Source organism: Rhinolophus sinicus, chromosome 4, assembly GCF_057876585.1.
Source record: "Rhinolophus sinicus isolate RSI-liver-muscle chromosome 4, RSI-T2T, whole genome shotgun sequence".
Classification (NCBI taxonomy): Eukaryota; Metazoa; Chordata; class Mammalia; order Chiroptera; family Rhinolophidae; genus Rhinolophus; species Rhinolophus sinicus.
Window position 1 is genome coordinate 114,886,646 of NC_142504.1, and position 258,019 is coordinate 115,144,664.

The 258,019-nt window shown below is 45.2% G+C and overlaps 5 protein-coding genes and 1 long non-coding RNA gene across 21 annotated transcripts; 2 read left to right on the forward strand and 4 right to left on the reverse strand.

Annotated features, from left to right (window-relative positions):
• Positions 1 to 36,414: 36,414 nt before the first annotated feature.
• On the reverse strand, positions 36,415 to 128,136 carry FBXO15 (F-box protein 15). Of its 13 annotated transcripts, none has more exons than XM_088798042.1 (13): positions 128,000 to 128,136; positions 126,945 to 127,027; positions 95,717 to 95,845; positions 92,851 to 94,727; positions 71,541 to 71,651; positions 67,434 to 67,538; positions 62,686 to 62,928; positions 61,908 to 62,117; positions 58,800 to 58,926; positions 57,280 to 57,362; positions 56,213 to 56,355; positions 43,064 to 43,188; positions 36,415 to 36,936 (listed from the first exon to the last, which is right to left on the reverse strand). In XM_088798042.1, the coding sequence occupies exons 5-13, from the start codon at positions 71,612 to 71,614 to the stop codon at positions 36,667 to 36,669; spliced, it is 1,380 nt and encodes a 459-aa protein (XP_088654168.1). In that variant the 5' UTR covers positions 71,615 to 71,651; positions 92,851 to 94,727; positions 95,717 to 95,845; positions 126,945 to 127,027; positions 128,000 to 128,136; the 3' UTR covers positions 36,415 to 36,666. The 13 variants fall into 13 exon arrangements, with proteins under 13 accessions (XP_088654168.1, XP_088654170.1, XP_088654169.1 ...); XM_088798044.1 differs by lacking the exons at positions 126,945 to 127,027; positions 128,000 to 128,136 and adding an exon at positions 97,059 to 97,187 and having other exon boundaries at positions 92,851 to 93,037; positions 94,652 to 94,727; XM_088798043.1 differs by lacking the exons at positions 126,945 to 127,027; positions 128,000 to 128,136 and adding an exon at positions 97,059 to 97,187 and having other exon boundaries at positions 92,851 to 93,037; positions 93,116 to 94,727.
• Positions 80,414 to 86,304, forward strand: TIMM21 (translocase of inner mitochondrial membrane 21). The gene is made up of 6 exons (XM_019715357.3): positions 80,414 to 81,104; positions 83,659 to 83,721; positions 83,818 to 83,915; positions 85,444 to 85,517; positions 85,606 to 85,711; positions 85,809 to 86,304. Exons 1-6 carry the CDS (start codon positions 80,807 to 80,809, stop codon positions 85,902 to 85,904), a joined length of 735 nt encoding a protein of 244 aa, XP_019570916.3. The 5' UTR covers positions 80,414 to 80,806; the 3' UTR covers positions 85,905 to 86,304.
• A 7,161-nt stretch (positions 128,137 to 135,297) lies between the features above and the next one.
• On the reverse strand, positions 135,298 to 162,451 carry CYB5A (cytochrome b5 type A). Of its 3 annotated transcripts, none has more exons than XM_074339841.2 (5): positions 162,135 to 162,451; positions 142,988 to 143,116; positions 141,122 to 141,151; positions 137,378 to 137,465; positions 135,298 to 135,675 (listed from the first exon to the last, which is right to left on the reverse strand). In XM_074339841.2, the coding sequence occupies exons 1-5, from the start codon at positions 162,261 to 162,263 to the stop codon at positions 135,656 to 135,658; spliced, it is 396 nt and encodes a 131-aa protein (XP_074195942.1). In that variant the 5' UTR covers positions 162,264 to 162,451; the 3' UTR covers positions 135,298 to 135,655. The 3 variants fall into 3 exon arrangements, with proteins under 3 accessions (XP_074195942.1, XP_019570936.1, XP_088654177.1); XM_019715377.3 differs by having other exon boundaries at positions 137,378 to 137,412; positions 162,135 to 162,382; XM_088798051.1 differs by lacking the exon at positions 162,135 to 162,451 and adding an exon at positions 153,541 to 153,618 and having other exon boundaries at positions 137,378 to 137,412.
• An 8,285-nt stretch (positions 162,452 to 170,736) lies between these two features.
• C4H18orf63 (chromosome 4 C18orf63 homolog) lies at positions 170,737 to 197,084 on the forward strand. Of its 2 annotated transcripts, XM_088798054.1 has the most exons (9): positions 170,737 to 170,905; positions 172,682 to 172,760; positions 174,601 to 174,657; positions 178,799 to 178,910; positions 179,507 to 179,548; positions 181,063 to 181,139; positions 184,349 to 184,458; positions 185,114 to 185,210; positions 185,323 to 190,014. In XM_088798054.1, the coding sequence occupies exons 1-9, from the start codon at positions 170,772 to 170,774 to the stop codon at positions 185,512 to 185,514; spliced, it is 900 nt and encodes a 299-aa protein (XP_088654180.1). In that variant the 5' UTR covers positions 170,737 to 170,771; the 3' UTR covers positions 185,515 to 190,014. The 2 variants fall into 2 exon arrangements, with proteins under 2 accessions (XP_088654180.1, XP_088654178.1); XM_088798052.1 differs by lacking the exons at positions 170,737 to 170,905; positions 172,682 to 172,760; positions 174,601 to 174,657; ... (3 more) ...; positions 184,349 to 184,458; positions 185,114 to 185,210 and adding exons at positions 191,934 to 192,950; positions 193,143 to 193,232; positions 195,634 to 197,084 and having other exon boundaries at positions 185,530 to 186,800.
• Positions 190,037 to 192,433, reverse strand: LOC141573122 (uncharacterized). Its single transcript, XR_012498688.2, has 3 exons — positions 192,305 to 192,433; positions 191,405 to 191,559; positions 190,037 to 191,005 (listed from the first exon to the last, which is right to left on the reverse strand). It is a non-coding gene; the product is annotated as an uncharacterized LOC141573122 (long non-coding RNA).
• A 28,645-nt stretch (positions 197,085 to 225,729) lies between the features above and the next one.
• Positions 225,730 to 242,714, reverse strand: DIPK1C (divergent protein kinase domain 1C). The gene is made up of 4 exons (XM_019715445.3): positions 242,181 to 242,714; positions 235,400 to 236,065; positions 231,271 to 231,435; positions 225,730 to 228,151 (listed from the first exon to the last, which is right to left on the reverse strand). Exons 1-4 carry the CDS (start codon positions 242,376 to 242,378, stop codon positions 227,933 to 227,935), a joined length of 1,248 nt encoding a protein of 415 aa, XP_019571004.3. The 5' UTR covers positions 242,379 to 242,714; the 3' UTR covers positions 225,730 to 227,932.
• Between the last annotated feature and the right edge of the window lie 15,305 nt (positions 242,715 to 258,019).

The following is a 258,019-nucleotide window of genomic DNA, read 5'->3' on the forward strand; positions in this document are numbered from 1 at the left end:
TGTTGTAAAATAAAATATTCTGAAAGCTGAAAAGTGGCTACCATCCTCAGATTACCACTTATCTAAAATTACAATTCAATGCACTGAATGCTTTGAGCATAATGAATTGTGCCTTCATGAGCACAACAAGATGTGTTGAGTATGTACACTCTATGCCAGGAGCCAGGCGGGGTGGTAGACAAACAGATAACTAAGTCGAATTCTGTCCTGATGACTTCACACGCTAACAGTGACAGCCGACGAGCCCAGAGATCATGGCAAACGTGCTAAGAGCCCCCTTGGTCCACTGGGGGTGCAGAGGAAGGAGAACCCGCCCTTGGAATGACAGGTACCACTGGGCCATGTCTTGAAGGAGTCTGGCACACTGGCAGGGAAGGGGCGGGAGGACCCGCCACAGGCCGGGACCAGGCAGCGGCCGGTGTCCTCAGGGGGTGGCTTCCAGTTCCTGACGGTTGAGCTTGGGGCAGGCCTGGGGCTCGGAGATGGTGAGACAGAAAAGGCCATGTCGTCCAGCCCCTCACCTGCCATGTTAACGAGCATTGACTTAAGTAGGAAATGTGGTCACCTCTAAGATCTAAACCCATACCCAAAGTCTCCTGGGTAAATAAGCACCTCAGCACATTGCCTTAATTTAGCCATGAAGTAAACATTTGCTCAAGGGTCTATATGAATCCCAGCTACTGGCACCAAAGATATGTTACAGATTCAACACCAGGCTGCTCTGCTTTGCTCCTGACTGGTTTCTTGTTATTCTTGTTATTCTCCGAGGAAATGACCAACGCAGCGTAGCATAGATGACTAATCAGCAGTTGGTACATTTGGATTTTTTTCGCCCTGCTGCCAAGCACAGCCAGCTAGCAGGGCACCTCAAAAGAAGGTTAGCATCACAAAATTCCACCAATTTAGAGAATTTGGGGGAGCATTTAATAATACCAATTCTTAAAAGCCCTGAATTTTTTTTATTTTTTAATGGTCTCAGGTATTCAATCAACTGAAACCAGACCAAAAAAAAAAAAAAAAAAAGCACTAACGAAGTATGAAGCATGCCTACCATGTTTCCCCAAAAATAAGACTGGGTCTTATATTAATTTTTGCTCCAAAAGATGCATTAGGGCTTATGTTCAGGGGATGTCATCCTGAAAAACATGCTAGGGCTTATTTTCCAGTGAGGTCTTATTTTCGGGGAAACACGGTACATAGAAATATTCTGGAATGGGCACATGGTCCCATCGCTTTCCTCTTTCCTGCCAAAACCTCCAAAGATGACCTTGTGTGTGGTCCTGGCTCCCTGCTTCCCACTTAATGCTCAAATGTGCCATCGTCCTGCTGTTGTAAAATTGCTCCGAGCTACCTGTTAGCTTCCCCTGGGTCTCATCCTGTGTGACTCTGCTAGAGTGGCAGCTTGTATTTTCAAAGAATAGCCTTGAAAAATCTCCCATTTCATGTTCTCTTCTCACAATATGACCTCATGATCTTGTCCCAGATACATCAAGAGGTGTGGTCTATGTCTCATGCCCTTGAACTGGGAAGACTTTTGTCGCTGTCTCAACTAATAGAGTACAGCAGCGAAGTGGCACTATGTGACTTCCCAGGGGAGGTCACAGAAACAACACAGCTCTCTCTCTCTCTCTCTCTCTCTCTCTCTCTCCTCTCTCTCTCTCTCTCTCTCTCTCTCTCTCTCTCTCTCTCTCTCTCTCTCTCTCTCTCTCTCCCCTAGCTCTCACTCTCACTCTTCCTCCCGCCCTCCCCAGGGGACTTGCTCTTAGAACCAAGCCACCAGTGCAGAAGGAAGTCCAGCCCATCACGGTGAAAAGGCGATGGTGGTGCAGCCCCAGCTGACATCTCAGTGGGCAGCCAGCACTAACCACCAGACATCTTTCCTTAAGGAGTGTTCATTATTACGTGGGAAGGCAAGGGAAAGAAATGTAACAACAAGACAGCGACAAACACCATGGTGGGGAAGCACAGAAGGCTAAGAGAACACGCAGGAGAGACTCAGCCCAGCATGGGATGGATGGGGGTGGGGTAGTAAGAGTTGTTTCCAAGGGGAAGCGAGAGAACCACACGGGGAAAGGAATGTGTGAGCTGAGACCTGAAAGATAAGGAGTGACCAGGAGGGAGTGGGTGGGGAAGGCGTAGAGTGTACATCCAAGGACCTTCCCAAGCGAGCCCCACCCTTCTGTTCCAGCCTCGTTTCTCCTATTCTCTCTATGCCTTGTCCTAGGTTATAATTACACACAGCTAGGTATGTCATCATAGCATTTGTTCAACACGCAGATACTGAGTGTCTAAGGGCCCGGGATCACATTGACAGATACAGTCACTGCCCTCAGAGTGTTCACTGTCTAGTGATGGAGTGAGATCACTTCACCCAACAGTGTTACAAAGTTCCCTGTACACATTTATTCAGTGAGAGGATGCAAACATAACTGTCCAGGACATGGGGACCGAACCCAAGAACATAAGAAGAGCAGGTTTGAAAAGATAAGGAGAAGATGAACTTCTTGTAACCATTTAATTCAAGACATCCAACTGACAACTGAAAATAAGGATTGAAGAGAGCAGTGCGGGCTGAGGATGGCAGCACCATGGGGATCGCACAGCACGGTGGCACTACAACATGGTGATAATACAAGACACTGGCAGCACAGCACGGTGGCAGGATGACACCCATGTACTGGCATCAGACTGAACTGAGTTCAAATCCAAACTTCACCACCTCTTAACAGCCTCAGTTTTCTCATCTATAAAATGGGGATGCTAATGGAAGAGCTTCCAGAGAATAAAATAATGACGGCCATTGTAATTTGGGGGGCATGTTGTTTATCATTATGTACAGGATGACTTAAACTTACTGTTTAGCATTTGATAAGAGGAAATAACTTGTCTCCTTTGAATTTGGGCATTCTTCATTCCAGTTGAAGATAATTATACAACCCCCCCACCCCGTGCCTTTCGATGCTGGCTGCTGGAGACGGCCCTGTCCCTACATATCCGCACTGATGCTTCAGGTAAACGTAAATATATGTTTAAAGGATCTCTCTTTTCATATAGGCACTTTTGAGGAAACAAAAAGCTGAGATCAATCCATCGTCCTAAGTGTAAAACGTAGTCAATGAAAATCCCCTCACGTCATGTTTTCCTTCTTTCCTCGCGGGTGTTATGTTCAGACCAAGAGTCCAGTGGTTTCACCTCCACGAGGCTTCCAGTTCTAAGTCTGTGGCATTTCCTCTCACACAGGTCCCATCGCGCCGCAGGGCTGTAAAGAAAAGCAGCGTTCCCTCTTCCTATCACTCAGTTTTATTTCCTAAAGGGAGGTCCCACGGAGCTGCTTGCTCACCAACAGTCATCAGTTTCAGGGCTATTAAGGAGTTTCCATGAAAATAAATAGACCAAGGCAGGCATCATTTTTCTAGGATGAAAAGAGGAATTTTCATGAGATGTGGCCACAGTGGAGTCAGCAGGCAGGTGGAGGGTCACCCATCCTCCCTGGCGGCCTTTGCAGGGGGCCACTGTCACACTGAAGGCCAGGTCAGGGCGCTCAGAACTGGGATGCATCCAGGACTTGTCTAGTCATGCCAGTCGAGCAGTCCTGCCCTCTCCTTCCTGCAGTCTCACCAGGTCTCTCCCTCACTCTGAGAGGCTTCGTGGCTCAATTGAGTGAGAAATTCTTTGGACAACATCAGTGCCATGTCCATGTGCTCAGCACTGTACGAGGCACAGGAAGCTCAGAAACAAACTAGACACACATGTCCAGGGGCCGGCGATCCTGGTTGGTGCCTGTGGTCGCAGGGAAATGTTAATACACACAGTCCCCAAAATGGACGAGTTTGGACTGTAAGCCATCCGTTCATCCTGCGCCCGTGTCTTGGGCCTGTCTCTACCCTCCTCCCTCACCCTGTCCTCCTCCAGACGTGACCTTAGGGATGATCTGCTTCCACAGCTTCGCTACTATGACGAGTGCAGCCATGGATACGGCCATGCTAACACTGCTTTGAGATCCCGATTTCAGTTCTTTTGGATAAATACTCAGAATGGGATGGCTGGGTCAGGTGGTGGTTCAAGGTTTAATTCTTTGAAGAAGCATGATTCCTCTTATACGAGGTCAAATTCCCGGAAGCAGACAGCAGGCCGGTGGTGGCCAGGGGCTGGGGGAGGGGCATTCGGAAGTTACCAATCCATGGACATAAAGTCCCAGTTAAGCCAGATGAGCAAGTCCTAGAGCCCTGCTGACCAGCACTGTCCCTAGAGTCACCAATGACGTGTAAGTGTTCTTACCAAAATACAACTGAAAGAGAAAAGAAAAAGGATTTGGCAACTAACTCACGCAAAGGTGTTACGAGCACTGGTAATTTGCCACTTAAATGCACTCGTATTCATGAAAAGAAAGGATTCTCAAATGATGGACCCTCAGGATTTCAGGCAGGGCTTGCATCTTCCTGACACGCCTCCAAACACCCATGAAAACACTCCTCTCCTGCCAGCACAAACTGTCCCCAGCGGAGGCTCAGTCCATGCGTTATCCCCTGCTGCCAGACAGCCCAGGTGACACAGCCTCGCCAAGGGAAGTTAACCAAAGCCAGCAGCTGTCTCAACTTCTTGTTCAGTGTGCCAGTCAGCTGGTCCGCTGGTCAGCAGTCTTCACTGACCACCCGCTCTGTGATGCAAACCTTCCAAGACGTGGAACCCACCAAATTTCATGGTGAACTTCGAGATTCCACACTGTACGTACATTCTCTGAATGAAACATGCTTCCATATAATGTAGCACATCTGACTAATTTATTTAGTTTTCTTCTAACAGCGATTATAAGGAAGCAAAACGAGTTTGACGGCAGAGGGCTCAGGTCTCGAGGTAATTTATTCAGACTTCACACTCTCTAAGGATAATAAAAGGCTGTAAATCCTCTGCTAAACAAACTCAGCAGCAGGGAGCCTCAAAATGTATTCCATTCTAGATTAGCAACGATTAAATCATACCGTGATCTATTTTAAAATACAGTGATTTTCAGGACAGCATATGTTTAAAACATTCAGTTTTCTCCTTCAGCCTAAAATCAAAAATACAATTCCTTCATTTCCTCGAACAATTGTTCTTCGATTTTTCTTCAGCTCCACAGCTGAGAAGGCGCTTTCTGCCTAGAATACCACTCCTGACTCCATAAAGTACGTACATTTATCCGTTAACCGTCTTGCATGAGATATGCATGGCCGTGCACACTGGGAACTTTCCGAGAACTGAATGAGACGTTGAAGAGCCCCCTGCACAGGTCAAGTGAAGAGATGGATTATTAATGTAGAGCCAGCTAGCAAAGTGGGCTGCAACCCTCCACCCTCCTGGATTGCTCCTCAGCCCCGTGCACAGGCACGGAGGAGGCCATGGAGAGAGAAGCAGTCCAGTCCTGGACGGAGCAGGAGCAGGCTGAGCTCTGAGACCCAGAGACGAGGGTGACAAGTAGCTGGCGGCGGCTGCCTCTGTCAGCTGCCTGCCTGACCCCGACATCTGTCCCAAGCCCGCCCACAACGGTTTAGCTCTCTTCACGCTGCTACTGACGTGGGGAGCCCTTTGTACCCAGCACAGTTCTCAGTAAGTGTGACTGGGATCCAATTCGCTGCCACTTGATAAACACGAACTGAAGAGACCAGAATTCTCCCGAGGCCTTTGCACTGTGAGTCAGACGATGTGTCAATGCCAAGTGCAGTCAGTGCATGTCCTCATGTCCGCGGGACACATGTGACACTCGCCTACACGTTGTTGTGTCCATCAGACACTGGTACTCGCTTACTGGTGGTGCCATGTGGTGACATGCACACACGTTTAGGAACACTCGGCTGACACACGGCCATTTCTCTCTCCTTTCCGGCACCACAGGACTTCCCACACCCCACCCTCCAAAGCTTTCCATCCAGTGACCCACCTCCTCTCCATGTATTTACTTCAGGCCTAATTTATGGTAATTAGGGCAATGGCATTCTATTTATATCAGAACTCCATGGGAATCTCTATAGTGGTTTTTATATATTCACTATATGGCAAAGTTAGGTAGCTCTTGTTTTACAACATGAGTTTAGTCCCTCTCCACAAAGCTTTGTGTCCCTTTTCTATAAAGTCCCAGGGTAAAGAGCCCTCATCTCAGTATTGCTAACAGGTCGGAGAGACGCTCGGCCCCCAAAGCAGGAGCACCAGGTACTTAGCAGGTGGGTTTGCTACTCATTATCACTGTGAAGCATGGACCTGAAGACGCAGCTCTGCTGGGAGGACTCGCCAGCAAGTGCATGGACCTATGATTTTCCTCATAGCGTCTCAAACGTCCCACGGCCTATGTCCAAAAGCACTAAGGAACATGTGTTAGGTGATAAATGAAGAGATGCTAAAAGAGACTTTGGGAAAGTTCTATAAGTGTGTATCTGAAGTGGCTTAAATACAATCCTTCTTAACGATAGGACCATGCCTAGATGACTTATTAAAATAACTCCTCACAGATGTATTCCTAAGTACAAAGACGGCTCAATATACACAAATCAATCAACGTGATACATTGCACTAATAAAATGACAAAAAAGAACCACATAATTAATCACATGGTAAACATATGATTATCATATCATTATCTCAGATAAAAAGCATCTGACAAAAATCAACATCATTCATGATAACACTTAACAAATTTAGCATAGATGGAACATGTCTCAACATGATAAAGGCCATATATGACAAGCCCACAGCTAACATCACACTCAATGGAGAAAGGTTGAAAGCTTTTCCTCTAAGATCAAAAATAAACAAGGGTGCCCACTCTCACCACCCTTATTCAATATGGTACTGGAAGTCCCAGCTGGAGCAATCAGGCAAGAAAAAGAAATAAAAGGTATCAGAATTGGACAGGAAGAAGTAAAATCGCCTCTATTTGCAGATGACATGACTTTACACATAGAAAATCCTAAAGACTCCACCAACAAACTATGACTTGTGGATACCAGAGGCAGAGGGATGGGGGGAATTAGAGGAAGGTGGTCAAAAGGTACAAACTCCCAGCTATACAATAAAGAAGTCCCAGGGCTGTCACGTACAGCATGGTGACTCCAGTTAACAGTGCTGTATGATACGTAGGAACATTAAGAGAGTAAATCCTGAGTTCTCATCATAAGGAATTTTTTTTTTCCTTTGTCTTCCTTTTCTTTTTATTGTGTCTATATGAGAAAATGGATTTTAGCTCAACCAATTGTGGGAATAATTTCACAATATATGTAAATCAAACCATCATGCTGTACATTTTAAACTTACACAGTGATGTACGAGAATGTCAATTATTTCTCAATGAAATGGGAAAAACAAAACTCCGTACAGTAATATACATATATATAAACCATTTCAAACGAAAGCATTCTAATTTTTAAATGCCCTACAAAAAAGATTCTACATGCTTTTTTTATAAGCTTTTGTAGCATTTAACAGCCCTTCCTTGCTCTACTGTTAGTAATAGTGGTGGTGGCAGTAGCGGTGGAAGTTCTACCTTTAATCTGCAAGTGTTTCTTAGCTTTTCTGTCGCTCATAGACCTTGTTGAGAACCTTTTCAAAGCCATGGACATCTTCCTAAGTGTGGTGGACTGATGTGCATACATAATTTGATTAAATAAATACAAATAAATATTGATCGCCTGATAATAAAATAAATAATATGGTTGAATTGTGTCCTCTCACAATTCCTACATTCAAACCCTAATACCCAGCACCTCAGCATGTGGCCCGTGGAGAGAGGGTCTTTACAGAGGTGAGCACGTTAAAATGAAGTCACGAGGATGGACCCTTATGCAGTATGACTGGTGTCCTTATAACAGAAGGAAATCTGGACCCAGAGACACAGGTAGAGGGACAACTAAATGCAGATAGACAGGGAGAAAACAGACATCTACCAGCCAAGGACAGAGGCCTGGAATACGCCCTTCCCTCAACACTCATGAGGAACCAGCCCCGCCAGAGTTCTGCCTCCAGAACTGTGAGACAGTACGTTTCAGTTGTCCAAGCGGCCCAGTCTGTGGTACTTTGTTAGAGCAGCCTTAGCAAACGAATACAATAATTTCGTGAGATCCCGTCATGTTGATATATGTACCTGCAGTTCATTTTCACTGCTGTCTGAACATACCAAAATTTATGTGTCCATTCTGTTGCTGGTGGATTTCTTCCAAAGTCCTGCAGTGTTGAAGGATGCTGCTATAAACAGAAATGCATGCCTCCCAGTGTGTCTGTACAAGAGCTTCTCTGGACTGTCCAGGACTGCGAGTGCTGCATCAAAAGATACATGTGTCTTTTATGCAGACTGTTTGGAAAGTGGATGTACCAATTTATGTTGCAACTGCCAGTATATAAAGGGTTCCCTCTGCTCCTCAAACTTGCCAGAACTTCAAATCATCAGAATTTTTCATTTTTTACCCATCTGCCAGGTGTCAAATTGTATCACATTCATTGGAAGGAAGGAAGGAAGGGATGGAGGGAGGGAGGGGGAGGGAAGCAGGGAGGGAGGGAGGAAGGAAGGGTTTCATTGATTGACTTACATTTAATATTATCATCATTATTCGTCTTTTGTTTTTTTTATTTTTCAACTTGTAAAAATCATGCAATACGATTTAATGTTAGTATTTTGTATCTCAAAACTTGTCAGTTTATGAATGAGCACAACTCGAAATAAGAGAACATTGTTCACTCCCAATGACCCCCCAAAATGCAAAATTTAAGTTCAGGGTAGTAGCCACAATACCAAGATGCAGACTCGACCTGGAGAATTTGTGGAAAACAAGTACTATCTGATGTATTTCTGTCTCAGTGTAGTGAGTGTTAATGCACATCTATGGCTACAATTTTTGGTTATTTTCCTAGAGATTCTTCACTAATGATAAAATGGTATACAGCCGTTAGAAATCCTATCGTTTTTGGATAATGTTATTCACTGGAGAAAATCACCTCATAGTGCTCTCTTGAAGTAGGAAGAAAAATTGCTCTTGATCCATACAGATGAAAAGCACACAGATAGGACTTAATTTCCCAGCCGTCAAAATGCAGGTCAGTGGTAATATTTAAAACAGAAGCCAAGTGTTGAGCCCCCATCGCTGCTGCATGCATTAGATGACGCCAGTTCCCTAGGTCAGTATTTGCCTTCAATTCTCACTCCAAAGAAACAGCTTTCACACACTTCATATAGTCTTCTTGACATGAACTTAAACTTACAGAATCAATATTTTAGAGCTGAAAGAAGCTTTAGAAATCACTCTAATCCAATCTCTCCCATCTTAAATACTTCAAAAACAGAAGAGAGAAAATGGCATTCCTAAAACCACGCAGCTATTTAGCGACGGAACCAAAAGAAGAACCTGGGTTTTCTGAGTCCTAGACCCGGCCCCTCCCACAGGACCACCTGTACAATTCACACTGTACACCGAGCAGCCCAACATTTCACAGTTAACACCTGTGAGAGAAAACCTTGGTTCTCTGGACAGGTCTGCATAGACCTGAATACGTAGCACTGAGTGATGGAGATTGAAGAATTTCTCATTGGGTAAGAAACGTTGCATTACCAAGGAAATGTTCTCTGTTTGAGCAAAGAATCCCGAGAGCAGGGAAGCCCACGCCGACCATCAGCTAAGCCCAGTCAGGTGACGGAATCGTGAGAAATAACTATTGCTATTTTACGGGATAGATGACTAAGCCTTCATCCTCAGACACGTTCTGTCTGCGAGAGTGTATGTCTGCGTGCAGGAGCATAACTACTCCGGACTCTGTTTGTGCCACTTAGAAGCGCTTTGCTTTCCACTAACTACTCACGTTCTTCTGTAACGTGACTTCTATCGTGGTTCACGTCATGACTCCTTATTTCTGAGCAGTTAGGTGACCTCCACATACCCGCTATTACACATCCATAACGAGCATTCTTGTACACAAATCCATCCACGGATATGTCTCTGCATTCTTTGGATGGATGACGAACAGGTAATTACAACATCCAAGGGTTAAATACTTTTTATGGTTCTGGTCAAGTTGCATGGAATAAAAATTGTCCCAATTCCACTCCCACCAGCTGTGAAAGAGAATGCTAATCTCTGCCTCCGTGATCTGACGACACCACATATTGTTTTGTTTTCTATTACTGTTCCAATTTGGTAGATGAAAAATAATTTCTAACTGTTGTTTTAATTGGCCTCTCATTAATACAGGGTTAGACCTTTCTTCGTGAGTGTGAGAGGCCTGTGGTCACCACACTTTGCTGCCTCAACCATGCAATAATGTCTTACACAATGTTATCTGACAGTCAAGGTTAAATAAACAATGCTACCAGGAAAACTACATGGAAAGAATATTCATACACGCACAGCAGGAATAATTTTATAGTAAAGCCTAAAAAGTCGTAATCAATTTTCCTGACAGAAGAACTTCACAATCCATTGATTTTAAATCACATGGATGGATGATAAAATGTCTAAAGCATTTGTACCTATCTATTTGTTACCTATCTTTAGAAGAAACAGTAAATCATTTCTGGGCAAACCATTAATTGGGGAAATAAATTTCAACCTGATCAAAGTTCTAAAACAATTATTTTATACTATGAACTATTAGTAATGGGAACTAATTCTCAAATTCCTCTTCCACACAATTTTTAATTAAATTGAATATGTCTGGCCCTCAACAGATATTACAGGTAAACAGCTACTGCTGGTGCTAAAGGTTAGCAATATGGTCAAATAAAGAGCAGATCTGAGCAAACGTCATTTATAATGTGATGTGCTAGACAAACAGAATTTTTAAAACTGCAATGCCATACAAAATATTTCTTTCATCTTGCCTCCTTTGCAATATAATAAACAATGAATAAGAAAATGTTTTAAAAGACTGAAATACTTAAATTGAACTTAAAGTTATTTTTAGGAGAATGTCACAAATATAACTTTAGATTTAAGTTGCATTTTCACATTATTATTAAGAAGAAAAACAACTAAGCTTTTGCTCACTTTCCTCCTCTCTTTCTACTTCTTGCACGCACCAACCCCACTACATGTTTCCCCTGGGTTCCATTTCTGCCCTCGTCTTTCAGCTGCTATTCATTATTGGTGTACTACGGGAGGGTATCAGGCCAAGCTCCGGGTAGACATCAGTCTCTGCAGCTGTTTAATAATCACAAGAGCCTCAGGTGGCAAAGGAGGAAAGTGAAAGTGAAAGAGGTTAAGAAACTTGGCCAAGTCACAAACACTGTCTCCCTGAGTAGCACCGTAAACTAGTTTCACCAGCTAATTCTAAGATGTGATGCCAGCGAGCTCCCATTCCTCCAGGGACAGACTGCATTCAGGGGACCCTTCCTGACACCTGTCACACTGACTTATGGTCCTGGGCTACACAGTGGTAATACGTGTGGCGTCATCCCAGCCCCCTGCCAGGTGAGCAGCGAGGGGATGGAGGACGGATTCCAATCCTGCAGGCAACTCCCAGTACAGACGCTTCACGCGAGCTGCCTTTTTTGTGTTTCTACCCATGGGCCTTCTCTTTCCACTGCCCCTTCATCAGCTCACCCCAAAGGTCAGCACGTCTCCCTTAGAGGGCAGCAAGCCCCAGCTCATGAGAAGGGGAGAGCACAGGGTCGGTCCCCATGTTGAGGGGTCTCCATTGCCGTGCTGGGTGCTGACACGTCCCCAAAGAGCTCTACTGGCCCCTGCTGTGCCGAGGCAGCCTTGTTGCTTGGAGGGGACCACACTTAGTTGAGTCTTTCTATGGAGTGCACCCCCTGAAGAGAGGGTCTGGGATTAGGGAGACGGCAGAACGCCCATTCCTCCTGCCATAGCTAGAGCATGGTGTGCTTTGAGGTGCAGGCTTTAGAGGACATACTAACCTAAGTGAGACTTCAGTTGCTTAGTGATTAATACCAACTGTAGGAAGCAGAGGGAATGTTCCAGAAGACGGATGCTGGCCTTTGGTGTCAGATAACCTGAGTGACACATACGACCTCAGTTGTTATCAGCTGTCTCATCTGTACAGGTGGGAAAAGCAATGTCCACACCCCAGGGATATTGTGCAGATAAACTCAATAATCACATGGCTTGAAAGCGTCTACACCTAACAGGTGATGATTTCTGTTCTTTTCTGTTAAGCTCTACACAGATTTCTACAGTTGCAGTCATTCCAAACAGCAAGTTGTTGTAAATTCTTCAAAGAGAACAAAGGGGCAGTTTTTGACTCCCATGTAACAGATTGGGGAGAAAAAGGAGTAGGCACATTTTCAAAAGTATCAAATGTGTTAGAAATGGGAGAAAACACTGAATCATCTCCAGACATTGACTCTAATGTAATTTCTATTGTTCTAATAACGCACTTTTATAGAGAGATCAAGTTATCGTCAAGAAAATGGTATCCTGTTAATGTCTTATTAATAACAACTCCATTCAGAAACTGATGTGTAAGAAGAATTCAACTTGTTCGAAAAGATACAACTTCAACTGTATCGTTTGGTTAGAAATGTTCTGGTCACACAATGTCCATAATTACTGTAATTCTCTTCCTTGTTCAAGTCTGAAATTACACTGCTGACATCCCTTTAAGTGACAAAAACACTTTCAACAACCAAAAAGTTTTAGATACGGCTTGTGCGTCTCTTTTGATTGGAAGTTGGTCGAAAGCAGCTGCAATGTTTCTGAGTTAAGCTCTGTTCCAATGTCCTCATTCCGGCTGGAACATTTCAGTCTCTGTTGCTTTGATTGCAATATTGTCCACCAAGATGGGCTTATGATTAATCCACGTTATTAAGATGACTCACGCTCCTTTCAGATGGCTGTTGAAAATCCACAGCAAGAACAGCCTTGAAAGTGATTTGACTGCGGATGTAGGTGAGTGGTGGTTCTGTACTTTTCCCTTCCATAATTCAGCAAAGTTTAAGCAGGACACACTTAACATCCTGTAGGCTGTTGTGAGTTCTCGAGGGCCCTTCGAGTGGCTGGGAGAAGAGTCAGAACTGCCGTGTCCCCAGGTGGGGCAGGTGAATGCCTGGACACAGTCACTGACCAGGTAAACAGACTGGAGACCCAGGCGGAAGTCAGAAGCAGGGCTTCTGGGGACAACACAGCTGATGTGCCTGCCTCACCTGTGGCTCCCGCAGAATTCCACCCATATCCGGTTGGGGGGTGGCTCTAAGACACACCCAGCACTGTGCCAGGGTGGCCACTTGCTCCAAGTGGATCTAGGAGATTTTTTTACATTAAAAGTTTAAATTAAAAGTAAAAAACAAATTTAAAATAAAAATCCACTGAGATTAGTTTGTGCTGGGTATTATGTGAGCACGTGTAGTGGTGGGGGCACAGCTCACACCCCAAATCCACCTGCTTGCTGATGTTGTGAGGGGCAAGAGCCAAAAAGCCCGTAGGGAAACCAGCCTACAAAAGTCACACAGAGCAGATGCACACGAGAAATGAGCTTCCTGGGGACGGAGTGCCCAGGACACTGTCTACCACCCCCAAGGTCACTTCCTATGACTGGGAGCTATGAGGCTCTGTCATTACCATGGATCCTCACGTACCTCAAAACAGCATAACTGTGAAACCCCCAGCACCAGAGCCAAGGGCCACCCCTGCCCGCCCACAGCCACAGGATAGCTGAAGGTCCCGGGGGCAGCTGAAGGAAGCCTCCATAACTCTAAAATGACCCTCACGAGTCCCTTGGCAGCTTAGGGTGTAACTAAGGCCTGAATCACAGCTCTTTGGTTTTCAATTGAATGTTCTTTCATTATCTTAAAATTGCTTATTCTGGATAATGCAAAAGTGCAAAATTTGAAACCAGAACATGGGGCTCAACTCCTGGCTTTATGACTTCCTGTTTCTTCATGACGGGAAATTACTTAATCTCCCTGAATGTCTATTTCCTCCTTTAAACAGAGAGATGACAGTAATATGTGTCGTGTCGATGTCTGACCGGATGGTGTCCCAGGGGTTAGGTGTTTGTGCCTCTGGGAGCTGGAAGATGTGTGGAGCCGGAGGCAGGCAGAGCAGACATACTTTATTCACAGGCTTCTCGGGACACAGCCAAGGGTTTCTCACTGTTGTACACAGCTGGACATTCTCAGGTTACAACCTATGGCCGGCAGCAGTCTCATAACTCGTCTGCCCACAGCAGCAGCCCTGGGGCACAGCCCCCAAGGGCCCATTTCTCAACAGCCCCGAACAATACAGCCCATGGTCTCCACCGTGTGTCTGCCTCAGCCCATTCCTGCCTCAGCCGTGTCTCTGCCTCCTCAGCCTCTGCCCTGCCCCCTAAAATGGCCCGATCCCTTTATACCATATAGAGACAAAACAGGCACACAGCCAAGGTGCTTACCTAAGCGTGTAAACAACGTCTTCAAGATGGACGGCGCTTGTGCGACATTCTATCTTATTGGACCAGTGGGCCAGTCAGGGTCAGGGCCAGCAGCGGGCTGGGGAGGGAGCCTGACCAACTCTATTTTCCCTACATATGTATCACTATTTTTACTGTTACCTCCTTTATAAAGCTTTCTCTAGTTGTCCAGGATGGAGTTGGTTTGAATGGAACTTGGTTTACATCTCTGTACTAACAACGGACACTGGGAGAGCTGATTTTATGTGTCAACTGAACTGGGCCACGGCGTGCAGAGACAGTTGGTCAAACATGATTGTGTGTGTGTCTGTGAGAGTGTCTCTGGGTGACGTGCACATTTGAATCCGCGCAGTAAGTAAAGGAGATTGGCCTCATCCAATCAGTTAAAGGTCTGAATGGAACACACACACACACACACACACACACACACACACACACACACACACACACGAATAAGAAGGAACTCCTCCTGCCTGACGGCCTTTGAGCTGAGACATCAGTTTTTCCCTGCCTTCACACTCAGACTACAATATGGGTTCCTCCTGGGTCTGGAGCCTGCCGGACCAGACTAGAATCACACCACCAGCTCAGCGGGGTCTCCAGCCTGCCAATTACAGATCTTGGGACATCTCTGCCTCCGTAATACGTGAGTCAATTCCTTATAATAAATCTCCTTCCATATAGATGCACATCCTGTTTGTTCCGTTTCCCTGGAAAATCCTAATGCAGACATACTATATTATAATTCTCTGCCTGTTGGTTTTCTCCTTCAGACTACAAGATCTACAATTGTGGGAATTATTTCAAAAGCATCTTTGTAAGCACAACACAGCACAACATCTGGCACAAAGTAAGTGCTCAATACACATCAATGGATGAATGACCACCTCTCCAATTGCTTTGTGGCTGTTGGGAGACATAAATAAAATATGTGGAAGAACTCTGAAAACAGTACAACTCTATACAGAGATTAGCTATTTCTCTGTATCAGTCCCAGAATCCAGTCTTACTGGAGAAAATCAAACCAAACTAGGACTTGAGTATCTCTAACCTCTCATCACTTCTCGGCCTTTTGGCGAAGATCAAGTGTGGAGTATCTCTAACCTCTCTCAGTTTTTCACTAATCCCTTGTTGCCATGCAGAAGCCTACCCATCTGTCTCCTTGTACCTGTCCCTAAAGAAAGGAGAGTCTCTGAGACGGATCCTTTCAGGGACTTTGCTTCACCTTTGTGCTTGCACCTTATGTTGTTGGGGAAACTGACCTTAAAATGGTTCCCTGCCACGTGGAACGGAGCTAAAATGGTGGCCCCAGCAGAGAGAGAAGTCCCCAGCCTAAGCCCCAGCCCACTTCCGCATAACCCGCTCCAAGCCACACCCCGAGCCAATCACCAGACGACACCTACCCCTTCCCTGACTCAAGGAAGTCCCCAACCCATAAAACCTTGCTCAAAACCTTGCTAGGGGCTCAGTCTTTTGGGAAGGATCCCGCTGAGCCTGCCAGCGTAATAAAGCTGTGTTCTCCCTGATCTCCGTGTGCCGCTTGAGTTTCTTGGTCCTTGCTGTTTTTCTGCAATGTCTCCCTGTTTAGCCCCAGAAAGATGGCTGGTCAGCCAATGACAAGTAAGATTCCCCACGGGGTGGGGGGGGACAACTGAAGCCAGGTGCAGTCGAGTGGGGACCAACAGGAGAATCCACGGGGTTCACAGAGGTGGGCACAGCCCCCACCTTCCCCTGGCTAAGGAGAGCCTCTGCCTCTGTGGCTGCATTCCTTCCCACAACCTGCAGAGGAAGAGATTCAATGGTGTGCTCTCCATCTATTCATATGCATATAGGTTTTGTCCCCTGGGGAAGTACAAACATCCTGAGACTTAGGGTTCAGCTTCCTGCAGGCAACAGTGATTGGCTTGAATCAGTTTCCTATTATGATGCATGGGATTCACAGATCTTGAGATTGACAAGCTTTATCTCCTTTTCTTCCCCACCTAAGTAATCAAAACTATGCCTAGGCCCTATGGTGCTCAGTCCTTGAGGCTGCAGACCCTTGGCCCTGCTTGCCCTCTATTCATGGCTACTGTCTTTTCTTAACCCTGCACTGGCCTCCTCACTCCCCACAACACTCTTCAAATCCCTGAGGACAAATAAGGTGGATGAGGACCTGATCCCCCATCCCCAGGGTGGGCACGAACTTTAATAAGTAAGCACGTAAACAAACAAGATGATTGCCACTGATAAGAACCTGGAAGAAAACAGTGCAAAGTCATCCTGAAAGCAGAGCCTGCTTTAAATTGCACCAGTGTCCCCACTAGGAGAGCTCTCCTTTCCTGTGTTTTTTCCAGTATCTTCTGAGCTCATTTTCAGTTTCTCCCACCTCAGGAAGGAACTTTAAGCAAACTCTGAATTCATCCAAATGTTCCTAAAACAGAGTTATGATCACATCATTCTGATGCTTAAAAATCTGTGTTGGTTTCTCTTTTCCTACAAAGTAATGTACCAACAACTTACTCGCACCCAAGGTCCTCTGCAGTTTGGTCTAAAGCTGTCTACACCTTTCCATCTTGTTAATCTTTGGATATGCCGGCCCGCTTTCTATTTCCTGAACATACTACACCCCCCACCTCAACCCCATGACTTGACTCACTCCACTCCCCGAGAAGTCCCTTCTTACGTCCTCTGACTTTCAGTCCCACCCATCAGCACAGAGTCCAACACTTAAGACCCGGACTACACGGATAATGGGTCTTTGGTATGTGTTTTCTGCTTAGTCAACATCAGGTTCTTCCTTGCCAGCCAGCAGGCAATCTCTGCTCCGCCACGTCTCGTAGTGCTTGGTCCAAAAACTCCCTTATGGCATGTATCTGGCTCTGCCTTGTGTTATCATTTTTTAGGAACATGTCACATCCTCCATCTGGGTTATTACTTCCTTAGGAGAACAGACTGTTTTTTTCAGCGATGTCTTTCCTGCAGTCCAGTACAAAACAGTCTCCAATAAGTGTTTGCTAAATGGATCAATTTGGTGAATAAAAATGGCACAGCAAGTAAAATTGGAACAGCCCAAACTTTTTTCACATGTTTCTACTTCAACTGCTGACATCATGTTTCTAATAAGTCTCATGTGGATACTCTGATCACCCCTACGGAGTCTGGTAATACACAGTCACCACAGAAGTTCTGAAAGTGAGAATCCTGCCTTTTTACCAAGAGTGACCACTTTGGTGACAATGCAGAAAATTATGTGATGGGTATAATTATGAGCCATTTCAACAACAAAAATAAGTACTTGTAAAGTTCTCTTTTACAAGAAGTTCTAAGTTTTTGAATGGTGAGTCTACCACACAGTTACCATGACAACATCCCCCGATAGGGACCCCAAGACTGGAAGCAACATCAGAACATCCTGCTAGAGGCTGGCACAAGTGGCCCGCTAGACAGCAGGCATGGTGGTGAGGCCATCTCAGGGGACCAGCCAAATGACCACGGCCACATAAGGAATGCTCGGCCAGATGGGAAGAACCACTCAGTTCTCCAACTATTGTCCCACAGGATCATAAGCAAGTAGAACAGCTGTTTTAGGCTCAGACTTGTGGGGTGTTTTGTTATCACTGCATGAGATCACTGACTGCTGTCTATAACTACGGGAATGAATAAGAAATACATGGGAAAATGCACACTGTGGATCAGGACACTCTAGATAAAAGCAACAAACTAGGTATATATTCAGCAGGATGAATAGATGAGGGGAAAAAGTGGAGGGAAAAAAGTATGAATAAGAGACAGATTTATAGATCAACACCATTTAGGTAAATTAAAAATTTGGTGAGTAGACTAGACAAAATTTCAATTTTATCATATTTTTTAATCTCAAAACAGTTATATAGTTCTGTCTCTTCTCCAAACGTGCCAATGCATTTTCTATTACACACACACACACACACACACACACACACACACACACAAGCACTATCCTTACTACTGTTGGGACGGTTTTTCCTGCAGGCCCCCGCTAAGAGTTCTATCCCCCCCTTATTTGAGCTGTCCCCAGCAAGCTCCCCCTAAGAGCTCCATCCCCTTATCGGAGCTGCCTCCCTCCATCCCCTTTTCGGAGCTGTCTCCCGCGGGCACCATAGTTAGAAGCCTCCCTGTCAAAACAATGTTGAGCTATCACAGCTGCCAGGGACAGACCTCCCCGGCACCCCGGCCAGATTTCCCCCCAACCCAGAGGCCCAACCCTATAAAACAAAGCGCCCAACCCCAGTTAGTGCTCAGTTCTTTGGGAACAATCCCACTGAGCCCCTGGCGTAATAAAGCTGTGTTCTCCCTGATCGCTGCGTGCCACTTGAGTCTTTCGGTCCTCGTCATTCTTCCACAACACCACCTGTCATAATGTTTTCTCTTTTTTTCATTAACTCAGTAGAGGCCTCCATATTTTCACTTTATCTTGTCTCCTAAGAAGAAACACACACCACTGCACCAAATAATGACAGACAGACCACTCCAAACACCCTCATATAAATAGCTGTTGTAAACATATTTTAAGAATGTAGTCTCATGAAAATATCCCTCCTAAAATTCTCAGAGTACTAATTACAGAGCTCAGCTAAACTAGGCAGTGTACGATTTAGTCATATCAATGCAGCGTCACCCTCAGTGTCCCCAAGCCTGGGGGGCCACTGGAGTCCCCCTTTCTTCCTGCACTCCCACCAGCAAAGGCAGACTGGCTTGTCACATCCACGTCACACAGTGGAGGCCACACCTGGAAGTACAGAGCGTAGAATAAAAATACGGTGCTATCAGCTGCCATTTTAACACAATTGAAAAAGGCAAAGTGAAAGTTTAAAATCAGTGAAACTCGCCCACGATTCTATCATGGAAACAGGCACACAACTCATCAGAACACAAAGCCCTTAGCCCAGTACTGAGCAGTCGGCCAGTCACATGACGACTTAGTTTTTTTCTGCACAGTCAGACTCTGTCCCCGTACCAGCCCCTCCTCACCCCACCCCCTCTGACTCTCTGTGCCCCACCCAGCAGAGGTCCCTTTCTCTCCGTCACACTGCCACCTCGCAGGTCTTAGCACCCAAAAGCATATGATGGTGCTTGTCCATTTCCCATCACCACTAATAAAATATGTGATCAAAATTATCAGGCCACGACCCTTCATTTATAAAATGGTCTTACCTTCTCCAAAGCACCTGGAGACATCATTGTATTTCTTTCCAGGTTCTTCACGGTTTTCTGACTGATACTGAGCAAAAAAATGGTCAGAACCAAAAGGACAAGTCAGAGAATGAAGGGGGGGGGGGGCATGAGATAACAAAGCTTTTTATAAGTGTGAAGCCTCGGGACCATCCAAGACATCTATTTGCTTCTCAAATATTAAACAGCAATTATCTCCTTGACCTTCAGAAAGTACGAGACTGTTAAGGAACTTGCCAAGCGTGCTAAAACAGGCTGCTCTTCGTTCAGAAATAATGGTCATTAACATGCTACCCACTAAACCAAATCGGCCATGGTGGCAACTAATCATGGATTTCATTCATTTGTTCATTAAGTAAATTACACTTTTATTGGTCATTTACTGTGTGCCAGGCACCGCGGGTTCTCAGTGCTCCAGGGGGAAAGGAGCCCACACAGCTCGTCTCCCCGGCTCTTCAGCCTCCTCTTCATCCAACAGATGGACTGGGCCTCCGGCTGCACCCAAACACGGAGGTGGGACAACTCTCCCGGGAGGCCAGATACCCCAACTCTCCAGTCCGCTCACGCCGCACTGCCCGTGGGGACACACAGCTCACGCCGCACTGGCTGTGGAGACAAGCAGCTGCCGCCGCACTGGCCGGGGGACACACAGGCAAATACGAGAGGGAAGCTTTGGTAGCTTTAGGAAGCCAGTCGCGCTTATCAGGTTAGATGTCGTCCAGTATTTTCATCTAATTTTCCTCCTTGCTACTGCAAGGCCGCCTGGTCCTGTTTCCAGGCCCTTTACTGAGAGTCCAAAGTTGCTGTCAGCGCCTTTGAGTGTGTTTCTACCAAGTGGGCAACAGGAAGTGAGCCGTGGGGGCGCCCACAGCAAGCCCACGTAACCCACCCACCACCAAAAAGGACTCTGCAGACTGGCGTGTAATGACGATGGGCCCCAGGGGGCCCGAGGACAATCACTGCCTCATGGGATTCTGCAGTTCTTCTCGGTCACAACAGGAAGTGACTGCAGAGCTCCGATGCAGGCATCACGAGTTCTTTTCTCACAGCAGAGGTTACTCATTGTTTCCGATCCCTCCGAAAGCTACACGGAGTAGTTCTCCTCAAATCAAAACATAAGTGACTACTAACTAGTGTAATCACCTAATGTACAAAGAAAAACACATCCAAGCAAGTGATGGAAATGTTTGCAATCACGTTATCCTCTTGTTGGCCTAATAAATGTGTATCTTAAAGCTCAGGCCACAGACTCGTTTTTCCAGACTGTTCTTAAATTCAGTGTTTCTATTTCAGGTTTTATTGATGCTTCAGGTGTGAGGGGTTGGCATGGAAGGGCTGGGTTGGAGGGGGAATACGTGAAGTTCAGACAGTGCCTTACGTCCACATTTTGTTTTCACCGTGTTCCTGAGAACTGTCAACTGATGTAGCAAATAAGATTATAGGTGTCTGTCTATTAATATATTGCTAAGGTTTCTAAAAATTTAAATAAACCCAAACTTTATATATATTAAAGTACAATCAGGGAATCACTATTTAATATAAGTCTATGAAATATAGCAAGCCCTTACTGAGGAATACTGGAGATCTTAAAATTTAAGACAGAAGATAGATAGATGGATGGATGGATGGATGGATGGATGGATATGAATAAATGAAAAGATGGATGAATAGATGGATATGATGATATATACTGATGATATTTTTAACTTCCATACAAAATATTTCAAGCATAATCACTTAGTCACTTCTTAATATTTTGCCATGTTGGTTTCATAACACTTTTTTTTTTTAAGGATTCTCAGTCCCTTTACCATTCCTCCCTTCCCCTCTATCCAAATTTAAACACTCACTTGACTTGACATTTATCATTCCTATGGTTGTTTTTAATGGCTTAAAGTGCATTTTCAATAAATGCATGTTTCAATAAAATACACAGGAGTTGTTTTCAAAGGTTTTTAAACATTATATAAATTGAATCACACAGTAACACTGTTTCTGAGATTTATTCATGTTCTTGCACATACATAGCTCTGGTTCATTCACTTTAACTTCTGTATAATATTTGGATTTTATGAATATACCTCAATTTTTACTCATTTTCCTGTTGATGAACATATAGGACTTTTCCAATTTCTTACCAACAGTATTATAACTATTATACATCTCTCCTTATGCAAACGTGCACAAATTTGCCACTGATATACTTAGAAACAGAATTGCTAAAGAGCGTGCAAGTTTTCAACTTATTAGACAATACAAAATTATTTCCCAAAGTGCTTGTACTAATTTGTAGCCTCACCCGCAGGGCATGAGTTTCTAGGCTACACATTTTTCAGCCGGTAGTTGAAATCGTAAGATCTTCACATTTTTGCCAGTTGAGGAATGTGAAATGGCATGTCACTCAGGTTTGTTTTTTGTTTTGTTTTTGTTTTTTTGTTGTTTCAGGTGTACAAAACGATGTATCCCAAAGAGATAACTCCCCTCCCCCAATCTACTACCCCTCTGACACCGAATATAGCTCTTAAAATTCCATTGACTCTATGCCCTATGCTGTACTCCACGTCCTGTGACTATATATTGTTTCCCCAAAAATAAGACCTAGCCGGACCATCAGCTCTAATGTGCCTTATGGAGCAAAAGTTAATATAGGACCCAGTCTTATATTGTATTATATTATATTATATTATATTATATTATATTATATTATATTATATTATATTATATTATATATAAGACCGGGTCTTATATTATATTAAAATAAGACTGGGTCTTGTATCAATTTGTGCTCCAAAAGATGCATTAGAGCTGATGGTCCAGCTAGGTCTTATTTTCGGGGAAACATGGATCTATTATAGTTGACATTCATTATTATTCAGCTTCAGCTTCAGGTGTACACTGCAGTGGTCAGGCATCTATACCGTCCATGAAGTGGTCTCCGTAATAAGACATGTGCCCATCACTTGGGTTTTAATTTCAACTCTGAGGACTCATGATTTGGATTATTTTTCACATGTGTAGTGGCCACCCGTTCCTCTCCTGTGACCTGTCTGTCCACATACTTTGTCATTTTCCTGTTGAGTTTCTGGTCTTTGGCTTATTGCTTTGAAGGAGTTTTAGTATATTCTTGATAGCAATCATTTTATCAGTCATTTTGTCACGATTTACAAATACCTCTCCATCTGTGGTTTGTGTTTTCATTTGTTTATGAATGGAAGTTTCAATTTTATACAGTCAATTTGATCCGCATTTTCTTCTATCATCTTGTCTTTTTATTTAAAAATCCACCCCCCCTACACAGAGGTCAGATATTCTCCACTGCTTTCACTTCAAATTTCAAATTTTGCTTATGTCTTTAGTCTACTAGAATGTATTTTTGTGTATGGTGCAAAGCAGGGAGTCTAATTTTAGTTTTTTCATATGGGTCTCCAATTGTCCCAGCACCATTTACTGAATGTCCTATAATTTCCCATCTGATTTATAATGCTACGTTGCCATAAACTGTCTCCATTATGCATGAGTTTGTTTCCGAGTTCTCAATTTTCTGTGTTTATAAATCGATGTTTTACCCTCGAGCTAATTTCACACTGTTTTAATTACTAGACGTACCAAAAAAAAGTCTTAAAAGCATGTCCCACTACCTACTTCTTCACAACTGTCTTCTCCATTCTTAGCCTTATCGTTCTCTATTAGCTTATTAAGAGTAAAACATTTTTGCAATTAGATTGCAATGGTATTGAATTTGTAGTTTAATTTATGGAGAACTGAAATTGTTAGAGTGAGTCTTTCCATCTATGAAAACAGTTAACTCTTTATTTACATTTTCATTAATGTCTTTTGAGAAAGTTGTAAGTTTTCTCCATAAAGGTGTTCCATATCATCTGTTGGTTTGTTCCCAAGTACCACAGAGTTGCTTTTGTTTTGGGTGGATTTTTTGACAGTTACAAATAATACATTATTTAATTAAACTTTCTGATTGTTGATTTTAAAAGGAATTAAATTGATTTTTCACCAACATATTTTATCCAGGAACTCTTCTGAATTCTATAATTTTAATAATTTTCCAGTGGTTTAGTTTGGGGTTTTGATGTAGAAAATCAGGTTATTTGCAAATAAGTTTCTTTCTTTCTAAGCCTTATTCATTTTTTCCCTTTGTCTAGTCTTACTGCACCACCTCATATCTCTACCCAAAACATTTGCACAAAGTTCACAAATGGACAAAACTGAAACATTTAGGAATCTATACTTAGATTATTAAAGTACAAAGAAAAATGAGTATGTAATTACCCAGAAGTCAGAATCATGGTTATCTTTAGGGAAAAGAGAGGGAGTTTTCTTTGGAAAGGTACTTGAGGACTCGTGGGGTTATGGCAATATTGGGAGGGGGTTATACAGGGCTTTGAATTATAGTAATTCATTAATCCGTACGTTTTTCCTTCATACGATTTTCTATATGTATTATAGTTTACAATTTTACAAAGATTTTTAAACTGTTTAAAATGAATTGGAGAGAATTCTCTTTGCATATGCTCTAAAACAGTTGGTTAAATATTGGTATTATCTGTCCTTGAATATAAAGTGAAAAATAAGCTTTGAATTATTTGAACTTGGTGGGTTTTTTAATATATGGATTTTTGATTAAATGAATTTCTTTAATATTTCATTCTCATGTTCCATTTCTTACTGAATCCATTTTTGGTATATTTTTCTAAAAAAAGTTTTCTTTGTTTTACCATTGAAATAGAGTAATGCATGATGCTCTTGTATTTTTAAATCTCTGTCAAATAAGTACTTTTGTCCATTTTTTTATTGCTAATATTATTTACATCTACCCTTTTGAGGGTGATTTTTACTTTCCTTTGTATTTTGTTCTGTACTTTTAAAATTTCTTATAAAAGCCATGTATTTCTTCTATAATCCATAACAATCTAAGAAGTCTATTTCAATTTTTAGAGGAAAAAAATAAGGCCTCTGGGAATTCTTTCATTACGTAAGTAAAGAGGCAACTTATGAGGAGAAAAAAAAAAAAAAAAAATCTCCCCCAAATCGCCCCCTAATATATCTAATGAGCAATCTAACATTTCACAAAACCATGCACGTAGGGACGCGTATCAAAGGAAACAGTCACCTTTGTATCTCATCTTGCCCCACGGACGGCCCGACGCTGTGCCCCTGCATGTGCTCACTCTCTTCGTCTCCTGAAGACAAAGTGTTGCTTTGTTTCCGTCTGGGTATTGGAATGAAATTTTTGGCAACATACTTAGAAAGATCACGTCCCTCAATGGAAAGGAAATAGATTAAAGCCTCTTCACCAAACCCTAATATTCTGAGACTGTAGGGACACAGTGGTACAAAAACGGTTTCATTTGCTCTCAAGCAGGAGTCACTTACCAATGACTTGAATTCATGTCATGCCCCTTAGCTGCACCTCAGTTTTTATTTTAAATAAAACGTGGTGCCACAGGATCTCAACTTGTCTTTATCTTGTTCTTTAAGCTACAGAGCTAATAAGTAAAAACATCATCCTCGGAGGTCAGCATTTAACTGCCAATTTCTTTTTTACTTCTTAGGGACAGACAGTCTCTCCACCTTGTAATCCCATCTTCCACACTCCACGTACTCTGCAGTTGGTAGTTTGGAAGGGAATTCTGCAAAGGATCGGAGAGGTGACCTGTCACCTGCATGGTGCACAGCCTGCTGAAAGAGGACTTCTCCCAGTGCTTCTTAGGTGAATTTCATCCCAATTACATACGTCTTCAGAGACTGGCTCTGGAATTTCACAAAAGCTATGTTCCCAAAAATGAAGCTATTCACTTCTCTGGACACACACAGCTGTAAAACCTGCCGTGAAGAAAGACTTGGGTACAACCACTTGCCTCTGAAATGACTTGCAGAATCACATAAAAAAGCACCATTTGTCTGAGGATAGAAGCGCTTGACATTCTGAGTCAAGTCAGGACAAGACTTGTAATTGTACTCATATCAGCAAAGGCACTGGGCTGGACTTTGGTTGTCTACCTACTATGTGAAGGGTGACATCAGCTCATCATTGTCACTTCTTTCCTTGGACAGACTTTCGTCAAGTATGAAGCTTTATCAATTCAACATGTCCTCTGTGTAGGCTTTATTTAGCCTGGGGTCTTGGTTAGCACGATTCTCTTCTGCATGGAATCCTAGAGGTCGCGTGAAGGCAAACCACCAGGTTAGAACCGGGACACAGTATCCCCCACGCCCTCCTCAGTGCCCAGGTGATGGCAGCAAACACTGTTACTGACGTCTGCGCAATCACAACGCCCTTCACGTTCTAAAATGGAACGTTTTCAGCTGCATCCTGCCGTCCCCAGCCACACATCTAACGTCTTCCTTAGTTCAGTTGCTGAGGAGGGAGAATGATGCTGCAGCTGGCTGTTATATATATATATCGGATTTCCGATCCCAAGATGGGTGTAACTAACTTCCTTTCACATGGAACAACTTCTCTAAGATTCCAGTACAGCAAGCGGAGAGCAGAGTCACGAACCCGTCTTTAATTCATGGGGAGTTTCAATTTCATCATTGAAAGTTGTCCGGGAGTTTTAATTTGAGCTCTGAAAATGTAGGCATATCTTCAAGTTAAATAGACACTGAAGGTTGAAAACAGGGAAATTACTGTTGAATCACAAATAAGTTTTATTACAGACTGTGGCAGCATAAATGTTATTAAGAGACAGGTAATCACCTGTGCGCGCTCTGCACTCAGTAAGTATCTGTTGTATTAAAGTAACGGCTTGGGAAGGCGCCTGCATAAAGGCAGCCCCACTCTGTCACAGCCGTGGTGTCTTCTGCACTTGTGCCTGGGTCCCTGTCCTCCATCGGACTTTCTCAGCAGGAAATGAGCTCCCACAGGGATTTCTCCTCTCACCTCCATGTGGTCTGTCACACTGTATGTTCACTGTGCCGATGGGACAGTAAGAACACAGTGATCTACCTGAGGGCCTGGGTTACGATTCAGAACTCTTGGCGATTATCTGCCCAGAAAACTGACCCTGCTGATTTCTGGAGGAAAGATTGCGGAGGGGAGTGTGCAGGCACAATATATGTTTGTGCATTAAGAGTGGCATCGTGGCTTTGTCACTGAAAGTGAGGACATTCACACCTACCTCCACCTCCCACAAATTTCCTACAGGGATGACCTCCAGAAAGAAGCCAATAAACGGTTGTTGAACAGCTACTAAAGGCTCGAAATGCGACACTGGGATGGGCAGCATGTCAGACAGAATTCTTAACTTGAAGGTCACTGACAGTCATTATCATAACTAAGAATTCTGAGTTTGACAAATATTAATACATGGTGTTCCTCGTTAGCATATCAAAGACTTCAGCCAATTAATCCCACCCCAAAACATAGACAAAGAATCATGCCTGGGGGTATCATCTCCTTTCCCAGCATTTGTGGGGAAACCTGAAAAACAGGACAAGGACTTTTACCCCAAATTTTTATTAGGAAGCTGAACTGTCAGAAACTACTAATTACATAACACAGACATTAAATCAAAAGTATTTGTGCTCACCTGGAAGGTGGGGCTTAGACTCAAGGCCATAGGTGAGGGGTCTGCCTCCTCCCTCCCCAAAGTCTTATCATCAAGTTCAGGGGTGCACACAGCTAGTTTGGAAACATGCCCTGTGCCAACTAACCAGCCCCACTGTCTGTGCGGAGAAAGTGAGAGGGGGGAGAGGACAGAGGCCTCGTCCTGCTGTGCCCGAGGCAGGAAGCACACAGGTGACAAGACCCTGGGCTCCTACCTAGCTTCAGGGCCCAGGCGGGAACCCTGCCCACCAGTAACATGAGCCTTCCCTCTGCCTTGTGGCCTCACCGCTCCAAGTGTGGTCCCAGGAGCTGGTTAGAAATTCAGAATCTCAGGCCCCGCCCCCAAAACCACTGGATCAGAAGCTCTGGTTCAACAGAATCTGCAGCTGCTTCGCCAATACATCAAGACACACCGAAGCGCTGCCCGGTAGGCGGAGTCCAGATCTGAGCTCAGACAGCCTGGCACCAGGCTTTCCCCTGTGGGCCGAGGACTTGACACACGAAGCCTCCCAGGCCATGAGCCACCCACGCCCTGTCCAGTCTCACTGAGAAGATGGAGCGTTGCACTTTTGCCCAAAAACTTGTGTTCACTCTATTTACACAGAGGCTACCACAGGGCCTACGTGGCATGAAGTGCTCACATTCAGGGTCATTTACAAAGGGAAAATATTATGGTTTAAGGCATATCGTGTGTGAAATCAGAACTGGATGCTATAAATGATAATGAACTGTATAAAATACAAACTCTTTCCATAGTACTTCCCGAAACTGTGCCCTCCTGAACTGCTGGACACGAACCTCCTATGCAGACAACCGGCTATTGCCCAGAACTCGGCCGTGTCCTTCGCCGCTAAGAACACACACTGAGTGTCTACGGCGTCTATGACAACTTCCGTACGTGCGACACAAGCAGCATGCACCGACGGTCCCGTGAACTGCCTGAGACTATTGACAAACATCCAAATAATATGACCCACGTATCAAAGATGCCTCCCTGCGCGCACGAGACAGTGTAAGAGGGTGTTAGAACACCTGACTCCTCTTAGGCAAAGAAGAGCGTCTGTTTCGTTACCCAGCCACACCTCCCCTCCCCGCGTCCCAGGGCACGGAGCGCTGTGGGCCGAGCCGCAGGACCCATTCCATCAGTGAATGTGCGGAATGTCCACCTTTGTGTCGCCAGCCCCCTGGGCACCTCCTGTACTGAACAGGTGCTCGACAAATGCTGACCTTCGTTCCTGGGGTCAGTGGCCATTGTTCAGGGGAGAAAAGATTCCCTACCTGTGATTTATTATAATAGAATGCGTGCCACGAAGTATGAGCAAGAACGTGCAACTGAAGTGTGAAATACGAGCGGCAGCTCAAGGAGAATTTCCAGGTCTCAAGCCCAGAGCACGTGCGGAAGACGGAGACCAAGAATTTCCATTCATCTGCTACACGACAGTCTCACCACCTTCACGTATCTTAAAGAACTGAAGTCACCCCTCAGTATCCTGTCCAACAAGTCATGTTCAAGTCCTGACACACGACCAAGTTTCAAGCCTTAAAGTGAAAAATTAAGGGACAATTTTCTCACATAGCCCAGCCACCTACAGAATTGGCGGAGGGGGGGTGGGGGGGTGGAGAGGGGGGCATGCCACACACAGAAGTAATGCTCTCTGAGGCTGGTAGGTTTTTAACATAAATCATAGTGATTAAAATACACAGTGACACTTGCTAATTTAATAACACCCTTGAGGACTAAACGTGACTGGTGACATAAATCCATGAGATTTCTTTACGCTCTATGCCTCCGAAATGAATCTTTTAACCTTTTCCTAATACCACTGCACAAGGCTTTCCATTTTTGTCCCTCCATGAAACAAAGCTTTGCCGTCCAGGGTCTTCTATTCTCAGACAGCTCTGAGAATCTGTTTAAAAAATTACAAACATGCCATAATTATCTCCTTATGAAAGAGAGACGTGCCCACAAGTCAGGACGGGCATCACGCAAGCCCATTTTAGCCCCTCAGGCTGCGTGGAGTAAACAGAGAAACGTTAGCAGGGCTTTTTGAGAGGCCGGCTTCAGGAACCAATTTCTGCTGCGGGACCATTCATTCCACTTAAGCAGAATGAACAATAGGGCAAATGAAAGATTTCGCTGTGGAACTGTGGCCAACAGTCTTATTACAGAAAGAAAGAATCTTGTTCTGGGAAATTGGGTGGATGGGGTTTATAAATCTGTACGCAGATACGCTTAGTATCTTATCCCATGGCAACTGCAATTTCTTGTGCCCCAACCAAAGGCAAGAAATCAGTATGTGTTGGAAATGCACAAGAACCAGGGACAACAAAGGACTATGGGGGACGGAGGGTTGTATGTAAATAAAAGACAAAATAATTTTTATCGCAGGCTCCACAATCTAGTTATATCAAAATGTAACAACAGTTAATGCAACTGCAAACTAAATTTCAGGTTTTTAAATATTGGATTGCATTATGGCCACATTAATAGAATTACAAATAGAATGTACTCATAATGCCATGACTTCAACAAATCAAACCGCATTTATTTGTCCCTTTTTCCTAGTCCCTGTTATAAAAGTAGGTAAGTTTTGTTTAGCTTAAAGCACACTGCAGTCACAAAGTACTTGACATTTAAAGTCAATACAGGATGTTTTAACTCCACCATTATGACCCCAGGATGTTTACTCTACTTATTAATAACAATATTTTCCTCAGAATTACAGCAACATTAAATGCCATTAAGCCAAAATAATCCTTTGATTAGTTTTGAGACTGCATAAGTAAACTGTCTGCATTTTTCCATTTGCATCAGGACCAATCCCTTTCCATGTAAATTTCACAACACAAATTTGATTGATTCTTTGGTCTCTATCAAACTTTGCAAATCAGCATTTTTGCCACTTAGGATTTTCTTAGGTGCCCATTACTCCTTCCAAGTCTAATGTTCTTATGGGAAGTTTCAGCTACTATCAGTTTTAGTTTAGATTTATCATTTCCACCAAGTCTAAATTTTCCAAATAAGGTACAGTCAACACATCACTGCAGCTAAAATAGTAGAGTTCAAAAATTCTGTTTTACTTACACATACGTTATGTAACAAGACTTTCCTTTTCTTTTTCACTGGGATTGTCGTCCATGACTGCATAAATCCCCTAACAGACGCAGCACAGGTAAGTCCTCCAGCTTCTTAAGGTGATGCTTTGAACCTGCCTCCCCTTCCCCTTTGAAAACAAGAGAGACGGGGCCAGGTGGGGCCAGACTTACTCTGTGCTTTTCCAGTGGGGGCGCTGTGGCCTCTCTTCCCCCAGGGCCCTGGTACCACCTTTATCAGGAAACACGTGTCTAAACAGAAGTCTGTTTCCCAGCTCTGTATCCTGCTCCATTTGTCTGCTGGTCCTCTTCTTGCACCAAAGGGCTGTCTCACCTTTCCTGTGGCTTGAAGGGAAGTCCTCCTGCACCATAGAGCAGGCCCTGCCTATTGTGCTTCTGCAAAGTGACTTGGTGATTCTCAGCTTTTTACATTGGTGTACACCAGTTTCATTGATTTAAGGCATGATTCTTTTAAACGTTTTGATCCCTTCCTCACACTTCTCACCTGTGTTTGCTGACTCTACGCTAAATACCTACTTGACAATATTCTCTCTCATAATGGTCCTTCTACCTCCCAGCACCAGAGTCTGTAGCAGGATGCAACAAGTTAGGGCGCCGGCTTCAGAAACAGGCGAAGCTTAGCTCTGTCTGTTCCCAGACGTTCACCTCTGTATATCTTAACCTCTCTGAGCTTCAGCTCCTCACTGTCACACCATCTCCCCCATAGGGTTATCGAGGATTTGAAAAGATACAGGGAAAGCTGTTGCACAGTGCCTGCCACACAATAAGCTCCAAGTTTGAAAAATCAAAGTTCTTACTTCATGGGGGATTCTCACGGCCTCCCTGGCCAACACTAGGTCAGCGAGCGATCACAGCGGTTTCGTCTCGAGTCTATAGGCACGTAAAAAGGAATGTATTTTTTACACCCATTTCACTGTGACTCAATCATGTGACTTATGTCAACCAGTAAACACACACTTGCCTTTGGGGCCCTTTCTGGAGTTCACTTTATAACCCCAGGAGGCTGGAAGGTAAAGTGAGAGGAAAGCTAAGGCCGCCGTCCAGGGTAAGGTTGAGCAGCCGAGAAGACTCACATTTCATGGTCCCAGGCAAGACCCAACTTCCGCACTTTTCCCAGACGATGCACTCGCCCACGCACCGTTTTCTGGAACAAAACATAATTTTAGGTACACTGGAAGCGATGGCGGTGGGAGCCTGGGTCGCTGCCTGCGTACTCGTTTCTCTTGTTGCTTTTGGGGGCTGGGATGTCGTTTGAATCCTCCTTGACCCCGGGTCAGCTTTTTCTTCCCCGACCTTCCCAGGAGCCTGGTGACTTTGCACTGGCCAGCAGCTCCGAAACCTGCATCATGACCCTTGCTCACAGCAGCTCCGTTTCCCTGGGCGCCCTGCTGTCCGCCTTCCTTTCCTTCTGCTCATTCTGCTGAGCTCACTCAGAGAGCTTGGCTCTCGACCCCAGTGGCTTGTGCAGCCCCGGACTAGACTGGCAGAAGCTCATGGAAAATGCAGGTGTGACTCCTTGAAGCTGCAGGAGACCACAGAAGACTTCTGCTGCTGAAGTCGGGGGCCGAGTTCTTCCACGTACAAAATGCCCACTGTAGCATACGACCCCCTTTCACACCCAGTGCTTTCAAAGTGCATTTCCTTACATGACAAGCATAGGAAAAACATTTTGCAAAGAGTGCTTTTCTCATGTGCATACTTTCTTTCTGCAGCTGCTATAATCATTAGACTTCGGAGCTGTTTATGACAGTAAAACTATCAGGTCACATGTAAAAATCATATCTGCTCAATCTTTGGTCTGGTTTTTAAACCAGTCAAGATTTTACAGCTGGAGAACACGCAGAATAAAAATATGTCCTTTGATTCTACACTAGTGTGGGTACGTTTTTCTGCACCTCAGCCTGGTTTCTTTGCCAACTGCATAATTAAGAGTTTGCACCTGGTACTCGAATTGACTGAGCATCCCTGCTTCTGCTCCTCTGGATGCAGTTAAGATGCCCCAGCATAATCACCCTCTCACTTTGCAGACAAAAGGCTTCCTCTCAGACAAAGGAGTGTGATTAGCAAATGCCTTTATTTCAAGTGTCTGACAACTTAATTTCAATACAAACAACTAACATAGCCAGCCCCCAAAAAAGGGTTATTGGGTGTCACTTATGACACACAGAAGTAATATAATAGCAGTATTTTCATCCTTGAGGTGTCTCCCTGCCCTCACTGTTGATCCCCACAACCAGCAGTGAGGTGGGGCGAGGGCTCCTGGGGGCAGCCTGGTGTGAGAGGGGCAGCGCCTGGGAGGGTGGAAGGACACCCCTGCAGAGGAGTGGCTGTAATGTGGCGAGTTTGCGCATCTGTAGATGCTGTCTTGCGCCAGTCTTGAGCTGTTAATGAAGCCCACCCCCATCCACCGCCCTCAGCGGGCTCGCACCCTCCAGGGTCCCTCTGCGCCTGCTCCAACGGGCCTGGGCCCAGGCACCACCAACCAGAGACAGACAGTTCCTATGCCAGGAGCCCCAGGAATTATTCAAATTGTCCAGTCCACAGGGAGCTTTGGAAACCTAGCTGACCCCAGCTGCTGGCCACACCAGAGACGCCCCCTACAGCGCCAGCGTGCTGTTACGCCTTCTGCCTTGCCTTTGGGGTACAGCCCCCTGCATGGCCCTGCCTGGGAGTGTTCTCTCCTCTGAACTGCCTGTCATCTTCCGAGTGTCAGCATGTTGTGTCCTGGCATCAAAAGCATCTTTAAATCTTATCAATGGTGGCCTACCGTGAGGTTTGTTTCTGGGCAGAGGGGAGGAGGCTGCACTGCAGGCGTGGGGGCACCGAGGCAGGAAGTGCTGGGGCCCTGGCAGCGCATCCAAGCACAGTGTAGTCAGCACGGAAGAGAGGAGAGGCATGGGGGTGAGGGGGCAACGGAGACTTGTTCACGTTCTCTTTCCTGGTTCTCTACCATGAACTTACTCTTTTTTCCTTTGTAAACTGGACTTTGTGGCAAGATACTCTGAGGTTCTATGTCAATACCTTCTCGTCATTGCTTCACCCACCAATTTCAGCATCCATTGATGATTCTTGCCTAAATTTACTGTTACAGTTTTGCCAAATGGTGAAGACGAAAAGTTTTTGGAAAATGAAAACTAGTAACCTCAGAGATCTTGTGCAGGGTCGCAAACTACAACCTGAAGGCCACATTCAGCCCGCTGCCTGATTTAGAAAATCAAGGTTTTTGGAACACGACCAGGCCCACTTGCTTGTGTACTATCTATAGCTGACTGCATGCTGTGATGGCACAGCTGAGTGGACGCGAAGGACACTGTATGTCTCACGAAGCTGGAACTATTATCAGGCCCTTAAAAGTTTACCAAACCTGGCTTTCAAGAAAATATTGCATTTCTCAAATAGCTACCAAATGTGTTATAAGAAACTAGAAACATAAAAAGAATTCTAATAAAGTAAAAACCTGATCATCAAAACAAATAAAATTCAATGCAAGAGTTGAAACACAAAATTGAGGCAATATTCCAGAAAGCTGAACAAAAGACTAAAAGATGGAAGACAAAAGAGATAAGACATTTGAGATTATCAATTCAGAAGGAATGACAATTGATTAATAAAAGTTACAGAAAAGACAACAGAAAATACTGACATATTTTTTTAATCCAAAACTGAAGTACTCAAGTTTTTAGATTAAAATGACCTATAACAAATGAAAAAGACCTACTTCAATGCACATCATTTTCCAAATATCAAGAAAGAATAGTAATTCTAAAAGCTTCCAGAAAGAGAACAGAAAGAGACCAGATCAAATACCAAAGAACCACCAAACTGGCATTATACACATCAACAGCGGGATAAATATAAAAAAAAGTCTTCAAAGTTCTAAGAGAAAATATCTTCATCCTACGATTTGTACCCAATTAAATTATCCACCAGACATTTTCAGAAATTCATGGATCCAAAATGTATCTCCCACCTCACTTATCTTAGACTCTGCAAGAGAACGTGTGCCACTGAACAAAAAGGATATAAATTGAGAAAGAGAGAGACCAGATTCCAGAAGACAGACGATTCAAATGGGAAAGTCCCCAGGGTAACAACTGTCCAGCAGGGCTACAGAGAAGATGTTTATAGTAAAGCAAACAGAGGCAGAACTCCGGGAATGAAATAGTCTGGGAGGGACAAAAAGTAGAATTCATACATTATTTAGTATGTTTAAGCATTTAGGGGAAAAAATATTAACCAACACATGAAAGATTGAACAGAACTTTAAGGACAATTTCAGGTTCCTTGAAAACCATGCAAGTGAAAAGGAAAGACAATTACTCATCCAAGAAAAATAAAAAGTTGTAAAAGAAAGCAGCATCACAGTGCTCTATGTGACCCTGCAGGGAGCAGTATCACAGTTACAGCAAATCATGACAACTTATCTAAAACTGCAGGAATAACTTGGTGTGATGGAAGAGGGAAGGTGGCTGGTGTCACAGAGCTTATCTAACGTGAGTCAGCAGATGTCTAACACTGGTAAGTCCAGAAGCAGCCACATTTCTATTTAAAATATGGAAGCCAATATAAGAAACAGCTTTTAAAGGCTGAACATTATCTCAGACCTTGAAAGGGCAAGTGGAGGCAGAGTGTGTCTTCCAGCTCTAGGAAAAGACAAATGCCAGGACTATGAATGCCCCTCCTCTGCTTCACTCAGCCCTCCTCCGGCACTGCCCGAAACCCTGTCCTTCAGAGTCAACTCAGCTATGAAGGGGCTCCCACAGGCAGCAAGTCAGAATTATCCCACCTCCTTCATCCTCCCACAGCAGCTGGAATATTCCTTATAGCAGTTTCCACTGATTTCGAAATAACGACTGTGTATGGATTATGAGCCTGGCATCCTGTTACGTGCTGGAGACAGAACAGTAAACAAGACATCACACACCTGCTCACACGACGCTCAGTCCGGCGGGAAGACAGATGCTAAGCACACATTGAATTCAGTATGGACAAGTGTTGTGACACTGAGCCCTGCCCCAGGAGTTTCCCCGTGTATCGCCATCCCAGAAGTACGATGCTTCCCATTCCATCCAAATATCATTAAACTGGGGGTAAAGAGACTAGCACTCTTTCTCTGGCTCTACCTTGCTTCCAATATTTTCAGGCCATCTAGTCCCCCACAAGTTAACCCACTGAGTTCAAGGAGTCACCACACATTGTTTTGTGGTTGCTTACCAATTCAGTCCTGCAGGTGACAAGTGACTTCTGCCAAGCGCCTCCTGAATCTTGTCCTCTTCCATCGTGGCTCACTGCTCAAGCCACTGCCTCTCCATCTTCTGACTCTCACCCAGGTGGGCCAGGTGCTCTACGCCCCTTTGGTGACACAATGAAAATACTGCATTATGATCACCTGTGCTCTCCTTCCCAAGGGCTCTGCCCCAGGCCTAGGAAGTCGGGAGGGTGCCAGTAGCAGGAATCTTTTCAACAGTTCTTTGGCCAAGGACCTAACATCTGTCCCAAATCTTTGACTGCTGTCTTCAAGCTCTTTATTCTACACTCATACCACACACACACCTCAAAAGAGAAAACTGATCAGATCATTTGCTGGGAGACGAATGAGAAACAAAGAAGAGGGACATCTAAGTATGGGTGCCCCAAGAGGGAGCAATATGGCATTTCAAAAATCACTTCTGAGAATAACTATAAGTGGAAGATAAAATATAATCAAAAAAGAATCAGTATAATCAAAAACAAATTTAGAACCAAATCCCTAAAAAGCATATGCTCAGATACAGGATGTTACCTCTGTGTGAACCGCAAGCATCTGTCAATTCTCTGAAAACATTTCTGCAGAGGAAGCGATCACGCTCACTCATCTATCTGTCCTCACTTACAGGATTGCGTGTCTTAACTGCATTTCTATCACGCTTCGCTCTTTTAAGCAGCAACATTTCTCCTGATGATTTCAGATACATCTTTCCTTGTGCAATAGGCTATTTGTTTTCCTTTGTTTTATTAAATACTAGTAAATACCATGAAGTTGTATTTAAATATATTCTCATTTGGGGTTCTAACCAATAAAGAAAAAAAACGTGTCTACACCACACACATCCACACACACACACACACACACACACACACACACACATATTCACATATACAGTGATTGCATGCTTAAGTAGAATACCTTGTCAGGGCAGAAGAGAAGTAAATATCTTTTTCCTTTTTATTTTATATAACTTTTCATCGGAATGTGTTATTTCCATGTATTTAAAATTTAACTTAATCCTCTAAACATTAACTTTAAAATGACCCAGGAATCATCATTTCTATTGTGAAATAAGAAGGCATCAAATGGACGACTGCTTTATTGTAACTTCCAACACCAAGAACAGACCTGGTTAGTCCAAAATAAACCAATAGCCAGCAACGCAATGTGCCCGCTCTGCCGACACTTAGTACTGCGTCCCAAACCAGTGGTTGATCTTCGCCACACTGAGGTAGAGCACCAGGCTCACAATGAAGTGCTCTTCCGTCTCCGTGATCCACACCAGCTCCATGTGCAGTCTTCCGGCCGAGTCCGCGTAGTCAACATGGTACGTCTGTCCCCAGAAATGAGGACCATCCGAAGGCCTGGGAGAAGGCCTCATGCAAACCGGGGAACTGAAACACCAAAAGGGGTGCCCGTATTCGTCCAAAAGAGTCATGTCCACTATAGAACAACTCTACAAAGCAAGCACAAACATGCGTAAGTGTAAGGATAAAACGCCCACTTAGACCTGGCTTCCAGGTCTAGTTAATAAATCGAGAAATGTGCAAGTGAAGCCTGTCATGAGGATAAGAGTTAAGTGACAGGACGGAAAAAAGAATAAAACAGCAAGAGGAAAGAGCATATGCAAAGAGCGTGAGGGAACGTGGCACATTTGCTAGAAATGACTCAGCGCGCTGGGCAGGGAGGGGGAGTCGTGAGGGCCGGTCAGGTCAGCTCTGTCCATCACGGCGCCTCTGCCACTCGCTTGCAGTGGCCGGTACCAATAAAGGCATGTTGGGTAAAGGAATGACCACAATACCACGGGTGGGAGCAGGGAGAATAGTGGCGTGGCTACCGGTTATTGTCATAGCAGTGAAGAGATGTCAATTTTCAGTGCTAGTAACTCACAGGAAAGAAGAGATGGAAGAGCCACTTGCAAGACAAACTGAGCAGAAGCTGGTATCTGGAGGTGAGAGGAAGGGAGTCGGGGCTCTATCTCCTCCTCGCTCCCATTACAGAAGAGGAGGATGTGGGGAGAAGGGGTCAGGTTCAGACACGCTGAATCTAAGATGCAGGTGGACAGACACCACTGTGGGGACTGGACTCGGGGAAGAGACAGATGGGAGACACTGATACTCACTAATATTATTAAGGAGCTATATTTTAAATTTTATTTTTGGTTATGGTAAAATACATATGACATAAAATTTACCATCTTAACCATTTCCAAGTGTCCAGTTCAGTGGCGTTAAGTACTTTCACATGGTTGTGCTACCATCACCGCCGTCCATCTCAGAATTCTTTTCATCTTGCAAAACTGCAACTCTTGACCCAGGAAATGACAATCCCCCACCCCCTCCTCCAGCCCCTGGCAACCACCCTTTTACTTCCTGTCTCTGTGAAACTGAGGACTCCAGGTACCTCCTAAGTGGATCCTACAGCATTTGTCATTCTGTGCCTGGCTTATGTCACTTAACATAATGTCCTCAGGGTCCATCCATGCTGTAGCAGGTGTCAGAACATCCTTCCTTTTTAAGGCTGAATAATATTCCACTGTGTGGAGAGGCTACACTGTGTAGCCATCCGCTGATGGACACCCAGGTTGCTCCCACCTTTCGGCTGTTGTGGAATAACCGCTATGCACACGCGTGCACAATGTGAGCTGGATCTTCTAACACGTCCTATGTACCAGACATGAATCCAAGCAGGTTACTTACACTATTTTATTTAGTTCTCAAGAAACTAGGCGGTAACAACAAGGCTAAAATCTACTAACACTTAGTTTTCCAGATATGGCTTATTATCTGCCGTGACTTGTGCCCAATATTAGTGTTTTATTAATGACAACACTTTCTCTTACAGACCAGCATAAACTGAGCATAGACATCAGCATAATTAAAGATATTGAGAAATACTATAGATATCGGTATGAATGTACATTCAGAGGTCTATACACTATTAACTGTGGATGAAAGTACTGACCATTTGGACCTGCATACGACCAGGTCAAAAGGTCTTGACTCAAAAAATGTGCATCTTAGAGAAATTTAAGGAACACAAACATTCCAAGAGTTGAAAAACATGAGACGTTTACTAAGTGATAGACGTGACCTGGTTCCAGCTCCGGAGGAGACCAGAGTGAAGACCAGCCCCGTGAACCTTCCCTAACCCCTGACATCAGAGAGCGCAGATGGGAGCAGAAAGCTCCTCCGCCCCCGTCAGGTGGGGATGACCCAGGGGCCTGGACCTCACTGCTGATGCCGCGCCAGGTCCTGGAGCAGAGCAGGGCGGCCCCACGACAGTCCTCTCCATCCTCTCCTATACAACAGGGACCACAGCTCACACAATAGGGACCACAGCTCACAGATGGAGGAGAAGGGCCCCTCCACACTGCAGCTTCGGGGGCTGAGAACAGGGAATGGAAGCCGATCCTGAGAGTGGGGAGATGTCTCTGTCACTGCTCAGGCGGCCGGAGCCCTTCCGGAAGCAGCAGCTCTCAGAAGAGCCGTTTGAGGGAGGCTGTCGTGTGGCCATTACAACTCCCAGATAACACAGCAGGTGATGAGAAGCCAAGCCTTGCTCTACCCCCTCACCCTTCACCTAACACTGGTATAATGGTCTCTTGGTTTTCTTATTAAAATCTCACCAAAACCCACCAGGACAGAGATGGTGTTCAGAATCAGGATCAACATTTCAGAGGAAGGTAGAGAAGAAGGAACCAGGAAGGACTCGCCAAGGGGCACACACTCCTAGACCAGGATGGATACACTCATTAGCCGCATGCCCTGCAGCCAATGACTTAGTGTCTCCGCTTTCAGCCCCCTCAGCTGCCCGATAGAGGTGTGAGCCGACCGTCTCCAAAAGTCCTCCAGTTCTAAAGTCTGGCATCATCCACTTCCTTCCTAGCCTAGAAAACGGCAAGGCACACGAACCCCTTTAATAACCTCCCACAGACACTGACACCCAAATCCAAGTCCGTTACCATGGTGCTTAGGCCCTGCATGAGCCGCCCCAGCCTGCCCAGCTCCCCTCTTGCCACCCCTCCCTCTCTCCGCACAGCAGGGAGCCGTGTCACAGCCAGGAGTGGCAGCCTGGGAGCTGGCACCAGAAGCACAATGCATCGGGTGGGTGGATGACCTCTCCTGGGCTTATCCACCTGCCTCCAGCCTCAGCAGGCACCCAATCCCGTGGCACAGGCCAGAGGCCATCTCCTCCTTTCTTCCGGACCGCGCTCCTTCCTCCTCATCCTGAGCTGTCTCCTTTTCCATGTTGTTGCTTTTTCATAGCAAATCATTTCTGTCCTTGGGGGACAGGGGAGGAAGGCAGGGGGTGTGCTTTACAACTGCCCACAAACCTTCCGCCACACTCTCTCCTCCTTTTCCTCGAGAGAGCTGCTTCCAATATGCTTTCCTACATCAGTCTCCCTGGGCGAGACCTTCTAGAATGCACAGCCCCAAGCAGGAAGCAGAACTCTTGTCCCTGAAGTAGTAAGTCGGTTTTTCTCACCTGCACCCCACTCACCAGTGAACTCTGCCAGATTCAAAACTCTTGAATTTTGACGTTCTTCAGCGTCTGGGAAGAACGCAGTGCTGGCACCCACGGGAACACCATATTCCTTTAAAGGTGTGGATTTTACAGGCACCATCACCTGTTATCACCCATTCCGTGGCAGTACTCATCGGCAAATTGGCCAAAGCAGCTTTCTTCTGGGGGGAGGGGCACCACCACAGCAACAAGCTGACCCTGTGACACACCCATTGGCGGTTCTACTGAACTCCACTCATGTAGCAGAAAGCGAACCGGAGTTGGATGTACTGAAACACCCAGCTCAAATTAAAGCTGAGGCCAAGCTCCACATAGGAGCCTAACAAAAGAATCTCCACCAATCAGCACTTGTGATAGGAGCTGAGAGCAGACAGACCAGAAGAGCATTTTATTTTGAATTAAACTGGAGACTGAAGGGAGCTTGGCTGTTCCGAACAACAGTGAAATAGAGCGGTAACCAGTCACAGGGCGACTGCATGGGTCCACTACTAACACATCAGCCTGTAAGCATCTCTACGTGTATCTGATATCATAACCTGGCTTAAGGAACAGGTAAAAAGGATTTACTTATCATGTGATTTTTTTGTGTTGAATAATCTCCCATATAAAATTATGAGCTGTTGAAGTTAAGACTCCAGGCGCTGAAGCCATAGCTACATCCTATCTGAATGACCTCTGTGCCAGGGAGCATTGGCTGGGGCCCCCCACCGTCTGGGCTCCTCTGACGAAGCCTCTCCTGGGAACAGTAAGCCAGGGGTACCTCAGAGACGCCTTCCTGACCTCGTTTCACTTCAGACAACGTGATGTGGCAGGCAGCCATCCATCTGTCATCATCATACATGTCACCCTCGCCGTCTGTCCTTGTGACCAGAATCACAGGTTTGGATGACGCACTTTCTCACTGATCTGGGCTCTGATAAGCATTGTATGAGACAGTCACTAGGAGACTCCTTTTGGGAGGTGGTTCTACAATTTCCAGGAGAAGCAGGGTTCTTTGTTGGTTGGTTTTTAATAATTATATGTTCCTAGGAAACTTGTTCTATCATGTGCCCTTGCTTATAAAGAGTTTTTAACTCCTTGAAACTGATTCTTAGTACAGTTTAGTTTCCATGCACGTCGGGGCAGGGCGGGGAGGGGGAGGGTCAGGTAAACTCCTGACTGCAGGGCAAAGATTAGGGACACGGCACCCCGGCCTGACTTCGGTTCTCTGGGAACTCAAAAGACATTTCAGTCTTAATACTGAACCCAAAATTACCGGCAGCACAATGCAAACCGGCCAGGGCCCAGGGAGAGGGCACGCACTCTGCAGCAACTCTCACCTCCACCCAAAGCCCACCTGAGAGAAGGGTTTCTAGGGAACACTGTCCAGGGGACACGCAGTCCATTCCCGCGTTTCATGACTCGAAATCCTGGGTTTAGATCCAGCCGTTCTGGTAGAAACCTGCAAGCGTGAGTCACACTGGCTCAGCACCATACAGGACCACTCTGGAGTTCGTGAAGCCCTACCCTCAGCTACCGTCTCTGAGAGCTGCTGGAAGAAATCTGTCACTGCATTTTGCTGCTAAACTCTACTGAGCTTTGGCCCATTCTGTGGCTCAGTCTGCCCTACATATCCGCCCACCGGGGACTGTGTTTTTAATGATTGGAGCCAGAACGAAGCTTTGTTTCCCGGTATAATTACTACATTTCCCTTTGAGAACTAAGGAACAGCTCTCTTCCTGCTCTCAACTACCAGAAAAGACAGAACAATGATTTTTTTAATTATGCTGACCCTCACAGTCTATTTTTATTTCAGTGTTCCATGTCAGTGCAGATTTTTATAAGACCCATCTAAATCCATTTTTGAAAGGTCAGGTCTGTGGTCTTGAACATTCTTTTGTGTACAACAAACATAATCTTTACCAAAATTTAAATAGTTGCTTACACGCAAACAGAACAAAATATCTCATTATACCAACCAGCAAGTGGCCAGAGGGTGACACAGCTGACCTGAACAGCCGGGCTGGGACCGCACACGTCCACCTACACGTGGGTTGTCTCCAATAAATACTGTAGATGTACTTTCCTTTAGATGTTCTTCATAACATTTTCTTCTGTCTAGCTTACTTTATCGTAAGAACGCAGTATAAGACACGTGTAACATACAAGATACATGGTAACTGGCCGTCCTGTGATCCGTAAGGCTTCCAGCCACCAGCAGCCTATGAGGAATTAAGTTTGGGGGGAGTCTCAAGTTCCACGTGGATTTCCAGCTGCGTGGGATTCAGCGCTATTCAAGCGTCAAGTGTCCTTGGTGACAGGGAAGTCCTTCTAACGCTCAGTGGTCTCACTGGCTGTGGCCTCAGTCCTTATAACTGATGGTTCTGACAAGGGTGCAGACCCGTGTGGTAAAGAAAAGCCACGTCACTGGAGGGTCCTGCGTTCACAGGACACGGGTCCCCCTGAATATGAAGATCCTATTCATCCCACAAAATAAAGCTGGGGAGTAACCGAACCAGGGGCAGCCGTGAGCACAAAATCCCAGAAGAAAATGAAACCATGTCACAACATCCCCCGTCCTCTCCCTCTTCCTCCCCGCCCCCCACCAATTCCCAACCACTAAACCAACTCTTCCATCCACAGGCTAATTTTTGATAGGGGTATAAACTGGTTTAACTGTTCAAGGAAATAACTGTGTCCTGGAAGTCATAACTGCAATAAGTTTTAAATTGGTGGGTAAGTAATTAAGACATTTTGAGCAAATGCTTCTTTGCCTGGTCTAAGCCACAAAACAAACAGACGGAGGGGCCCCGAGGTGTGCAGTGCCGGTGCCGCCAACGCCGCCCAGCCCGCTGCTGCACGCCGCTGCCTCTGCCACTCTCCACAGAAAACAGAAGGTCCTCAGGAAGCATCTGATGGACGAATCACCTGACTGCCAATGGCTGCGACACACATACCCCTCCAGACGCCAGCACAGGAAATCCAGGACTTTAAAAGCTGCATCACACACGTATATCGACAGACATTTTTATTCTACAAAAACCAGGTTACTTTAAGAAAAGAAAACAACAAGTTACCTTTATACAGCCATCAAAAACATCAGTTCTCCAGGAGAGGCCAACTTTTCCAACAAGAGGAAGGTGTTCTGTGTTATTTTTAAAATGGATCACAATGAGCTTCGCATATCCATTTTCAATATGTCCTGAAAAGATTTAACAGGTTTCAATTACTATAACCAACGCAGGACAAGCTGAGCCTCTTCAGGTTTGCCGCTCCATAAAGGATGGCTCATCTGCAAGGCCGAGTCACTGACGGAGGGGGACACTGCCAGAGCTAACCGGCGTCTAGCTTGAGGGCAGGGCCACGCGCCTGCACCCCAGAGACAGAGAAATGAGGGGGAGCTCTGGAAAAGTGATCCCAAAGGTGAGTCGGGGAGAGGACGGCAGGAACCTGGACTCCCACCCACCCTGTCACTGGTAGAGCAGCTAAGGAGGCAAAGGTTCTGCTGATGTGTTGAGCTAACAGCAGTGACAAGTGGAAAGCCAGAACTGGGGAACCTAAGAAAGCAGACCCCAGGAAATGGGCCAGGAAGGACACTGAATGTGAAGGAGCAAGGAGAGAGATGTCGGAAAAAGGAGGGGTCTGGGAGGTCAGCACGGGCGCACATACAGGAAACATCGCTGCCCACGCTTATAAATGAGTCCGACTCCTCGCACGTGCTCACCAACAGCTTGAGGGCAGAGGCCCTGCCCCCTGCCATTCTGACCAGCGTGCAGCTCAGAGCAACCTCGCCACGCAGGGCCCAGCACAGCCCAGGCACACCCGCCTGTCAGGCCTCTTGTGATGGGGCGACTTCCGTCCAGCTACACATCACACAACCATGCGCACACATCCCGGAAAGCGACCAGCAGCACCTTCGCTTGTATCAAAGACCTCCTCAGAGAGACACCTGAACAAAGGTAAGATGTAAGTCATGGGGCAACGCAGACGGAAGAAGGACAGAGAAGAGCAAATGTGTTTTGACCCTAGGTTGGTTATTTCACGGGACAAAGTAAAACCAAAGCTAAGCTGCTGTGGCAGCCAAAGCTCTATTCTAGAAATTCTATATGGAGTTCTCACTTAAGTGTAGCCAGAAGATTCAAACCAGGGCTCCACCAGCCGGAGCCAGCGGCCTGTTCTGTAACACAAGGCACTGTAAGTGACAGCCCCCATCAGAGAGCAAGCGCTTGGGGCCCTGCAGGAGGGCGCTCTCAGCCTCTGCGACACACAGCCATTGCCCAGGCTCGCTTTTATTCCAAGGACAGAGGCTGCCGAGCAATTAGCAGGAACTGTGAAGCTTCGCTCCTCCCCGTCGGTGCAGGAGTGAATGCCAAACGACACTGACCCTCCCCGGCAACAGCGCTCTGGTTCCGCGGGAAGAGGGAGGGCTCCGAGGGGGCGCAGTAATGACAATCTGAGTGGACCAGATGCGGCTCCGTATTACTGCACAGCCATGTGCAAAAGCAAGAGGCCTCCGACTGGCCACGGCCCAGGCCGGCATGCGTGCTGGCAGCTGGACGGTGCCAGCCAGAAAACCGACATTTCATTGTCCATGTGGCTTGTCCTGAGGACACTGCAAAAATCGGGCCCCAAAGTACAACAGCCAATAACATCTCAACAGCAACTGTCTGAGCTAATGAGCACGAATCTCGGCAGGAAGCAGGGGCTGCTGTTATTCTGTCATTACCAGATATGCCCCTTAGAACAACTACTGTGACATCTGCAGTGTCTTAAAAGGTCAGAGCCCTTTCCACTACCCCAAGGTAACTACTATTTCTACAAGATTTTTAAAAAGGTAAAGCTCTTTCCACATTTAAACAACCGGCACACAGAAAGTATGTGTGAACATGTAATTAAACAGGTCACAGTTTTCAGTACTTACTGTACACTAGGCATGGTGGGAAGCACTTTGTATAGCAGCTGCAAAGACTGAGAAGAACACCTTAGATAACACTATTCATTAGGCATGCGAGTTTTTGGACCCACGGGGGAGAAAACTGGGCACACAGAGGTGGACAGCACCTTGTCTAATGTGGTACTGCTGATAAGTGGCAAAGACACGATTCAAACCTTTCTCTGAGTTGAGTCCATGTTGTAACAGATGAAAACACACAAGAAAAGGGAAAACAATCACCTATTAGTTAAAATGCTGAGAGTGCATAATGTGGGTTTAAATTCTCATGAAATTCTGCTTTCATATTATGGCCAATAGAGAAAAATCTATAAATGAGCAGGCAAAATATGCTGGGCAATCATTTACAGCTCCCCAAAATGTTTGGTAATTTCTGCACTTGTGAGTCCCACACTCACTATTGCCCGTTCCCAACCTGAATTATAACTAAGTCAAGAGGGACCTGGATTCCTTGGCTGTGAGCAAACGTACCCTTAGTGAAGTCCCGTGTTCCTTAAACCATTCAGAAAAAATCCTAACATTAACTTACCAATACATAAGACCACCCCCAAAATGCAGAAATGCCATTCGAGGCTCACCGCCTTTAGCTTCCAGTGACAGGCACTTAAAGCATGGCCTGGAGAGTTGCAAAGACCTCATTGTGAACCCTGCCCAGCCACTCAGTAGCCGTGCAACCACGGTCAGCTCCACGCTGAGGAAAATAAGGACACACATAGAAAGTACTTTATAAGCCTTTGTGAAGAGGAATGGAGCTAATAATAAATATTAACATTACAGGGTATTTTATTACATATACCAGGCTAAGTATGCTAAACACCTTATAAGCATTATCTCAACAAAATATTCTATCTAAAGAGCCAGTATACGTCTAACCAGAAAGCAGAGATATACCATGTTCATGGACTGCAAGGTTCAATACTATACCCATATTGATCTATAGATTTAATGTAATCTCAATCATAATCCCAGCAGGCATTTAAATAAGTAATTTATAAATAATCAGAATAAATAAATAAATAATTAAACTTGACGAAATGATTCTAAAATTCATACAGAAATAATAATAAGGACCTAAAACAGCCACACAATCTTCAAAAGAAGGAAAAAGTTGACTTCAAAGCTTACTGTAGAGCTACAGTGATCAAGACAGTATGGCACTTGCTATAAAGACCCATCAATAGAGCAACAGAATAGAATAAAGGCATTCAGAAAGAAACCAATACTGTTACAAGCAACTGACTTTTGACAAAGATACCAAAATAATGCAATGAGAAAACAAAGTCTTCTCACAAATGGTGCAAAAAAAAAAACAAAACAAAACAAAAAAAAACTTACTATCCACATGGGAAACTAAAATGAACCTCAACTCTTACCTCATACTTTACACAAAAATTAATTAGGGATGGATCATAGACCTAAAATGTAAACACTAAAACTATAATACAGCTGGAATAAAGAATATTTCTGTAACCTGGGGTACAACAAGCTTTTAATATAGAAAAAAGAAAACAATGACCACAAAATTTTACAAGTGATAAATTAGATTTCATCAAAATGACAGACTTCTGCTCATTAAAAGATATCATTAAGAAAATGAATAAGTAAGCCACAGATTGGCTAAAAATATTTCCCAATCTATCTGACAAAGGAATGGCACCCACAATATATAAAGAACATCTGCAATTCAGAAATAAAGAGATAAACAACTCATATTTTTACAAAGGCAAAAGAATTAAGAGATACTTCAAAAAGAAGGTATGCAAATGACTAGTAAGCACATGAAAAAGTGCTTAACATAACTGATCTTCAGAAAATGAAAATCAAAACCACCATGAGGTACCACTACCACCACACAGGAGATCAACTGAAACAAAAGATGAATCACATCAAATGTTGGTCAGGATATGGGACAACCAGAACTCATACATTGATGATGGCAGTGTAAATGGTACAACCATTGTTAAAAAAAAAAAAAAAAAAAAAAAAAAAAAAAAAAATTTCAATTTCTTACACATAAAATTTCCTTATACATAAAAAAGAAATTTTAATACATAAACCTACAATAAGACCCAACAATTCCAGTTCTAGGTATTTAGCCAAGAAAAATGAAAACATATGTCCATAAGAAGAGACTTTCACAACAATTCTATAGCAGCTTTACTTATAACAGCCCAAAACAGAAAATAAACCATATTTCATGTCCATCAACAGGGAAGTGGGTGAGCAAATTGTGGCATATTCAGTCAATGGAATACTACTCATCACAATTAGGAATGACTAACAATGCTGCAACAAGGCAGCTGAAACACAAAGACGTTTTGCTAAAAGAAGAGTCTGGACGTAAAAGAGCACAGTGAAAGAATCCAGGAACAAGAGCACATACTGCATCATCCCATTTACATGAAGTTCTAGAACAAGCGAAACTAATCTAGGGTGAACGAAAATCAGAAAAACGTATGTGGAAGTTCTTATACTAGTCTTGCGATTTTTCCTAAGTTGGAAACTATATAGAAATAATACGTTACAGAAGAACTGGTACTCAGGCCGGGTGAGCTGCTAGCTGGGTCAACCTTCCTGCAATGGCCCTTCTGCTTACAGCACTGGCTGCTCCTTTCCTACCCGACCTGTAACGGGGCAAGCCCCAAATCTGTGTCCCCAGATCCGCACTCACCCTCCTACCTCCACTAATCTTGTCCTTTTCTAAACCCTACTGCACACGCTTTAACGTTTAATTATATTGAACTGTTTCTGCATGTTAGATCTGTTTCCTCAAGCAACCTACACTCTTTGGGAATAGAGGTCATGTCTTCTACAGTGTGTTAATGGATTCTAATAACATTTCTCATTTCTCAGCTACGATTAGAGTTCATTTTGCTGCCTCATAAAGAGAACACAGAAAAGTTGGGAAATAAAGCATGTGGGGAGGATTGAATGACTGACTGATTTTCCTAAGGCAAACAAAGAAGATGGGAGGGAGTTAAATTAGATCAGAACTGCCTGAAGCAGGAAACACAGAACACAGTTTAACTGAAGAGATAAACCCAATTTCACTGGGGAAATTGAATGTGATAGAACCCTAGATCGCCATCTGAGAGACCAACTCAGTAACACACGAATACATGGGACAGACATCAGTAGCGACACTGAGGTGTAAATCTTGGGTAAAAAGATAGGGAGACCCTATAAACTCAAAAATATTTGCCAGAGTATTAACATTTTACAGTTGCAGAGACCTGATACTGCAGAGGAATAATTAATAACCAGATGGTATAGACTCTGATGATCAAACAGAATCGGCACTGACTCTTCTGGATAGAAAAATCTTTAATATTTCCCCATTTCTGTTATGAGTATTTGTAATATTTATGTTATGAAGTGTCCAACATAAATCTCTTCAAGGCACATACAGCATGGCTTTTCTCTTTTTCTCAGCTAATTATCTTCAGATGCCTCTCTTGTTTTCCAAACCCCTGAGCTACAAGAAATTTACGTAGCTATATGTAGACATAGATCATGGAATATCAAAAGAGAGGTGGTCTCTGAGCGTAAGGATCAGAACTCTCTCTTCCCGTTTTGCTTGTTATACAAGTTGCAAACATCAAATGAACTGGAGCTGTATTGGTGAGAGACTGAAAAAAAGGAACTTCCAATTCTTTAGGAAATTTCCGTCCCCAGTTCAGGCTTGGTGGATGCGATGACACCAATAAAATCTCCTATAATCTCGCAAGCCACAGGGTGTCTACTTCTTTCATAGTAACTGGACCCTAGAAGTCTACATTTGCTGGTGGTATTGTTTCTGATACTGGTGACAACTACCTTGATTTTACAGAAAATAAAGTATGTACTTAGACTCTTTAAAAATTCACTGTTCATTAATTCAATCGTGTTTGAAAATTGCTTTTTCTATTAATTTATTTAAATGTTCAGATTGGCATTTTCACAAGACCCAGCTCTATTTTCCATGCCTTTGAGCATAAATTATTTTTTCTAGACTAGGCCTTCCGAAGATGTTTAAGGGCGCAGTACATGGTTATTTATTTGTGCACTCCAACACCTGTCCTGCGTCTCTTGCTGAGCATTTTCCAGGGTTCCTCCGAGAAACACACCCACGTAGGTCAGCCCCGTGCTTCAGGGGGTAGAAGCGAGGCTCAGAAACACAGAATCCCCTTCGCCTGGCCACAGGACCAAGTCAGGGATGATTCACAACCCGACCAGAGCCAAGGAGATGTGGTGAGACTAGGGCACGGGAGAGGGCGGGGGAGTCTTGGAAAGGACAGCCCCAGTGGACACGCATTTGTAATTGTCCCCAAAGAACTGCTGAGTATTCAAGAAGTTAGAAAAACAACATCAAGGTGAGCAGTGCTCTGTTAGCAAAATCTAAACAAAATAAAAATATCATGTCCTTCCTTTTGAATGATTACAAGAATTCAAATCACCAAAAAGAACAAATTGAAATCTGAGGTCCAATCTCAAACAGAAGCCAGAGCCCAGAAATGCAAGTAAAGATGAGAAAGGCTCACCTGAAGGACATCAGAACCATGAAGCCCCTCCTTGCGTGTCCCATGTCACAGCAGAGCGAGCCCCAGGGGCACAGCCTGCGAGCCGCAGAGGCGCCTGGCGGCTGACTGCTCTGCTGTCACCAGTGTGAAACTCTCACTCATGTTCTCACAAGGAGCCCTGCGGCTGCGCTTCACACTGGGCCCCACAAATCATGCAGCCTGTCTTGCCTACACGTGAAGTACCACCTACTCCTGATGTGTTCTGACCCAGGACATAGCTAGCTGGGAACTCCTGGCCAGTGCACAGAGGTTTGTAATGCTGAGTTTTCATGGGTCACCAGATGCACGAAGCAGGAAAAATGAACTAACACCACTGATGAAGATGCCATAAGGAATTCTCTGTTCTAATTTCTCTAGGTAATCACCACCCAGACAGGACTGTACTGTTTCTAATGGCTCCCTGTTATGATAAATGCTTAGAGAGAAGATGCTGACCTAGAAACACAGAAAGTAATTAGTATCAAGGAACAGAGGGAACAAAAACAGTCATCTGTTTTTAGGGCCGCAACATTAAAAATGAGATAATACGCTGTATGTGAAAAATATCGGGAAAAAACGATGACACTCTAAAGGACTTTCTTAGAGAAGGTGACCTGGCTTATCAGTTTGTGCTGCTAATCACTTGAACAGCCCTGTTCTGGGCAGGAAGGAAGAAGCTTCTGAGGCCCACGACCTCCTTTTGTCCCCTCAACATTTCTTATGTCTTACAGAGTAAGCACTGAATATTTATCATTTAATCAGTATTTTAATGGAAAACATATTGCAAAACTCTACAGGACATAGAAGAAATCTACCAAACATAATGGAAACAATCTGAAAGAATTAGTCACCACGCAACACGAAAGTGAAGTATCAGTGATTGGAGGAAGGTACAGGGTCTACGTAAGGAACATTTCTCCCAAAGGCCGTGGAGGAAACGTAAATAAATGGAGACAGTCCAAACCCCTAGACAAAAACATACCAATTCCTTCCAAATGAGTATACACACTTCATAGAAATCTGATCAAAACCCACATGCAGTATTTTTAAAATCTGGCCAAGTAATTACTAAATACATCTAAAAGAATGGATGGATGACAAACACTGAGAAATCTTTGGTAAAAGTTCATTAGTAAGAAATTTCATATTTGGGGAGGGACGTGTATTTTCATAACAAAACACACAGGTAAACCTGAAACGTCTTGTCTGGCAGGGACACAAGCAGAAGGGGAGCTTAATGCAGCCATGACTTGTCAAAGTGGCAGAATACACACAAATACAAGGAGAGAAAACTCCCCAGTTCTTGGGGGAGGAATCCAACAAACGTCCAAGGAGCAAGTCAAAGGAACCTTCAGGGAGAGAAGAAAAGCCACAGATCCTCTTAAGTGACTAGCAGGTGGGCTCAGAGGCAGACAGTCCTGTCCCCTGACCAGTGGCTGGCTGAGGGGGAGTACTGTGGGGACTCTCTTAGGACAATCTGTTAGGAAATAAGGACTGAGGCTTCTCCTGACACGCCACAGCAGACCTGCGCGGACCTGGAAGGGCAGTGTGGGTGTCACCACGCCGGGAACCGAGCCCCCAGATCGGTGCTGCAGTCCGAAGCCAAGAGCCTCAGCTGTGGCCCTGCGTGGACCAGGCCAGCACTGCCGGGAGCTAGACACCCGTGAGTGTCTCCCATCAGGCAGCTCGGGTGCGACCCGCCCCTGTGACTTGGGAATCTCACCCCACGCACCAACAGTTAACCTGGGTCTCCTGGTTTGATTTTAGTAATATGTATTTTATTTTTTTAAAAACCCAAAGACCTTGTAGCAAAGAACACGAGACAGAGTTAAGAAAATAGAACAAAGGGGTATTTTATTCCAAGAAAATACTCTGACCGTGAGGCAGAGAGCATCAGCTGGCCAGCACTCACTCCGAATGCTCCTCTAGGAGAGTTCTGTCTGAATGTAAACGTGGCTCAAACCCTTCGATTATTTGTGGTCCCTGCATAGTTGAGTCTACAGATCTTTTCGTTAATCTTAAGTAACTTATTCTATACAATGCGTTCTATCCCAACACTCTAACAATACATACATATCCTCTAAATGATGAAGATGTACTCAGATATATAGATACATCGTGGTACAATTAACTAAAGTAGTTTCTAATTGCTTTGCTGTGAGTCCAGTATTTATCAGAATAATGTGACAGAAGAATGTGAAACCGCAAAAGATGCATACAGGTATTTCGCTCCATGCATCTGGGAATCTATTACTTCAGTGATGCCGTACTGTTTCCTGGTTACTGTCATTTATAGAGTCTTCCACATTTCATAAGACCAGTCCCCTCTTACTATTCCTTTTCCAAATTTAATCAAGACCCGAAGGGGATCACACAGGTGTTTGCTTTATGATAATTTGTTTCATGCATTTCTCTATGTCATTTCACAATCCAAAGAAGTTTAATTAAAAAAGAGAAAAGCAAGGGAACAATTAACATGATATACAGAACAGTGGTGACACAATGTACAGAAATGGCAGAAAGAAAGGTACCTGAGAGCAGGAAGGGACAAACAGGTGACTTCCAAGTTATCAGTAATGATCTATATTTTAAACTCTGTGGTGGCTACATGGGGTTTTGTATGTTTTTCTGTAGTCTATACACACATCACACATAGAAAAGATTATTCCATCTCAGAATGAAATTTTTAAAACAAAAATTGATCAGCCATTCCATATGCATATGTGTATTTTTCTAAATGGAGTTTAGGCTCACCTTCGTTAAGTTTCTTGATAAATTTCCATTGGGAGTTTTTAATAGAACTACAAGGAATCTGTGGACTAAACTGGTACATCCTCAGAATTCTTATTTAAAGATGGAATGATGGGAATTGCCCATCGGGCTGTTAAAATTCGGGCCGTTTATAAATTATGTCATATTGAGAGCTGTGTCCTTTCTGCGCTACCTGACCCCTTCTACCTCGCCTGGACCACTCCCCCTTGATCCGTGCACACTTCGGGCACCCTCAGCTCTCCTTGGGCTGCTCTTCCTCAGAAGCCTCCAGGAATCCCATGTGCCTGTGACATAGCTCAGCCGGCTTCCCTGTACCCACCCGTGGAGGGCAGGCACCACGTCCCTGTCTGTTAGTGAACAAACCACATAAACAAGCCGGCCTCGTCCCCTTTACTTCCTGCCACTCCCTACAGATGGCCTCCTTAGAGTCAGGCCAAGGTCTCCTTCTCACTGATGACAGCAGATAGAGCCACTCGATTCTAAGGACAAGACGATAAAACAGTTTATCCTTGATAGAGAGCAAGTGTTCTTTAAAAACAGGGGCAGAGTGCTGTCGTGCCCAACTGCAATGACATAGCTGGAATTTACTAAATATACAGCATGGTACCACAAGAGAGTTTCTCAAAAACCGTAGAGGACATTCGTGGTTGTACTTGGTTAGAATGTGAGAATGACTCTGATGGCAACAGCGCCCTCTGCTGGTTCCCAATTGAAGAACCACATGCAGAGGAAACACATCTGAGTCTTGTAGTCTTCTTATGGTGAAAATTTGTTTTCTTGCTGTGAAAACAACTGATGAGAGGTGAATTATCCCCATCTCAGTTTCCCATCATCCTTCATTTTACTTAGCCTCTTGCACATTGTAACAACCATCTAATCTCCACGGGGGGTTATCAGCATTAGCAGAAAATTGGCTTAAAGCTGCTTCAGACGCCAGCTGACAAGGCCCTGTGTGACTACACTTCCGATGCCAACACGTTAAAGAGAGAACCACTTACAGTGAAAAGTACAAATACACAAGAGACAGTGCGGCCGAGTGGCTGGCTCTCAGCTCTGGGGCAGCCGCCATGTGTGAGCGGCACGGAATTGGAGAGCTGAGCGCCGCTGTCAGCTTCAGCCACTTCATCAGTAACAGCCTGGGAGAGACAGCAGGACCCAACTCCCAGGCCTGCAACTACGAAGGGTAAGTTCAATATTAATATAAGTATCAGCCGCTCGGCAAGAACCTGTGCGTGCCCACAGTGTTCCCCCACTTGCATCTTCCTCACTATTAAGGGCACAGCTTGGGAAATCATATAAATACTAAAAGTGATTCAGTGAAAAGTAGAAAACCTGATTGCAACTGGATCAGAAACAGATAAAAGAAAATTAAAACTATAGATGTTCTAATCTGTGAGTGTAAATGAAAAAACACTAAATACCAAAGAACTGAAACCAGTAGCTTAAAAGTCAGCACACACATGACATGAGGAGCTTGTCTGAGGGATGCTAGGATGTTCACTAGTGCAAGATATTTTAATAAAATTCACTACATTAATAGTGTAACAGAAAAAAAATTATGCAGATCAATAGTTGCTCAAAATGTTTGATAACATTTAACAACTATTTGTGAATTCTTTTTTAAAAAAATCCAACTTATCTAGGAATAGAAAATGTCCTTAACTTGTAAGAACACAGAACAAAAACCTAGAACAAACATACTTCAGAATAAAACACTTTATTAACCTAACACCCCCATTAATTGGAAATACAAAACGATTCAACCTCATCAAGGGGAATTTGCTCGTGTCTTTCAAGATTACATATGCATTCATCTCTGGACCTAGCAGATGACCAATGATGGCACAATCCTATGTCTAAGACAATAACCCCCCCACAGACAAGCTGGCAAAGTATGAAGTGAGTTCTGAACAGAGCTAGTCATTGTGCCACTATCTGTAACAGCAAAGGTTGGAAAGCACTGAGAGAAACCATTAACAAACTACTACATAGCTGTTGTGTCTGTTTTACTTTACTTGTTTTATTTTCAGAATACCTGTTAGAAAGAGAAAGGTATCTATCTCATTATAAAGAATAATCTTCAGAATATATTATTAACTGGGGAAAAGCAAGGAACTTAAAAGTGAGTATAGTGAGCCTCATGACAAAGCTGGGAGGAACATGAATACGCTGATGTATAGCATTTTATATTCAAAAAGAAACATTTAAAGAATAAGCCAAACACTCATAATAGAAAGGGTCACCTCTGGAGGGAGGGAAAGAATAGGGGTCAAGGGACAAGAAGAGAAGTAAACCTCTCTGAACTACCTTGTTTTATACTTTCAACTTTGGAACTATGTAAATGTGGTAATTTAATGTAAAAAAAAAAAAAACCCAAAGCAATCCTGAAAAATAAAAAATTCAACAGAAACAAACAAATTGTATATCAAAGTGGTAGCATAACCACACAGAGAAAGATTATTTTAGGTAACTTAATTTTCTATCTCTAGGATGAGATAGCATAAGCACAGAAAGAACCACAAGGAAATTCTTAACTAAGAGAGTATGCAATAAATTAATTACTAATAATAATATTGGTTTTGTCATTTTGAAATTATTAGATATTGTGATGTTGTTTAGAACAAACACTTTTAATCTAAGGGAAAAAAGTACAAATATATAGTCAAAGAAGTAAATTAAAAACCCTAAGATCTTTAAACAAATGCATGATTTATTTCTTCACATTATAAAATCTACAAACTTCTTAGCTCTGTCTACTGAAAACTCTAAAAGGAATGAAAACCTAAGTAACGTGTGTCTTGAGGATGCAGATTGTGGTCTCTAAACACCATAGTGCAGTAAGAACTGAAAGGAACCAGAGCTCCGAGGGAAAATGGCCAATCCAAGGTCTAGACAGGAAACAGACAAGATGAGCCCCAGCTACTTTGTCACGCTAAAATGCAGGCAAGCCACCAAAGACGACTAGAGTCATGTCAAGTCACAGGAACAGATGACCAACCCACGACAGGACAATTTGAACATCACAACAGCAATGTAAAGAATAATGACTGCAAATATACTAAAATACATCAACATATATTTTAATCCATGATTTCATAATAACATCCCCACTGCTAGAGCATTAACTCACTATTCTATAAATAAAGAGAACGAATCAGGCATATACCTGACCTTTCCTGTACTAATTATACTTCATGGTAACTAAATAGTTAAAAGAAAATGCTCCTTTATAAAAGAAGCCTAGCTATTAGATGTAGAAGGAATGACAGAACTAGGGAATCACCATTTTCCAATCGCTAATAACAACGGACACAGGTACCCATCAACTGGTAAATCATCTGGTCAGCATTCATGGGAAAATTCATAATAAAAGGAGCAGGCTGAAAAATCCCTGAACTTAAACTTGAATCTATGCAAGTTTTTACACCAAACCTCAAGTCTATAGGATACAGAGAAATGATGTCAAGAGAAAGAATCAGACAAAGCAGAGAAGGGCGTTCTTTCCCTGGGCTGAAGCCCTTCCAGTCCCTGCCTCAGCTCTGGTGACCATACCCACTGCTGTGGAACGTAGAGGGCTGAGCTGTGGAGCCTTATCCTAGACAGACAGGTGCTGCACTGGCCCTGTGGCCAAAGTCACCAGAGTCCCTGGAGAGAGAAGGGAAGACATTGGGGGAGAGGGCACGGTGGGGCGCAACAATAAGGAAAGCATCAGCAGAGGTGAGTGGAGAGTATCCAGAAGGCAGAGAGACTGTGGGCGATGAAGGCGACAGCCAGAGCTGAGGAGCTTAGAGCTGGCTGAGGGATTTCACAAGTCCCAGAGTGCACAGGGGTCTGGGAGGATACAGTACCAATGGATGGTGAGTGACCAGTTAGGAGGACAGTTCTTAACTCCCATGTAAAAACTGGTCCCTGTCCCCTCCAGCCTTTTAATTTCGTGCTAAAACAAAAACTCAGTGAAGTGTCACCTTTCTTGGTAAAGAGATCGCGAAAGGTACTGCACAGGCAGAAAACCCCGCCGCTGTGCATGTCGACATGCAGTTGGTAGCCGTGCAGGCCATGCTCTGGGGTGTCATCCAAACGGGGGCTATGAGGAGGCAGCTCGTAGGGGCTGAAAGGCAAAACAGAACATACACACACTTGTCAACACCAGAGATAGAGGGCTTGAACTGACAACACGCTTTCAAAAGTTAACATCCATTCACAGCACCAGCCCCTACCAACCCTCTGCACTAGCCCCAGTAATCTGCAATACCATCAACTCCCTGCTCCGTGTTCCTTCTAGCAACTTCTATAAAAACAGGCAAAGACAGGAGTCCAGTAAGTATCCACCAGACCCCCGCGGTGCACGTGTCTGAGACCTGCCCGGGACAGCAGGTCTGCAAAGGCCACCCTGCTCCGCGGTGGACACGGATGCCCGGCAGGAAAACGCACCACCAGACCTGCTACTGCAACTCCGCAGCCCTGCCGGTTAGGGGTCTGGACGGAGCGGTCAAAGCCCGACGAACAGAGTCTTGTTCAGCCAGGAAAACCTGACTGTTACCTTACTAATACGGTAACAAAGCCACAGGCCTTCAGGAGCTTTCCGGGGACTGTTTATAAAGTGAGTATGACAGCTGTAGGAAGGTGGACCACCTATCCCCACCTGAAGACCTTCGAACTCCTTAGAAGACACATGCTGGACAGACCAAGCAAAACCTCCTGCGCAGGCCAGCCTGAGCCCGCCTGCGCCCCCAGGCCACGGGTCTGCGTGCAGCCTGAGGGAACCACCTCAGTGCCTTCGCAAGGGCCTTCTGCAGTAACGAGGGACCCCGCCCTGGGAATCACATCCTCCGGGCCCCAGAACAGGTAAAGCAGGTGTGTGCTCACGAGTAACCAGCCATGTCAGCAAACGCTAAGGACGTGCACCTGCTGGCTGGTGTCTGCTGACTATGAACAGTGTCTCTGCAGCCACTGTCAGGGCGGGAAGATGGTTTCGGTTCTAACTGCTGGCACTGACTTCACAAACTCAAACCCGCGGCGCACGGATACATACAGAGCAGCCGAGCCTAACGTGCTCCTCTCCGCAAGGTGATGGAGGTGCAGATTCGCAGTAACAAAGGCCAGCTCCTCCTCCCTCTGAAAGTCAATTAGAAAGAATACATTTTTCAAAGGACATAGTTGAGTCTTTCACAAGGTCATCGTGGACACGGCAGCGCGTTCACAGTACACACGACTCGGCCCTTACAACGAAGGCTGCGGTCACCACGGCGCCGACGCACTGTCGGTTCCTAAGGAGATGCGTCCATCACGTGACAGCAGCCCACGTCCACCCGCGAGCGCAGAGCGTGCAGTGCTGAAGGGACTGGCTCCCTAGTATTGGGCAAGACCAAAAGCCCGAGGGTGGGACACACGGTGACTCTGAAACTACATCTTGGCAGTTCCAAGCTGTTGCAGACTCTTCTCAGAGATGAAGACAATTCTGCTAAGAGCTTCACAGACACAAGATTAAGTCCACAAATACTTAGCGTCCGTGGCACAGCGTTCCTCTCTCAGAAGTACCTGTATGAGCTGGCAAACGCCGTGGGGATGATCAGATTCCAAGTCTTCTTCACTTGTCCGTCAGGGGACAGACAGGAAAATGTGACCGTAGGGGACCTGACAGCCATCTCTCCCCAAAGGCACAGCTGATGCGGCCTGGGGGAGGTAACCCAGCGCGCGCCATCTGAAGGGCCGCTCCGAGGGGCCAGACAGAGGCCAGTGGGTCAGCCAGACCCCTCGTAGCTACGCAGGCTGACAGAGATGGATAGACTCAAGTGGAGAAACACAGGACAGGGAAACTGGCGCCTGGCCCACGGGTCCCCTCACACAGAGAGGAGGGAGAGACCAACGGCCGTGCTGGGCTGTGGAGAGACAGGGGCAGGAGACAAATGATGTGTAGGTCCTGGCTCTGCCTAGTCCTTGTACATAGACACACACTGCTGTCGTCAGAATCACATTTGTGAACTGCTATCTTCAAATGTCCGCTGACCAAAGCCACAGAGGAACCTGTGGTGTACACAGGACATCGACATCACACTGTGCTCCTCATGGAAGTGACCGCCCAGAAAGGAACCCAGAGGAGGGAGCTGGCCTGCAGCCTGACCCTCATGTGGTGGGAAAGGAGAAATCCTCAGCCACTTTACCCTGAAGGGCAGATGGCACTCGATGCCCCATCTACAGGACCAGGAACACGTGGGAGACACTCCTGGCTTAAACAGACAGACTTTGGCAAAGAAAGGACATGGAAAGACCAAAGAACGGAGCATGGATTGACCGGAGGAGAAGGGAAGAGGCCTGTGATTCAAGGAATACATGAGCAAAATCATCCAGGCAGAACAGGTTGTCGCTTGTGATGGCAGAGTGGCAGAGGAGCCTCTCGCTCAGCTAGAAAAATGAAGTTGGTAAGGTGGCAAGAGGGAATGCACTCGGTGAAAGGTCTTAAAGGACTGTCCCTTGACATGGTGCCCAGGAGTGAGTCAGTGTGGGGTTGTGAGTGAGGAAATGGCACAGTCCACGCAGGGGCTCGAGTCTTACCTTCCACAGCCCCACCAGGAGGCCTGGGTTTAGATGGAAGATCCGAATGAGTCTGTCACAGCCAATCATGGTGGATTCAGGGAAATGACTCAGACTGTACTTGGCAATTAGAGAGTGCCATCTAGGTCTTTGAACATGCATGCCAAAGAAAGGAGAGAGAGACATGAGCATCGGCGTCTGCAGCACTGTCGATCTACTGAATGCACCTAAAAAATACTCTGGAGGGGCGTGCCAGTAACATGCGCCTGGCTCCTAAGGGGCACACTGAGGAGCAAGGCACAAACGACAGACATACATGAAGGGCGAGATGCGCACAGCCCAATTCTCGCCCAAGTCTGTCTTCCTTCTTTCTCCTCCCTCCTACTGTTTACTCCGTGGCCCAGGCAGAAGTAAGCTGAAGAATCACGCATGTGAGGAAGAGGAAGAACCACCCGCTCTTCTCTTCCCCTCGGATCCGAGCACAATGCTACAGTGTAAAGTACGTTCTCTCCGTGTTTCTGATCGAGTGAAGTGACGCGTAAGCCAAGGTGAAATACTTTCGATGACAAAAGAGCAGGTGGCCTCAGAAGGCTACCTGAAAGTAAAGGCACCTTCTAGAGCTGTCCTCATATCCCTCAGATAGTGAAAGCTGTAACTTAGAAAATAAATGTAAACCACAGCCATGAGTGTATTCATGAGGAGACACACTTGGACCTCTATCAGAACCAGTGCTGACAGTCAGTAACTGCACTGTGTACAAACACAACTCAACTCCGCTACTGCTAAGACTTAACACCAGTAGAGTGATGTACTCTAGAAGCACTGCAATCGTAGACAGATGTCTGTCATCCCAGGAACCTAGAGAAAGTGCAGGAAACTATAGGGAGAGTAGAACTCAATGGTCCTTTAACATAGCTCAGCGAGGCCAAACTCCCTACGGGGCTGGCCCCTTGCATTCAGGAGTCGCCCCAACCCTGAAGAACAAGCCAGCAGGGGACAGGGATTCAGAAGTTCACCCAGTAGGATAACGTCCCTATGGCACTGTTTCCAAGTGAAGGAGGCTGTGAATACCAGAACCAGGCCCAGCCCCTCGTTCAGTCCAGAGAACTCCTGTACTGAGAACCTTCCCGGTGGTTAGGAGAGGTGGTCGGTGAGCCCCATCTGCCTTGCCCCACAGGTTAATGACATGGAAGGGAAGGTGACATTTATCCAACACTGCTCAAGCATTTGGGGAGTGACAACATAAGCAGCAGAATGGGGAGCACTGGGGCAATGAAAACAATTTAATGAGTCTGACTAGAAAGGTATAAATTACAGGGAAATTCAAATTGCAAATTACATAAGTACAGCTTTCAGGTTCTTGGGAAAAAGTCCTCCTGGAGGAAACAAACAGAAAAAAAGACCAAGCCTCAGCTTTGCTGTCACCCAGATGCTCACAAGACGGAAGTATCCGCTTACAAACCTGCAATCAGAGTGCCAGCAAAACAGATTCCTGAAAACGCTGTCAGTGTTTGCTCCCCAGTGGATCAAATGCTGGCTGAAGTCCACTGAGTTTTAATGGAAATAAATTACACTCACTGAATTTTCCCAGTGAATTCTAGCATTTCTGTCACTGTGGCGTAGGTAGTATTCCCGGCCTGGATGACAATTTTCAGGACCATAGACAGTATGTTTAACCGAACTTTATAGTTCAACACCTTCCATTTAAATGAGTCTTTCATAATCATTTTCATCCATGCTAATAGTTGTGTCCTAGTTCTGTAAACAGTATTTCATGATATGCAAGTAACATCCTGTCCAGTGAAACTCACCCTCCAAACATAATCTCACGGTGGCACACAAAACCTGAGTGCTGCATTAGGAAATTTCAGAGACTTATCCAAATAAAGGCACCATTTTAAAAAGTAACTGTTAGCAAAATAGCTTCAGTGATATACTCAGGGGAAATGATTCCCATGTTTTTCATCAGGGTAGTAAGGATATTTTCAGAAAGCAATAAAACCTGGATTTCGCAGCACTGAGAAGCTCAATGCTTGTATGCACAGCATGCACACTAGGTCAGGGCTCACTGAAAGGGTCCTCCCAGAGCCTGCAGCAGGGAGAGGAACCAAAAACAATCCGCCCCCCCTATAAAGTTGCAACAATGTGTCTGTACCCAGGGAAACCATGAGAGAATGGCATCCCTCCCTGCCTGGAGACAGCAGGCCCAGATGTGAGCTATCTCAACACCTTCCATAGACACCTGGGCGGGGAAGGCGTGGTGAGGGGGAACTGCAGCACACAAGGCCTGTAAAAACACTGACGTGCAAATGGCACCTTAGGGACAAAGGACACTGAGACTATGAAGGAGGTGGTCCACAAGTAGAGGGCAGGAAACCGACACTGGAGACTGCAGCTATGAACTTTGCAAGCTCCGGATGCTACAAATGCCATAGACCAGCTGTTAGGAGAAAACGACTAATGGTGAGAAGAGTGAGCAAGACGCAAGCCTTGTGATGAGTACGGGCTCAGAGCAAAGCCACCGCGGAGAGAGTAATAAGCACTCAGGAAGCACCAGCAACGTAATCGCACGTATCTGATCTGCGCATCTGACAGTGAAAGCCTATGATCGTCACAGCAGCCATGCCTGCTAAATGCGCCAGTGTCAGCCCCCTTGTTACCGATGAGAGAATGGACGCACAGAACGAGTAAGTTACCTGCAGAAGGCCACAGAGCGAGAAAAGCACACAAACATTACTGGTAATTATGGCTTTATGATCACATGTTTATACTCTGGTTATTATTCCATTTACTAAAGAAGGAAAATATAACAGATAGATTTATATATCTTTGTGTTCCAATGGTGAAAGCTAAAGACCTCAAAGGTTAGCCATCAATCACCTAGGAAACTTTAACTGGAATGTCACCCCTGACTGTTACAGATCGCCAAGATAGAGGAACCCAAACTGAGACCTAACGTGATGAACCCACGCTTTTCCTGTTCTACAGCGAGACCCAGAAGAAAGAGAAGCCGTTGACACGCCCTCCAATTAAAAGGCACTGGTGGTATTTTTAAATTACAAAGTAATACCTACTAGTACTGACACATGAGATGTTCTCACCCCAGAGTTCTGCTGAATTAGCACTTACCCATTTCTGGTGGGGGTTCTGGACCGGTCCATAAACACGGGTGTCACGCCGCACAGGTATAAGGCTGACAGTGTGGCCAGACGTGGCCAGGCTTTGCCATACCACACAATCGTCACGGATGAGTCATTTACGGAAAGCTCAACGTGTTCCATGACATATTCTCTTCCACTCTTTTCTTTCAATATAATTACCCAACCTAGACCAGATATTCTGGAGAAAGAAAAGCAAGCTAAAAATGTTTGCCTCGTTGAAAAAGAAAAAAGGGGGGAAAAAAAGCTCAAGTCTACCTCACATATCATCTCTAAAGCATCTAGTTCCCTACAACCAACGCCAGGGTTCTGAGAACATGGCCAACATAAGTTTTCATTTCACCAACAGTGTTCTCTTTGGACCTTTGTTCCGCACCTAACACACACTCACTGACATCTACCAGGCTCTCGGCACTGGCAATGCCCAGGGAAATAAGACAAAGGCCCTGCCCAGAAGGACAAATGTCTGGAGTGCTCTTTCCTTACTAGAGCAGATTACTAGGTTATTTCTGCTTTTCATAGAAACTTTAGATTATCTGAATGAAATAGGAAAATACTACACATCTTACAGATGCACAGAAACACACAAGTATCTGGAGACAGCCCCTCTCGGTATAAAGTGCACATATGTCCTACCTACACAGTTGTCTGAGCTTGTGCCACCCTTCATTTTAAGGTGAGCTCCACTGAAATGTTTAACAGAACTCTCGAGTAACCGCTATGCCCACTGGTAAAGAAGACGCGCATACCTGATGGCCTCTTTGGTTTTCACGGGAAGGCCAGTGTAAGGGCTAACAGGTTTCAGAAGCTGAGCTAGTGCTGCTTTTACAGAGGCTATTTGTTTTGTGATATATGCTTTCTTCCAATATCCAGCTTCTTTATCCTCAACTGACAGTAAGTTCGCAGACACGGCTGTCTTCGCTACTGAATTAACTTTCCAACTAGATCTTTTAGGTGAAAAGGCAGTTGAGTAGATTCTGATCCAAATAAAACTGGGGGAAAAGAGAAAACGAGTAAACTGTCTAAGAGACATTGTCACGGACCTGTGGTTGCAATATATTAGTTTGGAGGTGCACAAGAATTTGTAAACGGTCTAATTCTAGCAATATTCAGACTGAACATTTACAGTTCTTCCCGTGTCAAGGTGAAGTGCAGTCTGAGGTAAGTGCTGCAGCTTCGCCAACCCCACAAACACTAACTGAAAGGAAAAGCTTGTTTCCCAGCGTCAAGTTAAGGGGAGTGACCACCCAAACCACTGCCGTCTACACCAATAATTGAACAGCAGGTCTATTACAGAAAAACAACAAGAAAGGTGTGGTGTGATTCCTATCTTGTTATTTTGAATACATTCATGGCTTTAAAAGGTCAGAAAGGAGATATATAATGTATATAAACACACATAGAGAACTATCAATAGTGTGTGACTAAGTTGTTCGCTCTTTTTGCTCTGTTTTACTTTTTCAGCCATGTACCTGGGCGGCTTGCACAGAGTTAAAAAACAGATTGTTAACAGCTCCCAATGACAGTTAACGTTTCTGAGCTCCTGTGCTAAGCGCTGAGACCGCGCTTTGTACACAGCCATTCATTTAACCCTCACAGCAAATCCATGAGACAGCTACTGCTACTGTCCCCGCCGGACAGACGATGGAACTGAGGCCCACATGTGCCCATGCCTGTGGACGGGAGCCAGTGGACCCGGGACTGAATCCACGTCACCTGGACCAGACCCCACACTTCAGGCCCTGGCTTCCCCGCCTCTGCAGTAATGGACAAAAACGGACTCAAAGGACCTCAGCAAGTTATCCCGACACAGCCAGCCCACCAGCCACACTGCTGGAATCCGGACTCAGCTCTGACCCAGTCTCGGGTCCTCCCACTCCCCAACGGCAGGCCACAAGAAGTCACCCAACAGCACAGTTTCAGGGGCCAAAGCTGAGCCAGGGCGCCGCTCTCCCAGCCCATGTAAACTTCCCTTGGGGAAACTGAGGCAGAGGTTAAAACCAGTTTCCTAATGTGAAAGGTGATATTCACATAAATAAATGTAATTATTTGCTAATTTAGGCCTCCACTCTCTGTTTAGTGCAGAGTGGATGCCAGCGCCGATGGCCCAGCGGGAGGGCAGACTGTGACTCCCCTGCAGGAGGGGAGGTCCTGGCCTCAGCTGCCTGGGGTGATGATGTCTTGGTCATTCAGTAAGAACCATAGTGGAAAAGGAGCACTTCTCAGACGCACGGCTTGCGAGCACGTCTCCTGGATCAGACACTCCATGGACTTTCAAACAAAGTCACTGTGGGGACAGAGCCAGGAGTGCAGTTTCCAGGCTCTCCCCCTCATGGATGGAAAGGTGCTCATTCGGGTAGTAAATGGCCATCAACTGTGATTGGGTGGCCATCAGCTGTGGCTAGTTGGCCGTCAGCTGTAACCAGTGAACCACTGGCCACTAATATAACTGCTGTGGCTACGCTAGCAGGAAGTGGGGGCTAGCAAGGGCGGATTGTGGATTCCAGAGAGGCGGATGCTGCCAGCGAGAATATAGTGGTATGACTCCCCTACCTATGGCTCCGTGGGTGTTCCTTTTTGGCCTCACCATGTCCTGCGTTCTTGTGTGGGGAGTGGAAGCTGAGACCCTGCATGACACCCTGCATCACAGTCACACATGATCAGACCCCTGCTGACATCTCTTCTTAGGATGAGTTTTTCCAGTAACTTCTCATCCCACAAAACCATTTCACACCAAACTTTTGCGTTAAAGTATTTGTTTTCAGTTCGGAAGTTTGACATGATTCCGTACAGACTTCACGAGGTAGAAAACGACATACGGCCGTGGGGAGGGGAGCAGAGCGTGAAGCCCGCACGTGCCCACTTACAGTTACCACGCCTGATGTAGGTATGCTGGACCCCTTCCACACGTTATTCCTTTACTGTAAGTGGGGCCTGAGGAGAATAAGAACGTGCTAGAGAAGCCAAGTGTTCTGCAGACCGTTCCCCTGATTACTTGTGAAACACAAATGCCAAGTTTCAGAGGCTTGCATCAGTCTCCAAACCCAAACACATTCATTTCCTGATCACAAATGTTCCATCCTCTTACAGAGCGAAGGCGAATTTGAGGACAAGACTTTATTTATCTGATCTGCCTATTGTCAGGCACAGAAACCTTCAAACGAGTTGTTCAGAAAATGGGGCCAATTTAACGTTCGGATAAACGGCGTCTCCCAGAGCGCTGCAAAATACAATCCCCACATGATGCCGCAGATACAGCCTGAGTCACACGTCCCTGTCACCCCACGTGGAGACCAGTGCTCCCGCTGAGGGCTCGATACACACGGCAGGGAGGCCGCCCCCACCGAGGTGTCCCCCAGAAGGCAGCAGTGTAATTGGCTACAACATGTGCCCCTGTCTGCTCTTCAGAAGCAGGGCTTAGCAAACCCCATTCACTTTCCAGAAACACTGTTGTTAACCCATTCAATTATTAACACGTCCTTTCAATGAAGACTGACTGACACTTGTAAACACAACTCAACTTCCACAATTAAGACTCATCCGCTGAAAAAGAAAACAAACATGAGGGTAATTTCATCAGAACCCCAGATTTTTAAAGGACAACTTCCAAGAAGTGGGATGGCCCATATGAGTAATATTACTCGAGCTGTGGCCCCAAATTCACTGAGAGGCCCAGCGCCTGCACCCGATGGGCATTGAAGTTAGGTGGGGAGAGGCGATATTTACAGAAACAATTCATAATTTATCAGCTTATCTGAGTACTCGGAGTTCTAGCCTTAAATACATTAAGAACCCTCCAAAAAGCGACAGTTTAGGACATTGGGTTGACCCCTTTCTTGAAACATCCCTCGCTGCACTTTGCTTCAGTAAACGCCTCCAGCTCTTGTTCATGGTCATTAAGAGACACATGAAAATGGCTCTGCATTCATTCTAGAAAGATTGCTAAGACCATGATTTCACACGATGTGTGTGTGTTTATTGACATAAATGGACAGACAGACATCTACTCCCCATACAGAAAACATCGTAAAATAAAAAAATAAGAAAACCGCCCTTCCCACTCTGAGAATGGTTAATGTCCCTGCTAATTAGAAGAACCTGACTGCAGATTCCAGAGCATAGAATTAAAATGTCCAGAAATGCAGGCTAGGGATCCGCGTTTCTCGAACCTTCCCAGTTGACCCTAAGCAGCCATCCTGGGCACTGGCACTGAGACGCAGGGCACCACACGGTGTTTCCCGCCCACCGTGTCCCCGGGCTCCGCACGGTTACCAGCCTCTCTCTGCCAGCCGCCATTTCCTCATCTGTGAGACCACCAGGGAGACTGGCACCCCTCCCCTTGATCTTTTCCCTGGTTGATATGTGTGTTCTATGTGGGATCAGGACCTGTCTGATCTTCAGATGCTGAAGCCAAGATGTGCAGCTGTAGCCACGAAATTCTCACCATAAGTTAGGAGGAGCCCCCAGCTCACCCCCAACATAAAATTATGAGCTGCAAAGATCTGAGCGACAACACAAAAGAAGGCTTTCACTCCTTTTTCCACAGATGCCCCACTAGCCCAGGTGAGCTGGGTAAACCTCATCCCTGGTTCCTGCCTCCAGGGACAAAGCCTCTGACAGCACATCCCAGCCTGTCTCCTGTGCTGCTTCATGCATCCCCCTCCAGCAAGGTCCCCCCTCCAGCCAGGTCCCCACTCCAACAAGGTCCCCCCTCCAGCCAGGTACCCCCTCTAGCAAGGTCCCCCACCTAGCAAGGTCCCCCCTCCAGCCAGGTACCCCCTCTAGCAAGGTCCCCCACCCAGCAAGGTGCCCCCTCCAGCAACGTCCCCCCTCCAGTCAGGAACCCCCTCCAACAAGGTCCCCCCTTCAGCAAGGTTCCCCCTCCAGCAACGTCCCCTACCCAGCAAGGTGCCCCTTCCAACAAGGTCCCCCCTCCAACAAGGTCCCTCACCCAACATCCCCTAACAAGCAAGGTCCCTCCAACTAGAAAGGTCCCCCCTCCAGCAAGGTCCCACGGCTGGCAAGTCTAGGTTCTCCCACAACCCAGCCAACAGAGCCCTCTCCCCTTCTTTCTCCAGGAGCTGCCTGGCTGCTGGCAGAGCACACACAGCCTGTTCTGCAAACCCAGGGCCAGAGGCAGGCAGGGGCAAGGCCCACAGTGCCCGAGACTGTGCGGGCAGGTCTGCTGCTCCCGGGGACAGGCTGAGTCCTGCCTGCCGCCAGCAGACCAAAGGCCGCCTTCTCCAGCAGCTACTCCAATAACGAGTCCAATCTTTTTCAGTTCATGCAAAGAACATTCCTTCCTTTAAGCAAATAAATAGAAATTGTCGAAAATACTACACAGCTGCTTAATGCATCAGACATATCTACGTCTAAGTATTTTCTTGAGATTAAGTCTTTTAAATTTTAAAAAATGGTTAGAAAGGTCTTACTCGTGTTCACGACTTCCATCAAAGCACCACCAAACCACGACAGGGACACCTGGTTTTCTCCTTACTTGTCATTGGCCAGGTGATAAAAGCGCCTGTTCACACAGCCAGCGCACAGCAGGGTCACAGCATCCAAGTAAGACAGTATCTTCAGCAGGATTTCCGGAGGCATGCTGAGGGAGAGGCAAAAATCAGGAGTGGGTGAGCTTTACCCTCCACACAACCGAGAAGACACACAACAGGCCATTCGTCTCCAAAGGGGAGGTGATACACAGACCCTTCTGGACACAAGGCAACCTGCACCCTCACCACCAATTATTTTCTCAATTGATATGCTCTGGTTATTACAATTCTCAGACAGAAACCAATACAGAGACCCCAGGTACAAGGAGCCAACTCCCTTGGCATTTTAATCATGTTCTCACCCTGACTCAGTGAGCAGGATTTCACTGCCTCCCTAATGAAAGTATTATTACTTGGTGAGATAAATGGAAATAAGACAGAATGCATTCTTAGCTATCAATAAGAAAAACACAGAATACCCCCACCCAAAACAAAAAAACACCGCAACCACAGGTGGAGTAGGAAGTGTCCCTTACTTCCCACCTGACCTAGGCCAGTCACGCCCCCTCCTTCTGCAGGGCCTCACAATGCCACTGCTTCCTCTGGGCTTCAAGGAGACACCAAGCCCTGCAAGGTTTTCGGAAGTGTCTTTTTCTTTTTCCTTTATATGCCTCAATAAATAGGATGTTGAGATGCACTCTCAATATCCCACGCATTTCTATGATTAGAATTTTACAAACACTGTCAGAATCTGAAAGTGGCTAGAACGCATCACTGGTGACAGCAAGTGAGGAAGGGCTACGTGTGACTCTCAGGCAAAAGGACCCGGGAAAAGGCAGCTATAGGAGTTTGGGGCGCGGTGTCCAGGGGCTGGGGACTGGAGGGGACAAAACCCTCCAGCCAATTGAAAATGGCTTGCCAATACTCTCGAATTGTGATTTCAACCACTTTGAGTGTTTAAGTTACGATGAAAGTCAGGTTATCAAACCTTTCATAGGGAAATAATCACTCCTAAAATTCTGATAATAGTGAGAAGCAGTGAAGTGGGTCCTCAGACAAAAGATGAGTAACGTATGACATTTGATCCATGTCACTGCCTAACTGCTCTCCCTGCCCAAAGGCCTCTGGGACCTTTAACCAGACCTTCTGGGAGTTTAAAGGCGCTGCTTTGCTTGGGTCTGAGTACAATGCAAGGCCTTCATTCAGAGTCCCTAAATGAGATGCTCTTGGTGAGAAAAGTCCTTGAACGCTAGAGGTAGCAAAGCTGCAAGCAAACACATTTTTATGAACCATTCGGGTGACGTACTGCATGTCGTTTTTATATTTTGATTCAACTATTTCACAAAAGTTCATGGTTATTTTCTAAATCAGTGTCATTTTTAAAAATGTAGAGTTGGACTTAAGCACTTCAGAGAGGTATCCAACAAGTGTAAGAATTATTTAATCAGAACAAAATCGCATTCAGGAGGGGCCCTGGAGAGCCCCACCACTAAGGTAACAACGGGGGAGAGGACTCTCATCTGTGCGCTTCGGGCAGGAAGAGGAAGCTGCCACTAGACAGTTAGAACACCTGAGACCAATGACGCTCCCAGTCACTCCCCACAAGGATGTCGCAGCCAGACCGGGTCACTGTCTGCCGGGTTCTAGTGACTTCCCACTGCACAGAGTAGGCTAGGGGAGGATGCGGAGAGAAAGGCGAGAGGCAGGACAATCTCAGAGGTTCAAAGTGTGGGAACATGAAAATCTGCTTTAGGTCAACGTGCTTCCCTGAGAACGGACGTTCGCGTGTGTGTTCATTAGCAGGACTGTGGGAATTCAAGTATGAAATGCCCTTGTCCCTGTGCCATCGCGGGGATCCACAGCGATGTTCCTGCACTCACAGCTTCCCTGCTCCCTGCTCCGTGGAGGAAACGCAACCCTCCTTGCAAAGCCACTGTCTGGACCCCAGCACTGGGTCCCCAGCCCGCGTCCACTCAGGGCTGCAGCCTTCTGCTCCTGCCTCCCGCTCCTGCATCGTTCCCATCAGCCCCTGAAACGGCCCGACATCCGCACCCTAAAATGCCCCTCACCCTGACCCCAGCTCCCTGCACCACCAGCTCCTTCTCCCTGCTGAGCTTCCGGAAGAGAGAACTCAGCCACGTACCCCTGCTGCGGCCACTGCCTTGCCTCCCACTTGCTTTTCGCCCTTCACATTTCGGTGTGACGTAAAACATACAAAATAGATATATATAAACGAATGCCAGCCCGTCCCGTCCCGCTGGGCTGAACCAGCTCTTGTAGCTGCCCACAAGCTCCCTGCCTCCACAGCTGCTGCCCCCCCACCCTCCCTCCCTTGGAAGCACCTGTTTGCACCATCTCCTCTCGGGCCACACAACACACGCCTGCCAGTAGCTTGGACCTCGCTGGCCTTTCCTGGTGCCTTGGCTGGTTTTAAATGTCCCAGCTCCCCCACGCCTACTCCTGAGCCTTTCTACGTTCACCTCTGTGCTGTCTCCCCAGGACACAGGGTCCACGTCCACGGCTGCAGACTCCTCCCAGCCTTCACCCTGAACCAGGCTCAGTCAGCCACTGTCCTTCAGGTTTGTGCAGCCCAGGCGTCTGTGACTCTTTTCTGCCCCGACCCTGTGCGTTTCCACCCCAGTAGCAGCACCCCCACTTACACATCTGCTCAAGACTGCAGGTTCCCATTCCTACTCCCTGTTTCCTCCTCACATCTACATCTAATTCTTAAAGGAACTGTGTCACTTATGCCCCAAGTATAGCTCAAATTTGCCTGTGTCTCTCTAGCTCCCCTTCTTCTAGAGAAGGGAGACAGGTAAGCAAGCAAACAAGATAGTCTGAAAAATCAAATGAGATCGCACCTCTGTGCTTAGAATCAGCCTAAACTCCTCCCCAGGGCCGAGGAGGCGGGGCCTGAGCGGGGCCTCCTCTCCCGCCCTGGCCCAGGCCCGCCAGGCTCCAGCACCTCTGTCTGTCCACCTGCTGCCCCTCTCTGGACACTCTTCTCCACGCTCTTCAACCTCAATTTTCAGTTCTCAATTTCAATGTCACCTCCTAGAGACAGCTTTTTTTTACCATTCTCCCCGTTATTCTGCATCACAAAGTCTATTTCTTTCCTTGAAAGCACGTATCCCAGTTTATAATTAGTTATTTTCTTTAATCCGTCTCCCCCACTGGACTGGAAGCACCATGAGAACACGTGAGTGGCTCACCATTTGTGTCCCAGCTCCAAGCACAGAACCCGGTACACAGACGGTCCTTGAATTCCATGATGGATTAACTGAACTGACATTTGTTCTCTTTCTCATATCATATTACTACACGGTAGTTTCTATTCCCAGAGTATAGGGTTTATAGCTTAAATGATGTCCTCAATTAGATCTTTTTTGGCTTTTCATTTCTTTTTAAAAACACGCTAAAAGTATGTACACTGTTAGCTGAGCTAGTTATGATAGAGTACTAATAGCCCAAAACTTGAAAGCAGGCAACTTCCATTTTCATCTGAATGTTGCCACCTGCAGACTACGTGAGCCTCCTTCCTCCACTGTGAAATGTCTATGGTGATGCCCAGCTTGCAGGCTCCACACAGCGCTCAGCACACAGCGGCGCCCCATCGGCATGTTACAGAATGAATCCACAGGCGAGACAGCAGCCATTTCATACAGTCATTTAAAGAAAAACAAGATTCTACAGATCTCGTTGCTGGGGTCACTGTACAGAATCTTGCCATGGCCAAATGGGTTCCCAAAATACTTCAAGCTAAGACATTCAGACACCTCCTGAGCTTTCAGAAGAAGATACTTTCATCTTCTTGCTCCTTTTCCAAGGGAGGGTTCTTATCCACTGGAAAGTGAGTAACTGAAGAACATTTTTTTAAAAGGAAAATTAAATTTACTTGTCACTTTTAGAAGTTTCGCTTCATAAAGTTGGTCTAATGATGATGGTGGTGACAGGCTGATGACTCATAAAACACCGTGTCGTGCATTCTTCCTACACAAGTCTATTCTTGGAGAGCTCCAAATGGCAGCCTGCTGCACGCAGCATTGTAACTTGCTCTAATAATTCCATTTCTAGAGCCCCCCAAAGGCTGGCAGGAGACCTCTGCTACTTACCCATCCAGGGACACAGCGCAGGCAGCAGAGGGTCCCTCACACTTCCTTCCGCACCTGGCATCCTGCTTCAGCATCGTCCAGCCGGCAGCAAATTCCACCCCGGCTCCCTTTCTGAAAGTAAACATGGAAAATTCAAGTTATTGTAACGAAAGGTGAACCATCCATTCCCCACTACAAAACTTTAAAGGATTCGTAATCTCCAAAAATTATTCAATGAGGAAGGCCGGAAGGGAGATGAGCCACGAGCCTAAGAACTGGACTTACTCGGATGTGTTAAAGCTAAGATTTAACACGTGTCATCTTATAGGCTGTCAGAATCAGAGGTGCTATAAAATGTGTTTAATGAAAGCAAAAGGGGAAAAGATAAAATGTATCGACTGGCCAGTTTCAGCACCATACCAGGAACCTAACAAAGATAACATCAGTAAATTTAAAAAAATTTAAAACCCTAGATTTATGAGCCGGAACTGCCAACACGATCCACGACTCTGCTGACCTCTGGGACGATGACTGGCCCCGACTCACAGGTCCCAACTCACAGCCACCGAAGTACCAAACACTCATCCATAAATTTTCCCACATTTTAACAGCTCACATTCAATGGAATATATACTTTAATTGTTCATCTTCTTTTTTTATTTTAGTGGTACATAAAATGTGAATCTTATAATCAATGGCTTTTAAGATGTGATGAAATGGTATATATTTTATACAATTGGTACTTTTCAGAAGTTCCCAAAATAATTGCTTAAAATCAGTCCTCAAAATCAACTCAGTGACAGGTGGATAGGGCTCTGAAACACGCAGGAAGTCCTGAGCCCAGAGCCTCCCGCTTCTAGGAGGCAGCCTGCAGAGCTGCTGGGGGATGTGCTCTTCCTCTTGGAAGAGGTGAAGTGGCCTCTTTACCCCACACACTTCAGTTGCTGACCCTCCTCCCGCCAGCACGCTGCTTACGGGACTACAAGCCAGACTGCACTTATCTACGTGCTCAGATCACCAGCCTCATTGCTCGGGTATGTACTTTGTTCACCAAGCGTTTAACCACCATCAGCTTTTTCCACCAAGCTGACTCCCTGGGCATATTTGGACTAACGCTCAAAGAGGATATGGGTGATCATTGGGGACAAAAATGAGGGGTCCCAAGAACTTGGAAGGTAGGGCAATAATCTTTCTAGAAGCTGAAGGATTTTCATCCTCATGGACCGCCCTGAGCACACGATGGCCTCAGCCCCAGCACCACAGCAGGTAGGAGCCACGGGGAGTGTCGTCCAGGGACTCGGCATAGCCTGATGCCTACTGCAGAGACAGGCACAAGAGGGACACCTGTCAGCAAGCATTCAAATTACCTGACGTTGCCCATGTGCTTCTGAGCAGCCAGAGACCAAATTTCTCTCCCCTCGATATATTTTTCTCTTCAAAAACAAGCACAATGGCTGGCACATGGCAAGCCCTCGATAAGCTTTAGCCGGCATCCCAATTCAGGAGGCTAAACACCGGAAACCTCTCCAGATCCTGGAGGGTAACAAATTCACCAAGGTCAAAACCGCTGAGCACCCAGCCTTTCCATTCCAGCTTCAGCGAAAGGCACTTGGTGTGCTTCGGTCTTATCTGACTTTCAAACCAAGGTGTACTTGGGAAACGCAGAGCCGTTGGGCTGACCCACTGGTCTTCCATCTGCTCCGCAGACCAGGAAGGAGAGGGAGAGAGGGCAGCAGGATGCTAATCTGGAAAATTTAGCAATGCCCGCTCCGCCTTTAATCAGAGAACTCCCCCTGCGCTATATATTTTTGTACTTCCATTGAAAAAAATTTTAAGCAAGGATTTCCATGGCAGGAAAGCTTGAACTCCACTGACCTGGCTCTCACACAGTCATCAGAGGTAAAATACAATTTCCTAATTGTGTTACTTTCCAAGAGCTGCCTTAACAAAGTACTTCAAACTAGGTGGCTTAAAACAACAGAAATTTATTGTCTCACAGTCCTGGAGCCAAAGGTCCAAACTCAAGGCGCTGGGACGGCCATCCTCCCTTGACAGGTTCCAAGGAAGAACCCTTCCTGGCCGCCTCCTAGCTCTGTGGCTGCCAATAACCCTTGGCGCTCTTTAGCTTGTGGCAGCATCACTCCAATCTCTGCTCCATCTTCCCCGTATGTCCTTGGATCTCTTCTCATACGGACATCAGTCAGATTGGATTTAGGACCCACTCCAATCCAGTATGACCTCATCTTCCCTAATTACATCTGCAAAGACTCTATTTCCAAATAAAGTTACATACTGAGGTTCTGGGTGGACAAAATTTGGGGGATGGGGTACAGTATTCAACATAATATACACTTTTTTAAAGTATACATCTTTGAAAAATGTTTTATGTCAGTATAGTTGGTATACAATATTATATTAGTTTCAGGAGTATAACACCGTATTTTGCCATGTATAATCCACACTATTTTACCCAAATTTGTGAGGGAAAAATAAGGATGCTCATTATACATGGGTAGTACTAATTCCGTATCTATATAAATGTTTTTAGTTCTTTTATTTATGTGTATGAGTTAAAAAGTGTAACTCTAGAAATCAATAACAATATCCGTATGAAAAATAATACTCTGGCATATGGACAATCGGTTTTGTTGAACTTACGATGAACCTGCAACAACGGAGTTCTTGGCCTGCTATGATGCGTAAATTTGTTACTGGTGCATAAAATTTCTTCTACCTTGTATCTGTTCTTGTGTTTTGTAATTATTTGTTACATTTCTTGTACCGTAATGTGTTAAAAAATAAATGCTAAAATTCTTTTTAATACAAAAAAAACAAGTACCTAAATGTAAACAAATAAAAATTTGAATTAACAAATTAAAATGAAAGATTTTTTCCCCCTGAAAGTTTGGGCCAAAAAATTGGGTGCACATTGTACACGGTAGTGCACTATACGTGGCAAAACATGGTAAGTCAATATTTTTATACCTTACAATGTGATCTCCCCACTAATTCTAGTAATCATATTGACGTCACCGTGCAAACTTATCACAATGTTATTGACTATATTCCCCTTCCCTTTTTCACCCATCCCCACCCCCACCCTTCTAGTAACCATACCTTTGATCTGTTTCTATGAGTCTGTTTTTGTTTTGTTTTGTTAGATTCCACATATAAGGGAAACCGTATGGTACATTTTAAAATGATCAAAAGCACTTCTTATTTTAAGTGATTAACTATTCTTATAAGTTCTATATTAACCTGTATCACATACTGAAAGACAAAATACTCTCAGTTGACAAAGATTTCTAACACGTAAGACTTACGTAAAAGGAATTTCTATTGCTCCCCCATCAAACAACAATATCTCTAAGGAGTTTCCAACTGGTGTCCTGTCAATCCTGCAAGTGTGAAGGGTCATGCCAAAAAGTTTATATACACATTGTATGAAGACGAAGGAATGTCTCTAATTTTTTAAACAATTTTGTTTAATTAGTGAATACCATTGTAGTTAATCAAAAATAATTTATTCAAAAGCATTACTAAATTGATAAGTTTTTTGCCATTATGTATTTCTTCAGTCAAAAGATGCCAAAAAATAAAAACTATTACCTTAGCCCTTTCCAAGGGAAATGAATAAAAGTAAGTTAATGTGTATTGATCAGTTTCAATCTAGCAAACTAGCAAAGACCAAATAAATGCTAAGGACTCGTGCTAGGTATTGCAGATAAACAGGCATTCTCATTCATGGCTGGGAGCAGAATTTGGTACGTTTCCTATAAAAAGTCAACTCTGGAGATGTATGTCAAGACTTTAAAAAGCATGTACATTTTTTACACCAGGGATTTCACTTCTAGAAATATAACTTAAGGCAACAAAATGTGCCCTATGACATCACTCAAGAATGTCTATCTCAAAGTTGTGTGCTGGGACAAAAAATACTAGAAATGGTGCAGAGATTGGCTAAGTTGCATGGCCCGCATACAGCTACCGATGTTCAGCCAGTGAAAATGCAGTTTTAACACAGGGGGAAGCATCTGAAACAAGTTCATGATGTCTTCCAGACGTCTGTATAACTTGATCCCTCACCGCCTTCAGGCACTCATTCCAATGCCAACTCACTGAGAACTTCTGGCCATGCTCTAAAACTCCAGTCCATCACACATTCACTCACACACACACACACACACACACACACACACACGCTTTACGCCCCTTCCCCTTTTCTCCTTAGCACATGTCACCATCCAACACCACACGTTTTAACCAGCTCCCTTGTTTGCTCTCACTGGAACGTAAGCTCCATAGTGGCAGGTATTCTGCATGAGAATTATTCACTGCTAATTCTTCAACACACCTGGCATGCAGAAGGCAGTCACTCAATAAATATCTGCCAAATTAACAATATATCAATTGGTAAAGCAGGTTAAATCACTATACATTTATACATGATCTTATTTTTGTATTTTTCTCTTAACAGAAAAAGTGAATGCATACATACAAAGAAAAGAGGTCAGGCAGGAAAGACAACAGGTGTTAACTGGTAATACACGTGATTCACAGGATCACAAGGGTTGGTGGTGTTGGCTGCCTTTAAATGCAGGATGGAGGGATTGAACGGACAGAACTCTGTATTTTCTAATATTTCATATACTGAATACGTAATAAATTGTGAGGGGGACTGTTGTTTTAATTTCAAAACTGAGAATCCCATAGACAAGAAGGTTTGGAATGAGTTTCAGAGCACAATCCTTTCAGCTGGAGCAGGGGTTCCAGAGGCACCCACAGTATCCTGGGGCACCAGGCCCTCCGAGATCTAGGGGCACAGCCTGCAGAAAGTGCAAACCTTCTTAGAAGTCTCTTATTTGATCTTAAAATTCAATGCAAATGTTGTCTTCTACCAGATAACTTATCTGTGTTTATCTCATTATAAAAAGGGATTACACTGCTTACCAGTTAAACTACGGAACACTTGTCCCCCAAGCCGCTGCACTCACTTTCCATGTGGGGAAGACGCTCCATGTGTTCCCTGCCCATTGGCACCTCTCCGCTTGAGAAGTACAGCCCGTATGTTGCTGTTTGTTTTTCCACAATTAAAATAGATCTCATAATTCCCTCATTTCACAGAAGACTAAGGCGCTAAGTAGGCAATTACAGTGACTTGTGTGAGGTCCCAAGCTGGAGGCCGAGAGCCAAGAGCCCCTCACCTCCTGCTTGCTTCCAGAGCTTTCTAACGTATTACTATGTCACATAGCTCATCAGCACGGCTTGGGGGCTACTGAAAGCACATCTCCATTTCTCCGTAAACTAAAGGCACATTTTTAAGGGCCACCCAAGTAACACATCAGTAAGTTCCATGCCTGTCCTCATGCAGCTCTTCATGTCTATAAAGTGCACATTTAGCTGATATAATTAGTAAGATGAGATTTAGTTTACAAACATTTTTTTTTCCAAGCTACACATTTTACCTGACAGCTTTGAGTAAGTTCAATATTTTAAAAATCTATTTCCTACAATAGCCAAAACTTGGAAACCAAAATGCACCTTGGTAGACAACTGGATTAAGAAACTGTGGTACATTTATACAATGGAGCATTACTCAGGTATAAAGAAGAATGAAATCTTACCATTTGCAACGATATGGATGAACCTAGAGAACATTATACCAAGTGAAATAAGTCAGTCGGAGAAAGACAAACACCATATGATCTCACTTATATGTGGAATCTAAAGGTCTGAATACATGAGCAAAGTAAACAGAAATAGTCTCAGAAATATAGAGCAAAAACTGATGGTTGCTAGATGGGAAGGGGATGGGGATGAGGAAGAAAGGGAAGGGATTAGACAGCATACATTGGTAACTACAATATTGCCACAGGGATATGAAAAACAGTTTGGGGAATATAATCAATAATGTTGAAAAGATTTTGTAGGGTGTCAGTTGGGCACATGTGTTATTAGGAAGACCACTTCATGGACAGTGTAGATGCTTGACCACTGCACTGTATACCTGAAGCTGAAGTTGAATAATACTGTATGCCAACTATAATGTAACATTTACAGTCACGGGATATGGAGTACAGCATAGGGAATAGAATCAATGGAATTGAAATAGATATATACGATGTCAGCGGGGCAACAGATTTGGGGATGGGGGGTTATCTCTTTGTAAGGGGTGAAATGTCTAATTAGTGCATTGTTTTGTACACCTGAAACGAATTTAAAAATAAATAAATAAATAAATCCCCACCAGATCCAGAAGAAAAAAAGAATACCAACTTATTTAAAAAAAAAAAAAAAAAGAATACCAATTTATTAAACCATAGTGGGGGACACCAAAAACAAACAAACAAACAAACAAAAAAAAACAAAAAAACTACTTCCTGGGCCTTTTAATACCTGCTAAATCAAAGAAATTAGGCCAAGTAGAAATTAAGCTGACTTGATATGCTTTCTGCTATATTTCTTAGAGCTTATATTTATTCACATTGCATTTAAAAGGGAACCGCTGATTCCATATTAACATCTAGTCTTTCTGCATTGAAACATTAAAAATAATCGCCTATTTAGACCATATCATTCTTAGCACCTGACATTTCTTTACCAAAAAGATGTATGTATCACCAAAACACAGGCTGACATGCAGGCTCCCTGCCAGGCATAAGGCCAGGCCCTCTAATTACATCATTTCACCAGAAAGTTCAGTCAACTTACAAAGTAACAAAAAATTCATCATATAAAAATCATTCTGCTTCCCACTAACAGAGAATGATATATAAAGACTAATTTTAGTAATAGTGGCAAATTGCTTTCAAGTTCCCTGTTTAAATCTGTCTTTCTCTCCTACTTAATAGAACTTTTGCAGGCACTGTCACCATTTTGTTTGTCACAAGGCTTGTGGTGTATCTAGCATTACAGATATTCACTTAAGAACCAACTATTATCATTGCACTAAGGGACAGGGCCCTGCTTCTGAAACCAGGGTAAGTGAGGTGATGAAGCGTAGAACGGACATGGGACATAGTCCTGGAGATTCAGGGGAAAAACAAATAATAAGTCATTTGGTATGTTAGAAGGCATAACATGCGTGACCTTTTATGTCTATAAATCAAGAACACTTACAAGCAAAAAGATAATCCTCAAGCGTGCATACTGTCCTCAGCATTACCCTCTACTGGTGAGCTAACTGGGATGGGTCCAGAGCTAGGAACAGGCAAAGGGACTGAATAAGACACCATGACAGCACGTTGATACTTCTGACATACTGGATCATTCGCTCTGTGAAAGGAGCCATTACCCTTGAGAGTTAAGCTAAAGATCTTTCTGGAAAGCAGCTGCAGCCTCCTGCTCGCTGCCCCTTCCCCATCTCACTCCGCGAAGTTGCCTTGTCTCCCTGTTGAGGAGGCCCCCTTTTCAGCTCCAGGGTCCCCAGAAGAAGTGGAGGCGACAAGAACATCTCAGGCCCAGCACTTGAACGGGAAGACTGGCAGAACAGGATCTGGAGCCAAGCACCAAGGGAGCGCCGTCTAGAGCCGTCCCTCCGTGTTTGCTTAGAAACGCAGACTTGCCCTTGAGTCCAAGTGCGAAGTGCCCCCCAGGAGGGGGCGCTCCCAGACCACCCGCCTGCCGGAGGTGTCTGCCTAGGGGGGCTGTGTCCTCCGTCGAATCGTGGGAGGCAAAGCAAAAGCATAACGTTTGCCTGAGTAGGTAGATTCTACTGCTCGAAGTTACACAGTCATTAAAAAGACAAAAGGTGACTCCGGGTCTCAGAGTAAGGAAGCAGCTTCGGGGACGCTTTCGGAAAGCCATGCCCTTCCAGGAGCGGCAGGTGCAGCGGCGAACGTGCACCTGTCCCCGCAGGTGGAGCGCATCCAGGCGGCTGGGTCTCCGCGAGGCGAAGCCCGAGGGTGGAGGGGCTTTACCCCCAGTGCCTACTAACCGAGCGGAAGCAGAAAGAACATCCCCCCGAGACACGGCTCTATTTGTATGACTGGGGATAACCCCACCTTTCCAAGTAGAAGAGACTTCCAGACCTTTCCCCAGACAAAAGCGCCCCGAGCCACACGCCCGAGCCCGACCAATGAACATGAAGGGGAAAGGGCGGGAGGAGTGAGGGGCTTCCCTCGTGGGGGCTCCCCAGTCGCGCACCCCCGCCAGGCGGACCCCACCCGCGGCCCCCGACAGTCACCTGAACCCGCCGCGCCCGGGGGCCGCGCCGACGCCGCCAAGCGGCAGGCGCAGCGCCTGGAGGCCGAGCCAGTGCTGCAGCAGGAGCCGGCCGCGTCCAGTCGCCATGGAGACCCGGCGGGAAGGCGGCGCCGCGCGAAGGCTGGAGAAAAGGGCGAGCGGCCCAGGCCACGCCCACCGACGCCGCCCGCTGCCGCCCCGCGTGCGCGCAGGCAGGGCCGGGAGGAGGGTGGGCCCTTTGATGATGCGGCCTAGCCACCCGCTGCACCAGCGGTTCTGGAAACTTCTGGGGCCTGGCTTTTTCTCACGCAAGGCCTAGAGAACGCTGCGCGGTGGGTTAGCAGCTTAGAGCTTGTAACGCCTGTGTGGGCAGCGTGGGGCCTGGTCTCTCCCCACGTGATGGCTCTAGACTAGTCGGCACTACATAGTCTCCCTTCCTTGGAAAGAAACTGAAATGCAAAGGCGACATCATTTCCCCTTAAGGAGTGGCATACCCGCAATCAGGCCCTGGAATTTCCCCCTTTACACAGTCCTCTCCGGAGGGCCGCAAGAACAGGCGGTTTGCAACTGCTAATGTGACTTTTGCAAATTCTTCTTCAACTACTCTGCGCCTAGAGCGCCACTCAGCCACGCAGACGGCCCCGCCTCCCTGCCAGCTAAGCGCCGCGCAGGCCTAGGCGGACCGCGCAGGTTTGTCTGGGAGCCGCGCGCTGTGGCCGCCTTGCACTGTGGGAGTTGTAGTCCTGGTGCCTTTCCAGCTGCAGCAATTCTGGGACAAGCGCCGTCCTCAAACTACTATTACCAGCACTCTAAGGGATTTCCCAAGTTGCTTTGCAAAGGTATGGCGGGGAGAGTGTGAATGTCAGCGTAGAAGGTAATCAAAACACTTTAACTCCAGTGAGAAGAGGATCTGAGAGAAGGGGAGGTGGACTTGTCATCCTAACATAGGCAGCTGGAGCTCACGTTTTTGCAGAGCACGCCGTGCAGAATTACAGGTGTGAATGTGTGCACTTCAGTGCACGTCCGGCTGGGTGTGTAGTGGGTAGTGAAGCTTTGCTCGTTGTAGTTCGCACTGTCCCTAAACGGAGCGGGTTTCTGTGAACATGATTTGTACTTTCCTACGAGCTGTTCAGTATACGGAGAAGCTGCACAGGTCCTCCGGGAAGCGGTTGTTTTTGCCGCACTTTGTACTTAGTAAATCCTGCTTGAGGACTGAGCCCAGTGTGCGACGGCTGCACCGGCAGGAAAAAGCGGTGCGACCTAGATGCACCTTAGGCGGCGGCGCCCCGAAAACCATCTGGACGCAGGGACAGAGCCCACAGAGCGACAAGGACGACAGCAGCAAACACGTGTCTGTGCACAGTCCGAGAGGGGAACCCGCCGTCTCAACGTCCCAGAAAGGTAACAGGGAATCCGGTATTGATCAGTCTGTCAACAAACGTGACAAGAGCTGCCAAGGCCGTTTTATAGAAATTCAGTGATAAAAATGGGGGGGAAATGCACACAAATTAAAGGCAGAACCGCTCAACATAGTTTAGAATCAGAGAATGTAGGTCTTCAATTTCCTTCATAGATTTGAACTCAGATTTGAAAGTTGATTTTGATATAACTGTTGAATTATATCTAGAAAATTTTTCTCAACTTTTATTAGTTTTGGTGTGGAAACAGACATATAAAACCGTTGTTTAATACCTTATAGACAAGGGAATTGCCAAGATGTTATTTCGTCCATTTGAATCTCACATTCACTCCTTCACACTTTAGTACGCTCGTGTATGAGACACACTTCCCCAGTTTCACACAACTGAAAATTAAACGGAAATATCCGTAATCTCAGTTTTCTAATATCCAGGCCAGTGCTCGGTAGGACAACCATTCACGAGTATTTCTTGAGCTTCCATTTTCTCCATGCTTAGGATTTGAACAGATGGTAATGGGTGTGCCAAAGAAATCCTAAACACAAATAATTTACCACTTAATTGGGAAGAAAATAGATACAGAGTGAAACAAATGGTGAAAAAAAAGATTAGTTGTGCAACAAAGAAAGAGTACTTGAGAGCATAATGATAAAGGGTAATTGGATAGAATAAATACAAAAGAGAGATTATTGAGTCATCATAGGGGTTAAGTCATGAAGTTCAACACAAATACTTCTCTTGAGTGGCTGCCATGTGCCCAGAGACTGAATTGGAGTCTGTACTACGGAGTTAAAGATGTCCAAAGCATCCCTTCATGTGCCACGTGCATCACAGACACAACTATAAAGAACTATACGATAGGAAAGGTTAAATGCAATTTTGTCAGGGAAAGTCAGAAGTTTCCACAAATGGAATAAAGCATTTTGATTTATTTGTTCATTTCACAAATAATTTCTAGGAAAAAGAAAAGTAAAAAGGAAGCAAAGAAAGCAATTCAGACACCCATGCTTGTACCACGCAGGGATGCTATTGTTAATATTTTGATTTCTGTCATTTCATGCACATACTTTTTAACAATTTTAACAAAAATGTAATTGTACCTTACTAACTGTTTTTGTAATCTGGAGACTATGTCAAAAATATAATCTACTTTTTTCATTCCTAATAGCCTGCACAGGGTTTTCAGGGATGATTAAAAGTTCAGCACGAACCAACAGCCTGTATGCAGAGGTCAGAGGCACAGAGGTGTCAAACAGCATGTGTCAGGTGATCTGGCTCCAGCGACAGTGCTGCTTACAGTGGGGCAGGGCCTGCCACTCAGCCCTGTCTGATCTGCACACCATTCAAGAGTGAATGGGTGGTATCAGCTAAGACTATGTCTGTCCCTTTTTGTTACAAACTCTTAATATTGAATTTAACAGTTTGGGATGTTAACAACTTTATTGGCAAACATCATTTTTCATTCCAGTTAACTTTAAAAACAATACCATTTTTTAAAAAGGTGAATGGATGGGAGCAGTATCCCCTAGTGTGGACTGTGTTGCTTCCTGGTTGGAAGAGGCTTTGTCACGTGGTGGGGTGGAACGAACAGGGTGCAGTGTCCGTCATGGGATGGGGGTCCCAGTGCCCACACGGTGCATTCCTGAGCTTTGCTAACCTTCGTTGGGTTCGTTCCCCAACACATGGAGTGCACGTGACTCATCAGCTTCCCGACATGCGCCCCTTGTTACTCCCCACTCTTGACTGACATGATGGCATCAAGTGGACAGATGTGTTCTGCAGAGCACGCAGGAAGCACGGCCCCAATAAGACCTTGTGCAGTGATGGGAATGATCGTGTGTGAGCTGTCTCCATATGGTCACGGCCAGCCCCCTACGGCGACAGCACGTAAAATGGTGCTAGTGCGGAGGAACTCACGTTTTATTTCATTTTAAGTTAACTGAAAGTTAGGTTACTTTTAACAGTAAGCTGAAATAGTCACGTGTGGCGTGTGCTACTGTATTGGACATCCCAGATCCAGAATGTCCAGGTCACTTAAAACTATGTTATGACAGGGTGGGAGACTTGGCAAGTCCTGGACAAAACCATAAATATACACTGCTGGTATCTGTTTCATGTTACTACAAATTAGTATTGTTCCTTCTCCGTAGAAGTGGAAAAGAATGCATTCTCCACATCAATGGCCGAGACCATGAGGCTGTGCTAATGAACGTCCGTAAAGTTACCGTCTGTGTGGGGTTACTGCTTGGTTCAATTTGCAGTGGCCCCCCTCATCCTCTGGGTCTGTCTGGTTTTTGTAAGAGAAGACTGGAGAATTACATGGGAATGTGATGGGCCCACCACCCCTGTATCTTTAGGCCTTTAAGACGAGCACTCTCTGCCATCCCCTGTTAGATGCAATACTGTTTCTGATTTGGTTCTGGTTCACAGGGAGGTCCCACTCATTGGGTCTTGAGTCCACAGCTCACCTACTGCAAATACTGAAGGGTCCCGCCTGTGTCCCACACCTGTGACTCACTGGTGTTTTCTCTTTCTAGTGAAAGAAGCTGGAAGAGATTTTACCTACTTGATAGTGGTGCTTGTTGGAATCAGCATTACAGGTTGAAAACACAGCAAGTATAATACCCCAGATACCTTTTCACTTAGTGTTTGTCTCGCTCTGGCTTTGCTTGATCTGTTTTTTCTGTGACTTTCAGGTGGCTTGTTTTACGCACTTTTCAAAGAACTTTTTTCTTCATCCAGTCCTAACAAGATATATGGGAAAGCCTTAGAAAAATGCAGGTCACATCCTGAGGTGAGTGGCCAAGACTGAGTTGCACAAACTCTGATATTAGGGAGAAAATATCAGGGGTTGGGGGAAGTGGGCCGAACTCACATACTGGTTCTGTCTAGTGAAGTTTATAAAACCACATGGAATGGCTGATTTCTGACTGTGGCATTAGCCCTTTGTCCAGAGGTGCGTGTCAGGGTGTTTTCTTCTTAATTGTACAAGAGAGTCGTTTCATTAGTTGTCAGAGATAATAAGTGGTGGACCAGAATGTTCCAGAGTACTACACCCATGTGATAAGTGTCTAGTCTTCTTTTAAAAACCTGATTTGTGACCTCATGGTCACAATAGTCATTCTTACTGAGAGCATATTGTCAGCCAAGGACTACTCCGCGTTTCAGTGCATCATCTTCATTAAATCTCACGGAAACCATTTGTGACAAGTACTGCTAGTATCCCATTTGCAGAAGGGGAAACTGACACTTAAAGACATTAAAATAATGCAAGTCGTAGCATAATTAAATGTTAGGACGCATCTCTGAAAGGATGAAGAGTTGCCACGTTACTCACAAACTCAGCCTTTCCTAGAGCTTGAGCATTTTGAACAAAACAAAGTACACAGAATAAACGCAAAGAATGGGATGTTATTAAAGTCATAGCTGAATTTGCTGCTTAAAAGAGCTCGACAAATCATAATTGAACTTGAACAATTCAGTCTTGTCAACATGTACGAAGGGCCTATTCTTTGCCAAGCATTGTGCCTGCTTAAAAATAGAAAACCCTAACGTCCTGAGGTGTTTAATCTATTAAATTATTTAAAAAGGTTTTCCATTTGTTTCAGCCACACAGTTCTTAAATATCTCTCATCTTACACGTGATTCCTTTTTATTTATGCCTGAAAAATATGACACTAAAAATGCCCAACACAAAATAAGAAAAATTTTATAGGCTTGAGGCAGTATTTGTTTGAGTTGATATCAAATTTGTTTGTTTTTTTAAAGGTTCCAAAATGTTTGCAGTTTGAATTCAATAAAAATTACATTTCCACTTCATTGTGAGTTTTCCCATTGGGAATAATTGATTCCCATCTCTGGATCTGGCTTGTTTTAAATAGAACCTTATTACTTGTTTGTTTATTTGTTTGTTTGTTTTCACTGTGTCTCATGACTTAAAAAATCGTTTTTGTCTCATAGCTTTTAGTATTAGACCCCCATTGATAAATTTCACTGGAAATGTTCAGACACTTAACTATTCGAACACTTTGTTTTGTTGTGTTTGTTTTTCTAAGGGGTATAGGAACAGCTCCATTTCAGCCTACACTGTTCTGAAAATACATGTAACATCATAATGTTCCCTGTATCAGTCTCTGCCCATGCAATGTTGATTTATGGGATGATTTTTGTGGAATAGCTTTTTTTCCTATCATTGGAGTTGTCATTTTGAGACAACTCAAAAATTTTTTTTTTCTATAATCACTTGGTTGATCAGGAAATACTTCCCCAGGAGATTTTTTTAAATGACACTTACGAAACACTGCATTGTCTTTATTCTGCAGGTTATAAGTGTCTTTGGTGAGCCTGTGAAAGGCTATGGGGAGACGACAAGGCGTGGTCGAAGGCAGCACGTCAGGTACTGCACGTCGCTTGGATCTGGAAAGCTCGGGGATAATTATTAAAGGAATGGAATTTAGACCTGTGTTCTTACATTATCTTGACAGTTTTATTGAATATGTAAAAGACGGGCTGAAACACATGCGTGTGAAATTCTACATCGAGGGCTCCGAGCCTGGGAAGCGAGGAACCGTGCATCTTGAAGTGAAAGAGGTGTGAGGACCGTGGTGGGCAGATGCAATCCTGAGTGCACCGTTACGGAAAGTACTGGAAAGAAAAATGACACCTTGAAATTCTTTTTCTTTTTCAGAACCCAGAAAGTGGCGAATATGAGTTTCGATATATATTTGTAGAACTTGAAGCCTATCCTAGAAGAACTATTGTCATTGAAGATAATCGAACCTAAGAGAATTAAAAGAACCAGCAAGCATGCTGTTTCTTGAGGGTTGTTGAATGGTGCAGACACTCAACGCTGACCTTCACGGCTCTCCCAGAGGCGATTTGGAGTAAGATCGGGAAGAGGAGAACTCATAAAAGCCAATGAAACTGGGTGGTTGTTGCATTTAGACAGACTGCATTCGAGATGATGTCTGGTAGAGTGAAAAATCATGAAATAGAGCACATTTTATGTTATATTATTGAATCATCGATCAAGGGCAGTATTTCTGCTCTACTAGCATCTTTTCTCATGGTTTAATAAATTTTTGTTAAAAATGTTACACCATGTAAATAAGAAAATAGAGTTCAGTATTTTGTGCTTTTTTTATGTTCTATCGCTGTATAAAATAAAGACTATGTGAAAGCTGTCAGAAGCAGCTTCTTTCCGTATACTTTGGGATCTGACTTAGAATTGTAGGAAACCAAAGGATAAACACACACCCTTCAAAACGGTTACAGAAGGTACACGTGTGAGTTTCAGTAGAGCTCCTGTTTCCCACCAGTTGGGGGCATCGTGTGCAGTGGGAACAGTGGGTGCTGTGAAGTGGGGTGGACCTCCCTGGTTCCCACCCGGTGCGTGGGCCTGTGCAGGGACCTTCGCCTTGTCCAACCTCGCTGTCATGTTTGTCAGGCAACGCATGGAGTGTCCCCACCCACTTATTAGAACTTGTGCTGATACTTTGCCAAAAGAAGCATGGAAGTATTGAGTTTTGTCTGAGTTTGTGTAATGCCTTTTTTGGATGTGGGTCCCCTATTTTATCTGACTTATTTACAGGGCATTTGGAGAAAAGTGACCTTAACTTACAAAAGTGTAATCGCTATCTGCGTGAAGTGCTGTATATGCAGGGAGAGCTCTAAAATGTCCTTATCTCTGGTGGCTTCAGCTTTGAGGCACCCCCCATGAAATGCTGCTCCCTCAGAACTGTCTGTAGAGCACTTTCTGATGTGTAGTTGAAATTATAGGAGATTTAGATTAGACGGACACCCAGGCAAGCTATCCCCCCTCTTAAAGCCGTCTCCCTCTTTATAAAAAATCGCCAACATTTAGGAAATACAGAAAATACCACGGCAGACATGCTTATCTCCCTAACGGAACACATTTTACGTTCCAGAATAAACTCTCCTCTTGGACTTTGTCTCCTAACCATTTTTTCCTCTCCTTGCCAGTAGAATGTCCATTTTCAGTATCGTGGTCCTTGACTGAAATGTCAGCATTTCACAGGCTGAGGTCTGCTTCCTCTCTGCTCGAAAAAGCAGCCCTACTCAAGACCTGCTCAGGCCGCAGCTCGATGGAAACGGGCCTCTGAGCAGCTCGGGCTTTAGCCTCCCGACCCTGTTTCTATGGCGTAGGGCCAGCTTTTTTCCATCTTCATCTTTATGTACCTCCCACGTGATGATACGCCCATGCCCCTTTCAGGTAGGAGCTTATCAAGTTACTTTTATAATCAGAAATAAAACCAGAAGGAAAAATCTCTGTGCTCAGGTTCCTCTGTACAACCATGGGAAAATGTAACTGCAATTTTTCAGATGCCTTTGTTTTCTTTCCCGATGATAATTTGATACTGCTTTTCAGAATCTCTTTTAAAAGAGCTTCTTTAGTCAACTTGGGCATCTGATTCTAATTCTGGCATCTGTCCCTGGGCTCACTACCGTGTTCGAAATTGTGTCTAAAATCTGGGTCCACGTCTGACTGCTCATGCCTAGTATCCCCTTCTGTCATTTGTATGAATTTGTCATCTGCTTCCAAGGCGTTTGTTACATCATCCCCAATTAGTGAACCCTTTTGTCAGAATTAAACCTAGAGCAGCATTTCCTCTCTGTCTCCTTAATGAAGAAACTGTTGGTAAGACAAGTCAAGAATTTGTCAGGGCAGCCAGATGGCTCAGTTGGTTAGAGCGCGAGCTCTCAACAACAAGGTTGCTGGTTCAATTCCCACATGGGATGGTGGGCTGTGCCCCCCCCTCCCCCCGCAGCTAAAGATTGAAAACGGTCGACTGGACTTGGAGCTAAGCTGTGCCCTCCACAGCTAGATTGAAGGACAATGACTTGGACTTGATGGGCCCTGGACAAACACACTGTTCCCCAATATTCCCTAATAAAATTAAAAAAAGAAATTTGTCAGTTTCTGCTTTTAGCAAAGAGATCCCCAGCATATCTACCTCCTTCCATGACGTTTTGATCAGTGCTCATAACCATTTCCTTCTATTTAGTAAATGACAATGACATCACTTCCATTTCCCATATTCTCATCCAGATATGGTTCCCCAAACAATTCATGGATTTCTAGTTAGGGTCATATTCAATATACTACTATATAATGTACTCAGTGCAGTATTAATGTGTCCCATCTGTTAGATTGCATTCATTCAATAAATACTTGAGGACACGCTGTATGTCAGACTCTTTGCTACGTGCAGAGAACCCTAAAACGAAAAGCAACTACCCCTGTTCTCAAGGAATGTCAAGTAGATAAAATACAGCATGTGGTTGCTCATTGGTCTCACGCGGGGCTTGGGCAGCGAGTGGGCCGGGGCAGTCAGGCTTCAGAGGGAGGCGCCACTAGAGATGAGGTTGGTGGGTGGGTAGGAGGCTACCAAGGAGAGGACATTCTCAGCCTAAGGAAGAGCATGTGAAAAGGTCCAGAAGCTTCTAGGAGCACTAGATAATTGGCACGGAATACAATGGAGGGGGGAGGGGAGCTACTGATGTGCCAGTGGTGAGCAGCTGCAGACCCGGCCCTCGCCAGGGAACCCTTCTCTGCTCCGGGGGGACACTGTGGAACCTGTTAGATTGTCCTTGCTTGGAAAAAGTTGAAAATGTACATGCTGCATAATCCAGGACTTTCTCCCGTAGGTGTTTACTGTAAAAAAAAAAAAAAAAAGAAAAAAGAAAAAACCTCTGGCACACACTGGAGCCAATTACAACATATATAAGCACAAAAAACTGGCAAGTGTGGCCAGGAGATTGATACAAAATACTGTGGTATACAATTTCACTTAGCATGTACTATGGTCTTAATGGTCGTGTCCCTCCAAAATCCATACTGAAATCCTACCCCCCAAGCTGACGGAGTTAGGAGGTGAGACCTCTGGGGTGATTAAGTTCTGAGGGTGCGGTGCTCGTGAGTGGGATTCGTGTCCCATGAACGAGACTCCAGAGAGCTCCCTCTTCCCTTCTGCCGTGAAGACACCTTGAGAAGCCTGCGACCTGAAAGGGCTCCCCCCCACCCACGCTGGCGCCCTGATCTCAGCCTTCCAGTCTCCAGACGGAGAAACCAAGCTCTGTTGCTTACAAGCCACGCAGACTGTGATAAGACTTTTGCTATAGCAGCCAGAGCAGGTTAAGACATCACAGAACTATTCGAACGGAGGAAAATTTTCCGATAGTGCATGTATTTCATGCACCGCCTGCCTTTAGGCAACGTGAGGGAAAAGGGACCAAGGACAGCTACATGCGTCAGCAGAGAGGAATCTCAAATACTTTGAGCCAAAAGGGAAAATAATACATGCATTTTGACATTATATAAAGTTCAGAAATAAATAAATAATATATATATTTCTATATGTAGATACATATAGAAATATATAAATAAATATAATTTATATAAATATAATTTAATATAAATAATTCGTATAAATATAATAATTTATATAATTTATATAAATTTAATGTTTAAATTATTCAATAAATTATTTAATTTATATAAATATAATTTATATATAATTTATATAAATGTATATATAATACATAATATAAATAAATATTATATATATGCATATATATGTGTGTATGTGTATATATATATATATACACATATTAGTTGGAGATACATACATATGTGACAAACTCAATGAAAAAAGTAAAGAAAGCCCACATTCTGGAGAGCGAGTCTGATGGGAGAGGGGGTGGGGGTAAACTTTGTGGGGCTGGTCCTCAGGCAAGTTCTTCCCTGGGAAGGTGGGGTCCATGGCTTTTCATGCTTTTATTAGACTTCACGTCTTCTACTGCCCGCGGGCGGATCTACCCAGAAGGTAATGGATCCAGGCTCCCTCACTTTCCCAGACCCCGAAGGCCAGCACCTAATTTTGTATTCATAATTTTCTATTCCGTTTTTTACAGAAGACTCCAAAAACTGCCTAAGCCTCAGGGTCCTCAAAGCATGGAGCCACCGCTGCATGCAGTGATAACTTTTATACAAGCCAAGTACCCTAAATTTTAGAAGGGGAAAATCAGACCACTTACACCTACCGGGTGTTCCAGGCCTGAGTGTATCCTTCAGCCTCTCAGCCTTGGGCTTTATTAATATTTAGCTTGTTACATTGAATCCTTGTCTCCCCAAACTCTGCATTTGTGTATAGATATTACCTGAAAACTGGCTTTTGTTCTCCACTATAATATCCTTACATTTGTTTCTCTCAGTGATGTTTTTGTGTGTCCTCAATTATACCTAATTTTACAGTTTGGGCAACGCTTTTTTCCTCCTTCCTATGGTAGTTTTTAATCCATGTCCTACTCCCTGTTCCCCCTTCTCTCTTCCCCACGTTACGTGTGCCTAGCGGCTGTCAGCTGGGGAGTTACATACAATCATTTCCTCAGTCAGGTCTCTGCCCCCCAGTTTCACTCCAGGGAATCTTTCCTGCCCACAGCACAAGAGTAGCTTTCTAAAACTCGGATCTGCCTGCTCTGAACCCACCCACAGCCCTCAGTGACCCCCAGCTGTCCTGAAAAGCTAAATCCCGTCGGTAGAGCCCTGATTACAACATCACATCTCCATGTTCTCCCTTAGATTCCCCCTCCCCCAGCCACCCTGGGCAAGGTCAGACTCCATGGGCTTAGGCTTTCATACCCTGACGTTCAACATTTCCACTCATGGGTCCTTAAAACTGTCATGCGTGTTTTGCTAGTCAACATTCTCAGCTACTTGGAGTTGTCTCAATACTTAACATCAGGCCACGTACGCACTCCTTTCTCACCAGGTCAGTTGTGGAAGTTGCAGTTTTGTTGGGTAAGGTTCCTCCTTCCCTCGGTGGCATTTTCAGAATTCCATAAAATGCCACATACCATGTTTCCCCAAAAATAAGACCTAACTGGAAAATAAGCCCTAGCATGATTTTTCAGAATGACATCCCCTGAACATAAGCCCTAATGCATCTTTTGGAGCAAACCTTAATATAAGACCCAGTCTTATTTTTGGGGAAACACGGGAAAAATCAGGGCCACAAGACATTCTTTATGGCTCACAAGTATTGACAATGCAGTTACAGGGCACAAAAACCACCAGCCAGTTCTCCCACAGCCCCAGACCCCTTATTGGTGAAGCCAAAAGTTTACCAGACATTGTCTCCTTTGGTCCTCGCCGCCATGTGGGGTGGACCAGGGGCTCCTGCTTTACCGATGGGGAATGTGGGGCCTTACTGGTCTTTGGGAACCAATGCATTCAATCTTCTAGGGCCTTTTAACACATCCTGTGTCTGCCTGACAAGGAACAAGAGCAAGGGGTCACCATCCTCTAGGGGACTGGAACTGACCTCATCTGATTCCCATCTGGGTTCACCTCCCACCGCACCTCCCAGACCCTCCCCATGTTACAGAGCCATGTGAACAATATGCCCCCAAAACAGGGAGAACCGCTAAGAAAATAGCATGTTTCTTCCTGTTCAGTGTGGTCGGCACAGAGATGGTAAACACTGGGCTCATCGTGTAAAGAAGTCACATCATGTGCATACAGCCGGGGCTGAACCGTATCCCCTACCCTGAAACCCCGTGGGACCAGGTCCACAGTTGTGCTAGTTCGAGGCTGAAGCAAATAACGTGAGATGAACTCATCCTCACCAGATCCTCAATTAATCACACCTTGGCCTTAGAAGATACTATCCACAGGTTCTAGGGGTTAGAATGTGGACATATCTTTTAGTGCCCACATTTCAGGAGGCAACCAAAAACGTCTGCAGTCAGTGACTGGCTCAAGAACATCTGCTTTGTGTGACCTCGGACCCGGGTATTTGACACCAGGTCTGTCTGAATCTCAAATCCTGGGTATTGAACCAGTACCTAATGTTGCCTCTAACCTTTCTTTAGCTCTCCACAGCTCAGTTCCCTCATGGTTCACATGAGGACAACAATATGACCTCAAGGTCTTTACAAGGATTCCACGAGCTGGTACGGAAGGCGTTTCAACAGTAGCTGGCACTTCAATATATTGCAGCTGCCAGGGAATCTCTCCTCTTCCCTTCAGGTGGTAAATAAAGAAGGTGTCATTTTCATTTTTGCACCTCCAGTTCTCAGAGTGTGTGGAAAGTATTATAGCAGGTTCTCAAAAATGTTTGTGAAAGCCAAGCCTTAGAAACATCTATAGTTCTAATACATGGGCAACACATTACTCAGAAGTGACTTGGAAAGCTGCTGAGTTCCTGGTATGCCAGCTAGGAGAAACAGAAGGCAGCAAAATTAGATGCAGTCCTGTCACATCCCAAGGCAGCCCTGCATTAGTAAGACAAAATTATAGCCAAAATAACGTAATCTGATGCCTCTAGAGGGTTGGAACAACCCAGGAGCAGGGTTGGCACAAGAAAAACATATATATACATGAAACAAATATATATAAAACATATTATATATATGGCAGCAAAAAATGGTTTATAGAACGAGCTTGTACAACCACTTACTTCATAATATGACAAAACAAAAATGCAAAGAAAAGAAGTAAGATTCTGATCAAATAGATAGCAGGACCTCAGTAAATGCTTTGAATTGAGCCTAGAGAGAGTTTTGTGCACTTTACCACGAATGTTTTCATGGTAAACCATTTCTTTGATGACAGTGAAAATGATGTAACTATTTACTTGAAACTCCCACTGAAGCAGCTCAGAACAGTCATTTACATTAAGCAGACGTGTTGGATATTCCATACTTACCGATTGACTGTGGGTCTGGCATCTTGACCCCGTGTTGGTTTTCACTGTGCAGCACACGATGCTACCAGCAGCCCGTTGTTTACATGGCGCTCGTAAGAAAGGTTCTTCCCCAATTCTCCCGACAGCCAGATGACTCGCTTAAGGCACTCTGTCCCTTTTCCACCTATTTCCAGATTCACCACCAAACCTAAGAAAAGATTCATCAGTGCTCCACTGGTGTACAATCATAATACTGAGATTTCTGATAAACTATAAAATGCCTCACCCTCTCCTCTTTCGGTCCTCTTCCCTTTTTCATGGAATTTGTGACGAACTTTTGTTAAAAACAGTGCACAACAGACATGCAAATGCCTCATAAGATATCTAACATGTACCGACACCATTTGTTACTTTGAGATCTGAGGAATTAAACAGATAATAATAGAAGAAAGCATACCAAAGTGACAGTTTCATTGAAAAGGCCAAATTTATCGAATTGCGAATCCTGACTTCACACCTCGCAATTGGTATCAACAGCTGCATATACTGCTCACACTTCTGATGGCATCGCATCGTGGGAGGGGCGGGCACATCGATGAACGCAGAGAAGGATCAAAATGATTTTTGTCCACAATGATACTCGAGTCCAAAAGGGAGTCTCACTTATGAGAAATTGTCACTGTCATTCACTCAGCGTTCACGTCACATGAGAACATGGCGAGGGGAATGTTCATTTATTTCAGCAAAATTGCCAGAAGTAAATGCTATCAACAAACAAATGCTGTACAAGGCATATGGCTTTCTGCCTATAGAGGAGACGCTAAAGAAAAGTGTATTGATTTCTCCGTGAACCAAACAGGACGCCTTGTCTTTGGCACAGATGATGAAAATCTACTCTGTTTTTCCTGGAAGCCGCCAGCTGCTGTGTGTGATGGACTGCCAGTAAATGCTGCCGATTTTATCTAGGAACAATTCAGATAAAAACCCTAAACTTATTAAGCTAAATGTCACAGTCGTTGATATCAATTTGCCTTTAGCCGATAGAGTTATGAAATGGACATAATACATAAAAATAATATATGTCCTTCCAAGTAGTTTCAAGTAATATAATTGGATCATAATAGGTTCCTTATTTTTCATGTCAAAGAGTTATAAAAATGTTCATTTTTGTCCTTATCAAATATGATGGCATTATTATTTGTTATTGTTAATACTGATTTATTTTATTTCTAATTTATTTAATCCAGAAGTGCTAGTGTGTTTCCTAAGACCCAATGGGAAGTTGTCATTCACGATGCCACCCAGTACCTGAGGCTCTTGCCGTGCTCTCCTTATGGGGTAGCAGTGGGGACGCAAGTGCCGCTCGCACGTTGACTGCACGCAGACTTGGATGTGTTCCTGATTTGGTTCCCTGTGGTTGCAGCCCTGAGGTCACTTCCAAGATGGCTGCTGGCATTCCTCCTACATGACAGGCACCTGCACACTCTAGAGTCTAGAGACTTGGGATTCTGGGGTGTGGGAGCCCCAAGTAGTAGTTACAGAGGGGCCAAACACTTCCCTACCCAGGTGACCACACGGAAGATCAAAGCTACCCCCTTCTGTCCCCCCACCACCAAAAGGATGCAGTTTCTAACTCTTGTTTAAAATCCATCAAACCTCAGTTTCCCCCCCACCACCATGTTTCTCCTCTCTTGTGTCCCCATCTCTCCATCACCATCTCTGACTCTTTACCTCTCCTCGCTAGTGTCCCTCTTTCCTCCGCCATTTTCTCATCTTCTCCCTATTATCTCCTTAACAGTCTGTAATAAAGATATCTGCCTACCTATAGGCCATCTTGACACACCTTTATGTTCCTTCTTCTTGATTTAAATCAGGCAAGATAACTCTTGTGGATCTCACTGGATCAGGAGAGACGAGAGTGACCGGTTGGAAGAAGCACAGAATGAGAAATGAGCCATTTCATTAAGTCAGCTAAAGATGCAGAGAACCCCACTGATCTCGCCACTGCCAGCACCCGTACTCCATCTTTTTCTCAGACCAGCTCCTCAAATGTTTATTTTCTTATTTGCAGTAAACAGATCCAAAGACTCAATCTACTTTTCTTAAGAAGCAATACAGTTTCTGAGCAAGCATTTTTGCTCGAGACTCAGACAGCCTTAGCTGAGTTAAAGTCCAATTCTGCCCACCACCGTGACAGGTACTTTACTTCACTTCTCTATAAAATGGGATCCTAACAGTACCAATTTCATAATTTCTTCTGAGACTTAATTACATGTAATGTGCTTAAGAGACAAAATACCTACAGAGTAACACATCAAGAAGCATCAAGAACTTCATAGAAAACAACATTCTACAGAGGGAGGGGAAAAAACTTGAATAAAGGAAAAAGGCATATTCTATTCTTGGAGTAAAATATTAATTCCTTATGTGGATCATTTTCCTGTGTCTGCACCGTTCAGTCCACTAAGCACCCACTGTAGTTTTAATGGTTTTCCCAAGTCACCGGATGAATTGGGAACCACCGGCCAAGGGAACGCCCACCATTGTGTGTAACTGCCGGAGCAGCCTTACCCTTCCCTGAGTTTCCTGTGTGTGCTAGCTCCGTCTCTCTCAGTAGGCTATCTTTTCACTGGGGACAACACCTTAGGGATTCAATAAACACACAATCACGAGATCGCGATGTCTCAGAGACGCTACGCAGGGCTATACTTCAACATCTCTTTCTCCAGAACTCAGACGTGACTGTCCTAACCAGTTCTGCTTCTCAGGGGTCTGCTCCCATCTGTTCACATGTCATCTCTGGTCATGTAATAAAACCCAGCACACAGAAGGTAACTCCGTTTCTAAAGGATATTTAACCTGCTGCAGAGGTAAATTATTTGACTACCTGGTGAGAGCAAAGAAAGTCGCCCGAGCACAGCTTTCATCAGGTTCCCTGTGTCCTGAGGGGAAGTAGGAAGCTGAGGGTCAGACACGGTTTCCAAGCCACTTTCCATCCAGCTGAGCCTTCTCCGTCCTCCAGGCACCGGGGAAAGAAAGGGGGAAAGAGAGTAGATTATAACTAACAAAGTTCTCCAAAAAAGCTCAGCTTCTATAGAGCTGTCTCTTTTTCCCCTGAAAACCATAAAAGCACAGACAGTATTCCACAATTACGGTGCTCTGTAATATGGCTGATCAGATGTCAGGAGCCTGGGTTAGAAACAACCACAGGGACTCCACAGTAGATGGTGGCCAGTCACCCATCTGCTCAAGGTTAAAACTATAGTGAATTTCTTGAGTTCAAAAAAGTAATTCAGGTCTTTGTCCACCCAAACTAGCACCTTTTTCTGATGTTACCATGAAGTCCTCGTGACATGATCGCCAGAGGGAAAGCTCGCATGTGATTTTTCTGCCTACCTGCAGTGGACTTCAGAAATACCCTGTGGCTATTTATGGAAATGATGACATTATGAAGTCGTGTTTATGGAAACCAGCATTACATTATAATTCATAGGAGACCAGCCTTCAGAGTTGAACGTATTTGCAGAAGGAGAAGGAAGATTGAATTGTTCAATGTGCTTGAAAGTTTTAGCTTTATTAGATTCTGTCTTTTGGTCAAAATAATATACATAGCAAAAAGGAAATAAATCCTTGGCTCAGAAGCATTTTTAATATGCCATTCAAATACCTGGTTTGAAATTATATTGAGCAGAACTATTTGGAAAAGTATTGAAGCTATTGCCTCTGTCCATTTTAAAACCTTGTCTGGAAATATCACTGAAAAGGAGAAATGGTTTCTTTATGCTACAAAATCTTTTCTCACACACTGCACTCCACATATAACCTTTTTTTTTTCATCGCTACTATCTCCAACTGCCCTTGTTCATTATTAGGATTTTAGTTGCAAGAATCCTGTTTTGCCCTGCCCTGTGATTGCTTTCACGTGTGAGAGGACATCAGCTGCCCAATCACAGAAGCACCAGGAGTGGGGGAGGTGAGATCCCAGTGGACTGGGGGAGGTGAGGTCCCATCCCACTGGGGGAAGTGAGGTTCAATCTCACTGGGGAGGGAAGGTCCCATCTGACTAGGGTGGTGAGGTCCAATCTCACTGGAGAGGTGAGGTCTCATCCCACTGGGGGAGGTGAGGTCCCATCTCACTGGGGAAGTGAGGTCCCATCTCACTGGGGAAGTGAGGTCCCATCTCACTGGGGAAGTGAGGTCCCATCTCACTGGGGAAGTGAGGTTCCTACCTCTCTGGGGGAGGTGAGGTTCCCATCTCACTAAGGAGGTGAGGTTCCCACTCAGTGTGTTGGACGAGACCATGAGCCAAGCCGTCCAGCTGGCTGGATAAAGAAGATGCTCCTCCATGAGGCTTTTCTATGTGTGGCTGCAGAAACGTTGTAGAAATCAATGATCAAATAACCTATATTTCCACTCTTTAGAGAAAGAAGTCTTCTGAGAAATCTTGATAATACTGCAAAAATCAAGATAGAATTAACTATGATTTGACAATTATTAAACTTTTTATGGTCAAGCAGTTAAGGGTATAGGTTGAGAGCTAGATAAACCCAGGAATGAAATCCGTGTTCTGCCACTGACTGGTGGCATGACGTGGATTATTTTACTTAATCTCTCTGAGTCTCAATTCCTTCCCAGGTGACATGGGGACCAAGAGATGTGAGGGTCAAAGGCAAACATGCATATCCCACTGAGCATGAGTCTGGAATATGGGCAGCTTATAATCTGCAATTACCACTTCTGTCTACGTACCTTTGCTCAAAAATAACTGTTCACATTGACTAAGATAGATGTTTTAGAATTAAATGCCACATTTTTTTTACACAGTGGAAATATGTGACCACAAAAATTCAATTTTGCTTTTCGGGGACAGACTAACCCATGTAACCAAGTATGCAGTGTCAAAAGGCCATATATACATGAACTCTCCCCACAGATGCCCGAGTCAAGTTTTTAACTACCAATTCTCACTAAAAAAGAAAACAGAATTCTTTGCAGAAATGAATGATTCCCGGCCTGGGGCAGGCAAGGTATGAGATAAGTCTAAAGCATCTTATGCCAAAACACTAGAAACTGCCAAAGAATAACAGGGACACATCAAAAGAACACAGCAGCCAGCTTGAAGGGCCAAATCTGGGACAGTCTGCACATCACAGTGAGTAACAGTAGAGTAAAACCAACTGAATAAAATAGGAAACCCATACTGATAGGAACAAAGAAATTGAAAGTTTCAGAAGGAACGGGACTTTTACATAGTCTCACAGTACCTCCCCACAAAACTTAGTATTTATTAATCGCACCGCGGGGAGGAGTAACTTTGTAGGGGAGAAACCGACACATCCTACCTTCATCACATGGCTTCAGTGTCAGCAATGGGGCAAATGGAAGGAGGCAGTGAGGACACACCACCACTTGTGTGACGTTCCTGCCACAGATGCATAACATTAGACGTGTCCAGATTCAGGGATATTCTACTAAATAACTGGCCTGTGATGTTCAAAAGTATCAAGGACATAAAAGTCAAGAATATAAACACCCTGAGAAACTGTACCAGGCTGCAAGAGAAGAAACAAGACAGCCAAATGCAACACGTGATCCTAGACTGTTTCATTATAACAAGCAGTATTGGAACAACAGGCAGAACTTAAAAGGAGTCTGAGAATTCGATGGTGGTAATGAGCCCGTGTTCATTTCCTGATTCTGGTGGCTGTTGTATGGGGGTTGTGTTTGGTGGTTGTGAGGATGTAATAATTTTCTTGGGTTGCCATAGCAAAGTTGCACAGACTGAATGGCTTAAACAACAAAAATTTAATTTCTCATAGTCCTTGAGACTGGAAGTCTGAGATCACGGGGCCATCAAAGCTGGTTCCTTCTGAGGCCTCCCTCCTTGGCTTATGGAATACCATCTTCTTCCAATGTCTTCACATAGTCTTCCTTATGTAAAATAATCTCCTCTTCTTACAGGGATACCAGTCTATTGGACCAACGTTGCCCCCCAATATAACTTCACTTTAAGTTAATTACATCTTTCAAGACCCCATCTCCAAATCCAGTCACTTTCTGAGGTCCTGGGTGCTGAGACTCCGACATATGAATTTTGAGGTGATACAGTTCAACTCATAAAAGCAGGAGAATATCCTTGTTTGTAGGAAATACGCACGACAAAATATGGATGCAATGTGACATCATGCCAGCTGCTTATTCTCAGATAACGTAAGAAAGAAAAAAGAGTTCTTTGTACTTCACTCACTTGCAACTTTTCTGTAGGTTTGGAGACTGTTTCAAAAACTTGTTAAAGAAAAATAGTCAGTGAGGGGCATTTAAAATTTTGTTAATAGGTAGGTGAGTCTGACAGAATGAACTAAATGATGCCATAGCACTTTGAAATCTCTGAATTTATTCGAGCTGTTTCTGCCTATCCTTTTACCAAGACAAATGTTGCACTAAGCATAGGAATCTTCAGATAAGCCTTGATCAAATGTTAGCATGAATTCTTAATATTCTGAAAGAAAATGATCCTGGAAAGTATAAAATATTCACAGCCCTCTCACTGTCTATTCTGCCTCACTTGAGGACAATTCTCATCTGTACACAAATGCTCTCTAGCATTTGGGAACAGATGGCAGAGAGTAATAAAAAGATTGAAAAATGGGAAGGCAGGAATGGAAGAACGATGCCCAGCAGAGGGGAGCCATCTTCCACACGGAGCAAATATGTTTCTGTCCTTGAGATAAAGAACCTGAACTGGTATTGCAGCTTGAGGCCTCCAGACTCTGTCCGTTACTCCTCTGAATTTTGTATCAATCTCCCATTTCCTAAAGATGTGCTCCAACTGAGGGAAAGTGTCTGACTGCATGCTAATGTTATCATTCCACGGGGCCTCTGCACAGGGAGGTGACACCGAGGCATCATTAATTCCTCACCTCTGCAGGACAGTGACTTTAATGAAGAGACCATAGGTGCCTTCCCTGGTTATGAGTAGTCCATGCAAAATGCCGTCACCTTCTTCCCTCACCTTTGTTCTAGGAATTGCCAGCAGCCCCCACACCATGACCTACTCCCTCTTCCTTGCTTCAGATCCATCGGACCTAATCACGATATTGTAATCTTAATCGAAATATGCAATCATGAGATTCCACCATCACATACTAAGCTATGTTTAGGATTTCACTGATTCATTCACCTCAGCAAGACTATGAAACCAGTGCACATCCGTACTTCACAAATAGATATGGACCTAGAAAAATAACCACAGACATGCACACATATACTAACATTCCCTGACTTTTTAAGACCAATAAAAATCAGACATGCCCTATTATATTCACCCTACTTTTGGGTGCATTTGATAGTAACTTATCCTTTCTGAGCAATCTTACAAATTTGCAGACTTTCACAAATTCATCTTATTTGAATTAAGGGTATCATTGTCTTTTTGATGCTGAAATTGTTGTAATTAAATTAGCCGAAAGCCCTTTGTGCTAGTTCCTTTGTCCTGCGAACTCCAAATATGGAATATATCGCCTTTCTAGGAGCACTGGTTGGGGGGAGTAATGTTAGAGATTATCACCGGAGCTGTGGAAGTTGGGTGAGTGAAAGCAATGCTTCTGCTGCCCTTATTGGGCCACTTCTCATAAAGAAATGAGAAAATACTTATTTTCAAGGTCATAATTTTAAATTAAGTTTAATTTAATTCAACCGATTAAAATTGAATTTAAGTTAGTTTAAATACTTTAAAATTTTAAAGCTTTTTCTAAGTTTCTGTCTTATTTCCTCTAATACTAATATATTTTAATTTTTAACCCTTTTTCCAAAACGGTAACCATATCTCCTTCTCTTTAATATGTTCCACATTATTAGCTACCGTTCTGTAGGCAGTTTATTGACATCTCCATTCATGAAGCTAATCATACTTGTGTTTGAGGAAATCAAATCTTAAACTGAAGTACTAGGGCTCAGAGTGTGAAATAAAAGGGCCCAAGACAATGGGAAGGGAGGTGTCCTAGAAGAACAGGTTTCTCCCCTACAAATGGGGCCTAAGTCCCTCCCCACACTATGGAGCCAGTGACTCTGGCCATCATCACAGAAGGAGGCTCCAGATTCTACCTGGAAAGTACCACCCTGAGGACTTCTCAGGCCATCATCCCAACTCAGTGGGGCCAATCCGCAAGCTATTCTCTGTCCTACAGAAAATTAGCAGAGCAAGATTCTTTCCTTTGGTTTCCAGAAAGCCAATGTAGCAGGTTTCACCGTTCATGTAATGAAGGGAAATACTTTTAAGTTTGTCAGGCCTTCATAAAGCTAGTGCACATTATATTCACTCGGAGTGTTTTGGAAGACCTTTTTCAAGTTGCCTCATTACTCTTTAACACATTCCTGTATGGGATTGAGCACTGATTCTTAGAAGAACAAGAGGGGGAAAAAACCCTCTTCTGCAGGTGTGACCACTGACAGACTTGGAAGGTCAGTGTGCTTTCTATTTACGTCTTCTACTTCCTGTTCTTCTCTGAAGAAATTCAAATGTGCCAATTAGGCAGAGGGAATTGCAACGCAGGTCTCCTGTCTTCACCAAACATTTCAACTTAGTTTTTTTTAAAAAAGCAAAACCCTGACTGAACCTGGTGATGCCATATATACCACGGAACATTATTAATAATCATACAGAGGCGTGACACACTGATTTTCAACGTGCTCATAGCACAAAAAGGTAGAGGATGCAGATCTGATCACCTGCATTAACTGATGTCATTCCAGGTGGAGCTGGGGCCTCACCTTCTGCCGAATGCCTCAGAACACTCCAGAAGTTCTGGAGGATTGTCACACAGGGTTACTTTCAGTTCCCTTCACAATCTGGTGATTCATATCAAAATCCTGAACAACATGTTTGTTTTATAGCCTCGCTGCTCCTCCTCTGTAAATTTATGTTTAAAAAAAAAAAAAATTCAGAGGTTCTCTAAACCCCAGACTTGTCAACTGGAGTTGAAAATAACTGCTGTTAAAATTTAGAAGCATGTTGCATATTTTTATGTCACCATTTCAAAGATAAAATACTTCCCAGATATCAGAAAATAAAACTTAGAATCAGAAAAAAACAACTGAAAGATATTAGAGACAAAAGTGAAAAGACGTTATTATTGAATAAAGTATTTGAGGATGATGAAATGTCAGGAAAAGCATATGTCACATAATTCTCACAACAACAGAGAATGAGGTTGAATGTATTACCACCATCTACTTCCTTGTCCACTGTAATTGATAAATTTCCTGAAATATTGCAAAAGGGAAAACAAACAAAAATACTTTAAGCCAGTTATTTTATCCTGGAGACTTTGAGGTCCTAATTATTTTGATTAATTTTTTAAAAAATTCTAATTGGGCTCAGTAATTTGATTTATATAATTTACACAGAATGGTTTTATGTTTTTTTTAAATTGTTGTTGTTGGGGGAAAATCGCATTTCAAATTTCCTAATACTCACAAATGTGCTTTGAGGGGCCATGAGAGACCGGGGCCGACCTATGCTAGCTGGAGTGGCTTCTTGGGTGTTCTCACAGATTTCTAAGGCTACACACTACTGCCTAATTTACCTTTTAACAGGCATAAAAAATAAATGGAAAGCTTTATTTGCCTTAGCTTTTCACAAAAAGAAAAAAATCTCAACCCAAGAAAACGCAACAGATGTTCATTAATGAATATCCTGGATCCACATCGGGCAGGGTATTCGATGTCAACTCCAAAAGTAATAAAAATGAAAAAAAGCAGAGTGGCATTTCCAAAGCATTTCATTTTTCAGCAACTTTGATTCTCCTGCTGCCTTGGTAAAGGATAGATGAGGGTCTAGAACAAGAGTCCCCAAATTGGGTGTGGGGATGGGGGTGGGAGAACAATAGCGCAAACAGCACTAAAGCACAAAGGTTAAAGATGGACAGTGTCAGAAAGGCTTCCTCTCAGAGCCCTGCCCCGTCAGCCACCCATCTCACAAAATATCATCACCCTGAGCGGTTCTGCGCAAAAGCAAGCGCTAGGTCTTTCTCTTTCTTGACTCTACGCACGGGCTTTTCTCTTGACTGTTGTTGGGGATTCTTCCACATAACTACCTCTGGAGCTGTTTCTTTCTGGTCACCCACTGCGTAAGAGGCCCTTGCATAGTACAACGCACATGTCTTCTGGTCCTCATCAGAGGTCCCTGCCAGCCCTTTGCTGTTCAAACAAAGCTGTATTGTTTTAGCTGTGATGTCTCCCCAGCTGGGGAGTCCAAGCCTCTCTTCTCCACCCCACACACCCGTCGCTACTTCCTCCAAGTCCTGGGCCTTGAGCTCTGCTGAGCATCCCAGCCCACCCACCGAGTGCCACGCAAGGAATGCTGGAGACCAGGAGGCATGGCTGCCCTCTGTGCTGCCATCTTACGGCTGAGAGTCTCTCGGGAGCTTGTTATGACTACCTACACTCCCTGCTTCCTCCCACAGCTGAAAACTGCCATTTTTTAATGAGATGAAAAATGGTAAGAGAAAATGATCATGTTCTTCAAAATATAAAGGATTCCTTCCTTTGGGGGATCTTTCTGTGGCTCTTTCACTATCTCCATTCTTTTCTTCCTAAATGGGTATCTGTCTGAGTTGTGTGGCACCCTGACTCCTGCCCAGTGGTGGGAGACTGTCAGACGCCATCAGATGTCAGCTTTCTCCTATGGGACAAAATGGAGCGAAGCCTGTGACCCCTTCCATAACTCAGACCAAAGTGGGGCACAAACCAGACACAGACACACAAAGAATGGAGATGCACACACAGAATGGAGATAAGAGAAAAAGAGGGACACTGTTTTCAAGAATATCGTTTTCAAAGAAATACCTCACAGTCCAACAGGACAGGGATCTGCATAGCAGCAGATAAGGAACAGAACAGGGAGAGGCAAAGTCCTGTGTGACTAGAATGGAAGCTCTGTTCCAATGACACACCCGTCCTATGTAGCCAGTCAGTCCCCAGAGGTTCTGAGAAGGGCAAGAAATTCAGTCACACAGGCTCTAGAGAGTTCCGGGGAGATCTGGGCAGGGGATGGGTTAGAGACAGTTGGTGACTGTTCTTACACACCGGGGTGAGAACTTAGATTTTATTCTCTGGGAAATGGAGGAGTTGTTAGCACTATAAGTACAATTTTAAATTTATTTTAGGGAAGTTACTAGTGCTCAGCTGGGACCTTTAAGTGATCTAAAAATGCAACCTTCTTTCTTATAAAAGGAAGACGTACAGGCACACTCAAATATTTGGAACAGCCCCACTGTCAGGGAAAATTCTTTGATGTCAAGTCACAGTTTTGTTTTGTGACGAATATTTCAATTGCTTCATGTCTTGCTACAACCATGAAGTATAGTTGTTTCTTCATGCTTATCAGTTTTATCCATCGTAAATTATTTGTCACCCTTGTAGCACAGGGTTGTTGTAAACTTGTGTTCGTGGTGAAAGACGTTTGCCAGGTACCAGAAACACCTGCCTCCATGTTTACAGACAGAGAGTTAAGGATGCACCCTTCCCCAACCACAGAAGCTTCATTCTCATGGCACCTGCTTAGACCAGACGCCCTCCTGAACCACTGTGGCTGGGAAAGCACTGTGCAGAATGGTTTAGGGCGGCATTCTTGTTCACCCTTGAACCAGTAACTGTGTGGAGCCTGCCCACAACCAGAGCTGGGTTTGGATCTCTATCAGCTCAAACCACATGGTTACTAAGTTATGGGGAGCATGAAATGGATCTTAGGGAGACAATCACAATTTGCCAATTTTCCCATCTAGTTATTTTTCCACTGTATACTGGGAATACACGTGGCACGAGGAGTCTACAGTCTTTTATCCTGACTATGCGGGCCACCATAAGAGAGCATACAAAGACTGGTGTGGTATTTGTAGTGGGTTGGTGTCCTCTAAAAGTTCACGTCCACCCAGAACCTCAGCATCTTATTCAAAAATAAGATCTTCATAGATGTGATTAGTTAGGCTGAGATCATACTGCATTAGGGTGGGTCCTAAATCAAACATGACTGGTGTCCTTATAAGAAGAGGAAAGGGCACAAAGATACAGAGAGAAATAGCCAAGGAGCACGTGGAACCACCAGAAGTTGGAAGAGGCCAGGAAGGACTGTCCCCAAGAGCTGTCAGAGGAAACACGCCCTGATTCCACACTCCTGGCCTCCAGAGCTGGGAGCAAATAAATATCCATTGTTTTAAGCCACCAAGTTGAATAAATATTGAATAAAGAATAATACACAGATTGAATAAAGAGTGGGAAAAGCTTTCCTTGCAAAAAGATTTGGAAATGACACATAAATATTAACGTAATGGGAGTTACTGAAACTACTGAGGGAAATGGTAGCATGAAAAGAGGACAGAGATTAAAAAAGAAGAGGTTAAGGGCGTGCTGTAAATAACTAGTATCACATACTCAACGACTTGGAGCTTCTGCCTGGATTCAGGAAATGCCAGCTTGAGCTGCCCAATGTGAAGTAGAAGGTTTCTTCCCAAGTATATAATCTGGCACAACCTGTCTCACATATGGAATAACGTTTTGCTCTTGTTTCTATTTCATCACTTTCATTTAACTCTCTACAATAAATCTAACTCCCCACTTTGAAACAGAAAGGAATAAATCAATTTTTTAGCATCACTACACCTGAGCTTTATAGTGACTATTTGAAATTTGGTCAACTCAGCAAAAATGTAGAACGGTGTCCGTAAGAGAAGCCACTTTCCATCCACTACTGAGACAGCGCTCATAAGATGTCCTAGGCTTTGGACAATCATCTCACTCACTGGGGTCCACTGGTGAGTCTTGAAAGCATACCTACTTGGAATCCAAGATGAAGAATGTGTCTGAATGCTGCTGTCAGGTCCCTCCCCACTTTGTGTGTGCAACGTGTGTGTGTGCAGGTGTGTGTGTATGTGTACCTGTGTTTCCATTTTGTTCACTAAAAACTGTGGTGGACAATATTAGTGCCTACCCATACACCCCACTGTCACCAATCTAGTGTCATTACCTAGTATTAACTGCCTGCACCTGTAAATGTCGGCAAATCACAGGTAACAGGTTCTGAGCCCCACCCCAGCTTCTGCCATTTGGAAACCGGATTCATTTTCTATGGCTGCCAGAACAAATTGTCAAAAGCTTAATGACTTAAAATAACACAAATGTATTACTTTATAGTTCTGTGGGTCATTAATCCAACATGGGTCTCACCAGGTTAAAATCAAGGTGTCAGCAGGGACACAATCCTTTCTTCAAGCTCTCAAAGAGGATCTGTTTCCTTGCTCATTTGGGTTGTAGGCAAATTGAGTTTTTAGTGGTTGTAGGACTAAGGTGTCATTCAGGGTGGCCTGTGGGGTCTCTGGTCCCACTCCCCACATAAGAACGCAGGATACGGTGACGCCAAAAAGGAACACCCACGGAGCCATAGATAGGGGAGTCATATTACCATATTCTCGCTGGTGGCTGGGTTGGAGACACAGGAAGCAGGAGCCACACAATCCACAGCCTGCCGTCCACTTCTCTCTGCCAACCTCTCTTGCTAGCTGCAATTCGCCGTGCTAACTGCAATCTGCTCTTGCTAGCTCAGCCACCATCTTCCTGGTAGCCCCCATTTTCTGCTAGCGTAGCCACAGCAGTTATATTAGTGGTCAATGGCTCACTGGTTACAGCTGACAGCCAACTAGTCACAGATGATGGCCATCCAATCACAGTTGATAGCCATTTACTACCAGAGACAGCACCTTTCCACGTGAGGCTGAGAGACTAGAAACTGCACTCCTGGCTCTGTCCCCACATAAGGTCACCGTTTTCTTGCTAGCTATCTTGTGGGGGCCATTCTCAGCTTCTAGGGGTGACTCCCATTCCTCAGCTCCTGGTCCCTTTCTTCCATCTTCAAACGCCTTGCACACTGTGACTCTGTCCTCTGTCTGACCCAGCCAGGAGTGAGCCTCTGCTTTAAGGGGTCACATGACGAGATGAGTGATGAACTTGGCCCCGTGTCAGGCACCTAGTAAGTAGGAGCATCTGGTTTGAAACCCAGGTATTTCAGCTACTGAGGCTGGGCCTTCACCCCTCAGAGACACTCTTGTCCTAACAAAACTCATTTTGGGCAAAGAGAAAACACCGCCTTGACGAGCGGCACTGGAAACTGAGGTGAAAAGGAAAACCAGCACTACTGAGCCTGCATTTACCTAAAATGTTGATATTTTGTTCATCATGGATACTTTGTATTAATTTTTATTTTTAAAAATATATCTTAAATCATTTATTTACCTTGATTACTGTGTTTTTGGCACCCACACACCCTTCCCGCCCTCCCCTGCCAAAGTGTGTGCCACACTCTCCTCACCACCCTCTCAGAGCCCTGAGAGAACACATGGCTGATTGCCCTTTACTCAAATCTACGGATACAAACAACTTCCCCAGATCCAGACTTATAAGCTGCCTAAAGGAATGAAATGATTCCACATGACAGAAAATGAAAAATGGAACCAAAAACTGTTCATAACATTCTGAAACATATGATGTAATAAATCAGGAGAAGGGGGCTCTGAGTTCTGTTTCCCCAGCACCTAAGGTTTTGGGGTCTTTGTTTTTACTTTGTAAAGGAATAGCATGGGGACAGAGTCCCAGAGAGCAGTTTCCAGGCTCTCGGCCTCACGCGGAAAGCTGCTGGCTCGGGTAGTAGATGGCCGTCAGCTGTAACCAGTGAGCCATTGGCCACTAATATAACTGCCATGGCTACGCTAGGGGGTTGGCTGGTTGCCAGAGACGTGGACGGCAGGTTGCGGGTCGTGTGGAGCCTGCTTCCTGAGTCTCCAACCCAGCTGCCAGCGAGAATATAGTGGTATGACTCCCCTATCTATGGCTCCGTGGGTGTTGCTTTTTGGCTTCACCATGTCCTGAGTTCTTATGTGGGGAGCGGGAGCAGAGACCCCGCAGGACAAAGAGTGTTAAGGATTCTATGACAATAGGCCAAGTTACTGTTTGAGTTGATCACACTGTTGCTGCCTGAAGCATTTGTCTTGTGCCATTGTTCTGGTCTATCTCAAAACGGAGAGTTTCTCCTGGTGAGCAGCCATCTTGAGAGGAATTCTGTTTCCTGAGCCTGAAACTAATGCTTTAACCCTTTGGGGCCACTAGAGGGCCACTGACGTCCACTATAATGAGTTTCATATTCATGGAATTTAATAAATTGGAAATTATTTACTCTATAAAGGCATTTTTAAGACAGTTGTTTCTGTGGGATAGTCTTTTAAAGATATCCATTTCTTTAGTATTCATATTATATAGTGTTCATTTAAATTTTAAGATCCCCTCGTACGTCCAATTAAACAAAAGTTATTTGCATAGCCTCCGTATATTCAACAAATAATTAAATGCTGCAGCCTGCATTCTGCAAGATTCAGCACTAGACAGTGAGGCCACAAATTAAGAAAGGCTCCATCCTTGTCTCCAAGAATAGACAAATTAGAAGCATAACTAATTCATTACAATGGATGGTAAGGGTCAGAGTAGACCTCTGCACAGGGAAAGGTAGGGCTGGCGAGACAGTAACCCACTAATGACGTGGAACCCAAATGGAAAAGGACCAGTACGTAAGGCAGCATGCATTTGCTATGGAAAGGGAAGAGATCTAGCCACTCTTCAAGGTTTAAAGTCTGAAGTCATTCCCACATTCTCCCAAACAAAAGATTTTGTCCATTGGAGTTTTCAGAGAAAACGAGCAAACAGGGGAACTCCCTAAGCCCTGACCGCATCAGAAACCTAAAATGACCTACCGAACAATGTTTTACCCCCACAAGAAACTTCACTTTTTAAAACCCTTTAAAAAATATTTTTAATTTTAGAAAAGGTAAAAGCAAAATGTATTTTCTCCAAAAGCCATGCCTGGTTGCCTGGTCAGGGACTCCCCTCCACTCGCTCTTTGAGAAGCCAGAGCCATTGGAAATAGGCCTGGCTGTCACCGTGTTTCCCACTGAGTGAAGTAGGACATATTTTCTTTTCTATTTTGCATAAGGGCAGCTGAAGGGGCCCTTGAACAAATGGGGGCACAACGGGAGCTGGAAGCTCCTGCCATTCCAGAGGTCTGAGTGCCACCCTTTGTCCCATTTTCCTGTGGCTCGGGCTTCGAGCCAGCTCAGGTCAGAGAGCGGTCAAGGCTGCTGCAGGCGTTCCTTCAGCGGCCTCTGTCCCCAGGAGCTCCCTGGGCTATAAACTGGGGACAGAAGTCAACAGGATGTATAGATAGAGACCAACCTGGAAAAGAAAAGTCTTGCTCTCAACAGTCAAAGCTTGTCCCTGGGCCACTGGGGATTCGCAGGCAGAGGGAGAGACAAGTGAGCCAGCCCCTGGGAGGGTGTAAGCAGGTATCATGCTGAGGAACGCCGAGGGAGTACAGAGGGACAGACAGCCACGGAGGGACAGACAGCCACCCAGAACGCCACAGTTTGGGCTCCTGGATGCAAATGCAAATGTTAAGCTTTCAGGCAGGAAGGGCCCATGGGCAGAATAGGGGCTGTTTATGGAGCTCTGAGCCAAAGAGGATGACCAGGGAGAGGGGGGAAATGGTGAATGAGGGTGCCCCTGAAGGGAGGCTGCCTAGATGGCACCATCCAGCGAGGGAGTGACCTCCAGGCCCTACCTACTGGCACCGAAACCCTAGGGTCCTAGGAAGCAGGGCCTGAAAACACACCTAAAAATCATATCAGTTACATGTGGTGTGCAAAGAATAAATGGCTTTGCAACAGTTGGCATAACTGGACAAGAGACATATGTTCCGGTATAATGATCTTATCTCATGACAATCACGTTTTGTGCCAGCGGGCCCTAGGCTCTCACACTTCCTCCACCGGCCGGCTGTGTAGGAGGTAATAAGCCCCACTCTGCCAGACAAGAGCAAGGAGAGGGCTCCATGGCAACGGTTGAGATCCAGCCAATGGGAGGGGCTCTGCCGCTGCCATCTGCTCTCCGTCATGCAGAAGGAGCTTGCACTGTGTGGCCATCAGCCACGTTCTACCCATGGGAGGCCTGATGCTTGCATGGTCTTCCCTGGGTCCTGGGGTCTGGAGTGGGCAGGGGGAGAAGGTGCCACTGTGTTCACAAATCTCAAATGCATAGGTCTCTTTAATTTCGTCTGAAGTGGCTGGTGTAAAGAGTGCTCAATTTAGCCAAAATCCATGGGGGAAAACAACAAACTTTTTTTTAAATCTGGGAGAAAGCAAAAAATGGAAATATGGTGTCTGTAAATTCCTCAGATTACTGGCACAAGGAACAGAAAACGGAGTGGGAAGCTGATCAGAACATCTCCCCTTCGAACGTACAGAGGGATAGTGGATGGGGGGAGGGGGGTTCACACAGTGTGAGGGATATAAATGATAAACGTCTAAGTTTTGCTTTGTCTTGTGCACCTGAAACTAATAACAACAAAAAAACAAAAAAAAACACTATCTTCTTAAAAAAAAAAAAAGGAAAATCTCCCCTTCTTGTCTCTTAGAATGAAACCTACCGTGCTGGTCACCTTTCTCTGGGAGGCACAGGGTCTGCAGCTCAGAACTCTGAGCATCTGTTTTGCTGAAAGGCTTGTTACATAAGGCAGACAGCTTGCCCTCCTTCGTGTTCCTCTTCTGCTTTGCTGTACTTCGCATACTCAAAATAAAAGGCTTAGATTCAGTCTCCTTCTGTTCTTCTGTCCCCTCCAACAGTTTCTCTTTCTGTTCCCAGAACTTCAAGTCACCCCGAGGGTCAGCTGGAAAGCCTGGGTAAGCACAGAACAAGGATGCAGTGGGTCCTGTTTCCTCTGCTCTGAAAGCGCCTGGATCCTGAAGCTCCCTCTGCACCTGCGAGAGGATTTTGCAGCATCTTCACCTCGGCCTCCAGCCTGGCTGGCACCAGGCACGGTTGCTGTCACAACCCGCATTCATGCTTGGGTATCACCTCCTTGCCTTATAAGAACACACAGAGGTGGTTGTGGAGAAACGTGCATGTGTGTGCTCCAGGGGTAAAGGTGGGCTGCAGGGGTGCGGAAGGGCAGGTGTGAGCCCTCTGCGGTGGGCTGACCTGTAGGCGGAGGGGCATAGGCTCTAAATGGGACAGAATGGCCTTTGTGTGCTGGCTCTGCACCTCTTACAAACTCAAACTGGAAAATTACTCAACTGCTCTAAACTTGGGCTCACTCATCCATAAAATGATGGTAACTGTTAAGGGTTAGTTATGTCCCCCCAAAAAATGTGTGGATGTGGCCTTATCTGGAAATAGTCTTTGCAGATGTAATTAATATGTAAATTAAGGCAGGTCCTACTGGATTAGGGTGCACTTTAAATCCACTGACAGGTGTCCTTATGAGAAGAGGACACATATAGGGACACAGGGGAGCAGGAAGCAGAGACTGGGGTGACGTGTGCATACGCTGAGGGGCACCAAGGATGGAGGTGACACTGGAAGCTGGAGAAAGCGAGGGCGGACCCTCCCCCAGAGCCCTCAAGGGGGTGTGGCCCTGTGGACTCCTGGATTTGGGACATCTGGCCTCCAGAAGTGTCAGTGAGTAGAGCTCTGTCATTTTAACCACCCAATCTGGGTACTTTGTTATGCAGCCTGAGAAACTCATACGGTAATAAACCTAGTTGACAGGCTACTTGTGGGGATTAAATGAGGTTATATAAGTAAACGCTTATTAAGTGTTAGATATCATCCCTTTTCTTTCCTCTTGCCAGGGGCTGAGAATATAAATAAACTCAGGAAGGGCTTTCATAGCCCTGCTGTCACCTGAGAACTCAAAGGTGAGAGCTCCTGGGCATCCAGTAATCTGATTTGAAATGTGCAGCCAAATGACACAGAGCTGCCACCTGTTTCTGCTGACTTCCTGCACACAGGACAGGTTCTTGGCCGTGGCTGGTGGCTGGTGGCTGGAGGCTTCCTTTGGCCCAGGGCTTGGCCGGCTTGGCAGGAGGAACTCGGTGATGATCGCAGAGAAGCTCCAGAGCTGACCGTCCTGTTCTGCGACGGCACAGAGACGCAGGCCAGTCCCCTCCCAGGCCTCCAGGGACATGTCTGTAAGACGAGGCACACCAGCCAGATGACCTCCAAGTCTCCTTCCACCTCTGGCTCCACGGCAGTGTGAGTCCAAGATTTGGGGGTCCAGGAACCCAAAAGTCCAACCCCCAAGGTGGTGGCACCTGACAACTCATGTTATTCCAACATGAACATCTCAGAGACCATTCGAGTCATCTGTGTTGTGCCAGGTTTTGAGACAAAAGTATCCAACTTATTTGAAGATGCAAACATATCCAAATATAAAAGGTACTAGCGAAAGCAAATTAATGTATCAGGGAGAAATTGTAGTTTCTTATAATTGAGCAGTTAAATAATTTGTAACAGTGAAAGACTCCCCAAAAGACAGTTTCTCTCATGAACAAGAGTCATGCAAGTGATGCACTGTTGAACCACTGAAATTCAGACAACAGCCATGTGTTTCCGTAATGGGCATCTCAGCTTCATGGATTTCATTGCTGAAGGGAAAGAGGCCTTATATTGAGCTTTTGTTACAAAATAAAGAAGACACCCAAGTAAGTTGAAGTTTGAGATCCCTTTAAGCTTTGAAAAGATTTAATCAAATATCAGTCTGAGAAGAATGTTATCCTGCATCACACACTGGGAAAAAGATCAAGTACATTCTAAGAATGTTTCTAAAAGTAAAGTATTCAAGAAAGATAAGTTTAACATCTCCTCATACCTCATACATCTTTAGAAGGCACTCAACTCATCTTAAAATGTAATGTAACAGTTGGTGAATATAAAAACATGTTTTTGCAAATGGCAGGACTTCTTTCTCTCATGGCTAAATAACACATATACATAAATCACATTTTTCTTTGTCCATTCAACCATCGACAGATGCTTAGGTTGTTTCCATATCTTGACTATTGTGAATAAATACTGCAGTGAACATGGGGGTGCGGTCATCTCTTCCATATCCTGATTTCATTTCCTTTGGATAAATACCCAGAAGTGGATCATATGATAATTCTATTTTTAATTTTTTGAGGAACCTCCATACTGTTTTCCATAGTGGTTGCACCAATTCACATTCCCACCAACAGTGCACAAGGGTTCCCTTTCTCCACATCCTCACTGACACTTGTCATCCCTTGTCTTTTTGGTGATGGTCATTCTAACAGGTGTACGATGGTATCTCGCTGTGGTTTCCATTTGCATTTCCCTGAGGAGTAGTGACACAGCATCTTTTCATGCGCCGTGTTGGCAACCACATGGATGGACCCTGAGGGCATTACGCTCACTGAAATAAGTCGGACAGAGAGAGAGACAAAGACTGCATGGTATCCTTACATGTGGGTTCTTAAAAGAAAGTCAAACTCATAGAAACAGAAACCAGAAGTTGCCAGGGGTCAGGGTTGGGCAAAGTGGGGACAGGTTGGTAAAAAGGTATCAACTTTTAGCTATAAGATGAATAAGGTCTAAGGATCTCATGGAAAACATGGTCATTACAGGCGATAACACTGTACTGAATACTTGAAATTTGCTAAGAGAGTAGAACTTACATGTTCTCACACATAAGAAAAGATAAATATGTGAAATGATGGTTCATTAACTAGCTGGGAGAATCCTTTCACAGTGTATACATGTTTCAAATCACCGTGATGTACACGTCAACTGTCTTATAATCTGATATGTCAATTATACCTCAGTAAAGCTGAGATCTTTTTTTAAAAAATGTTTTTAAAATATGTCTAAATGAAGAAGGATGCTGTTATACTAAGAAAGGTGCTGAGGAGGGTGGTGTGCTTCACAGATTCCAGAGAAAAGAAAATGGGAAGGTGAGCATTTGCCGGCTTGTGTATCAGCAGCTCAGTGATGAGAAGATGTGTCCCAGGGACAAGCACGGCTGTACCCCTCCCATCATCCAGGTCCCTTCTCACTGACATCTGCTCACCTTCTAATCATTAATTCAGTTTCTCAGGTCAAATATAGCAGATATACGTGTCTGTATGCGATTCGGGAATACACTGACATTATGCCTAACAAATTAATCTTGTGTAAATCAGGCTTTGGTAGCCTCAAGTGTCAGAAACCAGCTCAAGCAAGTTTAGGCACAAGAGGAATTTAACAGCCCTTGGAGCCCCAAACAAGCTTGGACAGCCAAATGTTCAGAAAGTCACAGATGCAGCTGGGCCTCAAGGACATGTGAGGCCAGGCCTTGACACCAGCAGGAATCTCCCTGAACTCTGGCTCCGTTCGCTCCCGTTGCAGCTGGCTTCCCTCATTTCCCAGACACAGCTGCACTGCTCTGGTCTTGGGACCCGCAGCCCCCCTGGGACCCGCAGCCTCCATGCTCAGAGCCCGGCTCCTCCCCGCTGTCCAGCAGAAGTCCCAGGAGACCACCCCACAGAGCATCTGTGCTCTTAGTGGGGGCCTACCAATCCCTTTAGAACCATGTGCTTGGACATGGGAGTGGCGGGTGGGGGGCCCAGGGGAGGGGGCTGGTTCTCATCAGGTACCAGAAGTCCATCACACCCTCCAAGGCACAGGTGGCTGGCAGGAGGCACTGCCCAAGGCCCGGTCATCTCCCACGGAGCCGACTAGGGAGGTCACCCATCTTGAGTACTAAGAATTCAGACCTTGGATAAGGAGGAAATGAAACCATCAGGGACCCTTATCACAAAGTCTGTCTGAAACAGCTCTGGGTCTTGCCTGTCGAGTTATGACGTAAATTGGACCGTGTTCTCCCAGTTTCATAGCAGCATCAGAACTGTGAGAAGCCTCACTTTTTTTATTTAGTATCTAAATGACGAGTAAGTAAGCTCACTTGCGGTGTTTATTTTTTTAAAGACAACTTCCTGGGGTCAGAACACACATACCTCTATCTTCTATGCCTTTTTCATCAAGAGGCTTTACACTGAGACCAGCTATTCAGAAACACCGTTCTCTCAACACCTAGCATCTCCCAGGTGTTATGACACATGCTGAGGGTGCAGGGGTCAGAAAGACGGGGCCCCCCGTAGGGAGCCTTCTCCCTTCATTGGCTGAGGCTCTGGGGGGGCTGGCCTCTCAGAACCTCATCTTCTTCAGCAAAAGAGCCCAGGTAATTGACACCCCCCGACCCCTTTGTGACAAGGTGATACACAGCCTCCTCCCCACCACTCTAAAACATCCAAGATGGGTTATGTTCTCTTAACTTTTTGATGGTAAGCATGCATTACTCTGATTTATTTTCATTTTGGATATCCAGTTAGGGCAAATGTCATTTACCTTTGGTTTTCCACAATATTCAATTTATAATCATAATTGTTATAAATTCCAGTAATATTTGACATGTGATGGACAGTTTGGGACAGCTTCAGTTACCTCACTAAATGAGTTAATTAACCAACTATATCACGCGTCAGCAATTCTGAACAGAGGCTTATAGTAACAATAACAGGATGAGGACAATTAAGTCTTTGGAAAAGAAGAAAGGAGTGTTTGAAAATAATTTTAAAATATTTTCAAGTTTTTTAACGTGAATAAGGTCACTCGAGTATAAGAAACTCCATATGAGGTGCAATGGGGCAGACTTTGGCCTTGTCGATGTGTTATTTTTTTTAGTCCAAACGTAAGAATAAGTAATCAGTGATGGTCTTCAGGTTTTAAAAGCACTTTTGAACATCGTGGAAATTAAAAGCTGTCATACTTATGTGTTTTGGGAGTGACCAACTCACTTTCTCTTAGAGCCATGAGATTAGTGGGAATTTTGTCTTTCATGGGCTAAGACTGAACACCCAGGAATTCCTTCTAGAAAATTCTACTGCATAAAGGCAGCAGTGATGGGGGATGGGAGTAGAAGGCAGTGAATAGTAGGATTTCCTGCAGACATTTACACCAGGGTAATATCAGCAGGGGTCAAGTTTTTCTTTTCCAAAGAGCAAATGTTTTACAATCTTGAATGTTGTCAACCAAAAATAAATCAGTATGGAAGAATGAGAAATGGCATTCTACCAGAAAACTCAACCAGAACAACCGTAATAATATGGGAATATTATTTCTAGGCCTGTGACACATAATCAAAAGAGGGTACCATGTCATTCTAATAATAGAAATTAAAAAGCCTTGAAAAGCAAAGCCTGTCAGTGTTTGGTTCAGCGAACAGTGAAATTGTTCAGTTCAGCTCAGTGCCAGAAGCAAAAGCAACTTAAAAAAATGAATACCCACATTTGATAATAAATATTCTGAGTATTTAACAATAATTTTACCTAGTTCCTTGTAAGCATGCATCCGTAAGAGGATATAGTATTATTATGCTGCATGCACTCAGAATTAAGATTTTCATAGAAGAAACCTAAGCCAAAAATAACAGAATTATTACATATGTTTAGTGCCTGCTGTGTGTAACTCATATTACTTTTGAAAATGTGATTGTATATCAAAATAACCAGACATAGCTTTAACTGTGGGAATTGATGTTATTTTTAGATTTGCATGTCCAATAATGGTTTTATTATTTCAATCCTGGCCAGTAACCCAGATTTAGAATATTTTCCACTCTCAGAACAGAGCATGTATTGGTATGTGAACTATATCTCAGTAAAGCTATTGGAAAACAAAATAGGGACTACAATCACAGAAAAAGCAGGTACACCTTCAAGCACTATCCCCTAAGCTGTGGCTCGTTATTTGGGTGTCCTCAGTCTAAGCACGCGAAGATTCCAGCACAGAATATGAACCTACAGAAACATCACCTTACTCCCAAGACCCTAAGAATAGCTAACATTTATTAAACACTTACTGAACACCATGAAATGTTCCAAACCCTTTCCACACACTCATTGAATTCTCACAATGACACGTAAATGAAAGAGGAAACGAAGGCACAAAGAGTTTGTACAAATTGCCCAAGGTCACCCAGTGAGGGACAGAGCTAGCTAGCATCTGTGCTTAGGCAGTGTGGCTGCCAGTGCAGACGCTTGGTGCCGGCCTAGGTTGGGACAGCCTAAGAACTGGACACCACATGGCCGAGCTTGCTCTGTCATCCAGTCCGAGCCCACCTGGGGGCCTCTTGGTGGACCAGTGGTCACACCCCTACACCACTGGGCACCCTTTTGAAGCACCACATAGGATACCATGGAAAGGCGCTGAACTGGAGTCAAAGTAACGGGCCCTGGAATAAAGTCGCTGCAGGGTGGCCAGGACATCTCCGAGAACTGCCATCACTAACGTCTCACGGCCCTGCAGACGCCATGGACATCATTCTATCCATGGTTGATGCAGGTCAGTGTTCCCTCTAGGGCTGCATTTGGACCAGGGACTCTGGAGGTGGCACGTTGCGAAGCAGGACTGCCGTGCTGGCAAGTGAGCAGGTGCTACACGGCCCTGTCACTGGAGGGCTAAATTCAAGGGCCTCTAGCGGTAGTGGCCGTGACCTCTGTCCCCCAGGGCCACAAGCCTGGAGGATGGAAGCAGTGCCTGCTCCCGCCCTTTCCTGGACCCCGGAGAGGGAGCGCAAGAAGTTGTGTATGCGTCCTTCCCCTCTGGCAGGCCTCCCTAGAGTGGAGTGACTGGACTGACCCACATGGTGCTGTGATGGGTGAAAACGTTGTCTAGAGAAGTCACTTGGCTGGACCCCAAAAGATACACCAATGTTTAGCAATAGGAGAGATCCCCAACTAGCCCTGAGACCCCTAAAAACCGTAATGTAAAACAGCACAAACCAATCAAAGTGCTGCCTTCTTCCCCTCTGCTCCAAGCGCCTGCTGCTGCCCCTCGCTGCTGTTTTCTCATTCACATCCAGATCTTTTTGTTAAGATTTATTGATATTTACCTAATTTCAATACCTCCCCCAGGTGATCAAAACATGGCATTACTCCTTTTTCAAAGCTTCTCCGTTGCCGGGAAGGTAGACACACTGTACCTGAAATACCGCTCTATAAAATAAAACATGGTAGATACACAGAATCTGAAATACTGCTCTATGAAATAAAAGGTACAGGAGAGCAATGAAGTAAACGTCCAAAGCCTGAGTTTCTGGCATATATAATGCGTCTGTCATCTTAGCTCTGCTCACAGAAGCTGTCATTGTCACTGCAGAAAGCTGCAAGCATTGTAAGGACAGACACAAAATCAGCTCCCTGGACAGCAGACTTGGGTAAGAGGCACATCTTTTTGCCACTTCTACAGACTGCGTTTAAAACACACATACACACACACACACACACACACACACTCAGACACACACACATACACACACCAACAAAAAGAAAGCCCCCTCTTCTGGATTTACTCTGGATCTTTTGCTCTGAAACTTTAACTTAGCAAAGCTTTTTTCTCTTATATAAAGATTGATTATACCGGTGTAAATACTTAACTTACAAATACTTTTTGGCCATTAAATTAGTCTGTAGTATCTTAACCAAATAGTGAACAAAACAAAATAAAAAAAGAAACTTTAAAAGACGATCATGGTTCCCGTTAGTGCTGTTGCTGCAAAACCAATTCAGTGAAGAAATAATAATTTTTAAAAACATAAGTAACTTGGGGTGATTTTTTGGTTTGATTACATTAGGGATAAAATATAGGATGCCCTGCTTAATCTGAACTTCAGATAGACAACAAATAATATTTCAGTAAAAGTATGTCCCAAATACAGTATACTTTACAAATATTGTCTGAGACCTGCTTATGCTACAAAAAAAAAAAAACAACGATTCACTATCTACCTGCAGTTTCAATTTAACTGGGAGGCCTGTATTCTCATTTGCTAAATCTGGAAACCATAGGTTGTTCCTGTGTTTTGTCACAAAATATTCTTGACAGGTAGAAAATATTATTGAGAGCTTCGGAAATTAATACTCATATGTATAAGATGCAGAAAGCCCCCCAAAAAACTTGTTTTGAACTCAAAATATATTTTTATAAGCCAATAAGACTATACATACAAGTTAGACTTGAGAGCTAACCCAACAATTGTTTCCAAGGTCAACGTGGAGATAAAAATGACCTAATTCAAACTGGGAAGAGTTTAATATGGTTACAGAATTAGTGAACAATAAAATAGATTTCTTGTTTTAAAATCTTGAATGCTGGTTTTAAGAAGAGCCAGTCTTCCCTGGTGCATGAGGAGTGCCACACACCTGAGAAGACGGAACGGAATCTAGGGCATCATCACGGCTTCTTGACTCACGCTACACCGTTTCCTTTAGAGAGGGATAGTGCCATGCTCACAATCAGAATAATTTCGACTCTCAAAAGCAACAAGCCTTAAACATTTAGGGCAAGACAAGGGTTTCCCTACCAGGACTGGGAGAGAGGAGGGATGGAAGAAGGAGCTTTTGTATTCCAGCGGGGGGAAGATGGTGTGAGGTGAAATTAACTGGGCTTCCAGAGGGAGGCAGCTGGGACAGACTGTTTCTCACACTGGCCACCAGATGGTGGGACAGCCCTGGACAAGTGGCTGCCAGGCCATGGGGGTGGGGGCAAGAATGGTTTTGCCCAGACTCTGATGAGATGAAATGTTAAAAAGCTAAATTTCCACATCAGGAAGTGATCATATCTCACACAGCCCACAGTCAGTTTACTGTCCCTTTTGAGACTTTCAGAAACGTGCATCAAAGTTGGCATTTACTGATAAGGAAGGGTGGGTTTTGAAAATCTATCAAAAAAAACAATTGGCTTCTTACGTTTCTCTCAATTTGATTATTTAAAATCATGCTCTGTGTCTACACCAATACATTTGGAGTTCCAATATTATGGGAGAAGTGAGCATCGAATGGTTCCTGTCCAGCTTTCAGTGTTGGTAGACTCGAGGTGATCTGGTCTGTGATGTCTCTGGCATTAGGTCTGAAGACCTGGCTTTGCCCTCCTGGCACCTTGAATTTGCGATGTGGTCTCCGCCTCCATTTCCGCAGCTGTAGAGTGAAGGTGCAATACCTACTGCATCAGTCAGGCTCAGAGCCACAGAGAGGGCATTCAATGCGACAGGCTTTGCCAAGCAGGTGATGGACCTCAGAAGCCACTCTGCGCTCAGGGAGGCACAAGCTGACAGAGGGAAGGACGGGGGCACAAAGGGGGGAGTGGAGTTAGGGGCCTCACTGGGCTCACTGACGGCCTCAGCTGCGAGTTAAAGCCTCAGTGATGCCACCTGAGTCTGAGTCAGGGCAATGTGCCCTGTTCGTCCTCTGCCATCCTGCCCAGTGCTTCCCAATGACTGTGCTTGGCCAGAGCGGACCACCTGGGGACACCAGGAAGCACACCCTGTCTGGAGCCTGTAAGAGTCACTCTCAAGTGACACAGAGCCAGACAGGGGACAGGTGAGGAATAGATCCAATAGCAAAAAATGCCAAGGACAGGACCTTGCGTGGCAGGCTGGGGTGACCAGAATCCATAGCGCTAAAGCCAGTTGTGCTCAAAAAGCTGAGCTCTGGTGAGCACGGCGCCTTAGGACCTGAAGCGGTGAATGAACTTGCGAGACTTGTAAACAGAACTACTGGGTGTGACTAAGCAAGAGGAACGGAAATACAGTGCAGGGACAATCGAACAAGCAAATACCATAATATTTATGTCAGGTAAGGCATTCATCAGTCCAGATGGGCTGTTCTGAGCACAGCAGACACCCTGAATGTGCGCACAAAGGAGGTAAGCGTGGACTTGCTCTGGGGAGGGGTGTCACCCACTGACCCTCACATGCATCCCTGGCCCTGAGACACCTCCGAGTTCACAAGCAGGTGACAAACTACATAAGGGTAAACACAGGTCACAGACGTAGAATTTGGACAATTAAGTTCGAGAACTTGTTGCAACGATGTTGCTAACCTTTTTTGATATCAGAGGGATTATTAATTATCAATTTGTCCAACTGGACAGTTAACCAAGTTGACTATTTGGAAGTGCTGAAAAGGCTGCATGAAAAAGTTAGATGACCTGAAACTTTTTGCCAACAATTCATGGCTCTTGCATCACGACAATGTACCAGCTCAAACGGCACTGTCTGTGAGGGAGTTTTTAGCCAGTGAACAAATAACTGTATTGGAACACCCTCCCTACTCACCTGATCTGGCCCCCAATGACTTCTTTCTTTACCCAAAGATAAAGGAAATATTGACAGGAAGACACTTTGATGACATTCACGACATCAAGGGTAATACAACGACAGCTCTGATGGCCGTTCCAGAAAAAGAGTTCCAAAATTGCTTTGAAGGGTGGACTAGGCATTGGTGTCAATGCATAGCTTCCCAAGGGGAGTACTTTGAAGGTGATAGTAGTGATATTCAGCAATGAGGTATGTAGCACTTTTTCTAGGATGAGTTCAGGAACTTAATTGTCTGACCTCATAAAACACCTCCTTTACAACATATCATTTTCAAGACAGATCAAATATTTCAAAAAATATCCTGCTAGACCCCAGCTACCACTTGAGGCTGGGATGGTGGCAGCCAAACTAATACAGCTGCAAGAGGTCTTAAGGTAACCTTGTCTAATGAGCCGCCTCCAGGCAACACACTAATTTCAGGAGAATGAAATCACACATACTACATTCAAAGGCAGGTACAGTATTGTAATTCCTGATTTTTTTTCTTCGCTTCTTCCGCCAGCCCCCTGACCCCCACTCCGGTCGCTGGTACCAGTCAGAAGCTCACAGCAGCTCACCGCAACTGGCCGCACACGATGGCCACTGGCCACTCATGGCAGCACATGGTAGCCTGTGGCAGCACACAGCACCCCACGGCAGCCCATGCCAACCTCCAGCTGCTCACGGCAGCCCAGCCCAGCTCCAGGGAGAGCTGTTGTTCACAGTCTTAGCTGTAGAGGGTGCAGCTCACTGGCCCATATGGGAATCGAACCGGCCACCTCGGCGTTAGGGACGGTGCTCGAACCACCAGGCCAGCCCCCAATTCCTGGTTTTAAAAGTACCATTTCTTTCCTTCTGTAAAGGAGACCTGCCAACCACGTTTTTCTTAAATTGGCTCTTGGGCAACAAAATGTTGCTTGTCCATTATTTTTGGAGTGAAGAAATTTGGACCCAAAGAAGTTGTGTGACTTGCTGCCCAGGCCCACACAGCCAGTTAAAGGCAAAACACAAATTAGAAACCCACTTCTCCTAGCTCCTAATCCAGTGCTCTTTCTGTTTCAGCCAGTGGTGGTGCCAAGGATGACAAATATGAGTTCACTGATGGCCCAGGAGGTCACAGTGAGGCAACAGCTTGTCCCTTCCAAGTGTCCCTGGAGGGCAGTCAGTCCTGCTGGCCGTGGCACCATTCCAGCCTGTGTTGCAAGATGGCTTGAAACACCAATTAAAATTGCAACATACTGGACTTTGAATGAAAACTTTGAGAGGCCAGACTTTGGACATCTCTAATTCTCGTTTTGGAAAAAGAGCATGTGATGTTTCAGGTTCTACGTGTCAAGTGCATTTAGTTTGTCTTTCACCTGCCTCGTGCTCCAGGCCCTCCTAGATCATGTGGCACACTTGTCCCAGCACATACCCCACTCCACCATCTTCTTTTGTGCACATCCTCCACCCCACCTGCACTGGCTATTTGCAGTGTTGTATCTCCTGTAACAAATTGTTCCAACACAGGAGCACTGGATAAATATCTGCTCAATAACTGAGTGGAAGATCATGACCAATTATCGTATTTTCTAGAGCTTGACAGTTCCTATAGCTGCACAGGTAATGTGTCACGTGGTCTCTTTCGCTGATCTATTCCATCAGACAGGCAGTACGTGAATCGGAGAGAAATCAGATCCATAGTCTTTACTACAGAATCCTAATAAACTAAGAGCTGACAAGTTGAATTCCTACAACACCTGTTGGAAGATGATTTAGAGGCTTGCTATTATCATACAATAATATGAAGTTATGTTAACATGCCCTTTCATATCTCGTTTTCAATGTATAAAGATTTTATTAAGAGCGATTTATTTCCAATGTTGTTTCCAAATAGGAGAATGAAAAGACAAAGCCTGTGAGCATTAGCACGAATGCAGACTTCATGGGACCTGTCGGTGAAGTTGAGGTACCGCCAGAGAAGTCAGTGTGTCTCAACCTAGGCGTTCCCTGCAAGCCGACCCTGGGACAAGCCGCAGAACAGCTGATGTGGGAGGTGACACAGAGAAGGGAGGAGAGGCAGCGAAGTTCGAGTGCATTAGGGACGTGGTCACAGCAGCTGGGGCCCAGTTTGGCAGGGGACTGCAGAGAGGGTGTAGAGCATGCCTCCTCACTGTCCCTGGAGAGGGAGGAAGCCAAGCTATTTGCCCACCGACTCCTGCGCTCTTGATGGAGTCGCTCCTAGGACCCTCCCCACTGTGGTCCCAGCCATGGTCCCAGGCAGAGCCAGATAAGCCCTCAGGCAGAGACGCAGCAAGCCAAGCGCTCCAGCCAGAACTGAGCCAAAGTGGCTTCCTGGGTAGGCTGGGAGGACACAGGTGGGGCACTAAGTACCCGCTCTGCCCCAGCTAGGGTTGGGGACCCGGAGCATCTACACAAACGTAGGTGTCATGGAGAACTCCTGACAGGCAAGTATGAGCTGCAGAAAGCTCTAGCCAATAGTTAGCCGAGCCACAAAGGCTCGCTCCTGCCAGCGTCTGCGCTAGAGACCGCAAAGCATGCTGGCCCGCCACAAGTAAAGAGGGGAAAGGCAAACTCACTGGGGAAGTGATGCTCCAAGACAAAGATGGGGAGACACTTGTTCTGCCTGTCTCCAGGGCCAGCTCCACCCTGAGCCACCACCCACTCCCCTTCCTTTTCTTCACAATGTCCTGACTCGACTTCTATGCCCGGAAATCAACATGGTCAAAATTGTGCAGTCACAGGAAGTGTTGATGAGGTTTTTAAAGAGCTAACAGAAAGCCTCCTCCATCACTGGCTTGAGAGGTGGTGTTAACGAGGAGGTGAGCACTAGATGTGAAGACCTGTCGTTTTTAATCATCGGTCACAAACTCAAAACAGAGCTTTGGGCAAAAACATCTAACACTGCATCCATTGCGAATGTCTTCTCCCCATTAAAGACTGAGAATCTGAAGTCAGTTGGCCACTAGTGACCTTCGGGGAGGAGCTGTTTGACAGCCACCTACATAGGCACCTGCCGTGGAGAAGGTGCCCCAGGGAGGACTGGCTTGATGGCAACTTTAGGCTGTGCTCCCATCTTGGTGCTGACTCATCTGCATGGGGACTCCCAAACGCGGGGCGTTTTCAACTTGGAATGGTCAGAGCCTGATGCAGCCACTGGTGGCCCAAACCGACCACATGGAGGAGATTTAACAACGTAGAGGGCGGATGGGGGTTACTCTGGGTTCCTTCTGCTCTCGCCTTGTAGCTGTGTTCTGTCATAGCTGACGTGTGTTTCACTTGCTCCACCTGCTTACCTGCCCTGCTCTCACCTCACCTGGTTTTTCTAGGGATACCTGCAGCATGCCCAGGGTGCCCATTCTGTGTATTCTGAACAGAAGTGATGAAGAGATGGCCCATTAGCTGTTCTCCTCTAGGAAGTAACCCCCACCGACTCTGACCCAGGGTCACCAGTGGAACGGAGTAATTGCCAGCTCACTACCTGGTGTTCAAATAAGCATGACGTCAGACGCTTCCCTCTTGCTTGTCCTCTGTTCTTGGACTTTTCCAGGAAAGGTGACTGTGACACAGGCGGCCTCGCATCCACCCCCCAAATAGCTAATGCTGACCTCTTCTGGTCTGTGTCACAGGTTTCATACCTATTAGTCATTTTGTTATCATGTGTCTTCTGATGCTGGAGATTCATGGTCATTAAAAAAACTAGGTCCCAGGTTGCTATTCTAGCTTGCATGATTTTGGAGGTTTTCCCAAAGGGCTTTCTAGCATATTTTCTCAAAAGACATCTCAGCCAATTATTTCTTGATAGCTACAGGTGAGGAGTTCATGTCCTAGGAAATTATAATATTTGGATGGCATCCTATGCAAAACCATAATGTAGATCTTGTTGATTATGTAATGGTTTGGCTATCCTTAAGACCAGCCCTTAAAAGCAGGCACCCTTGGTATTCAGTGTGCCATCCTTCTTGTCTCCTGCCCACACAAGAATCACAGGCAGCTTAAGCAGAGCTGAGCGAGGCAAAGTGCTGCTTCATTCAGCCTTTACGCTCCAAGGGAAAGTGGTTACGAGAATGTGGGTCTCATCTCACTACCGAGCGCTACCACCATCCAGAGCGATCTGATGCACACATGAGAAAGGCAAGTGCCAAGAGACACGCGAAAGCTGACTCTCACTAGTAAACTCTTCTGCAATCCTTCCCTGTCCGCCGCTTAGACAGAAGGTGCATGGATTTGAACAGCTCCTTGCACTCCAGCCCTGGCGAGGACAGCCGTTACCTAACTGGCATGTACCAACAGCTGAGCTGTCCTGGGAAGGTTTTGGCTCAGGAAGGAGTATGTGAGCTCATTGCTAGGGACAGAGTTTAAAAACCAACAAACAGGTCGGGGGAGTGACACACAGGTGACCATGTTTTGCAAATAAACAGAGTTAAGTAAATCTCCCTGCCGGGAGAGAGGCCCTTTAGTTTGAAAGGTTTGGACTCTGAAAGTGTGTCTGCAACGTGTTTCACCACATTGTTGTGTTCAAGGTATTATTTGATGATTGGGAAAGCAAGAAGTGCTAGCAGCCCCCGCTTACCTTTGTGGGACTGAGAAAAGCCCAAATTGTGTCTTCTTCGGTTTAGGAAACAATTGCTCCTGCTGGGGACCAGCTCCCATCTCAGCAAGACCCAGGTGGCAGTGAGGGGAATAGGCACGTGGCCCGGCCCCATGCACACTTGTCCCCCCCCCCCCCACCTATGAACTCCTGCCTGCCCGCCTACTCCGCCAGGACGGGAGCAACAGTCAGGATAGATGAGGAAACAGACATATTTTGCATAGGAATTGCATATATGCCAACTCTTCCCCTAAATAAGCATATGCCTAAGACCTGATGAAACAGGACAGGTTAATACTAACCAGCTATGGGTTCAAGGTTACTTTACAGTTTATTGAGCATGAGCAGGAAAAACCAACGCTCTAAACTGTGTGTGTTCTAACCTAGGAAAGCTTCCTTTATCCTGCAGAACCGGCACTGGTCTGACTTAACTCACCCAAGTCCCTTCTGGCTACTCCCAAATAGTCATTAAAGTTAAAAAAATGCCAACCTCTGTGTAGACCTTGCGGTCCCCTCGACCCAGCCTCACCACACTCGTTTCCGGCCATGCTGATGCTTAGGCTGAGGGGCCATCTGCATCAGAGACAGCCGACCTTCCCCGAAGGAAGGTTTCCGTCCCCCGATCCCAAGCCTGCTGACGTGCCCCACACGAAGGGGGGCTCCGCGAGTTAGCTCACGCCCACTTGCTGACCTGGCCCCACTTCAGCAAGGCCAGGAGTTACTAGGAAGATGGTTCCTTTGGGTTTCTCCTGCTGGGAGGCAGACTACTGCCCTCATAGAATGGCACTTGTTTGTGAGGCAAGGCATGTGATACCAACACATATTGTAAATGGAAAATTTATAACTTGAGCTTGCGATGGGTGACAGCAAGTCAATAGTCTAGATTCAGCGGGATAAATTATACTGGTGGTCTGTCGATCCATCTCTACTTAAACCAGTCGACAGATGAACTGTCTCACTCTCCTCTGAAATACACAAAAACCGACGCCCACGACACTTAAATGTCTGCCTCCTAGAATGCACCACCCCCATCAGGTGAGTGTATGTTTATCACTCATATTTGTTCCCAGTCTGCTTATTTTACCTATACCTGTAATTGCATTTACACTGTTTCATTGACTATTACCTAAGTTAACAAAAACTATGGTGCAAAGGGACAGATATTCCAATAAAGACGGCAAAGGCTAAGTTGAAAGCTGTGATAAAGGGGTTGTTAAAAGGACTGCTTAGGTGTGGACACAACCACTATAAGAGACCAGGTGGAAAATTCTAAAACTCTAGGAATGCTGGAAGCTTCTCTAGGTTCGATTTCCACCTTGAAGTAGGAGAAAGAGAAATTTTAAATGATGCCTTACTGATGCGGTCAGTGGGCCCACACCCAAAGAAAAGCTCTTGACAAATGAAAGGACATTGAATGAACTTACAGTAGGTTAAAATAAGATGACGATTTCTCCACTTTACCTGACTTTGAGTAATCACCATCCAACCATACCATGAAGGGGGCTTCTACTACATTCTAGAAACAGGGAGATGGGACAGCCAGCCTGAAATCAGAAAGGAAAGGGAAATCCTGTCAGCATTATGGACTGAATTGTCATAAAGACGTAAGGCATCAGACCCGGTTTATTTTCCTCCTGTGTGACTCAGCACAGTGACAAGAATGGTGTATCTGTGACGGGACGGAGGGAGCTTTAAACTGAGGGGAGTGCAGGTGAAGACGACATATGAGAAGAGCTTCATAAGGAGAGAAATGAAAGAGTTCTGGAATCCGGTTTGAACTGGAAGAGGAAAGGGAACCAGCCAAGAAAGGATATAGTGCTCAGCCGTGATGATTCGGAAAAATAAATCTACTCTGTGGTTTCCCTAAAAGCATTGTTTTCTCCAATACATGAAAGCTTCAGCCAAAACCAGAGAGTCGCTCTAAATAGTGTGTGGTAGGAATTCTGCAAGTTTTTCAGTGTCCAGGGGGAATCAGTGACCAAGCTCATACCAGAGGAAAGAAGCAAATGCTTCCTCTGGTTATTGTGAGGCCTCAGTAGTGAGCCTCGAATGCTGAAATAATTACCATTTTCTCAGGAGGACTGTGTCACTTGGGACCTTCCCCCACCCCATGCCCCACCCCATCCCCACCCTGCCTCGAAATCAATGGGGTACCAGGCCTCCTGCCAAGTAAACTTCACCAGCTTGGAACAGTCTACAGAGTTTGCTGAAGTCACAAGATAATACAGCTAGGCAGAGATAAGAGCGACGTAGCAGAAATTCATCAAACTCAGGTCCAAGAGCACACAACTTCCCTGACCTTCGGGCCCTGCCCTCCATCTGTTTTGCTACTGATAACCTTCCACCTTCTCTCACCCTCGCTGTCTTGGACAGGCTCCCAGATCCAGGCACTAACGGAGCCTTCCACGGCACTTCACCAGCCAACAGGATCTGAGAACATCAGAATATTAGAGCTTTGGCAGACAACATCTTTCTCTGCCGCCTGCCAGGCTGAGAAACTGCTGGTTTAAACACACCTGGACTCCAGCGCATGAAACTCAGTCAGCATCCTGGCGGCAGCCCTTAGACTCACTGTTCTTCAACGGTCACGCAGCACTCACTGAGCGCCTTCGGCACGGCCGTGGACTTGGTGCCAAGAGTGACGTCAAAGTAAAAATAATCTGATGATGATGGGAATAGAGAATAGAAACAGAGAGGGGAGGTGGGAGACCAACTAACGGACTTTGGTCATTTATTAGTTTAGATATTCAGTCAACAAACACCTCCTACGTCCAGGAATTGGACAAAGCTCTAAGGATACAGTTATTTCCAGCACTGCCTCATGGCTCCAAGAATATTAAATCAGGCCACTTGAATGGCTCCTTAAATCGTGAGGACCGGAGGTGGGATTTCTGTGGGCGCCCATTTTGCATTGGTTATCCGGAGGAGCTAAGCTGCAGATACAGCGAGTTTGTTTCACTTGCTTCCTTTCTTCTTTAAAGGAGATGGCGATACGATAGAGCCAACTTCAACCTGGTCTTAGAGACTCCAAACTCTCCCAAATGCCAAGAGACCACCTGTGGGGTCAGAAGGATCCACTGCCCATCCACCGCCCTTAGAACAACGACCCTTTAGGTCGGAAGTGCCACTTCCAAACTTCACGTGGCTTTGGTTCATACTGACTCTCACGACATACCGGGTTCTTTGTGTCGTCAGCCTCGGGAGGAAGAAGTGGCATGATCGGGGGATACTCAGCCTGAGAGAAGAGTAGAGACAAGCAGGAAAACAAGCTATTTCTCCAGGTTTAGGACTTGCCCTGGCGGATGCATCGTTCCCACCCACAACTTGGCGTTTGCTTTGTATCTTGATAGAAATGTTCACAGTGGGCAATCAAAAACAAGTAAGACGCTGGTTTATGGCTCACAATTTCATGAGTTTGCGATCGCTCCAATTCTCAAAGCATTTGCTGACTGACTGCCAAGTATGTTTCCTGATAGAACCCTCTCACCACCACCGTCCATCACTATGGGAACACCCTGGCCACTTCCCTATTGCTTCTGAGACTGACGTCCAGGCTTCCTGCATAAAACGTCTTCCTGCACGGCTGCCCCTCCCTGGTCTGCCCTGCCTCTGAGCAGCTGACGGGGCAGATATACTCATAGAAGCCCAGCCCCGTGGATGCCATTCTGTCTTCACTTCCGGGCGCACCCCTCCCAGGCACACGGGAGAGCAGGGACCACCTCATCTCTCTCACCTCACAGGACAGCTGGCCATTGCTAATGCTGATGGCACAGGAGGGGACGCTCATCTTTCAAGGGTGACTATTATCCAAGTACCAGAGCTCCCCGCCCTGATAAGGAGCCAAAGCCAGTGGCTCCTCGGATAAGGTGACAGAGCAAACACACATGTCGTCAGAGAAGAGCAGAACGAGTTTGGAGACGGGGTGGCCCAGCCTCACAGAGATTCTGGTACCCGGACATGACACGGCTATTATCTGTAACTATCGCAGTTACAGCTAGTTTGGCTCACATTTCACACACCAAGTACCTCACCCTGATTTAAAGCAGCCTCTTGTCTACGACAGCCGGCCAGGGAAGTGCAAACATTCACTGCCAAGCAGAAGAGGGCAAGCCTGCTGGTCACTTTGTTTCAGTCCCCACAATAACCCTAAGAGCCACGGTCCCCTCACAACCATGGGGCAGGGATAACTACAAACGGAGGTCTGAGTATTTAACGTTATAAATCTGCTCAATAACATGCATCCTCCTCCTCCTCGCTTGACAAATGGCCGAAAGGCTAGGTTTGAGTTCAGGATCTTAGATTCCTCCAAGTCCTGTGGCAGAAGTGGTGATACCAGGAGAAGCAGCCCTCAGCCCTGCCTTCCCTTCTTGGTGCCAGCTCCATGCTGTTCTGCAAAGGACCCCGACTGCATGCACGTGGACCCCGCTGGGGCTCCCAACTGCTCACCTGAGTTGTCCACATTCCCTGACCACCACCACCCCGGCCACCATTCGGGCCCAGACCACAAGGGCAGGCTGGGTCCATTGCACAGGTCCTCTGAGGTCAGGGTAACTGGAGCGTCACTTGGAAGAGGGGACACAGGCTGAGCTGGGTGTGTCTCCTCTGCCCCCAGACCCCTTGCCCCATGTGGAGGGGCACAGCCAGGGGTTCAGAGAGGGACCCTCTACTGTAGGACAGGGACCTTCCTGGCGAGGGCACGCGCAGCACTGCTCATGAGTTATGTAAATACAAAAGGAAGCTTCGGAAAGACCAAGGAAGTGCCTCCAAGTTACGCACCTAGCAGGTGCAGAGCCAGCTTTCCATCTGAGGTCTCTGGGACTAAGCCGTCCGCTGTCTTCGATCCTGACTTAGTACTTAATACTGCAGATGTCGTCCCGAAAGAGAGGGTGGTTTTCATTTTATCCATGCTTCATAATTTCAAAGACGCCTGCCTCACCTTTATTTAAAACCAGGACTTTTTCAGATTTAGGGTTTCCGACTAAGTCTCCTCCACTTCGGGGGCAAGGAGAGGTTTTTAAAACAAATCAAAGACTTGAAAGCTATGGAAAATATCAATGACAACTCACAATTTAGTTTCAACTCAAAACCTTGAATGCTTCCTATGAGCGAGGCTATGTGCTGAAGCCTTTTACTGACAGAATCTAATATTTAATATGTTGAAAGAAATTAAAAAAAAATAAATCAGGCAGCCTGGCATTAAAATTGAGTGCACAGCATGAACTTCACTCTACATACCCCATCCGTATTGCAAAATCACGTTTGGAACTCATACTGTGGCCAAAGCACGGATGTGAGGAGAGGTGTGCCAGGGAGGAGAGACGCAGCACATCACAATCGTGGTCTTTACGTGCTTGCTCCTGTTACACCGTAAGAGGATTTAAAAAAAAAAACTTTCCGCCATCCTTCACCATTTTTCATCATGAATTCAAATATTTGCAAAGGGATCATGTAGGCCTATTTTCAATATTGACATTTTAAAAAGAAAGCTGAAACATCGCTTTTAATATGCTCAGTAGAATTTAAATATCAGAGCAACTTGCTGTCATAATTACCCTTTCATCAAAAAGGCTTAGTCACGTGACAGAAATTTCACATTGTCCCTTTGTTCTTGACCTCATATTTCCATTTCTTCTCCCCAGAATTTTATCCTAATGAAAACTACTCTTACGGCTGAAAGTCTTGGTCACCCTATCATACTTCTCTGCAATAGAAATATGTATGTATATACCAGTCAGATAAAATTTTATTTTGATTTTCTGTGGACCCGGGAGAAAAAGAAATTCATACTATTATCTCTCTGACCGTCCTCTTCAAGGACCATCCCTCCGGAAGGAGGCACACTTTCAAGATAGTGAAGGCGTCGGCGAAGAGAAATCATGAAATTTGTCCTCACCCCACTGCCCAGTCTGTATCCTATCTGAACTGAAACCATCCCAAACAGGCCTAATTGCCCTATTCCTAGGCCATGCTTTGCTGTCACCAGAGATCCACGTCAGAACAAGCAAGCACAGAGCCCGGTTTGAGGTTCCAATACCTTGACGAAAGAAGAGTCTCAATGAAAGAAAGCTTCCTAGACCCAGTATTTCCAACCAAACTTTGTTTGACGGAAGTTTTCACACCCTGGGGCAATGCACATTAAAATATAGGATGCGTGAGAAAAATGCCTCTTTTCTGATCATATCAGTTGTGAGTTAAAAGGGGAGTTAGGAAGAGCCAGCGTGACCACTGGCCCATTGCCGTACAGACTGATTTTAGGAAACCATGTGCAATGAGTTGTGTTCCCCCAAAAGATATGAAGTCCCAACCGCCAGCACCTCAGAATCTGACTTTATTTGGAAATGCATCACTGAAGATGGAATTAGTTAGGATGAGGTCATACTGGGACCCCTGATCCAATGTGAGGCAGAGAACAGAGGGATGCAGCTGCATGCCAAGGACCGCCAGGGACTGACAGCTACCACCAGAAGCTGGCAGAGACAAGGGAGGACGCCATCCCGAACCTCAGAGGGAGCGTGGCCCTGCTCTCACCTTCGGTTTGGACTTTGAGCTCCAGAACTGTGAGATAAAAATTGCTGTCTTAAGCCACCAACTTTGTGGTACTTCGCTATGGCAGGCTTGGAATACTATTAATTCCAAGTCGCAATTGCGGGTCTCAAAACTGATTCCCCTAACACCACGTGCGTCTGCAGACACCATGGGAAGTCTTCCCTTCATAAGAGAATCAGCTTCCAGAACTCCCACTGGATGTTGCCTACACAACTCCTGAGGGAAGGCAGATGGAGCCTGTTCCAAAAAGAGCAGTTACCAGGCACGCAGAGGCGGGGAGGGGAGAGCAGTTACCATGGATGCAGAGGCAGGGAGGGGAGGATGCTGCATCCCATCCAGCCTGGGCTTGGTCCCAGGAGCAAGGCTGCTCAGCTCCCAGCGAACTCTCCTGCCCACCAGAAGTTAAGAACCATGAACAGGGAGAAACGATAGCTTCAGCTTTGTGAAGACTTTAGCTCTCCTAACAGAGCAGCAGAGAAAAAAGGATGAAATCTGTCTTCTTACTTGAGATCCTGGCTGCACAAAGTCAGTTAAAAATATGATATAAACCACATCTTTCTCCCCTCTACATTGTTCCCAAAACAAATGAAGAAAAATTGACAAAGCAGCATATTGCAGAGTCAGTGAGGAAAGTGTCAAAGTACAACTGTTAGTTATGGTTCCTAAAAACTAACGGATGTAATTGGCCTGCTTCTTAAAAATCATTTATAAGCCAATCCTTTCAACAGTCTCTAGGATATGATGCACACACTTCATTTCAAAGCTGATTTAGGAGCAATGTTTTGAAAAGGACTAAAATTGTAAGCTTTATAGCTTACAAGTGTTAGAACTTATCAACTCCAGATTATAGCTCTTTGGTCTTCTGTCTTGAATGCTTTATTCCAAGAGCATATCCTTAGCCATGTAAGGGAGGAGAGGAGTGGAAGTGAGGTGAACACAGAGGAAGGCGAGAGGAGGCAGCAGAGAAACCGGAAGTGGCCCAGCTCTGGGCCTGGTCAGATTCCTTCCCAACGTTGTGGGCCTGGTGGGAAGCTGATGGTTAGGAAACACCTTCTGTGGGATCCAAGTACTCCATACATGCTTTGCAGCTTCCTCGTATACCACCAGTGACAGGGACTTGTGCAAACACTTGCCTCCGTTATGAGACAGGAGCTCCCCAAAGCATCTGTTCTCTGTGTGTCCTTCCGAGCTCCTAGCATAGGCCTTCCCCAGCAGCTCAGCAAATAAGCACGTAACCTGCATAGATTATTGGTCAAAGGAAATGCACTTGGGAGTCACACCGAGTTAAGCTGTACTGTGTTTCCCCGAAAATAAGACCTAGCGGACCATCAGCTCTGATGCATCTTTTGGAGCAAAAATTAATATAAGACCTGGTCTTATTTTACAATATTAATTTTTGCTCCAAAAGACGCATTAGAGCTGATGGTCCGGCTAGGTCTTATTTTTGGGGAAACATGGTAATCCTAGCTCTGCTACTGCAAAATTGGAGTTCGGCAATAATTCTGAAGACAAAACGAAGATTCCTGTAAACCTTGAGACAGTGTCTGGCACCCAATAAATACTCAAAAATGTCACTTAATACAAATGATAGCAATATTACATATGAACACAATAACCACATACAATTTAACTATGATACATTAAATTGTATTCATCTGAATTTTCATTGACACTGAGAGTAATAAGAGATTAATAAAATTACCATGACAATCTCTAGTATTAATGATCTCTAGTTCTTAGTTTAGTGAACTAATTTCACAACTAAACTTTTTCTAGATATAAATAAATGGTAAACTTACACACAAAAGTATCCCACCTGGCATAGTTTTAAACTTGAATATACTCAAGAAAACTTTTTCAAGCACTTTCCAAGCTTTGCCTCTCTACCATGGAGACATCGTATGCTCTCATTAGCAATGGTTGACAGAAGTATGTTTTTATGTTACAGAAGAATCTGGTAGTAAGGACTGATGTCTTGCTGTAATGCGCCCCTTTGGTTAGACTGCTTAGTTTGCAGATGCACACTTCACAATGATGCTGAAAAACACGCCTTGAGCAGTTAACCAACTGCTCTCCCATCCCAGAGGAAAAACTGAGGAAGTTCACATGGAAATCCTTGTGGTACAACCATGAAAAGGCAGGATGAAGGTCTTACAGTAATTTTTAGTTCGCTTCTGCACTCTCATGAACAAACAGTCGTGACAGCATGTAGTGTATATCAGCGCCGGCTGACCTGTCATGTCGGTGGGCATCCCAAACTCGGGTGAGTTCCAGAGCACTTCCAGTCTATCACAAAAGGCGTGATTTCACCCCAGGGATATGTTTATCAAAATTTGAATAAAGGATTCCTCTGCAAGGTACCTTCCCATGTGATAGAGCCACCTTCCCCTACCCCTGACGTTCACTCTAACTTTCAGTGACAAAAAAAGACAAAGTGTGATACATGTCAATGGTTATGAAAATTCATACTCTGTAATAATTTTAAAAATGCCTTTCCAGTGTGTCCGGGTTATTTCTGAAGAACTCCATTGCTGGCCAGTCAGCTAGCATGCCAATGGAAAATTGCACAATCGTAGCTAACTACAAAGGACTTGGAATCCACAAACCCATCCCCCAGCTTCCACATGAGCCACAGAGCACATGGGGCAGAGAAGATAAGGACAGTGAGTCTGTGCTCCAGAGCCACAGGACGGCCCCGCACGGCTCACCACCAGCGGCCAGTTTCTTCAAAAACCAGATTCCAAAGGTCTCCCAATCTCTTTCACATTTCTGTGTTTACAGATTAGGAAATCCACACTTCTTTCCAAGTGTACATGAACAGTTTTCCCCTACGAATGAGGAATTTTTATGACTTTAGAACCTACCTAACTGAGAACTTCTTTAGAAAAATATTTTGAAGCTGAGAGAAGAGACAGTTGTAATGTCCTCTCCTGGGTCGCGGTTAGTTGTTTTGTTGCTGGCGCTTTTTAATCAAAGAAGAGGAGTCTCTTTTCTAGGTCCTATAGGCCACTTTCCCTTTTTTTATCCACTTCGGGTAGGACAATTATTAGAAACCTTTATGCTGTCATTTCTGGGCCTTTCTTAATTTCCTTGAGAAAGAAATTTACATTGCAGACCTGTGACACTGCGTTATTTTCTGGATATCCCCTGCCTCACGTCATACAGACTACACGGGCCTGAATGATTAGCCCATTAAATGACTGCGAAATAATCAGACATTTTAAACGCTAAAGATAATTATATATCCAATAAACAGGCACACATGATATATTTTAAAAGCCAGATATATTTTTAAAAGCTCATGCCTACAATAAGTAAATTACATAGTCATGGAACATCGAAATAAAGTTGATGAACCGAAAGGCACACCGCAGAAGGTCAAGAGCAGAGAGAACAGAACAGTTCTTTTTTGGTTTGTTTTGTTTCCAACATAGGAGCAAAGGGAAAGAGGTGTGTTAAAATTACTTTTCGGGGCAAGGTTTCTGTCAGTTGAAGCAGTTAACATTGGCTGCTTTCCTGCTGATCCAAAGCAGTCTTTTCTGTCATTGGCCTCTAAGGATGTACTTAGTCTTCTGATGTGTAGAGATGATACATCACGGCCACGGCCAGTGCTGAGATGGCAGGGATCACCCAGTTGGTCCACCAGCTGGAAAGGAACAGCAATGATGCTTGCATGGTGTTCGATGCAGGGGACTCAGAACCTCTGCTCCTTCCAATTACCATGAAAATCACCATGGCATGTTTTTATTACCTCTCTAACCTCTTTAGATGAAAAGGCAACTCTGAGTTGCTAAAAATGATGCACGCAAGCTGGTATACTGGCGATTAATTGTTCTCTCCTTCCAGCCTTATAAGAAAGCTAATGCCCCCCACCCCTGCCCACTCCCACTTAAATCTAGTCCTATAAGCTCATACAAAGAGCTATGAACCACTCGCCCGAAAGACGCTTCCGAGGACTTATCTAAAGGACGTCGACTGTGGGTTGCATAGCACAAGCTCACCAAAGGGAATACTCCTTACAGGTTTTATTCTAGTTCCATACATTCATTAAGAATTTAGAACAGCACTAAGCTGAGAACCAGAACACCAAGGTGCTCATCTGGGGAGAGCTATAGGCTCTCTACAGCCCAGGGCGAATCCCGGCCCCTGAGCTGGGAAGGTGAGGGCTTTGAACCACAAGATGACTAGGGCTGCTCCCAGCACCACAGCCTGACAGTCTATGATTCTGCTTTGAAAACGTGTGCAGTAAAACAGCTCAAACACCGTGGCTATGGCCCATGGGTGTAAAGCCACAAAGCCCCTCACGGACAAACTGCTCAGGCCTGAGGTGCAGAGTGTGTGATCTCCTATCAATGACAGGTGATGGGTCAGACCAAGGACAGAGCCAGGCAGATCTTCAATTTAGATCTGAACTTATAGTTTCTCATAAAACAGAAATGTACAGGTTTTTGACTCTGAATAAAGCCAGACAACACCTATGTACACACCCATTTTCTGTCATCAACTTTCCATCCTTTAATCCTCAACACGCCTCAACCCATTCAAAGAGCAAGTGCAATATAAAGGTTTAAATTGTAAAAGAAGCACAAGTCAATTTTCATCTTGGTGGGGCTTCAGTTTCCATTTTGAAAGGAAACTGACATGACAGTGAAAAACAAGGAGAAGTGCTTGTAGGCAGAGGACATGCCAGAGCACCCGTTGACGGGGCAGTTAAATTCCACAGGGTGAAATAAAATCAGCGTAAATGTGTGGTTTTCAGATTGGGTCCAAAATATATATATGCATATATGTTGGCAATTACAAAAGGCAGTGTGGTAGACCTGCCAACAAGGTTCATACGACCTTAAACTAACTAATGAAACCCAGTCCCCGGAACAAGCGATTCATGCCACATTGGGATTGCTGGGCTCAATTTTGGGGCCAAAGGGAAACTGAGCCATGCCTGGGGAGACATAATCACTACAACTAAGAAACTGACCATGTAGGAGATGAGGAGGGAAACACAGTGTTTGCCTAGGGATGAAAAGGTCGTGCAGGCCATCGGACCGGCCGGGGAGAAAGGAGACTCGATTTGTTCCATCTGTTCCTTAGGGTAGGTGCAGCTGGACGCTGACATTTGGGGTCATTCTGGAGTGTCCACAGTCGGAGCTGCCTGACAGTTTAGGGGGGAGGGCCCTGAGCGGCCTGGCCGCCAAGCGGAGATGACCCCTGGCTGTCCACTCAGAGGGGGCTCAGTGGGAGCCCCCATTCAGTCAGAGGCGCTCAGATCAGGGAGAGGCCCCTAAGCCAACTCTGTGTCCACGCGCCTTCTGCGCACAGTAGGACTTTAAAAGGAAACTTCCACATACCTGGAATTAGAGTCAACGGTAGTAATAAGAGTTTCCTGAAACACAAGGAAAAAGCGAAGTCAGGGAAAGGGAACAACTGATGGAAAACCTGTTGTGAAATAAGATCACAATAGGTTATTCAATGCATTTTCCAAAAAAACATTGAAAGGGAAAACTACCTCATAAATTTCTTTTCACTAAGATGCCTAATTTCACCAGTTTTTCAGAAGAAAAAAATTTAAGAATGATCTATATTTAAATTACTTATGAACATGACCTAGATAATTAGAAAGAAAACGTTAAAAACTAATAGACAACAGAAAATACCCTGCACGCAATAGACATCTACATACTTTAACATCGAAAATAGGAACAGATGTGAGTTACACATCCACACAACCCATCATTACTTTTAGGAAGAACAGTTTAATTCTTCAAAAGCATGAATGAAATGTTCAATGAACACATCAGTTATTTCACTCAAATCTCATATGAAGTAAAAACCTACTCAAACTATATTAAAAGATACGTCAACCAAAAAGAAAAAATTAAGAACTGCCATTTAAATAATTCTCTGGACGACCTTTCCTGGACTTCTTTAAACTCTGACAAGGCAGTTCTAGAAAGAATCACGAGGCCTTGCGGACTGACTTCACGTTGTCACCTGCCAAGGAACCTCCAAATAAGGCCACCCTGTGCGCTGGGGTCTCTCACAGCCTGTCTGACCTCCCAGCAGCTTCTGAGAGAACTTGTTCCCCTCAGTGCCAGGAAAGTGAATTAACAATGGCTCTGGAGAAAGGCACACTTCTCCAAGCAGCTGAATAACTGAGGCCTTGTGAAATACAAACGTTTCCAGGCTTGGAAATGTGTTAAGAATCATACTTTGAAATTCCACACCAGCAAAAGGGTTAGTGCTTCAAAGGAAGGCAGCCATAAATAAGGCAGCGGAGTCAGTTTTGTGTCTGCAGTTTCCCAAAGCACAGGACAAGGAACTGTTAGCAAAACCAGCGGCGGGTGAGGTGAGGTGAGGCAAGGCTCCACACAGCAAGGCGCCGGAAAGCTCCAGAGAGAGAGAGAGAGGGCAGAGCAAGCGGGGCAGTTCTGAGACCCACCAACCTGGGAACACGGCCATTAAGATTCCTGACACATTGGGGGGGAAGGAGAGGGAGAGAAAAAGACGGCATTTAAAAGGCAAGCTTCACATGTATTATCTTTGTAAGCAATGCTAACTCTCAGAGACTACAAAAGGTACAACTACTGCAAGACGATGGTTTAACTTTTGAGTATTATTAATAAAATTAACAAGGACTCTTAGAGACAACTGGAATATGCAAAAATGTTATTCAGCTATTAGAAGAAAGACATAACCAGTTCTGAAACTGAAGCACAACCGTTCACTGATGGTAAGATACCACTGTCACGCTCGAAAGTTAAGCCTGAAATAGTAAATAGCAGGCCCACATGCATTCGTTATTTCGTTATACAAGCACGGAGCACATGCACATGCGTTTTACGAGCATGCTGACAGCTCTGCAGGGCCACTCCTCCCCCACGTGGCCTGAGGGCTAACGCTTCCACACTGCTGGGGTGTCATCACCACGAGCAGCAACAGCGATCTTCTAAAGGGCTGAACTTAAAAGATCATGTACATTTTTGATGGCTTAGTACCTGTTAGGCTTTGACCCAGGGACGCTGCAGAGTTAAAGCAAGTTGGAATGACCACTTAGCACTCTGATGAAAAAGGAAATGGCCTTTCCTGTCCAGGGCCCTAAAGGGCCTGAGTTGGCTTTTGGTAACTAACCAACATGTCAACAGTGGACAGGGAGGAAAGACTACGGTTTTTATTACAGGCTCTGCCATCTGTCCACTCCATGACCTTGAGGGGTTCAATTTCAAGTAGGTTAACAACTAAATCAGTGCATGGTAAGCTCTACGCAAAAGTATGCAAAGCCCATTGAGCTTTTGCAAATCAAAGTCATCTCACATATAAGTTCACCTAACTTAGCCCATTCCTTAATCAGAGGACTTACCTGAAAATACCACTGACAGAGTGATGTCATGAGAAGTCTAGAGCCTACATAAGCCTGAAACACTGCAACTGCCAAGCCTGAAATGGGTGCTGGCCATGGTGCTGCAGTGTGTGACCTTGAACAAGGTCAACACTTGGAACAAGGTCTGCGTGTCATTGTCTTCACTTTCCCTGGGTCCCACGGGCTATCGTGAGAACCAAATAGTCATACCTACAGCAAAGCTTTGAAACCTATGACCAAAAAAAGGAGCTGCCATTACTAAAATCTTCTATGTAAGCAAATTTGGTAGATACGGATCTGTTTAACTAAAAATGCGTCATTTCTATGTCTACAAATATCTCATTTTGGCAACTTAATATCATGCTTTCCTTTGGGCAGGTTCAAGCTAATAATCTTTGGTGCATCGTATTTCTCAATTCAAATAGATATTTTAAGTAGGCAACGTTGCAAAAATTTGGACCATAGCATACATTTCATCAGTCTGGAAATAGACAGATAGTTATACAGACACAGACAACAAAACAGATATCTAAGGACACTCTTCTGTTCAACCAGAAGCACAAGAAAGAGAAATCTAGAAAACTGGTCCTGTACTTTCTTTTACTGTATTTGCTTACGGCCTCTAAGAAAAAGGGCAGATTCTCATTCTACGTTCCTCCAGTTCTGCTCTAATGGATGCAAAGTCACAGATGTGCTAAAACCAAATAAAGGAGAAAAGAGCGTCTCAAACATAAAGCACCGATGGTAGGAGACCGTGGCCCTGCTGGGAGCTTTCTGCTTGCAGGCATCTTGGTTTGGGACATGGTCAGACCTACATTAGATCTAAGTTCATGTAATGAACCAAATCCTTGTTTCTAGCATCTGAATGATTTGCAGCAAGATTATTAACCACTGACCACATAACAGGAAAAAATACACTTTGTCCCTGACAGACTTCGGAGAAGCAGCAAAAATTTCATGCATCACAGAATTTCAGCCCTCCAAAAACTAGCCTTGGGAAGGTGCTCAAGTCCTATGAACTAACAGCAAGGATTCTAAGCAACTGTTACAGAGGCAACTCAGAGTCTGAAGTCCATGTTTTCTCTTCCAGAAGCACTGAGAACACCACCACTGAACATGAGCCTTCCTTGAACAGAGAAAGGCGAAAATACAAAGGAAGCTGGTCTGTGCAGACAGCATCACACACACCTGGCCTGCACTATCTGGGTAAACGCGGACCTCATGCTCTGCTGGACCAATCACTCGATTTTGTCATTAAGTTAAATAACATTAAATTCACCCAATAAATATTTGTGGAACATCTACTATGTCCCAGAGATGTGGATATGAGGAAGACACGGGAGGTGTCCTCAAACGTTTAAGTATTAAGACCTCTGCTCAAGCAGATTTTAAGTTCTCTGCAAATAGGGTGTGTGTGAAATCTTTCAGATCAGAAGCACAGTGCCAGTTATAAAAAGTAGCTCTTCCAAAGGTATCCACCGGCAATTATGATGAAAAAATTATTGTAAGTGTTGGGAGTCTTACCTAGAGGACACACAACTACCCTAATGAAACAAAATGACTGGCATATACAAATGAAGTTTTCCTAAGCCAAAAGGCTACACATTCATCTAACCCAGAACACCTGTGCTAGCCCCAGTCAGGTCAGTAAAACACCTCTGCCGTCCAGTTTGCAGGTACTAAAGACAGTGATGATAACTATGGCCACTCAGACACTTGACGTGGTCACACTTACCGCAGGCTTGGTTATCTTTGATCTGTCATCCTGTAATAAAAAATAAGGCACATTGTGGAATGAAAACACACCTATGGAAGTGCTCGCTTTCACTGAGATTTTCTAAAACCACGTTACTGTTCAGTAATTAGCATTTTAGGTTCATCTATCTAGGTTGTTAAACACAAAGTTTGATCCGTGCGACTTGACTGCAAAGATTAATAACAGATTAAGTGCTGAGAGGTTTCTCATCCAGAGTTCCAATGTGTCGAATAACATCCATGATAATCATATTTATGTGTTGATATGTATATATATTTATGAAACTCGGATTCTGATCTTTATTTCAGGGAGCAGCTGAGACCCAGTCATGTTCTTCCCTTCTATCCTCAAATTCCCTTTGAAATATGTATGTATGTGTGTACGTGGGTAGGTATGTGTGTGCATGTACGTGTGTGTTATTTGTGTGACACTCAGTGAATTCCTACAATCTCCCAATTGTAGGGTCATAATCTACTTAAACTTCCAGCCAAGGCAGTCCTAACTAAAGTGTGTTAAAGGCTGACCACAGTGAGGCCAGTACGCAGGTGACACAAAAATGCTGCCATCATGCCCTAAGGAGCCACCCGCTCTACCCTCATAAGCTGTAGAATGGAAAGAATGAGGATAAGATGGTACGTTTTAAGGGGAAGCCTCTCAGATTACCGTAAAACTACTTCATTTTGGGGAAGTAGGAAGATGAAGGTGAATATATATGAGCGAATAAACTCTCCAGATAAATGAAACTTAGTTTTTCAAAGTACCATCTCCTACTACAAAACAAAATAAAAATAAAAACAAAACCTCTCCACTCAATGGAAATTGCCCTAAAATGGGTCTCCCACCTTCAGGCTTTCTTCCCTGGAGAGCCTCCGTCAACCTTTCCTTCATTCACAGCCATTACAGGAAGCATCGATCATACTCCCCAGAGCGCTTCGTGTGGGTTCTTGCTTCTCAGTGTGCTCACTTGGGTTGAGGCTATTAGCCTCTGTTTTTTTCTTTTTAGAGAGCCCGCTTCTAGCAGCACCTCTCAACCCCTCCCAGCTGGCTACTGGTCGTGGCAATAATCCCGAGCTAGGAGAGCAGAGAGGGAGCATGTCTCTGGGGAGAGGCCCAGGCCCTCTCTAGAGGCAGAGAGAACAGCTACACACACAATGAGGGGGCCCCCCATTCTGACTGGGATGCTACTTCTTTCCAAGTTTTCAGCTATTTTCCTGATAACTTCAGTGAAGTTTTATGTGGTCATTTAAAAATGCCACAGATGGGCCTAAATTCACATTACAGCCCATACAAAAGCTAAATTAGGTCAGTATTTGCCCAAAGTCACCATGGCCTGGCACCAATGCTGACATTCTCGAAGGTCTGGGGGGAAGTAAGAAGAGCAAGGACCATGTGTGGGTTTTACAGAAGGGAGAGTTTATTCACTTAACAGAGCTGATTATGTTTTTAAATTAAAATCATTTTTTAGAATAAAATATTCTCAAACTAATGAAAGTGAAAAGGAACTTCTTAAGAAAAATATTTTGGTCAAAAATAAAAAATAAAATTATGCTGGGTTTATACCCCCCACCTTTTAAATTTGCTACACCATGACATTTCAGCATCACACGATCCCCGGGACATGGCCTCGGGGTTAGAGGAATCTGGCTTTAAATGCCAGTGAAAAACACAACCAGGCAAATGCAAAGACATTTCTGGGCGATCTATTTATGACCAAAATGGTGATCTAAAAGCAGGAGGAATTATTTTTGCTTTACTCCTTTTTAAATTTGCAAGTCTACAAATATGAGTACGGTCAACCCACAGCCTTAAAGAGAAATAAGCAAAAGCCTCCAAAAAGGTACTTACTGGATGCACCTCCCCAATGATGTACGTTTTGGACAATTCTCTGGCATCAGAAGAGTGTCCCACATCCTCGAAGTTCTCCGTAGCATCACCTCCAGCTTGTTCCCTCAAGACTTCCTCCCCACCAGGATGCTGTTCAAAAGACACATATTTAAAAACAAAAACATTTTTTCCAAGCAAATGAGATAAAGGCAGTGGTCAGTTTATTGAACCAAAAAGGTTACTCCAGAAGTCACCGGTGACAAGGTGTGAGTGTAACTCATCCACATGTGGATGAAAACAACATACTCCTTTGTAGTCAAAGACCCTTCTCCAAAAGTGGAAGGTGTTTGTTTCTCCAGGCTGCGGATATGGCCTTAGGAGGATTAGGCAGATATTTTCAACCCTTCGGGAGTGCACTCTTTGCTTTTCCATAAAGCTCTCAAAATTGCTCTTCTTAATCTTTATCCAGTCTATTTTTTCTTGAGTTTCATGTCTTTGACTTATTGGGTCTAAGTATGGACTTACACCATTACACCTTATATGATAATTCATCTTTGAAAAGCATTCTTTGTACCTCCCAAGTATGGGCAGGGTACGGACTACTTTTGCCTCTTGCAAAACTTACCTTCTAGTCGGAAGAAAAGACAAGCAGGTGGTGCCATAGGAGGGACTATATCACTGATAGGGAACAACAGAGGCCAGGAGGAAAGAGTTCAATTCTATACAAAGCAGGGGGTGGAAAGAGCCTTTGTATAATCAAAGCATTTTAATGCTGCCTTAGCTGCTTTAATTGGTAAAACTAAGGATGGTCACGATGCAGGGAGGGGAGACTGACAAATGGGGCCCAGTCACAGACAGAGGTGAAAAAGTCTAGAAATTCTCAGGCAAGAGATGGCGTTCTCAGTCCATTTTAAAAAGCGCTTGGTTATAGCATCCTAAATACTTTTACGGCCAAAAAGACTTTCTTAAATTGAGCTTCAGAGTAAAATTCACGCTGTCTTTGAGCAAATCGCTTGTAAGTGTCCAATAACTGAATAAAACAATTCTTTCTTGCACAATTGACTGTTGTCTCTTCTTAATTTCGCCCAATAATGGAAAGTGTAAAAGTACGTAACGTTTTAGAACGGTAGGCAATGATTCTGTTTCGACACCTGTTTCCCCTCCTCCTTTATTTAAACATATCTTATGCTAAATAAATTTACTGATTTTTTTCCTCTACTATTTGTAAAAGTTATTCATCTAGATTATATATAGGAAAATGGGAAAGCACAAAAAGAAAATAAAAATCACCCATAATCCTGCCATCCAGAGAAACCTGGGTATACATATGCATATGTATGAATGGTTTAAAAAAAAACAACTGTTTTGTTAGATACAAAGCAGTTACAATACATGGCACAGAGACAGTATGCCTAGTGGTTACTACTATATGAACTGGGGAAAATCATGGCACTTACCTCCCATAGATTTGGAGGACTATATGTGTTGACATATATACGAGGTCTGACAATTAAGTTTACGAACTCATCCTAGAAAAAGTGTTACATACCTTATTGGTGAATATCACCACGGTCTCCTTCGAAGTACTCCCCTTGGGAAGCTATGCACTTACGCCAGCACCTAGTCCACCCTTCAAAGCAATTTTGGAACTCTTTTCTGGAATGGCCATCAGAGCTGTCATCGTATTACCCTTGATGTCCTGAATGTCATCAAAATGTCTTCCTTTCAATATTTCCTTTATCTTTGGGTAAAGAAAGAAGTCATTGGGAGCCAGATCAGGTGAGTAGGGAGGGTGTTCCAATACAGTTATTTGTTCACTGGCTAAAAACTCCCTCACGAACAGTGCCATGTGAGCTGGTGCATTGTCGTGATGCAAGAGCCATGAATTGTTGGTGAAAAGTTTCAGGTCATCTAAATTTTTCACGCAGCCTTTTCAGCACAAATAGTAAACTTGGTTAACTGTTTGTCCAGTTGGTACAAATTCATAATGAATAATCCCACTGATATCAAAAAAAGGTTAGCAACGTCAGTGCAACAAGTTCATGAACTTAATTGTCTGACCTCGTGTATATATATATATATATATATATATATATATATCTGGCATATCACATATGACCAATAAATAATATCCAGCAGTTTTATTAAATATTTCCACACGTATTATTCCTCAATATGGCTTTTTAAGTGGCTATGTAATGTTACACTGTGTAAGCATTTCCAAACTTATTTCAATGTCATCTATTGGGGTATTCAGGATATTTGAAGTCCATTTAAATAAGCCTGGGAAGGCCCCTGGAGGTACAGGCAGGTGACAGGCTCACCCCCAAAGCCAACGAAAACCTTCCTGATACATCGGCAAGGCTGTGGCAATGAGCACGTGGTTTGCTGATCTGGAACAGTCTGTTTTGGGCATGAACTGAGAAGTAATAAAAGGGCTAGCTGAACACTCACAAATTATGCAAATTCACAGACTGTTGTGTCTTCTGTGTGGGTGGCTTAACTCGTGAGCGCCTTAACTTTAGGTTCCTGTTAAGGACATGTGAGTACAGACAAATGTCCCAGACAGAGGACATCATTATTTTCCAGTTACAGCCTACGCATACCTTCAAGAGAACATTTCCAGTGGGGTTGAAAACATAGACTGGCCTTTTATAAAGAATCGTAAAACTAGGCAAGTTTCAGAAATATAGAATTTGAGCCTTAAAGTGCTAAAATGGAGAAAGAAATACCTACCTACCTATGATTTAGACTCTGCCTAAGCCATTTGTGAGGCAGTGTTCTAACGGGAAAAAAGAACGAGAGAGAGAGAGAGAGAGACAGAGAGAGACAGAGAGAGAGAGAGACACAGAGACAGAGACAGAGACAGAGACAGAGACAGAGACAGAGACAGAAACATTCTGGGTTCCACTGGTTTCACTGACCACTATTTAAGAAAGAAATGGAGTACAGAATAAATGAATTGATACTAAGATACTTTTGCCCTACCCTAAGGGTTGTTTAAATAATTAGTAAGAAACACAAAGCTTAAAAGTTGACTCTTTGAGAACAAAATAACGCAAGTTTTGATAAGACAATAAAAGATATGGGATTGGCTTATTGCAATACCTGGTACTGTCCTCGAAATATATTTATGCTGTGAGGGGAGAGATGGACAGAGAGAGATACACTGCCAATTACATCAGTCTAAATCACGATGGTTTGAAACTTGACAATTATCTTATCACTTTTCTCCCACTTGCTAGCAAATTTGTGCTGCAGTTTCAATAAGCACATATCGCATCTGAAGACCAATGGAAACATACTTCCTTACCTGTCAGCACTCATAAGTGACAGAGAAAAACTGGGGACACTGGTGGAAATGGGGCAGAAACTCTCAGAGAATATACTGCTGTCTGTGGGGCAGGCTACAGAATTTGGGGTGGTCCAAAGGCAAGGCTTTGAAAAAGGAAAGCAATAGCCAGGTGTATCCTTTGTTTGGTTTAAATACATTTTTATAAAACTTCTCAAAAAAAAAAAAAAAGAAAGAAAAAGTAAAAATATTGAATAACAGGTAAGCGAAATTATCTGAGGATTTTCTGAAAGATTTTAGGAAGAGATCAAAATGCTTAGTCACACGCAAGCCAGATTAGAGGTTACGACAGAAGCAAAATTCTCTGAAAGACTCTGAGCCAAACGTGGTGGAGTGTGGATCAGAAATGTGTCCTGACATGCACACCACTCCTAGCATGTCACTCATGCCACAGGTGCTGGCAGCTGCTGCAGAGCCCAGAGAGACCGGAGGGAATGGCAGGGGTGACAGTAAACTGAACGACGGGAAAACGAGCATTTCCACTGGAGCCGTCGTCCTTCTTCCATAAAGGCTCCCATTTCCCCGAGGAAGACGTTGTTTTCCATTTGCATTAGTATGAGCCAAAGCCAGTTTACTGGACAAACACACACCGCATGCTGCCATGTGCCAGGCTCCACAGTGAGCAAAGGGCAGGGCTCCTCGCAGTCTCGTAGGGACCCAGCAGGAATTCTCTGTGATGTGACTGTACAACTCAGCGGGAAACAGCGTTCTGGAGTGACAGCACAGGGCCATGACGAGCACATCGCTGAGGAGTCAGGGGTGGCTTCACTGAGCTGAGATACAGAGCGAGAGGCGATCAGCCAGGAGCTCAGATGGGGTGTCTGAAGGTCCCACAGACAGAGTCGGCGCGTGGGAGTTCAGGAACAGGGAGAAAGGACAAGCTGGAGAGGGCAGGCCACTCACGGCTCAAGGCCTCGTCGGCAATTTTGATCTTTATCCTGTGACCAGTGTGAAGCCACTGAGAGGATCAAAGCACGAAGGTGACAAAATCAGATTTAGTTTAAAAATATCACTCGGTCTTCAGAGTGGACAGCAGCTATCCGGGCAGAAGAGGTTTCGAGAAGACTCTGCTAAGGCCATTGCAATAAGCCAATCTAGGGAAGAGAACGGCAGCAGGCGAGGAGATGAAGGGGGCAGATGCGTGAGGGACAGACGCATGGCAGCCTTTTTTCGAGTAAGGATGTTAGACGTGAGGCGAGCAGCTTGTACACCTGAAGGGACGATGGTGCCAGAAGCTGGGGGCAGGACCCTGGAAGGAGACCAGGCATGGGGGCAGATGGCTTGCTGGAGCGCCTGCACATGCTCATGTGCCCACGCATCTGCTGAGCCAATCATTCCCCGGGTCGGCCTCTGCGGAATCTCCATAAGGTCCCCGAACACACCTTGCTCGGCCAGCAGATGCTCCGTGGGTACAAACCAGGGAGCACCAATAAAATAAGTGGAGACAGCTCTTGCTCGTGGCGTCTCTATTTTACGGGTTCTTTCGAGGAAAATAAATGGGAACTACATTTGAAAGACAGAAGACTGGCACACTTCATACACAGAAGACATTAACCAGCACCCCCTACCCGGGTACTCCTGAGGACACCTGCAGCAAGACATGGTTAATTGGGTGGCATAAACAGTAGCGCTGGCTACCAGGTCCTGGAATCATCTAACTGCCCGCTGCTCGCGGCACACGCGCTCTCAGCGCGTTGGTTGGCACAGTGGATCTCTCCTCCTTGAACGCTTTCTTCCCGTGGCTTCCAGGACAACAGGCTGTCCTGCTTTCCCTGCAATCTGCTGGCCACTCCTTTCCAATCTCCTGTCACTCTCGGTGCCCCGCCCTTGGCGCTGTCCACTTTCTATCTGCACTGGCTCTCCCGGTGGTCTAGCACAGTCTCCAAACCACAAGACGGCCTGTTTTCCAATGACTGCAGTCGAATAATGAATGACCCTGCTGACGTCCCCTGAGCCCGACACTTCCTACATGCAACAAACTACCTGACACGCTCACACAATGTCTAATGCACATCCCAAATGTAATATAAGTAACCAAAAACAAGTACAAAATAATGCCCTCCCAGTCTCCATTCTCCAAAAAGGTCACCACCGTGCATGCCCCAGCTGCTATGGCCACAAACTGGAAGTCAAACTTTATTCCTCTTTCCTTTCCACTCTAATCCATCAGCAAATCCAATCGGCTACCATCAAAACATACTCCAAATCGACCCCTCTCCCCACTTCCACCTCAGACCAAGCTCCCAACCTCTCCTCCACGGACAGCTGCAACCATCTCCTGACTGGCCCGCCACTTCCTCTTGTTCCGTCCCATAGTCAACTCCCGGCATCGTCCTGCCACGAGGACTTTTATTAGATGACAATAATCCAGAAAAGCGTTTACGTTAGTTTAGCCCGGGATGGTTGGTAGCAGTGGAGGTGACGGGAGGCAAAAGGTAGAAAAATAAAACAGATATGCTTCAGTGACACCCCCAAGATGACGGGTTCCCCCTCCCCTGGCAAACATCCGACGCCTTCCCATTTCCTACAAGGGCCCCACTGAAGGCCCCACGTGAGTCATCGCTCACTCAGCTCGAGCCTGTCTTCCCACAGGCCCTCAAACTCGCCAAACTCGTTCCCCAACTCAGAACCCTCAGTTGCCGCTGCTTGGACCACTCTCCTCCCAGTCCTTTGTGCAACTTCATCCGACCCCTCAGCGAGTACACCCTGAACAATGTCAGCTTTTCGGAGCCCTTCGCTGATTTCTCGTCTAAAAGAGCCTGCCCTGCACCTCCACACCCTGGTCAGTACCCCTTCCTGTTGTGCCCTCCTTCACGGGCACTTATTACTACCTCAAGTCACATGTGCAGCGATGTCACTAAGAGGCACGAGGATAGAGATGGTGTCTGTCTTGCGTATCACTGTTGCTCCAGTACCCAGTTCAACGCCTGGCACGTGGTAGATACAAAGAAACACCTGTAAGTAATTTTTGACAACAATATGAGGTCAGCACAGGCCACCACACGCTGGTTCTGAAACTACTACAGAGAACCCGTGAAGCGGCTGCTGACGACCTTCTCACTCCCGTTACTGCACTTCATCCCCCTCTCCTTGTCCTGAGCAGTAATCATGCTCACCATTCAGAGACCATATCATTTCACATTTAATTGCTATCTAATCCATTTAATCAAAACGTGTATTGTGTCCTATGTGCAAGACAGTGTGTGGGACACACAAAAGGACATGAAAAATAAGGCGATCTGATCCTGCAGAAGCAAGCAATGAACGTGAGGATAAAGAAAAAACACAGAAACAACCTTTGGCCTTCACTGACATGCCTCAGAGTTCTGACGACTCAGGCATTACCCAGCAGGCCCTAAACTCGGAGTGCAGTGACACGCAGCCGCACTGAAGCATGAGTGTGAGTCACTTTCCCTGAGAGGCAGGAGACAAGGAATCACTTAGCTACCGAGCGTAGCCATGGACAGCACAAAACTTTCTCAAGAGAGAGAGACAACCTAGGTGAAAACGGAAAAGGCATTTCATTTGCAGTGAAAGTATAATTATCATATATGTGCACACTCACGTGCACACACACACAAATACACACATGCACACCCTGTGGGTGTAAGCAGAGGTGAGCTTGGCATGCTGAGAAGTGTGGTGTGACAACACAGGCAGCAGGGGCGTCAGGAAGCCCAGCTCCCAACAAGGTGAGGAGGCTCACAGAGGACAGTCAGGGCCAGAACCTACTGTCCTGGGAGCAAACGCCGACTCATCCACCGACTCGTCCAGGGAGAGGTGGACAAAGGCTGAGGGTGGCCGAGGACCAAACGACCCTGCGCTGCGGTGATGTGGCAGCTGTTAGGCTCCAGTCTCCCCTGCTCTAGCTCTTTGCCCGCCCTGAGGCATTAAAACAGGGTAAGGATACCAAGGCCTTGTCTGTACAATGACAGTGCAACAAAGCCTTGCATGACACCGCTAATTTTCCTTTATATTAATCTAACAAAAGTAATAGTTTTACGGCTTTAGTCCTCCTTTTACAAGCACTAGAGGTCTAAAGTGGTCTCTTAGGTTTTTTCAGTTACACTTGATTTAATGTGAAAAATAAAGTTGTAGTCGTACTTGTGAATTTGAGGATTTTTTGAAGTCAAGGGTCTTCCAAATACATACGAACATGAGAGAACTACTAAAAAGGCAGAAAACAAAGTGTTAAATGAGTATCAATGAATTCAAAGAAAGGATCGCTCCTTCCATCGAAGGACAGGCCACTGAGGAGGAAGACCTCGGGCCCTCACGGACATACCTCAACGTGCCCAAAGCCTGACAGGCGGGGACAGTGAGGTTGCCTCTCCCCCAGTGACTGGTCATTCCAATTAACGGCACTCACTGAGCCTAGGTGGCGTTCAATGATATAAAAGGTACACCCCGTGTCTTCAAAAAAAAAAAAAAGCTTAAAAAAGGCAGAGAGTATTACAAACTTGGTAAATTTTTCTTCGCTGGACACAAAATACCCACAATGAGTTAAACAATGGAGATAGTCCTTTGGACAATGCTAACAAACGGGACAGGCCCGGATGGATTGCCACCTCATCTTTCACTGACAGCGCCAAGGTCTTCACATATATTAAACACTCAGAGAAACATGAATGGACCATCTTCATTTAGCATGTTTAATAATTGGGCATGTGAGTAAATATCTTTAAAAAGGGACCTCGGCCCCACTAGGTCAGAAACCGGAGAAACAGCAGATAAAGGTGAACAAACACACTCAAGAGGAGTGTGAGCACGAGTGGGGGCTTACAGACTACAATGCGTTAGAATAAAGCGCAATACGCATGGTTGTGAGCCCTCGTTCTGTGTGTCTGTCTGCCTGGGCCCTGGGATGCCCAGACTAGCACTGTATCTGCGTGTGTCCGGGAGGGTGGCTTCCGATGAACCGAGCACACAATTGGTGGGTTTCGTAAAGCAGAGACCCCCACCCCCACATGTGTGGGCCTCATCCAACCCACGGCGGGCTTGCAAAGAGCAGCAGGCAGAGGAAGGCGGAATCGGCCCCTTGTCCTGCCTCGATGACGGGGCTGAGACTTGTCAGCTCATCTTCTCCTGCCCCTAAACGGGGATTTATACCACTCGTTGCCCTGGTTCTCGGGCCTGCAGACTGGAACTGAATTACACCAGCAGCTTTCCTGCGTCAGTGTGGAGAAGGCACACCTTGGGACTCGGCCTTCCTCAGAATAAATCTCTTCCACTCTGTGTATCGAGTGTGTGTCCTATTGGTGCTGCTTCTCTGGAGAACCCTAATCCAGGCGGGATGGTTACCAGGGACCAAATGATGTGGGGCCGTGAGAGCCCGTGTGAAGTGGCAGACAATAAGGACGTCCTGCAGAGCAGACGGGCAGGACCAGATGCGGCACGAGCTGGGCACCGTTAGAGCAGACAGGTGCCCAGTGCAGGCAGGCAGAGCCCGGCGGCAGGGCTGCGGCCACCTGACCAACGTGGGCAGCACCGCGGCTCCATCACCACCCTCGCTCCCTTCCACCCGGCACGGGCTGCAGCCTTCCTAATAAACCCTTCCTGAAAGTTCTGCCATCCTCCCCCGCATCTGTGGGCCTGGCATCCACAGCATAAACTCAGCTGGAGAGCGCGACTCCACAGCGTGGGCTGAAGGTTAAAATCCCAGAAGTTCAGAGTTTAAAAGAACCTTCAGAGACCCGACATCCTTAAATTTGGATGGGACTAAATTAAAACTGGACTCAGAAAAATTAAGCCCAAAGTCACACTGACTTTCCATGAAGGAAATAAGACCAGAACCCCAGTTTCTGACTTAGTCCAGCCTCCCCCTTTTTTGGAACACGCAAATTAAATGAGCATTTTTATGTTTCTGTACAAAGTGACTTTAGGTAGAATGCCTTAAAAATGAAGTTTTTCTTGATACATTTCCTTTTGGGGAATTTAGAGAAAAATCTCTCTCCATCTTCTAGTCCCCAAGAAACTGTCATTTGCCCTGCCTTCCTGGGCCTAACCAACCAAGAAATATTTAAAGGACACACACACACACACACACACACACACACACACCACATACACTACACACACACCACACACCCCACACACACACCCCACACACACACCACACACACCACACACACCACACACACACACCATACACACCACATACATACACACACACACACACCCCCCACACACACACCCCGCTATCTCAGGGCTCTCCCTGGCAACAAGGTTGACCCTGTAAAACCCAGAAGGGGGTGCAGAACTGCAGTACACTGTCACAATATGCACCAAAGTCCCTCCGAGTGCTCATGTAAACAAAGCAAAAACTAACAACAAATAACACTTTCCACTTAAATGTAATGCTATATGGACCCAAAGTCCACCAGTCCTGGAGTTTTAAATACGATCTCAGTCCAAAAAGGGTGGAGTAAACAGATTGTCCATAAACAATGACTAGGCAAAAAAAAGGTATGTGAGGAGATTATCTGCAATAGTTAAGCCAAAACTGGGAACAACTCAAAGACCTCGGCGAGCACACGATTTACGCAAGGTTTAGAACAAAGACAGCCGGCCAATGTTTCCCGTCATCTCCAGATGCTGCTTTTCGGAGGGGGCCTGGGGCTGGTTGGGCGCCTCCCACTTCTGTGCTGTGTGACCCCACTGTGGACTCCTGGAGCAGCCGCCCCTGCGCCTGCACTGTTTGCGGCTGTACAGAGCTGTCTCACTGAATCCCCAAAGCTGGGGACCAGGCTGATGAGTGTCGTCTGAACTGCTCTCCGGGTTTCACTCTGAAGATCATAGGATGAAATTGCAACAAGGCCTATCCATCATTGGCCCAGCGAGCTTGTGAGCCCCACCCGCCCACTCCAATACTGCTAAGGGCTATGCCCGGCTCTGCTGTTGTCACCAGGATGGGGCAGGCCGGGCCCGGCCTCAGGGGTGACAGCGTAGGGAGCAAAGTGACATGCAGATGAGTAACACTGAACACCGCAGCTCCAGGTACAGGGGCCAGCACAACAAAGGAAGGTGGCAGAGAAGGGGTTAAGGAGGGGCGGCTCGGGTGGGAAAGATGCGGCAGTTGTTCGCCAGGCAAGCAAGCTGGACATTCTAAGCAAAGGAAAGGACAGCACAAAGGCCTGGAGGCAGAAACAGTGGCACCCGGGAGGAGCCGCAGGCACTGTAAATAAGCAGGGTCACAGATACCAAAACGCACGGTTTCACTTACTGTGAACGGATTGCAGGGGCCAATGAAAGAGAAGTAAGCATATATCACCTCCCAGCTACACATCGAAATGTTAAACCAGGCCCCTCTCGACTCACGGAGTTGGCCCACACTCACTGCAAGCCCCTCCGCCTTTGTGATACTGCCTGACCACCTCACGGGTTCCGCTAGCTACCTTCTTACATGGCTCAGGTTCCCATGCCATGCTCTACAAGTATTCCAGAACTTATGGATTGCTCTCCAGGTGGCATAGCTTCTATGTCCAGGCAGCACTGTGCCCGGAAGTGCAAGAACCGGAATTCAAGGTCCAGTTTGGCCACGTCTTAGCAGAGTGACCCAGGAAGGTACTGAGCTTTCTGAACTTTGATTTCCTCTCATCAAATACCTCTGCCGTCTCAACTGCAGAGGAGAGTGAATGATATAATTAGAGAATGCCCGGCACAGAGGCGGCATTCAAGCTTTCCTCCCCACCTCCGTATCATCCTGCCACAAAGAACCTTGTGCAGACCTGGCACAGTATCTGACCTCTTTAAATTGCTGAAGGCGAAATCCAGACCCAAACCCCAAGAGACCCCCTTCTTGACACCCCAGCTTTCATCTTCAAGTGATTTCTAAAGATTAAATCATCTGGCCTGACTCTTCTAAGCCACAGAACCAAATGACAAGAGTCAACAGAAACAAGAAATCCTAAGGACCATGAACATTTTCTGCAGGAGATAATCCTTAGAGGTCATTCGGATGAGAACACACAAGTACTGCAGCTGGGAGTTTGAGCTGGCAATCACCCTGCAGAAAGCCGTTACGATTTTCTCTCCTTGGAAAAAGCGAAGCAAATTCTCAGTTATGTTTAGAGTTGAGACAATAAACGCTTGGTCCAAACTGTAAGACGAAAAGGTAATTTTGCATTTGGTCAGTACGCCCTGACCAATGCCGTTCACGTTACCACTCCTACACTCGTCTCCTCGGTGGGAAAAAGCGAGGTAACTGGAGACGTAGGTACTCGGAGACATTCTCTGCCACCCACTGCTGGCTCCTCCATGTGCACAAGCCCCTCCTCGCCCACGACCCCCTCCCACTGCATGATTCCCATCAATGCTCAATAGCCCCAAACTGGAAACTCCCCAGATGTGCCTCAGGGGGTCAGGGGTGAGACTGGAAGAAGACTCAGCTGTGAGAAGGAACACAGCAGCCTGAACGGGTCTCAAGGGCATTACGCTAAGTGTGAGAGGACAATCTCAGAAGACGGCACATAGTGTGACTCCATTTATGTGACATTCTCAAAATGATAAGATTACAGAGGTGAAGGACAGGTAAGAGGTGACGGGAGCAGGGTGGGGTGGGGTCAGGAGGCGCTCCTCTGGGGTGACAGAAGGCTTCTGCATTGTGCGACCCTGTATGCAGGGAAGTGCCACAGACCAAACACACACCAAACGAGTGCACGTGACAGCTCCCGGAGTGAGGCTTTCCACAGGACGGGTGGGAACGGCACGCACGGGTCCTTCCTCACCTTTACCTCGGCCCGTTCCTCCTCCTTACTTCATGGGAACCTTGCTCAACGTCCTTCTTCGTCCCATGCTCTGTGGCTGTTACAACCCCAACTGTCATAACAAAGCCCTACTAGCTTCTCAGTGTAAATCGTCTGGGACAGAACTCCAGGCAAACGTCTACGGGCGGAGAAGAAACCACATCATAATAATACAAGTATGTGCCATTGGTGTGGGAAAGGGGGGAACAAAGACCTGAGACAGTGGGAGGGGTGAGTGTGCATCTGGGTTCCCCCGGGGGGCCCTCCTCACCCACTGAGCTTACTGTGTCCAGGCACGGAGCAGGGGGGGGATGGACAGCAGGCAAACAAGAAAGAGGATGACTGAAGCAGGGGCTGCAGAGGTGAAACAGGATGACAGGACAGAAAATTCCTCTTTCTGGGAAAAGACACTGAGCCGTGACCTGAGAGGGTGCTGACCACGGGAATGGGCACCACCAGGCAAAGAGGAAACTCACACAAAGGTTTGAAGGCAGAAACAAGCCTGACTAGTTTGAGAAACAGAGGGGGCCCCAGTGACCGGCGTGAGGGGCCAGAGCCAGTGTGACCAGTGCAGGTGGGGGAGGGAGGCTGGGGCCAGATCCCACAGAGCTCACTACACCCGGACAGTGAGGGGGGATTTTACTCTAAAAGCAATGGGAATCCACTGAAAGGAACTAATTAGGGAAACGACAATCTTTTTCCACGAGATGAAGCTTTTTGATTCTCTTGTAGAAATTACATTTTTATGTAATAATAATACACATTACTCAGACTGAAAACCAACCGTCAGTTGGATGGAAGCAGTGAAATCCTGAAGACTGACAGGACATGTGCTCTGAAGAGTACAGGACAGAGGACATGGTCTAACAACCACTGCCACCCAGCCATGCGACAAGTGCAATAGGAAAGGAGCGTGAGGACAGATGACAGCATAAGGAACCTGGGGGAAAGAGACATCGACGGGGGTCTGCAGAAGGCGAAATTTAAGTGGAACGGGGATGCTGGCAGACAAGGAAAGAGAGGGTGTCACCCACAGAGGACGAGGACACACAATCAGCCAGGGGTGGGCAGGGCATTAGCTGAACCCATGGCCGGTTTCATCAGGCAGAAACCTCATCGGGTTTCCTTCAGAACAATCCGTCCCAAGCCAGTTATTGAAGAAGTCTTCTGAAAACCACATTTAACCTCCTCACACACGTCTAAGACGAATGCAAACAATCTCCTTCTTAAACCACACGACACTGATTCTTAAGCCCGTCCAGTTGCCCCCTGAGTTACGAACGGAGTCATTGAGGACTCTGCCAGGTCACTCTTTCCTTAAAAACTCCCCTAAGAAAAACTGGGGTGAGGCAGCACCGTAAAACGACAACAGATAGAGAGAAAGGCACATGTTTGTCCTTTCACCTTCCAAGGGTTTTCTTTCTGTTCAAATCTTTCCATTCACACCTTCCCTTCTCTGGTTCCTACAGAGAATTCCGGGCATGGGAGGAGGGGGGAATCTCAAAGCGAATGATAGCAGCCAGGTACTAATGGGACAGCTTTTTCTTTTAAAGCTATACTAGTTGTCTTCAGAGCTTCTGGGGTCTCGGGCTCGAGGCACAGAGTCAGCAGAACATGGACTGGGGAGCCCCATGTCCTGGATTTAAATCCTGGCTTTACCCCTTACCAGCCGCACCACTTCAGCAAATTACTGAACCACAGTTACTAAGCCACATGTGTCTTACCTTTAAAAAGGAGAATCCCACCACTATGGACCTGAGAGGATTGTTTTGAGGACTACGAGAAAAAAAGCAATAGTACAAATACGTGTAAAGTATTTGGCACACTACATAGCACGTACAGAAACTCAATCAATGTTCAGTAAGGGTCCGTGGCTATCACTGTACTGTTAGCTCACGGGGAGTATGAATGACATTTAGTGGACACTTTGTAAAGCAGACGGAAAGAGGGGAAAGCAGGCTGGATATATTTTGTGTCCTGGCCAGGTTTTGAGTCAGCTCTGCCACTGATACAGACCCGATGCCCAAGGCCTTCACTACAAACATAGCCACAGGCTGCCACCCGCTGCGGGCCGGGCTCAAGAAACCCTGGAGTGGATCCAGAGGTGGTCACTGCTGCCACCCTCCACCCCGGCCCCAGTGTAGGTCCAACATCCTCACTCTGCACATGACGTGCTCATGGCCGACATGAGACACAATGCTACGGGTGTAAGAAAGTGACTTCCTGCCATCTTCCCTGAGAGGCCAGCTCTCACTAACCTCAAGGCATTTACCAAAAGGCTGAGCAGGCCAATACTTTCCCACGGATGTCTAGTTCAGATTCCATTACATTAAAAGGTACTTATTGGTTGTCTTCTGTGGTTTTGGAGAACTTTTGGAATAATAGATACCTGCATTAAGTAGAAATGAGCATTATTTATTCCTTGATTTACCAACCAAGTTGACCTGCATAATCTGTCCTCCCTTCCTTATTTAGAATTTCCATCCACCTTAAAGATAAATAAAAAAATGAAAGTTAACAATCTCAAGTGTTTGTTTTGAAACAGTAAAAAAAACAACAAAGTAGCCTTACAAGCGTTCTTAACACCTCTTCTCAAAAGTATCAAAAAATTACGAAACAATTATGCAGCAATGTACAAATGCGGCCCTGCCCACAGGCCACCTGCAGGCTCCCAAGGGCCTCGCGAGAAGAGGAGGCTCTGCTACCTGTTCACCCACGATGCCTGAGCCACTGTTACCACCAAGGATCCCTTTCATTTTCCTCCTATGGCTTTCATACTTTCTAGTTTTATTTACCAAACCGCATAGGTTAAATAATAATTATATTCCCATTTTACATTCATCAAATACATATTTGCAACTATAGCCTTTTAGTAATATGAGATTCAGAATATAATCAACCTTCCTTGAAAAAAAGCCAGGGCACTGAGGATTTTAGCCCTAAATATGGCAGCCCTATCAAGGGGAATGATACACGGTCTTCTGTGTCTTTCAGAATTAAGGACACTGAGTTTCAAGCACTCATACTCTCTATTTCCAGATCCCAGGTTCACGGAGGAACCATTGGTCTCTGCAAAGCCGGCAGCACGTTCAATGGAAAATAACAAAAAGTAAGTCCCTACCACGAAAGCTGCTCTAAAGAACACCGCCTAAGACTCCAAATGCGAAAGCGAGTCGGGAGCCGACAGCTCCGCGAGGCGGAAGGGTGCTGAAGTGCATCCAGGAATCAGGCCCAGAGCGTCATGATGGAAAGGACAGCACAACTTGCCACAAAGCCTTCTGCTCATCACATTCTCCAAGAAGACACCTATTTCACAAATTAAACATCTACTGACGTGAAAGCAAGTTAATGTAACTGTCAATTATGTGCTTTCTTCTCTCCCTCCACAGCTCTTCTCAAAGCAAAATAAATGCTGCTGCCCAAATCACAGAAAGAGAAAAGCAAACCATTTCTCTTCCTGGCCCCAAATGCCTACTTTTTCATTTCAGATAACGGTCCCTCAAAGTTCAATAATCATTAACCCTGCTAATAATACAACCAGATATGACAAGACTCCACTTCACACCTACAAATTCAAAATCTAGAACTCAGGACGGACATAGAGAAAACCTCGCGCACAATACGTAGGCAACGAAGCTCATAATCTTACAGGTTGGTATCAGGTAGTAACCCAACACCTGCCACTTCTTAGCTTGCCAAGTGCTACTCTCAGGTTTCCACCATCCTCTTGAACAGTCAAATAGCTTCATAACGCCATTATGTCAGGAGACAGTTCACTGTACAACTTAGAAACTTCACCTGGGTTCTTCACTGGGAGGATACAATTTTTATAATATTCTCTTCTTTCAACATCACCTGCCAGATTTGCACCTTTCCCTAAAATCTCGTATTAGCACTCAGCTACATACGATACTACAGAAAGAAGGTCACCAGCCTCCCCTGACCGTGCTGGTGTGGCAGTTTGCATTTACTGCATGGCCCTCATGCCCACTACCGTGTGACATGTTTAACCAGCATTATTTTGTTTAATTCTTATAACAACCCTGGCACTATTATCATCTTCCCATTTTACTTTAAATAAGGCACCTGAGGCACAGAGTGTGTTGGCAGCAGACCAGGACCCTGATACATTCTCTCAACATGAATGCAAACATGCATATAAATCTTTGCTATTCTAAAAGAAGCCATGAAAAATTGTGTTGCCACATGGATGGGTAAATTGACAGTATAAGAACATCTAGCCCATGGCTAAAAGTTCACTTTAGATTGATTCCAAACCCTTGCCCCCCAAAAAAAATTCACATTTAGGTAAATTAGGGAAAACAGAAAATTCTTTAGTTAACATGCAAAGGCTTCATGAATTTCTGGGGCTTTTAAATAACAAAAGAAAGGGGGCAAAGCGCAGTGAGAGGGGAAGAGAAACAGATCTTCTGGGCTCCTTTCTCCATTTCAAAAATAGGGATGAGATACACAGCGCTGGCCTCATAAGGTAATGGAACAGGAGGGACCAGGAAGAAGTAAAACACCTGGCAGAGCAGCCTGCACATCTCTGAAGGACAAGGTATGTGGAAGTGTAAAACGCAGGATGCCAGGGGCAGGGATCCTACAGCGTGGCCATGCTGGGAAGCCCACGCATTAGGCAGAGATGGTCACAGAAAGTGAGAACAAATAGTGAAGCCGGCAAATGGAAAACATATCCTGAGAAGTAGAATCAGGGTGTCCTGGGAAAGCTGGCACCGTCCGTGACCAGCTACCACAGGCTGGCAAGCCTCCTCCCCCTGCACGCCATCGTCCTTGGCCGGGGGGGCGGTCCACTCCCATTGTGTCGGCCACCTTCCACTTCAACCTTATTCCATTTCCGGTCTGTGAGCCGCTGGTCCTTTCCCCTCTTGCCCAAGCTGACTTGATGTCCCGTCTATTAGAGCCCGCTGGACTCTCCCATCACCGTCTGGGGCCACTCCTGACAGCTGAACACAGCTTTCTGTGTCACCAGTCCTGCCCACAGCATTGTTTTCTGTTATTCCTGCTTCCTGGAATGGAAACGGCTTCTCGGGTTCTGGTCTCCTGGGGGAGACAGAGGCTACAAAAGCTCAGTAGATACTGCATCCACTGATCAGAAGGAAGGGCATGAAGAGCAGAGAGCAGCAGGGACCCAAACTCAAGTCCCAGGGAGGCTCATAAAAATGAAATATAAATGGTTTATAGTCAGGTTTAATAATCTTCTCTAATTATCTCCTTCCGAGAAATTTACCCTTAGAAGTTATGCAAAACATATTTTAGGGCAAGGATTCCTGACTAGGAACCATTTGTGTCCCCAAGGGGACATTTGGCAATAACTGGACACAGTTTTGGTTGTCCCAAGTGGGGGAGGGGGTGCTACTAACATCTGATGGGGGAGGCCTGGGAGTCCAGTACAACACAACGCACAGGACAGAATCCAACAAAAAGAAAAAAATGATAAATGCTTCATAATATAAAATAGCCCATTATTCGTGTATAAACACTATTCTTTTTAATAGACACAAACAAAGTAGCACTGAATGTTAAAAATTCAAAATTACTTATACCATGAGGGTGGGCAACCATTGCAAAGTAGACATTTGGTGTCGATTACACCTGATGTTATACTTAAGGTTGTTAGTTCAAAAAACTCTAATGCCAAATAAACTCTAGTTCAGCAGAAGGGACGGGGCAGTTCTGATTGATGCCCACCCAGAAACCACTCCTAACTAAACTGGGACCCTATTTTATGTTCCAGCGCTCCACAGAATGGCAAGTTCATAGTTAAACATGTTTCTAATAAACTTCAACCCCAACCTTTTTAAAAACAATTTTTAAAAAAATTCTGTGCAAAACAAAAGTTCCTGGATGTCCCCTGATTCAGCTAAGACCAGGCCTCTGTCTTAGCTATCCCCTCAAACTATGTAAAGAATTCCCATCAGGAAACATTCTCCTTTATTGTCTGGGGGGATGAAGGAAGGTAAGTGTTCATCAAGATTTATGACTCAGACTCCCCCACCGTGATAAAACAAATCCAGAGGCAGCCAAGAAAAGCCCCTGAGAATTTACTGCAAACATTCTTACCTACCGCAAAGAATCTTATCAAAGGAATGTTTTCAAGTTCAGCAAAGTTATTTTACAACTTCCAAAGCTGCTTAAGGAAGGATCAAGTCCCACTGTGCTTCTCCTACTCTGCCCCTCTCCCTTCCTTCTTCAGCCAAGCCAGCCACACACCCAGCCCGGCAGTCCCACGGGGCCGGTACTGTACCTCGTCGCAAAGTCCTCAGGCGATGCGTTAACAATGACAGAGCGCCTTCTAGGTGAAAGTGGGTGGGTGTAGGCGTGGATGGTGGAGTGGGCCTATGCGTGCAGAGAGAGCGGGTGCGGCCCACACACTCTGACCTCTGATCCAACTCAGGGTCCCCTCTTGTGGGATCCCACAGCTCCCGAAGTGGGTAGTCTCCAAACTGCTCCTATTAGGAACCCACTCCTGGAATAACAGAAGTGGCACGACCCTGTCCCAGGTGGAGACTCCAGCTATGAATACTCAAGGATAAAAGGATCTTCCCAAATCCTTCGGCGTAGCTGCGCCCACTGCTAAGGAAGCAGTTCCTGCCGCGATTTCGCTTCCTACTAAGTGCGGGGCGGTGCTCTCCCACAGGCTCCCGCAGAGGCTCCAAAGCTAGCGCCTGCCCTACAATGGCTCGCCCCGCAGTAGTGCTGGCCTAGGAGCCGCGGGTCGCTCCCAGGTGGGCGCGCACAGGTGTGCAGACTCCGGAGGCGCAGGCGCGCCGGAGCGGGGCGCGCTCCCAGGTGCGCACGCACGAGCGCAGACTCCGGGGGCGCAGAGCGGGGACTGACCCCGGATATGCAGAGGTAGGTGCGCACAGAGAGACGCAGGCTCGGGGACGCACACACAGGTGTGCGGGCGCGGGGACCGCTCCCAGGGGTGCAGAGCTGCGTGAGCAGAGTCAGGGGCGCACACACAGCCGCGCACCTCATCCCTGCGGCGCAGCGAACGGCAGGCTGGGAACCTCCACACCCAGGATGGCGTCGCGCCTCACTAACTCACCTCCTCCAAAAATTTGGTCAAATCGTACACCTTGTGATGCAGGATCAGCCAGGTGCTCTTGCTATGGTTATGCTTCTGTATCTCTTCCAGGGTGTAGTACTTGACGGTCTTGTCCAACTGCTCGGCCATTTCGGAACGCGGCGACCCTCAGGCCCTGCAGACACCAGCCGAGCCAGAAGGAGCACAGCGCGCGTCTCAACCAGCCAGGCCCGGGACAGTCCCCGCGGTTCGGCCCCGCGCCGGGGGCCGGGCAACCGACGCCACTCAGGGGACGGCCAGCGCACGGCCTCTGATGATTGGCCAGAATCCGTGTCACTCAAGTGGCCCGCCCTCGACCGACGCGCTCCACCGGCCCTGGGCGCCCCCCAGCAGAGCAGCTGTTGATTGGTTACAGAAGTTGCCCTCCAACGATCACGGCTGTTGGAATGGGCGGGGGGCGGGGAGAGGCGGGGCTTCCCTTGCGCCTGCGCAGAAGGCGGGGCGGTGGGGTGATGAGTGTGACCTGGGTGACAGGGTGGGCAAGGCGGCGTGGCTCTCAAAGGAGGGTTCACAGGGGCAGCGCAGAGTCCACTGTACCGGGCAGCGACCGCACATCAAAAACGTCGTTGTTTCCCAATCAAGTCAGATCAGCCAGACCTGGAGGTTAATTTGTAACAAAGTCTTTCCTCTGTGAGTCTCAGCGATAAACTATTAGCGTGACGTGACACGTGAACGAGCCTCGTGGACGTTAAAACTTGCAGTGCCGTCCCTTAGCCCCGGTGAAACAAGTGTACTGCCCAGAACAAACTGTCATTCTAATTTTGCTTGACGACCTCTTCCACCCCCAGGACCGCCCAGTTCTCACAGGAAAAAAACAAACCCGGGGAAATTGTTTGTTTATAAAAAGCAAAATGTGCTAATTACTTCTGTAACTGATGTACTCCGCGGTCACCCATTGGCTAGGCGAGTTCTTGTATTAGTGTCTTGCTTGTCTTGTCTCAACAGTATATTGTTAAGGTGAATCCTAAATGATTGACAGCACTTTGAATAAAGTCTGGGCGAGTACCTCCCCAGTGGGCACGCACAGGAAGGTTGACAAACGCTCGAAGACACAAAAAAAAACACAGAAAAGTTTCAGCATATTAAAAAGTCATCTGACATTTATTAAGGCCTTTTCAGCAACGGTAGGTAATTCCACAAAGAGCTACATCACAGGCTGCACACCTAGGTCATCCTCCCAGGGGCTGAGCACAGTTCTGTCACGTGTTGGTGCTTGATGAATGTTAGTCCCCACCCCCACCCCCACCCCCTCCCGCCTCTATAAGAATGCATTGCTTTTGAGAAGAAAACATTCCAAATATTCTTTAGCCTTCCATATGATGGAACACATTGATTATCAAATACTAAACTAGCCTTGCACCTCTGAAATAAACCCCGCTCATATATCTTTAATACATTTTTATATAAAGTATATGTTGAGTTCTTGCATCTATAGTTATGAGATATTCATGTGTAATTTCTTGTTACGCATTGTATTTGTCTGGTTTGGGTATCAGAGTAATACTGCTTCATAGAACGAGTTGGTATTCCCTTCTATTTTTCTAGAAGAGATTATGTAGAATTGGTGTTATTCTTTAAAAGTTTCAAGAATTTTCCAGTGAAATCATATGGGCCAGCACATTTCTTTTTCAGGAAGTTTTAAATTATGAATTTAACTTTCATAACATTTATAGGTCTATTCAAATCATCTGTTTCATAGTGGGGAGTTGTAGTAGTTTGTACTTTTCGAGGGTTTGGTCCATTTCATCTAAATTATCAAATCTATGTTTATATAATTGTTCATAATAGTCCTTTACTATCCTTTCGATATCTGCAGGGTCTGTAGCAATATTCTCTGTTTAATTCCCGATACTAGTAATTTGTGACTTCCCTCATTTTTTGCTGTCAGCCTTGCTAGAGGTTTGTCAGTTTTATTGACCTTTTCAAAGAGCCAGTTTTTTTCATTGGTTTTCTCTATTGTTTTTTTGTTTTGTTTTTTCAATGCCATTGATTTCTGTTCTTTATTAGTTCTCTCTTTCTGCTTGTTTTGGGTTTATTTTTCACTTTTTTGTTCTAGTTTCTTGAAGTAGGAGTTTATTGATTTGAGATTTTTCCTCTTTTCAAATGTAAATAGCTAGTGTTATAATTTTCCTATACGTTTTAAAAATAGTAAACCAAATTATACTATTTCCCTAACAGTTGTCAGGACTGCTGTATTCCCCCATGACCTCTAGTAGAGCAATGAGTCTCTTGAGTGAATGGCTACCTATATAACCCAATGTCAAGACTGTTTCAGATTTCAGTCCCAGTTCCAAATAACTCTAGAAGTGGTTCAAAACAAAACTTGGTGCCACTGACCTGAATCCCATCACATGTGACTTAACAGATGCATGACTACGAGATAGTCTGTTAACCATTCTAAGCCAGTCTTATTAAACACTTGGTAGATCAAAAACGATCTACAGATTTTAGCTAGTGCTTTTACTATTATGATTCAACAAGATTTCCTTATTCTTAAACACAGGTGTGAGGAAACATCCTATCTGGCAAGTGCTCCAAAGTGATATAAATCTAGGCAAATTTAGAAACAAACCAACATGAATTAAATACTTACAAACTCCTCCTGACTTACCCTCCAGCAAGGAGATTTTTGTCAACGTTTAGAAAAGCAACTGTCCTTCTAAAGTTCCTCAGGTAAAAATATAGCATAAAAAGCATGCAGTCTTCTCTTCCATTGCAAGACAAAAATAAGCAAACATTAGGTTTTTTAATTTCTAATTACTTCTGCCACTTGTGCAGAAGACTTACTTGAGCAGCTCTTTCCTGCCCATTGGTAGTTGTATTTGTCATTCTATAGTTATAACCACAGAGAGCTGGTTCCTTCAACAAATAGGCACTTCTACAAAGATGGACTCCAATTCAAATACCTACACGATAATTTGCATTATATCCATGTCTTTTAAATATCATGTTACCATAGGTTATCTTTTCCCTTCCAAAAATATCTATATCTCTATTATATATAGGCTCGTTAGTTGATTTCTAAACAATTCCCCATCTCTTAGCAATAATTTCCAAACTTTTCTAAATTCTTAAAATTTTTATGTATTTTAAAATAAGTCACATGCGACTTAGAGTTGCTTTTATTCATGCATATTTATAACACACCACAATGTCAGTTGAGAATCTCTGATCAATTGTATTGCAAAGACAGAAATTAGAACCAAAGAGCAATGAATATATTATCCGATCACTAAGCTAATACAAATGTCTTAAATTCATTGCTGCAGTAGGCAATTTTCCTCAGTTAACTTCAGACAATAAGTTAATCTTACTATAGGACAGCTTTTAAATACATTATTATGCACATTTTCCTGGTACGTCCTTCTGTAAGTAGGAGTAGGCAAATAAGGAGAGTCAATGTCTCACTGTAGGCCGTGGTTGATATCACGTTTGTTTGTTTTTTCTTTTTGTCTTCAGCACAAGTAAATAGAACAAGAGTGACATGGTGTAGATAAGGAAAATTCCAGATGTACTATTTAACTTTGTAAAGGGTTCAGGGTTCCAGACAGTTCTATGAAACATAGTTGGTGGTGTTCTCATTAGGTCACCCGTCAGAAGCTGGGAAACCATCCAGGTCACCCTCAAACTTGAATCCCTCACCCGGTCTCACAGCTGTTTCTTCCCAAACGTGTCTCCACTTGGTGCTCACCGCTTTACCCCTACTACCCCTGCCCCAGACCGGCGTTTCATGAGCACCTGCCCACCTGCTTACAGGAACTTCCTAACAAGTTCTTCTTGCCTCTAGTCTTCAACTCCTCAGACCCGTCTTCCATAGAGGAATGGATCCCAAACTAACATCTGATCACAATGGATCCCAAACTAACATCTGATCACAATGGATCCCAAACTAACATCTGATCACAATGGATCCCAAACTAACATCTGATCACAATGGATCCCAAACTAACATCTGATCACAATGGATCCCAAACTAACATCTGATCACAATGGATCCCAAACTAACATCTGATCACAATGGATCCCAAACTAACATCTGATCACAATGGATCCCAAACTAACATCTGATCACAATGGATCCCAAACTAACATCTGATCACAATGGATCCAAAACTAACATCTGATCACAATGGATCCCAAACTAACATCTGATCACATCATGACTTGCCTAAGACCTTCTAATGTCTTCCAATAACTAAAGCTGAAATTCCTCACTAGAGCATCCAAGATCGCTCAAAATGAGCCTCTCCTTCTAGCTTCGCCCTTTGTCATTCCCCCTCAAACCTTGTAGTCTGGCAACAGTGAGCTATTTTCAGATCTCCGGACACACAAGTATCCTTTCCTCGCTCCCGTACCCTTGGCTCAAGGGCTCTCCCCGGTCAGAGTACTCTCCTCACCTCCTTTCTCCCACTTCCTTTATTCTGGCCAAGGATTGAGGACCCTTTTTGACTCAGCTTAGGAGTCAGCTCTGGAGGAGGATGTGCTCACCATGTACCCTCCCCCTCACACTACATCATTGGTCCACGTGTTTGTCTTTCTCACGGGATCAAAAGTTCCTTAAGGGCTGGGACAGTTAGTCACCGTGCCTGGCACTCAGCACATGCTCAGTAAGTGTTTTTACTGAGTAAGAGTATAAATGTGATATAGAAGATGACGTGGAAAAATCATAATTATGCTGTCACCATACTGAGCAACGCGGACTAATTTATCTGTCCCTAGCAAGAGTACTAGCCAAGTTTTTTAACTCTTCCCAGGACATCTACTCAAGGCAAAACTTTTTTTTCTTTCCCAGTCCAGGAAACAGGGAAAGAGATAATAAATACAGCAGCGTGGAAATAGTTTAAAATGAACAAGTGTGTATGTACATCTAGGACCAATCCAAGGTGCTCGATGCATCCACATAAAGAGCACAAGTGGATAAACAGCCCTTTCTTTGTTTTCTTACAGCAGGACCAGAACATTCAAATGAACTTTGCTAAAGGAGAGTAAAAAGTAATTTTCCACCTAGTACAATTATTCTAGAGCCCGACATAGTTTATTCACCTCTGATAAATGAAGCAGTGATGCCAAGTCCGCAAGTCTGTCTGACTCTGAAATCTCCTTAAGTGATGGAGAGCTGCACATCTAGGGAGGGACCCGTCCTTCCAAGTCCTCGTCTCCCTGTGTGTGTTTGCGGACAGCTGATAACACTCTACCCACGAATAACCGTCTTAGACACGGACACTCTTCAACACGGAGGCCCCGGTGCCTGCTGAACCCAGCGGCGGCCGCCACCCAGCTCTTGTCGTCACAGCTCCAGTTTCCTGTCTAAGGATCTGCCTCTGCCCCCGGGAATCCTACCCAGAAACGACCTTCATTTTTCAGGGTAGTTGCCTAACCACAGAAAACGGCCTAACGTTTGCATGTCCGTACAATTTAAATGACTTAACGTAATTCAACAATCTTAATCTTTATGAGACACACACACAGCCAGACCTCCCCGGCATCCACCGCAGCCAGCTGACCACACTCCGGCCTCCGGCCTGTGTACTCGCTATTCCCTCTCGGCAACGGACACCCAGCCGCATGGTCGTCCCCTCCCGCCTCCTTCACGTCTTACCCACGTCACCTTCTACCTAAGGCCTCCTGACCTCCGTACCGGCCTCTCCCGACACTGCCCGTCTCCAAGGTGCCTATCGCCCTCTACCGCACTAATGTTTTGCTCGTGTGTCTTATTATTTGTCTCCCAACCCCCAAGTAAAGCGTCAGCGCCATGAGGGCAGGGGATGTTTGCTTAATGCTCCGTGTTTAAGACTGAGAAAAGCTCCTGGCACACAGCAGGTACCTAATAAATACCTGTCCAACAAGGGAGGGGCCTGTACCGTGCTGGTCAGGCTTCGCCTCCATGCCACGCTGCAGGACGTGCCAGTCACGGGCAGTTCGGCCACCGCAGGACTTTCAGGCGGACACCTGGGGGGCCGTGCGCACCGGGCTCTGGTGCCTGTGGCTCCCGGGCGGCTATACGGCGTGGATGCAGCTTTCCTCTCCCACGAGGACCACAAGACCCTCAGGGCCGGACCCCACTGCTGCCAAGCCCAGCTCTTCTCTCAGGGGACTGCGGGGGCCACCTGCCCCCGTCAGCTTCACCAGCGACGGCAACGAAAACGGCGGCACGTGGGGAATGCTGGGAGCGCTCTGGGGATGCTGGGATTGCAGGGCATGCCGGGAGCACGCGGTGTGCGGTGCATGCTGGGAGTGGCGCCGGTGCATGCTGGGAGTGGCGCCAGCGGTGGTGAGGAGGTCGCTGAGGGCCAGCGGACCAGCGGGCGACGGTCCCACAGACGTGAGGCCGGACCAGAGGGGCAGCTTGAGGGAGCCAGTGAGGGAGCGAGGTGGGTCCTGACATCACCCGCAGCTGCCTCACCGGGAGGGAGAAGGCCCTGCCAGGGTCCGCCTCAGGAGGCGACATCTTTGAACGCATTGCTTTTACAGTTAAAAAAAAAAAAAAATTACAGCTTCTTTTTACCACTGTTAGGAGGCAATGCCAAGTTAGAAAGGGGCTGGCAGGACCCCCGCGCCAGCGCCCTGAGAAGGTCACTGGTCTCAGTGAAGGACGTGCTGGGTGAGCAGGGACGGGACGTGAATGCGCATGTGCGGGTGGGAGGGCTGGTTGTCGCTTTTGGAACCGGAGGAAATACTCGTGGAGACCCTCAGGGTCCAATGTTTAGAGCATCTTATTTTAACAGAAATTTATAGAATCACTCTTTAAAAAGTGTTTAAACTAGAAAAAGACCTTGGGGATGTTTCCACCCAACCCCATTGCTGTAGGTGAGAAAATAAGGCTCAGAGAGAAGGAAAGGCGGGCCCGTTGGCCACAGAGGCCTCTGTGGAGCCCACGTGACATCTGACCTCTGGTCGTCCGTGTGTTTCCCACCAAGGTGCCTCGCGGAGGTAGAAGTAAAGGCGGCTCCAGGTGGGCCAGAAGTTGCTTAGACTCCGGCGGCTTCAGCGCGGGGTTCTCTTTGGGGTCCTTAAGCCCTGGGATGTGTAATTTGGTGGGTACCTGTTGCTTCTCGGTAACACCGCCTGGACAGCCGTGCGATGGAGCTATTCTCGGAACAACGTGTTAATAATTCATCCATATATATTAACTAGACTTTGGCCCCGGTATTGAGCCTTACAATGTTGTTCTTATACAATCTAGGAAAATAAAACTTTTAATCTGCAATTTTTTTTTAAATAAATCTTTTTTTCTTTTCAATTGGGGAATATTGGGGAACAGTGTGTTTCTCCAGGGCCCATCAGCTCCAAATCATTGTCCTTCAATCTAGGTGTGGAGGGCGCAGCTCACTGGCTCATGTGGGAATTGAACCGGCGACCCTGTTGTTCAGAGCTCACGCTCTAAGCAACTGAGCCATCTGGCTGCCCCTAATCTGCAAATTTTGCCAATCATGAACCTAAAAAAAATCTTAAAGGTAATTCTAAATAATAAAAGTAAATAAGTTCTTGCCTGTTCCTGAACAAATCAATGTTGTTTACATATTATACAATTTTCTGATTAGTCTTTCAAGATTGACAAAAGAAGGCAAGGACCACCTACAGGAGTTTTTGGTAACTCTGTTACTAGATAGTTAAAGGAAAAATGAGATAGAAAGTAATTTTAGTGGGAAATGTGTTTTAGAAATTAAAGTAGCATGGCAAAGTTTCACCCACATCTTTGACCTACTTTCTTTAAAACACACACAATTTTATCTCTGGATCCAAGCCATAGTCAATTCTGTGCTCTATAATTTACCTAATTCATTATTGATGCCCTTTTCTAAAATGCTTTCAGAGGAAGTGAATTTTAGGTAAAATTCACAGTAGGTTGATTGTATTTGCCTTGGAAACATTCCTGGTTTTTTGTTTGTTTGTTTATTTGTTTTGTTTTGTTTTTAACTCTTCACTACAGTAAGCATTTACATAGGAGGCAGGGCAGAAAAGCAGAGAGAAGGAAGGAATATTTTTGTTTTTGATGGTACGTTTCAGAAATCATCTTGATTAGGTCATTAATACCTTATGTGAATTAGTTTGTGTTAACCATTGTAAGAGTACTTCCGCTTTTAAAACAACCAGGTGATATCTAATGATGAAAATGTCAGACCCGGTGGTTCTTGAGTGAGGAGGATGTGTTGGGCTAAACGGGTATTGCCAGCAAGCCTTACATGGCACCATAAAGGCATTTGGTTACTGACATCAGATTCAAGGCTAGGCGCACTCCAGATTCCTGAGCTGATGTGTGATCACATTTCTTCTTAGAGAGAGAAAAAGTGTTGATGCCAAAAAGTTTGAAGTGCTGGAACCTGTTTTCTTCTGATGTATTTGTGCACGTTAGAGAAGTTGAGCTTAAATTGGTTAGTAAAATGATACAGGTTTCAAGTGTACATTTCTATAAAACATCATTTATGTATTGTGTGTTCAACACCCAGCAGTTCTCCTTCCATCACCATATAACTTCGTGATGAGTTGGTATTGAAACCCTACTAATAGCATAGTTTACTGTCTTTTTATTGCTATGTGTTTGTTTGTTTATTTTTAAAGGCCTGATTGCGGAGACATTCATTCAATCAACAGGAAAAGATGAATGAGCCTAGGCAGCCGTCACTCTTCTTCATCACACTTCCAGATTTACACAGACTCTGTGCTGTCAGGATAATACTGAGTGATGGGGTGGCCGATACTGAAATTAGGAGTACGCAAATTAAGATGTGCAGGTAAAGAGTACATTTTATAACTAACACATTCTGAACTTTTTGAGACCTATAGGAGCTGTTTTAGAGGTATCTCCTTTAAAGCATAATACTCATTGACTTAATCTGTGTATATAATTTTGAAATAAATTCAGTTTTGTTCTGACTAGGTATATAGGACTACATTTAGGGAAGGACTTGAAATGCTTGAGATAGAATATCTCACTGTTTAGTTTTTATGTATTTGTGACTTCTCATGTGATCTCATTAATTTAAAACTTTTATAGACATTGATGAAATAAATCAGGCTCCCCAAAACTTAGAAATCATACTTAATAATAAATGTTTACTGAGTACCTACTGTTTATGAAGCACTTTAACAAGTACCGTAAACATTTTAGATTAATATAATTTCTTAATTTTCAGGTCAATATAGGAGTGTTTCTGAAGAGTAATTCTCCAGCAACTATCTTTAAATGTCTAACCCAAGATAGGCTTTGAAAAACAGCTTAGGTGAAGCCTCAAGTATAACTCCATGACTACTAAGGACTCGTCATGTATTAGTCCCTAAAATTGTTTGAGGCACTCAAAAAAAGACTCTCAGAATACATGGCAAGAGTATATCTGTAACTGAATTTCTTAGAGAGGAACAAACACTTAGAAGATTGCTAGGGGTCAGAAATAAGAAAGGCACTCTTTGGAGTGTCCTCATTTTGCTCTTATTCACAAAACTTTTCTTCTCCCCATTGTATATTTTCCCATTCATGTGTATCCAGGAGCCTGTACCCTTCCTGCTAGGGTATAATTTGATAGCTATTGAGCATTTACCTGTGACCCTTTTAGAAAACAAATAGGTAGAAAATTGTATGTGAGATTTTCTGCTGTTTGCCCTCAAATTGAATGGGGCCATGCCCACAGAGTAGGGTGTTTTGACTCATCATCCCAATGACTGACAGAGAGGCTGGGACAGAGAAAGCAGAGAGCTGGCTGTGTCAAAGGCCAGTCTTGCAAAAGTAAGTACCTGTTTTATCCGGGTTCTAGAGTATGGCCACCAGAAACAGGTTATCTCACCTGACTACTTTCTGAGGTAACCCACCCCCCACCCCCACACACACACTCTCATGTTGTGTTTTGTGTTTTTTTAATTTCCTCGATGATTAGTAGTTCTGGACTTTTTCATATTTCTGACCGTGTTTTGTGTTTTTTCCACCTTTTCCTTGACTTACAAAGCAAAATTATTGATAGTAATTTGAATTGTGATGATTTTTGTTGAAAGTTCATTTGGCTGTTGAATACTAAAGTATAACCCATCAAAAAATTGGAAAAAAAATATTTTTGAAAGAAACAAATCTAGTCAATAGTTCTAACGTTGAAGTAGTTGATAACTTCACCCATAATTGAATCCTTAGACTGTTGCGTCCAGTGCCCCCAACCACCACTTAAAAAAAACAAGGAAAATGGAAGAAACAGGAGTTAAAAGAGCTTGATTTTTCAGTGTTAAGACTTCTTCTAGTCTACACGGAAGGCAGAAATGAAGTTTTAAAAGAGGAATTTAGGTTCACAGATGAGAGGAACTTTCTAATTAAAACTTTATAATTCTCTTCGTGCAAATCTTGGCTTAGTGCCTACAGTGGTCAAAGTACCATGCTAAGTGTGGGGAGAGAGACAGAAATCTGTAACACAATCTTTGCCTAGAAGAAACTTAAACTTTTGATTGGAACCAGGCGATTTTTAAATGTTCCAATAAAGTAAAAACAGTGGGCAAATCCACTTTAAAATTAATATATTTCATCTCCACAGGCAATTGCTGCTTTTGCACCAAGATATTCTTACATCACCTGTACCTGGAACAATTAACCAAATTTGGGTGGTGATGGCGGTTAGTATTTTAACATTTTATAAAGTATTATTACTAATTATTTGGGGCAACATTAATAAAGAGTAATTCAGGTATTAATTATAGCTCAGATTGAAGATGCTTATGAAGACAAATTGCACTGTGTTGTAGTTTGATTGTAGTTTGATTGAACCATTAATAGACTTTAACTTTGACATACCTGATGCTAAAATCCATTTTTGTGGTTCTAATTTCATACTTAGTTTCCGCTGTCATAAATGTTAAAGACTACTAATGAATAAAAGATGTTAGTGCATGACTTTTGAAGATAGCACAGGCTTAATTCTTTTCTCGTATTTTATTCTTTAGAATTACACTTAATATAAAGGAAGTAGTTTCTCATTCCAACAAATCTCCAGTTGTTTTTAAAGAACTTAGATCAACATTCTTTTTAATTTGGAAATTTTATTTAAAACGTTTTTTTTTACAGTTAGTACAATTAGAACAAGAAGTATATTTCCCAGTGCTGTATATAAGTGGGAATGATAACGGAGTGCCAAAAATCTTCATAAAAATCATACTATCATGAGATTTTTATCAAAAATATTTCTGAAAATCCTCTTACTCTGAGATTTTAATTCCCCAGAATCCAGTGAAGTCAACTTTTATTAACAGTGCTGATAAATCATACAAAATCTTCAGGTCTTTTTTTCTAGGTTATATTGATATATCCAACTTTTTCTTCTCATCCTTTATATAGCTTTTAAGAAAGAAAAGCTGTTGGTGAACAAGTAGACACAAATATTTCTTATCTGTGTTCTTTTCTATCTGAAAAAGTTTATGGAACAAGGAGGATGTTGTTTTAGAGTTCTCGTAAATTCAAATATCCTAATCTTAGCAAGAATAATAGGAGAATAGCTATCTAAAAATATGTTTTGCTTTCTTACAAATATATTACGTGCTGTAAAAAAATTTTACAAAAATATTTGAAGTATAAAGTGGGATTATTATACATACTGTTTTGAAACGTGCCTTTCATTTATCTCCCCTTCAACAGCCTCTCTTGGATATTGTTCCGTGTCAGTATAAATATATCTTCCTTAATTTTAAGGCTGTGAAATATTTCATTGTATGGGTATACAATAATGTAATTAGTACTTTCTAATGCACATCTGAGTTTCTAGTTTTGTGCTGTTACAAACAAACAATGCTTTAGAAAGTGTCACTGAAATGATATCATTTTCATTTCTCTGGTAGTTTCTATAGGTCAAATGCTCAGAAGTGGGATTGCAGCACATTTTAGCTATAATCTAAATATTGTGAAATTGCTCTCTGTAAAGCTGTACTAGATTACATTTTAACAAATGGTGTCTGAAAAAAGTTTACAAAAGAACTTATATTTCCACATTCTCACAAATCCTGGATATCGCAGCCTTTACATACCTGCCACTCTGTTAGGTTAAGAATAGCATCTTCTTTTAATTTTTGTTTCTTTCACTGGTGAGTTGGAGCACGTTGGCCGTTTAAGGTTTCTCTTGCTCCTCCACTTAGGTTCATTTTCCTTCTTCATGTCTAAGAACTTACTGCATAATAAGGTAGGTGGTAAATAGTTACTGTATGCAGGTTATTGGCCTTTTCCTTCACGTGGGTTCTGGGTCCATGTCACCCCCAGAAAGCCTGTGCTCATTTTGAGAACATACCCACAGGTTCTGTTTCAGGGAGACCGTGATCATCACGTGCTTCTCCGGGGCACAGAAACTGTTAGGATGCTGGCCTGATTCTGTGCCCTCTGCTGTATAGTGTTTCAAATCTATTACATATTGCTTTGTTTAATAATTCATTCATGGTAAGTCATTTTTATAAATGTGGATTTTTGTTATAGATACCATTTTATAAAGCTGGAAAACTTAACGCATATGTTGAAAAATACGGAGCTAAGGTAAGTTTTTTTAAAGGATAATTCCAGATGCTGTTTATATTGATTTAGTATTCAACTTCTTTTGTCAGCAAACAAAAATTGGAGTATCTTTCTCATAAGCTGTTGCTGTGCATGTGAAAGAACCCACAATTTTTTTTCCCAAACAATTATTTTGTGTACATTTAGTAGAGATGGGGAAGAGGCTTAATTTTGGGGGGTACTTTCTTGCAGGCATTTTATGTGGCATAATGTTATATATATATATCTTCCAAGAAGTGAATATTCTTATATATATAATAATGTTATATATATGTATGTATGTGTGTGTGTATATATATATATATATATATATATATATATATATATGTATATTCCAAGAAGTGAATATTCCCATTTTTGCAGATGAAGAAAATGAAACCCAGAGAGAGAAAAATATTGTCCATAACCATATAGCTAAGTGTAGGAACAAAACAGTATAGATTGTATTCTGCATGGTGATGAGTTTCTGGATCTTAGCAAGGAAGCTATGAGTACATGGGTTGAGCACCTCTTGTGTGTCAGTTACTCAGACCGTGAAGACTTGGCTGGAGCTCAGTTCATGTCTGCATGTTTCTCTGGGGCCCTGTATCCGTGGTTATTCTAGCTGCCTGTCGAGGCATCACTGCCGGCCTCATTTCCTAGATCTAGTGGGGTTTGGGAGAATGCAGTCTCTGATCATCTCCAAGATAAGATGCTTTCTTTAGGTTTTAGGAGGATGACAACGTCTCAGCAATTCCCAGAGGTGCTTTTGCAGTTCCCTGAGAAAGCTCTGAATAACCCAAAAGCTGGTTTCAGCCATCCGTCACAATCTGTGGGAATGCAGTATTCTTTATGAACAGTGCGAAAGGATTTCAGTTCAGTCTTTTTGCTGAGACAAGTCTGAACTATGAGAACCAAATTTACAGTATATCATTCACCTAATAGAACTAGAAGCTAGGTCTTCCAGAAATCCCTACAAAATTCTGTCCTTTATTGTGGAAAGTATTTCATGGTTTAGTGGAGACCCCTTTGCTGTTTTCTGGCCTGCTCTTGGAGAATTTAATCTTACTAATATATTGACGTAAAGGTCAAAATTTTATTGTTTTTTGACAAATATGTTACAAAGAAATAGATACAATATGATTTTAGAGATGAATTCTAAAGAGCAAAGCTGTTATCTTCTGAGCATCAGAACAGATAGCATTTCAATACTGAGTTAATGAAAGAATATTTATACTGAGTACCATCATTTTATATATCTATATCTATCTGTAGATAGATATAGATATATAAAGATTATAAGAAAAATGAAAAATTAAGAAACTTATGTCCCATAGTCCTTACACACTAATAAAAACATGCTTTGTGGTATATTTTCTTCAAGTCTTTTAACTCATACATTTGACTTTATCGCTGCAAGTTGTCCAATGTCCAAAATATTTAAGATATTTTGTTTATAGTCTTACTCTTTCCCCACTTATCCCAGTTCCTTATTGTTACTAAGTAAAGTTGCTTTGTTCCCTTCACCAGTCTTCCAGAGTCAAAATACCTTTCTGTTCATGAGCTTTCTTCCAGCCTGACTTCCTACCCTCATTGGGCCTTCATGGTTATGTTCAATTTTTCTTTTTATGGATACTTTCTACGTAATAGTAACCATAGGCAGCAGATATTTATTGAACATCTATAATATGCCGAGCGCTCTACTTGTTTCTGGAGTTAAAGCTGTGAACCAGATAAGCTCCTTGGCCTCAGGAATTTTATGGTAGGAAAAAATTCCTCCTTTTCAAGTTTTTGGAGTTTGTGTAGAATTTTTATTACTTCTTCTGTAAATGTTTGTTAAAATTCTCCAATAAAGTTATCTAGGCCTGGAGTTTTCCTTCAGGGAAGGCTTTTAACTACAATTTCAATTTCTTTAATAGATAATAGAGCTATTCAAGTTACCTATTTTAAAGAATATGTCCATTTCATCTAAGTTGTCAGATTTATTGGCATAAAGTTACTTGTAATATTCCCTTATTTTCCTTTGCTGTAGAATGTATAGTGATGTCACTTCTGTCATTTCCGATATTGGTAATGTGTCTTTTTTTTTTTCCTCTCCATGATCAGTCTTGCTAGAGGCTTAATAATCTTATTGATCTCAAAGAATGAAGCTTTTTGTTCCATTGGTTTTTTCTGTTGTTTTACTGTTTTGTATTTCATTGATTTTCATTTTAGTCTTTATTATTTCTTTTCTTATGCTTATTTTGAGTTTAGTTTGTTCTTTTCCTAGTTTCTTAAGGTGGAAGCTGAGGTCATTGATTTGAGAACTTTCTTCTTTTCAATATAGAAACATTTAGTGCTGTAATTTCCTCCTAAGCATATGTTTTGTTTTGATTTTCCTCAGTTCAAAATACTTTTTAATTCCCTTTTGATTTTTTCTGTGATCTAGGGGTTAGTTAGAAGTATGTTATGTAGTTTCCCCATATTTGGGGCTTTCCCAGGGATCTTTCTGTTACTGCTTTCTAATTTAATTATGGTGAGATAACATGTTTTGTATAGCTTAAATCTTTTAAAATTTATTGAGGCTTGTTTTATGGCCCAGAATGGTATATCTTCGTAGCGTTTCTTGTCCACTTGAGAGGAATGTGTGTTCTGCTGTTGTGTCAAGCAGTCTATAAGTGTTAATTAGGTCACGCGGCTTGACCGTGTTGTTAAGCTACTATGTTCTCACTTATTTTCCTCTACCTGTTGTATCAGTTATTGAGAAAGGATGGTACGGAATTTGCCCCAGACTTTAGCTGAAGTGATCAATTATACCTTCTTTGTCCTGAAAGGCCTCCAGGTCATGAATCAAGATGTTTGTAAATGGTAGAATCGCCCCAAACTTGCTGCTTGCGTGTCAAGGCTGAATGCAAACTGATAGATCCTGCTGTGTCAGGGTTAATACCTCAGGCCAAGGGGAAAGTCAGTGCAGAATCAAGGAGACAGCCATTTGGCGCTCTAAGATAGATCCTGATACTTAATGGGATTTATTTAGCTGCTTGGGTCTGGGACCCTGGGGCGTGTTTGAGGTCAGCATTGCAGGTTGACTTCATCCTGCTGCTTGGAGTACTATTGATGGTAGCCCTCATAACATTCTCTGTGAGACAAATTGAACAGATTTGGCCCTGTCCCCTGCCAACAGATTAATTACTTGCATCTTGGGAAAATTTTCCAGAAGCCAAAATGGTATGACAGTGAGGGGTGGGTAATATTGGGAAACCGCTTTCCTTGACACTCTCACTTTTCTGCATGTCTTGCTTGTAGAGGCAATGGCAGCATTTTCTTCTGGAAAGGATGTTTGTACAGCAAACAGCCCTGATCCTTTCCCAACCCCAGAATAGTTTCCTCCCCAGTTTATGCTAATCCATACTCACCTGACTACTCAGGAAGGACTCAGCTCATCTCAGAGTCCCCGCTCTGTGCAGCCCTCTCACCTCCACCACTTTGCCCCCAACACTCCAGCTGCCTGTCCTGCCTGGACTCTCAGCTCTGTCTGCTCAACCCAGGGAGCCCACTGGCTCTTCCAGGACTCCTTTCCCATCACTTGGGGATTTTTCTTTGTTGCTTGATGTCCAGCGTCTTGTGAACCTTTGTTTCATATAACTTGCCCAGCTTTTTCATTGTTTCAAGTGGAACGATAAACCTGCATCCTATTACTTTCATTGGTCAGAAGCAAAAGTCCTAATTTTTAAAAATTCTGTACAATTGCATGTGTGCTGGTTGCATGTGTGCCCATGTAAGTATTTTCATTGTTTTTTGATGTTGAACTAGACAGAACGATAATGCCAAATATTACAATATAGTTCTGGTCTGGTTTCCTCCGTGTAAAGCAGAATGCAAAGTAAAGTTTCAGGTTCTGGCACAGGAGCTCTGAAAGATGAGGTTTATTGGGCCAGGAGAAGCAGGTGGGACTTGGCTGTCACAGCATAACAGTCACGGCTTCAGAGTGAATAGATTTTAACACTTCTTCGACTTTAGAACCAGATAGCATTGGCTGTAGTGATGACTGTGAGAGCAGCCCTGTTTGTTGGGTGGTGATCCAAACACAGACATTCTCTGTGAGTTTATAGGGACACACTGATTGCTGTCAATTTGCCCATATTTTGTCCTTTAATATTTTTAGATGGAGGAGCCACAAAGAGTAATTCCTGTGATTCTTCAAAACTGCCTTTCATATTCACTCACAGCTAGACTTGCTCCAGCCTGGAATAAAACTGGCCATCTCTTGGTGCAAGGTGACTTTATCTCTGTCAGTCATTGCGGCTTGCTTGCTGTACTGGATTACCTCTGTTGTGTGCACCTGCTTTTAATTTCAAGATACATTCTTTTTAGGAAGTAGTTTTTAAAGCATAGCTCCAACCAAGCATCCTCAAGCACGCCCATGACAATAAGTGTCATTTCCTTACTTTGGGATTATATCCAGAGGCCTGCTGAAGTTTCTTTAAAGCGAATTTGTTTATTATATAATACTTGATGTTTAGAAAGAAAGAAATATAAGTTATGGAGCATTATAATAAAATGAACACAAATTACCAGTATTGTTGGAACCAAAAGGCTAGTCTCAGTTTTGTGTTCAAGTCTGACCATTTTCTAAGTGTTTTATATCAGGAAATAAATGTTTGAGGGAATAATTGTATATTTGTCCTTTTAATTGGAGAGATACTTTTTAAGCAATTATATTTTTTCTCTGAGCTGTCATCAGATACTCCTTTGTATAAAAATGCACTTTAATGCATTTTTCTTAGCTTCAGTAATTTCACATAAAAAGGTTATATTTATCAAGCATGACTTATGAGTTATAATAATATGGCATATCCTATCATTTTTTAAGGAAGAGAGTTTCTTTCTCAGAGGGGAAAGCAAAGTGCCATTGGTAAGTAAACATGCATGTCAGTAGATAAAACATTAATATAATCAACAGTTAAAAACCAGTGTTGGATTGTTATCATCTTGATTAGGTTATATTGTAATTTAATCAGGTTATTATAATCACAATTTCACCCAGGAAGTCACCTCTGGTTCAAAATACACATTCTACCTATATGAGACAAAATTCACTTCTCTTACTTGGAATAAAAGCTATATGTTTTTATTTCTCCACTGAAAGAAAATTATGACTATGAAGGAGTTTAATTCTGCAGGCATTTATAATGTATAGTTTCCAGAATCATATCATCAAAACTTCTTTGGTAGTGTTGTAAAAGCTTTATTTTTTATGAGAACATGATTCTTTTTCTCCTAAAAAAGAAAAGAAGAAGTCTAAAGAGACACAGACAATCTAAAATACACAGTTTATGATAAGGTCTAGTCTAATTCTTTCAATGATATGAACGCTGTATTGCAGGTAGACAAGTTCCTAAACAGTATCCCAGAGACAGCAGAGAGGTGGCAATCCGAACCCAGGTAGACATCACTAATCAATCATAGCAGCCCTCACCACCATTTGGGCATAGCCTTAAATCCTGGGCTGGCCTCTGTGAGTCACTACTCTTCAGTCTGAGTTGCCTTCCTTGTGCTAGTTTTATGTTGACCTTGAACAGAGGCAGTTATGATACTGTAGCTCTGGATGGATGGGTTCATTACCTAAATTTTGTCTCATCCCAAACGCTACCAGGGGACTACAGCTATCAGAGATTACAGTTAAGGAGAGCAAAATTCCTCACTTCTGTGTTAGAAGTTTTTCTTTTAGTTTTACTGAATGTAATATTCTACAAAAAACTGACAAATTGGAAGTGTATAGCTCATTGGATTTTCACGCACTAAACATATCTTTATAACCAATTCTTAGATCAAGAAACAACGTTACTGATACCCCAAAAGCACCTTCTGCTTTCTTCCAGGGATTACCCTTTCCCAAGATAACCATTTTCTGACTTGTATAAGTAACTTTAATTATGAGAAAGTGAGGTAGAAGCCTTGGGGCTCTGTGAGATCTGGAGTGTATCCGCCATTATATTTGAGGGCATTTGTTGGCAAGACTATTGAAGTCAGAATCATGGCATGGTACTTCTCCCGATGTAAGAAAACAGTCTCCATTTTTCACATATGATATATGTCAGACTTGTAAAAGAGTCTTGTTGTGTTTTCCTCTTAACTGTAGGATGTCTCATTTTTCTGATTATAACCTGCCCTATGACATTTCCCCCAACACATACACACCCATATTCCGTGTTGTTTCATGCCCTTGTCTACTTTTACATGTCTCATCTGCAGACTCAAATATTACGTGGTGATTAAATTTTACCATGTGTGAAAAAACACCATTCTTTTCTGGGTTTCTAATTTGAATAAATTATGTTAAAGTTATTTATTTTGTTATTAAAACATTTAGAGTGATAGGGGGAGTAATAATTCCAGAAAGTTTACAATCAAATATTTTGTTTTCAGTATTAAACATCAATGTAACAGAAACTCAAGTTTGTCTGAGTATAGACGCTTACACGATCAGACTGCCACCACCTGAGGTACCACGTATTTTAATTTCTGTGATTAACTTTACTATATTTACTATATACTTAACAGATTTCTTATTATTACTAACATGCTAGTAGGTTTTAATTTTTAACAAGAAGAGTGATAAGATTTTTTTATTTTCAAAATCCATATTATTAAATTCTTAATATATTTATATTGTTCTGAACCTGCTTACCCAAGTAAAATATTCTGTCATTTAACACACATCATATTATTCCCTTGCTCAAAAATCTTTTTAGGGGGCCGGCCCGGTGGCTCAGGCAGTTAGAGCTCCATGCTCATAACTCCGAAGGCTGCCGGTTCGATTCCCACATGGGCCAGTGGGCTCTCAACCACAAGGTTGCCAGTTTAACTCCTCGAGTCCCGCAAGGGATGATGGGCTCCGCCCCCTGCAACTAAGATTGAACACGGCACCTTGAGCTGAGCTGCCTCCCGGATGGCTCAGTTGGTTGGAGCATGGGCTCTCAACCACAAGGTTGCCAGTTCAATTCCTCAAGTCCCACAAGGGATGGTGGGCAGTGCCCCCTGCAACTAAAATTGAACATGGCACCTTGAGCTGAGCTGCCACTGAGCTCCCAGATGGCTCCCAGTTGGTTGGAGCGCGTCCTCTCAACCACAAGCTTGCCGGTTCGACTCCCTCAAGGGATGGTGGGCTGTGCCCCCTGCAACTAGCAACGGCAACTGGACCTGGAGCTGAGCTGCACCCTCCACAACTAAGACTGAAAGGGCAACAACTTGACTTGGAAAAAAGGCCTGGAAGTACACACTGTTCCCCAATAAAGTCCTATTCCCCTTCCCCAATAAAAAAAATATTTAAAAAAAAAATCTTTTTAGGTGGCATTCAAGACTCTCCACACCCTCTCTTGCCTCAGCACCCACTTCTTCCCTCTTCTTTCATCTCCAAATATCAAAAGCACAATTTCAGCACATACTAAATGTAATATCCCCCATTGGCATTCTGGTAGCAATTATTTTGCATCTAATTTTTGCACATAACACTTTTTGGCTTCATAGTAAAGGATGTGTCTTTTATTTGCTAATTTTCATAACACACAGCATAGAGACTTACACATTACCGGTAACTCAGTAAGTGTTATTTTCCTTCTTCCATAACAGTGGTTCTCAACAGAGCCGGGTGGAGGGGGAAATGAGTGCTTTTGTTCCCCGTGAGACATTTCCTAATGTCTGGAGAAAATTTTAGTTTGCACAAAGGGGGTGGGCTGTGTTGCTACTGGCATTTAATGGCTAGAGGCCAGGGATGCTGCTGAATATTCTCCAGGGCACAAGATACAACCCCACCCCCACCCCAACAAAGAGTTAAGCAGCCCAAAGTGTGGATAGTGTCCAGACCGAGAAACCCCAGACATAGGACAGGTGACTCTTCCTTGCGCAGCGCGCCCCTGACTGGCTAGACATCCTGCTCCTCCTTTCAGGGCCAACTCAAATGCTACTGCATTCATTTTGCTCTTTAACTCTTTTATTACATGTTTTGTTGAGGCAATAGACAAGTCAGGGATGAATAGAATCTACTTTCTGGCCCTTGGGAATTGCGTCAGCCAGGGAAGCTGACCTGCATGTACAGACCTGGGGTGAGTGGCGTGACATGAGTCTCCCATGTCCACGAGGAGCCTTCCCAAGGCCCCAGACCCAGTGTGAGTTCCAGCGCTTTCAAACCTCCACACTATTCCCCACCAGCTCACACACATCCTTGTATTTTTAGAAGCACACTCCTCATTTTCACATCCCCAGTTTATAATGAGCTCCTTAAGGACTGATTATTGCACCTCACTGCCCTTTGAATTTTCTACAGATGATACTTCTGTTTTATATACCCGAGTTTTGAACCAATTCGAGATTAACCAAGAAGAGTGAGACATACAGCGATCAGAATACCACCTTTATTAAGAGGATGAGAATGTAATTTATCATCCAAAATGGACACTTTTGAGAGTGAAAGGGACCTTAATCCAACGGGATACTGGTCCAACATGTATGAACTGGGAGATGTTAAAAATAAAATCAGATCAATTAAAGTTGAATTTAATAAGAGTTTATTGTACATAAAAGAACAGTTTGTGAACCAGGAGTCTTCAAACCACAGTGGACTGAAACTTAGAGATGTGTTGTTACAGGACCATTTATATAGCAAAAATGCAGAAGAGATTTAATCTTTATAAAGCTCGAGTATAGCAATGGGATTTTCCAAATGACAGGGAATTGGTTAAAAGTTATTTTATACCATTTTGGAAAACAATTTAAGTTTTATTTATGATTTCTGGAGGCATTTACAAAAAATAAGTTAAATTTTGCTTGCATTGCAGAATAAGCTAGATTAGGTTTCACTTAACGTGGCCTAACTGGTTTTCTCTGCATAAAGCATTTTCAAGTTTGGGCTCCATTTTATTTATTTCAACAGGTATATGGTTACACTCATTATTACTGAAAAAGATAAACAGCTATTGGAGAATGCAGGCTATCTAGACTCTAGAATTAGGTAGATTGATCCACCCACGTATGACAATAACGGAAACCCACGGGCTCCCTGGGGAGATCAAGTACCAATCCCAACATGACCGAGAGAATGCAGAACACCACTGTTTGCCAGCCTGCCAGCTTCCAATAGGAAGAGTAAGGAGTCCCAATTTTACCAAACAGATAAGTCACCTCATCTGCTCTCGGGAGGAATGAAGGAAGGGGCACAGCGACATCAGGAAAGGAGAGCTTTTTTCTACAGGGGAGCAAACACCAAAATGAGGAACATGCATTTCTCTTTTCTACTCAACATGATACTCTCTATACATACTTGTTCAATTCATTTAAATTGATTCCCTAAGTTATAGTTTGTCATCAGCTCCTTCAAATCTCACTTAACAACATTTTTTACTTACATTTTTTATATGACATTTTTCACTTCCCGACAGCTATAAAAATTAGTTCGTGTGTTCCTGTGAGACAGTACAAAATAGTTTTGATTTGAAAGATAAAAAGGAACGTATGAAATAGTTGCTATGTTGTATAGAGGAGAGACAGGCTGAGCTGAACCGCTGTCAAGTGGGTGTGATGAGCCAATGGAACGCAGCCTTTATAATTGTGTTTGTGCGAGTGTGTATAACAAATCAGTATGTGTTTGTTAATGTTTCTTTTTGTTTGCCAAATTATTTTGAGGACTTACGCATTAAAATCTTATTTCTATTAAAAGCTAAGAGAATTTGGTATTTCTCCGAGTATTATAAAGGATTTTGATAATCACAAGAATGCTGTCATTGAGGGACATTCGATTTTAAACAACTGGTGCTACGTTTTGCCAAGGTGAGATTTCAATTTAGTATAGATGGGGAGGTTCAAGATATATTAGTTTTCTTTTATCTCGCTTCAACACAGATATGTTCAAAAGTATAAACCTTTTTAGTGAATTTTTGAAACTGAATTATGGCTTAGAAAAAATATTGAAATAATATTGTCATGCTTTCATGAGCCATCAATTTCCTTTATCAAATTACTAAAATGAGTTTATTATACATGTACATTTTTATTAGATCTAGTTTTTAAAACGTAAAATTTATAGATCTCATAAAATTACAACTATTACAATACTCAATAAAACCTTGTAAACTTATATAAAATTAATGATTCATTATCATTTGATAAGAGCTAAGTTTTAAGTCTGTACTATCTTCAGGAAAAAAATGTCTTGTTATTACTATAAATGGTACTATTGAGAGGAAATTTTAACCAGCTTTACAAAAAAAGAACATTAACTACCAAGCATATTCATAATAATTGAATCATTGAAGCAGGAAAAGATAGATGGGGAACAAAGATTTGACTCCAATTCACTTAACTCTTAACAAACTTTTCCCTAAAGTCTAACAATTACCAGGCATACCTTTGAACACTTTCCAAATCACGTAGTTAAACTATAAGCATTGGCTCATAATATTTTACCAACTCTTATTTCTCATAGTATGAAAATGGGAAAGATAGTATGTATTCTTCATACTACACCCCCTGACTGTCCTTTTCGCTCATACGAAGATTTCCAGATGCACTGGGATAACCTGGTACGTAATACAAATACACATTGCGTTAGAAGTTACTTGATTTTGCTTCTTATAATTTAACCTAAGTTTAGCTTTCCCTCAAGAGAATTTCAACTTTGATCTTAATTTTTAGTATGGCTATAAACTTCCAGAAGATTGTGGCGATATTGAAGTATACTGTAGCATCTACTTCAAAATGATAGGAGGAAGGATCTTGACATATCCTTTACGCACCCCTTGGACAGACACTCCCTGGCTGCCCTGCGATCCAGTCTTTTCTCCTGCCCCGTTCTGGTCCTTTTCAGCCTTCTCTGTGCCTAAGTGAAACTACTTTCCTTTGTACTTCTTTGTATCCGCATGAGTGTTTTTGTTTTGCTTAGAACTTTCCCATTTTTATTTGAGGGTGAGTTTAATAATGATATTTCCCCCCTTAACACTACTGCAACAACTTAGCCAACGAAACTTTACAGTAGATAGAAAAACGTTTATATGATCCCTAGTAGAAATTGAGAAAATGATCATAGGATTCTCCTTAGCCAAAGGCTCCCTCCTGTGGCACTTTGGATATTACTGAAAGGGTGGAAGGAAAAGAAGTAGTTGTTTAACAAAGATTTTTCTTTTTGGAAGGTTATTTTATTTTACAGGCAAAATTTGGAGGTTTTGACTTGCACTTAATGCACCCATTGATTTTAGAAAATATCTTAACATTATGTTTTAAAATCTACACACAAAAATAGCACAAGTGCTCCTGTGAAACTCTTGGGTCTTAATACGGATCTCACCATCCCTGTCTGTATTCTGACCAGCTGGAGTTTCACCATGGAAGAGAAAAAAGCCATAATGTTCTCTTTCTGTATTCTAACCCAAACCGTAATATAAAAGTGAAGTTGACACTTACCAATTATTCCCTTTCATTAGATGCCGAGTGATTACTCTAAATCTGCAGAATATTTTTCATCAGAAAAGTAACTGCTTTTTTCAAAAAACTGCTTTTGGAGCTTGAAGAAAATCTCCATGTGTTGTTTCTCTGTACTGAATTTTTACTTCTTTTCGGAGATGCAACGTGTTTATTGTTTACTATAAACACTTGTTTCTGTAATTTATAAAAGTCACAGTAGCTTTCTTATAAGTCATTTTTGGGATATGTTGATTTGCCAGTCGAAAGCCATATAATAGGGATACAATCAGTTGTCTTGATTGTGTTAAAATCGAGGTAATTAAAATCCCTGTGAGAAAACATGCTCTTTAGCTTTGGATTATAAACTTGGAATTATTTAGCTTGAAATAAATAAGCAATAATCAAATACTTGGGATTTATTTATGTGTGTGTTTTTAACAGTTATTATTTTAATGTTTTCTTTTTATGCCATGAAAGTTGCTATCTCTTATATACAAAAAATGTTTCATTGTTCTTTAACTTTGTTCACATACCCTCTCAGTTGCATCCGAAGTCAGCCCATACAGTTCTTTCCAAGGGTAGATTTGGGAGGCGTGTTGAAAAGTTTTCTTTCAGACTTAAAATCTAAACTGCCTCATATGTGTGGATTTCCCATAAAGATGACAACAAAACCATGCTACTACACCCAAGAACTAACTAAACCGCGTACACAGGTGAGAGATTTGTGTTCTGTCGGGACACACTACACACTGTCTTACCTGGATCTCTTGCTTCCCTGATGGACCACCTAACCCACTGCGCTGTAATTCTTTTCTCTTGGTGCAGTATTCCCCTAATACAGTTCGCTGTTATTAAGTACTTAACCGTTTGTCACTACCAGTTGTTATTATTATTATATTTAATGTGCTTTTGTAGTAGTGCTTGTTTACTGGTCTGTTTCTCCAATGTAGTGTGAGCTCACGCAGGCTAGGGGTCATGCTCAATCTTCTTATCCCAGGGCCTGATACATAATAAGTGTTCCTTAAATGCCTTTGCAATGCATAAATGACCTTACATTATAGTTTAGAAACATTTGCCTTCTACAAACCCCAGTTTACTTAGCACTTCTGCCACTCGATTTGAGTCTAATTGTTGAAAAAGCCTTTGAATAATTCCATCTTTAGAAATTAAATTAATTACATTTCCATTGTAAGATGATGTGCTAAGTAAAATCTTATGAAAAACAAGAAGCAGTTGAGCAGTACTGATGAAGAAACAGTGGTGGCTTATCTTCACACTCACTAGAATAAGATTTCATTGTCAAAACAAAATTAAGAGGAAAGTTTTTGAAGAACAAATCTAAGGAAATTGAATTTAAAGTTTTCCACAATATTCTTTCTTTGGAATGACAAATAATTGTGTGTTTTCATCAAAGGGAAGTCAAAAGTTTGAGCAGTTTGAAACATAATATGAATTCCATGACTGTCTCCGTGTCTGCTCAGCCGCATTCCTTCGCCTCACTAGTTGTCTCTGCTTATTGCAGTTCCCACTGCGCCAGTGGTTTCGGCTCACGCGCTGCATTGGCTCACACACGATGCCTCATGGCATTTTTTCAGCTTTTGCTGCCATGCTACTTGTTTCACCCTCTTTATAATCCTTAGTTACAATTCACCAAGGCCAGTATGATAGACCCCACTCATCTTTTCAGGCCAGACCACATCATCTGTCACTAGCCGGCGTGTAGATTTGGTATCCTTAGGTCAGAGGCCAACACCTTGTACAGATGGTGTAAAAACATGAGAGCCTCAGGGGCTGTAGGTGAGGCCACTTCCTTAGAAGGGAGTGTGGGTGAACAGATACCAATTGATATCTTTATGATAATGAATCTTAAAATTTTTCCCAGATACACTTGTAACAGTTTAGAAGCTGGCCAAGTCCAAACCTGAGGAATTTGGAAGATAAGTCATTACATCAGGCATTGTTATTGAATATATTTATTGAGTACTGAATGTGTCCAGCCCATATCTGTTTCAGAAATAGTGGCTCCAGACAATATACTTGTGAAAATTTGCTTCTTACATGTAAAATAACACTTAATTGGAAATTCTGGTCTTTATATTGCACGTAACAGCTGGAACCCTGACAATAAGAACATCTCCTACTCACTTTTATTGTCTTACGTGTGCCAGTGGCTTTTTTGTGTATCATCTCATTTAATTGTCAAAATAAACTCTTGGAATAAAGAATTGTCTCCTCAATTTTGCAGAAGAGGAAACTGAAGCTCAGAGCATCCAAATAATTTAACCAAAGACACACAGCTAAATACACTGCAAAACTAGGACTGTGCCCAAGTCAGAATCTCAGTCCTGTAGTTGGAAAAAGTTTAGATGTGTGGTTAAGATCCTAGGCTCTAGAGACAGGCTGTCTGGATCTGGACCCCTCAGTACTTGTATAATCTTGGGCAAGTTATTTGATCTCTCCATGCCTCAGTTTCCTCAGTTATAAAGCGGGGTGTGGTAGTGGTGGTAATAACAGCACTTGTTCCAACCGGGACTCTCAGGGAGGCCGGCTCTGAAATGAGTCTGGTGAGTGTGGTATTTATTGGCGATTGCCTTGGAGTCAGCACCTGCAGACAGCCAGGCAGGAAGCGGGACTGGGTAAGGGGAGAAGAGGCCTGAGGCAAAGCAGGGCCCCGACAGCCCCGGCCAGCCTTCCGAGGAGCTCTGAGCTAAGACAGCCCATCACGGCCCGCCCTGGCCCAGACAGCCAGGCCTTTATACACCCCGCCGCTGGCGCCAGCCCTGTGTCCCTGGGTTTGCGCCACCCTGAGGCTATCTTGAGGGGACGACAGCCAAAGGTGGCCTGCGCCAGCCAGCGCTCCCGGCAGAGGGGCAGCGCATGCTGTGTCCTCGTAGGGTTTTTCTGTTTTGTTTTCACAGATTACATAACAAGCGTACTTAGTGAGGTCTCAGTAAACTCCGTTCCTATTATTGCGACACCACAAGTCAGCTCTAAGATTCATCCAGTGTTAAAAAGCATACGTTTAAAAAGTGAAAAAATAAATCAATAAGATTACTTGATAAAACTCAGCTGACTTAAAAAAATCTAAATTAGCCAGAGTGCTTAGCCAGTTTTTTCTTAACTTATGGAAATTCTCAGACACATAAATTAGTATAATGAACGCTCCTGTGCGTGTCATCTAGTTCCTCCTTGACAGATTTGTGGGTGAGGGGTAATTGGAGTGTTTTAAACAAATCCCAGATACGGTGTTATTTCATATGTGAACACTTTAGTAAGCACTCTGTCTCACAAGAGGTTTTTAAAAACTTATTTAACAGTAATTCCTTGGTATGTGATACCATATCATACCCCAATTCCCCATTATCTCACTGATTTGTGTTTAGGTGTTTTGTGTAAATCAGAATCCAAGCAGGCAGGGGCCACATAATTTCACTTGGTTATTAGGTCTCTTAAGTCTCTTTTATTCTGTAACATTCCAAACCCACATCCCTTAGTTTATGCCAGTTATTTGCTGGGAAAACTGGGTTTGCCCTGGAAAATATCCTGTGTTCCAGATTGAACTGCTTGCTTTATGTCATGTCATTTGAAGTTAACATATTCTTCTAAACCCTGTATTTCCTACAAAACTATGGTTAGATCTAAGTTTAACTGAATTCTGGTTCAACTTTAATAAACACTCAGGTTGTACAATATGTAGAACCAGATTTTTAATAGATAAAACACATCTGATTGGTCATTTTGGTCAATCCTCAAGTTTCATTTAATCATTAATTCTAGGCCTCCATTAGATATCTATTCAGATCTAAATATAGGTTAAAGCTTTTGGTTTCTCTGTGTAATTTCCAGTTGATGTACAAAGTTATATAAATTATATGTAAAGTTCTAGAAATTAAAAGCCAACTAAGCCACATTTGCTGGTGACACCTGGCAGAATAACAGTAATAATGTGGTAAAGCATATGTTTTTGTTGAGTTGTAACTTCACAAAGCTTTAGTTTGCTGAGCACTTAAGTATGTTAAGTTCTATAAATTATTCATGATCTCATCTGCTGTTTACATGGGCCCTTTTTGTAATCTTTTTATAAATTTTGAATATAAACCTAGAGGTTCCCCCTTTGGGTTACTTACTATATTTTAGAAATTGAAAGAATGAGTAAATAATATATTGACAGGCTGGGGGCAAAACAAGCTCCTGGAAATTATTTCCATCAGATACATATTTTGAAAAAGATGAAGATGAAACAGGGTGTGAATATAAATGTTTCAGGTACATATTCTAGATAAGTTTTATGTCAGAATGCAAATAATTTATTCTTATATGAATCTGCCCAGATGAGGTAGGTGGGTTTTTTTGTTTTGTTCTTTTTGTTCTAGTTTTGTTTTGTTTCGTTTGTATCTCAAGTAGTAAGTATGTTATTTAAAAGTTACTAGTTTATGAAACCCAAGAGTCAAAAAAAATGGCTGTTCGTTGATTTTCTATGATTGATTACAGCTTAGTTCTGGAACGCATTTTTCATCAAATGGAAAAAAAATTCAATGTAGACACTTTAAGATGACGCAGTAACTTCTGACAAAACATCTCTCTGAGGTAGAATTTCATTCAAATTTAAGAATTGTTCTTCTCCCCACGATAGCATCTCTGTGCAGGGGAAAGTCTACATAGGGTGAGGGCATGGTGTGTTTGCCTAACATAGGCCACGTCAGGCGAACGAATGCCCTAAGCTCTGTTTCTAAACACCCGCAAAGCTGGCGAGTGGACACTGGAGCCTCTGCTAACTCTGCAGCTAAACAATTGAAGGCATTCATAATTCAACTTTTCAGCAAAAACCGCGGATGTGTGGCTTCACCTCACTTCTTTCTTCCAAATAGTGTATGAGTGCATCCAGTTGGCTGATCCTAAATCACATCCTGAACCCTAGCTGCAAAGGAAAAAATGTTGAGTTTAGATTTCCAGGCTCTAGAAGGAAAACTAGGAGGAGGGCCAGATGGATGTTAAATACCATTTACTGTCACAAAGTGACAGTGGCGTGCGAGTTCTGACAATTAGTTTCACGAACTGGCTGCAAAGTTGTTGCTAAACTTTTTTGATATCAGAGGGATCGTGCATTATGAATTTGTACCAACTGGACAAACAGTTAACCAAGTTTACTCTTTGGAAGTGCTGAAAAGGCTGTGTGAAAAAGTTAGGCGACCTGAACTTTTCGCCAACAATTCATGTCTCTTGTATCACGACAATGCACCAGCTCACATGGCACTGTCCGTGAGGGAGTTTTTAGCCAGTAAACAAATAACTGTATTGGAACACCCCCCCTACTCACCTGATCTGGCCCCCAATGACTTCTTTCTTTACCCAAAGATAAAGGAAATATTGACAGGAAGATACTTTGATGACATTCAGGACATCAAGGGTAATACGACGACAGCTCTGATGGCCATTCCATGAAAAGAGTTCCAAAATTGCTTAATTGTCAGACTTCATAGTGGAGGGCATTCGAGAGAAAAAAAAGTGGAGAGAAGACAGCATCATGAGCATGTTTGCAGTACAGTGGGTAGCTAACTATAGTTTTTACAAGTTGACATATAGAATTTACAACATATCTTTATCTTATTTACAGCGGTATCTTTATCTTAAAATATCATCTTGAAAGGATGGTATCTAAAAAAGGATACAAACCATAAAAAAATATATGCATTTCCTTGAGAAACACACTTGGTTTTTGTTTTTCTTTACCTATTTTATATATTGTAGTGTTACTTTATGTTCTTATTTTGATGCTATTTTATATCATTTCTTTTCCATTAAGGACATTATTATGTTTTTAAAACTTTCTTCATCTATCCTTTCAGGAAAACAAAGTCAAGCCACCCAATCTGACCTCTAAACCAACATTCCAGTCCTCTCTGACTCAGGCCCCTTCCACAGGACCCTCCCGGGCTCAGCATCTTCCACCACATTCAATAGCCGTGGACCACAAGGGGGACCTTTCAGTCAACCTGCAGGCGCCCTGTGGGTCCTCGGTTCTGTGCCTCCAGCCACATGCTGTTCAGAGCAGAAGGAAGTCCCTGTCTGACAAGTCACCACGAGTGCGTCTGGAAGTACCAAAGCCCAACAGAGGAAATCCTCAAGTTCAAGACACACATTTTAGCTCCCAAAGTAATGTCACCCCTAAATTCATACCAGTTTTCAAAAAACGATCGTTACAGATAAACAAAAATACCTTAGAACCTGGCATCCTGAAAAGAAAAGCACATGGTACAGAATCTATGTTGCTTTCCCTTAAAGCCAGTGTGATCCAGGATGACAAACTGAATTTAGATCCAGCTATAAAAAAAAGATCTAATCGTAACACTCACATGAATGGTAGAAATTTAAACCAGAAGACTTGTAGACCTCTACAAGAAAAAAATACTGAATCCTGTAAAAATATGATAAAATATCCCCCTTCTAGTGGTAAATCATCAACTGTGAGTATAAATGAAAGTAAACAACTCTCTGGTAGTTTAGGATTTCAGATGTCAAATAACAATTTAGGTGTAACAAAAAGTGCCCTTGACTTTCAAGTGAATGGAAGAGAAAATTTAACAAGCAAATATATAACACAAATTTTAGGGAAAGGACATGAGTCACTAAAAGTGAAAAGACAACCACACATTTTTGAATCAGACACAGAAATGGAAAATGCCCAACTACTACAGCAACAATCAGTAAATCAAACTGAAGAAGTTGATGTAGATTACCACAGACTGATAGGAAGCAGAACAGCTCACAGGTCTAAAAGAAAATTATGTCAGGAATCTTCAAAAAATTCAAAGAAGCCTCATTCCAGTAATATCCATTATGGACAATCCAGTTCTACGAACCAGGTAAAAAAACCAGTTTTAATCTGTGGATAGTTATCATATGATAGACCTTTAAAACCCCTAAAAAAAGATTTAAAGGATTTGCCCAAGATCATCTAGAAACATGTTAAGAAACAGAATATCTGCCTTAACACAGTGACTACAAGTATACAGAGTTAATTTATTTGAAAATGTGATTCTTTAATCTGATTACAGGTGCATGACTTGGACAAATCAAAACCTAAGAAATGGCTTGTGGTTCCTAAAGCTTACGACAAGGATGCGAAAGAAGGAAACACCCATCAGGTACCTTAGGGGGCATCTTGTGATTTATTTTTCCATTAACATTATCTGAATTGGAATTGCCAAGTTTAGGAATCTCCAACCTCTTGATAAGGAGTTACTTTTAAATTCCTTGAAGCCTTAAAATCAGTGAGGAAATAGGAAATGTTGGGAACAGTCTAGCCCTTGAAAAGGACTGCACACAGCAACTGTGACATTGAGCCAGGACCCTAAAGGGGTGAGGTTGAGAGAGGTCCCACTGCTGGCTCCCGCTGCTCTGATCTGGGGTCTTTGCAGACTAAGAGGGCACACAGCTGCAGACACAGGTTCCACAGCCAGGAGAACATGTGCCTTTGCAGACTTTGACCCGAGATAATTACTTTAAATGATGTTTCAAAGGTTAATCGTTAAGTTAAAATGTAATCCCAAAATGTTGCAGTGCTGACCTAAGTTAAGCTTAAGGTTTAGCTGATGCTGCTGAGCCCCCAGCCCAGAAGTCACAGAGCCGCGCGTCTGGGAGTGACATGTGACTCCATTCTGCCATCTGTTCTGTCCAAAAAACAAACATGCTACTACAACACCCACACTTTTTTTTTGCCTACAACTATTGGAATACTTTGAATTCAGATACTTTATGAGCAAACTAGAAAACATTTTCATCTTTCCTCTTCCAAATGCTATTTCTTTCTATAATTAATAGAATTTCAGCCTGATTTAACCAAAAGGTACTTAAGTGTATTCCTATATATTTCATATATTGTGTTTCATGTAGTTTTTGACATCTTACATTTTAATGCACTCAGTAGGTGGTTAAGGAAAAAAAACGTGTGTACTAGAATGCCTTAAAATTTTTCATTTTTAAAAAGAAAACCTATTCCAGATTTCATAATTTTTTTAGATGAGTAGTACTTTCCTGCTTTGAATTACTTAAGACTTAAAAATAAAAATAAAAAATCATTCCCATCACCTAGAAAGAATGACATGAGAATAATTATAGAATATCATTGTGGAAAATAATTTCCCTCAAATATAAAATTAATACAAAGCACGGTAAAATATTTGAGAAATAGAAAACAGTTTCAAGAAAAAAGTTTTGCAAACCACCTGTAATTCCTCTTTGCAGAGATCAGCACTCTGAAGAGTGGACAGATACTCACACGCACGCCTGTGACCGCGGGCTCTGGCCCCATAAGCTGCTGTGGGCCCCCCTTTTTCACTCGGCAGTGTTATTTTCATGGTTGCGTATACGGTCCACTGCATGTGGGTGTACTATATTTAACTGTCCCTACTGATTGACACTTAAGTTCTTCCCAACTTTTCACTCTGATAACAATGTCATGTAAATAGTCTTATATACATCTTCGCAAAATATCCAATTCATAGTTTTGTTGAAAATATTTTGCCCTAGCTATTTTTATTATTGAAATTTTTTTCAACTCATTTTTATTACTAAAATTTTCAAACCGCACAAAGTGTAGATATGTAACAGTATAAAGAACCTCTAAGCACCTATCATCCAGCTTCAACCGTTATTAATATTTTGCCAATCGGTTTCATCTATTTCTCACAGATACACTTTTCACTGTACTATTTTAAATTAATTTAATACAGCATATAATTTCACCCATATGTGCCTTAGTATATGTATCTTTAGCAGACAAGAGATACCATATTTTTAAAGAAAAAAAGTATATATATACACATTACATTTTGGGAGTATCTGCCATATCTATTGACATTCTAAATTTGACTTTAATTCACAAAGAAACAGGAAGCCCTCAATAAATGTAAAACCTATTTCACAGAAGAACTAGAACCTCCAGTCACATAACCAAAATACTGGAGTGGAGGTTTATTTGTTCAAACCTATTCATTTAAGCATATGCATGTGGCAGGCAGTGGATGAAGCTATGGGTCAGCGAAGTGGCGAGACTGCCATGGGCTGTGTAGTCTGGTCTCTAGCACACCCAGTCTGAGTTCCTGGCAAAGATGCAGGAACATACATGCATTGAAGCAAACAGCAAAGTTATCTAACATGTAAGAAGAGAGAAGCAGAAATAGAGCTCCTCACTAGTATTATTCTGGCTTTCAGACATTTCAGATGTTTAATTTGGAAGATGTGATATAATTGTTTTAGTAAGATATTTAAAAGAAACCAAAAATCCTCATTAACATTCCTTCATTAAATTAAAAAACCATTAGAGAGCCAAGTGAAAGCTGAACTTTGATTTTTAATGTGATTTACCATATTTGCTCTTTCAGTAAAGCATTGCAACCAAAGGCAAAAGTGAACAAGAACTTGGCTTCAAAGCTGTTAACGATCACTCTTGCTCTTGAAATTGTACCTAGTTCATTAATTTACTATATACCTTTTATGCTTTCCAGAATTCTCTCTCGTCTAACAATTATTTTCCCATTTTCGTAGGGAAGTACGTCTAGTTTAATTCTGAGTGTGCCTCTCTCATTCTAAAACTGGTGTGATGGATAGTGAGCAGACTGCAGTACAGAATGGCATGCGGTGCTGTTTTCGTGGCTGCGGTGAAAACATGTGTTATGGACGTGCAGTAATAAGTACCTATGTTTGGTCACTCAGTCATGCACGGCACATGCTCCTTCTTGAAAACGGTCTTCCTCTCTGCTTCGCCCATGTGTCCCCTGGCTGCCTGCCTGCTACTGTCCAGTCATCGAGCCTTAGGTATGGAGACTTCCATTGTTATTACACTAGCAGAGTAATCAACAGGTAAACCCGCTGCGTAAGTGCTGTGCAGTATCTTCCAGTTCTTCATGCGAATAATCTTCACAGCTCCCCCTCCACTCCATCAGTGTCTGAAATGTAGAATTTATGGGACAGTATTTCATTTAGAGAAATGCTGACCTACATGGCAAAGCCTGCTTGCCTTAGGATCAGTTTGTTTTCTGGTGTAAAAGGTTTATTTTTCATCTTATAATTATCCTAATGAAAGTTTACCCCCAAACATATATGTACACATATACATACATACACGTGTATATGTGTATGTGTATGATTTACCACAGAGCTACAGGGACAGATTGATTGTTTATTTCCCACCCACGTTCAGAGAAGAGGTTCTAGACCAAATTGCTCTGCTTGGATTCACTGGAGAAATCAAGGAAGATTTTGGTTCATTTTAAAGATTATAATTTTGAAAGCCAGAATAATTCCAAACCTGATTAAGGACAACAAATTGCATTCCTTGTTTCCATTTTTTATTATTTATATACATTGTGGACACTCCCCTGCCCTTAAATCATTCTTCACATTCAAATTGTATGTTAATTTTATGATCATTATAATTTTAAAACCATAAATCAATAACTTTATGTTATCCAGAATCTTAGGTCAGCCAGTACATTTAAAAACCTATGGCAATATGCCAAATTTTGTGTGTGTGGCACAGCAGGATTTTATATTGTTGTGTATCTCCCCCGCAATATGCCAAATTAATGCTAAGAATCTTCATAGAAATGTAAAAGTGCTTTTCGTGTACTATTCACATTTTAAATTTCACAGTATTTGTTGCTTACTATATTTGTATGTTTTTATTTATATTTTATTATATAATTATACATTATTATATAGTTTTATTTGTATTTATACTGTAGCAAATAGGTGAAAAAAAATATGAGTTTGTCAATGGTTAGCTTTTATTTGACTGACCAGTTCACTAACCAGATTTTGTGCTTTTTCAAATTGCTCATCATCTGGTGTTATGCTGACAATGTATTGGGTGTTACTGATACTTAAAAATGGTCAGTATTTATAAATGTTTAAAGATGTCATGGTCATTATTTATTGATGCTTAAATTGTTTGTGTTGTATCCTACATAGTAGCTTATTTTAAATAAAAAAATAGGTATTTCAAATAGAAGTACTTTTCATCTGACTATATATAGCAATGGGAAGGCGTAGATAAATTACCGTTTTTACTACTGTTCCATGTCTTCACCTGCATTTGCTGCTGGGACCATGTAAGCTAGGTTAGGTCCCACCACCTCACAGAAAGTTTATTCTCAAATGTCTTTCATTGTTTCATTCAACAGATATTTATTTAGAATCTGTCGTGTGCCAAGCACTACTGGAGATGCTTTTGGTGTATCAGTAAACACTGACCTTACATTCTAGTAGGGAGACACAGACGAAAAACAAAACGTACACAGATAATATATTAGAAAGTGACAAGTACGGGAAAAGAACAATAGAGCAAAGTAAAGGAGATGGTTATGATGGGCTTCCTTGAATAAAGCCTGAAGGGATGAGTGAGTTAGCCACATGGCTCTCTGAAGGGTGAGCTCTCCGGGCGTAAGGAACGGGCTGTATTTTCAAGAGACATCAGTGAACCCAGAGTGACTAGAGTAAAATGAGCCAGACTAGGAGAAATACCTGGTCGCACTGGGCCTGCAGGCCCTGGCAGCGACACTTACTTTTACTCGGAGGGGAGTGGGGTTAGGACAGAGGGTGACAGGCTCTGACTTAGGCTTCAGTGGGCTCATTCTGACTGTCGTGCTGAGAATAGACATGGGATGCAGGAGAGTGTGAGGAAACGGAGACCAGCTGAGGCCATTGCAGGTGTCCAGGCAAAGATGGAAGTGCTGGCCCCCCTGTGGGCAGTGGGGAGATGAGAAGCGGCTGCTTCTGGATGTTGTGAAGGGTCGAGGTCACTGGCTTAGGGGGTTGGCAGAGGGAGCCGTGTGGAGGGCGCCTCCAAGGGGTTTGGCTCGATCACCTGGGCGCATGGACTTGTTACCAACTGAGACGAGAAGGAGCAGGCCCTGGGGTTAGAGGAGGCCTGGGACTCGCCCACTGAGTGTCACACGCAGGGGTGACTGAAGACTGCGAGGGAAATGTCCTTAGAATGATGAAGCGAAAGCCGGACGGGATTGCTTCCCCGTGGCCTCTACAGCCTCACATCTCTGCACACAACGTCTGTTTTCCTTTGCTGGGTGGCATGGAGCGCACCAAGGACCTTGAGAGCTGACAGTAGTTGTACCAGACACATTTGGGCGCAGGAGGAATGGGGGGAAGGACGTTCCAAAGAGAAGAAAACATGAGCAAGGCGTGAAGAGGTACGCCGACAGAACGAAACCCCAGGTCTGCTGACACTGCCTGCAGCCTCCGTTCTGCTCACACACGTCGCTTCACGCTTTCCAAGGACTCTTTAATGTGTGATACAAACGAAGGATTTACAAGGCATAATTTCCGTGATTATTTTTACGAGTATTAGTCGTCCCTGTATACATACAGCTTCTTCCAATTCTGAGTGCTCCATCTTTCTCTCCTTCACCGCTCCCACATAAACTTGGTCCCTTTAGGAACATTCCCCAGTTCACCCAGGGAATCACAAGGTAGAGAGTGAGGTTTTGGGGTGGTACATGGAGCTTCTGTGTTTAAAAAAGCCCTTCAAGAGCGGGGGTGTGTAGGGGGAGTTCCTTCCCCTCCCCCTGTCATCACTCTCAACTGGAGGCCTCCCCAGTGTACAGCACTGAGAACACGTGAGAAACCAGTGTAAAATCTCAGTTTCCGGCAGGTAGGCCTGTCCTCTCAGAGATCGTGACCAAGCCTTCCGGGGCCTGCCTGGCACCCTCATATGTCCCCTGCTAACCATCCCGGGCCACGCACTTGCCTTATAGACTGAGCAGCCACAGGGCTGGCGGAGGCCTCTGTGCGCCTTGCTACCCGTGTGCTCTCCCACCTCACACGATCCCCACAAAGCAGTGAGATCATGACCTAGACTTGCGTGGCATATCTATAAAACAAAGAACTTTTATAAAACCCAGCAAGCCCGGTATTTCCCAGAGCAATAAATTCAGCCTGCCTTTTCCCTCCCAGGAACTAGTTTTAGTTCTTTATAAACCACAGTAAGCCACACTATATATGGGGCTGCTGAGCTGAGACAAAGGAAAGTAGTCTTAGTCACATTTCTCTTTACCCAGATTTACCCCATTTCATTACTTTGCTCCCTGCTATTGCTTTGTGGTCCCTCAGGAAATAACTAGATGAAACTGAGAATGAAACAACATAAAATAGGATATTCAATACCCCAGCTTGCATATACCCAGTTGGGTCCCACGATGATTAAACTGAGCTCTGCTTAACCTGATTTCAAGTGCAGTTCAACTCAGGGGGCTATGAGAAGCAGAGTACTTGTTCTGCATTATCAGAGAATATTTATATTGCAGCACACGGTGTAGAGTTTCCCTGCCATCTCGGAGCATTCACACACACCAGGCGGGTCCTCCTTTGACAGATCACTGAAGATTGTGTGTGAACTATCAACTTGACAAAGAGTTTATTTGGTGAAGGAGAGCATTAGCCCAGTTTTTCTTGCTGCTGCCCTCTACACACACACACACACACACACACACACACACACACACCCTGTAGCACCTCTGCCTGGTGGGTACAGTTCCATATGGATGTTGGGAACTATGACGTTTCTGACAGGCAGCTTCCTTTAGGTTTAGTCTCCCCAAACTTTTCAACTTTGAATGTATTGTCTCACTGTTTGGAAAGAGGCCCCAAAGCGTGGAACGTCTGTGTAAGTCAAAAGAAAGAACTTTCAGACATTTAAAGTTGATTATACAGCAAGGCTGTGTAATTTCTTCCTGGGGAAAGGGAGAGTAGAATTTCCAAATCGAATTGGTCCTTTTTGCCTGGACTGGTTTTAATTAACCAGTAATTCTGCTGGAAAGTATGGAGATAGACCAGATATCCTTTCAAGGTTCCTTCAAACCTTCCTGCTCTTTGCCGAATAACAGAATGTAAGAACAGAAAGAGATCTTAGCGAGTCCAGTTGCTGCACTTAACAGTGAGCGACCCAAGACACATGGAGTAATGCAGTTCGCATTCGTATTGTACTTACGAGGAAAAAATAATTAGGTGGTTTTATAAGCCCATCTTGCTCTTAAAAATACCTTTTTGAGAAACATGAATTCAGATGTGTTTATAAAGTATGTATTTGCGGTGTAAGGATAAAATGAGACAGAACTTGCACTGCCCTCCAGGGTAAGAGACACAGCAGCAGCGGCACTTCAGAAGCTCCCTAAGCGCCTGCCTGCCCCCACAGAAATGACCACTATCTTCGGTGTCGTTAATCCTTCTCGTGTTTTCTTCCTAGTCTTACCACTTCTGCATAGGCCTGTCCCTGTACAATAGATCTGAGCACTGTGTAAAAGGACTCAGTGTCACATGGATTCTTCTTTGACTTGTTTCTTTCCATCAGCAGTATGTTTTGAGGTTCAACCGTGCTGATGCCCTAGGTGTAGCCGATTCCTTTTCCTTTCCAGATCTAACCCATTCTGTGAAGAGCCCAGAGTATAGTCGTTCTGCTGTGGGTGGACTTTGGGTTATTTCCAGCTGGCATTGTTGTTTGTTTGTTTTGACTTGTTCTGTGTGATGTGTACATGTGCAAGTTTCACAGACTCTAGAGTTGCTGTGTGAGGAGAGAGCCAACGTTGGATTGGAGAAGTAACATCTGAGCTAAGGTAAATCCTGAATGAGGAGGAGGAGGCAGTCATGTGAAGACTGGAGCAGACTGTTGCAAGGAGCAGGAACAAGCACAGAGGCTCTGGTGAGGACTCTCGGAGGGAACACGGAGCAAGAAGGGCCAAGCGGCTAGAGCGTTAGGAGCATGTGGGAGACTCGTAAGACAGAGGTGAGACCGAAAAGGCGCCAGATGGTTTAGATGCAGTGGGAGGTCTGTAAGACGCCACTCTGGGTGCCGCGTGGAGAATGGCTTCCCTGGGGACGACACATGATCCCTGGAGAGCAGTGAGGAGGCAGCTGAGGTTCTCCAGGCGAGACATGGTGAAGGCTTAGACGAGAGAAAAGGCATTGGAGATGGACAGACGTGACTGAATGGAGAAATACGAGTACTTGGCAGGTAGAGAAATGAACTTCATGGGGCTTGGATGGGAAGGGTGAGAAAGAGAACAGTGCAGCTTGAGCCCTACATTTTTGCCTTGAAAACCAGGTGAATGCTCGTGGAGCTGAGTTACTGAGATGCAGAAGGCCATGGGGGAGCGGGCGGAGGGATTTGGAGAGATGGCGTTTTCTGCAGTGTTAGGTTTGAGATACCTACAGGCATCCAGGGGAAGTAGCTGGTGGGCAGGGAGCTCTGTGAACCTGAAGGAAGGCTGGGCCTGGAGAGGTAAGTTTGGAGTCGTCAGCATGTCACTAGCACACATGGGAGAGAAGAAGATTCCCCAGAGAAGGAAAGAGATCCAACCCTGAGGAAGCCGCCCGCCATCCTTGGAAGAAGAGCCAGCAAAAGATGGGTAAGAGGAGGAGAGCGTGATGGAGGCGATGAGGCTGCGTCTGGGCGGGACCTTGCTGCTAGGACAGACAAGCAGAGACAGGGTACCGCTGAAAGCAGCCATTGCCCCTGAAGGGTGGGGACAGTGACTGTGGAGACGTAACCAAGATCAAGGCGACTGGATGGATGAAGGGAGCAGAGGGGTGGCAGCTGGTGAGTCGCGCAGGGTGTGCAGAGGGCTTTTGTGTGTTTAACGTAGAAGATGTTAAGGTGTCTGTGCTGAGGGGAAGGGTCCTCTGGAGGGAAACACTGAGGTGGCAGGGTGGCTGTGGCCAGAGGAATGTCCTTGAGAAAGTCAGAGGATCCTTACACAAGGAGAAGCTGACCTGTGATTCGAGCAGAGACACTCATGAAGATTTATCCTCAATGCTCATCATGGAGTAATTTATAACAGTAAAAACTTGGAAAACTGTGTTCAACAATAGGAGAATAGTTTCTTAAAAAGTACAGCACATCCACAAAATAGGAGCTTATAAAAGTCATTTTGAGGGGAGGGTGTCATGTTATTTATAGGCAAAAGTAATATACAAAAACATACATTTGAATTTTGAAAAGGAAAATATACATACATCTGTTACATGTACAAAAATTTCTGAAAGGTAATGCATCAAAACCTTACTGATGGTTACTTTCTGAATTGTTTTGGGTGATCCCTTTCTTTTATATACTTTTTTTAAATGTCCAAATTGCCCATAATGAACGTGAAATGTTTGCATTATCAGGAAAATGACAATTCATGTTACTTTTTAGAATAGATGGAGCAAGGTCACATTTCCAGCATTATCTCTTTCAGCCGTGTATCAAGTCATTTCTTTTTGCTTGAAATGTCACAGGAGTGATACTATTTAGCTTTACGTAAATTCCACTTTGGTTTTCCTTTTTTACTCTTACCTGTTTCATCTCCTTCATGACTTTAGACGTATTTCACCTGAACCTGTGCCAAGTTACCACTGATGCTCTTTCTAGGGCACTGGGCAATCACCCAGATGCTTTCAAATAGTCCTGCCAGAAACACAGGACAGGAGCACTGCCAGGAAACTTCACCCAGTGCCTTTCTGGATAGGAGATGATGAAATGGGAGGCCCTGGAGCCTTGTAGGGAATCCCAACAACTCACTGAGTTGAGAAATTGCAGTTTCCAGCAGTTGAAACCACAGAGCAGTTCAGCTTTCTCAGTGGTGAGTATGTAAGTAACTGCTGGAGCCGGGGTAAGTATAGGCTTCTCAGGGACCACGTGGATCCCCAGATAGATTGCAGGGCTGCTGTTAAGTGAGAAGAGCAAATGAATGCCAGGAAATGACCCGTGTTGATCACAAGCTGAAATCCAAAAATCCTGACTTCATCGACGTATAATCACAAACTTTGTGGTCATATTTCCACTAAAGTAGGGTTTCATTCATTTGTTCAGTGTTTCTTTAGCACCTGCTGTATGCTGGGAACTGTGCTAGGGCCCAGATATACAATATCAGATATAAAAGACCCAGTGGATAAGAGAGACTATTAAACAAGTTGTAACAAGATGTTCAATGCTACCACAAAGAAAGTACAATGAGGGGGCGGCTCGGTGGCTCAGGTGGTTGGAGTGCTGTGCTCATAATACCAAGGTCGCCGGCTCGATTCCCACATGGGCTGGTGAGCTGTGTCCTCCACAACTAGACTGAGAACAGTGGCTTGACTCTGGAGTTGGGAGCGGGGAGGGAGGGAGAAGGGAGAAGAAGGGGAACGAGGAGGGGAGAGGAGGGGAGGGGCGGGCGGGGCGAAGCGGAAATAAAAAGTACAATGAGCTACTATAGAAGCTATGGCAGGAGCAGAGCTTCTGGAAAGGAGAGAATTGTAAGCTGGGATATTTCTATAGGTGGAAATTAGCAGTGTGGACTGGAGGTAGAAGAGTGGTCTGGACAGAGGAAACTGTGAGAAGTCCCAGAGGAAGGTGTGACAACTATAAGGAATGAGAGAAGGTCAGTAGGGCTGGAATGCAGGAGGAAAGAGTAGTGAGTGATGCGACTGGACAGAAGGAACTAGAGGTTTGGGGTTGGAGGAAGGCAAGCCTGGAGACAGGGTGAGGGGATCAGTTAGGAGGCTGTGGTAGCACGATGGAGAGAAGTAAACTGATTAAGAAATATTTAGGGTGGAGAACAGACAGGACTTAGTGACTAACTGATACGGTGGAAGCTTAGCTCACTGACGTTAGATCTTTTCTAATGTGTTTAGTGCTATAAATATCTCTCAAAGCACTGCTTTGGCTGTATCCCACAATTTTGACATGTTATGTTTTCATCTCCATTCAGCTTAAAATACACTCAAATTTCTATTTAGGAGCTTATTTAATTTCCAAATATGTGTAGCCTTTCCAGATATCTTTCTGTGATCACTTTCTAGTTTAATTCCACTTGATCATTCATTTTAAACTTGCTGAGACTTGTTTGATAACCCAGTACGTGGTCTAATGCAGGGCCATCCAGCTCAGTTGATTCGTTTCCCTTTTTATCTGACCTTACCTTGCCTTACCTGACTTGTCCTTCATCTTTCTCTTTTCTTTTTCCATGGACTCTCCTGCAGTGCAGAGAAGTGAAGAGAAGGTCAGGTCTGCATGATTTCCTGCAGTCTGGGGATGTTTTCTCAACACTTGCCTGTGAGAAACTACACACCTACTCACAAAAATAAGCAATACAATATTGGCACATTGTAGTTTAAATCCATATTTGGGAAAGAAAATTACTCTAAAGAATCATGATTGGCAGAAATGTGACTCTGGCCACAATAATTACAACTTTTACATTGTTATGCAAAAGAGTTTAGCTCCTTGGAGCCACAGCCACATAGTTTCATGTATCTTCTTCCCAGAAGAAGGGTTTTTTCCCATTGTGGTGGCTTCCCAGAAGTAAAAGACATTGGGCCTCAAATTCAACCTCTTATCTCTTAAGAGGCAGGAAATTTTAGGAACTTTAAAGTTACAACTTTTTTTCTATCCCTCTCTTCATTAAAGGGATATATATATATATATATATATACACACACACACATCCTTACAATTTACATATTTCATATAATCAATATATAATTATATGATTTTTAACCATATATAATATATATATGTATGTATGTGTATGTGTATATATGTATATAATATATGTATTCGTGTATATATTAATATATATGTAAACTCTTGGTGCCTGGTCTCATCCAGGGTCATCGTGTGTTATTACTACTGTTCAGTAAGAAAGAAAAACATGTATTGAGCCAGGAATTGTGGATTCTGTTTTGTTTTCCATAAGTAGTTAGAGTATAAAAATAACCTGAATCCCCGTGGGTCCCTCCTGATACTTAATGCCAGCTCCTAACCCCTGCACCTTCTGCCCCTTTTCTAATTATAATGGGTCTGGAAAGTGGTTGTTCAAGTTAGTGCTTACAACGCTGGGGCTCCGGTCAGTTGGAGACCCTGGCCTTTCTCTGGTTACATGGTTACAGGCGGCAGGAGTCCTCTTTAATGGGGTCACAGGCACCCTCAGGAAACACTGCGCGGGTTCCCGTCTTGGGAACTAAAGATCCAAGGAGCAGTTGATAAAAACAAGTGAGGAAATTCTGGAGTTGGTAAACCGAATTCCTGTCCTTACGGTCACAAATTCTGGAGCTTTTAGTAATATTTAAAGAGAAGAAAACATGGAGTAATGTTTTCCTGTCATTCAGATTTCTGTAGTTTAAAAGAGGAAATGGGATAATGAAAGGGCCATAAAGTGGTTTAAGAAGTCATGTGGTCGGTTGCCTGCAACAGCTTTGCTATAGAACAGCTTGAGGGGACTTTTTGTTCTCTTTGGAGGGTTATTTCTTCTGTGGGTACATAAAACCATGATGTCTACCCACTCTCGTACACTGACATTACGTCCACATCTGTCCCTCATCTAAGAAGATGGCGTCTGAGCCTCTGGACATCTTGAGAAGTTATAGCCATCTCCCTTGCGTTTCATTCTGTCTCTCCAGCAGGCTCCAGCATTGCCTTCCAGTCCCGAGTTACCCACAGCTCCTGGGGGAAGGCGCCCTGCGTCTGTCTAGTCTCCCTAAGGAGGATGGGAAACCTCCACGTCCCAGGCGGCAGCCGAGCCAGGACAACACTCAGCGTGTCTCCACATGACACTCTCTGGCTCTCCTTAGACGACCGCCCCGGCTCACGGGATGTCACCCAGAAGTCACCAGCTGCCCGCGGCCACCGTGGCCGCAGCCACAAGCACAGAGGACTTTGATGAAGTTTCCTAACATACGATCATTATCTGAAGGTCACATCGACCCCCGTCACAGTTCAGAGGTCCTGATTTTCATCTGCATTTGTGCCTTCAGAATTCCTGCTGCCTTTCTGTTGAGCAACGCTTGTCTGCTCCCAGGTGGATTGGGGAATTTCCATTGGTACAAGGTAAAACGCTGCAGGATCTGGATGTTTTATTCTAAGAAGGTTGTGTAGCAGAAATGCAGAAAAAGGCATGTTTTTAAGAAAGCAGTGGTGAAAATTATTGGATGGAGCTGGGGCCAGAAGGCAGGCCAGTGAGTGTTGCCTCAGCCCCTGACAACGTCGAGTCATCCACCCAAAATGCCAGCGGTGCTGAGGCAGAGGGACCCTGAGCTAGGACACCAGGGTTACAACGTTGCAGAAATTACATTTCCTTGAACCCAGAGTTACAGAAAAATGGGGCCTGTTCCATGGGATATAATGACGTGGTGAAAACAACCTCCACACACAGCATGCCTAATAAAGCTGAAGAGTGGCGCAGACAGTTATCGCTGTAGGAGCTTAGAGGACAGAGTTCCTCCTGGGACCTGCCTTCTGCCTGGGAGAGTTAGCGAGTGCTTCTCTGTGAGCCTAACACACTGAGAGACCCAGCTTGGGGCCAGTCGTACATCCAGCACATACTGATGGGGCACCTCATCGTGTCACAAGCTCTGGGACACAGTGACACGAAGGCTTTCACATGGGTCTTCCCTCAGAGCCAGTGGTCTGGCAGCCCCTGGCCTGTGTGCAGGTTGCACCACCCCTGGGGAAGGTGGGGAGCTTGTGCCTGGGGGCCAACAGGCACTTGGGTCATGGACGGTACAGCTGAGCCCCAAGAGATCAAGTCCAGACCTCAGTGAGCAGAGGCCTGGAGGTGCATCCACATTGGGACCTGCCCCAAGGTCCCCCAAGCTGGGACCTGCCCCAGACCACTCAGCGAGGCCCTGGGAAAGCGAGGACCAGAAAGCAGGCCTCCCAGCAGGGCATCCCAGGGCCTTCCCACCCCAGCAGCCCACCCAGACCCACGTTTAAATCCCAGGAGAACCGTGCACTCCCTCTAGACCAGCCAGGGCTCCAGACACAGGGAAAGAATGAGGGACTGAGCCAATCCAGTGAGAAAACGAAGGAAAGAGAAACACTTCAAAACTAACACATGCTATTTTCTTCTAGGACTTGCAAAACGTTTGCCTAGTTCCCAATTCTCTGGGTATGTTCTCAAGGAACACTGGGGCTAGGTCTCCCCTAAGCGCTCCCAGGGAGACGTGGGGGTGGGGGTGGGCGGGTACTCAGCACTCCAGTTTGCATAGTGTGGTCTCACGTTTCCCAGCTTGAAATACCACAGTTAACTGTCAGCATTAAGGGCGCTGCACTCCAGGTATTTGCTAATGTTTCATTTCATCTTACATTTCTCTGGCACCTGGAGAAATTAGGAGCCTGGCAAAAATAATGCTTAGCAAGCGTTTGTGCCTTAGAGCACCCAGCCACTGCAAAAGGCCCTTTTAAAATGCTTTTAAGATATTTTGTTTCTCAGCATGTCTCCTGTGAGAAGGTGGCTCTAGTCCAGGAGAGTTAGGCTGCGTAATTTCCACAAGTCACATAAGGGAGCTGAGAAGGCTCACAGTTGTCAGTCCAGGTTCCTCTGGGTTCGGTGTGCAGAATTGGGGGAGCCGGGAGGGGGGGGGGCGCTTCCTCAGCACAAAGCTGGGTAGAAACCGGTGTCAAGGGCTTGTTACCCTCTGTGACTCTCCACCTGAGGAGCAGCAGAAGGCACCCCTTCTCCCCGGTCCACCCCAGTCCACAGACCGGCACGTGCCAATCACTGGGGTTACGTGCTCTGACATGGTAACCCCAACTTCCTCATCCTTTCCCACCTCGCTCCACAACATGCAAGTAGCGCTGTTTAGAGGACCATATTCTTGTAAATGAACCAAAGGGTCCCGTGCAGGGGCTGCATCTCTTTCTCTGCCTCTGTGCAATGGAAATGGCTGCAGGCGTGAGGGAGGCCCTGGCAGGCCCAGAAAGAGCTCCCCAGGATGCCAGTCTGCCAGCCCCCTGCTGGGAAAGGGGGGTGACCCTTCACATAGAGGGAATGCACTGCTCATGGTGGGATTTCTGGTGTCTGCAGCGGTGGGGAAGGTGGCAAGAGGGACCCTCTTCTGGAACCTCAGACGGTGGCCGTTGACCCCAGGACAACGCCGGCACCTACAGACCAGGCTCCTTCATTGTTCATTGCACTGCAGGAGGATGGCCCTCAAATTGTAAGTCTGGGCTGGGACCCACATTCCCTACGAGGCCCAGGTGGTGCTGCTGTGGCCGGTACAGGCAGTCGGGGGACACCCTGAGATCTGCCCGCTGGTGCAAGCACCTTTCTCGGGTGACCTCGGGACCCGGAGACGCATCTGCCCCATTTCTCTCCTCGCTCACCGTGTGCGTGGTCAGGTGCCGGGTTTGAGCCTTGCTGTGCTCTGCAGTTCCCACCTCAGTGCCATATTTTCCGTTCTCTGTGTTTAAAGCGATTAAGCAAAATCATTTAGGGGGGAAAAAAACAAACAAACAAACAAACAAAACTTTTAAGGTGAAAAGAGAAACTACGAACCGCTTTGGGTTTTGTTTGAAAAGAAAATTCCTAGGCGTTGAAATGGTCACCTTTAAGACAGGGTAGTGTCCACACATCCCTGGGGAGAGTCTCGAGCTGCCCAAGCGCCGAGTTTTTTTCCTGCTTCCTAATCTTAAAAGTCACATTTCCTAAACAAACACGGAGCTTATCTTGTCTTCCCAGCCACAGAATTATGTAAGGGCTGTTAATTTTTAGGGGAGAGCAAAGGAATAATAAGGAGCCCCATCTAAGAGGGAAAATCCGCGGGTGCTGGAAAGATTTGATGTTCAAGCACATTTCTGTGCTTGAAATAAGCCAGTTCCACACAAGCCCATTTGCCGCAAAACTGCCTCTCGACTCTCCACCAGCAGCTGCATTGGGGGAGTGGAGGCCGAAAAACAGTTCCCCTCGGGGAGTGGGCCTTCTTTTCCCCTTTCTCTGGTAACTTCTGGGAAGTTTCTCATGCAATCACAAAACGTGACAGTGAGGTGGCAGTGGAAATAGAGAAGTCAAGGTGAAAATGAAAGAAAATGGATGTGGACTCTCTGAAGACAGTGCAGCCATCTTTCTGTGGGGGAAATCTGGTTAAGAGAAGCTTTTTATCAGATTTAGTCAGATAACACTTGACTAGCCATCCCGCCTTTGGATGCATTGCCCATGGAGCAGGGCAGAAACTAGAGGGTGGACACAGGCCTTACCTCAGGGTCTCACAGGGCACAGGGAGGGGTGGGGAACAGAACAGTGGCCCCACAAAGATGCCACAGTCCTAATTCTCAGAAACTATGACTATGTTACCTTATGTGGCATAAGGACCTTTGCAGCTGTGATTAACTTAAGGATCTCGAGATGGGGGGCATGACCTTGGAATATTTGGGTGGGTCCATTGTAACCACAGGGTCCTTCTAAGGGAAGGAGAGGCGGAAAGTCAGAGAAAGAGATCTGAGGACAGAGCAGAGGTGAGAGAGGTTTCAGGTTGCATGCTTCTGGCTTTGAAGATGGAGGAAAGAACCACGAGCCCAGTAAAGTGGTTGCCCCTAGATGCTGGAAAAAGCAAGGGAACAGGTCCTGCCCTAGAGGAACACCATCCTCCCAACACTTTGATTTTAGCCCAGAGGACCCATTTTAGACTTTTTCCGAACTGTAAGATAATTAATCTGTGTTAGTTCAAGCCATTCAATTTGCAGTAATTTGCCACAGCAGCAATAGGAAAGTGATACACAGGGAGAGGGAATTAAGGAGAAAACATGGAACTCCTGAGTCCCCTACACCCTGAGCAGGGCCCGGGCACAATAATCTGCCCCCACCCGCAGCAGGGGGCACTGACCTGGGTGTCTGTCTGCAGCGTGAGCAGCCTAGCCCAAGGGTTTTCTTCAAAAAGTACAGCTGGCCCCTTCACCTCCAGTGTGGACCACGAATCTTTTAGGACTCAAAAGGCCTGATGCTAATCTGGGTAGATCAAATACCATGGAAATTCTAGTACGTGTTTTTCAGGCCTTCCCCCACTATGGAAATGGGATCTGAGAAAGCTCGTGGAGAACCACTTGGACTTCTCCGAGGGGCTAACCACAGGCTGTGTGCAGGGAACTGGGTTAGGGACAGAGAGGCTTGTTAACGAGACACGCTTTCCGACACTACTGTGAATAATACATGCACACAAGCCCTATATTAAGCATTCAGAACAGAAGAAATTGATTTACAGGCATTCACTGGATGAGCCAAAAATCATGGCCCCAGAGGCTTGGGATAAAGCCAATGAAAGCACAGCTAGAGCAAAGCCCGCAAAAATACATCCAGCCTCAATGTACATCTGCTTCGAGAGCCGTAGCTGACAGACCAATGGAAGTTGGTCCTGTCCATCCTGCACCCTATTTAGAAGGCAGCCAAAGAGGAAGTGATATACAGCACCCCATCCCCAAGTGCAGGTCAGGAGGGGTGAGGAACTCCCAGTGGGTCAGACCCTGACCTTGGTTCTGCCGGATCCTTTCTGTGGCAGAGATACCAAATGTCATTCACTCTGGAGGCTGCAGTGGGAAGTGGGCAACAGAAAGGAGGACCAGGTTGTTACGGAATTGAACTGTACCCACCGTTCATTCCACATGTGGCGTGATGCCATGCTGGGCAGTGGGGCTGCTCAGGGCAATTCTGTGCACTCCAGGGCGCCTCCATGTGAGGTGGGGTAGGAAGGAGGTGCAGTGGCTGGGAAGGTGTAAATCATTCATTCTAAACTAAGACTTGAGGCCCCAGGGGACGTACGTGGTGAGCAACTGGTGGTCTTGTCTTGCTCTCAGCGGACGGCTGGGCTACAGTGTACAGGCTGACAAATCTTCAGGTGGGTTGGGGAGAGGGTGGTTGGTTAAGTTTAAGAGGAGATTTAGAAAAGGAGCTGGAAGGGAAAGATTAGTGATGAAACAGCTGCTTTCGGGAAAAGAATCTTGGAGAAACAACAGAAATGTTTTAAAGGGCTTTTAGGAATTCACGGGATTTGTGACACAACATCCTCTCCAGCATTCAGGAAAATCAGCATTGATCACCCATGCTTCTGGAGTTTGTGCAGGAATTTTGGGACACAAGGATATGCAAATGTAGCAGTTAACATCCAACTTGGGTTGCATAAAACAGAAAAATCCAAACTCATAATGGCTCAAAGGATGTTTATATATACAGTTGACCCTCAAATGACGCGGAGTTGAACTCAGGTCTGCGTGTGCTCCAGCCAGTTCTGTGGAGCCTTCCCCTCAGAGAGAGAGAGAGAGCAGTCGGGGTACCTGTAAAGCTGTAACTAGCTCACACGGTGTTCATCACTCTCATTCTGGAAGTGCCAGCATCATTTTCTCTCCAGCTGCTTCACGCTGTGCACGTTTGCTGTTTCCCGAGGCAGGAGATAAATACCCCACTTTGGCTGAAATGATAATCGAGCCAATCAAGAAGATACATACGCTGCCTGGGTTTACAGTGCACAGACATCTATTCACGCTGGCGGGGGAGAGAAATGAAAACCAACAGTGCAGCCACCATAGGCGCGTACCTGAGCACCAGTGTACCAACCTGTCACCCCGTGTACATGGGAATGCAGACAGCGGACACTCTCTAGCTGCCTGGGGCTGCTTCGTTTTTTCTCAACGCTATAGATGCAGTATCAGTAACAAGAAAGTTCTGGCTCCGGGACGACCAAGACCTTTCTAATGTGGGATCAGATCTCATCTGCACACTCCGAGCAAGTCAGAACCCAGCATTCCCGCACGGATGAGGCCACACTCAGACCAGAGGCCGGACCCCGTAGGAAAGGTGCCATCTTGGAGGTGGGCCTTCCTGTGTCAGAGGAGGGCTGTCCCACTTGGGCTTCCCAAATGCTAGCCCACAGGATCCGTGAGCAGGAAAAATTCTTGGTTTCATGCCACGAGGAGCAAGGTAGTTTTTTGTACAGCAGTAGCGACTGTGAGGGGAAATTGACATATTTCTGTCTTTAGGTGCATAAACTTTGTAGGTCTTTGCACTCACTTAAGTGTCCTTTATGTCCATCCTTAAAATTACGTAATTCTCTTCATAAAGGGTTAAGATTTATTTCTAAGTACTTTCATTTGCTGCTTTTGCTATTATAAATAGCATCTCCATTGGTAACATTTTCTAATCATTTGTTGCTCTTAGCAAAAGGAGTAAATTTGAGTTTTCTAAGTAAGAATTTCTTTCCAGTTTTCTACATATGCAATTATATGATCTGAAAAATAATGAGTTTTATTTCTTTCTTCCAACTTTTATAATGTTTATTTCTTTTTATTATGTTATTGCATTGACTTAGACCTCCATCCAGTGCAGTGTGGGTTTTTTCTTCCATGTCATTTTTTCCCCCTAATTTGCCTTACTTTGTATTCACTTTCTTTCTTCATTTCTGTTTTCTACTGGATCAAATTTCCTTTAGTTCCCCTCTTTTTCCTCTCCTGGTTGGGAAGTTACAGTTTCTATTCCAATTCTGTTTGAGTTTGCATTCTTAAAAAGCAGATTATTTTAAAAGCTCTAAATGTTAACTCCTGATTTATATGCCCCTCTGGGCAGGGTCAACACTCTGGATTATTCTTCCCAGATCTCTCCGAATCAATTTACTGTGAATGAGCAGTTATCAGGAATAGTTTCAGCCTTTTGCAATGATGGGGATTCTGGTTTCTGGGGGGGTTTCCAAGTGGTAATGCTACAGAAGACAATGGGCAGATTTTGTATGTAATTTATCTAATGCGGATTCCACTGAAAATCATTGATCAGCATTGATCAGTATCTCCTAGCTGCTTCTCCCTTTCCTACTTAATGGTCACAATATCCCATAAAAGTGGTTAGCAGGGATTGGTCTCTGATTGGTTGCCACTGAACTCCCATTTTCAAATTGGCTGAAGCAAAAAGTCCATGATGCCTCCCCCAGTTTTCCATTAAACCGTGGGGGAGTGTGAACATGAATGTTGCCATTCTCCTTAGCTAAACTAAACAAAAGCAACTCACCTTTCCTTAGGGTTGCATCCAGGTGGATTTTACACATTTACACATTTATTTCTGCAACAGAAGACTAGAATTCTGATTTTAATAGCAGGGTGACAGCTTGGCTTTTCTCCCCAAAATGTCTGGTTGACTTGAATTTCCTAAGTTAACACCTTTAAATTTTAGTAGCTAAGCTAAATGCCTTTCTCTCCCTTTGCACAGTAGGTTTCTCCATCAAATCTTCCTGTGAGTCACTCTTCCCACTCAAAATTAAATTTAGTTAAATTTTTTATTATTTTCTGGAGTAAAATAACTCATATTTTCATTCCCAGTTCACTCCCATTTTTCACATTTTTTTCTATTATTTTAGTTCCACCTTGATTTTGTTTCCCCAAACTCATCATTTTGAATGAATTGGGTTTTACATCGCCCACTGTCCTTCAGAAGTTCCATTTTCTGCTCATTGGATATACCCTTTAGTAATTCTTTCAGAGAGGGCATGGCCTGGAAAATGTCTTTGACTAAAAATGTTATTTTACCCTCATTCTTGAATGATAAGGTAGTTAAGTGTAGAATTCTAGGCTGACAATTATTTTCTCTCAAGATTTCAAATTTATTGAAACTTCAAATATCAGTATTTATTATTGCTGATGAGAAATATGTTTTTCATCTAATTGTCATTCCTTTGTAAGGGATATATTATTTTTCTCTGATGTTTGTTTTGCTTTATCTTTAGTATTTCATAGTTTCGTTATGATGAGTCTAAATGTGTAATTGTTTTTATTTTTCCTATTTGGACATTGTGTGCTTCTTCAACTTGAAGATTGTCTTTCTAAAATTCTAAAATTTCTCAACCTTTATTTCTTCAGATAGTTCACCTTCCCCATTCTCTGCTTTCCCTCTCTCTGAAGGAAACTTTGTGGGTTCTATCACTTCTGAGCCAGTTATCATATCCTATATACATGTGTCCAAAGGTTTCATTCTGTCTTCCATGTTGTTTAGGACCTTTTGTGTTTTCCTTCTCTTCAGCTCCCTGTGACTTCTTCAGATCTATCTTCCAATTCATTAGCAATCTCTTCAGTGGCCTCTGGCTTATTGTGTTGCTAATCTACTGAGTTTTCATTATAACAACTATATTTCCTATTCCTAGAATTTACACTCATTTCTTTCTAAATCTCCCTGCACTTGTTTCATTGCCTCCTGCTCTTTTGAGATTTTAAGCATATTTATGTTGACATTCCTTCCAGATTGCTCTGTCATTGGTGCTTTCTGGGAGGTCCTTTTGTCCCAGTTGCTACATCTGATCACTCTCACATGGTAATTTGTTTCTTCACGTGATGTATATAGTTAGGCTGTGAAATCAACTTCAGTATCAGCTGTTTCCATTTGTCCTGTCCCTGCCCTGGGATGTGGAGACATCTCTCAGGGCTCCCTGGGTTGTACCATTTCTGGAACAGGCTCACATGTTAATTTTTCAGCTCAGGGTTTCTGCACTTTATAGGTGATATGATTCAGATACCACATCTGCAATTGACCCAGAACTCTGCAGACTCTTTTTCCACCCATGACCAAGTGACGGGCATGCTTCTGACCCATGTCTCCAGTCAGATGGGCAGAATTTCCTACCCTGCTCACAGATGAGGCAGCCCTCCCTGGCTCCCCGAAAAATGTCACACTCCAGCTCTGTGCTGAGTGTGGGGATGGGACAGGGAGAAAAGTCACCTGTGGACTCGACTCCTTTCTTCTTGCAGGTGGAGGTGGAGTTCTGAGAGCTCTGCAGGGCACTAAGTGCCCATCCTGGTTCTCAGCTATGGCTTTGAGTTCCCTTCATTCTAGTTCTGGGGAATTTTCAGTCTGGATCTGAATTTCCAAATGCACTGTTATTTTATTAAGCCTTTTTATGTGTCTGGAGTGGGCCCCACTGTGTGAGGAGGATGTCTCCCTTGTCAGCTGCATCCACCCGTCATGTTGACGAGAAGTCTGCAATCACAGGGCAGAACTGGAACATTCAAATAAAACAACCAAGTCCAGCTTAGTACAGAAACCCCAGGATGCTCTCCTAGTACCGGCAGATCACTCTTGTGCCCGGAAACTGTCGTGTCCCCTGGCGTGTGCGGAAGGGCAGTCTCTGCATCCCCTTTGAGTTCCGGTACCCAGCACCGTACCAGGCCCACCTAAGTGCTCCAACAGGCAGCTGCTCTTTGCTTATGCTCCACACACAGCTCCTCTGATTTTCACAACTTCTTGAATGAACTAGATATGCTTTTAACCTCCACCTAAAAATACAGTGAGATTAAGTCACTTGTCTAAGGTCATTCAGCTGGAAAACGGCAAAGCTGGGAATCCTACCTGAGGGCTGTCCGAGTCCGGTGTCTGTGTTTTTGACCACAACTGCACTCTGGAGCCGTCCCAATGTTTGCTGAACATAAGAGTGTAGAAGAAGGAAGGAGTCCTAGTCTGCTTGGCCTCAGTGGTAAAATACGCTTAATGGGTAGAAGCTAAATGGACACTGACTTTGACTCTTAGGAGGACTTTTTATACCAATTGAAACATCCAGGTGGGCCTCGGTGGACAACGAGTTCCTGAGCATTAGAAGGGTGAGACATTGACTAGATAACCTGGCAGGGGTGTTGCCAGCGGGAAGGAATCCCCGCAATCAGCTTAGCTGAGTGATAGACTCCATGGCTTAGGTCCTTTCCAACCCCTGGATTCTGGGACTCCAGCAAAAGCTGTTTCACATCTATTCAGAGCCTGCCAGTCACTGGACTATAATGCCTCCTTTGATCTAATTGATGACCCAAATAGCTTTCAGTCACTCTCAGCGGGTGGCCCATCCATTGTGCAGGGAACCAGGATCCTGGAGCTGCAGACACTGGTGTGTTTTCTCTCCACAGGGGGCACTGCATGGCTGCCCCCATGCCTGGACAAAGGAGATCTTTGGCTGGTAGGGCCCCAGCTTGTCCCCACGTGACAGTCTCAGGACCTGCCAGGGAGCAGAGGGGCGTAGAGCTGAGAAGGAGAGGAAGAAAGAGGAGAAAGGAGAGAGGGGGGAGGGGTAGGGCTGGGGGCAGGCGGCAGAGAGCCTCTGAACGCTTTCCCGGCCATTGATTTTGGTCACCTCCACCACTGCAGAAGGGAGCTTATTATGCATGTGCTGACTCAGGCCTCTGCCTACAGTCTCCACGCCCCAGGAGGCTGATTAGCTCCCTGCTCAGGGGTCCACAGGGCAGGCAGGCAGTGCCCGTCACCCAGGTGTAGGGGGAGGCCACCAGGCTCGTTAATGAGCAGGCTGCCAGGTCCAGCTCCTGCGGTCTCTCTTAGCCACACACACAGCTCAGTACCCTGAACCCGAGCCCCCCACGACAGGGCCTTAGTGGGAGCAGCTGACTGGTCTTCCACACCCTCCCGTCCTGGCTCAGCCTCGTCTCGGATCTCCACATGCTGCCTTCGCCCCGCAGCCCTGCCTTTCCCGGGGCCCTGATCGCCATCCCTCCCTTACCCCTGGTGCACCTCGCTGCTGGGAAAGCTCTCCTCCTGCCTCCCAGGAACCCCATCGCGGTGCCCCCACAATATGGACGCCCCAACCCCCAAGAGGGCAGTGGGTGAAGAAGAAGCAAAAACACCAACAACTAACAGGCAACAGCACCAATAAGGCCCCTTTCGCTGATTGTCTATAAAGGACTTTGAAAAGACCTGGAATTACTAACAAATGTCTGTTGCTTTTGTAGTTGCCCCATACTTCCCCAACGAGCAGTTGCAAAGTACCTGCTTTTCCCCTAGAACCTTTCCAGGAGGCCTGCACGTGGGAGGCCCCTGCAGACCCCAGGAGCGGCCGGGCTCCGCGCCCATCCTCTCAGCACATGAAGCCACCTGCTGCTCCTGGAAGGAAGGCTCTCCTTCCTGAATCCGCAACAAGATGGCAGCCCCAAGGATTAACATTTTAAAGAGGAAACAAGTTAGACCGGCCATTCCTGAATAGGAAAATCACGTCCCGGGGATGTTCAGAGCAGTTATGGGACCATCGCCACCGTCTCGCTGCCCTTAGCGGTCTGGGGGGGAAATGCGGCTATGCAGCCACGCGGCTAACACGCGTCTGAGGGCCACCTCCAGGCCGGGTCTGTAATGCTGGGGCGCAGACAGCAGCAAGTGTTCGGGGCCCTGGCTGCTCTGTGCCAAGTGCCTCTCGGGTGACAGCATCTGATCCCAGACAGGGAAACTGAGGCACCCATGCATGAGTGGTGACATGATTTGAATCCACCTGCGCACTTCATGTGAATGTTTATTGCCCTCAGCCCCTGTGAGCTTTGGGGCCTCTATAAAACAAAACAGACCAACAGGAGAAACGGAGCTCAGAGAGCCTGTGTTTTCTTCAAAGCCAACCGCCCAGCCAGCAGCCTGGTGTCAGTCAGCTGGCACACAGCACTATGGCCCAGACCCCTGGCTGGCATGGTCCTTAAGTTCCTCTTGTCGACTCGAAGGCAGGAACCAGGGTGGTGCTGGTGAGAGCAGCAGGCTGCCTTCCAGGGGCCAAGGTAAGCATGTCCGTTCCAGCTTTGTCCTTTCCAACACAAACACGAGAGGGTTTCTTGAGACTCTGCAGACTCTCCAGGGACCTTGATGGCGATAATCTCCCTGGGGTTGTCCTCTTGGGTTTTGGCTGGTCCCACAGCCCAATTCCCCTTTGGAAAGCTCCCAAGGGAAAGAACACATTCCCACACACTCCTTAGGTGCTTGTTCTTAAATCAGTTCCAAGTTTTAGCAGCTCAAAGGAGTTTTTCATCTTAAATGACTTTATTTGGTGTCAAAGACAAAAAAGCATTATTATTCACTTATTGCTTTCAGGTAAAGACTGTCTCTTATACAAATACAGCTATTTAAGTCTGGTGACCCTCTGTCCATCATCTTGAGTTTTAAAAATATTCCCTCCCTTTCAACCTCACCAAAAAGGTCTTGTTGAAAGGCTTCTGATGATTTGTAATCTGCTAGTCTCCGTCTTAATATCTGCAGCTGTAACGCTTAGAAACGCTCTCCAGTCGTTCACACTGGTGAACTCTTGCTTCGCAGAAGAATAGTTTCTCAAGACAGTGTGGCTTTAGGTTAAAAGGACAAAATAAACCAAGTGAAACTGGTAGCTCACCACAGAAGCGACTTTCATGTGCAGGTTGAAGCAATGATGACGGTAACTGCCATGTGGCCAATGTGTTGTTTCCAAAACGTTCACAGCCGTCTTCCCCTGGGAGCCTCAGAATCACGGGCAGAGGTCAGCGGAGCAGACCACCCTTGCCTTCCCCTCAGCCCCATCCGGCAGGAGCAGTGACACTGGCCCTGGCCCCTCCTGCCCCCGCTACCACCCCTGGGCTTTGCTTTCTCAGACTCTGAACGCTGGCCGATCCAGTAGCCTCAGTGTCTGCTTGCAAAACCTGGTCCTCTCCCCAGCTCTGTGATTCTTCTCATCAAACAGATGCTCATTGCTCCGTGCGGCTGATGGCAATTAAATCTAGGAGGTCAGTGAACTTGCTGAAGGCCTGTGTTTGGTCATTCAGACTGGCATTGTGGGAGGCCGACCGGTGAACCCCCACTCCAGATGTCCACATCTTAATCCCTGGAACCTGTGAACGCTTCTTTATGACAAAAGGGACTTTGCAGATGTGATCCAATGAAGGACCTCAAGATGGAGACATTATCCTGGATCATCTGGGGGCCTCCGTGGAATCAGAAGTGTCCTTATGAGAGAGGCTGATGGACATCAGAGTACGGGGCGGAGGTGGGCAATGTGAGCTGCAGACAGAGATGCAACAAGGAGCTTGGCAGCCACGGGCCCTGGAGGAGGTGAGAAGAGGGAGGGACCAGCACTGCCCGCCCCTGCGCTGCCGCCCAGGGAACCTGGTCTTGGACCTCTGGCCTCCAGAGCTGTGCGGGAACAAACCTGTGCTGTTTTCAGCCACAAAGTTTGTGATCATTTGTTACAGCAGCCCCAGGAAACTAATGCAGGTGCATGATATGCCAGTTTCACCTCCTGAAACACAGCATCTGTACAGGGGAGTCCTTGCAGCCTGTGGGGTGCTTCGCAGAGTGAAGGGCAGATTTGTAAGGAGGCAGCTCTCGCCCACTCAGCAGACCCTGCCTCAGTTTACCAGGATGCAGTTGTCCCTGAGCCTCGGGCGCCACAGAGAACTATACCAAAGTCCCTTTAAATACAGAAGCATTATCCAGTTTTTAAAGATGTCCTACTTGTTATTTTTCTGTAACAACGTTTGGCACCGGCCTAGCTGAGGCTCAGAATCACAAGAGTTAAAAAAAAAAAAAAAAGAAACATGGATTCCAGAGTTGCCCCCAGAGAGTCTGGTTTAGAACGTTTGGGACGGAGCCTAGTTGGAAAGTCTCGTGCTTGGCCTGGGGATTCTGTGCTGTACGTGCCTCGGTGTTTATTCACGTCAGAGCAGTGCTTCTCTCTGGTCTCATGGCTACGTAACTGTCCATGTGCTGCTCTCTTCCATCGGACAATGCTCTTTTCTGAACACCCTCACCTCCAGCACTCAGGAAATGTGTGTTGACTTGGGCCCTCCTGACTTCCTCCCAAGGTAGGATTTCGTGATCAGATCCAGAGGCTGATGACACGCGGGCAGGGGGCTCCTTCATCACGCTCAGCGTAGATTCCTTACTCTTCAGGCTAAGTCTGGCGCACTCTCCCAACGTGTGTGGAGCACCTACTGTGTGCCAGCCACTGGGAATTTAAAAGTGAACTAAACAGATAAAAATCTCTGCCCTTCTAACCTAAATGTACGCATCCCACCTGTCACCCGCCAGTGTTGACCTAAAGGTGGTGACCACTGTGTATCAGGTTTCTCAGCTCGAGGATGAGGAGATTAAGCCACCTTCTTCTCCTCTGGCATCTTCCAGTCCCTGCCCAACCCCTGCAGCCTCCTGTGCATCCCTCCAAGTTCCCCTCTTCCTCCACAAGAAGGATGTTTAGCGCAGTGAAACTACTCTGTACGATACTGTCGTGGTGGATACACACCTGTCATCATACATTTGCCCAAATGCAGAGTGACCCCTAATGTAAACTCTGGACTTTGATGATACGATGTGTCGAAGTTGGTTCATCATTTATAACAAATGCACCACTGTGGTGGGGGTGTTGATGGTGCATTGCAGGGGGCACCAGAGAGTAATGGGAACTCTGTACTTTCTGCTCAATTTTGCCATGAATCTAACACCGCTCTAAAAAAAATTAAGTCTATATTTTTTCACAAAATGACTTGGTACAGAGCTAGGATGGATCAGTTCAACACAGACGAGATCTCCGAGCTCCCACTAGCCTGTGACACTCTCGCCAGCATTTGGACTTTTTCTACAGGCAGTGGGGATTCTAAAGCCAAAACACAGTGAGCTCATTAGTGGGTTTTAGGAAGATGGTTGAATGGGGATACGTTGAGCTAGCATGGAGCCACGGACCCATCAGGACTATGTGGAGACAGCCCCCCACTTCACTGTCCCCAAATCACCTACCTGAGCAACATTGGGATGGCAGAATCCCTTCATGGACCCAAGGAAAGCCACAGTCCACCTTCCCTGAGCACTAGATTTTGCCACAACAGGTTCCAGCCCTCCTCCTTTGGAGAGTGGAGGAAGCAGCCAACCAGAGCTGGGTTATTAACTGAGATGACGTCCACTCATGAGTGAGGGACACTCCATCAAGACGTCTTCAGGTCAGAGCTGGTGTGCGTGACAACAGCACCCAGTATGACGTTGGGTACTTTGCCATCCCCTTGGAATGAGCGATAAACTCCAGTCGTGTTACATGAGGCACCCCAAAAGGGTCCCATCCACTGTTAGTCTTGCCTGCTCAAGTGTCTGTCTCCACCATTTGTCACTTCTTCCATTTTTCTTTCCCAACCAATTTCTTTGTTTAGGCCCCAGCGGGTCTTCTTGTATAGATTCCCATCTATTTCTTCCAAAGAATCAGAAGGCTTAATGTCAATTTCCATTTCCAAAGCTCGTAGCATTTGAGAAAAGTGCCTTCTTCAGATCAATACTCCCTCCTGACTTGACTTTGAGCTGTTAGTAACTACATGATGTATGATTTCACTGGGGAAAATAGGGGTCAATAGAACTCCAATTCCTGGATATAAAACTAGCTGGTTTTGTCTATGACAGGTTTTATGGAGAGGCCACAAACGCTCGCAAGAAGCAGAAAGATTATCTAGTTCACTGCACCCCCCCCCCCATTATCCGCTAAGCTTATTATCACATCACCAAGAAGTAGGCCCATTGGCAAGAATCCCTTCAGTGACTTGTTCTGCCAACTACATATGAACACTTGGTTTTCCTCTGTGATTCCAAATGGATGATTGTGCTGCCAATTCAGGAATTACTCAGCATTATAAGTTATTTACAGTCCATAAAAAGGTTTTGAGGTGTTGCTACTCAATATGTGCAATTCAGTTACTCCAGTGACTGCGCCCCCATCCGTCTGCAGTGGGTCCTCTGTTGGCACCCCTCCCCGCTCAGGTTTTCTCCCCAGAACTCCAGTCCCAGCTGTGGGGACACAACGTACTCCTTTCCCAGCTTCAGCAGAGGATGACCCCGGCCCACTCCCCCTTTCCACCTCAGCCCTCCATTCTCCACATCGCCAGCACATGAAGCTGAAGAAGGTTCTCCCGAAGGGTTTGAACAACAACTAAGAGGAACTACAGGCAGCAGAGGAAGATTTTTCAGCAGTACAAGACAGCAGCGCCTCCACTGGTCCATGGGGACAGGGGCCAAAATGTCGCCCCTCTTCTCTCACCCGCGAAGCTGCCCGGCAGCAGAATCCGGCTCTCACGCAGTGGTCCCTGTCCCCTGCTGGGCTTTGACTTCAGAATATGCCCTGAGGGTGTGAGAAGAACAGTCGAGGCCAATGGGGCTCCCTCAGCAGCCCCCTCAAAGTCTCCTCATCTTTTTCTTCCAAACATCGAGCCGGTACCAACCGGCGCAAACACGTGTACACACACACCCTCCCCATTCAACCTCAGTGAGGAGCAAGGGCATCAGAACCAAACAGAGGAATGCAGACGTTTTCCTAAGAACACCACAGCCCCCAAGGTCATGGTGCCTGGGAAGCAGTGAGTGCGTCACCGGAGCTTGGGCTCAGAGCATTTGCTTGCCCCTCACCACCCCAAACCTTTTCAGATTATGTGTCCATGGGCCCCTTTCTCAGACAGCTCCCTCTAAGGACTTCTGCCTTCACCTGACGTCATTCTAACTGCTGAAAATCATAGTACGCCCACCCAGCTATGTGTGGGGGTTCCCCAAATACTGCCCCCAGCCCTGACCAATTGACCACCAAATCCCGTCCACTTCCTGCTTCAGTATGGCCCAAGTATGGGCCCCTTTCTCCACCTGCAAGGCCACCACCAGGTCCAGACTCTCAGAAGTGTCCTGGTCCCCTCTGCCCCTACTCATGTGGGTCAGAGTTTCCTCATCCCTGCGGCCCCAGGCCCATGGTCGGCTCCTTCTCCCGTCCCTGCCATTCCTCACCACCCGCCAGCCTTGCTGGACTCACCCAAAATACCAGGGAGGAAGACAAAGCGTCAAGTGTCTGTATAAAGTGGGAATTACGCAAATACTTAAGATGAGCTTGACCCTACGTCCCCTCATTTTACCTCAGGGCTGAGGAAAGTGGGGAAATCCAGGACAAATTATTGGGCTTGGGTTCTAGAGGGGGCCCTGGGGGAACACTGTCTGGAGATTTATGGTGAATCCACCCTTGTAAGAAGGCCTTGACCAGACGCCAACCTTGGAGTGTTATCGGGTTAGTTGACGAGGGAGGTTCAGGAACCTGCCCAGCTCACATGCCAGGGGCCTGCGGTGGAATTGGATTCCAACAGGGGTCTTTGATGCCAGGCCCAGGTGAGGTGAGCTACATCCAGATTTGAAACCCGAAATCTATAGGGTAGTGGTGTATCCACACAATGGAGAACTATTCTGCCATAAAAAGGAAGGAAATTCAGTCACATGCTACAATATGGGTAAGCCTTAAGGACATTCTGTGGAGTGAAAGAAGCCAGACACAAAAGGACATATACTGTAGGATTCCACTTATATGAGTCATCAAATTCTCAGCGGCAAGAAGTAGAAGGTGGGGGCTAGAGGCTGGGGGAGGGGGAGGGGCGCGTTGTCGTCTAACGTGGCCAGAGATTCAGTTTGGGATGATGAAAAAGATCTGGAGATGGTAGTGGTGACGCTTAAACAACAGTGAGAATGTGCATAATGCCATCAAATTACTCACTTAGAAATGGTAACTTTTAGCTTATTATATTTTACCATGAGGGAAAAAAAAATGGAGTGCATTGACTTTACTCTTCAAGAAAAAGCCACGTTTCTTTCGTTCTTTGCCCTTTTTTTTCCCCCTCAAACGTTGCTGTAGATATTGGCCTCTTTGCAGAGAACCATGTGGGTGTGAGGCCTGGTCCCAGGTGCACAGAGTTTTGCAAAACGACTATTAAACACGATAAATCAGAATTGCTTTTAAAAGCTTCAGAGTCTGCTTTTCTCAACCCAAAAGCCTACGATGTTAACACACTTGTTCCAAGAGACAGGAGAGACTCTGGAAACCCGTCAAACCCTCAGCTGTTGCAGGCGGTGGTGATTCTATGAGAAACACTCTGTGCCTGGGGTCCCTCTCCACTGAGGATGCACTTGGCCAGCACACCGCCCACGGAGAGAGGTTGCACCTGTGGGGGCCTCTGCAGGAACCCCTCCCTGGTCTCTGGCAGCCAGTCGTGTCAGAAGGTTTGGAGAAGGTTCGCCCTGCAAGGGTTTCAGCCAAGGACTTTCAGAGAAAATAGCAAAATTAGAAATGTGGCAGCAGAAGAAGTTAAACAAGAATGTTTACAATGAGTAGAAGCATTGACCGAAAGCACTAATTTGAAGAATTTCGTAGCTTCCTCAGAACTACACGACCTATTAGACTGCACTCTCCAGTTTCACCTCCCTGCCTTCAAAGGCACATCGAGGCTGGAGAGGATAAGAGGGAAAGTGATTAAAGAGAAGGACAATTGTAGCAAAGAATGAAGGTTTGAAATGCTGAGGGAGCCTGAGACAGGAGGGCTTGGGCTTAATATGCCGCTGCTGGTGGGTGACGCAATGTTATGGGTGGAGTAGGTGTGCTCTTTCCAGCTCCCTGAAAACTGAGTGTGGTGCCTTGAAGACCAGGTTTGAAGGAAGGTAAGGGCGTGGCGGGCCGCCCAGGGCCTCTCTGGGTTCCCAAACATTTCTTGAGCACCCAGGTGTGCCCTGCTCGGAAGCGGAAACAGACAAGAGGGCATGAGTGGCTCCCAGTTTTTCATCATCGTCATTAGCAAACCAGTTTGAAATACCACAGTCAACAAATGAAGGATGAGAAGTGGTCGTGGTAATGAAAAGAGGGCAAAAGCGTCCGCGGGAAAACCCCTGCATACCTGTTAGAAAAATCTTGCAGTTGTTGAGATGGGTCTGTAAATGTGACAGCTGGTAGACACCCTGGAATCCCGTTGGCCCTACCTCAGGTTTCTTTCAGAGCACACAAGCTTTGGCAATGCAGGTGGACAGAGTAAACGAGTTAGGATGACTTTAATGGAGTTGCCTGCTGACCTTTCCCAATTAAAAATCACACACTTGGTGGCTGACTACATGTTTTCTGTCCTTGCCATGAGCTAAGGGTGTTCTCTTCGGACTGACAGAGAGGGAGCAGGGAGCTTTCCGAGGGGGCACTTCCCAACTAAATGGGGACAAAATGGCACTTCCTCTGTTAAGACAGACAACAGAAGGCTCAGGGCAGAGCAACGCCAGGCGGTTCCCACACCCCTGGCCCAAGGAGGGAGAAGCAGAGCAACTGGTTCTTACCCCTGGGAATTGGGAAACCGGGCCAGTGAGAGTTGGCATTAAGTAATAGAAGGAATAGAAGCTGTAAGAACAGAATTCATACCTCCAGGTCTATTACGCAAAAGTGATTGGTCAGCAAGCCATTCCTGCGTTTAAAGATGATCTTTTACAGAAAAACTGACTAAATGCCCTGTAACTCAGGGGAGCATGCCTGAGGAAAGACTAGCTATAGATGTCACACCCCAGTCCAAGGCCTGCCCGGGCCACCCAGTGAGGGCCTCCATGATTAGAATGAAGAAGGACTCAGTCAGACCTAGGGAGCAAGATTCTTAAACTTTGGGGTGCATCCAAACTCCTTGGGGTGGTTGGCAACCTCAGCCCCAAAGACCTTGATTCTAGACTCAGAATCTGTATTTCAAAGAAGCCTCCAGGTGATTCCAAAGCAGGGGTCTGGGACCACTTGTGGAGAAACACTGCTCACATTTTCTGTATCAGATGGAGCTGCTTGCTACTCACTTCCTGTGAGGAGACAACTGAGAGCAGGGTTTAGAAACTTTTGTAGCCAGCTGGCATTGCTGGCACATCCAGCCCTCGTCCATCACTTCAGCCACCACGTGGTCCGAGCCTCCTACAATTTCTGTGCCCTTAGTATTTCTCAGCTATAACGCACTGGGTCATATAATCTGGAATTGTTTCACCCAAAGATAATTTTAACTATAATTTATCAAGATAAATTGTGAAAATTGACTCCTGCTGAGGTATTAGAGATGAATAAAGCACCACTTGCTTTAACTGGGATGAAACTTTAAAAGAAACAGCCTGTGCTTGCTGAACTCACTGTATCATCTGCTTGATGTCCAGGAACAAATCTCTGAGGGTGTCTTGTATACTACGCGTGTGTTATTAACACAAAACAGAGAAACCGTTTAGGTAGACATTTTCTCCTACAGGTAGGGTGGTTGGTCAGTCAGATAAGCAAGAAACAGTGTCACTTGTCACACTAAAAATATTAAATACTGATAAAACAGTCTTTGTTTTATTATTTTTTATTATTTCCAAAGGGTTGGAGAATTAAAAAAACAAACTGAACTTCTGCACAAATAGTTTAAGAGACACTGCTGTTAATGGAATTCTCCTGGCGAGGAGTCAAACCCCAAGGGAAAGTGATAAAACTATTCCTTTTCAGCAATAAAAACACTGTTGTGTTGGGTAATTACATATTGCATCGTTTCCATGATAAACAAAAACATTTGTTTCCGTTTGGGTGGAAATAAAACAAACCTTTTCCCTTTCCGGAGGCAGCTTTGCTGCTTGGCTGGTTAGCTCTGAGCCAGCGCTAAGAAGGGCTGTAATTCCAGGGTCAACCGGTGTCAGGCCCATTTGCCCTCACGGTGCTAAAGCCAACTGTTAAGGGCACAGACCACAGAGCCCTCTGCCTCCCACCTCCCTCACCCTCTGTTTCACACCAGTCTTCATGGAAACCTTCAGTTCATAAAGGGAACCTGGCCGGAGGGCTCCCGGGGTTCGCTGAGCCCCTCAGCATTGCAGAATACACCGCATATGGCACAGCTCTGGTGGAGGGGAGCCTTCCCCCCAGTGCCAGAGCTGATTCTTTTCTTTAGAATCGACTAGCCTGAGGCCTGTGCTTCATGCTTTAGTTTTAATTTACTTCTGTCACCAAAGTGACTGACGTGGGTTTTTTCTTCCTGCCGGAGAGTACAAATGTAGAGGGACTTGTTCATACGTACGATGGCAGGGGACCCATTAGGGAATTCAGTCATTTGTAAAAATAGCAGTGGTGGTGGAAGGGGGTTGGCCTAGCAGGTTACGATGGGACTTCAAACAGTGTGAGGTGTGGGGAGTCAAGCAGCTCAGAGTCCCCTGAACTTCAGTGTCCCCCGATTCATAGGTCATTCCACCGAGCGAGCCCAGGGGCGGACCTGCTGTGTGGCCAGAGAAAATGCGGACAGATGGACATAAGTAGAGACTTCCCCTTGTCTGGATCAGGAAGGGCTGGGGAAGGAAGAGCGAGATCGCCTGGGATTTGTCAACGTGTGAGTTGTTCAAAACTTGGAATTAATCTGTCTTCTCCGATTTGTAAACCATTAACCGAATCACCTCATCCTCTCAGTGTCTCTCTCGATTTACCTTTGGGGTGACCAGCTGATTAAGTGATGCGTCTCCCTGTCCCGGGTGTGGGGTAGACACGCGTGCCCTCTGAGTGGACACCTGGCTGGCTCCCCATGGGTCCATCTGCCAGCAGGGCGACCAGAACGCGGTTTCCTTCATGTTTGCAGCTTCGTCGGGACTCCACGGAAAAGCACGTCTACCAAAGCGTGACGTGGTGACGCGGTGCCTGACTGGGTCTTCAGTCAGCTGACAGGAAGCGCTGGCCTGTCCTGCCTGCGGCCAGTGCCAGCTGGGTACTCACTGCACTTCCAAGTCTTGAGATGACACAGCGTTAAGCAAACCTGCAGTTCCTGCCAAACCCTGCTCCCTGGGGAGGGGCTGCGCTAAGTGGTACAGCGCTCCCTGAAAACGATCCAGAGGATGGACGGGTCCCCAAACTGAAAACTACCATGACCTGGCCTCACACCTATTCTCCAATACAAATGACACTTCCTACAGATGCAACTTTTGTTCTTTACTGTGTTTCATTCCCAAAGAAAAGTAACTCTTCTTGGCTGCCAAGCCTGCTGTCCCAGAGGGCACACTGCAGAAACCACCTTCTCCCACCACAAAGCACACACTCCTCACACACTGCTCACACTCAGTGCTCATTTAGGCATCCGTGCTTACACGTGTGTACATGCACACATACTTGTACAACCCTCACACACATGCACACCCTCACATGTGCACACACACTCATGCACACACACCTATGCACACACGTGCCCTTTTTTTAACCTGGAGACCATTTTCTGGGAGAACACTTGGAGCTGTTTCTGACTGAGGATCCCCCAAAAGTAAATTGTGCTGTGCCCCCCTCATATCACTTTCAAAGGGGTGACCGGTGAGAGGCCAGGACGGTCTCTTCAAACAAGAGCACAGAAAGCCAGGACAGGAGAGAAGGAGGCACACATCTTGGCAGCTGACGTGGAATCAAAACAGCCGTGAGCGATGCCACATTCTGACGACCACAGTGATACCTGAGGGGTCATTCACCTGCAAAGTGAAAATGTCTTCTCCTTAAAACAACTCAGAGTGAATGTTTTAAAGGCCAGCAGTGGCTAGTTATCCACCTCCTGCAGTTCTCTCAGTGTGGCTTGCAGGAGACTCTGAAGCTTCCGGAACACATTAGGGGGTGCTCTGTGGGGGTGCCCAGCAGGGTGGCCCGGGTCTGCACATTCCTGCACCGTCGCCTGTAACTGCAGCTGAAGCTCCAAGGAAATGGCAGAGCTCCCGAGAGTCGAGGAAAACCAGTGGCGGAATATCTTGTCACAGATGACCTGAGAGAAAGGCGAAGGAGCAGTTAGTTCAGGGCAGCAAATCCCCCTTGAAAGGGCCCCCGGAGCCTGCCACTGGGTCTCACAGGCCTTAGCTCTTCGCCCACATCCCCCAGCATCCTTCAGTGGCGGGGAGGCCTGCAGACTTTGTGGGACTCTGATACGTGTCTTCCCTTCTGGAACTGAAACTCCTCAGCCCCATGAATAAACTTTGCCTCAGAGAGAAGGGCAACCCCATGTGAGGTAGAACATTTCTATTTCCAGCCTCCCAGCAGATGGAGCAAGTTCTAGGGGCCACTTCAGACGGGACTGAAGAGAAAGGGGAGCAGAAAGTCATATGCAGTCAGAGCGGCCCCTCGGCAGGTCTGCAGGCACCCCATTCCGAGGATGGGCTTTCTTGGCCATAAAAATGGTCCCAGTAACAGGGATAACCCCCGGACAGAGCTGTCCTCAGCCTCAGATGACCTGCTGGTGAGAAGTGTGCAAATGTGATAGCACTGAGGGGCTCGCAGGAGGAAAAGGCATATTGGAAAGGAAACGCTGAGACTCTTAAGGAGCCCTTGAAATGTATTTTAGGAGCAGAAGTAAAAAGTAAGCCATTCTCCCACAGCCTTTAAGTCTAATAGACAAAGAAATTCACTAATGCTGAAGAGCTCTTTAAATCCTCAGTTTAAACCTGCTGTTTGTTTTACAGCTTTCTGTTTCTTCCCTGGGAGAACTGGACGGGGAGCAGCATAATTAATAGTGCTTTATTTTTCTATATCACGCTTTATATTAGCCTCATCTAACAAATGCCTCAATTTTGTAGAGCTGCTGTTTCATAACTGTAACTTTTGTTTCCCAATGCCCGCAAGGGCCAGGATTTTTTTAAAAAACAAGTTGTTTTATTTCTTCTTTGAAATGATCATACATTTTCATGTGCAAACATTTCAAATGTTTGTGCTGTAGTACAAAAGATAGACTGAATCTTGGTCTCCATCCTGCTTCTGATAGCCAGACACTCAGCTCTGGCTGAGAGGCAACCAGTCCCTTCAGTTTCCTTCTAGAAGACTCTGGGTAGACACAGCCTGTGCATGCACTTGCTTCCCTTTCCTTTTATTTTACATAAATGGTCGTATATACACGCACTGCTCTATAGCTTCCATCCCCATTTAACCAAATATCAGGGCGAGTCTTCCAAGTCAGTTCTTATAAGGAGAGCCCACGTGTTTTAATGGCTGCACCTCCAATGTGTGGGTGCGAATTACTTAACTAGTCCCCTATTGATGGAAATTTAGGTTACTTACTAACTTTTGCTATTATGAACAATGCTGCAATACATATCTTGCATATATGTCATTTTCCTTTTATGCATGAGACTACATTTCTAGAAATGGAATTTCTAGCCCACAGGCATGTACAGTTCTTGTTTTGATAGATAACGCCAGACTGGCCCCATAAAGGTTGTGCTGAGCTATGCTCACAGCAATGTCCTGCGAGAATGCTGATGGGTGGGTGAAAATGGTTGAATTTGCATTGTTCCTCTTACCAGTCAGGTTGAGAGCCCTTTGTGTTTCCTTCCCTGTAAATGGCCCCGTTGATATCCTGTGCCCACGTTTCCATCGGACGTTGGTCTTTTTGTTTTAACTTAGGCCCCTTGCTTAAATTGGTTTCCTGGGGAGCAGACTCTAAGATGAGGTTTGCATGCAGGGATTTATTGAGGGCACTCTTGGGGACCTTGCCTGCATGGAACTGAGAGAGAAGGTGAACTTCTGGTGCTAGGATGGCCCCAAACCGCAGAGTTGTTCCGCTCTGAGGCCAGGGAGCGGGGCATAAGCAAAGCCACTGACCACTCACCAGCTGCTGCCCCTGGGATCTGGGAAAGAAGCAAGAAGCTCTGGTGGGTGAAGGACAATCCTGGGGACACTTTCGGAGCCGCAGAGGCTGGGGGTGAGGGCCTCTGCAAGGACATCTGCAGGGATCTGTAAGAGCCCTTCATATCTTACGGATAGGAACCCCAGTCTCATGATGCTGCAAAGGGCAGGTGTTAGTGTTTCCACTTTGTGGGATGAGGTCACAGGTGGCCAATGCTCTAGTGAAAAAAAAGCCTCTTGTTCCCACAGCTGAAGAAGATTTTGCTGAAGACACGCCGAGGGCGTGAGTCCACAGGAAGTTAGAGGCTGGGATGGAGAAGCCTCCAAAGGCCACGTCACCACTGGGCTTCCAGCTCAAGGTTTCGTTGGGCTGCTCCAGGACCCCGGATTAACCACCGCTGTCCAGGTCCCCAGGTGAGTACTCCCTGTGGCATGACACGGCACCACGCTGAGGCCTGCTCCCACCTAGGTCCACGTCACCAGGCCTGCATGCGGTCACCGTGGTTTTCGGGTTGGAGGACCGTAGGAATAGGCTGCAGTGCAGGTGGGACTGGGGCAAGAGTTGGACAGGAGAGAACAAAGCAGGAAAGGGGGGGCAAGCGCGTAGCTGCGGTCGCAGGCACAGGCGGTGGGGGGCAAGTAAGCCCAGCTTCTCTGCCCTGACCTCCTCCTGGTTGTAATCAAGTCCCAGGGGCCAGGCTCACCCACGCCCACCGGGGAGCCTGAGGTGAGGGCTGAGAGCAGACAACTTCCAACGGGAGAGGCTGATGGGGTATTGAGCCCCGCAGTGGGGACCTCTCTGGCTCTAGACCCGATCTGAAAGCTGGGGCCCAGTATCGAGTCCCCCTTATCTCTGATTCCAGGACTCAAGACACATGTCCTCTCGCTATTACCACCTGCTGGCCCTAACCGGTCACCTGCCTGGACTGTGTCCATCCAACCTCCCTACTTGGCTGTGTCTCAGGACTGCTTTGTACTCTTTTCACCCTTCGTGCTCACGTGTGTGTAGATACAGAAAATAGACCCAGAGAGAAAAGCTATCGAAGCCCCCCCATAATTGGCGGTGGGGCCAGGAACAGGCTTTGCTGGGAGCGGCACCATTAGACCAACAGCCCCCTGGGGCAGATAGCAAAGAACAAGTGACCACCCAGTCTCCCACCGTCCTGCCCTCAGGCGGCACAGAAACGGGGGCCTTCTGGCGTTAACGGGGTGCTCCAGCCTAGCGGAGGCCGAGGCCCACGGAGGGCGGAGGGCACGCCCCCTGCTCACCTGCAGGTTGCTGTTCACACGCTCTGCTCCACACTTGTTCACTCGCAGATCACACTTTGAAAAACAGTCAAAGAAATTGCAGTCTTCGTCTCCCGTGCAGTTCTGCTCAAGAATTTCCCTCATTTTAGGTTCAAAAAAGGCCATGTCCACGTCAATGGCCACCACCTGTAACCAAAAGGGCACAGGGTGATCGAAGGGCCACGGGAGCTCAGTAAGCGGGAACCCGTGCGGCGCCCTCTCCCGGTTTGTGGGAGCAGGTGTCCCAGGGCAGGGGGGGGGGCACAGAGCGGGGGCCACAGAGCAGCCAGCCAGCAGGACTGCCCGCCACAGGGGAGGCCTTGGTTGATTTCCACCAGCCAGATTATACTGCAAGCCTGTAGCTGCTGTCACTAGTGAAAGCCTAGCGTTTGGAACTGTAACTAGAAGTACCACTTTTCATTTTAAGTGTTCCGTAGATTTAAAAGTAGAAATCTCTGAAATGTCTTTAAAATGAATTAGCTCCCCTTCCGTTGCTTTATCATTTTGGTCTCTGACCTTCCAGGGTCAGGATTACAAAAGCAGTCAGATACGGATCATCTGTCCCCATGAATATGGGCAGCAGAAGGACAGTACATTCAGGAGACAGGTCTTGGGTGTGTTGGTGAAAATGGAGTGGATGGGACCCAAGTTGTCTATCGATGGTGTCTCTGTGACTATCTGTGGCGTCCCTGTGACTATCGATGGTGGCCCTGTGAGTATCGATCGCGTCTCTGTGACCTGAGTCAACTGGTTTGTAACTGACTGTTCAGGTAGACACAGGACTGGGGGTGGGGGAAGGGTTAGAATAACAGCCTCCAAGTTCTTGAATTAGGGTTGATACTTGTGGACTCTGATCCAACAGCATGAGAATGTGATGACCCCCTGGAATTTCAGACTTATCTTCTTGGCTTCAAACCAAATAGCCTTCAAAATCAGTAAAAGAATAACATCTAAATTATGCATATTTCCCTCAACCACTTGAATTTTTAAAAAATAAAATAAAATGAGCTCAAATCTGAGAAAACCTGGACTCTGCCCAAATCAGGCAGGTATTAAGGAGCTATGGGAAGACTTGATGAATTTGATGGAGTCTGTGGTATTTCACAAGCCGTCACAGGCCGACATTAAAATGTCAGCCTTTCTTTCTCTCTTTAGTAGCATCTCAAAAGAGTGTTCATTTGCTTTTGTTTCTTGTTCAGGACTGATGCCAGGAAGAAATCTTCAGTATTATTCAGTAAAACAGAGGAGGAAAAATACTTTACTTCAAAATATGTGGATAATAATTAAAGAACAGGGAACTTTTCCTTATTTAAGAGCTTTGCCTAATTACTAATTCAGGCACAACAAACAGAAATTATCACTTTAATCAGTTTTTCCTGTCTCATTATTTAGCCAAAAGAAATAGGTCATTTCATTATTTACACTGCTTAATAAACTAAAAACGTATTACCTGTGCTAATGAATCTATTGTATTTATAGTTTATTATTGGGGTTTCAAGATCCTTTTCTTCCATAGTTTCTGGCAATCCCCCCACTTCTCCTGGGCCCGTAGATGGAATTTCAGATCCTCACAACTTCTCTCTCTACCATTTCCGAGTGTTCCCTTTCCATCTCCCAGGAGAGCCAGATTCATTTGTAAAGTTTTAGTCGGTGGTGCAGAACAGATTACAGCTATTGTGAGCATAACTCTATGTACCTAAAATAGGAACGGTGACAAAAGAAACTGGGGAAACTGTGGGAGGTTTCTTAAATTGCATCAGGAGAGTCATAAAATTCTTCGTGCATGGAATTACCTAACTCGCATCATCTTCTTCAGACCATCCTGCCAACAGGCTAGAAGGGACCGATGAGAATTATTTCACTCTCTACTGAAAAGCATGGCTCTAGAGTAGGAAGCGTCACCTGTTGGAAAGAAACTCTTGCTGGCAGTAGTTTGGGGGCAGGAAGTAAAGGTGTTTCCTACTTGTTCATTTCCAACCACCAGCTACATTCTCAAGACCTGCCCGCGGGGACCTGAAGAAAGTGAATGCCTGTCAGTCCTCAGTCCTCCTTCCCTGTGGGCAGCAGTGCAGCATCCGTCAAAGGGAGGACCCACCTGCAGGACGCTCGCTGAGCTCGCTCATTCTCAAGCTGCAGAGCATCAGGACCACCAGAGGCTTGTTTGTAAAGCACAGATTGCCACGTCCACCGCCAGAGTTTCAGACTCAGTAGGTCTGGGGTGAAGTTGGAGAATTTGCATTTCCATCAAGTTCTCTGATGCTGCTGATTCTACTGATGGTTTTCACTTAAAAGTTGTAACATTACAGGGAAAATTAACTTCTTGACCCTCAGCATCATAGGAAAGTCAGTAATGACAGAGTCCTTTCCTCCCCGTTGCCCCCCACGTGAGCGCTCAGGCACAGGCGGGGGCCCCGTGTGCTCCAGAACCAGTCCACGCGGCAAGTCTGGGGGAGGTCGCGAGTGCAGCCATTACCTCACTGAACAAATATTCTGTGCCTAGTATTATGTGCAACATGCGGAAAGGTACAACTCAAGTGGACGTGCGAGCCAGTAACGTCTTGTGGTGCCCACGCTCCAGGGAAGACCCATCGGCCCCACCTCCTTCCAGAGCCTCTCCTGGGAACATGGCTACACAGCCTCTCAAGTCTCTCACCTTCCATCACACCCATTGAATTCCACACATTGACATTCCCTCATACTTTCTGGATGAAAAACAAGTGATCTAATGATGAGAAGAACAGGCCCCATAACTGCCCAATGCCAGCGGTTGTGTGTGGACACTCCACCCCCTCTCCAAGGCGTCAGGGTGGCCCCCAGGACTGCTCTGAGGAGAACAATGGCCCTTCGAGTGGATTCCATAACCTCCCTGCTCAGGAAGAAGGAAAGCCTCCCTCAGGGTCGCAGCTCTGAGAAATGAGCTGATGAGTCTGGGGCATCCCTCCCCTCCACTCCTGGAGCCCAGCTATTGCAGCTAGGCCTGAGGCCCTTCTGGCATCTTCTGGACCCTCCCAGTACCTCTCAGCTCTTTTCCTTCCACACTTGGAGCCTCCCCCGTTTATCAGACCCTCTGGGGCAGCCAGGGAAGAGCATCAGGACAGATGCTACTCCACCTCAAGACGAGGCTTGGAGGACAAGGATTTGCACTGATTGCAGGCTGTCTTCAGGAGGCAGCCCTGTGCCCCTGCCCTGGAGGCCATGGCTGGCAGTAATAGTACCTTCTTCCTGTCGTAAAGAGCATTGTTCCACCATGAGCTAGCCCCCACAATGACTGGCCCTCTGAGGTGGCCGGAGTTCAGCCTGCCTGGCCCTTCACCTGCCAGCACCTGCAGTGTATGAGCTAATCCCTACGGCAGGGGGAGGGACCCCGGTCAATGCCAGATCACCATGGTGTTAATCTGACAACCGGGTTAGCCTAGCTGGGGGGAGTGGGAGGGTGTTATCTGATGAGACACTGACATCCCTTCCTGCTTTTGCTTCTCCACCTCGTTTAATTCCTCAGCCACCAGAGTGGAAGCTCCAATGCACGTGCTGTGGACAGAGCAGTGCAGAGGCAGACGTTTCCGCTGGGCATGTTTCTCCCTTGTGGAAGGCACCGAAACGCCACTCATCCCTCCAGAGGTCTGACCCACAGAGAGGAAGTACCTAGAACCCTCCAGGAAGAACATGCTAGAAAAAGTTGCACATCATAGTGGAGTGCGGGCCGTTTGAAAACCACACCTGCCAACGGGGCTGTTGTGCAGAGGCCCCCACAGGCCATCCTCTGCTGCCCCATCATCGCCTGAAGCTTGTGTCCTGCACGCAGCAAGAGCCACCTTTCAAGAAACTGCTGCGCTGCTGTGGAGAAACCAGAGTGACCCTTGGGGAACGAGGACACACGGCCTTACAGCCCTCAGCTCCCACAGTCCTTTCATTACAGCCCCACTGCTGGGGCAGCGCGTGAGGTGCTGGTGTGCTTTGAATTCTCACCCAGGGAGGGTGGGCTGCTAGGGCAGGGGTGGTCCAGGCCAGAAGACTGCATCATGTCACAGTGTTTCCCAGGACTTCAGAAATCCCCTCATTTACAACCACCCGGACCCCCACATGGGCAAGGCATCCTCCCAGGGCCACTCACCGTGAAGTCCCTTCTGATAGCAAAGTTCTCGGGCTTGACGTCGCAAAGGTGGAGGCGGTGGGAGAAGTCGTTGTCGAAATGGCTCACCAGGTCCAGGAAGCTGAGCGCCATGTCGCTGATGGCCCGCGCCAGGCCCCGGGAGGCCCCGCCCAGGGGGAAGAGGGCAGTGTGGTGGGGGCTGCCGGCTGCCAGGTACTCCACGGCGTAGAAGTGGCCGCAGGAGCCCAGCACAGGCGGGGCGTGCCGGCTCAGGTCCTGCAGCAGGCTGAGCAGCACGAACTCCTCCTGCTGCAGGAGGGACCACAGGCTGGCCAGCTGGCCCCGCCAGCGGGGACCCCGGAGCCTCGGCCACAGCGGCCCCAGACCGCCGTGGGACAGCTCCAGGCCCAGCGCGTTCTTGACCTCGCCGGCCACCAGCAGGAGGAGTTCTGCCTCGGGGAGGTCCTGGCCGCCCTTCCAGGCCTGGTCCTCCAGCAGCCCGGGCCGCCGGAAGCTGGAGAAGGCCTCCTCCTTGGACTTGAGGACGACCGGCCGGCCGCGCCAGTCGGCCTGCAGCACCTTCTTGCCCCTCTCGTAGTACAAGCAGCGCCGGTACCGCAACCGCCCAGCCACGCACAGGTCCTGGCAGAGGTCGCCCACCAGCACGCCGCCCCGGTAGTCCCGGCACTGCAAGGAAGGGGCAGTCGGTCACCACAGGGCGGGCAGCAAAGGCCCCGGCTGGTCCCCGCGCTCAGGGCGCTTCTGACCAGCTGTTGAGAGAACCTCATGAATAGGAGCCACACGGCTGTTCAGGTCAGTGAGTAATTAAGGCAGACACTTCAGAGTGTCTCAGTCAGGCCCCGGACTGGGTCCTCAGAACCAGGACACCCAGCTGTGTGACGCCGGGAAAAGTCGTTTTGCCATCTGGGTGTCAGCTCCATCACCCGTCAGTGAGAGGGCTGGGCTGGGCGTTAGGGTCACCAGAGAGCTTTTAACCCCCATCCAAGGACAACTAAGTCAGATCTCGGGGGGGGGGGGGGGGCTGCGAGATCATGGTCATGGCCTTCCTACAGGAAGGTCCCCTGAGCCCGTTGTTTCCATATGAGCAGTGTGGCCTTAATGCCAGCAGGCTCGGGAGGATTATAGGGGTTCAGGGAACTCACTGCAGGAAACGAGTTCGAACAGGCCCGTTGGCTGGTGGTGTCGGCAAGATAGACTGGGAAGGCGCCCGGGATGCCCTTCAGAAGAGAGGAACCGCGGCGGGTACATTCTGGATGTGGAGGGCGTGTTTGGTACCTGGCGGTGGTTAGGAAGGTGTCCAGGGCCCTCTGATGACTAAACTTTAGGGGCTCCTTTGATGAGTGCCACACGAGGGGACCTGCTGAGCCCCCCTCAACGCCACAGTACAATCATCCCTAAGAAGACAGTCCCCCAGGCCCTGCCCTATGGACATGCTAGAGGAATGGCCACAGGCCAGGCTACCTGCCTCAGCCACACCTGGCCACCTTCAAATTAACAGAGCCACTTTCCAAACTCAGCCCAGCCAAATGCGAGCTGGACCACGATCCAACTTAAGAGTACCAGGCTTAAGAGTTCACAGAACAGAGGTGGCTGCCTTTGGATCTCCTAAATGACCTCATGATGTGACATAGGCAAGATAGGAACACGACCAGGTGTGGCTTTGGGGAAGACTGGGTTTGCCTTTGGGCTCTGCCCCTCACTAGGTGTGTGACTTGCTCTCAAGTCCATAAAATGGGAAGATGATACTATGTTACAGGAAACCTATGAAGAAGGTCAACAAAGGTCAAGGGTGCAGAGGACCTGGTCATCTCAGGAAATGCTAGTTCTCTCCCACCCTATCCAGCCCTGGTCATTACAAGTCTGGGGCCAGGGAGGCTTCTTCCTGGAGAGATGCATCTGAGCTCAATTTTGAAAGACAAATTGCAAGTCCACCTAACAGACGAGGAAGGCGAGGGCAGGTCCATCGCAGGGAATAGCCTGTGCAAAGACCCAGAGCTGCAAAGCAGTGCGGTGTGTTCCGAGAAGTAGAGGTATTCAGGGGAGTCGAGAGAAAAGCCACACGCCTGTGTGATGGACGGTGTATCCTACCAAAAGCGCCATGCCTAGGCCTCCACCTGACAAAAATTCTCCCTACGCTGCACAGATCGGATCAGCCCCACCTGCCAGTGGGTATGCTGGTCTCCCTCCTCTGCCCCCTGCTCTCACTAAACGATCCCAGGGGGTCCCTGTGCCGTCCCCCTCACCTGCTGGCTCCCACACAGCACAGTGTGTCCTGCGAAACTGTACTGCGTCCATGAAACCAAATTCAAATTGAATTGAAATCTATACATTTGTCCCTGCAAAACCAGAAGGCAATTCCAAACAGGAGTGGCAAGATATTTTCAATGATGGTAGAAACATTGAACTTGGCATATGGCCTATTGATTTTGGAGGGGAACGTTAATTTTGGCTGTTTTCCGAGGATCAGCACATGGAGGTGTAAGGGACGCAGCACTGGGCGTTGGACGGGACAGGAAGTGGCGCAAGGTACCCAGAACCTCGGCCGCTCCCACAGCTGAGGTCCGAGATCTGTCACCCAACGTTCGGGGCCCTGAGGCCTCGTTTATCCTAGGAGACCGTTTACATCAGAGGAAAGTATATGTGAGTGCAGTAATTATAGAACTGTTCCTCCGGACGTCCTTTATGATGGAATACGTTTGCCACTTCAGCCCCACTCTTCTTAGGTAGAATGTAACTTTCATCCACCTTGGTTGCCATGGCTACCAGGGTTAGAGTGGGTCTGGTAGGTCTTCTTGTGTGTCTGTGCCTACTAAACACAGAGAAAGACTTAGTCTAGTATTTAAAAAGCTTCGAACTTAAAATACAAGTTATAAGTTTACAAACTAATTAATAATTGGCATCATGTTAGAGACAATTGTGAAATTCTTTTATTAGCAGCATGTCCTATAGAAGTGGCTATTTTTTAACTTAATAAAAGTGGCTTATTTACTTCAACTCCATTTTGAAAATCAGTTTTCTCCAAATATGAGGAGGTCCTAACTGCCAGCTTACAGACATTTCGGTACTCAAAGGTATGTACGTACAAAATCCACAGGTATCAGGTTTTAAAATAAACTGAAAAACAAACCCAAATTAATAAAGGCTCATTGTACTTAACTGGCATTTTTTAATTCATTAAAATCACAGTGGGTTTGTGTTTCTTACGGATGGCGTGTGTACATACAGACACACATTTTCAGCACTCCCAGCTCTTGTAGGAAGCGTTCTTAGCACCTTTCGCTTAGAATGTCTCCACCTTGTACCATGGTTCTCAGGCAAAAACAAAGCTGCCTCGTTCCAGTTTGGGAATCGGTTGAGAGGGTCTCAGAGATGATGCCCGACGGCTGGGTTTCTTTTGTGCTTGGTTTTGTTTTTAAGGAGGACAAGTTCCTGTGTGGTTACCACATTCATGTGACAGGACAGGAGCTCCTTCCTGAGCAGTCACTGTGTGACTGGCCAGTCCACAGGACAACCCCTTCGGAGCCCGGGCTGCTTAGAAGATGCACATTGTGAACACGGCCGAAGCACTCAGGGGAATAGAGTCTTACTATGCTCCAAAGTCTTCCTGGGTATGTGCCCTGGATGCTGGGGTCCCACTGGGGCCCTGGGTTTCTATCACAGCACAGAAAGGCAAGCCTGCCCCCTTAAAAAGGAACCCTGTATGGAGGGAACTAAATTAAATCACATCACAGCCTAACTAGCCAAAAGGGCATTAAGCCTCTGAATATCAAAGTCTGTGGGAAGGTTTTTGAGATGCATTGAGAGGGATATGCCCAGGAAGGGTTAAGTCTACCCAGTTGTAACTGAGGGTTTTCATACTGGAGAAGCCACTTACTGTCACGGGGTCTCTACTATCTGACTGCACAGGGTCACATTGCATGAGTCAGGTCAAGTTACTCTACCTTTCTGGGGCTCGATTTTGCCATCTGTGAAATGGGATTGTAATAGCATGTGCCTCCCAGAGGTGGTTGAGGGGATCAAATATGTGAGAAACATACGTGAGCAACTACTGAGCATGGAACATGGGCACCTGCAGCGCACCCCTCCGTGCCTGCACAGCAGAAGCGGGCTCATAAGTTATCAGGCACGGTGTAAGGCTCGTCAGCCTGGCATAGCCTCCTGCATGGTTCATGGGAATAGTCGGGCTCTAGAGACTTCACAGAGAAGTCAAAGAGGATGTACAGTGTCTTGATTATTAGATGTGCTGAAAAGCTGCAGTAAAGAGCAACACTGCAGTCTGACTAGAAAATCCGAAGCTCTAAGACCCAACACCTGACTCAGGAACAATTTCAGTTGGCTCTTCCAGCTCTCCCTTCTTCCAGGGCTGTGGAATATGGTGGGCTTCCTCAGGAGCCTCAGGTGGGCTTGGGGGTACCAGCGGACCTGACTCCCAGCTCCTAACCAGCTCCGTGGCTTTATCTACAGATGCCCCACAGGCCAGCGGTGCCCCCACCGCACTGGCGGGCCTGGGAACACAGCAGGAGTTGCCCCCAAGTTCACTGCCTCTGCCAGAGAGAGAGGGCTCCCTTTGGCTCAGCTCAGTTACTCCTTCTGTGCTCTGGTATTCAGAGGGAAAGCTAATGAGAGTCTGGAGGCCAGTCAGAAAAATAACAGCCAGTTTTATCATTAAGGATAAAAGCCAGGCAGAATGAATTGGAAGTACTTGGGGAGCCCAGAGACAGAAGCTCGATTCAGCTGGCGTCCTGGGAGGCCACAATGCCAGCCTCTGCACGGCAGCCAGGGCCCAGCAATCTGGGTTGGGGACACTGGGGTGGTATTCAAACCTCGTTCTAGATTAGTGTGTCCTGACTAAAAGTGAACCAGGGTGGGGCTCGCACCAACCAATCCAGAATGGAGAAGGTAGAAAGGGACGTGGCAGGAAGAAAGGGAAAGTATTGAGAGAGAGAGAGAGAGAGAGAGAGATAACAGCCTCAAATGGGGTGTCCTAATGACACTCCCCAAAAAGTCAGTTCACTGAGACAACATCAGATGAACTTTAGGAAGACAGAAAGACTTGGTATTTCAAATAATTCTTTTGGCGACTGGAAGGACTGAGAGCCTTCAGAAACAGACTGACCGCTTCAGCTTTATGTCAGACTGGAAACGAGTCCATAGCCTGCCACTGGGGAGATACTGCTGGAGCCTCTAATCAGAATTGGTTTTAATTTATGAGCTGGAACGCTGGGAAAGTTATGATTAGCAGTTACTTAAATTATATTAGGCTATTTAATTTCCATTAGGCCTTTTCCCACTTAACCAAAGGTATATAAATGAAAAATGACATTTGTTTTTTTAATCTAAAAGATTATTATTTTTGTAAACAGGTATTCATTCCATCCTGGCCAAACTATTAATCTTTGTTCACTATAATTAATCAGTCCCCCCCCCCAAAAAAGGGAAAATATCTATGAGTGAAAGGAATTTTTATATGGATTACTGAGAAAAATCAATGAGCTCATGCAGCTTAAAGAAAATTTGATAGAACTTCGTGTAACAGCAGATGGATGGATGGCTGGAAGGATAGATGGATGGATACGGGCTAGACGGATGGATAAATGGACGGATGGATGGAGGGATGGAATGGATAATAAGTGTCTCACATGCATTGTTGGTCAATTCATGATGACACATGTCGGACTCGGAATATGATTTTTTTTAGCATGTACATTTCACTCATTTAAAATGTTCCAACCTCACTTTTTATAGTAATCATTTACTTGGAAACCTTTATGCTACTCCATTGTGTAAACCTGCAATCTCAAAAGGCCCACCCATGTAAGTAAGTACGTGATTGGCCCGAAAAGTTTCCGTGCATTTCTAGAAGATTTCTTTAAAAATAGATCACTTTTCACACCAAGTGCTTAGATGGTCACTGCTTGGGGAAGTGAGGAATCACATCAGAAACCAATGTCACAGTAGTAGCCGCGTGGGCACATTACTTGGCTTTCCTTTTGGGGAATTCCCACCTTTGTTAGGTCTCTTAATGCGCGTCATCTTCCGAACCAAACAGACAGAGTAGCAGCCAACGTTTGGAAGGAACTGATGAGCGTCTGGGGCCCAGTGAGTGCAGCAGCCTGCGACCCAGGCGTTTCTTCCTCCCCTAACTGCGTGGCGCAGCCGAGGAGCACCCAGCCCGCCCCCTCCCTGGTGGGAAAGAGACCGCTGTCATGACCCCAGCACAGGAGTCTGCGGGGTTTGAGCCGCCTCCGCGGTGCGCTCCCCTCCCCCGAGCGCACTCTGCCAAGGGTCCCACGGACCACGCAGGGGCGAACGCGGGTTTGGGGCGCAGGAGGCAGGGCCCTAGGAGTCGTCTGCACTGGGCGCGGCGCAGCGCAGCCCAAGTTGGGACCACAGAGCGGCAGCTGAGCAAGAGGAGCGAGACCCGAGAGGCAGAGGCGTGGTCCCTGCCGGCCACGTCCTGACCAGCGCGGGGAGCCTGGCCACCCCACACAGGACGCGGGCACCAAGGGGCTGTCGGCAGACTCCGAGCAGACCCGCAAACTTTCTTTAGGAGCGCGGGCTCAGGGGCTGTGGGAAAGCAGTCAGGCAGGAAGACTCTTGGGACAAAGGACCAATTTTGGCAAAATAGGGAGAGACACCCCCGCGCGCCCACAGAGGACTTCTGGGCACACTCTCCATTCCGGAGACCGGGATGTGCGCATTGGGCATTCCATGCCAGTGTCCCCCCTGCCACCCCCTCCCCCGGGCGCGCCTCACGGGGCAGTGCTGCTGCGGGACCTACCAGCGCGGCCAGGATGCGCCGGCTCTTCTCGTCAGTGCAGCGCTCGGAGAGGACGCCCGGGTGCGCGCGGAGCAGCAGTGCGGCCGCCAACACCCAGCCCGCGGTCCAGGCGGCGCAGGCAATTAGTGCTCCCCGTCCGCACCGCCTGCGCCCCCCGCACCTCCGGAGCCGGCCCCGCTTGCCCGCCGCCGGCGCCATGGCCAGCGCAGCCGCCTGCCGCCGGCGCCCTGCGCTCGCGTCGGTGCTCCGCAGCTCCGCGGGGGAGGGGGCGCAGGGGAGAGGCCGCGCGAGGGGAGAGGAGGCTCCGCCGCAGGATCGCCCGCCAGGCGCGTCCTGGGATGGGTGGGGGTGCCGGGAGGCCACAGCCCGCGCGCCTGCCCCAGCATCCCGCTCCAGGTCTGCGCGCTGGACACCCTGCTCCACGGCCTCACCCCAACACCCTGTCCACTTTTTTGGCACCTTTTTGCCCCCAGAAGACCAGGATTCTTTTAAACAGAATCTGCGCAGATTCAAACTCCCCCGACTATAGATTCTGGTTCCTCTGTCAATACACCTTCAATTCCGACAAGACCTACCCCTTCTTCTCTGGGCGGCTGCTAAGTGCCCCAAACCTTGTCTTTTTAAGGACACCTCCGCGTCCCTGGTCCCTCTCTGCCCCCCCCCCCCCCATTTGCCTCTCTACTAGATTCCTCCCTCCTCTGCGTCTACCCCGACTTGGGAGGCCCTCCCCGCGGTGAGACCCCAAGGGTGCGTAAAGTCCGGGGTGCAGGACAGTCTGGGACGCTGTGGCGACCCCGCCCACCTTTCCCAGGCAGCCTCTTGAACCCAGCCTACTGCCCAGGCTGCCAAAACTCCAGGGGCAAAAAACACCACGGTGCTTAAACGTCTCCGCTTCCCCCTGGCGAAGAGAAAGCGCTGGCTAATTGTGTCTAAATCTGCCCGTGTGTCTATTTGTAACATCCTCTGCGGGGGGGCGTGCTTCAGTGTTTCGTCCCAGCTGCTGCAATAGGCGGGCGCCGTGGCAGGCAGAGCCATCCTTGGTTCACGGCAGCACCGCCTCCCTACCCCCCGGAGCTGTCCCTCCTCTCCCTGAAAGCCTTTCTCCCCTAGATCCAGAGTCCCCGGTGGGCGGTGGGCCGATGGGCTGGGCGCTGTCACAGGGAGGCCTCGCCCGTGGCTCCTGCATTCACGCCGCAGAAGCTTACTCGACGCCTGTACCTGCCAGCCCGTCGTGGTTGCCCTCCCGCCTGCACTACGCCTGAATTTCAAAACATCCATTCCTGAGTGTGGGCACAGCAAGAATGATTCTGGCCCCGATGAAGCATTCTGTAATTCTCCTTCGGAACAGGCTTTCTAACCTTGTCTATTCTGCAACTCACCAATTTAACTTCAAGTTTCATGGCTCAGGGATAGAAGTGCCCAGGAAGTATGAAACATCAAATTAGCAAAGGCTCAGCCCTCAGGAGCAGTTTGGGTGTGTCGCAGATATTCCCTAATGACACTTGGGGTTTGGGGACAGCTCAGTGAACAACAGTAATGCCCGCCTTCGCTGTGACCAGCTCTCCCACTTCCAGGGCACACCCTGCCCCAGCCAGAAGCACCATGTGGGGACGTTTTCTCAGGCTGGCTGTATCAACACTTGGGTGGCTCATTTCAAAATAGATGAGCGCAGAAGGCATCCCAGGACACTACTGAAAATCCTGACTTGGAGGTGCAAAGTAGATCCCATTTCCCAAACATTTTATTGGGAGGAGGGCAGGAATAGGAAAGAGGAGAGATACAGAAGTGTGAACATTTAGCCTTTAAAATCTAGGAATAAAAATCACAAGGGAAAAGCAGAGCCTGAAATAAAAGTTAACGACATTGGGATTTGCGAAGTAAGCTGTCCTTTTGTCAGTTTTTACAGTCTGTTAATAACCACACTCCTTTTGGCATTTTATAAAGAAAAGTATACAGAAGAAAAGAAGATTATAATTCACAAAAAGAGATCCTCAACGTTCAGATTGCTTTAGTACAGAAGTCATGGTGCTCTCTTGAGCTGAAAGAAGATCCTCGGGAGGCAGGACCTACGAGGGCTGCCATCCTGTTGTGCAGGTTGCACACTGCACAGAGCCATGGAAAGGTGGATGGGGCTGAAGTCTGCCACAATGCAGCTCACCAAGCCCTCTTACTAAGAGGTCCCATAGCAGGTGTGGGGAGTCTTTTTAAATCGCTCTCCAAAGGGGCTCTTTTGGGTATTCCCAGAAAGGTGGCTTACAGACCAGCTGTACCCTTGGTACTACGGATATTTCCCTAGAGCAGAAACACACACACACACACAAATGAATCATTACATTAACAACAAAATGTGATGCTTTGGCTTAAGGAGCAAGGAAACACAAGGTCTCGTTTCCCAGGAGCCCTGCTTGCTGCAGGTTGGTGCCACCATCAGGATTCCACTGTGTGATTCCTAGTGACTGGCAGCCTTTCCTGGGGCCTGGCAGGGAGCCTCCAGGTCAGCATTGAGAGTATAGGCAGAGCTGGAACAGTGGCCTGGCGCAGTGCTGGTTTTGCATCAAGTTCATTTGAATAGGGCTTGACTCCTTAAAAACACTGCATGAAATCCAGGAGCTGCACTCCCCTCCCCTTCACCCAAACTGTGAAAACCGAAGTCGTAATGTTGGGAATGGCTGAGTGCAACGATCCTGTCAGTCACACTTCATTCACCCAAGAACTCATAAGCTCGTTTTCCTTTGTCTGGAAGGAGAGGGAAAGTTAGCTCTGTAGGACCACACGGGTCAAACGTCCTGTGAGGAGATCACAGGCACCCTGTGTTCCTGAGCCACACCTCTGCCCCATGCCCAGGCCTCAGACACCCATCGCAACAGAGCAGAGTGAACAGAAGGTGTCCTCAGGTTTCGTCAGTTTTAACCAAGCATGCAGACTAGACTGTTCATTCATCTATCTCTTCCATTAGATTAGAGGTATTCCCAGCACCCAATCTGGGTCCTGATACAGGGGACATCCTGAAATATCTGCTAAAGAAATGAGAGGCATGTGTATTCCAGCCTTTGTTCTGAAAGATCAGAGAACATTGAGTGCTCTGTACCATTGCTCTGAGACAGTGCTTCTAGCTCATCATTATTTGTCTGATTTCCTGAGGCTAAATTGAACAGTGCAGATACATCACAGGGCTGGGGATACGTTTGAACATATCCTTTGGGTTCTGAACTCATCTGTTGACAGTGGATCTTGTCATTGAGAACAGAATATGAATATTTTGCCTATTGGCCATTCCTGGAAGAAAAAGTAAAATTCTATAGTTTTCTGACTCTGATTATGCTAGACAAGTAGGTTTATTAGTGCTTGATTCTGCTGCATTTTTACATACATTGAGCTCGTCAAAGTATTTTTCTTCCTAGAAAGACTTTGACAAACAATGAACATGCCTGGGTTTGTACAATACCGTCACACGCTGTGTGTGATATACTCACACACGTTAGCACACACCATTCCCCCAGCACCCTGGCCGCGTGGACTGAGTAGAAAGTCAGATCTGTTAGTGGGAGTGACAGACCAGGGGCCCACTCACCTGCTTCCAGGTTTGATGTTCTAATTCCTTTTCCATGTTCAGATCATCCACTCTAGAAGTGAGAGTGTGACACGTCCTCTGCATGTCACAAGCATTCACTGAAATATTCTGCCACAGGCGAAGAACGTTTCACACGTTTGTCAGCTTTACCCGTTCTTCGCAAAAGTCATCAAGAACAAGATTTTCACTCACACGTGGCTTGTCCTGGTCTCTGTTGCCCATCCCAGCAGTGGCTACATTGGCACACGATGAAAGCACAGGAAAGGGGCAGCCGCCTTTCAGAAGGAGGCATGTTTCTGATCCCCTGTTATGGGGTTACAGGATGAGGGAGGGTTGGCCTGAAGAAAATGACGGATAGCCAAACTTCCCTCCCCACTCAAAAAAAATTAAGTCTCTTCTCAAGCCTATTCCTCACTTCAAAAACCGTCATTTGGGTTTTACTTTACCCAGGTATTTACCTTGCTTTTGTCTTATTTTAAAAGAGAGTTTTGTTTGCCGAGGAAGGAGAAGTTATTCCATAGACTGGGGCCAGCCTGGGTGGGGGGGCAGGGGTGGGGCCCTTTGGGAGTCCTTTACAACCAGACGCCAGGGTCCCAAGAGGTAAGGAGAAGGGAGTTGAGAATGGTAAATGGAAGCCTGGCTTTTTTGGCACTTCTGCTTAGAGCCCCAGGTCATGGAGTTTATAGAGTCCAATGACTGTGTTGCCCTGATGGAGGAGAATCAAGCATTCTTGGGGGAAGTAGCATAACTGTGTGTGATGGGAGTGGTGAAATAAACCTTAGGCGTCCATCCGTGGAAAAGGGGAGCTGTCCTCAGAAACTGCGCCGTGAAGTTTGCATTGATAGGAAAAGTCTCCTGGTAGAAGAAGCCTGTTCTCCCTTGCCCTGCAGGCGTCCCTTCACTGCCGCTGTCGCTGTGCTGTCCTGCTCCTGCCTTTACTGTTTGTTGAGGACGGTTGGCCAGAGATCTCTGCACGAAATGAATCACTGAGTTCCTTACAGGACTCGCCTTGGTTGATAAGCCTCTGGGGTTTCCAAACCACCCACAGTTAGTTGTACTGTGTTGCTTGGGAGTAAACTGTAGGAAATGTCTAACCTTTTTTTTGGCCTCCCTTCTTGTATTTTTCATTTTAACTCAAGACACAGCTGCTTGTTGGGATTTCCTCCAGTGCACATGGAGGGATGGGAGTGACCACACGGATGCTGACCTGTCTCCCTCTGGCTCTGCCCCCTCCTTTCCAGCCCACACTTTACACACAGTGCCATCTTCATGTGCATGCATGCATATGAAAGACCCTGATGGAGCCCGTTCTATTCATGGCACCTCACGGGGAAACAATGTATCACGCTATTTGGCCTTCACACTCCTATAAGAGGGCCCTAGGAGAGGGTGACATTCCAGAATTTGTAATTTCCCTCTTGGCAAATGACATGCAACTCTTTGCAGAGAGCGGTGCTTTACCGTAAAGCATGCCTGACACTGTTTGCAGCCCCAGCTGCTCACCTAACTGTGGAACTGCATGCAGCTAAGTGGGTCTTTCCCTAGCAGATGAAAAGAAAAGACCCTCAACTCTGATGGGTCTCACTTGCTCAAGTCCACAGAGCCCAAATGCCTTGGAGGCTGCTGCTTTGCCAGCTAAATGTCCTGAAAATGCTCATAGCTCTGGAATTAGATTCTCCTTACCAAGGGCTATTAAGTGTCAGCATATGAGAAGCCGCCGTGTCAAATCACCTGTTTCCCCACACCCCCATTAATCTTGGCTCTCTCCGTGTTGCTGGGAGAGAGCAGTGGCTTTGTTACTGAGAAGATTGCACTATTACGTAGAAGACGGGTGCCACCTGAGCCCTGTTCCCCACAGAGCATCTCGTGGACTTCGCTACCGTGTTTCCCCAAAAATAAGACCTAGCTGGAGTATCAGCTCCAATGTGTCTTTTGGAGCAAAAATTAATAAAAGACATAGTATTATATTATATTATATTATATTATATTATATTATATTATATTATATTACACAAGACCTGGTTTTATATTATAGTAAAATAACCCGGGTCTTATATTAATCTTTGCTCCAAAAGACACATTAGAGCTGATTGTAAGGCTAGGTCTTATTTTTGGGGAAACACGGTAGGCTCAGACAGCTTCCACCTCAACTCCTTACTCTCCTTCTAGGAGCCCTGAAACGTCCTAATCCACCCAGTAACCTCCTAGTCCAGCACCCCAGGACGATCCTCAGCCCCACCCGTCTCATACCCCACACTGGACTTTCTTGAACTAGACGACATATTTTAGAGGCGACTTAGGTTTACAGCAGAACTGAAGAAGTTACGGAGATTTCCCACAAGTCCCTGCTCCCCCAGATGCAGAGCCTCCCCACCATCCACAGCCCAACCAGAGCGGTACACATCTGGTAACAGATGAACATACATCTTTATCACCCAGAGTGTACATTCCCTGGGCCTGAGCAGGTGCGTCCTGACATATGTCCACCATTATGACATCAGAGAGGACCCGTGCTCCGTCTCCTCCCTCTCCCCAGACTCTGGCATCTACTGATCTTTTCACTGTCTCCATAGGTTTGCCTTTTCCAGAATGTCACATACTGGGGATGCCAAAAAAATGTCTACACATGACTTGTATTCATCTTTTGTAATCAGTATATATTAACTATTACAATTTTAATGCAGTTTTTTTTCTTTCTTAAAATGTGTATACATTTTTTTGGCTCCCTCTGTAGTTGGAATCATCCAAGGATGTAGCCTCTTCAGAATGGCTTCTTTCACTTAGTAATGATGCATTTAAGTTTCCTACATGTCTTTACATGATTCAACAGCTCATTTCTTTTTAGCGCTGAATTATATTCCATGGTCGGGACGGGCCACAGTTTATCCATCCACTTGCTCAAGGACGTCTTGGTTGCTTCTAAGTGTTGGCAATCATAAAGAAAACTGTTGTAAATTAGTCACGTGCAGATTTTTGTGTGGACGTAACTCCTTTGAGTAAATACCAAGGAATATAGTTGTTGGATCACATGGTCAGAGTTTGTTTAGTTTGGTAAGAAACCACCAAACTGTCTCCCCAAGTGGCTGCAGCATTTTGCATCCCCACCAGCAGTGAATGAGAGCTCCTGTAGCTCCACATTCCCGCCAGCAGCTGGTGGTGTCCTGTCCAGATTTTGGCCTTTCTAATAGGTGTATAGCGGCATCTCATCGTGGTTTGAATTTGCATTTCCCTGATGACATGTGATGTTGAGTGGATTTTTCAACGAGCATTGTAAGCACATGCTTTGGGTATGGATGGTACAAAAACTCAAACTATTTGTTGAAAGTACTTAAAATAATTTTATTTTGGATATTCTATGAAAAACAAAGAAATACCATGGGGAGAGCTAACTTTGTTAGCCTTCGCACAGTTACTGCATGGTTGAGGATTCTTTCTATGCTGACTTAGTTTGGGGGGAGCACCCCCATCCTATCAGTGTGTTGGGCCACTACAGCTCCTAACTGGCCTTCTCGGTCCTCACATCCGGTTAGCAAGTCCTGTCTAAGCCTCCATGACAGGGCCTCTTTCTCTCCCCACAGGCTGACTCCAGTCCCACCTCTATCTTTCAGTTATGTTCTGGGACAAGGAAACTGGCTGACATGCTCCAGCTCAAGGGCCACTTGATTGCTCTGTGACGTGCCCTCTGCTGCACCATCCCCGGCCGTTTCCTGCACAGGCCATTCCCCATCACCCCCACTGCCCCGTGGTGTCTGTCCTCTGGGGCCCGAGTCCTCCTTGTTCCTGGTGGCCCTGCTCAGGCCCCAAGCTCACCCCCAATACCGACTCCTCAGGGGTACACCTGACGCCCCTCTCCTCTCCAGCCCTCCACAGCACAAATCTGGTTCTCCCACAAAACTGGGGACTTCCTGAGGGAAAAGCAATGTCTCCATCTTGAATTCCACACCAGTTGCAGCTGCCCTGAGCGGTTCCTCAGATGTCAGCAGGAAGAGGGTCCCACCAGCTCCTCCCACGCACCCCAAACTTGAGATTCAGAATCCGTAGAAAGTCCTTCCAAATAATACAGATAATAAACTTGTGGAAGGCAGCACCCCAAAGATGATGAGAGAAGTGAAGCAGTTTCAGGAGAAGTCGGCTGAAGAATTACAACAATGTTCCCGTAATGTTTCCACGGATACTTATGCTATAAACATGACACAGAAATAAGAGACTTTTTATTTCTTAGGGCCTCCTCTGCATATCCCAGCACTAGTCACTATTTTTATAGAATGTTATAAAGGGCAGTAAAGGAGCCACAAGATGACTTCCTAAATCAAGATGTACTTTAATAGGTTTTCTGGGTAATTTTGGCACTGAACCAATGAGCAAAGGAGGAAAACAGTTACGGAAAAACTATGAAAGTGGCACATAAATAGATTGATGTACTATATATGTTTCATTGGTGACATTAGTTTTAATGATAAAACAATTGCCCAAAAGATGTATAATCCCCATCATAAAATATCATTGTTTTATTGTGATAATACATGTATAACATAAAATTGACCATTTTCACCATTTTTCAGTGTATAGTTTAGTGGCACTTATATTCGCATTGTCGTGCATCCAGCACCACCATCATCTCCAGAACGTTTTATCTTCCTGAACTGAAACTCTGTCCCCATTAAGCAATGACCCCCTTCTTCCCTCCCCAGCCCCCCTGGCACCCACCATTCTACTTCCTGTCTCTATGAGTTCGACTAATCCTGCTGCCTTATAGGCGGAATCACACAGCATTTGTCCTTTTGTATCTGGCTTACGTCACTGAGCATGGTGTCCTCGAGGTTCATCTGTGTTGCAGCAGGTGCCAGAATTTCCCTCCTTTTAAAGGCTGAGTGATATTCTGTTGTACCTGTAGACCACACACTTGACTGTGGGTGGATCCCTGGGTTGGGCCCACCCTGTGGCTATTGTGAACAATGCTGCTATGAACATGGGTGTGTGAATGTGTGAGTCCCTGTTATAATACATGATCGTTAATAAGAGAAAATATCCAGCAGTAATGAAAGCATGCCTTCTGATAAAGCATGGATGTTTCTGTGACTCAGAAAACAGATTCTCCGTAAAACATGGATTATGGCTGTTCTGGTTGCAACTAACATATGCCAGCAATGCCTTTTCTAAAAGTTACAAAAACTATATTTTACATGCTTGCCAAGGTACAGGATTACCCAGAAAGAAAATCTCATACAACAAATGCCAGCCAATACAAGTAATCAAGTACCTCTAGCCAAAAAAAAAGTTGCCTTTCATCTGTGCAGAACCATTAAGCCAGCACCCTCTTCCCCTCTTTACCTAATCCCCTCACTCCCAGCCTCCCTCCAGCACAGTGGGCTCCCTTTGCAGCCTCACTGCCACGTTCTTTTCATTCTGTCATGTATTTTTCCCTTCATTCACTCACTCCTTCTGCCAAATGCACTTAGCCTTTTTCTTCTGCATTTTTTAATGGAAAGAGTTGCGCCGTTGTCTAAAAGCTTTTATGCCCCTTCTCATCGTCACTGTCTTAGACTGTGAACTCTGAGAGGGCAGGGAAGGTCCTGGCTTCATTTCCTCTGATTTGGGGACCTGCCTGCCTCTCCCGCTCCTCCTCCGGCAGGAATGGATGTGCTGATGGGAGGATGGGAACCAGTGCAGGAGTCTCCAAGCAGGCTGGGCCCCCCATGGCTTTGTTGATGCTAGCACATCAGAGGGAGAGTGTTCTCATCAGCTTAATGAGCTAGCTGGTCTTGTTATGGTGCAATCAGGAAGATTTCCGGATGGCTCTGTGTGGGGTTTTTTTCCTTCACAACATGTAATGTTTTCAATACTCCAGGCTCCTGACATTTGTGGCAGTTCTCAGACCTTAGTCACTTTCAGTGCTAATAATTGCCTCTAGTTTCCAGGTCGTACAGAGTCCAGTCCCCTTTTTTCATTTACAAATTTTCTCCGTTTCTGGCTCAGGTCAGCCTCAGCCCAAGAACAACTGCGTGGAGGAGCTGGCACATCTGCTTTCTCTGTGTTTCTTAGTCTCTCTCCTCCTCTACTTGCAAATAAGGATTTTATTTCCACCCTTCCAATTCTTACGTCTGTAACGTTTTTGAACCTCCAGTGAATGTTGTTTAGAAGTGGTGGTAGTAAGCACCCATGTCTTGTCCCTACGTTTTTTGTTTTCTTCCTGTGACGAAATCAAATATTTCATTTGTGTCACTGAAGAAAATGTACAACTGGTATTGGACGCTTTAAGGAATTCTGCTCTAATGAGGGCCTTGCTGAGACCTATCATTTGAAGTGCACAATACAAGTCCTAACTGATACTACGTAGCTTCTCTAGTTTGATTTTTAAATCAACATACAGTAGAATTGACTTCTGTGTGAGCAGGTTAACCATTCTGTGAATTTTAACACATGTATACATCCATGTAACCACATATATAGAATAGTTCCATCATCCAAAAAACTCCCTCATGCTGCCCTTTCATACATGTATTCACCTGTCCCTCTCTCCCTGTCCCTAAGGATCCCTGAGTTTTGTCCTTTGGAGAATCCCTGGATCTAGCCATACAGATCCATCACGAGAGTTACGTCCTTTTGGAAATGTCATAGATAGGGAACCATACTTTTTTTTTTTAAATTGGGGAATATTGGGGAACAGTGTGTTTTTCCAGGACCCATCAGCTCCAAGTCAAGTCGTTGTTTTCAATCTAATTGTGGAGGGTGCAGCTCACTGGCCCATGTGGGAATCGAACCGGCGACATTGGTGTTAGGAGCACTGTGCTCTAACCAACTGAGCCAACCGGCTGCTCCAAGGAACCATACATTTTTGAGACTGACTTCTTTCACATGCAAGTTGTTACACGTATCAATAGTTTACCCCCTTTTTATTAGTCAGTCATATTCCAATGTCTGGATGTACCAGTTTGTTTATCCATCCACCTGTTGAAGGACATTTACATTGTTTCCAATTTGGGGTGAATATGAACAGAGGTGTTATGAATAGTCACATTCATGTTCAGGTGTTTGTGTCAACATACATTTTTTTGTTTCTCCAGGAATTTCATACCTAAGAATGGGATTAGCTTCATAAGAAGCTGCCAAATGCTCTTCCAAAGTTGCTGCATCATTTTCCATCCTCACCAGCAATACTGAGAATTCCAGTTGCCTCACATTCTCTCTAGAACTTGCTACTTTAAGTATTGTTTTATTTTAGCCCTTCTAACAAGGAATAAATTCCCTGTCCTCTTGGAATTTACACTCTGAGGCAACATTGACGTGAAGGGGCACGTATGGCTTATGGATAGTACCTTGTGGTTTTAATTTGTGTTTTCTTAGCAAATAACTATATTGAACATCTTTTTATGTGCTCATTTGCCATTTATATGTCCTCTTTAGTAAAGTGTCTATTCAACTCTCTTGCCCATTTTTAAATTGTATTCTTACTGTTGAAGTTGAAAGTTCTTTATCTATTCTGGATAAAAGTCCCTTAATGGGTATGTGGTGTGTAAATGTTTTCTTCTAGTAAGGAGCTTATCTTTCCATTCTCCTAATAACTGGTTTCACTCATTGAGTTAATTTTTGAACAAAGCCTGAAGGTGAGGATCCCTTCTCTGCATACGGACGCCTAATAGTCCTAACACCATTTGTTGAAAAAAGAAAAATATCAGCCTCAAGTCTGACTGAGGAAAAAAAAAACCAACTTAAACTTATAAGTTGATGCCTGAAGTTCTTTTTTTAACATGGCCTTTGTTTCACAATTAGAGGCAAGACCCAAAAGCGAAATGGGCCCAGGAGAGGTAATATGTTGATTTAATTCAGACGAACTGAAAATTATGCTTCTGAGCCATCCATTGTTTTGAAAACCTTACTTGGGGCATTGATGGTGCCAAATATCTAGATGCAGATAGAAAATCCTGCCACATAACTGAACATTCCTCTGTGCATGTGGTTTTTTTTACTATGCCCAACGGAGACACTGAAAATGTCGGTCTGCATTTGCAGATTTGTGTGGTAAATTCACATGGCATAGACGTGTGCAGTGCGCTTGCCTGCTTCTCCCATCCCTCCAGCCTTTGGACACCTCAAACACACAACTCTGGGTATTTGCTGGAACATGAGATGGTTTCCATTTCCCTTTGCTTATCCAAGGGTTCTAAGCTGTGTATATTCTGAAACACGATAGGTTCTCTCTTTCTCTCTCTCTCTCTCTCTAATATGAAAAACAAGCTGGGAAAATAGCTTCAAACTGCCAATGAAAGGTAAACAAACAAATGTTGAATTTTTTTAAATCCCCAAAATATAGACTTCCTTTCTCAAATAAGAAAAATGAAAGGTAACTAGAGAGCCAGTCCATAAGAAAAGGAAAATTGAAACCCTTATTTCCTAACCATCCTTAAGTGCATAAGAACAAATTACACTGGTTTCTAACAGGTGAAGATGTAAAAATCATGGACCACTAAACACAGCATGTGGGTTGTCTGGGCAGAAATCTCTGTGAGTTATTGGCAGTGGGTATAATTTGGGAGAGAAAATGTACCTCCAGTGTTTGCTCTGAGGATCAAATGAAATAAAAAATGGAAACGTGCTTTGTGACGATTAAACATTTGAAAATAGTACTTTTTGATGAGGGTTTCGGTGTATTCCCTAGATTTAATTAATGCAAGAAACCTAAAAGGAAGTGTGGGGACAGAGCCAGGAGTGCAGTTTCCAGGCTCTCGGCCTCACATGGAAAGGTGCTGGCTCAGGTAGTAAATGGCCATCAACTGTGATTGGATGGCCATCCGCTGTGGCTAGTTGGCCGTCAGCTGTAACCAGTGAGCCATTGGCCACTAATATAACTGCTGTGGCTACGCTAGCAAAAAATGGGGGCTAGCAAGAAGATGGTGGCTGGCAAGCGAGGATTGCAGTTAGGATGCCGGGTTGCGGACAGTGTGGATCCAGCCTCCAGTGAGACTATAGTGCTGCCAGCGAGAATATAGTGGTATGACTCCCCCATCTATGGCTCCGCAGGTGTTCCTTTTTGGCCTCACCATGTCCTGCGTTCTCTTGCGGGGAGCGGGAGCAGAGACCCCGCAGGCTTCCTTGCACGACAAATGGCGCAGCGAGCAGGGTCCCCCGCACGACACTCATAGAGGCTCCACTTGGTCACACCAGAGGGGCCATGGCAGATGAAACGCAAAGCATGAGTCCACAGTTGCTTAGAATTCACCCCTTGGGGCTGAGGACACGTGGAGCCGTGCCAGACGCCTACAGTCGCCCCCTAATCTGATACCCCTTTTTCTTCTTTATGCTGTTTCCTCGGCAGGAGTCTCTGTGTAGTGACCTACGCATCCTCTGCCTCTGCTTTCTGGAGGATCATTGTGCTGTCCAAGTGCCTCTGTGCCCAGGAAAATGCTCAGTTTTCCAGGGGGATGGGTGTTGAGTTAAGCTTGGTTAAACAGAAGGGACCCACATCCTGGAGACCAAGCTCTGTGACTCGTGCTGGGAACTGAAAATCGTGGCGATTGAAAGCATGAGCTAATGTTTTATGAGTGGACCTGTACTCCCCAGTAACTTTCACAGCGCTTGTACTCCCCAGTCTCAGAATAAGTCACATCACTTCTGAAGCAACCAACCTCTGGTCAGCCACGCTCAGATGTCTTTCCTTGTTTTCTCTCATAGTGTCCCTGTCCCCCAAAATCCAGCAGAGAAGAAGAGAAACCTATTCACTTAGCTCCTTTAGCTGAAATCAGATCTGTCCCTACTGAGCAACCTACAAAGCATGCTTTACCCAAGACGAAATGGATAACAGGGCCACCTGCTGGAGATTCTCAGCTGTGCACACTTAGGCTTAAACATCTGCTCGTTCCTTAGTAGCTGTGTAAGGCAGTGGTCTTCACACTGACATACCTGTGGGCACAAAACGTCTTTTAAAGGAGGGCTCAGAGAGTTTTAAAGGCGCCGATTTCCAGCGGCTCAGATTCCCCGCTGTCCTCCTTCCTGCCTTCCTATTCTCCTTTATAAGACATTCAGTGCCACAGACTGAATGTTTGTGTCCCCAAAATTCGTATGTTGAGGCCTGATCCCCAAGGTGATGGTATTTGGAGGTGGGGCCTTTGGGAGGTGATCAGTGCCCTTGTGAAAGAGACCCCAGGGAGCTCCCTCACTCCTTCCCCATGTGAGGACACGATGAGAAGACAGCTGACTGCTTAAGATCCAAAAGGTTGGCCCTCACCAGACACGGAATCGGACGCCACCTGGATCTCGGACTTGCAGCCTCCAGGACTGTGAGAAATAAATATCTGTTGTTTATAAGCCATCCAGTCTGGTATTCTGCTATAACGGCCAGAGCAAACCAAGACACCCAGTGCCAGGCATCGTTCTAAGTGCTGTATGTTTATTAACTCTTTAAGAGTCTCAAAGGCTCCAAACAGAGGGACAATATTACAGCATGTTATTAGAGCATGTTATTAGAGAATGCCTACTTAATCAAGGACACCTGTCAGTTACATAGCCTGCATTACTTCAAGGGGCAGGAGGTAGAAAGTTCTACCTTGTGACAATTAACATTATATATTCAAGTAAAAGAGTTCTATGTCAAGAGTAAACTTTGTAGTTTCTTCCCTTTTATTCAGACTTTTAGGAGAAACATTATCATTATCTTTCATCAAATGATTATTAGGTACTGGAAATGCATATTCACTTTTTGCTTGAACCCAAGCCTCCTCCTTGCTCTTGTGTATCAACAATTTCTTTGCTAATTTACTTATAACCACCACATACTTATACAATTTTGATAAATGTAGTGGATAAGGTGTATGGATTCTACTCGAAATCACTTTTTTTTTTTGCTGTGTTTTTCACCAAACCCTGTCTCATTCCAGCAATAATCTCATTTATAGATAGCTGAACTAATTTTTTAAAAGCACCTTATGTATGATTCAAGGATGTATTTCCAATGGATTAGTTTTAATAGCAAAAAAGTATCAAAATGTATATTTAGGTGGTTTTTATAAATCATGTACTAATAATAATTGTAATGGGAATTTAATCCAGAAGAAAAATTTTAACTCTTAGAACTTTCTAGTTATAGGAAAGTAAATAATTTAAATTTTTATATATATTCTGTTGCAGAGGAGTATGATAAGGTCATCAATAAAAGACTATCAAGTATAAAAATATTACAATTTGACAAACTTCTGTGAGGGATAATAAATGGAAATAGAATCTCAAAGGGAAAACAAACCATGTAAAATTCAAGTGGGGAGGTAATTTTATTTTAAAATATTTACAGGATGTTGGAAATTATATTCTTTGCAACTGTTAAACTTGTTATTTAAAAATCAAAAGGACCTTAAAGAATGTAGGAGGGGTATGAGTTTTGCCAAATTCTTTTGGGACTACACTAATGGAAATAGTTGTTATCCCCAAGGATTGTTGTAAGGATGAAAAAGAGAAGTAGTAGGTGCTCAATAAATGGTGGGTCTTGTGGACCCTGAGAAAAAAGACATCTATCAAGAAGGGCTCCTGATGGCTAACTGGGCTCAATTGGAAAAAAAAGCCTAGCAGCCGTTTTTACACAAACCACACAAACCACATTTCAGGGAGAAGCCTGCATTGAACTGCCTGCCTGCATTGGGTTTCTGCCATCTGAGCCAACACTTATAAAGGATATATCCTATTTTAACCAATAATACTGAGGCTTTTCCCATCCAATCAGCGCTGCCCAGCTATATTCCCATTAACATCTTTGCCAATACATCAGCAGCTCCATTCTAACCAACCAGGACAGTGCTTTTTGGACCAATCAGTCTGTGAGGATTTGGAATCTTCATTTGCATGAGGACAGACCAACCAGGGACCAGGAATGGGGTCTTTCCCCCCTATAAGTCAACTTCCTTCTAGATGCGGAGTGCCCTTTCCCTTTCGGTGGAAGACTGAGGATTGTAGTTCCCAGTCTCACAGAGCAGAGCTGTCTAGCTGGAGAGGGTGCTGCCCCAGGGTCCCCTGGCCCCAAGGGCCACCTCATAGCTGTGCTGTTCTGCAGCCCTGCAGCTTCATAACTGAGCTCTATCACAGTTGAGCTGTTTGCACTGAATAAAGTTTCCTTCTTCACTGCACCCTATGTTGGGGATTCCTGTTGGCACTGAATGGGCACCAAAGACCATCAGTTGACCATCTGCTTCTGTTGTTAACTCCTAGGATTATTGAATTTAAGGACTAAAATATTTCCTCTATTGCTAATAGTGCTGATGAAGGCTTTGTGGGTGAAGTGCCATGT

Coding starts and splice junctions, on each gene's coding strand:
- FBXO15 (XM_074339847.2), bottom strand. CDS start 79,811: ATGGCGACTGGACGCGGCCGGCTCCTGCTGCAGCACTGGCTCGGCCTC. Junction 62,118..62,685: donor AAAACCAAAGAGGCCATCAG/GTATGCGCGTCT, acceptor TTCTTTCTCCAG/AATATCTGGTCTAGGTTGGG. Junction 56,356..57,279: donor ACGTTAGGCTCGGCTGCTCT/GTATGTATCCGT, acceptor TTTGCCTTTCAG/CCCCTACGAGCTGCCTCCTC.
- TIMM21 (XM_019715357.3), top strand. CDS start 80,807: ATGATTTGTACTTTCCTACGAGCTGTTCAGTATACGGAGAAGCTGCAC. Junction 83,722..83,817: donor TGTTGGAATCAGCATTACAG/GTTGAAAACACA, acceptor TGTGACTTTCAG/GTGGCTTGTTTTACGCACTT. Junction 83,916..85,443: donor AATGCAGGTCACATCCTGAG/GTGAGTGGCCAA, acceptor TTTATTCTGCAG/GTTATAAGTGTCTTTGGTGA.
- CYB5A (XM_019715377.3), bottom strand. CDS start 162,263: ATGGCCGAGCAGTTGGACAAGACCGTCAAGTACTACACCCTGGAAGAG. Junction 143,117..162,134: donor TGACCAAATTTTTGGAGGAG/GTGAGTTAGTGA, acceptor TCTTTTGAACAG/CATCCTGGTGGGGAGGAAGT. Junction 135,676..137,377: donor ACCGTTGACTCTAATTCCAG/GTATGTGGAAGT, acceptor GTTCCTTTCCAG/CTGGTGGACCAACTGGGTGA.
- C4H18orf63 (XM_088798052.1), top strand. CDS start 186,510: ATGTGTGTGTTTTTAACAGTTATTATTTTAATGTTTTCTTTTTATGCC. Junction 192,951..193,142: donor AATCCAGTTCTACGAACCAG/GTAAAAAAACCA, acceptor ATCTGATTACAG/GTGCATGACTTGGACAAATC. Junction 193,233..195,633: donor AAGAAGGAAACACCCATCAG/GTACCTTAGGGG, acceptor CCATTTTCGTAG/GGAAGTACGTCTAGTTTAAT.
- DIPK1C (XM_019715445.3), bottom strand. CDS start 242,378: ATGGCGCCGGCGGCGGGCAAGCGGGGCCGGCTCCGGAGGTGCGGGGGG. Junction 236,066..242,180: donor GGCGCATCCTGGCCGCGCTG/GTAGGTCCCGCA, acceptor CCTTCCTTGCAG/TGCCGGGACTACCGGGGCGG. Junction 231,436..235,399: donor CTATCAGAAGGGACTTCACG/GTGAGTGGCCCT, acceptor TTTTGGTTACAG/GTGGTGGCCATTGACGTGGA.